At 36.2% G+C, this 288358-nt stretch overlaps 18 protein-coding genes across 27 annotated transcripts; 11 read left to right on the plus strand and 7 right to left on the minus strand.

The window, feature by feature from the left end:
* Nucleotides 1-941: 941 nt before the first annotated feature.
* Nucleotides 942-16970, plus strand: LOC142972800 (uncharacterized). Of its 4 annotated transcripts, none has more exons than XM_076114102.1 (5): nt 942-964; nt 10667-10745; nt 12810-13166; nt 13581-13702; nt 14836-16970. In XM_076114102.1, the coding sequence occupies exons 2-5, from the start codon at nt 10701-10703 to the stop codon at nt 15101-15103; spliced, it is 792 nt and encodes a 263-aa protein (XP_075970217.1). In that variant the 5' UTR covers nt 942-964; nt 10667-10700; the 3' UTR covers nt 15104-16970. The 4 variants fall into 4 exon arrangements, with proteins under 4 accessions (XP_075970217.1, XP_075970213.1, XP_075970215.1 ...); XM_076114098.1 differs by lacking the exon at nt 942-964 and adding an exon at nt 5715-5875; XM_076114100.1 differs by lacking the exon at nt 942-964 and adding an exon at nt 8670-8935.
* LOC142972798 (tRNA (guanine(37)-N(1))-methyltransferase) lies at nt 5871-7687 on the plus strand. Its single transcript, XM_076114096.1, has one exon. It carries the CDS (start codon nt 5922-5924, stop codon nt 7260-7262), a length of 1341 nt encoding a protein of 446 aa, XP_075970211.1. The 5' UTR covers nt 5871-5921; the 3' UTR covers nt 7263-7687.
* A 134-nt stretch (nt 16971-17104) lies between the features above and the next one.
* On the minus strand, nt 17105-20209 carry LOC142972799 (GPN-loop GTPase 1). Its single transcript, XM_076114097.1, has 9 exons — nt 20013-20209; nt 19807-19932; nt 19432-19599; nt 18700-18896; nt 18181-18381; nt 18033-18085; nt 17849-17931; nt 17592-17732; nt 17105-17259 (listed from the first exon to the last, which is right to left on the minus strand). Exons 1-9 carry the CDS (start codon nt 20089-20091, stop codon nt 17180-17182), a joined length of 1128 nt encoding a protein of 375 aa, XP_075970212.1. The 5' UTR covers nt 20092-20209; the 3' UTR covers nt 17105-17179.
* Nucleotides 20210-20445: 236 nt separating this feature from the next.
* Nucleotides 20446-30589, minus strand: omd (integrator complex subunit 5 omd). 2 transcript variants are annotated; one of them, XM_076114104.1, is made up of 17 exons: nt 30295-30589; nt 29745-29889; nt 29283-29393; nt 28736-28908; nt 28357-28477; nt 27378-27554; nt 26589-26747; nt 25831-26143; nt 24921-25098; nt 24308-24422; nt 23627-23850; nt 22959-23117; nt 22023-22139; nt 21244-21412; nt 20957-21096; nt 20759-20843; nt 20446-20676 (listed from the first exon to the last, which is right to left on the minus strand). In XM_076114104.1, the coding sequence occupies exons 1-17, from the start codon at nt 30508-30510 to the stop codon at nt 20537-20539; spliced, it is 2742 nt and encodes a 913-aa protein (XP_075970219.1). In that variant the 5' UTR covers nt 30511-30589; the 3' UTR covers nt 20446-20536. The 2 variants fall into 2 exon arrangements, with proteins under 2 accessions (XP_075970219.1, XP_075970218.1); XM_076114103.1 differs by having other exon boundaries at nt 22953-23117.
* Nucleotides 30590-31522: 933 nt separating this feature from the next.
* On the plus strand, nt 31523-33039 carry LOC142973321 (uncharacterized). The gene is made up of 2 exons (XM_076114964.1): nt 31523-32061; nt 32341-33039. Exons 1-2 carry the CDS (start codon nt 31729-31731, stop codon nt 32899-32901), a joined length of 894 nt encoding a protein of 297 aa, XP_075971079.1. The 5' UTR covers nt 31523-31728; the 3' UTR covers nt 32902-33039.
* Nucleotides 33040-35866: 2827 nt separating this feature from the next.
* On the plus strand, nt 35867-44976 carry LOC142972802 (uncharacterized). Of its 4 annotated transcripts, none has more exons than XM_076114106.1 (11): nt 35867-36051; nt 38540-38863; nt 39112-39385; nt 39703-39869; nt 40202-40384; nt 40675-40832; nt 41287-41415; nt 41792-41903; nt 42686-42826; nt 43131-43316; nt 43552-44976. In XM_076114106.1, exons 2-10 carry the CDS (start codon nt 38572-38574, stop codon nt 43295-43297), a joined length of 1623 nt encoding a protein of 540 aa, XP_075970221.1. In that variant the 5' UTR covers nt 35867-36051; nt 38540-38571; the 3' UTR covers nt 43298-43316; nt 43552-44976. The 4 variants fall into 4 exon arrangements, with proteins under 4 accessions (XP_075970221.1, XP_075970220.1, XP_075970223.1 ...); XM_076114105.1 differs by lacking the exon at nt 35867-36051 and adding an exon at nt 37765-37963; XM_076114108.1 differs by lacking the exon at nt 35867-36051 and adding an exon at nt 37768-37963 and having other exon boundaries at nt 42740-42826.
* Nucleotides 44968-47527, minus strand: LOC142972803 (proliferating cell nuclear antigen). The gene is made up of 7 exons (XM_076114109.1): nt 47376-47527; nt 47031-47150; nt 46722-46828; nt 46399-46556; nt 46027-46143; nt 45674-45849; nt 44968-45278 (listed from the first exon to the last, which is right to left on the minus strand). The coding sequence occupies exons 2-7, from the start codon at nt 47142-47144 to the stop codon at nt 45168-45170; spliced, it is 783 nt and encodes a 260-aa protein (XP_075970224.1). The 5' UTR covers nt 47145-47150; nt 47376-47527; the 3' UTR covers nt 44968-45167.
* An 870-nt stretch (nt 47528-48397) lies between these two features.
* On the minus strand, nt 48398-49724 carry Naxe (NAD(P)HX epimerase). The gene is made up of 4 exons (XM_076114966.1): nt 49540-49724; nt 49256-49464; nt 48793-49116; nt 48398-48723 (listed from the first exon to the last, which is right to left on the minus strand). Exons 1-4 carry the CDS (start codon nt 49573-49575, stop codon nt 48489-48491), a joined length of 804 nt encoding a protein of 267 aa, XP_075971081.1. The 5' UTR covers nt 49576-49724; the 3' UTR covers nt 48398-48488.
* Nucleotides 49725-50079: 355 nt separating this feature from the next.
* LOC142972804 (transmembrane protein 115) lies at nt 50080-54590 on the plus strand. The gene is made up of 4 exons (XM_076114111.1): nt 50080-50633; nt 50845-51040; nt 53049-53225; nt 53424-54590. Exons 1-4 carry the CDS (start codon nt 50081-50083, stop codon nt 53656-53658), a joined length of 1161 nt encoding a protein of 386 aa, XP_075970226.1. The 5' UTR covers nt 50080; the 3' UTR covers nt 53659-54590.
* On the minus strand, nt 54581-59419 carry Hakai (E3 ubiquitin-protein ligase Hakai). Of its 2 annotated transcripts, none has more exons than XM_076114112.1 (8): nt 58943-59419; nt 57899-58086; nt 57566-57640; nt 57348-57449; nt 56969-57079; nt 56454-56597; nt 56012-56147; nt 54581-55772 (listed from the first exon to the last, which is right to left on the minus strand). In XM_076114112.1, exons 1-8 carry the CDS (start codon nt 59151-59153, stop codon nt 55603-55605), a joined length of 1137 nt encoding a protein of 378 aa, XP_075970227.1. In that variant the 5' UTR covers nt 59154-59419; the 3' UTR covers nt 54581-55602. The 2 variants fall into 2 exon arrangements, with proteins under 2 accessions (XP_075970227.1, XP_075970228.1); XM_076114113.1 differs by having other exon boundaries at nt 56454-56594; nt 58943-59416.
* A 405-nt stretch (nt 59420-59824) lies between these two features.
* Nucleotides 59825-133904, plus strand: Lk6 (MAPK interacting serine/threonine Lk6 kinase). 2 transcript variants are annotated; one of them, XM_076114114.1, is made up of 9 exons: nt 59825-59959; nt 83517-83615; nt 119138-119201; nt 127174-127362; nt 127501-127742; nt 129597-129866; nt 131892-132113; nt 132238-132431; nt 132544-133904. In XM_076114114.1, the coding sequence occupies exons 3-9, from the start codon at nt 119150-119152 to the stop codon at nt 132833-132835; spliced, it is 1461 nt and encodes a 486-aa protein (XP_075970229.1). In that variant the 5' UTR covers nt 59825-59959; nt 83517-83615; nt 119138-119149; the 3' UTR covers nt 132836-133904. The 2 variants fall into 2 exon arrangements, with proteins under 2 accessions (XP_075970229.1, XP_075970230.1); XM_076114115.1 differs by lacking the exons at nt 59825-59959; nt 83517-83615; nt 119138-119201 and adding an exon at nt 121200-121564.
* A 779-nt stretch (nt 133905-134683) lies between these two features.
* Nucleotides 134684-157641, plus strand: Sec24AB (Protein transport protein Sec24AB). Its single transcript, XM_076114116.1, has 16 exons — nt 134684-134862; nt 135065-136580; nt 139869-139971; nt 143196-143322; nt 145712-145899; nt 146570-146723; nt 147715-147872; nt 148166-148239; nt 148606-148757; nt 149272-149425; nt 149825-150000; nt 150190-150300; nt 153543-153727; nt 154169-154377; nt 154600-154836; nt 155283-157641. Exons 2-16 carry the CDS (start codon nt 135076-135078, stop codon nt 155392-155394), a joined length of 3645 nt encoding a protein of 1214 aa, XP_075970231.1. The 5' UTR covers nt 134684-134862; nt 135065-135075; the 3' UTR covers nt 155395-157641.
* Nucleotides 157642-159296: 1655 nt separating this feature from the next.
* On the plus strand, nt 159297-161457 carry LOC142972808 (uncharacterized). The gene has a single exon (XM_076114117.1). The coding sequence runs from the start codon at nt 159393-159395 to the stop codon at nt 160545-160547; it is 1155 nt and encodes a 384-aa protein (XP_075970232.1). The 5' UTR covers nt 159297-159392; the 3' UTR covers nt 160548-161457.
* A 3380-nt stretch (nt 161458-164837) lies between these two features.
* On the plus strand, nt 164838-167029 carry LOC142972809 (cytochrome P450 6B6-like). The gene is made up of 2 exons (XM_076114118.1): nt 164838-166246; nt 166514-167029. The coding sequence occupies exons 1-2, from the start codon at nt 164884-164886 to the stop codon at nt 166693-166695; spliced, it is 1545 nt and encodes a 514-aa protein (XP_075970233.1). The 5' UTR covers nt 164838-164883; the 3' UTR covers nt 166696-167029.
* Nucleotides 167030-167213: 184 nt separating this feature from the next.
* Nucleotides 167214-169987, plus strand: LOC142972811 (cytochrome P450 6B6-like). The gene is made up of 2 exons (XM_076114119.1): nt 167214-169088; nt 169674-169987. Exons 1-2 carry the CDS (start codon nt 167726-167728, stop codon nt 169853-169855), a joined length of 1545 nt encoding a protein of 514 aa, XP_075970234.1. The 5' UTR covers nt 167214-167725; the 3' UTR covers nt 169856-169987.
* Nucleotides 169988-170062: 75 nt separating this feature from the next.
* Nucleotides 170063-171243, minus strand: LOC142972812 (UPF0728 protein C10orf53 homolog). Its single transcript, XM_076114120.1, has 3 exons — nt 171047-171243; nt 170781-170866; nt 170063-170380 (listed from the first exon to the last, which is right to left on the minus strand). Exons 1-3 carry the CDS (start codon nt 171135-171137, stop codon nt 170081-170083), a joined length of 477 nt encoding a protein of 158 aa, XP_075970235.1. The 5' UTR covers nt 171138-171243; the 3' UTR covers nt 170063-170080.
* Nucleotides 171244-171819: 576 nt separating this feature from the next.
* LOC142972813 (cytochrome P450 6B6-like) lies at nt 171820-174591 on the minus strand. The gene is made up of 2 exons (XM_076114121.1): nt 172966-174591; nt 171820-172109 (listed from the first exon to the last, which is right to left on the minus strand). The coding sequence occupies exons 1-2, from the start codon at nt 174416-174418 to the stop codon at nt 171919-171921; spliced, it is 1644 nt and encodes a 547-aa protein (XP_075970236.1). The 5' UTR covers nt 174419-174591; the 3' UTR covers nt 171820-171918.
* A 7713-nt stretch (nt 174592-182304) lies between these two features.
* Nucleotides 182305-185021, plus strand: LOC142972814 (dual specificity protein phosphatase 14-like). The gene is made up of 4 exons (XM_076114123.1): nt 182305-182810; nt 183601-183829; nt 184050-184186; nt 184414-185021. Exons 1-4 carry the CDS (start codon nt 182707-182709, stop codon nt 184601-184603), a joined length of 660 nt encoding a protein of 219 aa, XP_075970238.1. The 5' UTR covers nt 182305-182706; the 3' UTR covers nt 184604-185021.
* The last annotated feature ends 103337 nt before the right edge of the window (nt 185022-288358 follow it).

Consider the following 288358-nt stretch of genomic DNA (forward strand, 5'->3'; position numbering starts at 1 on the left):
TTGGTTAAATACGGACTGTGATATTTACTACGAGCCCATGAACTTGAACTTGAAAATGAAACTTTATCGATCGCATCCATAGAAATGCTAAACAAGAAAAGAGCCGGCTGCATTTATGCAGTGAATATGATACTTGAATACTTATTACTTACTATTCGAACTGTATTACGTAGAGGCAAGATTTCCATAACGTTGATTATGATACCGAGTAGCATAAGTACGGGAAGTCACGATATTTTGCTGTACAATACTTTGTTTATCCCTCAGTGTATATCACGCACGTGAGGTGCTTAATTCTAAAACCCCGTAGAACCTCTGAAAGTAGGCTTGATTGCGAGTGTGAACGTTACACGTGTATTCTAACGCTCATGAAACAGAATTCAAACCGGTATCAGCATAAGTGGGTCGGCACAGATCCCCTCATGTACATAATTATATTTTCACTTGTGCACAATGTCATTGAGCCAGGACTCATTAGTACCCCATTGTTGAATACGGGTCACACACAATACTCGCATTGTCGACTTTACAGATCACATTATTAGTTCGGCCAACTGGCGCGCTCAACGTGCGACAAAAATATTGATGATAAATATCGATATATCAAATATTCAAGATTTTATCGAAAATCGATTTCGTTATGCTTTATTTATTCATACAGTTTGTGCCAAACACACGAAACGATTTTGTGCAATTTATGTAATTTATTTCGACAACGCATGCCCTTGTTTGTTTCCGTACTTCCAATATTTATTTTTAAAATTTCCATCCAGTGTAAACGTGGCGCAGATTGTTAAAATCAACGCGTTGGTCAATTATAAAATTACCTTATGTTTTTATCGTGCTGTGGTCGGTTTGCTGTGCGGATTAAACACTCGCGTGTGTGCATTCGGACTTTGTTTTGAAACGGTTTAATTAAATTTTCATTCCTGTTTGGAAGGAATTATTCAATGTTTACCTGACTGTAAGTATCTACGCTTTCATTCACAGGTAGAGCTGTGTTCGTCAGTAGGATGATAACGAATGTTCATTAAAATGTATTTGCAACATTATTCCGAGTTAATTAATCATAAGTAATTGATTATTATTTTTCTTTATCACTTATCTAGGTAAGTAAGAAGTTTTGCCGATACTGTATCAATACTTCTCTACCTCTTGCAGAACCTTAATCTAGTTGTAACGTCAATGGTCGTGCTTCGTTTTTAATGTCAAAGAACAAAAAGTTATAAACTTTAACTTAAATGAATAACTGAGTATACATATGGCTCAGTGTGGGCTGCAACACTGTTACTGTCCAGAGAACTAAGTTAAATGTTTCTCCCAAAAACACCCAAATCTTGCTAATTTCAAGTTTCTTACAACGCTTAACTTCAAAGAAGCCGAGCTTCGTAAAATGATAACAGTCTAAACAAATTAGGGCGAAACGTCCAAATCAATTTACAAACTTTTTTATCTTCACTACAGACTATATTTTATTACGCTAACTTTTTAATGAGTTTGTAGAGCAGCCGCGGGCAGTTACTCGTATTTGTCTGTACAATGAATCAATGTTTTACGAGTGTACAAAGGTCCCTAAAACTTAGCCGTCAACTGCACAGCGCTCAACAATGTTGCATTGCATTGTTCTGGGGACACGAATTTAAATTAAAAAACTTTTCGAGCTGTAACCGTAACAAGAAAGCGAGATTCCCAAACATTCCCGCGATGCTCCATAAATGAATGAATGAATGAATCTTTGTTTGCGTTCTCACTTTGTTTCTTTTTAATTAATGCACAGATAAACGAAAATTGCTCTTAATGAATACCTGAAGAGGTGCTTACACGAAATTAAGGGTAAATTGCTTATTGCGTATTGTACTTACTTTAGGTGTTTGTCGAAATTACTCTTTTTATGTTAAATTACGTCGGTTGGTCAGAATAAATAGAGAGATTCGTTTAGAATCCAATCTGTGGACATTTTCACGTAGGCTTGTAAATTCGTTGTTATTGCTACGCAAATATTTTCAGCTGACCGGTTTTTTCAATTAATAAATGTTATTTAGCTGAATGCTTTAATTCAATGATTTTAAATTTAATTCATCCATACCTTGTCGTTTAGCTCTTGATTACTTACACCCTGCAGAGAAAAATAACAAAGTTAGAGTCAATCAACTCTTTTCAAATTATTTGCCACTTTTTCAACAAGCAACCACATAAATCTCGAATCAAATCTATTCAGACAACGCTTATAACAAGTCTCGTACTCTAGATATCGAAAACACCATGAATAAATCCAAGGCAGCTCATTGAAGAGTTTCAGAAGTGTAGTTGGAACGAAATAAGATTTTATTGCGTTCGGAAAACTGTGCTACTGAAGTGAAATGGTCGACCCCAGCCATTATCCTACTCTTCTAGAAATACTAGTAAAGAAGAAAAAAACTTAAATCGAAGTCTATCGAAGATTTCGTATAAAATAAATAACTATATTTTTGCAATTATTTGTTTGTTTTGTTATTTCACTAGAATTAGTTATTCCAATTTCGCGATAAATTTGCAGATATTTACACAACATTCAACGGTATACGCGTTTATTTATACGTGGACTGTTTCTCTTTTAAATGTTAGTCACTCAACTGCACAATCGATTACGCCGACAAACATATCTACAATTGAATTTTACAGTTTATATATAGACCCAAAATATAGTTTCAGGCGGCACACTGTAGGTATTACAGTTCTAATTGAAAATATGCACTTATGTAAAAATATTACAAGTATATTATCTTTCCAGTTAAAACATAACCCACTCTAAATTTAAATTAGTTAAACCAGCTATAAAACTAAGTGACACATGATGAAAGGCCTTTGTACAAATGGAGACATGATTATGATAGCGCTATACACTTTTAACACCATTTTACTAAAACGTTGACTTTATACATAGAAGATCCTAAAACCACTTTGACTTTATTTTACGCAGGTACAAAATTGCTTTTATAAGATGGCTAAACTTTATATAAAAGTATATTTTTAGCACTTATTGTAAAGTAACTGAGATCACCAACCAAGAAATATCGTTCAATATACGTCGAAATAAATACAGGAGCTTCTGAATTGCACATAATTCGTACAAAATGGCTCCGTATTTGCAGTAACAATGAACCTTAGAAGTTTCTATTAACCTTCAGAGATGTTAAGAAAATACCACCTTTGGACCTGAAGAAAATAAAACGGTCGGGACTGTTTAATATGTGGACGATAAAACTATTATAAGGTTATGACCTGACTAACTAAGAAGCTGTACATTGTACAAGTCGGTGTGAAAACTCAAATAAATGCGAACTTAACCTACAAATTACGTAACATCTCTTTTCTTAACCATCGCCTTTGTCTTCTAGCTATTCAGTTCTGCAGTCTTATTATTTTCTTTACGTGGCGAGCAAGTTCTTTATTCTTTTGAGATATTTAACTGTATTATACCCGAATATGTAAGTACCTAGACAGATACTGAAATATTACCACATTTTATAAATAAAATAAATTTAACCCGATAATGTCCCATTGCTGGGAAAGGGTCTCCTCCCGTAATGAGGGAAGGACCACATTTTAAACAACACAAAAAGTATCTAATAAGTACTTATTTTAAGTTGAAACATCGATCCGTATGTACCTAGAGAGTGATTTTACAGTGCCATCACAATTTATTTCCGCAAACATAAACAGCGCATCCCATCAACATTTTGTTGCAGGATTCTATAGATACTAAACATACAACAGAATTTATTTACATGGGATTTTATTGCGAATTCATGTAGCTCAATACACTGTGACACATGTACAACATAGAAATGATATCGCTTTTAAAACGACCTGTGTTTAAATACTAATGTAAATTTTTGGAAGTGAATCAGGCAAGAGGAGTTAGTAAGGATCTTACCAAGTGGTGTTCTATTGTCTTTGCCTATCCTTCTAGAAAAAAAGGGCATAGTTTAATGTAAGGATATCTAGTCCAAGCATACAATGTAACATAACTTTTAAACTCTCGCGTTGCATGTTTAACGTATAATAGAATACGGGAATTAACAAAACGTTGTTGTCAAATGCGTGTTCGCGTTAATTCCCGTATTCTATTATACCTACAATGTAACAAACATATGTTCCACATGACTACATAATACAGAAACACAGGACAATCTCAACAAAAAAATATATCGGCTATCCATTATCCCTATTTATGCAATAAGACTAAAAACCTAATTCGAAATGGTTTGTTTGATCTGCGTATTCTGTGATCTGCTTAACAAGGAAATGCCTGCAAAGGAGACAACAAACATCTATACATCAAAGGTACTATATTTGAACGTAATTGCAGAAATACGAGCGTGGGAGGAATCAAAGTAACTGCTATATAAACCCATATGAGTATATTATATAACATCACATTATCAGCTTGTGTACCCAAACTTAATTATAATTATGTCACTATTTTGTCTGGCTACGAAATTACGACTAAGAAAATGGAACAGTCATTATGAATCCCACGGTATACTCTGTTAAGGATCTACGTCATTATAATATTCTGAATAAAATATGGACAAATTTCATAATACTCAGGCCTTCAAGTAACGATTAAACAAGTTTAACTAAGTTCGTATAATCGAAGAAAAAAAAATGGTTACGTAGCTTTCTTAATGTTTCGTACTTACTTATTATCTTGCTAATTGCAACCAACATATTACACAGTACAAAAAAAAACATGATAGAAAAAAATACTACAGCCTAAATAAATCCAAGTCAATTATATATTTAGTGTCAATCTCTAAGGTTGTATAATTTTAAAACTTAGACCTTCAAGGTTTACCTTGAAACTACTTACACAAACTCTTGTAACTTAATAATTTCATTTAATAGTAAAGTCGACAGTATTGTCCACAACTCTTTATATTTAATTTAATTTTCAATATAATTTCAAAACAAAATTAAAATCAATTACAGTACAAATAAAGTACTACTGTTTGCTAGTTCACACCTCGTTTTAATCTGTTTGGACGGTCTTTAGAAACGTTTAATTGATTTACCGAGGGACCACCTCGTTCGTTTATAAAACTTGACAGTAATTTTCGCGACGGAGAACGATTTTATTGGCAAATACAATTAGGTAAATTAAATAGCCCCTGTCGATGTGGATTTTCAACCGTTTTTAACAATGTACTTGCTGTACTTTAATATTTTATTCGCGGGTTTCAACCTAGATATTTTGTTTAAATAAAGTAACTACTGAAAAGATAATTAATTACTTATAATATAACTTTTTTATTTCAGAGTCCACAATCCACTAATGTTGTTACGTCTCTAATAAAATAAAATTAAACGAATTCAACAGCTTCTATACCGTATTTTATACATTACTACATAACAAAATATAATATTTTGGAAATTACTATCTATAAAACCGTTATTATTGACTTTGGCGCAGTGGTTGACATGGTAACCTCGCCGCAATAACCGTACGTAGCGCCGCGTGTAGTGGGTTCGAATATCAACCGGGGCAAATATACCCACAAGTATCTGTTATGACCCTGGTTGTGAATCGGATAAATTATTTAATATAAGTATGTATTTAGATGTATATAGCTCTGATTAGTTTGATTTGGAATCAGTGTAATGCGTTAAACGGAACGCCAATGAGAAATGTCAAAGTAAAGAACGAATGACAGAATGAAATCAAGCGATAATCTGTCAGCGAGTGTCATACAAAGTAGTAAAACTGAACTTTCTCCCGTTTGTAATAATTATTTGTGCAAAAATTTATGATATTTGAATACAGAAGTAAACAATAATACTCACACAGCCTACGCACTCAAGAAGATTCACGTCGGTTCTGACCTCGAAATAGGTTAGTATTGGCGATGTGTTATTACAACTTTTATTGAAATTTTGATATGACTTTGGGTTATATCCGCGAAATTTTACGTAAAATGAGTTCGACCACGTGTGTGCAGTTAGTGCCAGTTGGTGTCCGTGGAATGAAAGTGTTGGACCGGGATAAATTCTTGCGCAACGTACAAGTACCAGTTCTAAAGGTCAAAGAAGAGAATCTATCGAAGATCACGCAAATTTGTAAGACTTACTTTCTAAAATTCGAAGCATTTAGGCCTGTGCAGGCTATAGAATCTGATGAAATTGATTCCTACCAGAAATGCATTCATTTGAATCCAGAAAAAGTGTCGCAATTCACTGACATCTCTGAAACTGATAGAACTAAATTGAAGCAACTAGGTGTCACGGAAGACAATTTTGATAGCAAAGAAATACAGCTCACTTATGACAACTGGAGATCTGACATAATATTCAAGGCAGTGCTACCCGAAAATGAAGAAGGTGTGAGCGGTTTTTCTCAAATTGGGCATATAATACATCTGAATTTAAAGGACCACCTGTTAGAATACCGGCCTCTTATTGGACAAGTGTTGGTGGACAAGATAAAGACATGCAGAACCGTAGTGAACAAGAGCAATATCATAGACAACACGTTCAGAAACTTCAGCATGGAAGTGATAGCAGGGGAAGAAGACTTCTTCGTAACAGTCAAAGAAAACAACTGTATATTTCAATTTGATTTCTCAAAAGTCTACTGGAATCCTCGCCTTGGTAAAGAGCATGAAAGAATACTGAGTTATTTAAAACCTCAAGACGTTTTATTTGATGTTTTCTGTGGAGTTGGTCCGTTTGCAGTACCTGCTGCTAAAAGGAAAACTAAAGTCTTTGCTAATGACTTGAATCCAGATTCTTTTAAATGGTTGAACCACAATGCAAAGAATAACAAAGTGAAATCAGACTTCTTCAAATCGTACAATCAAGATGGAAAAGACTTCATTTGCAGTGTTTTCAAGGACTATTTAACAGATCTATGTAATGGTAAAGAAAAAGTTGAAGGGAAAATACATATCACTATGAATCTCCCAGCATTGGCTGTGGAATTTTTGAAATACTTTCATGGTTTATTAAAAGATGAAGAGCTGACCGCAAAGTTTGATCAAGAAATCATTGTATATGTTTATTGCTTTGCAATTGGTGATGAATCTGCGGATGTTGCTAAGAAAATGGTGATTGAAAACATTGGATGTGATATCTCTTCAACCATTATTGATATTTTTGATGTACGAAATGTGTCGCCCAAAAAAGAAATGATGAGAGTTACTTTTAAACTAACTAAAGAGGTTTTATTTAGTGTGAGTGATGATAGTGAACCTCCTTGTAAAAAACTGTGTGTTAGTGAATAAAGAGTTATGTACACTTGTTCTTAAGAAGTAAAGTTTTTTATGTGCTGTTGATGCGTTGTGCATTTAAAATGTTGATTGGAATAAAATCATGATTACAAATTATTATTGGTTTTCTTTATATAGAGAAATATAGTAATTTTATATACATAAAAAAATGTCTTTTTCCAAGTAGGCAGAGACCAGAAAAACCCACTATGTATGGTCTAAATCTATACAAACCTCCTATGCTTCATTCACATTCATACATCTTGTCATACAGAGTTTTTAATTTCTTTTTATAATATAATTTAGTAAATTGTAACTTGCAAAATATTTTTATGTAAATAAAAAATATTGTACTTGTTAGTAAAAAAAGTTTTTATTGTTTAGTTATACATACTTATAATATTCTTTTTAACTTAATAGGGGTGTGGTTTTGTTTACTCTTTTTCACCAGTTATCTTATTATTATATATTAGTATAATTAGTTACACAACTACACGCTTCAGTATAGTAGATTATGTTATCATACACTACATACTTAGAGCACTATTATGTAACTATTATAAAACTGATAAAATAATGTAATGGACATTATTCAGAGTCCAGGGTTAGACTTAGTACTGTACCTATATTGTTTTATTTTATGTAATTAATATGTAAAAAAAATGAATTAGTTGACTATTGAAAAATCCCTGTTCTTGTTCCACAGCCATCAACTATCTTCATGCAAAATTTCATGAAAATCTACTTAGCAGTTTAGCTGTTACAGCATAATAAATAAATATTATTGGACAACTCACACACGGTCATTTGATTCCAAACTAAGCAGAGCTTGTACTATGGTAACCAAATAACTGATAAACATACTTATATACTTCTAAATACATACTTATATAGATTAGACATTAACATCCAGGCTCAGAACAAATACTCGTGCTCATCACACAAAGATTTTTCCCGGGTGGGATTCGAACCCACCACACGCGGCGCTACAGTTGTTGCAGCGAGGTGACCGCTTCAACCACTGCGCCAAACGTGCAGTTTAGTATAATAGACAGACACACTTGTTCTAGTAAAATCCAGTATATTTGTGAACAAGTCTGTTTAGTTTTCAAGTGCAGTGTGAGTGGCTAGTATTATAATTATACAATGCGTCGTATGCGACAGATTATGCCTCAGCGCGTCTAGAAAATAGTTCAAGAATCAGAAACCAAATAAACGAAATACTTAACGATATAATAAGCCATTGAGCACAATTATCTTATGTATGAAAATTGAACCCGAAACACTCATTTACAGCTGTAAAGAGATCAATCCAATCATGTTTTTCACTGCGCAATTTGCACTTTTGTTAAGTGAGCATGTGTGCCTTATGCATTATGTCATCACATTACAGTGACAAACCACGTCAAGTTGGCTGTGACTGTCAAAAATTTGTAAACATTACATTCAAAATTTTGATATTACGATATTTACAAGTATCTGAATCTTATGAACCAAAATCTTTGATTCATTAAGAAGCATTTAGGTCAGGTCTTCTCACGTACTCCGCTTCGGTCTTACGACTGTCGTGAAACACTATCGCTACTGCAATTTCAATAACCTACCTTCGAATCAAAACTACAGATCTCATACCAGAGATAAGGACTAGCAGCTACCAATCGTTGTCCTTTTCCATATAATTTCGTTTTGTAAGTACGAGTATTAACTATTTCATCGTAGAGTTGGCTGTCCGAAAGACACAATTACAAACTTCAGATATAATTGTCATCTGACTACGTATATACCAAGCTGACCACTTTTCTAGTAATTTTAACATAAAGATTTGTAACAGTCTGAAGGGAACGTACGAGAAATTTATTTACAGAGACAGTATACCTCCGTAGCGCAGTGGTTTAGATCGCCACGCTGATACCACTGTGTCGGGAAGTCGTGGTATCGATTCCCACACGGAACAATTATTTGTGCGATACACAAATAATTGCTTCGGGTCTGGTTGTGCTTTGTGTCCGTTGTTTGTATGTTTGTAGAAGTCCCCGCGACACAAGAGCAACTCTTAGTGCGGGAGTTGTCTTTTTAAAATTGAAGCATTCGCGAGTTTTGAAAAAGAGTCGTTCGTCACATTCGTTATCATTGTCGTCATCTGTAATTTCACGCTCGAAAGCACAAGTCATGAAAATAAATATATTTAAGAGAATACATTTAAATAAACCAGTTATTAAGTTATCAGCTGTAACAACACTTAATACGTGTATTATAAACATTCAGTTTGATTCAGCCACTCAAGAAGCGCCTCGTACTCGCTTTGATGCTAATTATTCGGCTATTACACGAACTTGTAATCTTTTTATTAGCCGACTAGCAGTGGCACGCAGTGGTACTTGTTGAAAAACATTTTTGTTTAACTTGTTACTTGTTAAGCCTATGAGAAAGTTTATACTAATATTTCTCAACCGTAAAACTCAATTTCCCGGTACAAATTTGAAAGTATTTGTAAAGTGAAAGTGTTAGTAATTTGAAGTAAATCTATCGGTGTCTTCAAAGTATCTACTTAATTTGATACAGGTGCGTGTATATTGAATAACTTTAGATCGCAATAACGAAATACTTGACTTTGTGATATAAGTACTGAATTTACCACCACTTAGGAAGCAGTGTGTTGGTCTTAGCAAGAAACTTACGTCCACTCTTGTAAATTAAGTATTATAGTCCTACAACTTTGTAGAGAGCCATGTATGCAAGGTTCGCGGCTGGTGGAGATACAAGGTTCTTTAGATAGAGCAGGAGTTCCCAACCTTTACTTAGTCCGGGACCACTTTTATATTATATTGTTAGCAGGGACCACTATGTAAGTATATTAAAAATAAAGTGTAATATTATCTATATAAAATTTATAATCATTCGCGGACCATATCATGACTCCCGCAGCCCACAGGTGGTCCGCGGACCACTGGTTGGGAACCACTGATCTAGATACATCTTGCATACCCAGACTCTCTACTAAGTTGTCATACTATAGCGTAGGCATACTAAACTTTAAATTAGTCATTGTTTAGTATTCAATACTTCAGTAAAGAGACTGATAAAAAATACTATAATATAATTGTCGAGTGTTTTACAATAACCGTTTTAGTATTACCGCAGTAAAATAATCTATTTACTAGAAATATACAACGAAATACATGACTAAGACTGATTATATCACAACTATTTCGCTAAGTGGCGTTTGTGTGCAAAAGAACAATAGTTATCGAGCATTCTTATCTTATTTTGATTCATATAATAATCATTGTCAGTGGGCCAAGAATGGCCAAGATCATTTGAGCGAGGGAGTTGAAACGGATAAAAGTCCTTCAACACTAACGATAGTTTTTTTTGTGTGTGTGTATAATTGTGGTAATAATGTTATGTGTCGGTTACAGTTCGGTACGTGCTGTGGGCAGCAGTTTGACAGACATGGTGCTGCCTGATGTCGATGACGCTTTACGTGAAACTGAGGAGGTAAGATTACTTTGTAATTATTTAATTTATAAAGATTTTTCCACCATTTTTGAATACCTAGTTGAGGATTTACAAGTCCGATTAATATTGTACTCGGTAGCTGTGAAATTTTAAGTTTGTAATATGTTAAGTTGTTTAATACATTTCTTAAGATCATGCAAAGTCCCCAACCCGCACTTGGCCAGTGTGGTGGACTCAAGGCCCAATCCCTGTCGTGGATAAATAAACATGTTTTAGATGTCACTAGTGTAAAGTATCAAACGAATAAATACGCAAAATATTTATTAAAAGTTCATTATAATTTTATGATCAGTTAGATATTTGGACAAACTAAAGTTAATAAGTACTTAGATATTTGGACAACTTGGACTCTGTCATGGCACTACCAATACTTAACAAAATTACGTATTGTTTTGTTCTCACTAATAATTATGAGCCATGATGTCATTACAATTTAAATGTGAAGACGAAAATCATAGCAATCAGTTTTAATTACATCGTTACAAAGACCTTCAGCAGTTATTTAGAAAAGCTAACATATCCGATCAATGTACACGGGATGCACATCATTACTCAAAGTACGTTCTTACGAACAATCTATAATCTTTATCTATATCTATGTATATAATATATAATAATATTATAAAGCTGAAGAGTATGTTTGTTTGTTTGAACGCGCTAATCTCAGGAACTACGGGTCCGATTTGAAAAATTCTTTCAGCGTTAGATAGCCCATTTATTGAGGAAGGCTATAGGCTGTATATCATCACGCTACGACCAATAGGAGCAGAGTAGCAATAAAAAATGTTACAAAAACGGGGAAAATTTTGACCCATTCTCTCTTATGTGACGCAAGCGAAGTTGCGCGAGTCAGCTAGTTAACTATATAAGTAGCTGAACAGCTCAATATTTTTAAAACATTTTTACATTGTGGTTTTATTATGTACTTGAACAAAATTCGCTATTTTTGTTCAAGTACATCAAAACCAACCAACCTATTCAAATTGGTTTCAATCAACAATTCCTACATGAAATCCAATTGAACATGAAATAAGTATGCTTTTGAATAGAAGTTATTGTATATGACTTTACCTACTACCTACCTTATCTATAATGCATTATGTACCTATTAAAAGAAAATAAAGGTACATGGTACTTAATGCAAAAACACCCATCTCGTCAAAAAGGTACTCTGCAAGAACGGATTTAAAAAGACTATGACTTCAACCTTTGCAATACAAGGCACAAAAAAGTATGGTTATTTATTACCAGTATTACAGTTGGGTTCAATGCTCTTTACATCCGATGTTATTGAGATAGTCGTGTTAAGATACTCTAGAGGTGTTGAATATAACATAACATTTGAATTATCCGTGCCTTTAGCGGTAATTTTATCTCACAAGGTAATAGGTGAATTCTGAAGTCCCAACAATATAGGTAACTAGCTGACCCGCGCAACTTCGCTTGCGTCCAATAAGAGAGAATGGGTGAAATTTTTCCCCGTTTTTGTAACATTTTTTACTGGTACTCTGCTCCTTTTGGTCGTAGCGTGATGATATATAGCCTATGTCCTTTGTCCGGATATCAAAATATCTTCATACCAAATTTCATGCAAATTGGTTCAGTAGTTTAGGCGTGATTGAGTAGCAGACAGACAGACAGAGTTACTTTCGCATTTATAATAATAATAAGTATGGATGCCTAATTCTATTGTCATTTACGACTGATTTTGACTTGAAACAGCAATACTTTTATTTACTAAATGAAAAGTACACATTAGCATGGTTAAGTTGTAAACATAAAATAGTTTTGAACTACCACTTCATATAAAAGATGGAGCATGTTTTGACGTTTGTATATAATCATACAAAACATTTTTTAACCAATTTATTCTCCATCTGCTGGGCAAGGGTCCTCTTCCGAAACAAAAGAAGGATTAAGCCTTCAGTCCTCCGCTCTGGCCAAATGCGAGTCGAGGACTCTGTATGTCCTCAAGGAATGCGGTAAAATTTTTGGAGAAGTTTCATCACGATGAAAAAATAAGTTCTCTTTAATTTTTTCCAGGTTCTAAGACAATGTTTCACAGAATACGAATTAGACGAGGTATTCCTCTCGTTTAACGGCGGGAAAGACTGCACGGTACTTCTAGACATCACAATTAACATACTAAAAGAGATTCATGAAAGGGACGACATTGCCAGCGAACTTAAAGTCATGTACATAAGAACGGGAGAGACGTTTAACGCTATAGAAACTTTTGTAGATGAAATAGAAGAACATTACGGCATTAAGATGATGGTCACAGAAGGGGATCTGAAGACAGCGTTAGAACAGTTATTGAAGAAGGATGAGAGAATAAAAGCGTGCTTAATGGGAACTAGACGGACGGACCCGTATTGTGAACATTTAAATTTTATGCAGGTAACTATATTTTGATATATTTTCTAACATATTAAGTCGGGGAAAAGTCTTTTCGCATTATAGTATGTATGAACTTGTAATAAAATCTCTTTGGCTTCAAGAATCACAAATAAGTACACGGTAAATTTGGTTTCTTTCAATGAGCTCGTGATGTACCCAAATATCGAGCTTTATTGTGTAGAGAAAAGATTTTATTACAAATTCATAGATACAGTAATGCGAAAAAACTTTTTCCCCGACCTAATATAATTTTGGAGTTAAAGAAGCTTTATTAAATTGAATTTACTTATTGATTTCGCAAGCTAGATGGTCCTGGTAAAATAGGACTTTGTAAAAATAATAATGTAATAAAACAGAAAATAAAGCGAAATTATTCGTCGTTCGATCGCATACTAAATGGTACTTTTTTTCCAGAGTACAGACGCGGGCTGGCCCAAAATAATGCGAGTATCACCGTTACTGAACTGGTCGTATCATCAGATATGGAGCTATATACTACAAGAGAACGTGCCTTACTGTTTATTATATGAAAGAGGGTGAGTTTTATCCAAACAATCATTTCATCTAGAACTTTTAGATAGAATTATACATACACTTTTAGTCCGTATTCACAAAGGGTTTGCGAAATAGTTCTTCTCAATTATAAGTTAACTGTATGGCCCTTAGAACCCACAAGTTAAAAAATAGGTAGTCGACTCGACTAGTAATTCAATCTAGCTATCACTTCATGTAAAAGTCACGGTACAAACTTTAAAACTGTGTATTACTATGATTCGTTCGACAGATATAGACTTTTTGATTAGTCATTCTTCATGTCCGAGGCTCTCAGCCGCTTGACCTAACTCAGGACATTAAGCTGTCATTATTACACTGTGACCAGGTTACTCTAGTTATTATCCGTTAAAATGTTTCTATATCTATACTAATATTATAAAGCTGAAGAGTTTGTTTGTTTGTTTGTTTGAACGCGCTAATCTCGGGAACTACTGGTCCGATTTGAAAAAATCTTTCAGTGTTAGATAGCCCATTTATCGAGGAAGGCTATAGACTATAGAGAGATATACCATCACGCTACGACCAATAAGTGCAGAGTACCAGTGAAAAATGTTACAAATACGGGAAAAAATATGATTCTCTTATGTGACGCAAGCGAAGTTGCGCGGGTCAGCTAGTTATCTTTATAAACTACAACTCTACTAAAGCCTAGACTAGAAAATTATATATCTTTACTACGAATAGATAAGCCTGTACTTTAAAATGTCCAGTCACGATCGATATATCTAATCAATACACACCCACCTACTTGAGTTTATTCTTCCGCCTCTAGTCTAAACATTACATGTTTATTTCGTCATAATCTGCTTAGTATGTTTATTACAGTAACTCTGCTAATGTGAATCAACTGACGTAGTACGAAATGTTTGCAAATGAAACAGTTGCCTTTCATAAATGTTCATATGTTCGATTCTTGAGTCAGACAAATTGTCATTGCAGTGTTTCTTCCCGAGGTTTGGATGTACATCTGCTTTTATTTAATACATAACTCTACCCGAGATTTGTATGCTTTTATGCACATTTCTGAAATTACAGATGTGGACATATTTTATACACTTCTGCGTTAACCTTCGTGTATAACAAGCATAAAGTTTCAAAAATATTCTAATTCCAGGTACACATCAATAGGAAGCGTGCACAACACAAGACCGAACCCCACACTAGCCTTCGTAGACCCAAACGGTCGAACTACATACCTACCAGCATGGCAGCTCAAAGACGGCTCCCTAGAACGGGCGGGGCGGGGAGTCGCGCCTATACAAGTAAACGGGCATAAGGACAATGGGCAAAGAGAGAACGACAACGGACACATTCAGAATGGGCACATAGAGAGCGAGAAAGGACACATACAGAATGGACATAAAGAGAACGGACACGACTGACTAAGATGAAATTTAGAACTAAATTGTGATAGAGAAAATATTCGAATATTTGTATAGAACTCATTCATTGCTTACCATTGTGGGTACAAAGCGAAATTGTTAAGTCAACAACTCTATAATTCTACAACCGCTCAATTGGATTGCCTTAAATTGCATCAAGTATTGTAACGTAATAAATTATTTTTGCTCCATCCATTTTCTTCGACACTCAAGGTAGGGCTGCCGACAGTCCTGAATTTGTCCTAGTGTTAGAGGACGGCCAGGGATTCAGTAGTAGTTTATATTTCAGGCAGCTGATGTATTATCCATTTTAACTACTGCGGCACACATGATGGAAACAATTTATTACATCAATCCTACAAAAATCGCCATTTTAAATTATTCACGCATCTTCTCCTAGTACGCATTACTTATTTATGGCAATCTTACATTCACGTGAACCGTTTTAGCATAGAACGTCTCGTGATGAAAACTACATTGTTTTCTTAACCTAATTGAACTGAGTCATAAAATGTTATAATCAGGTCATGACAAATGTCAATTAATTGCTTACTATAATATTTTATCGTAAACAGACCATGAGTAAATAACTGCTAATAATTACATTATCGTATTTAAAATATAAAACGTGTAACCTCTATCTTGATGTGAATCAAAACGTGTTGAAATTGTTCGTCATTCATGTGATACTTAATATAGATATAATTTATCTTACAATAGATTTTTGTAGGTGCTATTTTACTGGTGATATGGACAAGAGCGTTTAGAACATTTCAAAGCTAACAATATACGCATATAGTATGTAAATTAAAGAACTATGATCAAAAACTATAACAAAAATTGGTTGATGATCTCCTGCTACTTAATTTTTTATTGTATTTTCACTGCCATGGTTTGTAAGACCTCGCCTTGTGGCCTCTTTGGACACAAGCTCCATAAAAATTAGCTGACGCTCCAATAATGATTTTCTTCATCAATCAGACATAATTATAACTTTTTCTTTGTATTTTCATCAGATAGGTATTTACTTGTTGACCAGGCAGTTTCGTAGATGAAAAAATAAAACCTAAAAATATCGTATAATAAAAAATACTTAAAAATATTACGAATTACTGACTTCAAATGAAGAATTTAAGAACTGTATATTAATATTTTGAAAGCGATATTTGTAAGCTTTCAATGTATGTTTAGTACTTACTTACAATACCATCCGATGTTAAACATATTTATTATAAAAATGCGAATTATCTGTGATTATTTGTTTAATTGTAACTAACAACACCAAGGTTATAATAAAAAATTGTATGTACTTAGACAGTTTTTTTTGCGATTAAAGTTCGCAATAATAGTTTAAAATTGTTGGTTTAAATGTAATAGATATTCTAAAAACAACATTACTAAGGCAGAATAGATTACTATGTTACCCTTGCAGAAAAATAAAAATTAGTTGGACAAAAGATCGGCCCTTATTTTACCAATATAAAAATTGCGTTCCACTATATTATTGAAATACAATATTATGACTTAAATTATTGTAATTAAAATGTGATTTCTGTGTGTTATTTATTTCATTGTGTTGTGCTATTTATTTGAAATTGTGTAAAAGAACACACTGGCTCTTAAAAGAAGTGTATTCAAAATTAGGATAATGATATTGAATGTTCGAGAAACAAGGTTGTATGTAATTTAAAACATTCGTTTAAACGAATTTATGAACTTAATTTTTTATTTATTTTAATGTATGTAATATACACATGTAGTGCTATAGTTTTAGGTTCGCTTAAGTTACCTTATTTTTATGCAATTTTTAATCAAGAAATACTTGTTTCTTTTTAGATCTTCAACTTTAGTTTATTATTTTGAATGTGTCAGCACATTTTGTTTTTTTTTTTTTGTTTCAATAAAACCACTTTACAGAGTAATTGTCTTTTCATTTGATTTTTTTTTAAACTAGAGTATAGAGTTATCCAACTCGATAATCCGATGTAAGAAAAAAGCGCCTTTTAAAAAAGTTATTTTTTTATTTATATCCTTCCTTACCTATATGTACAGATCTTATTTGATAACATAACAAAATTACGTGTTCCCTGTGTTATTGGGTTTCACGTGTTTTCTGATGAAATCTTGGAACATCGCCACATCGGCCGGCTTGTCGTCTGTAATGCAATAAAAAATACACATAAAAATTGCGCAGAAACTTTCTACTATCTTATCCAAGCAGTACAATATTCTAAATGACTATTTATTAAATGCAGAAATTGTACTAGTAAGAAAATAATCATTGTTGGAGTTTATTTAGTGTCCAAGCATGTGAATACATAAGGACACTCTATTCCGTCACTGTCATTACACGGAGGGACTGAAACTAAACACAACTGGTGACTTTTCAGGTGCAGGACGACTAGCGCCCTTACACGAAAGTTATCGACAACCTTATTACATAGGCTGCATAAATTGAATTTAAAAATTCTGCTGTTGATTTACTTACCGACTTCAGGTTGATTTTCCGTGCCCTCTTCGTCACTGGAGCTCTCGTTTGCTGGGTGTTTCAGATACATGTCGTTCAGCTCACGACCACTTGACACTTCTTCTATTAACTTCTTTTTATCTATCACTGTGTCATCTGGACCTAGAATTATAAGTTGATATAAGCTAAATGAAAAGCAAGCTTTGATATTTTAATATCTAGGTACTGTAAACATATTTTACTTGCATACATTTATAGTTCAATATTCATTCATTTACCTTTATTTTTCAATTCTTCTTCTTTACGTTTCTCTTCCTCTAATTTTTCAGCACGCATTTTAAGCCAATCTGCTTTGTATTCTCTGAAATAACAAGTTATAAAATGTTAAATTTTAATTTGATTTTTTTTTTTCAAATATTTATGATACATAATATATGATATATATACGAGAAGGCTACTTACTTTTCATATTCTTCTGCAGCTTCATCAACCAATTTGAAGAATTCGTCTAAACCCTGCAAACATAAATAATTAATACTCATCAGTCAAGGACAACTTCTAAAATTCATTTTAATTTTCTTATACAATGAAAGTGTTAAATATTACTAACTTGTCCAGTATGAGCACTGACTCCACAGCATTTAAGATCAGCATAGAATGTGTCAAGTGCGAGCGCCATAGATCTTGTCAGATTGTCGATGTAAGTGTTGCCACCCTCCGTCTCACCAGCGCCCTCTGCGTCCAGCGCTTCTTGAAACGCTTCAAAGTCACGCATCCAATCTACTGCATATGTGTTGTCTACTACATCAGTCTGTTAAAAAAAATATTTTCAGATTTAACTTACTCTGGTAACATGCATTATAAATTGCAACAGACACTCATTCTCAGGCCTAAAATGCAGGTGTGTTTGTTAGTTAAAACCTTTGCTAGGGCAAGTATTTTGGCATCAATTAAAATTAGCATTAGCATAGCCTGTTTAAAAATTACGAATTTTCAATTAGGTCAAGTAAAATTCGTCAAGTTACCCCTTCAAGTCTGTACTGGAACTAAAGTACACACAAAAGCGGTGAAAAAAACTGGTAGCAGTGGCTTACCAACCAAAATTACTATATTAAAAAACATATCTCACCTTATTCATCACCACAATGAACGGCAGCCTGGTCTTGTACAATATAGAGCAAGCATACAACATGTTTGACATGAATGTGACGGGTGATACACTGCGGACTGTGTCCATCACGTACACAACTACAGTCGGACATGATGACGCCAATGCCTCTGTGACTATAGTGCCTGATGCTGACCATGTGAACACTTCTATTTGACCTGAGGAATAACAAGAAATTAGATTAATTGGTGGCCTTGATTCATGTAATAAAAATAATTAAAATTTTCATAGCTACGATTGCATAATGTTATGCATCAATTATTGGTATGTCAACAAGGACAATATGATTTAATATATCAACCAAATTAAATCTATACTAATATTATAAAGCTGAAGAGTTTGTTTGTTTGAACGTGCTAATCTCGGGAACTACTGGTCCGATTTGAAAAATTCTTTCAGTGTTAGATAGCCCATTTATCGAGGAAGGCTATAGGCTATATATCATCACGCTACGACCAATAGGAGCAGAGTACCAGTGAAAAATGTTACAAAAACGGGGAAAATTATGATTCTCTTATGTGACGCAAGCGAAGTTGCGCGGGTCAGCTAGTAGATACTAATTTAAATAGTTTTTCATTAGGTAAAACTTCAAAGTTAAAGTAAGTTAAGTCAAACTAAGGTAACTTTTAATTTAATACCTTAGAGTATACTTTTGTCTCTGTTTTATAGGTTAAAATTCTATCATAAACTTACCAGGTGTATCAATGATACAGTATTTATGTTTCTTGCCCGCCTTTTCAATGAGATCCACAACTTGTCCAAACTTTGTTGAGAACAGATTCAAGGCTGTCACAATACCACCATTAGGTCCCAATCCATACTGTTTCATTACTTCTTTGTAGTTTACTGTGTCTCTTATGTCTGTAAATATAACTTAGCTTTTTTCTAAAGCACTTATATGAGCGTGAAATAATACACGGCATAATCACAGAGAATTAGATAATTAATACCATATAAAATGAGATAAGTACATATTATAAAGCATTTTCATACTATGACCAATGCCCATAATAGACTAAAGTAATAAGATCGTGACTTAGAATAAAACTTTCGTGACAAATTACGCACCTATGTTGGCTGGATAAGGCACTTCTCTACACGCCGGATCCAAGTTAATAAGATACGGTCTGGCGTTATCCACAACTTTTCCGGCCAGTCTCCTTGTAAAGGAGGTCTTTCCAGCACCTGCCATACCTTGAAACACACCGAATTATTAGTTTTTCGACGTTATGCTGAATCAGTTTGGTAGAAAAACAATAACACGAATTCCTAACCTAAAATGATCAAACATATCGGTTTCCTCGAATCTTCCTCCATTGCTACGGGTTTATTATCACTTGTAGACGTTGCCATGTTTTGTGTGATGCTCAATTTTGTATATTTAATTTCACTTTCAGTTCCCGAGTAAAATAAAACAATTTGTTTCCATGTAACGATAACGAGTATGAAACACGAAAAGTGACATTTGAGTTTTGACATTGACGTTTAATAGAGATGGGCGAAAGCCATTAGCTTGACTAAAAATACGTCAACTATAAATAAAATAATAAAATTGAGTCGACTAAATATCCATATATTATTTCCTCGTTTAACACGATTAATCATCAATGGAGAAGATAGAATAATTTCTTGAATATTAGTACATTTGAATGAAGTTCTTTAATTTGTAATGATTTAAAAAATAAATTTCTAATAAAAAACAAGACACATTTTGTACTCATGATAGGCACTTTATTTCTTTGCTTAGTCAAGTATTTACATATGTACAGTTAACACTAATTTAGAGAACAAGTTTCATTTAACTTTCTTTTTCGAGATTTAAAAACATTATTGGGTACATGTGGCCGAGTTTGGAGATTCTCTTCTGTATGATCAATCTTAGGGTATCTGTGTATGTGGCGGGCGGTTTGCACGAAGATGGGTCGCGCCAATGGAGGCCTGCATAAAATAAAAAAAAGATTAAGAACAATAATGTAAGAATACCGAAATCATATGAAGTATAAATCAAAACCATGTTTACCGGTAGCATCACAAGTAAATAGCGCTGGCGAAGGCACATGATCTCTTGTGTAGTTCCACAAACAATCGCGGAGAACTTGTACAATCTGTAAAAGACAAAATAAAATAACAAACATCACATCGGTTCGACTAATTAAAATAGAATGATGTACGAAAAATAAATTTCTCTAAAAAAACCATGAGTTGGAAGAATACGTACCTCACTGGCTGTAAGTTCAGGCGCCAATTCAAGCATATGGCTGAGTGGATGCGGTAATAATTGACCCAACGTCATCGTGGAGAGCAATTCCGTTAAGGCCACACGCTCCCTCGCCATCTCTGCCGACTGGGTGTGACGGTCTATAACAGAATAATAATTTATTATTACCAGTTTTTTTTCCATCAATTTAGATCGCCGATTAAGTGATCGGTCGATAGCAGGGTCATGCCAGTAGGCTGTAACAACGGCAGCTGAGTAGTCGTCGTGTGCCGGGTGCAAGTACTGACCGAGGTAAGCCCGCAGGCGGTGCAGCAGCGTGGCGGCGGTGGCCCGCAGCAGCGCGGAGGCCAGGCACAGCGCGGGGCGCGCGCCGGCCGCCCGCCGCAGCGCCGCGCGCGCCACGGCGCAGCTCTCCAGCGCGCCGCGCATGTACAGCTCGCGCTCGATGCTCACTTGCTGCCGGGTACCAATAATAATGATAGACAACGTAAAATTATAGTATCTAAGGCCTGAAACTGCGATATGCGAAGGCCCACGCGGTCCCATACAAAATTTGTCAAACGCGGTCGTCCGCTCGGACACCCGTCGCGGCGAGCCGAGCACCGTGCGTTCACCGTGAACTAGCAACACTGCGTTTGATCCAATCGCCGCAACGGGCCCCGTTGCGGTCGCACGGACGTGAGCACGTACGTGTTTAGGGAACATTCGCTTTACGCAGTTTCAAGCTCGAGTGCTCGGCCAGACTGACCACGCGGGTGCGGGAACGCACGCCCGCTTGTCCACTACGGACGCTACGATAAAATTTCATATGTTTAAGTACGTCGCGCCGGATCCGCGCCCGCACCCACATGTTCAGTCAAGCCAAGCCCTTAAATTAACTATTACTACACTATACAACTATTCAAAATTAAAATTCCAAGAGGATAAACACTTTAAACCACCAAACAAAACCAATCTTCATTTCTTTTTATTGCAAACATTTGTAATAAAAGACAGCCTAACTTTTAAATGTAACTTATTCTTAGTTTTATACTTAAAAAAAGAAAAAAAAAGTAATGTGAATTACCTTGGTAAAATCTTCATCAGGCCAAGGCAGACCGTTGTACATGACGTCGGGGGACACCAACTCGACTAAAAGTAACGATATTGATGTCGCGCCTTCTACTACACCACTGTTGCCATCCTAAAATAAATGGTAAGAAAAAAGTAGTTTCTGCTCTCACTTTTCTTTTCTTATACTATTTCCCAATAACAAATAAACATACATAATTTTTAATGTCTATTTGCTTTACAAACGTTTATTTAGAACTTATTTATGTGAATGATTACATACAAACAGAAATGATAAGAGTTACAATAACATATTCGACTTTTAGTAGATTATATTCCATGCTAACGTAACTAATACAAAAAAAAACACATCATTATAACATTATAATATTACATTTAAAAACAATACAAACAAGCAAAGTGCGAACCAAAATAAATTTCTACAAAATCCATTTTTCGTTAAAGAGTAAAATAACATCCATGCTCAAAAACGTTTAATAATATTAGTAGGAAAGTAGGAATAGCGAGGAATACATCAAAACTAAAATTGATCGCCTGACATTGAGTATAAAATTTCATTCTCGCTATCACTCTCGATCGCTTCCTACGTCTGTCCACTTAGATTTTAAAACTACGCAACGCATTTTGATACCGCTTTTTTAATAGATATAGTGATTAAAGAGACGGCTTATGTGTAAAAGTAGTAAAATAACTGTTTATTACATTTATTGAGGGCATGCAAAGTCCCCAACCCGCACTTGGCCAGCGTGGTGAACTCAAGACCTAAACCCTCCCTCATTACGGGAGGACACCCTTGCCCAGGAGTGGGACAGTAATGGGTTTAATTTATTTATAACTGTTTAAGCCGTGGCGGGCCGCTAGTTATTATACAAAACCAAAATCCCAAAAAGCAGCAAAACAAAACAAAAACGGTTGTTGTACTTACGCTTACCATGCAAGACATGAGCGCGCCCATCAACAACTCGTTGTTGGTCGTTAGTATGGGCGGTATGTCGTTGGCGTCCAGCTCGCTTTGCTTGCGAACTCCTTTACCGATGATGCCCGCGTGGAACACCGATGTGTGACTTTGTGTTAATTGCGTTATTGGGCCCTGGGAAAGAGAAAAATATACTATAATAATTTATTAATATATATAGAATATGTAACGTTTTCTTTCGTCCTTTCGGTTGGTATTTTTTGCTAAATGATGAAACAAATTTATATTGATAGACCTTGTTGTATGATATTTGTGAAATAAAACACTTTTTAAGCGTGTTCCGGGTTTTAAATGACATCATTTCTAATTTTATCATAATTAAATGCTTCTGCCCTTTTGTGGTGTCACTTTTACTAGGTATTTCTATGATTCCAAATCTAAACTACTTTGCTAGTTAATCTTTTAATTGGCGGAATCTCAAAAGAAAGAAGAGCGCGAAAATGTATGCCCATAAATATAGATTTAGTCTTCCTTCATACAACCCCCAACCCGCACTTGGCCAGCGTGGAGGACTCATTAAGGGAGGAGACCCTTGCCCGGCAGTGGGACATTAATGGGTTAAATTTATTTATTTATTATTCCTTCATACAATCTACGTCAAAGCCAAAGTTACTTATACTTACATGTTTCTGATTCAAATGCAGCAACAAATCATCGTTGGTCCAGTCTTTAGCCGCCGCTAAAGTATTAGCGATCACTGGTCGGCTACCAAAGGCGGCATCTTCACGGAACATGGCCGTTTCTAACAGTTCTCTCAGCGCGAGAGATCGAGCCAGTTTACTGTGGAGACACAGCTTGCGGAGCAGACGACACGCTGTCGCTACTGAACGGAGTTTCTCCATTGTATCTAGGAATAAAAAAATAATGTTATTTGATAATTTTATTTAACAATTTTATCAGTGACTAGCTGACCCGCGCAATTCTGCTCACCCTTTCTTGTTTTTATTTAATACCGCGCATTTTCAAATTTATTCACCTTTTACACCTTCTCTGGACTTTCACAAATAATTCAAGACCAAAATTAGCTAAATCGGTCCAGCCTTTTACGAGTTTTAGCGAGACTAACGAACAGCAAATTTTATTTATTAAATTTATTCACAGTCATTATTTAAGTGTCAGATACCTGCTAAGTGCTAAAGATTAGAAAATGTATGATTTCAAAATTACCTCTGAAAAGCTATTTTAGAGAGGTGAAATAAGAACGTAAAAAAAATATTTTGAATTAGTTTTTTGGGGTACTCTAGGCACGGAAAAGGCAAGTTTCTATTTCAATATCCATAGCTGGTCTAAAGTAAAAGTATTACCTTTGATATGTAAACATCTGAAGAAGTACTTGACGGTTGCTTGCACCACTTTCAGAATAACTTCGACGCTCGGAGGAGGCGCTTTCGTTCCTGACATGTCCACTCTGTCTAAAACCTGCGATAACAATAATTATAAATTAAAAATTGAAAAATCCCCCGATTTTATACACTTTTTTTCATACTTTTTATAGATTGGCTAGTTAGGTTAAGCCGTTCTAATATTCCCACCACCAACTTTCTCATCATACGAAGCTATTTGAGACCCCATCCGAGTAAATTTCTTCTCCTCTCCTCAATTTCACCCCCTACAACTTTTTAACGGCTCAACCGATTTTCATGAAACATGTCTAAGAACACTCGCATATAAGTAACCTTTAATACAAAAAAAAACTATATTGAAATCACTGCATCTGTTCAGGAAGTTATGATGCCACAGACAGAGACAGACAGACAGACACGTCAAACTTATACCACCCCTCTTTTTATGTCGGGGATTAGTAAAAAACTTAATTAAAAAATTTATTAAGACTATTTTTATCGAAAACTAATATAAGGGTAAGACTATTATCGTAAAACACTTAGGACAAAGAGCTTTACAGTGCGGAGTACGAACCTCAGCGAGCGCGTGGCAGGTGGGCATCTCGGGCAGCGCGGCCATGGTGGCGGCGGGGCGCGCGCGCAGCAGCGAGACGCGCTCCTGCAGCGCGCCGCCCACGCGGTACAGGTTGGCCTCCACGGCGCGACCGATGGGCCGCGTGCGCAGGTGCGGCACGCGCCCCGAGCTCTCCCATCTACGCGACATTTGAAATTATACTAGTGACCACTGACCAGGCTTCGTACAAGTTAATAAGTTATTTTACACAAAACCCTCCTTTTTTTTCGTCAGAAAAATGCATTACTGCATTTCCTGCTCCAGGGAGGAAGCGGGGGTCTGTCGGGCTCTCCCGCCGGCAAAGCGTTCCGGCTTTTGGAATTTGGGCATACCGACTAAAAACCTGACAGTGTGCCTTCGACAGTCACCATAAAGTGGCCAGGACGCGGTACCTCCAATTGGATACTCCGCGTCAACACAACACCCTCGTAAACAATCGCTTTGTCCATTGTTGAAAACCACATGAAAATCTGATTACCACATTTTATTTATCGCGAACGGGCAGACGGACGCCTCTGTCGTATCGACATAAAATGTAAAGCTTCCTGCGACACGGAACGCATTCACGTTGCGGGTGCCGTATTATATGTATTTGTCTGTTTGTTCCCAGTACAATTAATATTCACCTTTACAGCACACGTTAAATAAAGAATGATAAAATAAAAAAGAGCACTACGAAACCAATAACATAGTTGCTTCATTAAATAAATCTTGCTAGCTCTTCTCAAAAGGCCTTCCCCTTTCCGAGCTAGTGGTAGATTCAGTAATTGTGACGACTATCATAAATATCAATATTTAACCTAAATGAATAAATGATTTGAATTTGATTGAAATAAAAAATGTTACAAATCTTATCACGATGGTCACTCACCTCAACAACTTAATAATATTCAAACAAAAGTGATGCAAATAGGTCTTCTGTTCGCTAGCCAGTGTTCCTTCAATGAAGTAATTCTTTATTTCATTGTCAGCCAACATAGCATCTCTTAGGGCATACTCTACGCCCGTTTTGATAAAATTCTGGTATCTCTCAGTGTCCATACTTATGTCCGGTGAATCACTTGGCACATGCATCGTTATAGTGCCAGATATTATACGAACTAGTAAAGCTAGGGTGCAGTCATCGCGGGAATACTGCAGTAGATAGCTGATCGTGCTTACGAACTCTGATGGGAGATTGTAACCTGAAAATAAAATAGTTTTTAATGATTTGTTTTGAGGTTTCGCCTGTAATAAATATGCATAAACAAATACGTTAACAGTTGGTTTAATAACAATTGATTTGAATTTATTGATATGAAACGATAGAAAATAGGCTCTAAAAATATACAAGGCACACCAAATAATCAATGTCAATATAGAGTAAGTTTCAACGATTGACTGTTTTTTGTACCAAACGTACTGAGTTAGTTCTTAATATGTTATGGATTCAAGAAATCTTTTTTTATGTTAACAGTGTTAACAATAATAATAAATTATCCAGACAAATTTGCAGTACAACGAAAATGCAAATACAAAATAATATAAAGTTAAGTTAATAATGAAATAGGTATTTATCTGTTTTTCAAATAAAAAGCTAAATCACTATTGTCAAGAAAAAAATTGGAATGTTAAATTAATAATACTTACTGACTACAATAAGTATTCTAGCAAGTGAATACTTCTCCAACTGGTTTCCATCTAACAGTTTATCTCTCACAATGTTTATTTCTTCAGCGGCGCTCGTGATCAAAGGTATCGTTTTCTCCGGGTATAAACTCTCGTATTCCAACTTTTGAAGCAAGTATTCTGTAAAAAAGTAACCCTCTTATTTATAAACACACTATAAAACTATTTTAGTTAAAAAACTACTAAAATGTGTCTTCTCTTTTTCATTTCGCTAAGGAGTGGAAGAAACAAAATTCTTTATAAGCCTTTTATAACTTAGTATATTTTTATAAATAAGAGGGTAAGTGATTATTTTTTACAGACCACTAGTAGGTGGAATTTTGTTTGCAAAAAAACAGCATGACGTTATTAGGCTGATGTTCTGTGTCCAATTTTTTACAATTTGTTCGATTGGTGGGCAAAGTAAGGCTATGGAGAAGCTATCTATTTCCCGGCTTGCGTCAGTGGTTCTTTATTTCAAAAAACCACCTCGAAGAATTAAAGAAACCAAATTTGTAAAGGCGAAATATGTGAAACTTTACTGTAAATAAGATCTCTGGATTACGTTTGTTGCAATTAATAAGTTAGATTTTTTTTAATTTGATTGTTTTCGAAGCGAATATTCACATCAAGACGCCGTATCGGCGGGTCTAGAGTTTCATGTTTGACGATAATATTTCCTTACAAACAAAAATGAAAAGTAATTGTCAATGACCTATTCTCGGTACAGGTGTCGTCGGAATCGTTAATAATTCTCACTGTAATACTCACCGAGCAACTGTCTACAGAACACATTGGTAAGTGCGTGTCGCAGCAGTAGCAGTAGACAGCGGACATCAGCCCGCAGGAGCAACGACACGAGCGCGGCCGGCGTCACGTCCGACCACGCGGACGAGTTCAACTGAGTGCTGCACACTATGCATAGGCGCTTCATTACCTCGTCCGTCACTGCGGGAGAGAAAATAAAACATTTTCATTAAAATTTTGCAAGTCCAAAAGTATAGTACTAAAATGCACAATGGGTCTTAGTGATGCAACTCAACTGAAGAGTCAAATCTATATTATAAAGCTGACGAGTTTGTTTGTTTGTTTGAACACGCTAATCTCAGGATCTACTGGTCCGCTTTGAAAAATTCTTTCAGTGTTAGATAGCCCATTTATCGAGGAAGGCTATAGGCTATATATCATCACGCTACGACCAATACGAGCTGAGTACCAGTAGAAAATGTTACAAAAACGGGGAAAGTTATTACCCATTTCATCTTATGTGACGCAAACGAAGTTGCGCGGGTCACAGCTATTCAATAAAATTTAGCAAGTCCAAAAGCATAATACTAAAATACACAATGAGTCTTAATTATGCAACTCAATTGAAGAGTCAAATAATAAATAAGGTGTCGTAACCTTAATTTTTTTTTTTCACCGCGCCTCTTTCAATACATGTATATAATAAATGTACAAGCTGCGATAGTTTAAAGACGTTAATGCCAGTCGTATTTGGTTTACCAATTTCAAATTTCAAAGCCGACTCCAACATAGTTTGTAACAAAGGCTAAGCTAAATATAATTTCACTGTAAAAGCTGTCATCTGAAGTTTACAAATGAGCCCCATTCAGACAATAAATAGATTAGTCATATTTTACATAAAAAATCGTCGAAATAAGTGTCTTTCTACCTGATCAACGGCTAGTATCAGTGGTATAATATTCTTTAGTTATATAAACAGTCAGAACAATTGTGTTCTACTTACACGTCTGTTCAATGTCTTGAGTGAGAGCTTTCAATACAATGTCTGATTTAGATGCTAATGTAAGTAAGTATGGTATAACATCTCTTTTCTTCTCAGGCTTACTGTCCTCTCTTATTGCTTCCTGAAACAAATAGCATGTTATTATTCTAAATTAATAAATACTAACTATAATTATAGAACATTTACTATTTGCAACACAAACATTATTACTTAATTTACATATCTATCATATGGCTGATTTCTATTAAACTAGCCACCACGGCCGAATGTTGGCTAGGAGGACATTATACTATGTACCTACATAATAAACCTTGAGTGAAAATCCTAATCCTGGATAAACATACATAGAAAAAAATAGATTTAGTAAAATAAAACTCACATGAAACAAATCAAGCAGTGCCACTCGAACATGGTGTGTAGCAGGAGGATGGTTTGCTAGATGTGCGAGTACGGCGCGAGCAGCTTCAGCGCCGAGCTGTAGGGCCCGAGGAGCAACTAATGCCGGCTCCGCCCTGCCCACCCATCCTACTGCCCAGGAACATGCCCAGGATCCTGAAATAAAAGAAAAAAAGAGAATAAATGTGCCTCTGTTTCACTTAGCAAACTTGTGAAAGTCAAATTAATCTATTGCACTGTAGAGATAAATAAGTGTTGACTTGTTAAATTTGACTACAAATGTATGCAAAAATATGTCGTATTGTAAGTAAGCTATATTTATCAGATAGATTATATCTAAAGGCGGTGAAACCCACCATAATTATTTATTTGATTGATTTAATCATTAATTTCATGATACACAGTTAAACTCAAACATCACCAAGTTGTTGATGTTGTAACAAATACAAACACAATCTTTTAAATTCAAGGTCTAAATTGTATATTAACTATTTAATGCCCAATAATATTGCATGTAACATATAATTTACCTAGCATCATGTCTATGCATTTAGCTCTCTCCTCCGAGTTAAGTAAAGTCAAGTTTTGTGTAGTAATATCTAGCAAAATCCTAACTGGATCAGCATTTTGAAGAGCTGTGTCTGTGAACAAAACAAACAACAATGTTAATACTTATAAATAATCGATAAATTTTCCTAAGAAAAAGAAAAGTTTAAACTTTATTCTATAAGCTAAAACATATTATTATATAACATGCATATTGGAGCAAGTAATTATTATAATGCTTCAATATGAAAATAAAACATAATACTTACTTTAAAAACACAAGTAAAAATATGCTCTTTTTGAAACTAAACTTTATCATACTCATCAGTATATGAACACTTAAAAGGCTTGTTATATCCCCAAAGCTCGAAACTGTCTTTCATTTCCCCCAGAAAACAAAATGACTTTCTGAAAAACTCAATGGAAACATCTAATAATATACTTACTTGGCACATTTGACTTTTTAGTAGCAATGTCCATGATTAAATTGATGCACCATGGAGCGATGAATGGAGCCCATGACTGTCCAAGACTACAGAGCTCTGGTCCAATCATACTCACACTTTCTAGGGAACCATTACCCATATCAGCCTGAAATATGAACAACATGTTACTTGACTCTCACAAAAACCCAAACATTAAGATGTATACAGCTAATAAGGTTGAATGTGAATTGAGCTCCATAGCTACGACCACAGCAAGTGTAACCTACCAAAGTAAAATGCGTGGTCGCGTTTATTCCTGTATCTCATTATATATATTAAACATGCAACGCGACAGTTTAAACGTTAAAAGTTATGATAATAAGTTGCATTATAAAGTTCTACTCAGAGTTATTGGTGCACTGTACCCACTAAGCCAGAAGAAGAACAAATTTGCTGGCCAATCATCTGCAGCTAGCAAAGTTGTTATCTTGCTAAAACTTAGTCAATAACTTAACCTTAATATCGCGGCGCAAACACTGCTAAAGCCGACTGTATGTAAATAAATAAGTACCTCGTAGTCGTTCTGACTGATTGACACATTCACAGCATCGTGGAAGACCATAGCGAAGTATTCCAACACGGCATCTCTTGCCGCCGGGAAGTTCTTCAGAAGGTTTATACCAGTCTTCGTCAGTTCTGGCGCGTTTTGAGCGTTACGTCTCGATACACCATATATAAAATTGTTCAGATCGGCAGATAATGCCGTGGTTTTGCTTTGAGGATTCATTTCTATTCACTGGCAAATCATATATTAGTTTAGGAGGAAAATAAACAACCCGTAGCGGACGCAACAACGACGGGATAAGAAATGACATTAATATGACAGTGACGTTTGTGACATATCGTATCGTGTACCTATCGTGTCAAGGCTAAATGACAGACCTTTTTAAATTTTAAGTTTAGCTGCATAGATTAATTTTTCAGAATTATTTATTTCGGAAAGCCACGCCATTACAATATATTATTTGCCTCCTTGGAGTAAATATGTAGTTATTACCTTCATATAATATGTGTGTGTAAAATAAAACTCAGTCTTGTTCAAGTTACGGGTATAATTTAAAATTCGTTTTGATTTCGTATATAAACACAGTTGCTAATTTTTGTACAAGAGTTCAGACTCAGACTATAGTCCATTTCATTTAGGATCGGTACGGTACATTGAATGTGTTCCATCCAATACACTCATACTACTTTCAACATATCAGATAAATATATATTTTTTTAAACTATTACTAATTAATTACCAAAGCAAACAATAACGCTTGATTATATTTAAATCATATTTAAAACATGCGTATTACATAATGAATAAATAAAAAAAGCCACTGAAAAAACAATAACCTAAAATTAGATAGGTAGGTACATGAAACGAAACGTTCAGTACTAGGGATTGAAACGTAGTACCTACCTACTTGTTAAAAATAATAAATCGTTTTGGCCATCTTGTGAATCGCGTCGTTGTTTGGTTTGTATCTTCCTGTTCGTCAATCGAAACAGATTGCGAATAAATATATGAATAGTTTTAATACTGAGTGTTATTTTTAGAACCTTAAAACATTATTTATTCACTGTAGCGAAAATTGATATTGTCAATAAGTACCTAGTTCAAAGTTTTTATCGATTATCGATATCGATTACATTTTAACCGCAATCGTACTCGATAATCGGTTCACATGAATTATTATGCATGGCCACTTCACTATTGAGTTAATTTGACATATGTCACTTATGTCACCGTACTCGACTCGGATAAACAATGTTACATTGTTTCGGAATGTTATCCAACAAAAAGTTTCACCGACAACTAACAAGCAACCAACAGTGCTGCAATAACATGGTGGGAAATATTACGTAATCGGTCAACGACGCCTTTAAATACTAGGCTTTGAAATCAGTCGTTCTTTGGAAGCCGTTGAATGAACATAATTATAGTAGGCTAAGAAATATGTCTATAAATTGGAGTAACACACAAGTTTTTAAACTAATCGACATGTTTCAAGAAAGAGAATTTCTATGGAATCCTATGCTGCCCGAATACAGAGACCGGTGGAAAAAATATGGTGCGTGGTGTGAAATGGCAAATGAATTCGGTCTAGACAAACATATTGTTGAAAGGAAAATGAGATCTCTCATAGGTCAATTTCAACGTGAATTAAAGAAAAGTAGATCATGCGCTAGTGACGATGATACTTCAGGCTCTAACTGGTTTGCTTACAAAAAAATGATGTTTATCAGAGACCGATGTAGAAGAGGACAGGGTGTTGATACAGATTACGAGGCAAGTATCTACATAAATGCAATTTCATATTCATTTGGCATTCAAATAATGAACGGATTTTATCGCAATTTATCATGTAATGCAACATTATGTCGCTCACTTGCGACGACAATGTGATAATCCGAAAAAATCCTAACACTTGTCAGTAAACGTAATTTTGTTAGAAAATGTTTATAATTTTTTTTAACAGTTTTACAAACAGTTGTGTTTATGTTGAAGCATAGACAAATAACGCATTTCTATTAAATTATATTATCAATTTTCTTTGTATTGTTGTAGACAAGATCAGAAGACAATGAAAAAGAGGAAAGTGAAGACGCTAAACTAAGAGAAAATCATGACAAAGATACGGAATACCCTGAAGTAGAGTTCCATCACATTAAAGAAACAGAATTTGTAACTCCAAGCATACAACAACACAACAGCATGCGCAAAAGACCACGACCGAGAGACGAAAAAGATCCTTCCATAGAAACATTATCAGTTTTAGACAATATGTACGAGTCTCAACATCAGAGAGACGAGTTCGACGTCTTCGCAGAACTTGTAGCTATGAAATTGAGAAAACTAAGAAATACGTGTGCTAAAAACACTGCACAGTTTCACATAAATAATATATTATACAACGCTGATATGGGTGACTACGATTGGCCCTCGAACAGCGATCGTTGGCGCCACAGGTCCCCTGGAGCCCAGCCCAGCTCTAGGTCTAGTTATGATGCCCCCCATTCTAGAAGGCATAATAATCGGGGCCCTGCGCTTATTTCTGAATCGAGTAACGATGGTTCCGTTACTACTGTTGATGATATAATAAAATGCGAAGTATTGGATCAGCCATAAGTAAAAACCATGCTATAAATTTTTCCTTGAATGAAGCGTAATGTATATATCTACTTTTTAGATTTCGGGGAAAAAAATATCAAAAAGTTCATACTAAGTATATTTTAATTATTTACAATAAACAAATCACGACTGCTATTTGTTGTTTTATTACAATCTAAATTAGGTAGGTTCATATACAGGCCTGTACCTGAAGTTCTATTATAAACATAAACGTCAAAAATTGGTCCATTAAATAAATCCGAGCACTAAGAAAATTCGTCCGGCTTGTCCGTCGAAAGTATAAAGCAAACAATATAGCTATATTATTTGTATCATGTGAATTTCCGATAAAAAAAATAACATGCGTTACCAGTACGTAGATGGTAGTACCCTTGTGTTATGCCAAATGATAGTGTTTTGTATACGAAAACAAAACTATCATACACCTATGCGTCCTTGACCTATTATGTTTACCCACGTGAATATTGGAGAATAAATGGGTCACGACCATAAAATAATTTGAATTACCCTGGCTAAAGCGCCCTCTTGGGCGCTTTAGCCAGGGTAATTCAAATTATTTTGCACAGCTGATCAGCTAATTTATAAATTTTAATGATCGGTAGTACCTAGGTACTAGGTACATATACTAGTATGAGACTGAGCTTCCCGCCGATGTGGAAAATGCATTTATAGAGCACGTCTTACGCCCACTTAAAACCCGCGCACCCTATTAGTCCGTTTTTTCTTTATGTCCTATTTCGGAAGATAATCTTATATGTTAGATTATGGTGATTTCCATTATTGTATGCAACTTATAAAAAAATAAATTACTTAACAAAAATAAAAATAAGAGTTTGAGTTACACGACAGTCATGAGGGTGGGTAGGCAGTAAGTAGGTACATGGAATCGATATCATAATTTGCTACGAACACGTGTAGCCACTTCCATATTATCTCACCCTTTGAGGAAACAATCGTCAAAGAGTTTAAAAACCACGATAAACATTCGTATTCGTAAATAAAAAAATATCTTTTCCGTTACGTACAGCCATCTAGTGAAGCATCCTGGTTCTTGGCGCTCCAGCCACTCAGTACATTTCAATAGCTGGTAGCTAGATAGCTCTGCCCTCCAAAATCGATAACTTATTGTTATTGACTTTGTTAAATAGTAGCAATTTTTATAGACGATAGTTTATTGTAGTGTTAATTAATATGAACTGACCATTATACGATAAAGTAATGGTTATGTAGATAACTACTGTGCTACTGCTATAATTTTTCCCGATAAATTGCTTATTCGCTCTACTATGCATACGTTTGGAAATAAATAAGTATCAACGATGCGATGTTACATAGAGATACAGCCGAAAAGCAATATTTTGGTCTTTTCGACACCTACAAATAATAGGTAATAAATTAAAGGTTACTCAGCGGTAACTAATCTATACTTGTTTCGGAGCTAAAATAGAGCCGATGAAAACATAATATTTACTAAAAATTATTTCATTCACTAGGCATTATGACACATGCTACAAATCTATAACACCCATGTACCTACTCCGTTAAATAATAATAAATGTTCCAAGCACCTTTACGCTCTTTTTTACCCCAACAGGCTGGGTAGAGTTGTATTTAATTACCTCGTCAACTTGAGTAAGTATATATGTTTCAAACAGGAAAAATATCAAATTGTTTTATCGTCATATATATCAGAATAACCTGTGATAATGGGATCGTCATCTCTTCCTGGATAGGAAATAGATAACGGGAAAATTTTCTGCTATTAAAACTAAATTATTAGTCGGTCTAGTTTATGATAAGTATCAAATGTCGCGCTCGCGATCTTTCACGACGAATATGAAGCTAGGTAGTAGGTAGTATATAAAAAATAAATTGTATTACTAAAATTGCGACGAAACTACTTAAATAAAATAATTTTGTTAGCCGCCTAGAGCCCGTAACCTGGCCGTGTTGTTGTTTAAAAGAAATTCCATTTCGTTTATTAAAGGGTTCATATTGAAAGGGTTGTAAACAGACGCGCACCACGTTTTCCCTGCACGTGAGTTAGCCGTTCGATACAAATACTGGGAGATGGTGACTGCTTCCTATAGCTAGGTACAAGTGACCCCTGCCCCTCAGTGCCGTAGGTAGACTAATTCACCCTCACCCCATGGGTAAAAATGCAAGCAATGCACTCTGCATTGGTTTTATAATTTTCATATCGTGATATCGTTTTGGAACAGTATTCATAATTGTTATCGTGCTTTCTCATTATATTGTTAACATGGGTTTTCGTATGCTTTGTAAGGTATAAAGTTGGTGTTGGACGTTAGTAGGTAAACGAAAGCAATGAATTCTAAAAATATCTTTCTCAATAGCTTGTAGGAAGGTAAACACCTCTATCTCCTACTTACTATATCCGTAGCTATACTGCGTAACTCTACAATAATAAGGGAAGTTGTTTTCAATGGTGTTGCGTGCCCGTAGAATATAATAAATGCATTAGAAGTGTTGATTGAACTATGACCGATGCATAGTAGAATCTTTGTAATTATTTTATGTATATAATGGTACTTTTTTATGTAATTTAGCTTATACACCTGTTAGGTGCTTGCTTGATTATTATTTTAACACTATCTATTTGATCTTTTTTTTCTAAGACGTTAAAGAAAACACGATTAAGCTTATGTCGAGAGACTCCATTCAAAGACGCCAAAATTAGATTAAGTGCTCGTTATCACGCACGACACTTTAGAACTCCCGGAGAGGTAGTCACGTAGCAATTTGGCTGACACATTAGACAGGCGGTGCAGCAATACAATCGAGCGTTTTACAAAAAAATTGAAACGCAAATAATTGCACCATTTGTCTATGGAGTAGATAGATATGTGAGTCTTTGTTCATTGCGTAGGTAGCTGGGGGATGTAGCATGAAAGCGTGGGGAAAGAAAATCAATATTGTGTGCGCACGCGATCAGCGCAAGCCCGTCCCACAACGCTTTCCGACACTCCGCAGTATAACCATATCCATGCATAGCAACAATATTTCATACAACTAGCCAGTTCCATGTTGTGGCCAAAGTCATAAACAGCTTTAGTTAACTTTTTTATTACACTAAAGTACTGCGACAAGAATTAAAAGTTTCCGTGGAGATTAAACTACTTTTCGGTAAGTTGAAACTTATTTTAAGTAATAAATCTGCGGCGGCGTAAACATAGGTCGTAGTACAATGGCAATATTTAACGCTTAGCTATAAATAGGTAAATAATAAATTGTGAAATTAATAAAAAAAATGTAACGACCGTAACTTTATTTGTTTGCACATAGAGTTCTTTTTCCTTAAAAAATTGCTTAGTATCGTACCGCGTTTTGTTCGGTACACTAATTAGTGATACCCTTAGGCAAGTAACTTATAAAATTATAAAACTAATTTTAATTACAAAAGCTTGGGATTCTTGTAAGATTAATGAAATTCTCGTTCCTAAATAGCTCAAGACGCCTTAAAGTCACGTGTCAACTGGTTAAAGGTATAACGGGCGTACTCTACTTAATTTGGTAAAGTAGGTAACTGTAGTTGGGATCTTGGTATAAATAAAAGTTGTTTTTTTCTAATACTTTATGGACATTGAAATCAACTACGCTCTTAACTTTTAAGCAAGTAAATCAATGAGTTTATTTTTGTATTGAACGCTTGTTTACGAGTTGCTTCTCACTTTGAATATAAGCATTAGAATTTAATAATATGTATTAATTACATAGTAAAATATTAAAATATAACATGCTGACATGTCATAAACAAGCAGCGATATAATAATAGGAAATATTTGACTACAAAAAGTCGCGCGTAGATCTAGGCATAACTAGATCGATTTAGTAAATGACCATAAAAAAATTTAAAAAAATTGACAGTCACTGTTTATAATGTCTCAGTTATGTAACTGTTTTGTAATTTTAAAGGCACATGACTTATTAAAAACTTAATTTAATTGTTATTTATTAGACTAAAGTCATAACAAAATGATAAACGTGTAGCACTAGTCGTAAAATTGATTTTACCTCGAGGCCATGCACCGAATGCAAATGACCTTTAGCTACGGCCGTAGGACGCAGCAGCCGCGGAAACCGCGTGGGCGAGAGCATTATGTCGCGCGTTCGATTCTCGGCTGAATCTCGCCAGAAATATTTCATTGTATGTTTTCATAGTATAGTTAATTGGTTTGTTTGTTGGTTCGGTCGTTATTCATTGTTTTGTTATAACCTTAACTTTTAAAAGTGGGAGATTCTTAAGTCGTCTAAGGTTTTCGCTTTGTTTGACATTGAACGATAATTTTGTTCAATATCAATTACAAAAATGAAAGGAATTTAAGTTGTGTATTAGAGGCTAACTTGACTTAATCAAATATTCTACTTAACTCTACATAGAGTCCAGGATCGAGATGTAATTGATTGTTATTATGTATTAGTTTGATCTAATAAGAAATAAGTGTCTTCCGGATATGAGTTATAAGTTGTCTACTCAGTAGCATTATTAAAAATATGGACATTTAAGCTTTTTATTCTGCAAAATGTGTTTTTGTAAAATCCAACGCCGCCCATACCTAATTACTTAATTTATCAGGAAAAATGGAAAAAAATATTTATTTTTATTAGAAATGGGCGATTCTGAAAATTAAATAGAAACACGTCAAATTCAAGGAAAAAGTAGATAGAAGTAGAGCAATTTGCGCGTGAACAGGGTGGCGATGCGGCGGCAGGGCGGGCGCGCCGCTGGCGGAACGAACGCGCCCCTCGTGATACGACGCAGGCGCGCGCCGCTAAACCGACCGACGCTACGTTGGATCGATAAGATAAACGCGCAACCCCAGTCTACTAGTTAAATCAATACGAAACTCCATCGATTTTCGCAGCCGCAGCCGCCGCACAACAGATTTGAGAGTCGCACGCGGTGGGTGCGCGCATCGAACCGTTTCAAAATATTTATTCTAAAAGTGAAGTAATTTTAATATATATTGTGACGGACAGTTTTGTGTGCTCGTTAATTCGTTATTGATATCGATTACATCGATGTCCAGTTTTCAAGGTAATTTTTTTTATTAATAAAATAATTTGATATTGGTGTCAGTTGATATTCCATTTACGTCGTTAAAATATTTTTTATTATCTTCATTTTAATTTTAATTTAAAAAAAACATATACTTATTTTTTTTAATAACAATATGAAAACCAATAAAACATTATACTTATGTACGAAATTATTATATATTATTCTACGCTTGTTTCCGATTTTCACGGACATGCGTCATCGTAATAATCAATGTGTATTGGTCAATATTACTTTTCATTCATAAAGTTATAGCGCATCGCGCTAAGCGGCGTGCGGCGCGGCGTAGCGTCGGCCGGCACCGGTAGATTGTGTAAACTTTGTGAACTTACATTGTTTTGATTGTAAGTTTATATTGCGCAGTATCATGAAAGCTTTTATAACTTCAATATTTCATTAATGTGTTTCTTTTACTTAATATGATGTGGCATACGAAAAGTAAATCGTAGTTTATGTCATTTTGACGTAGCGCGACCAGGATCCGCCGCGTGATATTTCGAAATGTAAACATAAACAATGTGGGGTTATATCAATATTATTTTTTGTTTGTATTAGATGGTGTAAGATGTAGAAAATAAGGAGAGAAAATGACGTCGACGGACACGTACCAGTTGAAATGGCACTCGCACAGTTCGCACCTGAACGGTTCGGTCGCGGCGTTGCTGCGGTCCGAGCGGTTCACGGACGTGGTGCTATGTACCATGGACGGGTCTCAGATCCCCGCGCACAAGTTCATCCTGAGCTCGTGCAGCGTGTACCTGAGCACGCTGTTCGAGGGCCAGCGCTCTGTGACGCGGATGGGCGGCATGCTCTATGTGGTACTGCCGTCTGAAATATCAACTAAAGCGCTCAAGATCCTCGTTGAGTATATGTATAAAGGTGAGTTTATATATTCATTGTTTTAAACTATGTTGATTGTAAGTAACTATACTGTCGTGTTCCCATGGCAAAACATAAACTCCAATAAGATTTTATTTCTCGAGTTTAAACCTGTATTCCGCTAACTTTCTTATTATTGTCTTTATTATCTTCTCCGAATAAAATAGTTAGAAAGACCATCCTCTATCAGACGAGTTGCTTGCATAAATCTATAACCAAGTTGTAACTCAGGCATTTGTTTTCTTCAGGTGAAACTACAGTATCAAATGAGGTTCTAGACACTGTGTTGAAAGCCGGTGAAGTGTTGAAAATTCGAGGTCTATGGAGACAGACTGAGGAAGGCGTGGATGGGTTACCTGGTGACAAAACCGCAGCAACTGCGATACCTTCCACTGTCACCAAGCAGGCTTCCATAAATCCTAAGAAGTCTGATGACAGTCAACCGAAGATATCAGTGAAGAAAGATGAGAAACTTCTTAAATCTTTTAATCCGGTCACTTCAGGCCCCGGTGGAGTTACCAGGTAATAAATATTACTGATTAATTATTGCTATTGTTATTATAGCACAGCACAATATTTTTTTCACTAAAGCTTGCTCTTAAAACTTTATAGCTCTAGGTAATACAACTAAAAACCTAATCAATTAACAACTTGCCCTCAAAAGTAAATTTTATCCATCAATTTTTTCTGTAAAAAATAAGAACAATGTTTGTTAACTCTACATATTAAATTTTCAACCATTTAAGCATCTTCACACAAATATTGATAAGGGAAATTAATAGTTTGATTATTTCTTGTATGATTATAATCATGTAACTCTATGTATTGTTATTCCACAGACCAATGTTCATCGGGCCTCCGAAGCTGGTGTTCATCAAGACGACGGAGGGAGCGACGGGCGCGGCGTCGCTGCGGCCCGGCGCGCCCAAGGGACAGACCATCCTCGTGGCGCCCGCACCCACCAGCGATGCGGCTACCATGGCCACCGTCGCCACGTCCACATCAGGTAAATATATAACCTTTCCTTTTTATTTTTGATGACTTTTGTTAGAATTAATTGAGTGGAGAACTTAAAATATTTTGCGGGGTTAAGGAGGGAGAATGACCGAGGAGTTATGATATTCTGGGGAGAGTGGTCTAGGGGCCTGTCCCTTAAACGTTTTGTGTGAGATGATTAGATTCAAGTAGTAGTAGCACTTGAACTAATCTAAGAATTAAATCCGATACCTAATGATATTGTATTACATGAACCAGTATACAACCATTTACACCATAGAGGTATACAAGGGACAAACATTCAATGGCTCTATTAATCTAAAGTTCTGTGTTCTGTTTCAGCGACAGTATCTGTGGCGAGCGGGGCCGGGAGCGAGGACTCTCAAGACGAGCCACTGACGCCGAGGATACTGCGCCGGCACGCGGCCGAGAGGAAGTACGGCAAGAGGCAAAAGACTGATACCAATACTGATAATGAGGACAAGGAAACTGACGACACGCATGATACTGCTTCTGAAACTTCTAGTAAGTGTTTTATTATTTATTTTACCTACCTACTTAAGTACCTACCTACTTACCTAGGCTAAGCCTACAATGACTCCAATATTGTTCCAATAGCTATAATGATTGACACTTTCAAATCTTTTGTCAAAATTAGTCAGGACTGTTTTTAATTTAACAAGTTTAGCTTCAAGCAAAAATTATATTTCAAGTCCACAACTTTTTACATGTGGTGTATTTATAGGATAAAGTTCACCAATCATACAAAGACCCCTACTTCTTTAAACGAACACATATTTTCGTACTCATTATAGAAAAGTCATTGGAAACCGAGGTGCAAGTGAAAGATGAACCGGAATGGGACGCGAGCAGTATAGAGGAGGAAGAGCGATCCATCGCCGAGATGTTTCAAGCTGAGATGAGCGTCAAATCCGAACCTATCGATGAAGTCGACATTGACGAGGACAGCCTAGTAAGTTGTTTTACTAAAATTTTGTCAACATATTGCTCACAGTCAGGTAGTCGGGTCCACCGGTCCCAGTGAGTAGGTTTAGCGACCTTCGGCATGGCCATTTCACGGAGTAAAGGCTGTTTGTGTTAGAGCTGCAAGTCTCCTTCGGAAGGCACGTTAAATTAGATTTTCGATAACATTCGTTGACTTATGACAGTGGTTTTCGGTTGCACCGTTAAATTTTTATGCCTTTTCGTATTTTCAAAACGGTGGTAGTCATACTATAACTTACTCTTGCTCGTGCACATGATACCTTTACAACTCCGCTAACCCGCTGTGGATACGTTCCTGACTGCGTGTCCGAATATCGTGTACACGAACGCCGATACTAACTAGTTAGTTACTCAGGGAGGGATGTGAATCGTGATTGATTTGCTTTACCGTGTACATTGGACTGACAGCGTGTATGTGGCAGGTGTACAGCCCGCTGGCGTGCGAGCTGTGCGCGGAGGTGTTCACGGTGCCGGCCGCCTGGGTGCGCCACGTGCAGGGCCACGCGCGCGCCGACCACACCACCGCCAGGAAGAGGAAGCACCGCTCCGCCGTGAGTATTGTATCTGTCTAACGTCCCAACACCGCAGACTACAACATCAGCTACGAAATCACAAGTTTGGAGACTCAATTCGTGAGTAACGACCAGGATGTGTGTACACGCCACGGATTATAAGGACCGCGACGTATAATACTGCGTGTCTCTAGTCGACTAATGTAGGTCGATTTGATAACTACGAGCACCTTGTACTACATAGTTATTAGTTACTTCCTCTTTGTCTGCATTTATATACTACATCCCTCCTTTCTCCCTACCTTTTATTTGACCTTTAGTACTGACATAATATTATTCAAAAAGCTCATGTCCTTTTTCCTTTCTTAGAAAATGATTATACAAAAGTGTTAAAACATGATTATTTCATAAACAGAGTGACGACACCGAAGAGACCATGGCTCTGCTCCGCTGCGACTTATGCCAAAAGCACTTCCCAAACCCTGCTGAATGGGTGCGACATATACAGAGCACGCACACAGAATCAGGTCAGTATCTTATCTCTACGGACTTATTTTAAGAACAGTGAAAAGAAGTCGTCTATTTAAAAATATTATACTCTAAGTTAGTAATAAAAACAGAATACAACAAATTAAAAAAAAATGTTATGGTTTCCTCGCCAGCCAGCCATCGAAATTAATAACCCTTATTGAAATGCATCTCTGTTATGATAATGTTTAATGAGTAAGAGGATGGAAGAAATACACGACGTTGTGTCTTGCGATTTAGGGTTCGAGCCCCTGTGTTAAAGTAATTTTTGTAATTTATTTTTATGAAATATTGTAATTTTATAATGTAAAATTGTAATTTATTGTATTTGTATAACTAATTTGTAACATAGCTGAAATCGATTGTTATGTATGTGGCTAATTCTCGACAAACGAACATCATTTGCGTTATGTTGATTTTATTTTAACACCGTACACTGCCTATGCTTTTAACACCAACCTTATTTTCATCCATAAAAGTTTAATTTATTTTTCAACTGTACAATATTTTGTCCTTTTCTACCCCATATTGGATTTATTACCAAAGAAAGAGACAAAGCATTCCACAGCTGAAAGGCTGTTTTTAAACATTTATAAATATGTATTATATGACACCTATCCCGCTACACTCATGATAATCACTTCAGTTATGTTCTAAGGATTAATGTTTTAAGAAGCATCTCGTTTGAGTAATACTTGAATTATTGAAATGTGATGCTTCTACTTGTGATTGTCTTGCCTACTGATCCTGTTCTAAATGTCGTTCGATGTCGATTGTCTAGAATTGGCCCTTTCAAACAACAGTGCCCCACCAAAACGTCACAATCGTTTCACAGAGGGCGCGCAAAACAAGGCTTGCCCGCAGTGCAAGAAAACCTTCCCGTCGCATGCCTCCATGCTCATTCATATGCGAATGCATACAGGTAACTTGAACATCTCTATCAGTGTCAAAACAAATAATAATATTAGATCACAAGCACAATTTTAAAAAGGAAATCAGATTTAAGAATAAAGTCTATATTAGTAAATTTTTTTACTCTTACTTTGTGTAACTGTTGAAACTGTTGATTAAGTATATAAACTCACTTTAAGTATCAATTTTATATTTTGAAATCTTACTACTTTCTAGATATTAATCAGTAAAATTCATCCAAGTATATATCCCACAGAAAACGTTAGACGATACACTAAGCATCATAATTACTTTATATTTCTTATCAATTGTAGGCGAGCGTCCATTCGTTTGCGGACTATGTAACAAGAGTTTCAACGTGAAGTCCAATCTGCTGCGACATCTGCGCACGTTGCACGACCAGCTCATCAGCCCCGCGCAAGTGGAGGGCGAGGAAGAGGAGATTGTGCCGGGCCCTTCCGAGGTCAAGCGCGAGTCTTGAGGACGTGGAGGGGGGGCAGGTAACTTGATGCCTTCGAATTATACTTTGTCCTGTAAATCTAAACCAGCGCCATTACCTTACAGATTACGAATTGTAATTACATATTAATTTATATAAAAATTCTAAGTGGTTCGGGATAAATTCAATTCATTTATTCGTATAGGTCAAGTACTGACACTTATGATAGTCAATGATACAGAGGGTTAATTTTTTTTTAAATACTTGTATCCTCAAAATAAATGTTGTTGATGCAGGAAGGCGCGGACGTCGGGCACCGTACACACGTAGGATGACCGACAGAGAACGCGACATGAGAGACGCGAAGAAGCTCGAGGAATCGACGCTGGCCACCGCGCCGCGGAAACAGAACTACTCACTGTTCTTGAAGCAACGCGCGGTGCTGTTCTCCGCCAAGAAGTGGAAGCAGTGAACACTCACACGGCTGCGACACGCTACACGTCTACACAACTTTACTCTTCTATACTTACTTTGTTTACAACTTAACGAGTATGTTCGTAGCGATGTCGCGTCTCGCCGTTAGTTCACTTACTCCTGCCCACCCTCCTTTTTATATTACGGATTACTTAATTTCATATTTTGAGTGAGTTATTTTTATAATCCCCTAGTTGTTTAATAATTAACGATTTTAGTCTCGACTTTTCTAGTCACAGTGTAAGTTAAGTTAATATATTGATTAGTATTATGTGTTCGATTCCCCTATTTATGAGCACTAAGGGCATTCCGATAACACTAGCTACTTTGGCGCACTCAGATTCATACTACATAAACATAATTACTATATTTGATTAGGTTAATTGTGTGAATTCAAACTACATGTAATTTTACTGTACCATTTTGATGTCTATGGCTAATAATATTACTGTAAGCTCTTAATGTCGAAACTTATCTTAAATAGATACTTAGTTGTTGTTTGGTTAACGATGTTGTTTAACAGAAGCAAGATCTTAAGAAGTAACTTTTTTATAAAAAGTTGCATTCTAAATGTCTGTCAGAATTTATGATTAGTAATGATAAATTACTGTAATTTTTGGATACTTATTCTACCAGTAACAAGTGTAACAGACAACAACTAGTGATTTGTAACCAGATGATCAATAATAATTCTTACCAAGTACATCTTAACTTAGCAATAGATTTGTGTCGTATCAGATACCTATTTACCCAGTACTTATATGCCTTAGTGATTTTGATCTCTGCATATTATTTGATGTATAAAAGCTTAAGGGGAAGCATTTTTAGAAGTTAAGACTACTAATATATCGCACTCCTAGATGTAAACGGTAAAGAAACTGTTCGTTGAACAGAAAAAAAAAGTGATTTGAAGTAGAAGTTCATCCAATAGCACGGTACTGGTGTACTTCGTATAGTCAAAGCATGAATCAGTATAATGGATTATTCATACCGTGTCTAACGTCATTCCTAATGAATTACCAAAGGTATTTTTAAGTGAATTTAGTCTTCAATTTTACATCTGGGTGTGCGACGTAAATATTACATTACTATATGTGAAGCTTTAAGTTCACCATTCCATTTGTGTTAGAAAATGCTATTTATTTTAAATATCTAAGTCAGATACGTTTTTAATTCAATACTCATGTGAAACATGGACATGATTAGTCATTTGTACTATTGTGGAAAATAAAAAATGATTCTATGTATTGAATGTTTTATTTTGAGAATGATATGAACATTGGCGTATGAATCTTACAAAAATAGAATTTATCACATGTTTCGCGATACACACAGTGTACGGAGATTTCGTGTATGAAAAATTGCTACCATGATAGTTATTGTAGAAGGAATAAAGTACAACTATATGCACGATTATAAAACTTAAAGATATTATAGTCTAACTGTCTTCTTCTTCGATCTTGGGCGCCAGGTAGTAGCGGATGTGGCCTATATCTTGAATGCGGTACTCGACCACCAGTGGGACATCCGCGGACATCGACAGTTGTACCTGTGAAATATGTCAGATGTTAATGATTTACAAAGACTATAAAGTATAATGTAAAGTATGTAATCGTTATTGTATACATAAATTAACCGTGTCCTCTTCCCAATGAAATATTAACTTCATTACATAATACATTGTTACATATTAGTTTACGGCAGAACGACTATTTACTAGATCAATTTCTGCAAACATGTCATGAACACTACAGCTTGTCAGAGTATCTTTTATTAAGGGCTGGTTGTACTGAATGTACAACTCATGAATATTAGTCAGAGAACCTATCTGTTAAATAAAGTGACAGAAATAGCATAAAAACTGTCAAAAAACCACCTACTTACTTATCCAGAAGTGGTAAAAGTTGGTGTGAGTAATGAGAGTAAGATAAAAGCTTAATTTACCTGTGGGCTCAGTGAGGTAGCTTTGGTGAAGTAGTTGAGGTACTGGCAGGCGAATGTGAGAGTGACGGGCTCTTCCATCTCTATAACAACAGCCTCATCTTCCTTGTCAATGGAGGCTGTTTGAGCAAGCTTGATGTTTGCTGAACCAATGTCGCCAGTGGCTGAGAACTTCACTCCTGTGATAGCAAGGGAAACAAGTTAAAAATAGATCACCTATATGGCTTGTGTGCTATTGAATAATGTGATTGGGTTGCAAATCTTTATCTATTACATGCTAGGTTATACATACACATACAGCAGCAGGTAAGAAGATTTTTTAGTTTTTTAGTAAAAGCAGTTAAAGAATGACTTGCCTTCCTTTGTGCATGAGATGACCATAGACTCTCCGAACTGTGAGAGATCGCGGCAGATCCTCGCAAACTCGGCGCTCGGTAACCGAATGGTGCAGCTGTACTCAGTCTCAGGAATACCTGATGAAAACAAAGCCAATAAAAGTTTGTAGTACTGTACATACATACATAGAGTACTGGTGAAGTTCAAAATGATAATTTAAGTTAAGTAAGTCATGTAGATTCAGGTCTAAAGGGGTTGCAAAACCTACTTCATGTTCTTCATCAAAAGGATGGCTTTTAAAACAGCCACTTTTACCGTTAAAAGTCTGGTAGCAAGTTTTTAAGGATCTTTATCTAAATAACATATTATTAGAACCATAGTTAGTGTCTTACCTAAATGTTCTAGGTCCAAGTTCATGAGTTTCATCTCATAATCTGAAACCTTCTCTTGATTGGGGCTCTCGAACACAAAGGTGACTGTGTCTGCATTGTCTTGTGCCTTGATTGTCACTGTGTCTTTGTCGCCCGCACATTTCAAGATCTTTGACATACTGCAAGTGTTACATAGAATTTAGGAGCACATCAAAAATGTTTAGCATGTAATAGACTACATAAATGAGATTGCATACTATCCTATATTAACAATATACTTGTGTACAAGACTTTGAGTTAAAAGAAAAAAGTTGATTAAACCATTTTTAAAAGGCTCTACATACCTTCCTAGGTTCATGCCCATAGAGATGTTTCTGTCACATCTGTATTTATCAAAGCCATCTGCTCGGAGAGTGAGTGATACCAGTGATACGTGAGAGTTGTCCATTGCCTGCAACAAGTATTTTCATGATAATTAGCCATGCTATTAGAGCTAATATTAACAAAAGTATAGCAAGGTAAGAACCAGCAGTCGAAACCATTTAACATTTCATGTAAAATCAGTTGTGACAGTTTCATATTGTTCAAGCTTTGGTACTTTCAGGGTCAAAGTCACCAGTAACCTAAAAAATTGAAGATATCTTAAATGTTACCTGTAATTGGATGCCATTGTCGTCGCAATCAAATGTAGCCTGTGTGAGGAGATCCTTGATAGCTTCCAACACCTTCTTCAAAATGGAACTACGGAGAAGGCGTGCCTCGAACATTATTAACTGCAAACGTTGATCAAGTTACAAACACGTTTTTTTGGTGCTCACTTGGGTTTAAACAATGAGTTACTTAATAATATAAAGCACCAGGACTAAATAAAACAATGAAAGAAAAAAACATCGAGAACACTTGGCTAACGGTTTTGTTATTATTACAATACACAATAAATCCATGTTTATATCACTTTTTGTTGTGTAGCTCTGATAAATAACGCCAGAAATACTTACATTTTATTGGTATAACAAGTAACAATTCACTAAAATAACAAAGAAATAAGGCACGATGCGTTGCAGTCGCTGACCTCACCAACAATTGACAGCCGGTCGCGGGAAAATTCGGCGCGAAAAATAGAAACGTCAAACATCAAAGTTTGAATAACGCTGTAGTTCCAGGTAACGCAGTAGTTAAAAAGCATAGGAAAGAATGAGATGAATAATGGCGATTTGTGAATGCGTAAAGGAGATAGAGTGTAGGCAATCATTTTAGTTCAATATTATAAACGCGTGTTTATTTCGTTTAGAAACTGAATTAATGATTTTCTTAATTATTTTGTTGTCAACGTTTTATTAAACTGCAATTACTTAGGTACCTTTTTCAGAACATAATGTAGGTAATATTTTTCTAAAAACTAGTTATGGTGTTACAGAAAAAATGCCATATAAATAGTCGTCTACATCAGAGTTCACGATGAAAACAATTAATTTTTAATTCAATTTATTTCAATTTATTCAAATAAATTAATACATAAAGCTTAATATAAGTCTTATAGTTAGAATATTAGGTAGGTACATAATAAAAACATAGGGAGCCTGTATTAGGATAAATAAATCCTGTATCACAGGCTCTTAGATACGGCGAGCGTTATTGATAAAATACAAAAATTTACTTATACAATATTTAGATATTAAATAATAATAGTTAAAATTTCTGGCAAAGTAAAGTTTAGATAGCACTAAAGAACTGTATCATACTCCAGACCAACAGGACATTATTCCCCAGCTCCCGTGCTAGGTTTGTACCTGTGTTACGGTGAGACAGAGAACAAGGCCGTCAGAGTCATTGATAAAAAAAATAAAATAAAAAAGCAAAATGCATTTAATTCTTTTCTTTTATTACGTCCTGATGTAAAATATTAAAAAATAGATTGGATGAATAACTTTCATTGTTTTTGCTTATGCCAATTTTATTTTCTATACAAGTGTGAATATAATATATTTTGGTAGGTATTGCAAGTTTATTAAAGGTCAAATTCAAGCACCTTCAAACAAGATAAAATTTATTAACCCAAATGCCTTACAAACTATTATAACATTGCTTATTCTGTAACAGAATCAAATAAACTAACAAGATATTTGAACCACTTGGTCCTGGCACGGATAAGGTGGTAAAATTAAATTGTATTTTTCAATAATTCCTGGAGGTAAAAATCGTCCACCAAGAAAATGTTTAGCATTGTCTAAAAATTCTGGTCTTGCACACAATTTTGGCGCCGATAGTGATATGAGGAGTGAAGGCTTCAGGAATTTATCAGAAACTGGTCCCTTTTCCACATTCCAGCCACTGGGGATGTCAACACTGAAAAAGAAGAGCATTTTAAATTATGTTATCACAAACTATTGCACAAAATTATGAAATAAATAATACCTGCAAACTGGTAAATCTGTATCAATAAGTGCATCTAATGCTGGCTTTAGTTCATTTCTCACAGGAGGTTTGAAACTAAACCCAAAAAGTGCGTCAACAAGAAGATGATAGTCATTGGATAGGTCTTTTGGTTTTGGTATTTTTTCCACAATATCTACTCCAAACTTTTCACATTGAGCAAGGAGGTTTTCATATAATGGTTTAGGTGTACGTTTTGGATAATGTACAGAGACATTGTAACCAAATAAGCGCATGTGGCGAGCTGCTACTAATCCATCACCTCCATTGTTTCCTGGACCACATACTATTAATGCTGAAGGATGTCTGGAATAAAAATATATAATTTAAGAGGATGCACGTAGTTATAACATACATATTTGATTATTTTAATCACTATAACAATCTTTGTTTTCATGAATAGTACAAAAAACCTAAGTTTAAACTATTAGCAGGCATGACTTACGAAGATGGTGGATAGGCCCGAGCAACAGCAGTTGCTACACTGAGCCCTGCAAGTTCCATTAGTTGATCTACGCTAAACTTATATTCATTAAATAGTTCCTCATCTAGCGCTGCAGCTTCTGCCTGAGTTAGGTAACGCATACGACGAGTATTGCAAATATTTCCACCGCCTGCCATCGCACTGTCTCCCCAAACGCTAGCTACACGTAACTATAAACAAAACAAGTAATTTAATTCACTACGTAGAAGTACCAATAAGTATACCGGCACATATACTTTGCTTACCAATAATGCACTTCCTATGAGCCTGGAAAAGAGCATTTATACGAGATACCTTAGTAAGATATCTGAAGGATCAATGTAGCAACTACAAAGATGTGTTGAGAACAAATAAAATTTTGTAAGATTGTGAAACTAGCACGAAAACAATGATTTCGTCGGCCTGAACAAGTTAGACCAAACGTCAATATTGTCAAAATTGATAACTTATGATAACGTTTCAGAACGTAAGGTATTGTGTAGTGTAACGCTGCGTTCGCACTGGTTCAACAAAGACGAAGGTATGAATATTTATATCGGAAGTCTCGGAACTGATAGCCTGAGTATTGTTACACTGTAGATTAAAAAATGTAAGCGAAAGCACGATAGCTTCTTTCGTCAATAGGACTGGCAATAGCTAATAGGTTCTTGTCTCAGTCGTTGGTTTTAATTAAACCGGTGTGGATAATGAATGTCGATTACACATTGAAATATTCTTGATGTAAAGTTGATCGTGTAACCATAGAACTTCGGAAGTGTTTAGTTGTCATCGTGACGGATTTGACAAATGTTGTTGTCAGTTTTGGTTTTTCGCTCATCCGTCACAAAAATGGCTGCGCTTAGGGTATTCAGTCGTAATTTACCATATTTACGACAGCAATTTTCCGCTTTATTAGGAAACACATCGCCATCGGTGAAGTTCATTTGTGTGGTAGTTATTATAGGGTATATTCTATCGTTTTCCGACGATGTTGTGGACGTTCTCAGTGTCACTCCAGGGTATTTGTTGCCACCTTCTTTTCAATTGTGGTCCACTTTCACGTTCTGGTTTCTCGAGATACATTTGTGGGAGGTGATCATCGACATAGTGACTGTGGGACTGTGTGGGAAACTAATAGAGCCGCTATGGGGTCAAATGGAAATGATGAAGTTTTTCCTCCTGACTAACATTGGTGTTGCGTTTCTGACGACGTTCTACTATTTAGTGATATTTGCGTGTACAGGACAAACGTCCTACTTGTTCGATATACACGTACACGGTCTGGCGGGGTACCTAGCCGCGGTGAGTGTAGCAGTAAAGCAGATAATGCCAGATCATCTGCTGATAAAAACACCATTAGGTGCGAATTGTTTGATAAGTATTGACGTTTTTGTGTTGTTGTTTCACATTATGAAGTTTGTAACACTTCACTAATCACCTTGAAAACATTACATACTTAGAAATATCAATAAATATCTACCTGTGTTATCTCAGATCTCACTAACATTTGAGCTAGGAAATTAGTTCCACATGACAGTTAAAACAACTTTTTAAATTGTATTTTTTTTTAGGGAAGTTGACAAACAGATCACTGCCACTGTTGATCCTAATAGCAGCTATTATTTTGTGGGCTATTGGAGCGCTGGAAGGCACTTATCCTTGCATGTGGGGAAGTGGAACCATTCTGTCCTGGATATACCTGAGGTTCTGGCAGAGGCACAGCAGTGGGACCAGGGGAGATATGGCTGATAACTTCAGTTTTGACAAGTAAGTATAGTTGTGTTTTCATTTTTCAACCAGAATTAGTTGGCTGCATTTTGGTAATATATTGTCTCACTCTCATTGGTATATAAACTATGCCTTTTGCATAAAAAAGTGTCTCATCTACAGTAGTTTATGAAGTTACAATTGTTTAGAGTATAGAAAATATAAAATCCATTGTATTTCATTAATTATTTTAGCAGTAACATAATTTGATTTTTTAATATGAGTTATCATAATAAAGAATGCTGTGGGAAATAATTCATTCACAGTTTTCATAAACAAAATTCTCAAGAAACCAGTTCAACAGAGTTGATTGGCTATGTAAATAAATGATGTAAATTAGTACATCATTATCATAATATTATAAAAAGCATTTTTTCAAAATAATGACTCAACATTTTGCTGTACTTTATAGAGAATTTTGCTATTCTTAATAGAGAATAGCTTGTAGACTGCCTCTGTATGGCAATCAGAACAGCTAATCATTAGGTCTCAGGTTCAATTCCTGGGTTGGGCAAAGTTGTCTATTCTCATTTATATAGGAATATTTTCAATTGTAGCTTGTTGCTTGGTAATTTGCCCTGCAAGTGTTTATAAGGCTCAGATCCAATGGAACTATCATTATATAACAGGCATGATACTACATATGAATGTTTGTATGTTTGAGCCTGTAATATGACTAGATAAGCATTTTCTTTTCACTCAGTTAACATTACCTATATTGTCATAAGTTTGAATAATACATACTTGATTGATTTAGTTTGTTGAATGATAAATTAATGATTAATGTTCAGCATTTTATTTATTACAGCAGTCATAAAACCATAAATCTTCCAATTGTACTGAAATTAATGATTACCTACATGTTTTTTGTTTGTAATATTGTATTGATTTTATATTTCACTTTAAGAACTGAATGCACATATTTATTTCTACCAATCCATATGACAAATATTACAACCAATCCCTTATTCACCCATCTAGTACTTACTGGCTTTGCATGGGTAGACATTTATTCCTTTCTTGCAATTGAAAATAGCCCATATTAATCGGTAATAATTAAGCATTCAAATGGTGAACATTAGCATACAAATCTTTTCTCTTTATTATATTAAGTATAAATTGGTACTACAAAGTAGGTATAAAGCCATTCTTAAAAGTATAAAGTCTTCACAAAACACTGTTGGCTTATTCTTGTTTTTTCACTGCATTGTTTTCCCACATCTCACAATATTTACAGTATTTAGTGATCTTACAGTCTTTGCATATTTACACTTTGTGCTTGAAGCATGTTTACTAACAACACTTCTTGTGTCTGTCTTTATACAAGTGTTTCAAACTTGAAGTAGTGGTACACATAATGCAATATGAATATCTTAAATTACAGTCATTGTATGATGATTCAAGGTCAAGGTGGGACTGAGTCACTTGTAGAAATAACTTTAAATTGTTGGATGTATAAAATTGGTATTTTATTTTTTATAGAAGATGTGGGTTTTTCCCCTAATGTTCTCTTGCAAATGAGTTGTCCTAACTTCTTCTTCAACTGTTAAATCCCGCTAGTCTATTTCCTGACTAGCCTGGTTTCAATACATTAACTCTTCTCAGATTAACTGAAAACAGCTGAATTGTTGGAGTCCTGAAATGTAGGCCAGCAGAGCATTAAAATTTTAAAGTACACATAATATGATATTTCAGCAATAATCATAGCTGAATATTGTCCTCATTTTCATTTACACAACAGAAGAGGTCTCATGTGTATGAACTCCATAGGTTACTCTCTCAAAAAGTATTATAAATGGAAGTATATTATTTGTTTGTGTCAAACAGAAAGTCAAATACTTTTAACCTAGATTTTGCTAAAGTTATCTTTCAAGTGTCTGTGATACTTGATAATACCTACTGGTTCTCATGTCTCAAACATTTGATTAAAACAATTGATTATAATCTACATACCTACTATTATGATGTTTTTTTTCATACTAATGTTTTCTTTTGTTATTGTTTCCAGTTTCTTCCCAACAGTTCTCCAGCCAGTAGTGCGAGGTATCCTCGGTCCGCCGCACCGGTGTCTTGTGAGACTAGGCTTATGTTCCCCGAGCCCGAGACGCGTGCACCTCGCGCTTAGCCCCCGAGGCGTCACTATTTCCATGCCAGGCGTTGAGCCGCAAGATATGGAGAGGCGGAGGTAATTTTGTGCTATATTTGTTTGAATAATAATAGCTTATAAGAAACATTATCTCACTGGAACCTATTGAAGTATGCACTTGTCATTTTATGCTTTTAATAATATCTGAGTCTACAAGAAATTTTGCTCTGTCATTTATCATCAAGAGATAATTAACAACGCTTTATTTATCTATGTATTATTTTGTATAATTTTCAGACAAATCGCGCTCAAGGCGTTGAGCGAGAGATTATCGAAGACTTCCGAACAAACGCGTCAAAAGAACTTATCGACCAAAGTGAATATGGATGCGGTGAGAAAGATGCAGTCCCAAGTTATCCCGCCGTTCCCCACAGAGGGCGCGGTGAGTCAGGGACCTTCCCCACCTCCCGCGGAAGCCACCCTAGTCGACCTAGGAACGGAACCTACGCCCCCTACAACCAAACAATCATGATCTTCACAGTACCACACATTACAATAATAAAAGGCTGTTCACAGAACCAATGTAGGAATAGGCATGGTTGATTTTTGAATGAAGATCTCAAACACTGGAATTCCGTGAATACGTGTTTTGATACTTGGCGGGAATGTGCTGTCGATTGACGTCATAGTTTGTGTCTCTTGCGTTAGAGCGAGAGACGATATGGGGTTTGGGTTTACAGCTAAAGGCGATTAAACATTCCTGTGAAGTCCAAATGTTTATCGAGTATGGTCTATTCAGCGAGTTGAAAAATTTAGAAAAATGATATTGATAGCGTATTTTAAAGTTTTTGAAGCGAGTTGCTGTAGTCAGTGTGATACAGGACGATTTCCTAGGTCTATGGTACTCAAGCCCTCTTATGATTTCCCGGCGTTGAACTCAAAGTTATACTGTATCATATTTCCTTAATTTATTTCTATCTATTCCTTCAATATTGGGGTAAATGTACAAACGCCGGATTTTGGAATGAATGAGGAACAAGACGTGGATGTTATCTAACACTGCCATGGCTACAGCAGACTACATTTTTATTATTTATCTCGCTGGAGGGACAGGAACGATGTCCTCTCGCATATTTGTCAATTGGTATATAAATAGGTTGTTGTTGAGCATTTCATGGACATGTTATGATAATGCATTTTTAATTTGTTTGTATGGTATTTATATGCAATATTATTTCTGCAGTGGCACTGTGAATTCATACAAGATAGTATTCATTTTATTTTCTTTTATAAAAATCCAATAGATATGGTAACATGTTGTATGTATGGGGTATAAAAAATAAAATATTTTTTGCAGATTTTATTGCATTTGTTGATTGTGTATGTTGTGAATGGATGATGTGACATATTGTAAATATAATTATTGATTAGTGTTAATTAATAAAATAAATATCTAATCACATAGTTTACATGTTTTATTGCTTTTATCAGGCATTTATTTTTACAAAATATTCATAATTCAGATCAATAGAATTAGGAGTTTTTACATATACAGTAACATAGAATAAATGTGAAGTATAATACATATCTATATTTTACAGTCTATTAACATTCATTTACAGAGAATTGAAATAAAAATACACTACTGTGAAAAATAAGAATCTATTAAAATCTATTTAGAATACAATAAATTCATGTAATAGTAAAAAGAATTAAATAAACTAAGGCTTTAATTTAAAATCTCCAAGCAAAACATGTTTAAAATTATCCAGCTTGTCTTGCAAACATTGAAACAAGCTACAATAGAAGTACAGAACGGACAGATAGTTGGGACTGTACACTATATCACACAAGTGGTGAACAACTTACTCTAACAATAAACTTCAGATACTTGCTGCTCCAATATAACGTAACATCCTCTTCTATAAGAACTGATAAAATATTCGATTCACATAACCATGTCCACTTGCACTACAAGTCAGTCTAGTGTTAACGACACTGGGCTAAGCTCAAACCAACTACTATGAATGTTACTGTCGAAACAAGAACATAAACAATTTTCTAACTACATATTGAGGTTATTGTACTGACAATGTTTAAAAAAGTTTTTTTTACACTTACTAAGTACAAGAAAGTTCTAACCCCCGGTTACTGAGTACATTTAGCGGTAGTTTATCTATTCAATACCCGTATGTTTATGAGTTTAAGCGCTATTGAATAGATAAACTACCGCTAACTGTACCTCAAAAACCGGGGGTAAATCCTGTACTCTAATATTTATTAACGGTTTAACTAATGTACAAATATGCTTGTTTTGACAGCAACAAATACACATAGCTGGTTTGAACTAGACTACCCAGATACGGGCCTATCATGACAGTTACTGGCGATATTCATATTCATCGTCGGCATCTGTCGCGAAGGGCCCGTATTGGGTGTGCTATTCCCGCCATCTGGGTCGGCGGCGATACAGGGGCTACCTGTAGTAGTGGTGCTGGGACTGCGGCGCCCACTGCTGGACCGGCACGTTGGGAGGCTGGTAGCCGTCCGCCCAGCGCGAGCTCTCGCCCATTGAGCTCACGCCGCCCATCGGCACGCTCGATGGTATCGGGTTCACGCCCGCTACGTTAGTTGTCATACTGCCGCCTACACAAATAGACAAATAGTTTAAGAATTGAGTTTGAATTCATGACATCGTAAGGCATTTACCTCTTCGTTGAAGTACTAAAGTGAATTAATAATAGTGATATAGGACAAAACAACAATATTTCAGCTTTCCGTTATCAGTTCGACAAAAGTAAAACGTTAAGATTCTCGTAGCATTTCTCATGCTATGGTTCTGTTTTTTTTATTAAGAATAGATGTAGATGGGTTGTAGATCTTACCTGGTTGTGTAACATACGACGGCGGGGCCGAGTAAGGAGCTGCTGCGTAGTATGTAGGCGGAGGTACGCTCATAGTGTGCATCACCGGCACCGACGACACGGGCGGTAGCGCTGGCGGCGGGACCGGCTGAGGCGGCTGGAATTATAACAATGACAATTATAATAAGATGAACTGAGTAGAAAGTTATGTTTTTTAGGCGTTGTTAGTAGTAGAACAAATGTGTAGTTTTATAAACACACATCATTAAGATTACTACTATAAATATGAGAGTTATTTTGGTTGAGACATTCATTGTTGCTCATAGTAATATGGTATAGTAAATTGGACCACGTAATCTACCAATATCTAGTATTTAAACTGAAAATCAGATGTCACTTGCCAACATAGTTTATAAGTCTACAAATTGCATGACAAACTTAAATGTAAGTTACAACATCTTACAGGATAATAGTTGTAGTAGTTGTGCGAGTCAGTCTGGTCCTGTATGGGCACGGTGATGAGGTTGGTGCGAGCCGTGCGCCGCTCCGGGCCTCCGCTGTGTGGATGTGTGTGGGCGCGGGGGTCGCTCGCTGACGGCGGGATCTGCTGCAACACATGGTTATGTTTCTGTTATGCACATATTTCTCGTATAAATAACACACACACACAAGTTTAAAGTTAAAAACATATTCACAAAAGTAACTCTTTTAAAATCTTTGTGTATGTAATCACAAGTATAAGATTTTAAGGATGTCTGTTAGGTTATTATGCGCTTAAATGAACTTTCGTATGAAGTTAATAACACATACGAAGATTAGAGAACTTATATCTCATCAATAATGAGATTTTAAGAGCATACAACACATAAAATTGCTGCAGGCTTCAGTATTACTACGAACGCAGCTTATATATCAACAATCTAGATCAATTTTGACTTGATTAGTTATGTAAGTTATGTTATTATAGCATAGACTTACCGTCATAGGTTTGACAATCGCCACAGTGTTGGACGGCGCTTCGGGCTCCGGTTTGTTCTCAGTCGCGCCCGATGATACATGCCGGTGATTGATGTGCGCTTGTAGGTCTCTCTGTAAAAAAAGTTGGCAATATTATTTAGTTAAAACTATTTTAATAACACAATACTGTGCAAAAATAACATTGATGAAGTAATATGAAAAGCATCTTATAGTAGCGAAAGTATAGGAAAGATTAAAAAGAAGTATAAATGTGTTAAAAACCCCAGGTTTCTGAGTACATCTAACAGTAGTTTATCGAATAGCGTTTAAACTCATATAAAAAATCTCTATTGAATAGATAAACTGCCGTGGTAAGAGAAAAAAGTGTGGTATTATTAACCTGTGAAAGGTATGTCCTCCTACAACCTGTGTTTCCATATCGTGTACCAGAATGTGTACACATAAATACTGTTCCTAATCCAGTCTGTTCCACTCTTAATACCTGGAACAAGCAAAATATTAATAATATTTTAAAATTATCACATTATTATTTGAAAAATAATTTTTTTGTTGGTAGGTGTACATAGGTCAGGTTGTATGTAATGTAAAAATATGTACCTTCTCCCTACACCTTGGGCAGTGTGTGTGGTCAGCTCTCGCACAAGACAAGCAGAACACATGCTTGCAAGGTATCTGAAATAAGATATGTTTGAACATCAGTATGACACATTTGAACTATGAATAAAAAGAAATTGATAATGGCATGAAATAGTTAGGTTCATCTATACATATTCGGTTTTGCTCCTAAGCTAGGCAGATTAGTGCCAAACTGAATCTTATGCTCGCTTCACACAGTAGCAAGCCTAAGATGAATTCTTAGTCAAGCAGTCAGACATTATAGATGGCTAATAAAATGAAAAGATTAAGTTTAATAGTAAACAGTGTACATACCATCCGTCCATAAATAAGTATAGGTTTGGAGCATATATCACAGCAGTATATCATGGGGTTGAGTACTTTCTCCCCAATGAGAGTGGCTCGGTGACTCCAGTCCAGTCTTAGCATCGGCTCCGGAGGCCCACGGGTCAGGGTTGTGAACACCGGCGCCTCTAGTTGCGATATGTCTGATGGAACTTCCACTGGAAAAGAATCATTCAAAAATTATTTGATTACACCTCACATAATATACATGTAACATAAGAGGTTGTACTAAAAATTTTGTGTATTACGACTCAATTTTGTATTTACAATTTTTCTAGACATCTTATTAATTATTATTATATGTAAAGGTACCTAATGTACGAGAAATATTCATACTTGATAAGAAAATAAAATATGTTCATTGTGTCAGTTACTTTACAAGGATGCTCATTTCATAGCAAGGAGATAAAAAACCCTAAAAAACTAACACATATACACCACAGACAACTGGTCCATTTGTTATTAATCTAAATAAAAGAAACATTCTAACTGGATTTAAAACCATTGATAGGGCTCTGTTTTTTACCTTCTGGTACAGAACCCTAAAAAAGTATTGTTATCATAAATCTCAGTTGATAAACTTTCAAACATTAGATTCTTGGTAAATGATAGAACACTAAAAGACTATACATAATTTTTAATATTTTTCTTGCAAAAATGAAAATTTCAACATAAAATAACTGCACTTACTCATACATAGTATTATCGGAAGTGAATGGACCTTTTGACATCATGAAATGAGGAGCTGTCTGCATTATCAATAAGTGATAACATGCAATCACAAAATTGATAAACATCCTACTGATAATCTTGTTGTATTTACTTATGACATATTAAAGCTCAAAACTTTTTATATAGCTTATTGGTAACATTTTAAAAAGAATAAGTAAATCATAGACAAAACACAAATGTTTACAGTTGGATCAGATTCTTAAAAAAAAAACTACTACAGGTAATTGTGACAGACTATTTAGGCAGAGGAATTTAGTTTGGAGTAAAGTTCAGTAAACTTACATTTCGGCGGTTCAGTCTGTTCCGGTTCTTCCTTCACCTCCTCAGTGATGACTTCTTCAGGTTCCTGAGAAGTTTCTTCAACTGAACATTCTTCTTCATCACTTGACATAACTTTCGGCACTTTCTTACCGCGGCCACGGCCTCGCCCCCTACCCCTGCCTCGGCCACGACCTCGGCCTCTGCCCCTAGCGTTCCTCTTCTCACTATTCATGTTTTTTTTACTCTAAGTTCAACTTCAAAACTCAAAGCTTAACACTATAACCTCAACAGAAATAACAGTTACACAACAAACACTAAGCCGTCAATTAAACAATACATCATGTATTTAGTACACTGCACTGTATTTCTAGTTTATTTTGGAGGGATTCTGTTAGTTATAAGAAAATTCCATAGAAATCACAATCGTCACGAAAAGCGGTTCATCGATTACGTTTATAGTGTTGTGCAAGAAGTCGATTAATTTTGAGTGGTAACTCGACTATAACCTAATTATGTCCCTGTCATTGCAGTCTTTTTTCAAAAGTAGATTTCGCAAGTGGAAGTTGATATATAAAAATAAATTAAAATAACTAAGTAAACTGTTTACCATTCAAACAAGTAAAAAAGTGGAATATTCACATACTTCTATAATATTAATAGCAACGCGCAACGCCATCACATCGTTAGAATCGTAACTTCCCTATTTGCGTTACATTACACTCAGATACAATTAAGCAAAGAATTCCTTATTTAATATTTTATTAATAATAAACAAGCGTTTCCAATCGAAGTCTTGTATATAAATAGAAAAAAAGATATTTAATCTTAAGTGGCTATAGTAAGTCAATGCTTCTTTACATGGAGCGTTTATAAAAGAAATACTCAATTCACATACTGGAAGAATGGAACGTATTGAAAAACAATGTCAAATAAAATAAAAAATATAATTTGCCGGTTTCGTCCGTGTGGTAAATTATCAAAAATCATTAATTCTGGAAGATGAACGTGATGGGAGAACTGAAATTACAAATCAATTCAGTGAGTAAAATCAGATGTTTTCATAACTTTTGTTACATCACCGAAAAAATGCCGCATCCGGCAACACGTTTCAGCGGTAAATTTAACTTGTTTTCAGTATGATTAAAGCGTTTCACCGGTATTCTGGGGCCAGTTTACATTTTATGTATGAAAAAACCACAAAACGGGCAATATTCCCTAACGTAACCAGTAACCCGTCTACCCCCAGACGCAATTAGCATAACAGCAACATGACTTCTTAGAGAGATTCTTATTGTTCTTCTTGCACAAAAGACATAAGTATGTATGGCGGTAATAATAAACACTAATTAGATGCGGCATCCACTTGCGATCGGAGTCGGTTTCCTGTGTCTGTTGTGGTACCGAGAGATTTCGGTCGTAAATCTTGACTGCAGGCGTGTGCTTCCGCATTATACAACTTCATGTTATGGCAATACGCTGATTGCAAAGCTATTCCAGCTGTCAATCAAAACATTAACACTTATCCCTTTGAAAATAAACTAAAAATTTATTAGTTCTAAAATATCAATATTTATGTAGGTACTTAAGTAGGTAGGAACAGAAAGACGCGCGGAAAACAATGCAGTCTTTATTATTCCGTTTTGTGTTCTCTTCTGGTTTTTGTGATATTTTTAGCCGCTGATCATTTTCTGGTCTTCCCTTTGTATTAAAACTGACTTCGTAATTATTACTTGACTTTGTAAGACTGAAGATTTGTCTTTTCTCGAATCTTTGCAATGAGATAGGTAATACGTGTACTTTCTCAATCTGTATCTTAATACCTATTAAATTACCAGAATCTATTCTGTTAGGAGGTATCCAGAATAAAGGTAGCAGCTGTTCCGAAAAATGTGATTTGATGATCGATCAGCTCACCAAAGATGCTTAGGCTTAAGTAGTTGATAATAAATTTAAGAATATCAAATAAATAACAATATGCCGCATACTCTTGTAATCGTTCACGGAGAAGATAAGTAAGTTCTATCTATTCTTGGTAATTGTCAATCTGTATTGCATCAGTTTGGAATAAATCAGTATTTTTTTATTCAATCGTTCAATCCTATCGTAAGTTATAGAGAGGTACGTTATTGCTATTAACCCACTTAGAAGAATATACTGTAACTTTCTACTCCATGCGTAATACACTGCGTAAATCCTAATCCCGCGGAAAGGATAAAAAATAGTAACTGCAGCATTAATAAATCATGCGAATTATATACAATAATTGCACATTAGCCACATACATAAACGCTCGGCTAGCAGTTTTCGTTAACTGTTTTGCTCCTCTTGCTTAAAATAGTGTCATTTTGATGATCAAATAGTTTATTACCTATTCGATGAACTCATATTACAGTCTTAATTAAAACAAACGAGTTCAAAAGTATCGGTAGCGGATCCTCAAATTACGATTGCTCTAATTCTCATTTTACGTCTATCAACGTTGGTAACTAATAAATCGATGCCAAGAGAGAGCTGCCTCAGCGTTACTTAGCGGCAAATGCTAATTGTTTAACACTTATTACGTAATCAGTTCATTTACCCCAAAGGTTTCGCAAATGCGTTTTTCGTAACGCACTTTGACGTATGCAGGCAGCGTCTTCGTACTTCGATGTCATAACTCACCGATCATATTACGGTGTCTTTTTACATACATAAAAATGTATTGCATTGTATGTGTGAACGGTTTATGATTTGTTTTGTTATGCAGTTAGAGGTACACGTGTAGAGCAACATGGTTTTGTTTCTCATTTATGTACGAATTTACCAAAGGAACTATTACCATTACTATTTTTTGGTTTTGGAGTTCTAAGCACTCTATGTCTATTACTTAAGTAATATGAGATATTTATATCTTCAGAAGAGCATCATTGTGGTAGCAACACTTGGTTCGCGACACTTCTGTAGCACTAGATTTCATCTCATGCTTTCGTTTCTAATAGAAAAGAATATTTGAGAAATTCACCCTGAATACTATTTGTATGTTTACAAAAGCCTCCTCAACACAACACAACAGATTGTGAATTTCGTTCGATATCGAATCTCATAATGTAAAAGATATCCACCTGATTTTCAAGCACTACTTCAAGAAGAGGAACTCTACACCTATTATTTTCTCCGAATCGTTCTGCGAACAGTTAAGCTTGAAAGGCTTTGTTATTACAAAACAGTGTATAATCCTCCACGCCTTGATCGTGCATGTTTTCTATAAGATAAGGTGGAATCATCGAGACGGTACACAATAACCGATAGTATCCACTATCGTTCAACGACGACACTGTCTAGATTTAGTCACGTCGGGTGATGGGGCTTGATTTATTGAGTACTAGCTGACCCGCGCAACTTCGCTTGCGTCTAATAAGAGAGAATGAGTGAAATTTTTCCCCGTTTTTGTGACATTAATTACTGGTACTCTGCTCCTTTTGGTCGTAGCGTGATGATATATAGCCTATGTCCTTTCTCGGGTATCAAAGTATCTCCATATCAAATTTCATGCAAATTGGTTCAGTAGTTTAGGCGCGAATGAGTTGCAGACAGACAGACAGACAGAGTTACTTTCGCATTTATAATATTAGTATGGATTTAGATCTCCCAGCGACTTTTCTTGCTATAGATTTTCCGTGATTAACCCACTATTTTCTAGAAAATTGGTCTGTTTTTTGTTTTTGATATTATTGACAATAATAGATTATGTTCTATTTTCGTTTGGTACAAAGAAATAAAGCATAATTCTTTGTAATATTAGTAGAGATATAGATAACATTTCCAACCGGACTTGCAGAATACAAAATATTATTATTATCAAATGAAGATTACATGAACTGGTGGCCTTGAGATTAGTAAAGGTTGTTAAAATACATCCTTTGCCGAACATACTTTGTTTCCCACTTATATTGAGTATGACGCCATGTTCATTATTCTACATAGTTAATCAGAATTCTGTGCGACAGTGTCGGTACCGGTTGCAGCCATGTACGGTCATAGCATGCACAGACTACAGTTTAAAAATCACAAGAGTGCATAATTAGGAGAGGAACTGGTTGCCCGCTCGTCGCTACAAGTACTCACATAACCTGTTTTGGAGATTCTCCATTTATATAAAGTAAACAGGTATTAACGACATCGCATCTTTTTTATACAATGTCCGCAATGAATTAGCATACAAAGTAAAAATATTTGCGAAATGGTCGAAAAACGTGACAAAGGAAGATTCTTGAAGTTTATTGTTGTAATAAATACTAGGCGGATGTTGTCCATCTCAGAATGTTGAATGTAACAACATCCATCGATTACTACGAAGCCGGTTCTTGCATAAATTTCGTACGAGAATAAAAACATACTCCGTTCAGGGCTACAAGATGTTTTGACGCCTGGCGCCAAAGCATTTCAGGGGATGTAGCCAAGTCTAAGAATCAATAGCATAATCTGCGTATCGGTCGATGTTTAAAAGATTAACCCAACCTTCTGATAGGCACGCATTCTTCCTGTTACTTTGAAACGTGACATGTCTATGTAGATTTTAGACTTCTCCCATCCGAATTCTCGGCAACGGTTTTGTCATTTGCATAAACCGTTCTTACTACTTCAGCCTATGTTTGCTATTTATCGAACGTAAGTATTCCCATAGCCGAGTCGCAGAAAACTTACAAATGACTTGTTGTATAAGTACGGTGTGTTATTAATACTCAAGTGGATTCTCAGTGGCTCTTATCCTTCTGATATTGCCGACGAGGCAACCTCACTGTACTGTAATATCGCTCTCAAAGTACACTATTAAATGTTATCTTCGGACTTGTTATTATTATGATATCCTCACCTTACCTTTGTAGTAATGTGATTTTGTGTTAGTGGAATGCCCTAGATCCTTCTCATAAATGTATTAAGTATATTAATGTGTATATTGCTTGTTCGATTAAATATTCGTGCCAAAATGGTGTATTTTAGTTGGGTTGGCAACTTTGCCTATTCAGAATGATAGTTATTTACTCCAAAATAATTCCTCCTTATCGTTCTTAAATCATAACAAATCAGTATTTGGTTTATATTGTCTGAACTTGATAATTGAGTGCAATCGCACTTTTTCTAATCTCTTTTTGTTTCAATTCATTAATTGATGTACGAATAAATTTAATACTCACTATTAATCCCTTTGTTTGTACGGTACTACCTAAACCACAAAAAGCCCTGTTTATTTCTTAAAAAAATAATGCATGCTCTTTGAGATTTTAAGGCATCTAAAAACCTTTTTCCCGCTTCACAAATATACATATTCGTCAGAATTAACTATACCAAGTGATACAACACTACTGCTAGAACAATCTCTAGGCAACTATTAGAGTACGTTTCATCATGCAAAGTGACGTTGATCGATGCCTGAGGTCTTAGTCACTGTGATTAACACCACATGTACTGTAATATTTTAAAATGTTGGTTAATAAAAATCTTGGCGATTCCATGCCGATGAGTAATATGCCTACGTATGTATACTCCACCACGTAGTCTGGTTTCACTTGCACGGCAGACTTATTGGTATCGATAATCGTATCTTTTGTTGTTGTTGGCAAGCTATCTAGTTGTTAGTGCTATATTAATTTATCTTTATAGGTGCAATAGAAGTACTATCAAACGATTTGTCTTCTGGGTTTTACCAAAGTAACACTTTCTTTGTAGATAAAGTAAGTACTGAAAAAACCAATGCATAAACGTCAGATATCTTTAGTTATTTCTAAGAAATTCCGGTGTTGGTTCAGCTTTTGTTGACATTGTTGTCGTTACCCTAAAATATTCTATACTATGCTATGAAATCATCGGACTAATTTAATATACTGACGATTTGATATAGTCAAAGCAGACACCTTGTGAACTCAGGATAGGTAAAACAAATCATACTACAAACACGTGACTCGTTCAGTCAAGAACTAAACATAATTTTTCAACCTCTCTCAGTTAATATTAATGTAACATTCGCTGCTCTTGTTGTATTGTGATTAGATGTTTATCCAGGGCGCTTCGGTATTCATGAGGTCATTGCCGTTGGCCCCTTATATTTAGAGGTCTATTAACGTAATGTTCTGACTTGTATTATATCACTGAGTTCCTTTGCTCCCTATTATATCATGTTCCTGTTGAATTAGTTTATGGTCTTTCCTACTAATGGTTGGTAATCGTATTCTGCGTGTAATGTCTGGATACAGCTGCGTACAGGTTTCCTGGAACCATGTTATTATAATCTGGTGCTGTATATGAAATTTTATCTCCATGTTGGGTTATCCCTGTAAGAAAATTCTTGCTTTCATCTTTACCTTGTAAGTCATTAAAATGATTAAAGTATCAGAATCAATCGTTCATATTAGTGCACTTTGATCTCCGTTTATTGTAATACCACTTTCCTTCTGACGTTTTCCATTATCTAGTATGATTGCTTCTGAGATACCATTATCATTAAATGGTTCTTGTAACGGAAAAATACAAGACGAAATGAACTGATTAGTTTGCGTTCTACATATTTATAAGTTTTCACGTATTTTAACACATGAAAGAGAAAGAAGATCGTAAACACGATAGTTTATGAAGATAGAAAATACAAGACAGTTTGTTATTTGCACATTATTTTGGTGAATCTGCTTTCCATTTGCCATATGCCAATTTTATTACCGAGTGATTTAAATGGAATTACACGCGCGTCTATTGAAACTGTTCATTCTATTTCGTTTGTACCACATTACCTGCCCATCACTGGATGATATGTGATGTAAATACCAACCTAATAGAAGACACTCGTACTTCAAAGACGACAGTTTTAAGCAAGAAAATAAACTTTTTGCATCAAACGGCTGTAAGCAAGATGATTACACATCGTAAATCGAGAAGCGACTTCAAAAGTTCTTAAATGAGATAATTTTTTCAACCAATATGTTGTTCTATTATAAGTCGGTATAGAATAGTTACTTTGTTAGTTTTTTCAAAAGCTCCTAGCTCAAATTGGAGCATCGAGTATTATTAAATATAGTAACCTTGGAATTCAGTCGTTTTTACATGATGGTATTTGTTAAAAAGGAATTCTTTATGACTTGTCTGCTGGTTGTGTTGATTAGTTAGCTCTGATTCACCTTAATAATGGGTTCGGTAAGCTTTTCATTGGGTTAAATAATTTGGAAAAAATTAGTTTAAGGAAGAGTAAGGGTGGGTTTAGATTTTAGTGGCCGAAAACAATCTTAGGTTTTCAGACCAAAAAAAGATTGTATAACGTCTAAAATGGTTTACCGACACAACTGTATTATGTAAATATGTAAGTAGTTTGCCTTAGCCCTACATACGGGTGAAGTTAAATAAAGGCCTGTAACATTTACATAAACGCAAAACTACCAACAATTGATAGCGACTTACAAGAATAGTTAACATAATGCTAAGGTCTACAAGTCAAATACTAGACACTAGACAGATAACTCAAGGGTTCTGATAACACTTGTGACATTTTTATTACAACTGTCTCGCAATAAAGGTATGATATACGATAATGTTTGCAATCCTATATTACTTATCATAATATTACCAACAAAGAAAGCTTTCGGCCTTTTAACAATGCATTTTAATGAGCCTGTAGGCGTCTGAAACGTGAGGCACATCTTAATATAATCTACACTTGTGTATGAAACATAAACCCTATTACTAACAGCATAAGAATTAATATAACTCTTGTACCAATGTACAGTTTATTCAAATTCAGTCAAATCATTTGTGATATGCTCACAAATGTTGAATATAATACTGGAATCCATTCCTGTGTGGTGTTTACGATAGGTTTGTTCGAGCAAATACGGATTTCCAATAAAGTAAGTTTGCTTAGCGATTTCCAAGTGTATGGGTGTGAATGTTTAACAGGCCCTTGATGTTTTATTTTTATTGTGTTTATCGACGAAGTACGCAGTAAGAAGTGCGTTGTTGTTATAAATAAAACATGTTTTTTTTTATTTCATCTTGGTTATAATACCGAAAGGCGAAGACATATTTAAGAACCGCAGTTATTTTTGAGGCTGAAATTCATATTGATCCTGTAGTTCTCGTAGATCATAACAGATGTCGTAACGTGTTGTTTCATTGCATGAGATCTATTTTTGGCTTAGAATAGTTCTGTACAGTTGCTAAAAGAGGGCGGTCGTACTAACGTACAGAAATCAATATAGTAATGTGTATAATAATAAATATTGACTAGAGAAATTTAAGCATTTATAATTTGTAAACTTTTAAGTGCAAATGTTCGCGGGCGTATAAAATGAAATTGAACTGAAAGATTTTTTTGTTATGCTTTGTCCGTATACGCATCTAAGTTTGCGTTTTGTTTTACAAATGAAATTAAGATGATTTAAAGAACACCCCGTTTGTAATATTTTTTTTTTATTTCAAACAGCAAGAGCAATCCTTGAATCGACCTCTACATGTAATAAAAGCAAATATAGTTTATTTCTTATAATTTTATTACACATTCATGGCATGTTGGCTTGTGTTAGTAAACAGTCGTTCCTAGTCCTAGCGATCAACGAGGTTAAACAATCTGCGACCTCACTTAATGCTCAATCTATGGCTATAATACTGCTTGTTGCCTGTATTAGATATTATAAGCTGAACGTTTCCGGGAAACTTTCATATAGCAGTTGCCTTCAGACGTGACCGCATACGAACTGAAAAGTTAATGGATTAAGAGAAAACCTCTGCCTTTACTTGATTCTATAATTACTACAGATACTCTTGAAGAGTGTTCTATTCTTAGGCTAGAAGGCAAGCTGATGTGTGTACTGATTACGTACATGATTCGCATGTAATATGACAGCACGACCTTTAGATAAAGTGCATTTTGTTTCGTTTTCCCTAATCACGGGGTTATCACCGGTGCAGCGGTGCAGTGAAGCGCCACTGTAAATAGGTGCCGATTTCTTTAGCTTGGGTGTATCAGCTGTATGCATGTGTGATAATATGATGAAATGTAAATATTTATATCCATCATATTGACCGAAATACGCCTTTGACCCCTCAGGTGATCCTGAACATTTGTAGTTCCGTGGTTGTATTATAGAATTTAAAGACTTCTTGAACATGCACGCAATGCACGCAGAAATGTTTGATCGAATTCAGATGTTGAACTCTTGTCATTAAAGAGTATTGATGAAAATGTCTTATTGCTGCAAGTGACAATTTTGCCAATCGTAGTTGGTTGTTCTTCAATATCTCTGTTCTTCAAACATTATTCTGTTTTCTTTCTTGGGTAATGGAACTATTTGAACCTAAATGACAGTAATATCAATTCATTTTCAATTTCCCCATTGGCATTTTTTTATCTGCATAATTAATAACTATATTATTATTTTGAATGAGGTTAATTATATTGTCGGTATAAAATATTTTTTGATATACGAATGTCATGCTTGGAGTATGATAGGGAGAAAACTTTGACTTCTTTATCGCCGCTTTCACGTGTCAATGTTTATAAACTTTTGCTGCTCTTTATTTACATACAATGGGCATACATCTTAGTTCTGAGTGTACAGATTCTTTACATATCAGCTTCTCGGTGACGCCGGTATCTTGACCCGTACGTTTTTATCACAGTAGCAGTACCTTATGCGTCATTGCCTTTGCCTCTTTTTTCTTAGGGACTTACTATTTTTATATAATTGAAAATATGGCTAACTATTACTCTCTTTAAACTACTAATATTATTCTAATTTCACTTTTTTTGTGTTTAGTGAGGTCACTAAGACTGGAATTTTGGTTCATGACCGCAAATTTGTAAAACACTTTGCACCGAGAGCAAGTTATAAACCTACCCAACTTCCGAATCTAATTTAAAACCAAATCCCAGTGAGTAAAATATTATGTGATTATGAATTGTAGCTGTTCCTACAAAAGGTATCAAAAAGGAAAACATATTATTGTTCAGTGTTCACCAAGCGGCATCATCAGTAAGGTCACTGAACAATAGTTGTTATAGGTACAGTGGTGCTCAGAGAGAGTAAATAAAGGTATCAATTGGAGGAGTGTATTTGCGTCAGCTCTTGACAATCAAAACTTTTCTTTATGACGTTCATAACACGATAAATAAGCTAGCCCCATGCCTACAAACACAACCCCATTCCCTGTTTTACGACGGGCACCGGATAAGTCCTAACGGACTTTTGTGTGTTTTGTTTATCAATGAGAATCTATATCTTTTTGGAGTTTTGGCTCTATGTGGATAATATTTTGGGCTTCATATTTTATTCAAGAACGTGTCAAAACATTGCTGCTAACATTTTCTGTACTTGGCATTTGATGCTGCTGAAAACTGGGCCAATTCGGGACAATTTGCGCGCAAAAGCTCTATAGCAAAATACGTATACGAAGCGTAATGTAATACATATTATTACGCAAACCGTAGTTTAGTGCCCTGAGGAGGGCAGGCTGTTGCTGGCAACGCAACGCGGTCACGGCCGGTTGTCGCTCCGGCTGACGTTGTCGACTTGTCGGCACTGAGCGGTGCGGATAGCCCTCGCACACACAGCGCCATAGAAACGTCCACTGCGTCGAACGGAGATTCGATAAAAACTTTTGTGTGCTGGCACAAAGATGCTTATCGATTCTGATTGATGATTGATTGTAGGTTATGTACTCAGTTGGCAACGGTCCCCGGTCACGGTCGGTTGATGTTCTGGCGATGTATTCGGTCAGCATAGGGGTCGGAAATTGTACGCATCCAAGGATGACTGAGTTTACTTAGCAAGAGGATGTAGATTGCCGGATACGAAATGTCATGTAGGTACTTAGGCATATTAGCTGTTATGGATCCTGTATAAAATATAAAACTAAAAATAGCTATCATATTCGTATCTAAACTTCGAATAATGAAAGTAGATGCGTTATGTTTCACTAGCTTATGATGACGACTTTTCTCTAAATTGCAAAACTAATTGCCATCTCATGTTTGAAAATATGAGTCTATACTAAGAAAGAGTTGTAATTAATATGCCTACCTCTATATCGGTGATTTATTTTCTATTCATTTTATCACCGTGAATACCATAAATAATGTTTTTTGTCACAATTACGTCACTCAGGACATAATCTAGGTTTCCTATCAGATTACGTCGGCGTTTTTTCTTCGCTTTACGCGGTGAGCTTTACAAGTCTTATATGCTTAATCAGATAAACATAGTGCCTAAGCACCGATGGAATACATCTCCGATCTGTGCTACTGATATTATCGTACGTACTCCTCAACAAAAGATAATCTTGTTGAACTGAGTGCTATTTTTGAATACAACTACTGAACTATGCCTCTATCAATTTCGATACATTATGTACGAATACATCCAGAAGGTACCTCACACCTAATCGTGAAGCCGTATGAATTGGAAAATCGCCGATTGCGTATTAATCTAATAATTGTATTGGTGCTAATGTTATTACAGTAACAGATTTTATTGCCCGGATTGATGGTGTTTATATATTTTTGCCAACATTTACAGGATAAATCGTCGCATAAAAATGTTTTTTTCGCGTCGTAAAAGTCTGCCGCCATAATTCTACGATATCAAGGTTCGTTGAGACTATTCGCACATTTGAATTAATCCCGTTTCCCGGTTGTAAAATATTCTACCATAATTTTGGTCATTTGCTATTGCAGAGACAGCAGAGATCAGAGCCGACCTCCATTCCTAAAATTAATGTGACACACGAAAACTAGTTATAATAGGCGCAAAAAATGTTTTTGGCAAACATAATACTCTTCCTTGAAACGTTGGGTAGTAACGAGGCGTAGTCATTTCTACGAAAATCTAATATTAAATTGTTAGCAGACTATTACCCGAGCGCATGAGGCAGTCACCGAACTCGTCTAATGAACCGTCCAATTACCCACTCAATTCTTCCCGTTGTACACTTTACACTTACAGCGCACTGGCCGTTTAACTAACTAACTAAGAAAAAACAAGCGTATTTTAAAGCGAGTTAACTTTTTCAAGTACTTAAACTCTTATTTTTGTTCCTGAGTAATATTGCTATTATTTTCCTTAAATAAAAGGTCTTCCGAAAGTGATAAGAGTGAAGGCATCCGTCTCATAATTTCCGTACGTATGTAGTATTCTTGATACCAGCATAACACCGAGCTTATAACAGAACTTACCACATCAAAGACCACACACTACAGCAATATTCGTAGTTTCAAATTACGACAGTTTGGAGTAATAATCTTGATGAGCCTAAATTGCAAACCACAAGAACAAGACGTATACGAGATATAACATTACAATAATATTTCATGCGTATCTTATACATAAGCAATATTTGTTTTGAATTTCATTTATAAAGGAAAATCACGAATCGACTCAAGGATTTCACAATCATTTGGAAAATTACAGAAAAATGTCTATTGAATATGATATACATATTTTTGCACATTCTTACATTTTAAGCAGGTGCTATCTACAGATGTTTATAGACGGAATTATGTACATTTATTAAGTGTTTTTCCTCTCATGAAAACGTTAATAATAAATAAATCTTCGAGTTCAGAACTTTTACTTGCGTTAATGCAACTTTTTTCTGGCTTTGTACACCTTGGGATATAGATTTTAATGCTTTTTATTTTAATTGTTCACTTTCTTCGTTCGAATTGATTATTATTTAGCTAGCAAATGCCAGCAGCAAGAGCTTGTACCAGTAACTTGCATTCTTCCCACTGATAGTTAAAAAACTGACGTCAACTCCATACGCAGTTGACGTACATTTGTCTCAATCATAGCACGTTCCATTAACCGCAATAGAGTTCCCTTACGATTGATATGTATCGATGCTTGTATATCGGATACGTAAGGGCGACAGGTTCTAGTTAGATGGAAGTGTACCACCCTGGCGTACGGTGCAGTGCCCTCCTTTCACCTTCAGATCTACGGAACCCTGAACTCGATCGACCCGCACGCCTTGTTGTTTGTGCATCTACAGCTACATAGTAATTGTCGTGCAACAAACTTGTTAATAGAGAATACGTTAGATTTGTTACTTATAATAGTGTATCATTAATCTCTGTGTAAAGATTCAACGATGATCCGTCACGTGGGTCATCAAACGCTCATTAAACATTTACTAATTGTTTCGCATTATTCTTGACGACATTATGATACAATGTGTTTTATAGCCTGATTAAAATGTGACCAAAACTGGATTGGATTAATCTAACAAGACCATTCAATGTTATCTTTATTGTGGAATTAATGTTGCATTTGAATTTTGTATTGAACAATATTGGTGCTGATGATACTATTGTGGTTTAAATAGATTCTTAGGCTAAAACGTATCTATGTAGGTACCTAGCTTAGTGAGGCTTTAGGAAAAATATAACAATAAATAGTTCAAAACAGCCTCTGACTAGTTCAAACAATATGCAGCTTGACTAACTAGACTCATTCTAACTTTATATAAACAGCGGAATGGAAATAGTCATAGTCGCGCCCAGATACGTATTCTATGCGGCTCACGTTTATATTGCGCATAATGTTTAGGCTAAAGCTTGCCCTACGCAGTTAATAGCTTGTTATTGCGCTCAGGTATTCATTACTTTTTGTCACCACCAAAAAAACTGTTTGTTTTCCTAGCATTTGACAGACATTGTTATTGTGTTAAATATATTATTATTTTGTTTATTCGCGATATACTGAGGTCGCTTAACATCTGCGCAAATACTACGAGAATGTAGTACGTTTGCCGGAATTGTAGAGTATTTTTTCTTATTTATTTTTGTTTTACTACTGGTGGCACAGTGACAGTTATGTCAACAAGAAGATGAATTGCCAAAGTTGTTACTTGTATTTAGGGTAAATGTGGGTTTAGATTTCCGGATAGCAAAAATTGTACACGTTTTAAACTCCCAAACGTTTCAAAAGTAAAACCTCTCGTAATTTCACTCTCAACTCATCTCCATGACGTTGACTTATTTTTCCATACAGAAAAAGAAAATGTCTTCACAATTTTGTTGCGTAAAGTTTTCCTGTTACCTAACATTATGTAGGTAATTTACTCGTAGAGACACTATTCAAAAAATATTTGCAGAAGATAAATTGCGGTTCATTTTCAATAATATTTTTTAAACGTCTAGTAGTAGTTTACCATTATTGTGTATAATAAATATTGTGTTTCATTCGTCTTAGTGACCTATGAATAACACTTGTTAATAAACAGTAAGATGTTAATTAAAGTGATCAAATATGGGCAGTAAATAGTGGTGTCATGGACGCCGTGCGTCCAGCAAACATCAAAGGCATTATAATCAGATACGTCTGTATGAATATTCAGTTTCACTAATTAGAACGTAAAATGAAAATGTTTTCTTTATTTGGAAGTAATTTAAAGATTTAGATAAGCTCATTATATTTATATTTCTGAAAGTTAATTCGTGACTGTAATCTTTGAAGGTGAAGGAAAGAGAAATGTTTGGACTACAATTAACCAAACTACAGTTAACCAAAAAGATTACGAAACAGCGCAAAGTTTCGAACTTCCCTCAAGTTACGTTAGGTCCACATTTTAATTTTATCCCTCTAAATTTACCCAACAATTTATTTATAGATTTATTTTACACAGTGAGCAGACGTAACGTGTTATATTATTTAACTCATTAAGATGGTATAACACTTAAAAAGAAGCCATATTTCAAGCTGTTACATACTCTTTTTTTGGTTTATGCAATAATCTAATAGCCGTATAAATAACGAACGCTGTAAGAGCTGAGCATAATCCCATTAAATATTGGTTGTCCAAGGGCGTTCGACTAAATCTATATTACGTTTTCAGAAGCGAACATAACAAGCAGTATTTACATAACATTCATGTGTTAAACTAAGCACCAGAGCGCAAATTACTGATCTACAACACTACGAACCGCAAGGTTTGAGACAATGTAGAGACGCCAATTTAGCACTGCCATTGACTCTTATATTAATAATCATGAAGTTTGTTTATGATTGAGGTCTTTAGATTTACCAAAAGACCTCAATCACCCTAAATATCGTCAATAGAGCTGTGTCTATGACGGATTACTTAATAAATAAGATTACTAATTACTTCTGTTAGGAATCTATATACAATTTTTCCGGATAAAAATCTATTGGTATACTTTCTCCCGTCTTTCATTTCTACCTATCATACCAAAGCGACTCGTTGCTAAACAGAAATATAAACGGGTATGTAAATAGAAGAAACCTCTTTATGCTCATTAACCGTCTTCCCAATTTAATGTTACTTTATTACGTGTATATTAATTATTCAAGTGTTTACCTTCGTGATCAAGTAGACTATGGCCTTTAAAACTGGGGCAGTAACCTATTCCCTTAATTTAAAATTCAAACAGACTCTGTGACATGCAAACATGGAGATTTTCTGTGCAACAAACGGTTCTTTGTTGTCACTCTTGTTGTGATTTAATAGAGCCGGTTTGTTTTATACCACAAATATCAAACTTTAATAATTTGTCCCTTTTGCCTGATGATATAATGTGTTCAGGAACAGTTAATCCTTGAAGAACTGTAATCTCAAAATGTTAATGTTTTAATGATGGGGTTTCGTAAGTTAGAATCTAAAATTTGGGAAAAGTGATTGATTTTGGTTGAAATGTGTAGTTCTAAAAAAATTTATAAAAACGGCACCCGGTCTTGGCGAATGCGATCTCATGAACATATTTGCCCACAGGAAAAGTTAAACACTCCCCGATTTCCATTAACTGTTCGTTTTCGCTAGAAATCGTGATGCAATTTTTACGTGTCTTGTTCCTTCCCTGTATTGTATCACGTACACCATAGCAGTAACAAGCATGAATGTGTTTTAGTCCAGAATCGATTTATTTATTTATAATCAATTTGCGTTATTTCATTATGTAGACCACGATGGAGTAAATAAACTCCTAGTGGGTGTTGTATATGTAATACTCGTCTCATACCTGATGAGTCGCCAACTGATAAGTTCAAAGACGCCACTGCGTCTACGACCGCGTCACAAAGATCCCTGACACAACAAGATCATTGCGTTCGATCACGAAAGATCTGCCGAGACTATGCGAAGTGAATAATAACATCATCATATTACTGGCTGCCTACAGAAAAGACTAGAAATAGTAGAGGCCTTTGCCCTACCTTGGAATGTCAGAGCGAGAGTAACAGTTATTATTGTACACAAGTACTGTTCTAACTTTAGGGTTGACATTCATTTTATACCTGATATCGCTCCTTTAGTACATTTACAAGATTAACTTGTAGTTGTGACCTGCCCTCGAATCGCATTGTGTAATGTCTGACGCAATACTCTCAATAGTTTGCATTATAAACCAATTATTAATACAATTTCTTCTCATTTAAACTGGATTATTTAACAATAACTTTTTATTTTTCACACGTTCATACTTAATCGGGTTTCATGGGGCCTTGGCCCAAATTGAAATGATTTTCCTTCATGGATATTAATTTTGCTCAGTGTACGCTACCTATGCTGAATAACGTTTATATGAATACAATTAATTATAATTCATGGTTTTACTGGTGTGATTAGAATTGCTGAGGTTCCTACAGACGGTCTAGTTGGATTCGTGTGCTTGGAGTAAATTTGTCAAAGCCTTTAAGATTGGCGAAAGAATCACCGTACATACATATAATGTTTTATCAGGGGCATATAAGTAGTACAAGTGGATTCAGTATTTACAATCCGCATCCGAAATCGATAGTCCATCTGGCATTGACCCACTTTGTCATTTTGATTTTAATATTTTGCTTATCTGCGAAATTGTATTACGATGTCAAGTATTTTTTCTTCGCTTGTTTGCAATTTATATTATTGAAAGATTAAAAACCAGGATTGGCGAACAAAGAGTTTACAATTTGAGATGCCTTTGGTTTTTCGTTTTGCGTCATCGGCTTGAGGTAGTCCCAGAGTTCTTTGTTTGCCTTAAACTCTTGAATTTATTAATATCGTTATGGGGGTGCATTGTGCTTTCTAGCACCTTCGGTTCTGTATAATACATCTGACGTGTCATTTTCCTGCTCCAGGGTTCTTCGATCTTTTAAATTTTCATAAATTTTGAATTTTATTCCATGGGTCTCATACATTTTTATTAGATCCTTCGAATCAATATTATGGACCTTTATTTTGATTCTAAATGCAATACTGTCACGAGGTGAACTCTGTTGACAGTTTGACCTGTCCCTTTCGGTCAATAAACTCGGGGTGTCATGGACTTTTCCTCTTTTACCTGGAGATAGGAATATTTTTTCCCTGGAATAGAAGCTATAGAAAAGAACCGTTACCAGATGATTCGATTCAAACGTCTGGTTAACAAAATTTATGTTGTTGATATGTTCGACAAATGCCGTCATAACGTTTAGCGAGTATGAGCCAGGATTGTAAAGATAATCATTTGGAGTCTGTTCTAAATCTGAGTTGATCCTTGACCCATTATACGTACGTGACAGTGCACAGCATCAGTGGTAACTGGCATGTTTATGATTCTGACTACAGACACTATAAATTCCTTGTGCTCCATTTAAAAAATCTCAGCTCATGAACTGTTTTCCTTAATGTTATGCGAGCTATTTAATTGCAATTGTCATGCGGTTTCTGCGTAAGCAAGTTAATTATATATTCATTCATATTTATTATAATTACTCTTATTACCGACTCTTATTTCGTTATTTTCAGTCGTATTTATGAAGGTTTTAACTTGAATAATGGTGTTGGAGGCACGGTTTCTGTTTACACAAAAACACGAGATACATTATTTTATACACAATCGGAAAAGTAATGGTTATTTTGTAAGAAGTGTACGAGAACTTTTGTAAATGTTCATGTAGATCTGTATGGTAATGTCTTTTCTGTTAAGAGGCATGCTTTGAAATAAAATGAAAATATTTACAATGGTGGTTTTAAACGTGGTCTGGTGTATATCTAAAACGCAATATTTCTAGGTTTGCCGTCAATTCGTCGAGCAAACGAGTTTCTCACACACTTGACGGCACGTAACTATGTGTGGTACAGAAATAAAACTGAATTTATTAACGCTAGCGAATTCAAGTCACATAATTAATTCGGCGCCGTGGTTGAATAAATGATTTCCGGCACGCCTCGACTTTTTGTGCCTTTATCATTAGTGTGAATGCCGATTGTTTTATTCCTATGTATGTCTACTTTATTGTTATTTACTTTAACTATTTTTTTACTTTTTCGACAAATTTAAGCTATCAGCTATCCATAAATAAAATTGGTTCGCATAAATATGTCCCTGGGTCTGACCGCTCCAAGTAAAATGCATAGTAATGATAAATTATAAACTAATTGACAGTATTGATGTTTATAAAGATGTTAAGAATCGGTCTCCTCTTAAAAAATAAAATCATATTAATATTAAGATTTTTTTATCGATTTCCCCAATCAAAACATTTCTTCGGAGTCTGTATTTCGTCCTACGTCAGTCGTAAGTTGCTGCGCCTGGTCGAGGGTGTGGTCGGCAGGTTATGATTAGACAACGTCATGATCAACAGATTAGCAATATTTTACTATGTTGTGCAACAAACGTATACCTGATACCGTGCCCAATTATAATACCAATTTCTTATTGATTCGTAACTTTCCTTGCCATTTAAGTGGTATCTGATGTATAAATGGTAGTTTTGAAAATTGTATAATGTTCACACATTCGACTTTTTGCTTAAGCTAAAGAACCGTCAGGGTTAATATAATGGCAAGTCATTCAAAATTAAAGTGAAAATAATGCATTATTCATGTCAGAATAATTAACAAATCATCAATAAAATAAAGTTAGTAATTATATTATTTGGTTGAGTTAGCATAAGTATATTTGAGGAGCGCTTCATCGTGTATTCAATTTATTTCGTTGTAATAGAACTTGTATGTCCAGTGTATTATGTAATGATGTTCAGTAGGAACAGAGCCGTGGCGGGAGTACATGTCGTCTCATTTTATTAGACACACGTGATTCAGCTAGAGATTCGTGAGTATTTATTATTTTAAATTCTTAGTCACGCGGAAAATGTTTTCTTCCGAAAAATCTTTTCTTCGTAAAATCTACGTAGTAACACACATTTGCTAGGATATTTTTAACAATTGCCGATTTCCGCAATACGCAATAACGCGCGCATATTTCAGTCTTCGATTGTTGATAACGAACATTGTTTTCCAGACTAAATGTAAATGAAAACTTTAAATATACAACTACTTGTAGAGGTAGCATTGCTCGTTATTTTGTTTCTGGAAAGTATTCCGTACATTATTAACGTTGTTTTTGCATTTGATACACAAACGTGTAATCACAGAGGTTAGCAGATTGTAGTTGATTGTACATTTTTATCGTTCGACTAAAATTAACGTCGGCAGATAAAATGGTATCTGTAGGCGCCTCAGTGCCCCACTACACTCGTCTATAGAGATGTTCAAGGTTATATCAATATTGCAAAATGAACACTTTAATGGAGTCAAACATTGCTGGTGGAGGTTACGTGTGAAAATATCGCACTGAATGTTTGGTTATCACACAAACTGAAAACTCCACGTGGCCGCGTAACCTGTTTGACGCAAGCTAAGCCCCTGAACTAGCTACAACTGGCTGCAATAGACTGCTATTGAGTTGTGTCACAGGCATCTTTACGTTCTATTTCCCCTCTGAGTCGTTAGAGTGCATCTTTGTAAATTGCAGAGACACTCAGATATTTTAAATTTATGGATAGTATAATTTGAGCGCCGCCGCGTAATATAATTTAAAAATGCTCTGCGAGTACTGCTTATAAATACGATTTAATGCACATCGCATGCGAGACGTCCAACAAACATAAAACCGTCACGTTTATATAGGAATGTTTTACTCACAATTGTATGAAATATATGTATAATCACGTGTGAGTTAAAACTCCCGTGATAAGGTTTCGTTGCCAGAATTTTAATACAATCACTACTAGGTGTCTATTTTTAAATTATTGTTTATAAACTAAAGAACATAACATTTTGTGTAGTGCGTAGTAGACAATTTTCTTCAATGCTAACCTCATTGGCTTCATTTCTATTTTTTTTTGTTAACTAAAATCTAAAAAAACTATATTATCTTAAACACATTTTTTCACAATTGCGTCGTAGAAAATGAAGAGCTTTCAATTATTGTGCTTTCAATAATTGGGTCAGGAATACAAATATTTTTTTCAGTATTTGTCATGAGTTGACTTATTTGAATGATCACTTGACGTCTATCTTCAAATGTAAGAACAGGGTACCTTTATAGTTCCTACAATAACAAATCTTGTTACAATTATGATTTAGATTATCGTTTCAAACGACCACAGCGTAAATCGATAGATCGAACTTCGTCTTAGTTTTTATGCTTTCTATACGGAACTCTAAAACTGTCTCTTGTGTCCCACGTGTTGCTGACTCATAATATATGTGGCCGTCTGTTTTCAAGCGATTTTAAACGAAAGTTCAATCGGAAGTCAAGGTCGGGTAGACCAACAATAGGGTTGACATTGACCGTCTTCCGGTGCGTAGGTTATGTGAACAAATAACCCACTTGGAGATGCGTTCCCATGTTATATACGACATCCTTGTTAGACGAATGCTCATGAAGATACGGTGTACGCACAAGCAGAAAAGTATGATGAAAGATAGGGATGCTTCATTCCTTAAAAACTCAAACGCAATAAAAAATAAAGGAGAGGGGATACACTACTTACCTACTTTAATTAGTCATCAGCTATATAAAATATAATCCAGGTGTGATTAAAGTAGATAAGGACCAAAGACTTGTGCTAAAGGATCATTTCGGCAAATATTCTTAACAAGATGAGACAAGAAGTCATCTTATACACAAGTGTGATTGAGTATTTTCTTAGAAAGTGAAAAATATATGTTATAGTAACGCTATGAATTCCTTCTTTTAAACTATAATGGTGTGTCATCTGCAAAATGGTCAATGCCAACCCTGATATTTGCACACCTGACTCACTACAAGTCATGTGCACAAGTGTTTTAATCTAGAATCTAGGATACCGGTTAAACACCTTCGTACAATTATCAACTTAACCAAGAAATTATATTAACAAGGATCGGTCGTCCGCGAATTGGAATTTAGATTTCCCGTTTTCACGACATTTTTTAGTGCTGATATTTCATATAAAAGTTTTCACCCTTTTAACCCCTTCTTCGGTTCTTCATACCAAAGGAGTTCGGCAGATTTCGTACAGCTTAAAGTTTGTGTTGTTTCGTAACAGAATTTGTACCACTTATTAAGGGGACTAAGTCACTTATTTTTATTTGGGAGTTTTATTTTTAGAAGTCCGGATTAATTAGAAAGTATTTGTTTATTTAAATAAAAATTTTTGGTCTATGGCTTATATTTGTTGACAACTAAAGAAAAAGAAAATCTCATGAGACGTCACTTTTAGTCTGACGTCTACGCATTCGCTAATTTGCTGTTGTTTTGGATTGTGGTTTTGACAGCATCTGAGCAATTTAGCGAACTATCGGGGCTTCTAAAAATGGAAATAACTTTTACCGCCCAACTTTTAAAAATATAAGAATTTTAAAATAAGCTTGTCTATCATATTAGCTACCAATTAAAACAAAAAGTAAACCTAAACATGACATTTTATAAGCTGTACGAATTCTTCATATAAACCTGCCGTTCGCCTTTCTACTCTGTACGCTCAGTAGTTTCGGCTGTGAGTAACAAGCAAAGATTTTTGAACAGAACATAAACTTTGTTTGAATCAAAATTTTGAACGCTGGACTGCATGATACATGTTAATATTCAGCTTACATTTTACCAAATATTAACTATCAGCCACATGGTATTTGACAATACAGATAAAATGGCGGAAATGTAAAAGAACCGCAAGTCAAAACGCAAATATGGCTTACCACATTGTTGTCCCTCAGACTAACCTTTGTACACTTGTCTCAATACACTTTTGATATTGCTTAAACGTGAAGTAGCAGACTAGCAGCGTGGTAGAGCCGATAATTTCATTCTATGTAGTATAATATGATATTCCATACTTAGGATGGCTACAGCTATTAGCCTTTATTCATTGCATTCTAAAGTCATTGGTATTAGGAAAGTCTCTCTGTGTGCTAGGTGCTTACACTTATACTCAATCCTATTCCACTTTTGTTTTTATAGACATCATTTTCTACAATGTAAAACCGACAAATTGTTGAACAGAGAACCACAAAGAATTCTTTTAATTGACACAATAACTCGTAACTACGTGTGGGTGTGCAAGACCAATATAAACTCACGATGAGTTTACACTTTCTTTCATTTCAAACTTTTGGCAACACCCGTATAACTTAGTTACTGTAAACATTGGAGAACTTTTTGCCAAGGACCCATTTTTTGTTATCATTTGTTCTGTTGCGGTAACGTTTTAATCGATTTGTTCGGTTTAATCGCTTTGTGAAACTAAAATCTTAGTAAGTGTAGCTTGAATCGGCTTGATTGTCTATCCGCTACTCTATCTGTCACACTCAATTATCTCCAGAACGGCTTTAACTATAATCATGGAGCTTGAAGCTTGTGCCCGTATCTAATCATAATCTCTAAAACGGGTTTTCTTAAACAACTTGCTTTCCGACCGGTTTTTCGGCTTTACAGTGCAGCGGTTCGTATAAATAAAATATTTTGTTGATGTTTTACTATGTTTATTATATAATGGGAATACTTTAGTATCTTATACTTAATATCATCAGGGTAGATAATCACAGGGGTATACGGAAATATGACATTATGTATATGTAGTCGGTATTAATTGCCTCATAAAATGTATACCACAACCGTATATCGAATGATAAGTAAGCATTACTTTCTCGTGGACGATTTAACGCGGAAGATAGTGCGACAAGGACACTTCTCTGTTTCCTCAGCGAAAAAAACACGCGTTGTAGGAATTCCGCGAACACTTCGAATTTATTTTCGTATTCATTAATTAACTCTTTTCTTTATCGAAGTCTTTTTGTACAATTGCGGTAATGAATCTTCGGAATTATACAAGTTTCACATGCATCGCGTGGGCGGTTGTGCGATCACGGCCGACTACCTTCCACTTGTGCCCACAGAATAAAGTCGGCGTACTCTGATTTATTAAAATAGGACTCTCTTGATTGATTGATGCTAATTAACAAAAGCTCGCGGTCTAGATTTGCCAAAGTTGTTTGCAATTTGAATAAACAAATGGAATTGTAATGGAATACTGATATTGAATAGCTATACAATTACCTACCAGATGTGGCGGGGACCTGAAACAGATAGTTCGCATTTTTGACACGGTAAACAGATTGTCGACCTAGTTTCCAGCATTGTTTAGCGCACCGGCGCACGCGGCGCCTAGCCAAATCTATTTTGATTTTTATCTACGTGGTCGTTCGCGCGCAGTCTGCTTCTTCTCAAATTTTCGCTATGTTTACAGTTTTTCCACGCGGTTTTTGTTTTGCCTAATTTTCTATTAATATCGTTTAATATTCTTGAATTGATTCAATGGTAGTTAAAATCGCGATCTCTAAATCGTGGGTGCTTCACATCCGCGTCAATAACGAGCAAATTTCCTGTAATAGAGCAGCCATAGTCTTACAGCAATATCTTGTAAAAACTGTCTTATTATTTCCTACACAATCACTACAGCACGTGGTTTATATAGGTGATTGGTTTGTCTCGGAGTGTGAGTAATCTAATGACATGAACAGGAAATGCGGAAGCTGAAAGAAAATGGTGTTGCATCGTGACGATGTATACTGTATAATTTAAACTGTGCACTTACTTCGTATTCTTAAAGATGTAGGTATGCAAATTTGTGATAGTTTAGGTGGTTTCCGGCTTCTTGGAAGATTGCCCAATTCATTTTAAATTTACGTCAAATCCATTTGCGTTCGCGGGCCTCCCGTTAGGTCATAAAAATAAAGTCATCTTGGTGTATTGAAAACTCCGCTCGGTGCGTCTTTGTTCCAATAGGTTTCTATTTGCATGTTTCTCGTATAGATAACTTTAAGGGAGTAGTTAAGAACCGGAAACATCAGTAGAAACCGGACTTTTGTCGGACGATACCGACGACGTAACTTTATAATTTACGGAGTTTTGGAATTGTATAATATTCCTAGTACCTACTATGATTTTTTGTCGATTTCAAGTCAATGTTTGCTGCTTATGCTTTGGCTTTCGTTCTTTCTTAGTCTGCTTATATCGGTGACTCGTCATGACGACAAATGACGATGCATTTGTTTTCGTATACGGTCAGGATTAGTACACACTTGTGACATTTTGCGTCAGCAATTTTATATGTTTGTTTGCTCCTGTGACGTGATCGTGTTTGACCAGATGCGTTCGTATGTAACTTTGAACTTCAGGGTGTTTGTGGAAGTATTTTACGTAGATTAAGATAAGTCATCAAAATAATCATTGATATAAATCACAAATGTTGGTTCACAAAGTATACATGGTACATCTTTAGTAAGTTGTTTAATGATTAGGCATTAATTTATGAATTGTGCTTTGTTTCAGATTACCAAAACTGCTCTAGTAACTGCGTACTCATCATATGATAACTTCATCGAACCATAATTTTCAACATCAATACTGTTAATACTACGAAATTTCCAGGTAAGATTACTTCAACGTCACTTAATTTCATTAGTTTTTTAGCTAGATTTAATTGATTGAGGCATGAATATCTGTCTTATTGTAAAGTTGGTAGTACAACTTTAAGGATATAGATTATAATCCAATTTCGTCGTATTCGTCCGAAAAACTTAGAAAGTCCGAGAAAAATCTGTAAACCACTGCGAGCATAGGTGGTTCGTACAAATAGGTATCTGAAAATAACATTTATGCTCCTCCCGGATACAAAATGGAGTCGAAATTAGGTGTCGGTGTCTCCTGCAAAGGTATACGATGCCAAAGTTTCATAGACCGCGCTATTTCCGTGCAAACAAAACCGCTGACGCACACCGTCGGTCAAAGCTCCGCTGACGTTTGCCTGTCAAGTATCTATTAGAACTTATTTCTGGACTTCTTCCACTATTAGAGCCGTATTTTATCCCTCGATGTGAAGGTGAAAGAACTTGTTTTTCTTTATGACTACATCAGAATATGGAACAGGTAAATAAAAAAGTCCAAATGTATGTATCTTTTGGGGATCTTGCCATGTTTGTTTTTATGCGTGCGGTGTCCCTCAGGGCGTGAGATTGAACCCATATTACATATTCAGTAAGTCTGTTATCTTCTTCACCGACCCGTGACTGGAAGATGTTTTAATTAAACAATTTAATCTGAAATGTACGATGCCGTGACGCGAGTTTTGTGTAAGTGTAGTTTTAGTTAACAGCTTGTTAGGTTTTTATTAACAAAAGTGTCTCTTAACTAAACTCACATTGAAATCATTGTAAGTCTCTTCGAGGGGAACGATGATATTGTATTTAATATGTTTAAACTGCCTTTGTATGAGTAAGACTAAAGCTAGGAGAAATGTAAGACTAAGGTGGGAGGTGAAATCTCAAACATATACCTATGCAGTCAATCACAAGTTCTAAGCAACATAATATATTAACGGCTGACGTGACCTTTTCACTATGCACCCCGAACATTCCATAACGTTTATTATCTAGTTATATTTTTCTATTGCACTGCAACTTGGTGCAACTGTGTTCTATAAAAACTCGGTCAGAGCGTGGGTCGACTGACATTCTCATAAATATTCAAGGTGCCATAGAAAGAAGTAGTCCTCATGAGCAAGATAGTGAAGTTTTTAACACGTTCATTAGGCTAGAACGATAATTACGCACTACAAACACATTTGCATTGAAGCATACCCATATGCCACTAACTTTTACTTTTTGATCAGTGAAGCAGAAGTTAGCAATTGTATGAGTTAAATTGTTCGCAAACAATCTGATTGCAGTTATTTTGCATGAAAATATAAAGGACATGTAGGGACAGGTGCACCTCCCGGTCGCCCTTTGTCTGTGCTCCTGGCCGTAACGGAAGGCGTGACCCACTGGCTGTTTGAAATTGCACGCACAGTCAATTATTGTGCCCTGTTGCTAGGCGGTTGCTACTTTCCCTTTGTGCGAACATGTTTTTTTTAAACCACTCATCGCTGCGACTGCTCTTTGACTCTTTCAGCCACAATTCCGTTAGGCTCTTGTGCAACTGTTTGTAAACAGTGAAAATACACTGTAGAATACAACGAAGCCGTTATCTGTAGCCTCGAGGTATTTTAAACTTGGAACTTGAGCTTCGAATGCGATGGAAAGGTTGGCCATAAATTAAATACAGACACGAACGTCCAGAGCAGTTGTGTCGTTAGGTACATGCGTTTGTTTATCGAGTAATCTTAAAACTTTCGAACAGTTCCGCCAGTACGCCATGACATCCCGGACAAATAAAATACTGACTATATTTAACTATTTAATACTTCATAGTTAAGTAAGATTTAATTTGTTGCTAGATCTGTGTAAATATTTTCAGAACGTATAAAATCTAGTCAGGTGGCATGCCTTACAATGGCTATGCGGCTAGTGGCGTCGTCTGGACTAATAAGGCACACCTAAAATATTTGCACTAAGCACTAAGAGCACTGAGTAAATTATACTTACCTTGTTTGTACATAGTATCACGATCACTGGAAGCCATTTTGCTCTCAGACGAGCGTGCATGCGAAGCAAGATCATTCCGTGGAGCTTTACTGGATAGGCATGCCTAACTTCATTCTAGGCTCCGTAAAAAGTATACTGTACGCTATTACGGTGTGTAGCGCGGTGAAAGGATGCATGCTCTGATGTGATGTTTTTACTCAGAAATAATTACGAAATTCATTAGCGGTTTATTAATATTCAGGGACGTTGTCTCAAAGCCCATAAATATTAATAAAATCAACGGAAGCTCCGTCTTTGGATCATTGCTTTGTTATTGTCTTCCTCCTCTAAACTGACAATTGTTGTGCAATTTTCAGGATGTGAATTACGTCATTTTTCCGGTAGGCGGTTTACATTAGTAGGTGCTTTTAATCTGGTCACATCTGGTAAATAATATATTTGCAAATAAACGCCGTTTGGCCAAGGTTGAACTTGTTATGTAAATCAAGTAATGGCGCTGGCTATGTCGCTACGTAAGAGCGGGACAAATTACATAGCCGGGATCCATTTGCTAGTGATCTGACTACCGGTAGCACAGGTTCCAACGTCCAGGAAGACCAAGATTATTAGATAACTAACTTCGGTTAATCAGCCTCACCTCGAATTAAATGTTATCGAACATCCTGAGGTTTATAATACACATGCGTACAAAAGTTCCGAGGTGATAACAGTAGCGCTACCATGAGTTGGTAACTATAGTCTCCCGGAGACACTGTAGTTCTCGTAAAACTCGAACAGCGCCTCTAGCGGATAGTTAAGGTACCAAAATTGCTACCATGGGTCGCCATATTTAATAACGTGTAGTTAAATTAAACAACAGTGAATGTAGATTGGCTTTGTCGTTCATTCTTTCCCTATTTGAGCCCACTGTTGTAGTTGCGTTCTCACGTTAACTACTCAAGTTTTTAACTACGCCAACTCATGGTAGGGCTACTGATCGTATAATACTCACGTAAACTGCATTACTGAATAAACAGGGTAATAAAACATGTAAAAGTGAAAACGCGCATATTGAAACACGATTCGATACGTTACTGGAGCTTAACAGTTTTGTTAATGTGTAGATGTGTCGAGTTGCACACGCGGCAAGTGAACCCTCTGGCTGACATCCAAATGTGTTGTTTAATGAAGCCACCGTATCTACTAATTGCCGAGTCCGTATGCTTTAACATTTTCACTTCCTTTAAGCCGATGAGGTCGTTCGGTGGCTTGTATAATCGCGACGGACGTAACAATGGCAACAACATTTGTGACTAATCCATTTACATTATGTTTAGTCACGAAAGTCGTGTCAAATAGCTATCAATTATGTACATATCTGAATGATATATTAACTACAATGATTAACAACAACACATTTATGAGTGATTTCTATGAATGCCTTAAGACATCAACAGTTATATTTACATATCATCAAAGAATTTGCATATGGAAGTGCTACCAAAAAATGTTTGAAACGTCTATGTCTAACATTATTATGAATGGTTAACGTGTAGTGAACAATATCGGTCCACGTCAGATTTGTTCACGCACGATTGAGCATTTTCGATGGCATTTCAACTGAACAAAGGGTTGCTAATTGTGACTCACGTCAATTTTTCAACTAGGGTGCACGACGAACACCATTGTAGGTTCAATAAAACCGCAGCTGTTAGTTTTTCAGCGGTGAATCACGCATAGCTTAATTAATAAAAGTATGCGCAAGCTATAGTTATGTTTTCACACAATTTCCCCGTACATACGTATTAATATACTTATAAGTTGTTCACGCATTAGTAACATAAGTTGGCTATGTTTCATAAGTTGCTTCAGATATTTTAATATGCTGGTTTCTGTCAATGACGTTGCTGATTACTCGCAACATTCTTTGGATGTACAGACTATTATTGAGATTAGGTTCGTGAATAGTTCAATGTACCTTGCTATTATTTTTAATCCTCAAAATGTTTTAAACTACAATCATTTTTTCAACATCGAATGACGTTGTTTTAAGAAAGATAGTATTAATTAGGGTTAAACTAGCAAAACAACGTCATATCAATCAAGATAATGTCGGCGAAAAACTCTCACGTTTTTAAATTTTCAAGCGTCAAAACAAACGAAGCACGCTTCGTGAAAAAATATAATGCCGTAAAGTGATGATAAATTATGTAGTAAGTAATCTTATACATACTGCAGGCGCTGTTTCTGGTATATGTTTGTAAGTTATATTACATGCAAGCATCGGGGAGCCGCATGTTTGTACGATTTCATGCGGTCGTGTCTGTTTATAAACTTTGTAAAATAATATTCAAAACATAACGTAAAAGTGCCGTACTAACTGAATATAAATCAATAAAAGTCTCCGATCGACTATTAAACTAAGAGGTGTAAGAAAAAAGCGGATAGTGGCCGGCCATGTGGCGTGATCCGTCCGTGATCTATGTTGCCATGTGTCAGCTGTTTCTACCAACCAAAATAACGAACTGCGCAGCGGATCCATTTGAAACGGCGCACTCTAAATATAATTCTTAAGCCGGCTACATGACTATACTTTGTCACTGAATTCGACAAATTATTATATTATGTTTTGATGTCGCCATTTTAAACAGTAATGATTATTTATAACTACTACTACATGAAACACATAAGCTAAATGATTATTGATTATGTTTTTACGCCTATAGATTGAAAAAACAATAGCATGATATAGGTACACACATATTCTTATACTTAATAAGTGTCAAATCGTAATAATTGTTAAAGGCAATCGTCATCATAGTTTATACGAAATGATTTATTTAAATATGCAAGTCAATGCAATATTATCTCGGTACCATTTTGAGTTATACTAGATTCAGCTGTCGAGAACTAAGGTAGATTATATCTGCAAAATATGATCGATCGTTGCCTATAAAATCTGGATTTATTACCCTCATGTAAATTAACTTGATTTAGGTTTGAAGTTTTGTGAATCGATTAGACAGATACTTTGAATAGCAATCTGGCAGCTGTATTATTCGTAAAGCCAACTTGATGTTGTCAATTTGTTAGTATGTAGTACAGAGCGTTTTTAGGTCTCGGATCAGGTATCTATGTTATGTATTGGTGGGTGTGGTGGCTACGTCACACTCGCCTGACTTTACACGTCAACAGTCAACACCCATTTGTTTAAAAAGACTTTTATTAGCAATCTATTATGTAGGTCTATACATAAATACATAGAATAAACATTACAATAAACGTATTAATTAGTTTTAAATACATTGTTTTGTAATGTTAACGTTATTTTTTCCTTTAGTTACTGCGCAGTAGACGGTCATAGTTGATTAGGTATGTTAATTAATGACAAAACGATAAATAATCCACGTAGCTTAGACGGTTTTATTGACTCTTTATCGAATATTAATAACACTATCATTTTGTTTAGACCTATATTTTGTTTGATATATCGATTAATAAATAAGTATACAAACGAATTAACTATTATATAATCGGAAACAAAGCTGATATTATTACGATTAATTAATTTATGCGTAGCTAGAGACTTACTAAAACCGGTTGTTGCTGAAGATATTTGTCAAATGCTGTTATAAAAAAACAAGTATTTTTTTTTTACTTCTGAGACAGGTCTGAGATCACATGATATTTATATTTTTTTTCCTCCCACAACCTATCATTATCCTGATTAAAGGTTAATTATGAAGGATCCGTAAAGTACGACCCTAAGAACAATTAACTGAATAATTAAGTTAGCTATATAAATTGTGTGAATGACATTTCACTTTTTTTTGCAGTGTTGTTTTGCAGAGCAAAATGTGAATGATACAACGATTCCTTTAGTTAATCCGGCACCCGTGAAAACAAAAGAATTAAGAGTGCCGCTCTATTTTTAACAATTGCTAGTGCACGGGAATCATCTCAATGTCAGTCAAATTCTTGAGTCAACAGTGTCAGTGAGTGTTGAGTCACCACTTGTAACTAATCTGCCTTTTAACGTTATTATCATGAATATTTCGGTGGAAGCAGTCATTTTGCGATTCGCAGTACCGAACCACGCGGCTTTGATTACACACATGCGGCTAGACACGTTGCGTCAGTTATTCCAGCCAACTTTCTTGAGAGAATGACCTGGCGAAAGGTGCTGGCTCCAAGCCAAAGCTGGCCGCTTAGATGTCATGCGGAATATACGTATTGCCTGTCCTGCTATCTCCAATTGCAACTGGGCGCTGTTTACATAACCACCAACTACTTACTGACAGATGTCTTGATGGGACTAATTTTGTTGCAAGGACTTGTCAGTTTACAATTGTTATTATCTGATGATGTCCAGCGTGTTCAAGTGTACGAAATGTAAAATTAAAACGCAGCATGATGCTAGTAAATCACCCACACGAATAGTAAAACGTGATTGACGAAGAGTGACTTTGGGCTTTACGCCATATACTTGAAACTTCCTTCACCAAGTACTCTTTAACTCTGGCTTCAACATTATTATTTATTATTTAATAGTGGAAAACAGTCACCATTGCAATAGATGCTCTTAGTGGTATAGGTACTTACTTCTAATTGTGCACCTACAACTCAAATATATTTAATGGCGAGTCTAATACCTGTTTCTGTCGTTGACACTTGCTTATTGTTCAACGCCAATAATAACTTGTCGTATTTACTTGTCCTTGTATTATTTATTGTAATTACTATTCAGAGAATTTCTGATTTAATATTGATTTTATGGGCGTATAATATTTTATGTCACTGCCAAGACTAATGTAAACGTTCATATTTCCGATTAGTGTGAAATGTGACGCAAAAAAACTGTAACGTTTGAAATCTGTTCGACAGATTCTTCCGAAGATTATTTTAATTCGAACATCTTTTTGTTGTGTATAATGAAACTTTGACGTCAAATCTATCCGACTATTACGCATTTGTCTAAAATCTGACAAAATGTTTGGCAGTAGAAATGGTAATGAGTCGAATACAAAAACGCAAATTTCTTTGAATTCTAACAACATTCTAAAACCGGAAAATGTAGTTGTTATTTATTTATAATATATACGATAACTTGTTCTAAAAGTTGACACGTGGATCTTATAATAATTACCTACATGTTAAATAGTAATATGTTTTGTGTCTTGTTTTCATGTAAATGGAAAGTAATCACGTTGAAACACATTTACAGGCGTGGCATAAAGCAATGTACGTTCTAGAAACTTCGGAAATGTATTTAGAGAACCACGTGGCGAAATCGTGGATTCACAAAATTTCGTCGATCGACCTTTCTCAGTGGCTTCCTGGTAAATATTTGGTTCGTCTATGACGTCCACGTGTTCCCCAGTGAGAAACTGCTGTTGTTAGGCCATTTATACGAGAATAGCTTGGTGTCTGGTAGGCATAAATTCTATAGGAATACGAATATATTTGCGTGCGTATTTAGTGCGGAAATCGCCCAAAATAATATAGCGCCAACCAAAGGCTGTAGACGTTTTCATCACGCTACTGAGGAAGAGCGTAAAGCCCACGAGGTCGACACTAGGCAGTAGTTACTGTAGTTAGTGCAGTAACGTAGTTAATGGCTCCATCCCTATTATACAAGACCTTGAGATATCGATTACTGACATCACAAATTTGCCTACCTTGTTTGTATGACACAGCGCTTTCTCATTACCTAGTTGTTTTTCGTTTTACAACTCTACCAGTCATGATTGTGTGATATCAATTTAAATAAACACCTTTTGTAATGCATTTCAGTTTTATAATGAGACATCTACATAAAAATTACGGCTTGGAATGAGTTCAATACATCTACTAGTTTCAGCACTTTACTACCAAGATGCTTTTAACAAGTTCCTTGAGAAGAGGTCGTATTGTATTTATTGTCAGGTTTAGCAGTCGAGGCGTATAGATCTATTTAGTTACGACGGCACTAAAAGCTTCAAGAGCTGCCATATCTAATAAACTTAATTAATTGTAGTTGGTCCACTCCAGGATATTAAATCCTTCAGCAGCCTCAAGCGTTAATATAAACGGGTCGTAGCACAAATAATAACTCCGAGTTAAATAAGCAACAAACTAGTGACCGTTGCAGTTAGTTCTAAACTATCGTAGTCCCCTTTATGACATTAACTCGAAACGGGTTATTTCTATCCTCTGCCGGAAACCACACGTACCAGAGATGTTCATTATAACCGGTGGAAAAAAGTGGCAAGCATAATATCCGTTACAACACGATTTATAAAACCTAGCAAAATGTACAACAGCGACATTATACAACTGTGATCCGCTAAAAGTTGAGTCATGTCAATGTGTTACATTGAACCTTACATACCAGTGGATTTCTAACAATCCACCTACATTTACTGTTTAGTCAGCTGTTCGTGTATGTAAATTAAGGTTAAAATTAAATGGATTCTTCTTTTAGTCTAATGAAATTTGGCCGCGTTGTACCGAGTTAAAAATAGAGCCACCCCGTTTCAGTCTGCGTGGGTGTCGGAGGGGCTAGTGCGGGGTCATTCAGGGGTTGGTCGGCCAGTATCGCCCACTCTTGCTATGATTACACATCTGCCTACTAAACTTTTTATGGCAGCAACTTCGCCTGCGTTGAGTTTTATTCGTTATTGCGCTGGGATTATTATTTTTATCATCACTTACAAACATTTTCTTGCCAAAACTGTTATCGATCCAGAAATGCCTAGGAAGGGATACTGAACTGATCTGATCCCTAGCATGGGTTGTGTATACTTGTTACATAATCAAGATTATATACAGGTTAATAAAATGTAAATGCTGTGGAAAAATACTAAGTAGGTACAGATACTAGCTTCCAAAACAGAAATTTCCAAGACAGTAATTTTTTCCATAAAACAATGTTGGCATGACATATTGTTAATCAATGTACTGAAAAACAGATCTGTTCCATGTTTGATTGAAAGGCAGCTGTGTATTGCTATTTATTTTATTTAGTAACGGTACCGCGTACGGATGCCGCCGGCTGTAATATCATTGTCAATGTAAAAGTAGAGCCGATATTGTAGATCGCCTAAGGCATGAATCCTGTGTTCGCGCCAAGTGTAATTTTATTGCCGTTTTATCTGCTAGTTTGATTGTAATGGTAGATTTTATACATTAGCGTGTGCGATGTTAAATGGAATAGATGTGCCATTGAATGGGTGCTATTTTAGTTTTACTAGTCGTAGATATTATAAATTTTAGGACAAAGGAGGCGCTTACGATCACAATTGCGCACATCGAATGGTAAACGATCTGTGCATTAGACAACTTTTGGCGCGGTCATTCTTTAGATGGGTGGCCGTTTAATGATATTAAACTGAGTGCTTTCGTGCTTAGTAGGGCACGTAAAAATTCGATGCCAGTTGTTGTCATTTAAGATAGTAGTCGTTAATCCATATCAAAGGACTTCGATCGTCTTGAGCAACTTTAGCTAATTGCATATTTTGTGAAGTCTAAACTTTATTTTTTAACTAAGGATATATTATTGTTGATTGAGATGAATTGTCCAAGGTTCGTATTTTCTTACAATTTACTGTCCTGTCCTATCTTGTTTCATATAAAAAGGCGTGCTCAGATAATATTAAACCCCAACAGTTAGCTACTCTGTCTTTGTCAGGTGTCTGTGCAAGAAAACCTCAGTCACTATGGATTAATGTTCTCCCTGCAGCTAGAGGAGCCCTCATTTATAAACATGGCCACCCAAGGTCCAGAGAATATGTTGTCGACATTGTTTAGTCCATAGATTCATCAGCATATTTGCGTCTGTTTAATAGGTATCTTCTTTAATTTTTATGTTTATTAAGTAGGTGAGTATCCCATTATTTTGTTTGCGAGGTTTTTCGTATATAAGAAGTTAATTAAATAGCAAATTTTGCTTCAGTAATTAGAAAAATAAATGATAATAAGTTGTTTATTGTTAGCAAAAATATCACGATCTAACTCATATCTCTGTAATGATATCATCTCATCTGAGTACATAATACACTCATATACATATAATAAGACTATTTATATAAAGATATACATGCAAATTATCTTATGTAAGATAACATGTATTATGTTGCCGCTCGTTGAAGTCCAGTTAGAACCGATTTGCGTTTCTTATTCTTACTTTTTCAAGGTTGATTTTTCTTTAGGAAGTCGGGCAAATGTGTCATGTTTTTATAATTTGCTGTCGGACTTATTGTTAAGTCGCTTGACATTTATCCTTATCTATCGTGTGCATTTATAAACTGATTTGTTCATATTGTTTTAAATGGTTACATTTAAATAATTATCTCTCTGGACATCCGGTTTTTTGCCGAATACAAGACGCAATTGGCTTGATTCTTGGCACTAGACGTGTCATAAACACACTTTGGACTTGTGTTAATACACCTTTGAATCCACTCTTGTGGACAGGAAATTACCAATAAAACGATGATTGACGAATCTGCTGTACGTGACAATCATATTAGCATACCATGGACGTAAGATTTACACAACTTTTTACCTTATACACTGACAACGACCGACAAGCGATCGAACGACGACCGATAATATAACAAAACGCTTTGTACACTAAACATATTTATTATGTGTATACTATTTTATATACAATAGTGCGGGATATACATATTATGGTTGGATATAATAATATATTATAAGTTTACAGTTATTAACAATAACAAAACCGAGAAAGGAGTCCATAACATCATTAAAATTTCTTCAACTTATTATGTCACTCAATCAAATAATAATGCCGTTGCACCTTGATCCTCGTCATAACAATCCGTTTACTTTTCCGCAAATTTTCTTCAGTACCTAATTGAAATTAAGATACCTAAAATTCCTATAATTATTTTAATTTGTTCCTCATAATCCTCTATCGAATAATATGGCATTTTCTTTTTCTAATTTTGTGTTAGCTTATAGTTGATCAATAAACATATTGTTCGTTTAGTTCTACATTAATCCGAGGCAATGAATCAAAAATCAATTTGTATACATTCAATTGGCTCTTAATCAATTTCAAAATTTGGTACAGTGGCTAAATGTTTATTAACCCCGAATAAAATTCATTTATCAAATCAATAAAACTACGTGATCAAAGGAACGTTCCTGTCGGCGATGTCTGAAGTTTAATGGGATCATTTAAAACCAATAAATATAACATGTGTGTTAGGTTAACTGTATTAGGTATGCTTCTAATAAAGCTAACTTTTTGTGGTTTATAGTTTGCCTATAACTGTCTAAAAGCTTCTTATTTGAAAAACGATATAAATATTTAAGCAGTTAATATAACATTGCTTGATAATCGTAAAGAATAGATGATATATCGCCACTATGCGGTGTATTCGAACAAAATAAGTGTCATCTCATTATTACCATAGCTCACAGTTAGTAACAAATAGTTTGCCTGATAAGAATGCGTAGTTAGTTGAATAGATTGGCAGTAGAATGACATAGTTGAGTCAGGTCGAGTTATTACCGAGCCACTCATACAATGCATTGTTTAGTCTACCACTTCTCACAACTAGCGCAATGCTTTTTGCTTTTATATGCTTTACTTTCAATCTGACGGCTAGACTTTACTGTTTATAAATATATGCTAAGATAATTAAAACAGGTGTAACTTCATCATGGACTCAAAGCCTAACCTCGCCCTCGTTTGGAAGGAGACTCTTGCCTAGTAGTGGGACAGTAATGGGTTTTAAAAGAAAAAAAACTGAATCAAAATTTTTAAGCTTTTTAGATTGGTTGTGTTCTGGTGTTTAGAGAAATTATGATATACTTATTCTTAGTTTTGATCATGTTTGTCTTTTTTCTATCTTTTCAATAAAAGCACGAAAAGTAATGAAAGAAGTTAGAGTCGGCTTGATACGACGGCCTTCACCTTTCGCGTCTTGTGACGCCCAAAGTATTACAAGGACTTCCTTCAATCCAATAATGAAATTGACGTGCTCTAATGACATTTTTTCTTCAGGTTAGATTCTATTGTTCCATGATTTCATTTTGAATGAATCAGAAACAATAAAGTTTCCTCCGAGAATTCGCTATTCATGTTTTACAACGTGAAAATTAGATCTTTGAACACATAAAACATAATGTACGTTTTCCCGCTGTATTCAATAGTCATATCTAAAACGGGACGTGTAGGTATGCTGGTGTATTTATAATAATATTAAATTAACATTTGTTTTTCTACAATATTATGCCGGCTCCAGATTATTGCCGTGAAGCTCCGTGAACAGACGCGAACGTGAATGTGGACGGTTTTCACGGGGTCCACGCGCGTTCACGCCTGTTCCCCGATCAGAGTCGGTATTAAAGTCCCGTGACAAAGGGTTCGCGCGGCGTTCACGCATACACATACACATTCACGGCCCCGGCGCAGTTTACTCTGGACTATAAAGGGGTACGGACCGTATAATGCGCTCAGCTTTTCAGATTATAGAAAAATGGTGTGAGGAACAACAACTTTCTTGTTTTTGACATCTATATAGTGGTATAGGGACACAGCAAATAAAGTTATGGCAGCAGCAGCTTCTACGTCCACTTCGCGGAGGGCTTCGAACTATTGTGAGCATTCCGTGAATGTGGAGGGCATGGAGTCGGTCCGTGAATTCACGGCGAGAATACGCCCGTGAATTCACGGCAATAATGTGGAGCCGGCATTACGCGCAATATGGACGCTTATCAATGTGTTCCTGCCGACAAATATCGGAGTGGACCGCGTGGAGACTTGGGTGCTGGTACAAAACATTAGCTTACAGCGACTATGTCTGGCTTGGCTCACGAGAGATATTTTCTCAAAAGTGTGTTGACAAGTTTACATGTATAGGTAACTAATATTTTCCAAACCAAATAAAATAAGGCCCTGTCTGCTTTGCACCATAGTTAAAAAATTATTTGTTTTTTGCCGCCTGTTGGCCGTTGTAGCGTTAACTTTTCTCTGCATATTTTTTTTAAAGCATGTTTTCCTCAGTCTTTTATCATATTTCTTATAAGAAACCAATTTGTTAAAGTATTTTTCTGAGGCGCATATTTTCTTGTATGACGACAATTCTCCAGGAACTTTGACGCACTTTGACGTATGTACTAAAAGATAACTAATCACCCTTCCTGTATAGTGCCCTCTGCCAAGAATCGCACTCTAGTGACTTACGCCAACTGAAGATAGGAAAAGAAGCCAGGTCGTGCGATCGCGACACGCTTACGCACAACATACGTCAACCTATAAACACTGATAGTGATATGCAACAAAAAATATTATGAGAGAGCAGATTATAACAATGACTTTCTTTGAAATTACAAGATTAACAAGTATATCGACGTTTTCGTATCTAATCTTTATGATCGAAATTCTTTCTACTAAACACCAATGAGATCATATGCTATAATAAAAGCATTTAAAAATTTACATACCGGCGACCTAGTAGCATAAATTCAGCTGCTGTATCGTGCAAAACCAACGTTTAATTCGCAAAGTTATATTGCTGATAATGTATTGCTCCGAATAATGTCATGTTGCTGAATATCGCGAGTTATAAGATTCCGCAGACTTGTCACTGCAGTAAAGCTTTTTCTTGTCGCGTCGTCGTTTATTTAACTGTTCAATTTTAAGGTGTTGACAGCATTGATTCTTCTTTTTCTTTTATTGCTCTGACAGTTACATCGCCCGGTATTGTTTCTGAAAAGGTTGTGGTCTCAAATTTAAAGCAGCATTTTGTAAACGAACTTCGGAGTTTATAGAGTGCCTTGCTTTCGGTGATTACATCCAACGTTGTTTTCAACTCACGATGCCAAATATCCGAGAAAGTATTGACTAAATTTAGACTTGATGTAGTTGTTTTGTTTGTACACACAAAGCAAGGACGGGACGTGCAAATTAAAATTGGAAAAAATGCTATAAATCTGTCCGCCGTTAATCTTGTAGTTATTCAGATGATTTTTTGGTTGAATAATAAGGTGTTGTAACAGATTTTCTTTATGAAGTCTTTTGTTGAGAATCCAGCACAGTGATTACAGGTGTATCCTACTTGCAAGAGATAAATTTAAGCTAAACATTAAATGCGTAATTGTTATGGTAACCTACATTGATGTTGTCTATTTTACGAGTCTGTGGAAGGTCGCCCCGACAATGCTCCACCTCAACTCCGATGTCCATTGGAGTTTCATTTACTGACGACACATAATAGGGCCTCATCATTCCACTCGATGGTGTTGAAAAACAATTTGTTTATCACCTTCTCTATTTAGCAAATTCACACACATTTCTATTGGTTTTATGTTTAGAAACTTTTTAGAATCGGTGTATCTGTGGCATGATGTGGTTTCGTATCGACATTAAAATTTATGTGATTTAACAATGACGTGTCAAATTATATTTTTAAAGAAGTTGTAGTGTTGGGTCGAAAGCACGTGTCGTCTACTCCAAATACATAATTATAGCATTACTTTACATTACTGTCACGACATGAAGCACATTGTGAAAATATGATGGTGCCGGATATCCAAACGAAAAATTTGATGAGCTTAACGCTAGTTCAGCTGCAGTTATTTATTCACCACTCGTCAAAATTATATTTCGAGAAATTACGAAAAACGTGTCACGGGTTTTTAACCTCAATCTGTAGAACTTTCCGGTAATAGCGTGTCAACATTGACACACCCACCTAAATAATATTAGGATGCCGTAAAAATAGCGCAAGCACAAGAAAAGTAAAACAAACTTTTAGTATTTATTACTATTCTACAGACAGTATTTTCTTTGCCTTCAATTTCTTAAAAGCAATTTACATTTAGACTTAGAGCTTAATGGAAACCATTTCATTCACCGATTCAGAGGAATACTGCAATAAATTCCTACCAATCTAACAATCCGCACATGCTCAATTTCGTGTAGAGATTTCAGTAAGATCTTTTGATCACCTTATATTTCATTACATCGTGAAGGTGATTCAGTACCCTATAAACGATTTCCGTGTTGTCTGTACATCATGGTATTTTTACTTGTTCACTTCACTTTAAGGCTGGAGTCACAAATACCGGCAAGGCCGGGCGGTGCGTACGTGCTCTCAACAACGCACCCACAGACCTGTTTACTGCGCTTACTCGACATTAGGGCGCACCCGATTTCTGTACCCACTTGATAATTCTATGCTATATGCTTCTGCCACTTCTGCTTAATAGCATTAGTTATTAGGAAAATTTACCGTTACAGTTTGCATATCTAAACTAAGTCAAATTTTCGTACTCGAGTAAGCTGTTGACCGGATTTTAGCCTTTATCTGACGTGCAATTATCGCTGACAATTCAAGGTTTTAGTTAACGATAGTTTTATCTGTCGCTCTCGAAAAATATTCTAAAGAGTTCTAAAAAGTCTGCGCACCAGTTTTTATAAATGCTCATTTTTATAAAATTATACAATTGGAATCACTGAACACGTCGTTTATTATGATGCAGAAAGTTCTAAACGTGTCGGGCGACCTATAAAAAAATATAATCGCCACGTGACTCAGTGAAGGCAGTCGCAGAGACCTCAAAATCGAACAAACTGCTAAGGTTCTTTGATATGTTTACTTGACGAGTTACTGGAGACGTTATCAGAAACGTGTCGTGTTTATTTACATTTGAAAAGAGCGAGATGAATTCTACCCCAGATTCGCTCACCTGATGCAGGGGTGTGGGGTAAGGGTCGTTGCCCTCACAGCCACGAAGGGCATTGACCTCCGTCGCCGTCATCTGTTGCACACAGTTACATTATGTAGGTATCTCGCGTTTGACCCAGTTCGCACACATTGACATGTTGTTAACTCGTTACCAGCTTCAACGGCGACATGTATTACATATTATTGGTTATATAAACTTTTCCACTCATCAATCTAATAACGTATAGCAAGTAATTATTAGGGTTTGTAATCTGTTATTAAAATGATAAGGAAATAGACGTTGTGATTGTAAAGATACAAGTAAAGATGTCGTAGTAAATGTTGACCTGTAGGATTATCAGTGCACAGTTAGGGTTAACTTGTAGTTTGTTGATAAAGTTATGTTTTAAGGCAAAATTATTGCCATTCCATCTGCAGTTCAACTTAGGTCAAAAACTACAAAAATGAATGTAATCTCGTTTGCCTTCCTCTATCAGAATATCTCACAATTGAAGGCGGTTTAAAGCAGTTCTTGTTATCACAGAGCCGGGACAAAATCACATGATATTTTAATATTGTTTAATTTAAAAATAACGCCGATGTTCGGTTTGATATAGATTAGGTATTTATGTAACAGTTATTAGTTGCCCCTCAACTCAAGTTTTCAACGGCGTAGAAAATCATAGCGCTGACTTAATTCGATTTTAGACAAATTCTAACAGGACCTTTTTTTTTTTTTTTTTTTTTTTCTCGAGGGGAAAAATTCTTTCGGATACCCGAATTTCCTGGGGGAGAAAATCCGGGTTATGTGGTGCTGCCACTAAAAAACCACCCCGGTAACCTTCTTTGATGTTTGGATGGACGAGCTCTGGGACCTTAAAAACACACCAGTGCCCCCCACATACATCTTGCCTTATTGAGGCTCAACCCGGAGAGGGCTTTGTGCCTTTCTCCTCTACTTCGTTTGACGTGTGACACCCTCGGTTACTAAGGGTGCCACTAACACATCCCAGACCGCACTATTAGTGTACAGCCCCCACTGTAAGCACCTGCGGTCTAAGTTTGACACCAGAGTTAGCGGTTATTACCACTGCTTCGGTGTCGTCTCCGCTGCCGAGTCGGATCGGTTCTCTCCCGTTCCCGCTCAGCGGCTTCTTTTTGGAGCATCACAACTTCACAAAAGGAGACCATGGCCTCCCAACGTTCCTCGTCCACCAACATAGCTGTCACAATAGCTGGCGGAGACAAATCTGGTCCTATTTTATCCAAAAGAATACCACGCTCAGACGCCCAAGCTGGACAGACTTCTAGCGTATGCTGAGGCGTATCTTGATCGCAAGGACAGTGGTGACATCGTGGTGTTTCTTCTCGCCCTATTCGGTTTAAGTATTCACCAAAACAACCATGCCCAGTGAGCATCTGTGTCAATCGAAAGGTGACACGACCTCGACGACGGTTAACCCACCTTTCAAAATTGGGAAGAATTGCCCCAACGATGCGTTGGCGGACACAACGAGGTTCACCTAAAGAAACGCGCCAGGACTCTATAGCCTCACGATGAGCATTCCTTCTCAGCGTTTCAGGCGAGTTGATATGCGTATCTTCTCCATCTGTTTCTCGGTTGGTAGAGCGAACCCGGTTATAGACTCTCGAGTCCATATCAGCTAAGATGGCGAAAGGCGGAAAACATGACAAGATTGTTGCAGCCTCAAACGATATCGTCCGGTATCCTCGTGCTATTCTAATGGCCATCACACGTTGCAGGCTGTGAAGTAAAGCTCTGCAACGGGTGGCACCAACTAATTCTTGCGACCATATGGGCGCTCCGTACAGTGCCATAGATCTAACGACACCTGCGTAAAGGCGCCGTATTTCTTCTCGAGGGCCCCCAATGTTTGGCAGTAGTCTGTGTAGAGCACCTGTAACTCTACGTACCCGAGGAATCAGTTGTTCAAAGTGCTCTACGAAGTTCCAACGGCTGTCCAATATGAGACCGAGGTACTTCATGCATCGGCCAACCTGGACTTGTGCATTATCTACTCGTAAGCGTGAACTGGGTGGATCTACTCCTCCCCGAAGGTTATGGAACCACATAGCTTCGGTCTTATGAGGTGCAACCTGGAGGCCCAGCGAGTTAATTTTGTCAACTACCTTAGCCACACCCATTTCTGCAATCCGAATTGTATCCTGATAGCCTGTTCCCTGAGCCAGTACCAGAGTATCATCTGCATAACAAATGATACTCACCTGAGGGGGGAGACTGATTCGGAGTACTGCGTCATAAGCGAGGTTCCACAAGAGGGGTCCTAACACGGATCCCTGGGGAACCCCACATGTAATCTCCCTCTGAACTTCAGTTCCATCCCTATCAATGTATTTTATGCACCTGCGCCGCAGGTATACTCCAATAATTACTCTGAGGTATTGGGGAATGTCGTGGTAAATTAGTGCCTCATGTATCGCCGGCCAAGGAAGTGAGTTGAAGGCGTTAACAATATCAAGACTGACAGCCAACGCTACTCCGCCGGATCGAATATTAGCTTCCGAAAAAGAACGGACTCGTCGGATAGCATCTACTGTCGATCTTCCTTTACGAAATCCGAATTGGCTGTCCGAAAGATCAGGACCCACACGTGAAAGATGCTCGTTGAGGCGGGAAGCAATAATTCTCTCAAACAGCTTACCCACCTCATCCAATAAACAAATTGGTCGGAACGATGACGGAGAATCTACAGCCCTTCCTTCTTTCTTCAAAAGGACCAATTTTGCTACCTTCCAACCATGGGGAAACACGCCAAGACGGAAGCAGTTGGTGAACATTTTTCTAAGACGGCCTCCCATGATTGGCATAGCTAAAACCCACACCCGTCCTGGTACGCCGTCAGGACCCGGAGCAGTATTTCGGGCTGCAAGACGACGCACAGCTTGGTCTAGCTCAATTTCTGTCACTTCTAGTTCGTTACTCCACCAAGATTGTTCCGACAGAGAAGACGACTCGGAAGAACTTGCTTGGATTTTAGGAAAGAGAGTATCAACAACTCTTTCCACAAATTCCGGGTCCAAGGTCGACGTCAGTGGAGGAACCCACGGTCTAAGTTTCCCCAAAACAATTTTATAAGGGCGCCCCCACGGGTCCCTGTCCAAGTCGTCGATAAGCTCATTCCAGCACTGAGCCTTGGCGTCGATAATAGCTACTTGCAACGTCTTTGCAGCTTCTCTATATATTGCATAGGCTGCAGCAATCTCTTCTGCTGACGCTCGCCGTCTTCTACGTGCTCGCTGGTACTGGCGACGTTTGCTCAGGCACATAGCGCGCAACTGCGCTATTTCATCAGTCCACCAGTATACTGAGCCTTTCCTTCCTGGCTTGACTCTGGGCATGGATGCATCACAAATTGAAGTCATAGCGTCCTGGAACCATATCGCCTGAACTTCAGGATCAGATAAAATAGTTTTCTCTATATCCGGCCAATCTACAACGTGAGCTGCGGCGATGAGCATGTCTCGGTCAAGGCGTTTGAGAGACCAACGCCGCACAGGACTGTCACTGCGACGTTGAGAACTTATGGTTGGGCGTCGGAATGCCACCTCGATGACAATGTGGCGATGATCAGACAAGTTAACTATATCCGTTGCAACTTTCCATCCTGAAATCATGTGTGCTGCAGAGGGAGACGCCCACGACAAGTCAACGATTGACTCCCCCTGCCACCGAACACATGTGCTCACCGACCCACGGTTCAGTAGACGGAGATCCAGTCCTGCAGCCCATTCTAACAGCATTTCACCCCGTACATCATCCCGGCGATCGCCCCACTCCTTGGAGTGTGCGTTAAAGTCGCCCAGTATGAGCATAGGACGTGTCAAGAAGCTGCGAATAGCGGTTGACACTCCGTCTAGAAAAGCTTCATAAGCGGCGAGGCCGCTATTGGGAGAAATGTAGCACCCTACCACAACCAAAGGACCCCATTCCACAATTAAAAATCCATCCCCTTGTTGCAAGAGATTGCAATGAGGATCATTCTCGCCTCCAGCCCAATAAACAGCCACGGATCCCCCTCCGGCGCCAAACCAACGGGGATGGTCAGGAACACAATAAGGTTCCGCTATCACCACTAGGGCAACGGACCACTCTACCACCGTCTGCATCAGCAAATCTTGTGCAGCGCGGCAGTGGTTTAAATTACCCTGTAAAATTTTATTTAAGGAACTGAATTTTAGGCTTCCATTGCCTCCTCGGTCGGATGAACATCAGACTGCGACGTAACACTACCCGTTGACAGAACATTTGTCGCTGCAACCAAAGTGGAGGAAGATTTTTCCCTAACTTTTTTCTTCCGTTTAGGTGGAGAACATGACCTGCTGCCTATTCTGTGATTGGCCGGTAAGCCCAGATCCGCACAGACCGGACACCTTGGAACTTTTGCCACACACTCCCGTGCCTTGTGACCTCGATCGCCACAAACATAACAACATCCACTTCGATCTACAGCATCACTTGGACATTGTGCTAAAACATGTCCTGTCTCAAGGCATCGGTAACATTGTAAAGGCCTCGTTGCCAGTACCTCAACTCTTGCCATGATCCAGCCTACCCGCACACGTTTCGTGACAGATATCTTTCGCACTGCTGCGAGGGGGCATTTTACCCATACCGTCCCAAGACGAGATAAGCTGGTCCGAATTACGCCAACTTTTACTTCGGACTCCGAGCATCCGCCTGCTTGAGCGATTGCCACTACAACATCCTGAGCTGTGATGGACTCGTCCAGGTCCATCACCCGCAATTCTCCCATTTTGGTTGGACGGGCAATCACAGCACCCATATCTGCAAGAGCAACCTTAAGGCGGTCAGCGAGCAGATCCGCCTTTGCAGATCGCTCTGGCCCTGAAACCTTTAATATAAGACCTCCTGTTACCGCCCTTTTTTGCCGTAGCTCTTCTATTCCACACTCACTTAATTTCACTCTTGCCTTTGCCGCCTCCATAACCTGACCTAAGCTCATGGCCGAACCCTGCGGCACAGAGATGGTCACGGCAGCTGTATTAAAAGACCGTGGTAACTGTGACGATTTCACCCTTGTGTTTACGGAAACAGCTGTTGCTTGCTTTTTTGCTTTTGCTTTAGCCTTCTTCTCTTTACGCCCCACAACTTTCGCCCATATATCCGGTGCCGGTAGCGATGGTAACTGCTGTATTTCAGGTGTAGGTAATACACAAGGGTTTGTTGTTGTAGGCGGTAATTGTGTATTTGACTGCTCTTTTTTCTTCTTTGTTTTCTTTGGCTTCCGTTTGTTCTTTACGTGTTGAAACATCTCGTTTTCTTGTCCTAAGTTTTCTTCTTGTTTCTTTCTCTGCCCTAGGGTTGGTCTAATGGTTTTACCTGGGAATAGTTCAGCCATTATTTCTGAGCGAAATTCTAAGAGTTTGCGATCCATTAGAGTCGCTAACTGTTCTACAGGTGTCTTAGGTGAATTAGTGGACCTGGACTCTACCTCCCGATTTTTTTCTTGTCGTGTAATGTCACCGGACTGTGGCTGTCTAACCTCAAGTGGCATTGTTTTGGACTTTAATCTAACTTCTTTTTCACTATGAAGCTTACCTAACTCCAAAGAAATTGTACTCATACGCTCTTCCAAAGAAGCAATCTGAGATCGAAGCTCCTTATTCTCCCGCTGTAACCCTTCCAAAGCTACTGCGTTGCTTCTTGCACTTAGCTCCATGGAAGCAGCTTGCAGATTCCTTGTCGCTACCCAAAGTTCACGCACATAATCTAATTTTAAATTTCGCGAACTATCTGCAATCTTCTCTACGGCCGATAATGATTCCATTATCCTGGCATCAATTTGGGCCGTCGGCTGATCTTTAAGCTCCGCAACGATATCTTCAACACGGGGCAAGTTATCCTTAGACCTCTTAGAAGCCTTGGAATTTAATTGTCCCTGCTTACCATACTCCGTGTCACTGTCAGCCGCAGCGGCTCTTGGGAGTTTAGCCCGTTGATCAGTAACCTCTTCACGCGGTCTCCGCTTTCTAGGTCTTAACGTTTCCGTGGACTGAGATGTCAATGATGTGCAGGACATGAGCGAGCTATCGCTTTCCTCTGACTCATCCTGTTGTCGCTGCTTCCTTCTCCGAGGGGTCGATGGCCGCGTGAATACTGGCGAACGATTACGATCCACCTCATGGTTCTCCCGAACCTCTATTCCCGTTCTGGTATGCATCTGCAAACTCAACTTTAAATTCTGTCTTTCCGTATTCGCAAAACTGGGCGTGCGTCTCTCATTATCTCCAATACCGTCTATATTGTCTTTAGTGACACAATGGCGGGAATTGTCCCCCCCAGAATACGAGGGACTGACCGACGAATCGGTGTGGGATTCTCCTCCTACGGAGTAGGAGGTACCCACCTGGGGTATACAACTTTTCTCTTTATTCATCGCCATAATGTCAGTTTTGTTTTTCTGTCAGGGTGTACTCCCTTAGGCCGCTGTCTTACCAGACTAAAGGCACGACCATGCCTATAAATTCCATTCGACTACTTTACCCGCCCCGAGGCACCTCCCGCCAATGCCTTGCGTGATAAAACACAAAGCACCCGCGAAAATATTACCCGCACGGCAAGAAAAGCAGTCGAAGGTGACTAATTGCAGTGACAGAATCACTGGGCGATGGGGTCGTCACATCCCTACGCCGGGTCTAACAGGACCTGCATTAAAAAGGCTGAAAGAGAGCGTTGTACTTGTCCAAATGAAACAGAAGCTTGTTTGTTGAGAGACGAAACTAGAGCGAGCGACATAGATACCAATGTGAAGTGTGTTGGAACCGGGGACCGTTTGAAACATGTTGCAGTAAATACAATGTGAGATGACAGGGGTATTTGAGGGGATCGCAATGAATGGCTACTGAATATGGATCAATATGGCTCAGGGGTCCCCCTTGATGAGTGACCAACTGTAAAATGTATCCCCTTTGCGCTTTAAAACTTTTGAAGACTCCATTAAACCCTTTGTTTGCATTGTTATGAAATTCGACATACGTATTATACAATATTATTATCGAAATTCTAGACTCCGGCTGCAAGTCGTACAGTTGAATCATTTGTGGTTTGTAACCACACAGAACGATTGAGTGCAATTGTCATTAACTGCAATGAAAGAGCAATTAACTAAACGGTTAGGCTTCTGTTGCAAATGCCAATTGAGCAAGATTATCAGTTTATCAATGAGGTAGCTGGCAGATCACACGTTAATGTTATTTGGCTACGTTAATGTTATTTGGTTACGTCCTGTACTGATAAATAAAGAATTTCGTAGAGTCTCTGGCTATCATATATGAGCTTGAGCAATTATGAACTAGCAAGACAAAATGAACGAGATTTTTACAGTACAGCAAATCCTACATATCTGTTTAGTAGAACAGTAGAACAGCCGGCTTCCATCAGCTGTCTCACCATTAACGCTCAACAGATAACACAACATGTGATTCTTGTATTAATCATTGAAATAAAAACTGTTACATCACAAACAGTAGATTACGATATTTATTTATGATGTGATCGCGAGTCTAATTTTATTTTCTAATCCATATCCGATATGTGCGTGTTTATCTTATCAACACTCGATATAATATTTAGGGAACAGATATGGTTAGATATTGCGTACTGACTAACTAATACGCATATTGAAGTCACCTGGCCAATCCAGATATAATACAAGCTTGAATCTACACATTCTCTAGGTTTTTCCACCTTCGTAAAACCTCAAATGATTTGCCAAAATTCTAGCTCTCGTATCACTGTTTACAAAAAAGTTTATGGCCGTTAAGCTGCAAATTTTAGAGTCTAGTTTCGGCTGACAAGTCTTATACAACTTCTCTCTATTTTGTTGTTGAATGGATAAACATTGTTTTATTGTAATTGATTATTTTTGGCGTTCATAATTGAGTTGGTCTAAAAGTCAGTTTACTATGAAGTTCGTTGTTCATAATTATTTGATGAGCTATTTTGGTAGATCCTGTTTAAAACTCATTTACATAATTTGATGATTGCAAAACTACATAATCAATGTGATTATTATACACACGCAATGATGTATCGTACTTTGTAACATTGTATTCCACGCGAGTAGGTAGGTACAGTTGAAGGAGCTTATTTCGGAGCATGTTGTATAATATTATAATTTGGCTCGCTTTGAATATTTGGCTTATAATTTTTTTGTTTAATTTTTTCTATCTTGGAAACTATTTTTTTATGGTCTGACAGGTCTGACACATTTAGAAAAACTGATTTATTTAACATTTGCTCAGTATAAACAGTAAGTATAGTGAAATAGAACTTAATGTTCAGTTTAGTGTCTTTAGTGTCAGTTAAAAAGGAACTTGAACGTCATAAACACCCATTTATTGCCGAACATTGGTCATCAGTAGTCGTGAACTGTTTGCCAATGAGTTAGCAAGCCTATAATCTTGGTACTTCGGTAGCGGAAGACAAAGTAGCCTTGAGAAGGGTCAAGGGATCGGCTTCTTATGTTGCCGGAACGGCTTGCCTGGTGATAAATACCACTTTTCGTCGCTAATTAAATAACTGTGTTAAACAATGTCTATCAATACTACTGTATGGAAGCTTGAATCGTAAAAAGGAGCCTTACAACCTATTAAGTTTTTTAGCGTCCGAAAGCTAATTTAATATAGATAGACGTATTTCTAACAAAAAATACAGATAACTTGTTTTCTTTTTTTGTGAGGGAAAAAACGTGAAAACATTGCGTGAGTCGCTTGAGTGAGTTGGTTGTAATAAAAAGTTTTTAATGTACGCCACGGTACGTTAGCGAAGTTGCGGGAGTAAGCTGGTACTTTGTTATTGTTTGAAACTTGGATTACCTATTTCAGTTTATCTGTATCAGCGACCTAGGGTTCAAGTTTGGACAACCTTTGTCTAGCTATATTGCGTTGTAATCTTCTTGAACTGGCTGCGATTTTAACCCAGCGTTCACCCCTTATCTGGTCACATTTCACAAATAAAGTAAAAAAAAACTTACTGCGGAATAAGGTTTTATCTTTCCCTATCTTATCGTTTATGATGCGAGTTTTTTTTTGTTTACATTTTAAACTTGACAGATGTTTTTTTTATTTATATTATAATCACGTCGCCTTGATCCCGCGTGTCTGTAGACTCAAATGATCTAATCAATCATGTCTTTTTTCGTAAACTTAATGTTTGTCACCTATATCTACTATACGAGCCTAATATACATACAAGAATTTAATTAGTGCTTTTTTTATCAGTATAACTTGAATGGCTAAGTTAGTATTTTAACTAAGACGTCTCTTAAAAGGTTCTATAGAAATTAGGAGTGTTCGTTCTCGAGTGTTTATAGCTAATAGACTAGCTAATAGATTAGTCTGTTCATATGCGCGTGAAACTGAAATTTTATGCTATGAATCAATAGCGAACTCTACTATCTCAAGCACCACTCACTCCATGTTGATTGTAAATGATACAGCTATTTAATTAGACAAATACTTCAAAGTTTTCACTTAAAATGGTCATAATAACAGTTATTAAATTGGACCTATTCCGGATTTGTATGTGACCTGAATGTTTATTGACAAAAGTTAGTTTCCATATCTGATGTTGAATGGAATGTTCAAATAGATTAAAGACATTGATATCGAGACTGCATTTATTAATAACCTTACTAATTATAAGAAACTGTTTAAGGAATGAACTGACTGGGAACATTGCAGCAAGCTAAATTACTTGCATCGCTATCCCCTAAGTAGCTTATGATATAATAGCAAGTTTTGCTCCGTCTTAGTCATTTTTACTAAGAAACTGCTGAGTTATTTATATCCGTCGTTAGTTGAGCATACATAATTTATGTATTGAGCAAATCATATGAATGAGTTACAAGTAAACAAACACATAAACCGATTCATAATATATCTAGCATAGTATGCAAACAATTTGATATATTTCATTTAGGTAATGAAGACATGTTTACAAATCAACTCAAGGTTATAGACGAATAATACTTTGAAAGATAATCTAAAACTGTTTATCACAGATTAATAATATTTTACTTTAAATGACTGATTTATCTTTCAGTAGTATCTCCCCCCGACTTCACTTGTATTCAAAGATTTCTGACGATTTGCGACAATTTCCCGGCATGGAAGTATCATAAAGTTAATATAAAATCAAGTAGCTTTCTAGTGAAATAATTGTAATCTATCCGGTTTTACGATCGGCTCTTATAAACAAACAAACATTTTTTATATACTTATAATATTAGTGTTAGAAGTAGATATAGATAAGGATTCAGTTATCTATCATTTACGACGTTTTATTTTCTAAATTCGCAATACCACTTATGTAATGGAGTGGTACACTTATCTGTAGTAATATACCTACTAATTAATATTATATTACGTGATGTATTTAATAATAAACATAATGAGTGAGGACACTCTCGGTGGAGTAAAAGTAAAGTATATAAGCTTATGTTGCCTTAGATTCTTAGATAAAGGACAAACACTTGAATTGTTTACTTTCTGCTTCGTTGATGTGCAAAATGCAAACTTTGTTTTACTATACAAATAAGTTTTATTTAATACTCTAAGGACTTTTTACTTTAATCTGTTATTTAAGAAAGCTAAGCTAAAATATAATAAACTAAAGGTACAAAGGAGTATTTGAAGTTTGTCGATTTTTGTGTTTATTCGTTAACAAAGGTAAAAAATAATTGCTGCTAAAACAGAACGGAAGTAATTAGATCTTAGATCATCTTCCACACGAATAGAAATTATTTGTTAACATTTTGTTTGTGTTGTTTTCCTCTTTCTTAAAACAATTCCAATATGAATTTTAAAATATTCAAATTTTTCTGAGAACTCATTGGCAAGGTAAACATCAGATAGTGGCACCAATATTGCATTAAACTTGAAAAAATCACGTAGACATCGCCACGGAGCGTAAAGTTAGCTTACGTTACATAACAAAGTTCACCTTGACTCTTTGTTGATCACACATACCATTTGTAACACTGTATTATGAAGAAAAACTAGACTCAATGTGCCATTAAATCTGTATAATATACCTTGTTTGTAGCTCTCTAGCCAACTGTGATCTATAGCCACGCATTTATATATTTTATTCTTCTGCTCTACATTATATATATCTATTTTTATGAAAACATATCGTGACATAATGTAACGATGAATTAATTGCCTTGAAGATATATTCATTATAGTCGTAGATCTATATTTGTAATACAACTATAATAGGTGATATGAATCATTTACATTAATATCTCTATTGACGATCCTTCGTGTTTCTCAAACGGTTGAGACGACTAATAGGTAGAGTCCCGATTTATTCGCAAATGACCAATACTATATCGACAGTTAGATACAACGAGATACCTGTTTCCAAAGTACTGTCGGTGATGATGTAATCCATACTATACTTTTTATGCCCGTACTTTATTCCATTGCAAAAAAAGGCACCTAAACTGTCACTCGATCCAATCACACACCTGCTAACGGCTTTACAATACACTCTGTTGTTTGTATCAAATCAACTAACGCATTTTTTACAGTGCCACAGCAGGAACGTATTCAAGTGGACGATAGCGGCTGATTTTTGCGCTTACGTCATACAAAATGTATTTTAAATAGTTTTTATTTTAACCTGGTTTAAATCTTAGATAATGCTGGCAGTAGATTGCCGTATAACTGGTACGTTTTTACACCGAACTAGTACAAAATCTCGTGCCTCTTATTGGGTGCTATTTGTCAGGCCATTTTTATACGCCGACCCGTTATCTAGTTGTTATATTTGACTGGAGATACCAGCAAATGTTTGAGTAAGAATCTGGTCATACACGAAACTAGTTAAATACCCCTAAAATCGTGACTGCTAACCGTATTTTGGGATTCAATCAAGCAAGTATGAGCTGTTTCTATGAAAAATCTAGATGCGTAAAGCAATTTTCGTTATTGATGTGCCATCGTGACATGGAATTATAATCTAAGATGTTATTTACAAAGTAATAATTCATCGTCGGTGTAACCCTAATCACATGAGATAAAGCAGTCAGCTCGATGAGAGCAACAACTCAACATGGATAAGCGGGTCATGGATGGTAAATATGTGTGACGTGGTGTACGCACATTATGCTGTTGCACATGTTTATTAGTCTACAATTGCATCTATTTAATATTGCAAATTAAACATCCATTGTATTTTGTAACGCTTGTATCACTTGTATGCAACATTATAATATGTGCTAAAAGATTGGCTTTAGCAGTTATATTTGGTTTAATTGCTGCTTTCAGTTAGATTAAATTTTTCCATTATAATATAACTATTTACTATTTAATTAGCTTCTGCTAGAAAATCAGTTCAAAACCATAGTATGTATAGAATAGTAGTCGGGTTCTGCTACGTTATTTTTACAGTCTCAGACAATGTAGAGCCAATGTATGTGTTTGAAATTGCCTCCGCGTTGGTAAATGTGAATGTCAGCTAAAAGTCGCAGTTATTATTTTCAATGAACTACCATAGCGCATGTTTACACATTTACTCTAGGAAGTTAATAGCGAAATAAACTTCCTTGATATGAGTTCACTTGCAGCGGATTTGTATCCACTATAAGCGGTATGCATCGCTTCCTTTTGTGAAGTAATTCAAAACAATCGTTTCAATGTATCGGGACTCGGTCAAATCGTTCAAGATAAACAAGGTATCGGCACAATGAAGCGTGGGTGTTAGTAATTTCAATCTCGGAAGGTCACGAACTATTTTACCACGTCAGTTCATTCGTTCCATTGCCATTCTACAGCTTATATAATAAAGTCTGCGTTTATTGTACCTGTTCTTGATGTTTAATTAGCCATTAATTCTAATTTAATTGCTGTTTTAAAATCCGTTTCTAGTTATTTTTATAGGTACTTATTTTGAACTTGGCCGTTTCACCTTTGAACTTCAATCGATGCATGAATTTTCGTAATGCGTCAACATTGTTTAATTAACTTTCAAGGTTAATGTGCAAAAATGCTGTTTATGTAATATATTATGTCTTCGATGCTGAGCGGATACCCAAAGGTACTTACATGTCTCTACATAGTTTCATGATGTTTATAGTCATTCATAAGAACTAGTCATCAAATGATCTAACCAATCATAATGATCTATTCATTCATTGATGCATATCATTCTTTTAGCATACCGACGTAACTTTGATGATTTTGGAATACGACGTAGATAAAGACAAGAGATACGCAAAAAATCTTGTACTTCTGTCATATAACTACGTGGTCGTCGAAAATTGTACTAAATAGAATACATTAAGTCCATGTTATTACAACCCACACAATGAATAAGTATATTTGAATTTACAATAAATTTATTTGACTTGGGTAATTTAAACCTAAAATTTCAATTGAATGTGGTTAAGAGACATTACTCTATTGTATTTTACAGTCATTATAATTCAACACGACGTCTGCTCTCGGAAGTAGATGACTAACTCGGTTCCTGAAGTTTAGTAAACACGGCGTTTTGTACCTATACAATGTTATATTTCATTAGAATGATAATTTTGTTATTATTTGGTCGACGTTGCGTAACCATTATGTTTTCATAGCATTTAATCGCTATCAGTGTACATTGTACATTTGTTTCAGGTTATCGGCAACCGTTTACGTAGATTGAAGATTGTATTATAACTACATTCAGATAACCTAAAGTTTCTCTCATAAGTATTCCGTTTCAGAAATGAAATTTTTTCTGTTATGTAAGCTATAAATTTTATTCATGGAATTCTATGGATGTTTTCAATTTATCGGTGAATTTCCAGACTTGTTTTTCTTTTATATTTATACCAAATTTTAAATTAGCTATTGATTCTTTCCAAATGTCCGATGTTGCCGCTTCACGTGTAACAATACAATTTGTTTTACTTAAAAAAGTCGTTAAATAAATCACATAAAACTCGTCCATTCGATCTCCATTAATTCGCCAGCAATTATCCTTGACCGAAAGCGAAACGTTATCGACTGAAAGAACAACGATTATCTGATGTTTTTTCTATTGCGTTCTACAAAAACTTGTTTACAACACATTTTTTTTTCAGATAACTGGATTTTTGCTCGGTGTGCGATTCATTTCCTTTTATAATAGAAACCATCTATTCCATAGTCAGCAAGGGATGCTAAAGCAAGGCTTGTTTTAAATTTAAAAACATTACATCGTGCCACCATGGAATATTCCACACGACTATGGAATTAATTTGTATGTGTTGTGTTTAGATAAGTCTTATATTCACGCACACATGGCTCGCTCGAGGTTTTAAGTAAGTTATGTGTGTTGACGATGACATCATGTGAGGCTCGTATGGACGCGGCATCATATAATCTGGCCAAACTTGTTACGAGGTGCGCGCGGTATTAATATACTTATGTAAATTATATGATGTACCGTCTATGGCGCGTTTGGCTTATTATACTAGCCGGACTAATTATTACGTGTTTTTAGAGCTGCGCAGGAAGCAATTCCGAATCAATTTTTGGGCTTAAATTCGACTTGTTGCAGTTCAAACTCGTAAACTGACTTTGCTGCAGAATTAATATCTACGCGAAGCCGGTTTATTTTTCACTAACGCATAGTACCAAAACTTTTGAACTCTCACCATAAGATATGCTTTTTTTTTAAACTACCATCAAATTCTATTGACATAATCAATGCATCTAAAGTTCTAAACTAAAAAACAAAATAGACCCGTGTTCTGTATTCGAAACATATTTTTTATGTTGTCAGTTTTATGCGTGGCCATCACTTGTGGCAGAGTGCATCGAACTCAAAGATAATGTTTTTTTTTCGCCTCACTCATACGGAATTGGAAATTTTTGGACAATCTGAATTTCCGATGACCCTGTCCTTGACCAAAGTCCTCGTGTATTGAAACTTTAGATGCAGGTGAAAATATTTGCGGTTATGTTATTTGTGTCTAGTTCAAATTAAGGTAGAATATCAAATACAATATCTTATACCTCAATAAATATAGATCAAACTTCTGCCGTTTCAGCCAACTGCATTGTGTTTTATCTAAAAAAACATATTGCTGATATTCCGTTAAGGAATTTTTGCAATGTTTGTAAACATTTTATTGTGCCGCATCATAGCGATTTCATTGTTATCGACTTGCATTATCTACATATGTAAATCTGATTACAATGCAGTAATACGATTTGAAACTAATATCGCGGTCAGATTCGACTCGTATTACTATTTATTAGAACCGGCTTGCAGTAGCTCTGAGACAAACATTAATAAATAATTCCCGCACACCTTTATTCCTAATCGTAAACCTCAATCAAACTTACGATGCACTGCACAAAGCACACGATAAGGGCGAATTCTTTATTAAACCTTGATTGGTAGACCAGAATAGAGGAATAACCACGATGATTGGATTTTAGGCACCAAAAACTTTAAAGAGAGAGTTTACTTTCCATTTTTCCATATGAAAAAAGTATTAAGAAATATTCAGGGCAAACTAATATGTAGTCATAAACTAACTAAACCTCTAATGTTGGCTCTACAATGAGCTTAATAGAACAAAAAGTCAGTATTGACCTTTTAATGTGAAGCCAAGAAGATTAATAACGTTGTGTAGAATTATTCATACATACATTTCAATTATGTTTCAACATTAATATTAGTTTATCAGGTGTAATTGTTTACTAAGAAACTGGAGCTAATTAAGGACGAGGTACTGAAGCACGTTATCGTAGAGTTTTGCGTACAGAGAACACATAATTGCTGTTTATGTAAACCAATTGGTAGATAGGTTAATAAGTGGCCTTTATGGTAGTGAGTGCTGAGTGGATAGTCAAAATTTAGGATATGTACCTACATAAATATTGTTACAGGTTAGTCTTTCAAAAACAGTGTTCTTTCACGTTCAGTGAATATCCCAAAAACTACATGAACATTTTTTTTTTAAATTATGTTTGCTATTTTTGCTGCTCTAATACTTTGAGTTAATGAATTAAATATCGAAGCTTTATAATCCATAATCTATACTTAGACAGGGATAGTGACACATAGAGAAATATAAATAGTAGTATAGTCTATTGCTGGATGTAGGCAATAAACACCTTCTGATTGCGATTTAACTGCGCCACATTATACCACATTAATACCCTCTACAAATACCTATATACTGTTAAATCGCGTTCACCACAACATCGCTCGTTGTTTATCACCCACTCGCTAGTGTCACTCTGCTGTGTGGTTGGCGTGCGGTTAGCGGCTATCCGAGCACACGACCTAATTACACTAAATTATTTATAATTGATCGGTTTACTCATTACATTGCTGGTCAATTCATATTGACGACGTGTAAATCAATCTTCGTAGGCTGTGGTCTGATGTGGCAGAAAGTACGCCGCAAATTGTTAGCCGTTGATTGTCTGACAGTTTCACAGGATCTTTGATGCTATTTGAATATAATTCATGGGTCATCATTATCCGCAGCTTTCGTCTACTTACCGCAGAGCTATCTATAGGCCTCCTTCCGTTTACTCTGTTCTGTTCCACCCTTTTCTAGATCTTTCTGAAAAACTTACCCATCCTATCCTGCTACAGGTCTTACTCCAATAAAATTAAGTACCTGTAATTATTCTCATCTTTTTAGTAAGAGCTAAAACCATTTTTCGTAATAGTGAAAGGTTACGCGACAGTGGTGATCGATTTTATCACCAAATGATATTAATACGCCACATGTGGTCTTTTTTCCAGCTTTTATACTTAAATTGCAAACTCATCTGCTATTCTTAGCACTAAAATGTTTAAACTATACATATGGACCTAAGTATTTAAGTATATGTTACATTGACGTCAATTCTCTTTACTGCCCATTCATTCGTGCCTTGTAGATTACCTTAATATTTGCTGTAATTAATATTTATAAGGTAAACATTACTTCTTTGTAATAAAAATATTCTTACAAGTTAAGGTATTTTTATTTTGTCATGTATGCATTGTACCTATTTTGAGAGCACACATAACATGTTGATGTTAAAAGCATAGGTAATAGTTAAATTAATGTAAGTGCAGCCGTTGGCGTATAGTCTTGGGGTTCTAAACTTGTAAATGATATTCACTCCAGAATATAAATTTAAAGGGATTAGAGAAAACTGTCGAGAGTATGCCTAAGGCATTAAGTTCGCCTGCATACGTTTGTACATAAATTCAATAAGTAAATAAATAAAAGTAGATCCTGATTTCTGTTCGAATCAAACATCATTTCAAGTTAAATCTGATATCCAAACGTTTGAACACCTTCAAGACTTGATGAACAAGTAATTACTAGAAGAAGTGTACCAGAATATTCTAAGAACCCTTTTCAGACGGAATGCACATTATGTACCTCTTTAATATAAGTACGTCTATGTGAAATCAATGGGATGTTTACAATGATAACAGCAATTTGAGATTCATAGGTGCGGATCATATGAAAGTCTAAAGTATTCAGATGTACATACTCTTGTAGTGAGGTGATCGACACTGCCTCACCGCTCCGAGCCCCACATGTTTTAAACATAGCGAGAGAACAGCGCAAAAAGTTCACATCAGCATTGCAAATATGTTTTTCCGTAACCTTGGTTTGGGTGACCGCATAATAAATACAATGGCTGACAATAAAAAGTGACCACCCTTCACATAATATCTGTCTAGCATAGTAAGTCATGCGTATAACGCATTCAAGAAAGTAAACAATTATTTACAAGTATTTTATTATCTTTCTGTATACGAACATGTTTTGTGTTCTCTCCGGCTGTGATTTATTCTAAACAATACGGGTTATACGACAAACTTGATGTAAATCCACTATGAAATAGTTTTTGTTAGGATCCACATACATCGATCAATCAAAACTGGTTCTAATCTTTCTATCGAATAGAAGCTACTTTTTTTAAATAACTTATTCGTCTTCAGAGAAGAACATTTTGATACAACGTCGCGGCCGATGTTTTAGGTCGCCAGCCTTCTTTGTAAGATTTTGTTCTCACCAGCAAAAATTGGTTTTTCAACGGAAAGATACAACATTTGGTGGCTTACTTAGTTTTCTCCGATGTATGTTTTGCTTCGGCAATTACCTTTGATTTAGAAATATTTCACGGTGCGTACTAACTTTCGTTACGGCCAGTGTATGCGTAGTAATGAGTAAAATCATAAGAGAACCGTTTCATACGTTTTGTCTATTGTTGTGCTAGAAATTCTCCGCACTACGTGGAAAATACAATGCGTACACTTTGTCACGCGCTTATACACTTTTTCTTCATCATCTTCGGAATCGATCCTACAGTAGGTACGAATATGGTGCTATACTCTGCAAGTTTTTCTTCAGACCATATTTATCGTGATTTCATATGTATGGAGCATCAAGTCAAATGCTTATACGTACTACTTAGCAGCTAAAAAATGCATGATTGTAAAAAGCAGAAGAGAGCGGAAAAATCTGGTTAAGCCTGCAAAATGTTTTATGTTTCGGTTCGGTCTACGCTACGATAAAATAGATGGTTTGAGCGAAAGTTGATTATAGACAAGAACCAATTATACATACAATATTTATATCGATCTATGGTCTGAACATTGATCACTCAATTTTGTTTAACATAAAAAGAACTAGGCACTAATTATATTATGTGTCCCTGCTTGAATATTCTACAAATTGTAAGTTAAGTTCAAATTCAAAGTTATTTCATCTCTGACAGCCTATACCAAATGTTAATTTTCTACGTTACATAGCGTCTTGCACTTGGTTTGAAAATCTAAGTTTATTTGCGACACCTCGTTTTGATTACTCGTAATGATTTATTCATATTGGCCCGTATTAGAATTCTATTGCAAGAATGACATAACCACTATTACCAGTACCTCAGATGTTGCACTTTGTCTTTGCAAAGGGCGTCCATTTAGACTCCATCTTGTTTCATAAGCAATTTTATTCCGCTTGATGGATTATGTATAGTTACAGCAAAACACCTAGTCTTAAAAACATACCTACCTTAGTTAGGAGTGGCTGGAGTGTTCTCAGCTCCGCAAATATTTGCTTTATCCTTTATTTGTTTGAAAATTTTAGAGTTCGTTCGCTAATTATGTATTCGAATTACGTATAATGTTTACCATGTTCTTTCGGGTAAAATTACGATCAATTCTCGTAGCTTACTTAGACTTAGGTTCACAATTTAATATTTCGTGAAGATTCCACATGAAGATCAAAATGACGCCGTGTTTTTGCTGCGACCTATCCGTGCATCCCGTACACATGTACGCATCATTTTTTTAGACGAAACTTACAAAAAGTAAAATCTTATTCGTCAAACTCCTTTGTGTTGAAATCAGGTGCACGACTAAACTAAGGGCACTATGGCGTACGTGATCCGATTCAAACATCGATTTTAACTTTATCCAAACCCAAAAATTAAACACAAAGGGTCCAAAAAAATAATGATCCTCGGGAATGCCCTGCTGCAGTCCTACCTACGTATGAACAGAGGATTTTGTTCTATACAATATCGTCTGGTGTACGATATTAAACTCTATTCGTAGGCTGTCAAGCTTAGTTTCATCTGGCTTCGTTTTTATAGGGACCATCTAATAAATTTTCAATGAATAGATTTACAACTAGCTATAAACGGGCCCCGGGGAAGAGTGCCTGCGACTGGGTTATGTAATTGCGCCGTGAAGTCGAACAATTTAAATGTATGTGGGTAGTAACACCTTGTTTAGTTAAGTAGTCTCGATTCTAATAATAGTGAAGAATGTTTTAAACTTTGTCTTTTGTTTCAGAGTGTCTTCGAGATGGATGGTGACGGAAATATTAATACGATCATTTGGAAAGTACTGAAAACAGGTAAGAAATGAGTTTTATTTTTTACTTTGGCATATAAACAAGTTTACACTTCATAATTTCAACATAAATTACCTACCTCCTTCCGTGTGTTGTCTTCTATTGCATATTGCAAATTGACCTCTACTCTTGTTTGTTATTGATTATTTATATACTTACGAGTCTCTGTTAGCAACAAGATATTTTGTAACTGTGTTGTCGGTACTTAAATACGATCCAAACAAAGGAAGGGATCCCGGTTTACTACTGCGCAGTAGGATTTAACTGTAGCTATCTATAGAACCATACCCGCTCGCACCCCGATGATATATCTACAGCAAATTATTCCTTATATCCTTATTTTACAACCATTTTTAGTAAAAGGGAGTGTAAGTTCCAGGAAATTACGCTAACGTATTTGGTATCATTCCTGGTTTTTGCGTTTCTCAGAAAACAGCTGTTGCAACGAAACCTTAACACCCAATTAAGTTCGGACATACAGGTTGGTACCGTAATGCGGAATTGCAGCGTATTGACTTCACGATGGAAGCAAGATGGAAACCATTACAGTACCTAAATAGTTACCTCACCCATAATCTGGAAAAACAAAACGATTTATATCATGGATCATTACTCAAGCTCCGTGTCACTTGACTATATTGCGCAGATTCTTGATTGTGAAAATAAGATCACCCGACAATGTTTTTGAAGATAAGCCAGATGACGCGTTATCACACTGGCATCTATTGCTCGCCTACAGCTGATTGACTAAAGGGCCTCTTTGTCCTACTTAGCAAGTACAGAACGAATCCATTTAAAGGAGATTAAAATGCAGCAAAGGCTGTAGTCTTAAGAAACGCTGAATAGTAATATCTTGATTATAATACAACCAAATTGAGTAGAAGTCAAATGTACGTAATATTTCATTATTGAGCTGCGGCACTATCTGTTTGGGTTATGTTATTGTTATTGTCGGTCACGTAGGCCAGCAAGCGAGACGCAGGCGCGACAGAGACGGCAAAGGTTGGAAGAGTAACGAGCTGTGTTGGAGCGGGAGAGAGAAGTGGCGTGACAACAAACATGGCGGTGCCGGTTGCCGGTTGGACCGGTTAGCCCATACCACGTGCGTTTTGCGTCGTGCACCCGTTCCCGTATCTTGTTTGTCAACAAATGCCCTGTGAAGGTCATTCATGGGAGGGTTAGGAAGACAAAGGATTCCCTATTGCATAACACCGTTTATAAGTAAAGAATCCTATAAGACCAAAACGAAGCGAGCAGTCAAAAACGACTTTAGATTTAATTTGAAAAGGTGATGTAATAGAGGTGCGCAAATGGGTTCGTCCATTCAGACTGTATGTCGTTAACACTAGGTATTGAAGTGATAACGTGGTCTAAACATTTGGCACTGAAATAAAAAGATGATTAATATCTGAAGTTGATAAAACCTTACGACTTTTTATAGGGAAAATAAAAAATAAAAATTTTTTTCAGTTTAACATCTGCTATGGATTACTTGACGCTTGTGTAGATGTGATATACAGTAGTTACTATAAAATGGGAAAACAGGTTCCAAGGTGACTTTTACCAGATAAGTTTAGGACCATGCTGATTTAATAACCACACAATTTCTATAGTTTCTTGCGAATATATTATGTTGCTATGGAATAATGAATGGCTGATTGACAAGACTATGTAAACAACGATAGAACGATGTAAGAACTGACTGCGCAAATAACGATTTTTATTATATTGTATCATCTGGTATTTATGTATCTAAATGGTAAGATATAGATAATATTATGTAGGTATATATTATGTCGATGTCTTGTTACGACGGCTACGTGGAGAAAAAATAAACGACAAAAAATATAAACACGTCAGCAGTGCGAGTGAGTACGCATGCGCGCGGGCGAGAGAGGCCACAACAACGACGCACAGCTTTGCTAGCAACGGAGATTGAGGGGGGGTGAGGGCGAGCGGTGCGCGGGGCGCGGTGTGTATGTGCGCGCCGGGCTGAGCCGGCTCCGTGGCCGAACTCCTCAGTTGGATTTAAGAACATCGGACGGGCGGGCGTGTGTAGGATGGATCGCTAACGACACCAGCAGTTTTTTTCATTCCGCCTTCTAGCAGTGTTTGTTTATTACCTTCCGGCACACTTTCCGTAAATCCTTCTCGACCGTGGTGCTTTATAATTTTTATTTAGGCGTTTATTTTCTACCTTACCTTTAACGCCGTTCCGATTTCACGTCGAGAAGGCGGCCGCCACAAGTTTGAAAGCGGCTTTTCAAGAGTAGTACACCTACTCGTTATAATTCTAAATATCGCTGTATCAACGCATCAGGCAATCAGGATGGTGAAGAAGGTTTCAGAAGAGAGTGTAGATAGCGGTAAGTTTTATTTACGTATGTTTTATCTCGGTGGATGTTCATTTCGCGCAGGTCACGTATACTCAGTATGAGGTCTCCATACATAAGCCCAACCGGCTTTTTGCAACTACTGCGTAGTTGAAACTTGTATTTTTCTGAATTAGCGACCAATTGTAAATTGGTAAAATTCAAATGAACAACCATTCTATTTAAATTTCTTGTAGCCGTTAATTAGTTTAGTCACCTAGAGCTTATACGATGATATTGCTACCAATTGGAATTAGTTGGAGAATTAGGTAGTCAGTGTATCTATTTCCGATCCATTTTCAGATTTGATTCAAAGAAGTTCATTCACATGAAAAATATTTAAATATGAGCGTGACTATCAAAATTCTTTTTGTTCGTTCTATTATTTTAATTTGTTAAAATACTAAACATTGTACTGTTGTGTATGTTTAATATCAATTCATTTCAATCAAATAAAGGCATATTTTATGTTTCTTTGCGTTGCATCATTTAAGATTTGAATATTCACTTTACCTCCGATTGTTAACTTTATATCATCCATTGCATCATTCACCGGTATCGAACTACCTTCGGATACGTTACTCATCCTTTGTGCCATGTGTTTTATTTCCTTTCCTAATTATTCTGTTGAATGACATAGATGATAGATGTGTATCCAGGAAAATAGGATTCATGTTTTCCGGGAAATTAGTTCAGATTTAATCATGAATGTATTCATAAAACAATATAGGTAGTTCAGTAATAAACCCATTGATGTAGGTACTGCGACACTGACCACACTCAATGTATTGCAATTTATACTTAGAATTTTACGAGCGAACTGTGACGTGAACCGTACCTACTGCAGTTTAGTTCGTGCTATTCTCATTCTATTCATTTTCTTTGTTAGGGAGGGTATAATTTTATCTTTAAACTAGATGAATATGCTATGATGTTAAGATGCTAAGAATAGAAACGGAACCTTTTCAAAAGTAACATGATATAGTTTAAAATGTCAAAGTTCATGTAACATGAAGCGAGCGTTGACCGGTCAGTCGGCACTGTTTCACAATCAGCAATTTCGCAACATTCACTGAATCCAACTCGTTTTCTGTTTACAATAATATATTTTAACCATTCAGCAGCTTTATAATTAAACAGCATTAATAATGCAATCAATGTTTCCTGTTCCGATTGATTTGTATATTTTTATGTTGTTGCCAACAGTGTTCGATCAAAATGTCTTGGAGGCATGTGATGACGTTCTTAATTTCAGAAACATGTCTAATCTTATAAACATGTAAATGAGCACACCATAACAAGCTATTATAAGAAACTTGTACTGTAACAAAAAAAAAAAACAATTGGGTACAGAAAAAAGTACGCTTTTTGAAGATCCATTTTGAAATGCGGGTAGCAGGAGAATAAGAATGACACAGTCGTTTTTTGATTATCAGTTTTTGCAGTACTAACAGTTATTGCTATGTCAACCGGTTGAAAAATATTGTTTGCAAGTTCTTTATAAGATTACGTTTGTGCAGATTGTGTACATTGTGTAGCCACATATTTGATTTTCCTCGCCTCCTCATAGCTCGCCTTTATTGCTTATTATTGATCCAACTGTTTAAAAATCAAATTGTTAAGAATGCGTTTATAATTTGATGCAGTTTCATTACTCTCCACGGTTTCAATTCAACATGGCCGCTGGAGCGCGTCGCCCCACGGCGTTCATGGCCAAGGTCACCTACTAAAACAAAACTGCGCACTAGTGTTACTGAATTTATATAAGTTCTTGGGAATTTTATAACACATGTTGCCATTTTGGAGGCGCCTGTTTTCTTTTACCATGCGAGGCTTTTAAGAATTAACAATTAGATAAAGAACTATAATATTTATTACCCATTCAGTCTTCTAATAAAGTTCTCATCATTTTCAACATAATGGGTTGACCCTGTCTTCCAATAACTTACCGTCATTCGTCAATATAAATAATGCCGTACTTTCTCATTTTGTACCTATACAAAATTAATTTTAACAATTATCGATTGCACATTGTGAATCAGCGTTGATTGGAATCAGTCAATCGTGTCCATCGGGTGAGTAAAACGGAGTAACCTTGACCGTGACGGACTTCATGCCTGTTCCGGTGTAATATCAAACTCCGCTCCCTTCACCTCGTACATTCCCCTCCTTTGCGAATCGATTTCTGCCTCTAGCTGCATACATCTCCCTACGCAGTAACAGAACTCGCAAGTGAACTATAATTTGGATGTCAGTTTTCTCCCATTTTCCATTACCAATGGAAATACTAGTTAAGCGTTGCTAGCGCATGCATGGCTAGCGTGGTCTTCTTATTTTATTTTAGGTACTTGTTCAATTGATCACTTTATATCACGAGAAGCTCTCGTGATTCAATTCAACCACAAATACTACCACTTGCATAGTATCATTAAACCTTTCGAATATTACCATTCTGGTTTTATGCGTCTTGAATAAAGCTGTTGTTACCAAAAATGGTGTCGAAACTTAACTTGGTCGGTCTGACGGGTACTTATTTCTTTTCCATAAGTACATGTAATGTTATCATTAGACAGGGGGGACACAATCAGTGGTCAGTGAAAGTGGTTGGTTACGTACTGCAATAGCTAAACGTTCAAACGCCCTAGTTGAAGTTTCACCTAGATATAATCTCGTTTGGTTCGGTGGCAGTGCCAGGCCCACTTGGCAGTTTATTCAACGCCGCAACTCTAGCTCTGCATCTAACCGTCGACTTTGATCTTTGATTATAGTGATTATGACGGATTGGACGACTGAATTAGAAATTGCAGTAACTAACAGTACATTGCAAGGTTGGGCTGATTACAATCGTGGTAATTGCTGCTTATCATTATTGTGCATTTACTTTAACATGCAATTGAGTAGATCTCTCGATCTTCAAATTAAAATGTTGCAATAGGTATGATCCAGACCTCTGTAACAGATTTGTTTTTTCATGTTTTGTTATGGATAGTCCATCAATTAGCCTTTCGTCTTCTGGGAGCCTCAATATTGTCCACGTTGCATTTGGGTGTATGTGGTATGGTACAATTAGAAAGTGAAGATTTTGAATAGCTTAAGGGTATAAAACAAAAGCATAATAGGCCTACAATCGGTAACTAGAGAGCGCATTCGTGTCCAAGCGTTTATGCCAACCCACTAGATTAGAAAGTAGAAACTTACAGCTGAGGGCATAAATATCGTGGCGACAAAATTCTGTTCCATAGCATGTTATTATTTATTGTTTACTAGTCTGTACCTCCATAAAAAACCAAATTGAGAATATTTGTAACTAATCGAGCCAATTATTATGCTAACTGCGTGCATACATGTACATTAATTTGCATGATTGCCGGGTTAATTTGCGGAACAGTATTTAGTAAGTTTGTATAAATAATGAGTCAGTTATCATTAAGTTTCCTTACATGGGAGTTAAGAATATTGAACAAATAACATTATTATTCTATTCTTGGATGGAATTCGCCTGACAATACATTTAATTTTGATAGTCTTTTGTCTGTTATTTGGGTCACCCATTGTTTCACCTCAACCTCGTGCACACTAGCAACGAACTTTTGGGTGGAGTGATTTCGTAAATTGTTTTGGATGATATTTATTGTGTTGTTCTGAGACAAACAAGGTATTTGTGGGGCTGCAACGACGGCTCATGATGGTTTACGTAACCAGCCACGCTGCGCGGCGAGTGCTCTGCCACGTGGAGGCGCACGGCCTGGCCCGTCACGCGACGTACATGCGATACTTCAACTCAAGTGTACAATTACTTTGTACCGATCGGGTATTAAATCTGTTACATTAATTGAATCCGTTTAACGACTCCACAACTTCTATTCAACGTTCGTTCCGGTATCGGTTGTCGAGCGAGACTGATTTATTTTTCTGTCATTTAGCCTTTGGCGATTTTGGTCCATCAGAAATTAATCAAGTTTATTGTTTTTCATATCAAGGCTGTATGTGGGCTGTGTTTTTGTGTCACACGTTGTATTTGGGTTTGTGTCTCAGACTGGAGATGAGTCAGTCACTCTCGGTTTTAGCAACACGAAGGTTTCCTTGTTGTTGCGCGCGCTGTTTGTATACATACAAGTGCTAAGCGATATTTACAAACAGAGTACAACAACGTTGCAATGAACGCTAATTTGTATGAAAATTTAGAACAATTCAGTATATAGTATATAAACAGGAAGTTTCTATGTTGAAACGGGTGATTGTATGCGTAGGCGTGCCTCGACCACGATTGTTACAGTCATACGAGCGGTACGGTTATTGCGCATTCGACTTGTTGTCATGCGTCCTATGCTGAGGTCATCGCGCGCAATTAATTCCTAAGTTCCACATTTATCATTCATTATGACAAATGAACCAAATAAGCACGCAACGTTAACACATTATTTAACGAGTTACTAAACGTGCCGGTATTTAAATTACAATTGCAGAAGTCGCAAGTTGCAACCGAACTAGGAAGATGAAATCAAACGAACAAATGACTATACTGATCACGTAGGCTGTACTGATTCTCATTGCTCAGTCCATGTACGTGTTTCTCGACGTCGATGTTACTATCTTGATTTAAATAACGAAGTACCTAGCTCGTTTAAAGATAAAGCCCGCTTTAATTTGGACTAAGCATTTTTGGACTGCCTCTAGAACACCTTAAATCTGTCTTGTCTTAATGGCCGACCTGTACTGGCAACTAGCATCATTCAACTGAATTACAACGTTATCGTAGACGAGTAGGTCGGCACTTTGTAGTAGATGCCAGTTTGCTAGTTTTTACACCAAGAAGCCGAGTGATCGCGTAACGTGGGCGCGTACGCAGCGCTGGGTGCGGCCATGTAGGTCGTTGAACCGGCTTTGTTTGCCAGCTCAGCTTGCACACACACGTCTCACGTCAGAATAATATTATCGATGACAACAGCCGCTGTGCCCTGATAGGGACTACTTTATTTAGTTCCGGGATTATTTAATACTGATGATACAGCTGATTGATAATGTACCAGAATTCGACAAAAGTTGTCGTGTTTTTAGCATTCAATCACATGTAAAATATTAAAAACTAAACACGGTGAAAACCCATAGCAATAGGTGGCACAGTAATGGTACCAAAAGCGAAGTGAGAGTTGTCCCTGCATGACATTCGATGGGAGTTATTGTTCGGCCTGCCTACGTAATGTTCCGCGTTCATACATTAAACAAGGGATGTCGCCATAACACCATAACCGACAAATGCACTCCTTGTTCAAGCTATTTCATAGGACCGTGGGACGTAAAATGACATGACCAGTAACGTTTCAAAACAGATTAGTTTCATTTCTGATATTGGATTGGATACATGTATACGATCGGGATATTGTTCCATTATGTAGCAATATTATAGGTTAGTCAAATTCTTTAAAGAGAGAAGCTATACGCAGCTTCGAATAGATTTTTAAAGACATTTTCTGACTATCCGTATAGTCGAACAGTTATTTCCGCTATAAAGATACATAACAGAACCTTAAACATATTAAAATTCCGCATAAATTAAAGCGTTGGCGTTCTTGAATTTAATTTTGTTGTATGTATTGTTACAGGCGTGGGTCGCTGCAGCAGCCAGTCGGGGAGCGAGCGTGAATCGGACGAGAGTCCTCGCGGCAATGAGTCGTCGGCTCCTGTCCCAATCCCCGACAATGAAGACCTGCAGCGACGCAAGGAGGAGGCGCGTAGGAAGCGCCGCAGGAAGAAGCGCTCAGGGAGCTCCGTTGTCACGTCATGTTTCCAAGGTAAGCCTCCGACAAATATTGAGCAGTTTCTAATTGCTTTCTTATCTTCAAGATTAGGTCGGAAAGTTTGCAGAGCTATGATACTTTGATACTGATTGCAATTAAAAACAAGTATTAACGAGTATATTTCCTTTCCAGACCTCTACAAACTTACGGGTGAGGTTTTAGGCGAGGGCGCGTACGCTTCGGTACAGACGTGTGTGAACATCTACACGGGCCAAGAGTTTGCTGTGAAGATTATCGACAAGGTTCCGGGGCACGCCCGCGCCAGGGTGTTCCGCGAGGTGGAGACTTTCCACTACTGCCAGGGACACCCGAACATAATCCAGCTCATTGAATTCTTTGAGGACACCGACAAGTTTTATCTTGTCTTCGAGAAGGTAAGAATTGCTTTTTACTTTATTTTTTCACTTTCCTTTTCGTCTGAATAGGGATTAGCGAGAAAGCCTTTGATGCCCAGCTTTTCTTAAAACTGTTGGTCCCGAATTTCCTTTAACAGTTTACTTGTATTGCTATCCACAGGGCGGGCTTTTTTGTTTTTTTTCTTTTGTATAGCAAATAAAAGTAATAAGGAATAAAAAATATTCCGACTACAAACGTTAATGATGATCTCCTTGTCTTTACTCTTAACTCTTGTCCTCAATATTGTATATAAACAAATAAATTTACTTTTAAGTCTCAAAATAAAATGTTTAACATTTAAAGTGGTTGCCAATATGCAAATTATCGATAAACATTAACTTTTTGCCTCACTTTCATGTGCAGATAATAAAAAGACGTGACGCATGTTTAAAGAATTTCCATTTTTCACGGAGGACTGTATTACTCACACAGTTGCACTAGACAGCATGTGTGACTGTATTATACCTACTGTAATACCTACTTTAATAATATTATTGCATCATCTACCACGTCTCCCTTATTTGGTTCAATTTCGAAAATTAGTCATACTTCGTAATCTATGTTCATCTAATCGACATTTGTAATGAAAAGTCATTTAGATAATATTGTTATGTTTATTCTTTGTTTTTGTCTTGCGGTTTATATCATTACTGTGTGAATCATTTATATTTACACATAACGGTTTTGTCAATGGTCTTTATTTATTACTGTATAGTGTATTGCATAACAAATGTCACGCCGTGATCAATCATTTCGTTTTTTTCGCAATAATCATGATTCAATATTTTTTTTTCTTGATCGATGGTTTTAACGTATGTTTCTGTTACACGAAATTATTATGGGCATGTATAATTGTAACGCATTTAACGATGAATCATACAACACATGTGTCAACCGTATTTTAACAATAAAAATTCAACGGTCTGTTTTGTCATTGAACATATTTGCTGTCGACGGAATGTAGGTACCAAACTATTTAAATAGAAATTGCTATTTTACGTAAAGTAATAACTATTGGTGGTTTTATTATTGCAATTATCGTGTTTATTGTGCAAAGTTAATTAAAGGACAATGAGGAAAGTCCGCTGCGTACAGGTCTTATAGATAACGAGCACTTTGTGTACGGTAGTTACACAAATAGCCTGCATTTCCTACTGTTTTACATGCATAAGTATTATATTTATCACCGTCAATTCTTTATTATTTCTAAACTACATGCCGGAAAATGTGTTCTGTTTTATGATATCTAGGCTATAGTTTGTAACATAATATATCGTAAGTACACTTTGATGTACTTTTTCTTGGTTGTTAGTTCTTATTGTAACGTAAACGAATATAATCAGTCGATTCTCTATAAAACAAAAAGTTTAACAAAGCGATATCAGTTTCAGAATATTAATTTGCTTCCTAAATAGATTGTTTTGTAATATATACCGAGCATCAAAACAACAAGCAAGTTTCATTTCCTAATTGGTGGCTGGCCTGCAAATAGCAGGCTGTTGCGAGCCGTGTGATATCAGATACAGCGCTATTTACAGTCGTTATCTTGTTATGTCTGTTCCTGTGTACGTACTTACGAATAATATTGTGTGATAAACTCCTGAACCACAATTATTTCGAGAGTTTATTTCTCTAACATCTAATGTAGAGTCATTGTTCTGAGTAAACTTCAACAAGTTTAATGTCTTTGTTTACGTTTGTGTTCGCAAAAATAAACAGTTTGGGACGCTGAACTCTGAAAAGCCTTAAGATTTATTCATTGCTGTGACAATTTTGGCAGAGCAGGGAGTTGTTTAGTTTCATTATTAACGAGATGTTTCTCGTTGTTACAGATCAACGGCGGACAGCTCCTGTCCCGCATACAGGAGCACCACTACTTCTCAGAGTCGCAAGCGGCTGAGATCGTGCGTGAGATAGCTAACGCCTTACATTTCCTCCACGGCAAAGGCGTCGCACACCGAGATCTCAAGCCGGAGAACATTTTATGCGTGCACCGCGACAGACTGTGCCCAGTGAAAATATGCGACTTCGATCTTGGAAGTGGAATTAGTTTCACGTCGAGCCTCGCGAGCCCGCTGGCCACGCCGCAGCTAATGACGCCAGTGAGTTTCACTCTTTAATATCAATATGGCCCCAGGGTGATGCCTTGAGGCACTCTTCATTCTATCCAAATAACACTCTTCGCCTTCTTGTTGCCGAATAGTTATAATTTTTTGGTGCTTCAACTTGGCTCATTACCAGTCTAGATGTTTGTGTCGGCTTATCGTAATAGCCTCGACTATATCCTTTTAAATGAACATAACATTTCACAATAGCGTTAAGGGTTTTAGGTTACTTATATAATTTGATCGTACTAGACACGTAATCGTGTAAGCTGATGCGGGATGGTAATCCCCGACCTTGGACTAAGCTGTATAAAGTTTGAACTCGACTTATATAAATGGATCAAGTTGTACTTTGCGTCACTTGGTTTTCATAAAGAATGTCAATGATATAAGTAGGTAATGTTTTCACGTTTAGATATAGTATAGCACAATCTCTTATTTTTAATCATGTTCCAAAATATTATTTTTATTCTTCAACCGGTTCTAACATTCTAGATAAATATCTATCAATTAATCTAAGTAATCAAATATAATCAGTCTAATATATCTGAACACGATATATTCCTTGTGTTTTTAACATTACGCGTGATTATAAAGAAAAAAGGAAAAATAATGATAATATGAAACAATAATAATCAACAGTTTCTTTTTTATTTAGCGAGCCACAAGTACAAATTGATAAGATATTTAAACACGGGTACTTCATAAAATTAATTGATTATCTGTTCGTATCAGCTGACTGTAAGCTGCTTTAAGTAAGTTGTAGCCATAAATACATATCAAGATACCGAGAAAATGGAAAAAACACTTTGAAATAGTAAACTCTGAAATAAAAAAAATATCGATAGCGTAAAACCTTCGTGGTAATGAAATAATAACTCCGTTGAACATTGAAAATGTACAACAGAATGAAAAGAAAGGGCTTATTGTTTAACAGAATATATTTTAGTGTGATTCATTTGATTTGATACAAATACAGAGCATATTGTTACAATCCATATGTCAATGATCTCTTGTAAAACAAGTCAACAACTGGCCTAACATCTGGCCGTCATATTTCGGTACAGCGCCTTATCAAACACTGGGTGGTAAATATTATTGGATGCTCATCAAAATAATGAAACGTTAATTACGATTTGCATTATGATTGTTAAATATAATTTGCGCATAGTGAATAATAATTAGTGACTGTTACATATTGTGATCTAATACATAGTATAGACAATGAATCCAAATTGACTACCAAACATAAAATCAGCGCTGAGTAATAAATAGCAAAGAAAGTGAGGTACAATTTGTAATTTCATCGTCGTCTAACGCTATGTATTCAGTCACTACCTGTATTTCTGTAATATTAGTAAGGCTTCGTGCCAATAGGATTTTCCGTCTGTTTGAATACCTAATAGACAAGTAAACATTTCCTACAAGTTAGTGATTGTTGTGATTTGACTTTCAATTCACCTGAAAGCTTCGTGTCTTCCAAGATTAAAAGTGTTTTTCCAGTTAGACCTTCATTTTCGTTTATCCGTTGATGTTTTTATAATATTATAATCTAAATCCCGAGTAATCTCTTGGAAATAATCAAACCGAGACCTTCGGCATTCCGAAACAGTTTATACTGAGAATATTTTATGCTATGCTCCGAACGGTTTACCATTATCTCGCTTTGAACCTTGGCTATTATCGTCGCAATGCCGAGATTAATTCATGAAGTGGTTTGTCTTACTTACTAAAGGTTTGTTGGAATATTAAATGTCTGCAGGAGTGGGATTAGCGATAAATAATTCTTAACTGGCTCGTGTGAGCTTAGTATTATTATGATCGTGTAGTTTCACTCCATTAAATGTTATTAGACTAAAATTCTAGAACGCTACTTTCAGTGTATCTTGTACGTATTGGCCTTCTTGGACTATACTATTTTTATTATATTGCGTCTTGGAAAGGGCTTATAATATGGCTTCTCTTCTTACCTGATAGCACTACACTTTTTCGATATTAAACGTAAGTCTCGTTTGTCCATAGGTGGGCAGCGCCGAATTCATGGCACCAGAAGTGGTGTCCCTATTCGCGGGCTCGGCAGCGAATCACTACGACAAGCGTTGTGACCTGTGGTCTTTGGGCGTGATCGCGTACATTCTGCTGTGCGGTTACCCACCGTTCAGGGCCGACTGCGGCTCCGACTGTGGTTGGGAGCGCGGGGAGAACTGCCGCGCTTGCCAGGAGCTACTCTTTACCTCGATACAGGTATGTTAAGAAACATCTTCTCTTATCAAGCTATCTAGTTCGTAATTCTTTAATAGCTCAAGTAAAGTCTCGGATTGGTAAACAATCGGCTGCATTCTAAAAGTATTTTGGTGTGTTGTTACAGGAGGGTCGTTACTCGTTCCCCGAAGAGGAATGGGCAGACATATCGAGCGAGGCTAAAGAGCTGATACGACAGCTGCTGGTCCGCGAGGCGTCTCACCGTCTGAGCGCCGAGCGCGTGCTGCAGCATCCGTGGCTGCGCTGCGCCGACCCCAGGGCGCACCACCCGCAGCTGCAGACACCTATCAATATTAAACGGTGAGTCGCTACAAACACTCGACCCTCTCGAGAATTTTTCTTTCGGTTTCACTCGTTAGTTTTATTAGTAAAGGAGTGTAAGTACTAACGCGTGCTTCTGTTTGGTCAACAGCAACATGTCAGCGCGCAACCTGTCGAACTTCGCGGAGTCGGCGATGGCGGTGAACCGCGTGATCCAGCAGCACTTCTCCATGAACTACTCGTACATGGAGCGGCCGGCGGCGCTGCGCGGCAGCAAGTCGTGCGCCGTGGCGGCCGGGCAGGGCGGGCTGGTGGGCCCCGGCTGCGGGCGCGCGTGTGCCGGCGAGTGCTGCGCGCCGCTGGGGCTGTCGCCGCCGGCCGAGTCCACGCTGCTGCGGCGGCGCGGCGTGCTGGCGGCGCCCGACTCGCTGCCCGTGCACTAGCGAACATTCCGCCGCGCCGCCCCCGCGCCTCCCCGCCCCCGCCGCCGCCCGCCGCCCCAGTGATGCCCGAGCGCGCTTTTATTTGAGCCTTTTAAAGATATATTTTTATGAGTAACAAACGACTGAGTAGATTTATCGATATGTAGAGTATTCGTGAGTGTAGTTGAGCGGGGGCGCGAGCGCTCCCGCGGACCGGCGACGGTCGATAAAAATCGTATTATACCGAGATAGTTCCGCCGATCTACGTACTTTGCGTCTGTGTCGATTACGGGGATGATGTTTATTTTTGGATTTATGAAATCCGCGATTCTAAATTGAGCTTATGTATTCGTGTAATCGCCTTTAGTTTGTGGCCTATCCTTTGCAATAAATAGAAATTATGTAATTTTCGATGGCGTTTTTGGATACTAGTCTGTTTATGTGATTGTTTTTTGCATTTTTACCAACGATGGAAAACCACATCTCATTAATTAAGATTGAATCAAGCTAATATTTATATAAGAGAGTTAAGGGCAATATGTGACATTATTCCGAGAGGTGCAAGTGTAATATAGTCGCTCGTTATTGATCATTACATAAATATTATAGTTATGAGTAAATAAGAGTAAATTTGCTTGGTGTTGTCCGTTTAAAATGGAGAGGGCACTTGTGAACTGAACTGAATGAAATGTCATATATGAGTCGAGGTGTGTTGGTACATATGTTAAGTGTTGCATGGGGTTCCATGGAGCTGCCATAACTTTGTGATCAGTTTGAATACTTTTATATTGCTGAAAGAATCAAGTGTTGAAATAATGTTAAGTGTAGACCTGCTAGACTGTAACCCTGCGTACAATGTTGATTGGAGAAAGATACACGTAGCACCAATTGTTTGGCCGTTATCGTTTTATATTACACAAATTTTATTATATTTTTCAAATATAAATTATAATTATATTAATATTTTGTGATCCGGTGGCTTTATCCAATCAATTCTAAACTTTACTTACGCAATACTTTGTTAAAATTTTGTTTTCGACTAAATCATTGATATGAACTTATCATTGAAATACAGATGTTTGAATTTTTACTTGTGTCTATTTTATTTTTACTTCATACCTTCTCCCGGTCAACGGCAACTGTTCTAGCATTTTACCACTAGCTACTCAGCGTGCGATGACCTCTACGTAGCGAATATAAAAAATACCTACTAGGTATGAAGTCAGCACAAACAATAACACTACGAGCTGATAAATTCATTGTTTGCATGATTCAAAATAAAGATAAATCTTGAAACGAAAGCAGCACTTTTTGTCCGCGAGGTAAACAAACTCAAGCTGAGATAAGACAGAAGGTATCTACTAAAGTGTCCCATAACTATCCCAAAACTTTGTTTTGAGATAAAACACTTAAAGAAATGCGTTATAATACCACTACTTATATAACAATGGTTGGTACTTATAATATCTTAAGCTGTTATTCTAATTGCTCTATGCTTGCGTAACGTGGATCACATTCCTAGCAACGTGGATAGATTTTCTTTATTTTGTGTTTCTGTTGTGATGTGTTCGTTCAAAGAGCATGTTATCACTACGTTAGATCTTTTCCGCAAGTGTAACTTGATTATTATGTTCAACATAGGTACTTTTCAAATCATTCTTAGAATTGGTAAAATTCGGTATAATCACTTCTATTGCAATTTTAGTCAGTAAAAACTTTTCCATAATTTATACAAACTGAATTCATGAGCTGAGTATCTTTTTCTTCTGTTTTTGTATTTCAATTTAGTAAGTTACTAAGAATCGGTTTATAATAGTTGTTAATCGACTAAACCATGACAAAATGGTGCGTCACTAGTTGACGTGATATGTCAAAAAATCAATCCAGAGGGCGCTTCAAATCGCTCGGCCACGTAAGTCAGGGTCGTATTTTTCTTCCTTGGATATTTTAATTACATTATTTTACATGCTGTGATAATATGTGAGAATGGTATAACAATACACAAGTGTTTGTGAAATTATTTTTGTCTGTACTTCGTCCTGACTGCGGTAAGTAATGGTGATCAATTGTGCCCTTCCATCGCCCATCCGTCATCGTCCCAGTGAATTAGCATGTTTTAATTAAATCCTTGTCAATATCAGTGCTTTTATCACAATATAAACACTACACAGTTACTGCGCAACGTTGCTTTGGCAATTTTAACATTATTCTTATTGAGGTTTATATTAGAGCGCAGTTATATGTTTCCAGATTGACAAGCCATGTCCAATTTACCACCAAATCCGTATAATAACTTCCCTGGGCCACCTCAAGTGAACGCTAATGCAGGGCCGCAAGCGTTCAATCACAGCCAGCCAGTTGGTCATGTTCCATTGAGCCAATTGCCACCAGGATATGGAGGAATAAAACAGGATCCTAATTCAAACAGTCCTCATCATGTGCCGGCGCCAGTGGCTCAGAACAGTGCTGTACAACATGTGAACAACTATAGTCAGAGTGCAAGCAGTTCTCCTGCATTCAACCAATCTGGGATGATGTCACCTGTGCAACATGGCCTGCAATCTTCTCCTATGAGGCCTCCAATGTCAACAGCTCCCAATTCTTTGTCAAGCCCTTTACCTCCTCAAGTCCCTCTATCATCTGGCAGCCCTAGGACTGTGCCTCAAGCTAATCCTTCTCCAACGCCTTATCCTCCTAACTATCAACCTCAACAACGTCAAATCAATGACAATGCACCACCTCTAATTCCTTCTAGTCAAATGAATCAACCTCTAATGAATGGCCCACCTATGCCTCAGCCTGGTCCAGGTGGGCCCCCATTAAATCAATACCCTGGAGCTCCAAGTGCTTTTAGCTCTCCTCCTGGAAGCAAGCCACCTGTTAGTTCTGGTTTTGTTCAAGGAGTATCAAATCCAGCCTTTGGACCACCATCAGGTCCAATGAAGCCTCCAGGACCACTAACAAGTCAACCTAATGTTCCATTCTCTAATGCACCTCTCACGGGACCTCCTAGGAATAGTCCATTACCTCCTGGGCCTCCAGTTAGTGGGCCCCCTGTTGGAATGCCGGGCTATGGTGGACCACCAACAGGGCAAGTTGGTCCTCCGAGACAAGTTGGTATTAATGGCCCTCATCCAAGTGGACCACCATCGTTGCCTCCTTCCTCGGAACAGCTGATAGGGCCACCCAGATCTGTTGCTGGTGGGTTACAGGGACCAATTAGTGCGGCCCCTATGGGTCCGCCTTTGAGTGGGCCACCTATGCAGACATACCCAGGACAGTATAAAAATGGTCCATCAGGCCCTCTGAGTCCACCTGGCCCTTCTTCGGCTCAAATGGGACCTCCAAATGCATTCAGTGGGCCTCAAAGTGCACCTCCACCTCAGATGCCAATGGGCCCACAGAGTTTACCTCCAATGGGACACCAGATGGGGCCACCTCCTGGGCCTATTGTTACTGCAAATGCACCAAAAGGGAACATGCAGAATAGATATCCACAAATGGCTCCTGGAAACTATGTGAACCATCAACAACCACCAATGGCTCCACAGCAGAATATGATGAAGTACCCCCAGCAATATGGTACTCAGGCTCTGACACAGCAGATGGGTCAGTTGAGTGTGACAAAACAGGGCTTTGACCAGTTATGGGGTCATCATATGGTGGACCTTCTACAATGCAAGCACATACTGCCAGAATACCCTGAGGATCCTCCAGAGATTAAACTCGGCCATCAGTTTGCAGAGTCTCCTAATTGTAGTCCTGAGTAAGTATTCTATATTTTTATTTTATTCTCCTGTGGCTAATCAGATTACTTTTAAAAGCATAGCAATAATTATCTAGGTTACTTATTTAATGCTAATATGGGTAAATGATTTTGTTCAAGGAACAATGCATCTATTACTTCCTTAAATTAACACAACAGTATAAATGTCTTTTTTGTTTATAAAATCATATTAGAATAGTTTTCCTTGTACTAATTCAAGAATGACTTGAGGTTTAATACTAAAAGTACTTCATTATTCACTCAATACATGCTGGATTGTTTACAAATAACATAAATACTGTTAAATACATTTTCAGAAATCTTTGACAGTCATTAACAATAGTCAAAACTCATAACTTTTAAACTCTTGCGTTGCATGTTTAATAATTTATAGTTGTAGGTTGTAAGTCTGACAACCAGTTTTACCAAAGGGTATCATGTTATAACCCAAGTACCTGGTTGTGGAGATCTGATAAGCAGTCGCTCCATGTAAAATACTGGTATTCAGCTGCATCCGGTGACACTGGAGGCCAATTCCAATATAGTTGGATGAAAGGCTAGGCTGATAATAAGCTGTTAAATCCTGAAACATATAGATAAAATTATTGCATATTTATTTATAAATATAAAAGGAAGTTTATAAAACAAAAAGCATGTATAATGACATTGCACTGCCCTATAACTTTGTTTACACAAGTTTTTCTTTTAAAGGCTATTAACCTACTGTTGCGTACCTTGTTTTTGTGGTCAGATATGTACATTATGGGCTTGAAGGCTTATTTTGAGTTATTAGTATTTTAATTAGTTATTGTGGTCACATTTTACTAATTACTTTATTATTGTGTAAGTCCTGAAAAGGAAATTTATTTTAAAGTTACATATTATAATATCATAATTAGAGTTTTATGTTTGTATGCAATAGCACCTCTCTATATCATTTATATGAAGAAGTTTCTTGTAAAGTTAAGAAATGTTTGTGTGAGTAATTACTATGAACAGTGGTGTAGCTGCACGGCTAGGTAGTATAGCGCACCAAGGCCTCCGAGCTTAGAGGGCCCTTGGACCCTGATTTTTTTATTGTATCTTGTAGCTTAACTGTATAGGGCCCTAGTTTACTTTTGTACGTAGACTACCTAGCTACTCCACTGTCTATGAAGTTTCCTAAATGATCTAAAGATGTATTGTTTAAAAATAATAGACTAAAATATTATTCTTGAGGATGTTAGAAAGCATTCTTTCAAATACCATTCAACTAATGAGATTTAAAAGAATCAACTCATGATTCATCTATATAAATAAAATTGAACCAATGAAATGTACGTCTGAGTTTTTAACAACTAAATTGGATAATTCTTTTTTAATATGATTATAGGTGTACAAGGTTTCTATGGGATTCAAATTCCCATGGAAATGGGATCAATGGGATAAAATTGTCCTATAAACTCAGACAAAGTCAGGCCGGGCTGCTGGTTTAACTCATAATTCTTTCAAATGACCTATGAGTCATATTCAATTTGTAAAATGTGATTTATTTCTAAATTGCCCTACAGTGAAGTTAAATGGGTACACAAAAGATGTGTTGTTATCAGAATCTGATAAATGTAGTCTGGAGAACATTGCATAATCTGTGATATGATACAGTAGGCACGTTTTTTTAAAGAAGGTCACGTAGTTTTTACGCGATAGTTTGTCTATAGAAAAAGTGGTTTAACATTGATTTCAAGGAATGGTGACTTGTCCAAATTGTTATTAACAAAAGCGTAATATGATAAAATTATTTGTTTGGAAAGTTTAATGAGATGAGAGCTAACTATGTTAAAATTTATTCAAAATTAAACATAATTATCACTGCCCAATGTAATTTACTTAACTACAAGTCATAAAAGTCACATAATAAGGTATTCAGTTCCTTATCTAGATTAATCAGTGAAGACAGGAAGTTGAGACGATTTCCGCATGCTTATAGATACACAAAACTTTACAATACCTATGTCGTAATTATAAATCTCACGTAAGGCTTGTTCTACACATGTTCGTTTACAGCAATAAACGTCCTAGCGGCAAAACCGAAAATGTGTAGATGAACCCGATCGACACAAGCCGAACAAGTGAGTCGAGTCGGTTTTGTTACTCGATAAATATGGTCGAATCAAATATGACATGTGTGTAGCAAGCCTTATGCTATCTTCCAACCATCATGTATCAAGTAATGTTTAATGAATTCTCAGGTGTTGTGTAAATAACTCTCAAGTTCACGATGACGTTTGCGACGAAACGCGAATGATAATAATAATGTTTTTATACAGATTACGATATAGGTACGCTCCTCGGAAAGAAGTTAAGATAATATAAATATTATTGGTTTCTGGTATGTTGAGGATACCTCAGTAATACTATAGGTACAGTCACAAGCAAAACTATGTACTCACTGTCCCACAGTCTTACATTTCCAGTAATACTATTTTTGTATCAAAATATCAATTGAATTATTGCTTTTAGTCAACAACCGATACATACTTACTGTTTGTTAAATTACTTTGAAGTTAATAAACATTAGTAGTTTGGAAGGTAAAGAGGCGGCCTTTGCCCTGCAGTGGGACACAAAAAAGGGCTGAAAATAAAAGTAACTTTACTACTGTAATTGATAAAATTGCTATTGAAAAGTGGAAGTTGCGTACATATTATTGCTTCCCACTATACTATTAATAAATGTATGAGACATAAATGTATGTTTTGTCTGTGATTGGCTTGTTTATTTAAAGATAGTGTTAGAGATTAATATGTCTCGTTGTCCATCACTCTTGAATGAAAATTATAGTATATTCTAGTTATCAACTGCCGTAGCTAAAGATTTAACATGATGGTAGTTTATGTGAAAGCCGGAGTATCCTGGCTATTCTCCCCATCTGTTAGGATATCGATAACAACCAATGTTTCTAAAGTATCTCTTAGTTAATTATTAATTAAGTGCAGCAAACTATAAGCAGTATGTCTACTTAATTATTTGCCTAGCAACCAAACGTCTAATTGAATGCTATCTTGTACTCATACTACTACTTTACTACTTACATAGATGTTTGTAATATGTTAAACATGCATACATAAAATCACGTCTTTCTTCCCTTAAGAGTAGACCAGAAACGCCACTATATTAGTATTTCTGTGTTACTTTTCATCTTAGTCAGTCAGTCAGTATCGTCAGTATCTCTCGCAAATGTTCTCTCTTATAAGTATTATGTTGCATATCTGCCTTTATCTAAATACTCACCCTGAACATTTTGTTTACAGAATCTTCAGATGTACTGTGAATCGTATACCGGAGACGAACAGTCTACTGCAGAAGTCAAGACTACCGCTCGGTATACTAATACACCCCTTCAAAGATCTTAACGTAAGTGAAACATTATAACAATAATATACCTCTATTCCTATAGTGACTCATATAGTACAGTGGTTCCCATCCAGTGGTCCGCGGACCACCAGTAGTCCGCGGAAGTCAAAATATGGTCCACGAATGGTTTCAAAATGTAACATTTTCAAGTTGATTAAAACATTTTATTTTTGATATACTTACATAGTGGTCCCTGCTAACAAGAATAATATAAAAATGGTCTCGTACTAAGAAAGGGTTGGGAACCCCTGATATAGTACATAGTTCGCCAGTAATTTGATACCACATGATACAAGACTCTGTAATATAATAGTCATTCAAAATAATGTGCCGGTTTAAAATGCTTATGCTGGTCTTAAAATTATTAGGTTTATTCTTCTTTGCAATTATAGTCTGATTAGTTACTACTGTCAATTTAACCTTTAATTGGATTGGAAGTTTAACCAAGACTGGCATATATTTTGTTTTCTGACTACACATTATTTCACATACATACATAAAATCAAGCCTTTCCCCATATATAGATACCACATTATTTTATGACGGTTTATTTATAGTATGAACCATGGGTTATCGACACCACTGTTAATGAGCACGTTAGATCTCAGAATCACATTGTCAGTCGCATACATAGGTAAATCAGCGATGCAATACGCATAATTTCTGTGAAACAGTTCACTTCATTTGTATAAAGCCACTGCACCGTGCGGTCACGTGCTTCTAACATTTTTACTTTTTACACTTGTAACTTTTTATATAGATTAGTATTTAGGTTGTTTTACAAATCGGTAGTGCGCATTCTCCACTATCGACTATCGACAATCGGCTAACTAGCGATAAATTTTGTATGAAAATCTGTTCAGCGCCTCTAGCGGACACCGTAAGAACTATTTTTGCAGTACTTTTTAAATGACAATCGATTCTCGATTGTACCGATTGTAGAGAATCGCGCTACTGAAGAAGGTTTTATCTATGTGTATGTGGGACAAAAACAGTTGAATGACTAACTAATGGTGAATTTCGTTGTGAGTTGTGATACGCCAAAGACTCGTTTGTAATGTGATGACTGTATAATTAGCTATGCAGTAAGCATGTTATGTGTAATGTTACTTATCACTGTTCGTAAGTTGATTACGTTGCTCTTTATTCAACTAAATATAAAAATCTTGCAATCCTTGAAAATAATTTCCTTAAACAAGTTACCCTACTTCATATTTATAGACTCAAAAAATATGTTTTTTAAATTCAGATTATGCTATCGTTCACAAAATTCGGTAAATACAAATCGTTAAATAAAAGTTGTTCACAAATAATTGATTGTGGTATCCTCATTGTGAGGTCTCACCCTTGACCGATTTTAACAATAACATTGAACGTTTGTGGCGTGTGTAAGGAATTTAAAATGATGTAATTGTACACGGTGAAACTTGTACGTACACTCACGCTTTTTACTTTTAGCGGCAGATAAAATTGCTACAGGAAGTCTATAAATTTAGCTAGTTTCACTCTCTGAAGGTTGTTTAAAGACCTTTAAGTTATCATCTACATAGGTACTATACTTTACTCCAAAGCAAATAAGTTGCCTTGACTCGATCGATTGTCCACGAGAGGGAAAGTATTTTCTTTATTTTTTATAATAATTATTTATATAAAAGTATAAAAAGTAACCCAACATTGTAGCTTTACCTTAAAGAACGAATATTAAAGATCAGACGTACAAACAAAATCAGTATGATGTCGGTGCGCTTGCCAGGCCTGAAAAATGCATTTTAGGATTTTTTCAGAACCACACAGAAACTGTAAATATTATAGGTAAAATATAACGACGTAAATCATTTTTTGCCTGCTTTTTCATTCTTTTCTGCAGAATTTCGTTCTTTTTACATAATTTCAAAACATAATAATATATATTCTCCCACTATTTATATGTAAATATTTATGTTCTATGTAAGTATATCTTTTTCGAACAATGAAATATAATGAATGATGAATAAAATATTAATAATGAAATATATAAACTGCTCTCTTTTTATTTTATTTGCATAAAGATCTCTCCATTCAATGGGTGCCTGGAAGAGATTGCCATTGTGCGATAAGGCTGCCAATTGTATCTTTATTTAACATTCGTTCGTAAATTTCTTTTTTCTTTATATATTCATTGTACATACAATAAAGAGATTTCATGTTATAATGCATCGAGAAGAACACAGTTCTTGCGTGGTCTTGTGAAGTTAGACTGTACATATCTTAGGTTTGACAAGCGCACCAATGATTTATGACTTAGCCAAGACATCTTTATTAATAATTTCGTCAAAGGGTACGGTAGACTCGATCGAAACCTTATATGAATAACAAAACATAAAAAGATATTGATTTTGAGTAGACAACATACATATATCCGCAAAAGTCAGATTATGGAAATTTCGTTAAATTCTAATGGCACTGACAAACAATCCGCAATTCTTCAATTTAATACTACTCTTGTTTTTTTAAGTATAACATTTCGACCATAACTACTTCTTTTTTCTAAATCGCCTTTACTATAATGACGTAACGACCGAAACTTCACAGGTATCATACATAAGCGTTACGTAGCAATATTCATCACGCGAACATACTATTATAACACTACCCATTATTTTGGAGTAATTATGCAAACTTTATGTAACTCAATATAGCGAATTAAGTCTTTGAGACATTGAATTATTGTTGCTGTTGTATTCAACACTCTTTTATAAATCAGTGAAAGAAAAAGAGGGACAGGTCTCGAGAAATTCTTAACATAAAGAAATTAACTCTCTTTGCAATTGTTGAATTGTTGGCTTTGCCTTCTAGATATGGCACGACCTGCACATTCTTACAGAATTGATAATGTGTGATATCTTCTCTTCCCATCTCACAATTCCCCCTATACGAAAATAAGATGCCTCCTATTAAATGGAATTACATTATAAACTGCGAATTATGACTGTTCATAATAAAACTTCAGGTATACATAGTAAGAAAAGTTTAGAACATTTTTATTTAGTTTTAATTATAATTATTGTCCCTTTTAAAATGATAAACTACAATTTACGTTACGTTACTTACGTTACTAAACTGTCATTTTATATGAGCCTTAACGCTATTGAATAGATAAATCGCTAAATGTATCTCAGAAGCCGGGCGTTAGTCTTAACCAGTAAAATTGACAGGTTTTAATAATATATTTGTTTATATTCCAGCATCTTCCAGTGATACAATGCACGACGATAGTGCGGTGTCGCGCGTGCCGGACGTACATCAACCCGTTCGTGTACTTCGTCGACGCCAAGCGATGGAAGTGCAATCTGTGCTACAGGGTCAATGACTGTGAGTATTAGTTACATTACTTATCTACGAATTTAACTTATTAATGAGGTTATAGATTAGGCTGACGTGTGGTGCGGGTACTTTTGTTTAAAGGCTTGTGACGTCACTTGGGTAGCAATGGTCATAATGGTTTGATGCGTCAAGTGTCGTGGGTTCGATTTTCTTCAGCTATAATATTTTTGCCATTCTAAGGTTTTTTCTGTACTTTATGTTTGTTGTTTATTTATTAGCATGGCCCGAAAGTATACAGAATGCACTAAATGTTTCATCAATAAAAAAACTGTTTTGATTTTTGCTCATCGCAGTTTTAAAGTAAGACGTCCGATGCAAATTGCAATTCACCCAATAAGTATATTGACGCAACACAAACGATCTTTGCTCTTGACAATTTGTAGTCTGCCATTCACGAAGCGAACCGCGAACCGGATTTATCAATTTGTTACAAAGGCAATTTCACGTCATTGTGTTAATCAGTGTTAATAATTCACCGATATTATACTATCATTGTTAGGAATTATTGAATTTATCGGTCTATATTAATTAGTCACTGCATACGGTGCTTTTTTGTGAAGTATGTGGTGTTTACTATTTGTAATGTAATGATGACTCACTTAAATTATTTATAGAGAAAATTATTAATTTTAATGGATTGATATTTAGATAAGAACTCTTAGGTATATATTAATATCAATCTATCAAAATTAATAATTAATAGTTTTAGTATTTGGTTGTGGTATATTTTAGTTTATTTTTTAAGACAGCCACTACCCGGGTTTTCTTGCTATAATAGGAGATTCTATAATGTCTTTTGCGCACTGCGATTTGAGCAGCGATGCGGTCGCAGTACATCATCATTCGTTATTGCATCGATGCTAGAACTCAGACAATAAGAACAATAAAACAAACTTAATCACAAATATACTATTTAATTCATTTCCAATAATCATGTTTATCTTCCTTAAAATAATGAAACAAAGCAACGGGCGCGACCTACTATTTTGTTATACAAATTAAACGAGCAATAAATCGTTCGTTATCGCCCTTATCTTCGCATTACTTCATCAATAAATTAGTTTAATGTTTCAATACTATTAAGATTAAGTTATCGATGTCTTTGTGATATGTTTTTAATTGTGCCGGTAGATTATCTGTTGCCTGAATTTATTAACCAGTTTTTACTTGCAATATGACATACTAGCTGACCAGCGCAACTTCGCTTGCGTCACTTAAGAGAGAATGGGTAAAATTTTTCCCCGTTTTCGTAACATTTTTCACTTGTACTCTTCTCCTATTGGTTGTAGCGTGATGATATATACCCTATAGCCTTCCTCGATAAATGAGCTCTCTAACACAGTTTTTTTTTTTAAATCGGAGCTGTGGCTCCTGAGATTAACGCGTTCGAACAAGCAAACAATCAAACAAACAAACTCTTCAGCTTTATAATATTAGTATAGATGATGTCTTGGTAATAGTACCGTAGACTGCAGCAAGAAACTGCAAATGGCAAAAAATACTTAGTTTATCTTTTGTTTTTCGTTACTTGTTCACATAATTCTTTTGGAAACGGATATTTAGGTTTATGACTTTATATTTTACTAGCAGACTGGCCTGATTTCGTCCGGGACAACTTTCGATCGATCCCATACAAAACTTGTTCCGCCAGGTACATAAAGTATAAATATAAATTAGCACTTTTTTGAACCAAACTTATTTATTGGCTTTAATCTTTATTGTTATATAATACACGTGTTCTAGCCTCGTTTTAAACAGCTGAAAAAAATGCAAGAAGTGCAAAGGCGTATAATTTACAATTATTCAAAATTTTCTACAGTATTTATAACCAATGTAATCATGATTTTCAATGCTAAGAAACATTCATTCATTAATATACATATTACTTGATAGTGAATAATATCAATGGCATATCGAGATTATTGTACCTATAGTAGGAGCATTTTGCAAAACATTCTACAATCACTGTTATCAGTACAACTCATAGTTCTTTATGTGTTATGATCACATAAAAGTATTTTTCTATTTTATTGACAATTCACGATTCAGAAAACGCCTTTATCTACGTCTTGTATAGTACCTAAATTAAAAAAAATATTAAAGCACTAGATGAAAATCCGGCTTCGCTCGGGTAAATTTTGCTTCGGCAATCACGACGATTGCTGTAGCTATGGCAGCACTTGTCAAAAACAACATTTTCAACAAACGCCAACGACTGAAACGAATTTAACGAAATCTCCATAATCCGGATATAATATGTATATAGATGTCGACTCGAAATCTATATTTTTGTATGTTTTGTTATTCATATAAGGTTTCGATCGAGTCCTACCGTACCCCTTGACGAAATTATTTATATAGATGTTTCTTTAAACAGTGCCAGAAGAATTCCAATACGACCCAGTGAGCAAGTCATACGGCGACCCGTCCCGCCGGCCGGAGATCAAATCTGCGACGATCGAGTTCATAGCGCCGGGCGAGTACATGCTGCGACCGCCGCAACCCGCTGTCTATCTGTTCCTGTTCGACGTCTCACAATTAGCAAGAGAGTCCGGGTATTTGCAGGTACGGAATAACAAAAGTATATTAAATGACGAGGCCTAAGGGAAGGTTTATATCTGATGGAAAATACGTCGCGTATTGTCGATCGCGCAACGCCAGAACAGACAAATGTATAGAAAAGCACTCGACCGTTCACACTCAACCGATGATGCGTCAGTGCGAAGCCCATACAAATTAAGTACGCATCTTCCGTCAGATATGAATCTTCCCTAAAGCTTGGCTAAAGTTTGTCTACGATTTTAGTCTGAGTGCAGCATACGGTTTAAACTTCACTTATATTTTGTGGCATTCGCCTAGTTGTAACCCTAATTTAATGGTTTTAGATTACAGTGTTTCTTTGTCTTATTGTACGTGACTTAGGTTTACATAACGTACTAAATATCGCATAAAAGTTTAAAGTGCTTTTTTATTGCCTTTCAAATGGCACGATTTGCTTAAGTTTTATCTTCTAAGTGAACTATTGAATTAAGTAGTACTTACGAATTAAAAATGTACACGTAATTTTTCACTGATCACTACATCGACGTTGCCGGAGTATGACGTCACAAAATAAATAAAAAAAAACGCAGTAAGCGGCCTAGAAGTCGGGAAAGTCACAGAAGAGACCTGAAAGCGAGACACTGTAGTAGACTAAATAAATAATAAGTCAGTTTAAACTATCTTATTTTTGCAGGTTGTATGCGACACGTTAAAAACATGCTTAGACCAGTTACCGGGCGACGCGCGCACGCAGATCGGGTTCATCTGCTACGACGCGCACGTGCACTACTACTTGATGAGCGAGGGACTCACGAGGCCGAAGGAGATGACGGTGTTGGATATTGACGGTCAGTACATAATAACTGTCGTTTGATATCTTTATATATATAATTCTTCTGTTAGTGTGTATGTCACTGAACTTCTCTTAAACGACTGGACCGATTTTGATGATTTTTTTTGTGTGTATTCAAGGGGATTTGAGAATAGTTTAGATTATTAAAAAAGGTGTAAAATTTTCAAATTAAAGACGTGTAGGCAGGACAATCTGTCGGGTCCGCTAGTTATAGAATAAATGTTTATCATTTACCGTAGTTTATCAAGTACCATCCACTTGTAGGTCAAATCATGTGCGTATACATCGTCTCTTGTAGGCAATCGGCTCCGAGCGCGTTTTTTCTCTCCGTGACTCAGTTGCGCTTTGAATCTTTCACTGTTTTATTTTCGCATTTCATTATTCCGATTATAGATATAAAGAGTTGCAATTTCGTAATCGCAGATCGTTAGAACTGATTTTAAATCGTCTCTAACCTAGTAATTTTGCCGCGGTTCGCTTTAAAATCACCTTTTTTATAGTGTCGTTTGATGGCTTAAATCTATAAGGCGCTGTCTCCACGAGCGAGAGAATCGCTGCGATATTATCGTCGTGCCACGTATTTCTATACACTCTCTATAGAACCATCTCCACATGGCGATAATATCGCCGCGATACGACGAGTGTCAACGAGCGTGCGAAACGTCAATACATCGTCGCTAGTCGGCCGCGACAAGCAGCGAGTCCGCCGCGCGATCGCGACGAGCGCGTAGCGAGCGCGCTGTCAAATGCAGCGTCATTTATTTTCAATGTTGCCTCTCGTTTCGAGAAGCTTTTTAAACAAGGAAAACGCGGGGATACCGTTACGAGTCGCCGCGGAATCTCTGCGATTCCGTTACGACTCGCGACGATACGCGGCGGAATTATCGCTCGTTCGTGGAGATCGTCCGACGATACGAGGGCGGACTCGTCGCGATTCTCTCGCCCGTGGTGACAGCGCCTAATAGTGTACGATGTCTCCCCCCCAGACGTGTTCCTGCCGTCGCCGTCGTCGCTGCTGGTGAACCTGGGCGAGCGACGCGAGCTGGTGCGCGAGCTGCTGGCGGCGCTGCCGCAGCGCTACAGCGCGCCCGCCGCGCCCGCCTGCGCCCTGGGCGCCGCGCTGCAGGCGGCGTACAAACTGATGGTGAGTGCTCGCCTGCCACCTCGACTTCCTAACTCTGAGAAAAAATCCAGATTCAAATTCAAAATATCCTTTATTTCGTAAACTTTTTAAAAAGTATTTGAAATAGTCACGTATTGTTGACTTGATTGTTGAATTGACAAAGCATTAGCAAAAAAATCCGACCCGGGATCCGAGACCGTTCAGCGGCAATCGCTAACACTACCGACCGCGCCTCAGAGGCAATCGTCTTTACATTGGCAACTATCAAAATTGACGTTTTTACGATATAAATTCGTTCTTTTTCTCCTTTACAGGCGCCGACCGGAGGTCGCATCACAGTATTCCAAACGTGTCTACCTAATGTTGGACCCGGAGCGTTACAACCTAGGTAACGTTTGTATTACAATTACAAATTAATATTAATACTAATATTGATATTTAAAATAATATTATAGCCGAATTCGGACTATTGGGCGACTTAGTAATGAATATTCTTTTAAATGTCAATATTGGTATTTATAGTATTATAAGTTATTGAATATAAAAGTGTGTGTACATTCAGTAAGACCACAGTAAAATGCAAATGCATGGCAATGTATAATAATTTATTTTTTGATTTGATTTACTTTAAGCATTATTATCAGTTATTTGATTACCATAGTACCAGCTCAGCTTAGTTTGGAATTAAATGACCGTGTATGAGTTGTCGAGCGATATTTATATTACTATTTATTTATGTTGTTTACGTTGACAGAGAAGACCCGAACGCCCGGTCGTCGAAGGACGTGGCTCACTTGAACCCCGCGACAGACTTCTACAAGCGGCTGGCGCTGGACTGCAGCGGCGCGCAGATCGCCGTCGACTTGTTCCTACTCAACTCACAGTATGCTGACCTCGCCACGCTTAGTTAGTATTATTTGTTCGTATACTACATGTTACAAGTACTAAACAGAGTCCCGAGTTTCTGTCAGTAGTTTCTGAAATAGTTTAAAATCATCCAACATAGTTTTGTGAAAACTAACAATGTGTGATGATTATGGAGATATTGTTATGAATTGTATCGATGCGAGATACAATGCGAATAAGAATGCGGACAAGCTCGAGTACCTACATATTTAATACACTGCAAAACTAATGCAGAATGCAATGCGACGCATATAAAATTGGGTCACTATAATATCTGATTTTGTAGTATAGGTTCTCAACCTCTTATGGCCTACCGCCCCTTTCATGGAAAAAATAAACCCAGCGCCCCCTTTACATAATAGTAACACTAATTTTATACTTCTTTGGTATATATCATTTGTCTTTGGATTCACCGCCGTTCCCTACGAAGAGTTTCAGCGCCGGCTAGAGGGCGTTATCACGCGCGTTGAGAACCTATTTTCCTCGGGAATAACATTCCCTTATTTATTTCTAGGTGGTATGAGTAAATTCAGCGCGGGGACAGTGTACCACATCCCGCTGTTCCGCGCAGTCAGACAGTGGCAGGCGGAGCAGCTCAACAGAATGTTCACGAGATATCTCACTAGGAAGATCGGTTTCGAAGCTGTCATGAGGGTGCGGTGTACTAGGTATGAATTTGTACATACTAGGAATGGATATAAAAATGTTATAGTCGCATCAACATTTCCGTGTGTTGATTTTTAGTGCTTGTACTTTAATTATTTGTGTCATGAGTTAAAATTGATCGCTATGTAAGATACCTGAATTTATCAACGACTCCCGCATAGGCCTTTTAAGTCACGAACTAATATGTTCCCTCGTTACAAATATTCCTCTATCTGACGCCACCTGAATCGTCTGCAATAGATGGTTATCAACAACTACGCAACAATGCGCGTGCGCACTGATCACGTGATCTTACCAGTTTCACAATCGCTTTACTTACTAATCATGCCGCATATTAGGCTATTATACAATGCAGTAGCGTACTCAATAAAATTAGTTTCACTAACATGTTGTTATTGCAGGGGTATAACGATCCACACGTTCCACGGCAACTTCTTCGTGCGCTCCACGGACCTGCTGTCGCTGCCCAACGTGTCGCCCGACGCGGGCTTCGGCATGCAGCTCACCATCGAGGAGTCGCTCGCCGACCTGCAGCAGGTCTGCTTCCAGGCCGCGCTCCTCTACACCAGCAGTAAAGGTACGCTCACACTTGACGCAAAATAATCATAGTGGTCTGCCGTGTGGAGCCCACTATGATTATTTTTCTATAAAACAGAGATGTTATTTGAAAGAATTAAGTCATCAATTTGTAGAATTAAGACATGAGTGACACTAATGATTGTTATAGGATAAAAACAAATGTTAAAACATGTTGTATTTTTTGTAGGTGAAAGACGGATACGAGTGCATACGTTAGCGCTGCCGACGGCGAGCAGTTTATCTGACGTGTTACATTCAGCCGACCAACAGTGTATTATAGGACTACTCAGTAAAATGGGTAAGTTGCTTACTACTGTTATACATAGTTAAATAAAGTATGTTAATGTAATACAGTTAAACTATGAAGAAAACTACAGATATAAAAAATATATATAATGTGATTCGTCACACAAAACGGAACGATACGAGGAGAAAGACATACAGGGTGTGGCGTAAATAATGGATAATCCTTTACCAGCGGATGGGCGACTTCCCGACTGATCTGAATATTAAAATTTATCTCTGGCACAAGTATCATAGTTTTTGAGATTTTGGCCATTTTGTGTGTTTTTTAAGAAAACGATTTACGCTCGTAGTTTTTGATGCTGTGATCACAAATTAAGGCTTTTTTTTAATCCGTTTTTTGCAAATAAATCCTGAATAGATGTGCTATTGAATCTAGAATCTTGTTTTGTTATTAATTATTGTTTTTTATTTAAATTATGCATTCAAAGTTAAATTTTATAATCTTTCACAACTTTTGTGCAACTTTGAACACTTGTGGTGAAAAAAAAATGTATGGTGGCTTTACTGCCCACGCCATAAATAATTTCTAAATTTTATAAGAATTCTAAATTGGTATAACATAAAGCATTAATACCGATTATTGTCAAAATATTACAAAGAACTCAAATTATTAACACTTTTGCCGGTCGACTAATTTTATTTTTGCAAGCTTTTGCTAAGCGCGTTTAATTTAAGCTAAGTTTGCTTTCAAATATTCATGTCTGTAGGGTTATTACACTATTAAAGATTAATTTGATGATAAAAAAGCTTGTAACTGTGCTGCTTCTACCAAGTCTATTTCAAAATAATGTATTATACAATTTGATGAAAAATGATTTATTTGTCAACAGATTAGTTTTCCTTACATTTCTAATTATCTTTATTATTTAAATATTATTTACTAGCTGACCCGTGCGGCTCCGCTCGCGTGAATTTCGTACTGTTGCTTATTCGTTTGAGCACGCAAATTGCGAAGCACTCGATACACCTACACATAAAAATGCTAACAACTCTTTGTCATCTAATGGTTATTTACGAAAGGGACACACAATGTGACACAGGCTCAGGCAGGCCTGATATCCTGTGGTTACCTTCTTTTCCTCTCTCGTCAGTATCCGTACCAGTTTACAGTGTAAAATATAATACCCTATTAAAGACTGACCATTGCTTACCCGTCTGGATTCAGAATATTATTATAGCTACAGACAGACCTATCTGCGCCGGAGCTCTTCACACGCGTAATAATGTATACTTGCGATGATACGTCCGAAACCGCGTAACCCGTAATTATTTTTTATATATCATCCGTTGTTTATTTTTTAAAACTTACCACATAGTCTGTTTCATATCTATGCAATTTATTTCCTTAATGCAACCAATTTTTGGTTATGTGTTACGAACTGCAACGCCATATGTTAGTTGCGGCGAACAACGACAACAAACGAAATTACTCGGTTTGCCATCTAGGATATCCCGAGCGCACCGGACCCACGTAAACCGACATTTTTGTGTACTTAATATATCATACAACATTTATGTTTGAAAATCTTATAAATGTATAGCCTGTTTTAAAGGTATTTTTTTTTACTATAAAGCAATCAAAATAAATTAATTAGGAAAAACATGCTGTGTTGCTGACCATAACGCCATCTATTGGTTGGTGCTAACAACAGGTATCGATACGGCAGGCACCGCGTTAACCATATGCGAATGTTGTGAAATGAATTGCAATGCCATCTATGGTCTCTTTAGGGAAACGCAGGTTCAAACGATTTCTACGTATTTTATTCAATTTTCTAAAAATCTATGAAATTTTATGCGATAAAAAGTATCCCAATACTTGCTCCACTACTTATTCTATGCATATAACAAATGTCAGTGCATTCTATCCGGTAGTTTTTACGTGATAGCGTAACATACAGACAGGAAAAAACCTGACCTTGAACTCTCTACTGATTTATTATAAGTATAGATGTTTTGTATTCCTTTTTTTTTCTTTCTTTTCAACACTTTGCAACTTTGAGCATTTGTGTGCACAAGTGCTCAAAGTTGCACAAAAGTGTCGAAAAATTATAAAATTTAACTTTGAATGTATAGTTTAAATAAAAGACAAGTAGTAATAACAAAACAAGATATTAGGTTCAATAGCACTTCAATTCAGGATTTATTTGCAAAAAATTTTGGCCATTATGTGTGTTTAATAAAGCGATTTACGCCAGTACTTTTTGATGCTGTGATCACAAATTAAGGCTTTTTTTAAATCCGTTTTTTGCAATTAAATCCTGAATAGATGTGCTATTGAATCTAGAACGCGCTTAGCGTGCAAAAATAAAATAAGTCGACCGGCAAAAGTGTTAATAATTTGAGTTCTTTGTAATATTTTGAAAATAATCGGTATTAATGCTTTATGTTATACCAATTTAGAATTCTTATAAAATTTAGAAATTATTTATGGCGTGGGCAGTAAAGACACCATACATTTTTTTTTTCACCACAAGTGCTCAAAGTTGCACAAAAGTTGTGAAAGATTATAAAATTTAACTTTGAATGCATAATTTTAATAAAAAACAAGTAGTAATAACAAAACAAAATTTTAGATTCAATAGCACATCTATTCAGGATTTATTTGCAAAAAACGGATTAAAAAAAGCCTTAAATTGTGATCACAGCATCAAAAAGAACGAGCGTAAATCGCTTTCTTAAAAAACACACAAAATGGCCAAAATCTCAAAAACTATGATACTTTTGCCAGAGATAAATTTTAATTTTTAGATCAGTTGGGTGGTCGCCCATCCGCTGGTAAAGGATTATCCATTATTTACGCCACACACTGTATATAGCGTCTAAGTTCATATGCTAAGAGCTTTTTATAAATATTTCACAAACAGCTGCACAGTTTTAAATCGATGTATACGAAGGCGTCTACGTAACCAACGTATGCATTAAAAAAAAATGTCGTACACGTGGTGGTAGGTAGGACAATTTATATTTTTGAGATGAATTGACGTATGTAGTTCGACAATTTAGTATAAGTACATCTATCAAGATTATAGTGGACAATTCCGTGTATTTCCAAAAAAACAGTACCTGTATCAAATAGGCATATCTGCATGAGGTTGCACTTGCAGGTCACTGATGTTTAAAATTTTGTAACTTTCGCCAGCCGCGACAATTTCATACAAGGCTTTCTACTAAGTTGTTGGACTAGGCCTGTTTTAAGATTGAAGTAGTTTAATGAGTATATGTATGTATTAGCGGTGGACCGCTGCCAGACGGCGTCCATGGGCGAGGCGCGCGAGGCCGTGATGAACGTGGCCGTGGACGCGCTGTCGGCCTTCCGCCTGGCGCAGAACCTGCCCGCCGGAGACCGCAGCGCGGCGCTGCACGCGCCCGCCTCCCTGCGACTGTTGCCGCTGTACCTGCTCGCGCTGCTCAAGAGGGTGAGTACTGATTATGCTTCTTATGATATTATGTTAAAATCGCGTAACCTCCGGTTACTGAGTCAGTGTTCAGTTGCGTTTAAACTCATATAAAAATGACAGTTTGTGAACTAACTAAATGTGCCTCAGAAATCGTACATAAAACCTTTGTTTGCAATCATTCTGAAGAAGATAGGTATGTTCAGGTGCATCTGCTCTTTCTACATGAGTTCATAAAAATGACTTCCATACCTTTGTCGGCTTGATTATTGTTAAGCTTGAATGTACCTGATGTGCAATCGTGAATGCCGCGACTATGATTGATATTTACAATATTAAAGAGTTTTTATATAGTCCGGTGATTCAGTAGCGATCATTTTTAAATGTTCACCCCACGCATCCTTATATAAAGAAAACGATTTCTAAATATATAACTAAGTTTGTCGTGTGTCCGTGTCACAGAAAGCGTTCCGCACGGGCACGTCGACGCGGCTGGACGACCGCGTGGCGGACATGTGCGCGCTCAAGTGCTCGTCGCTGGCGCAGCTCATGCGCGCCGTGTACCCCGCGCTGTACTGCGTGGCGGCGCTGGCGCAGCACACGCCGCAGCCCGCCGCCGACGACGACGACACTGCGCCCGACCCGCCGCAGCTGCAGCTTACTGCCGAGAGGTATATCTACCTATATACAATAGTGTAGTTTTATTTCAATGAATGCAACCAATAAGGGTTATTTTCATATTGACTTTTGAACGTGTTAAATTTTTTATCTGAACACATCATCAATGTAAGTTCCCGTTTTGATTTTAGTGGAAAGGTACTGGTGTATCTTTGAATATTATTTGAAAATGTTTGTTATTGTTCTAATACTATAACATAATGTTGGTATTGCAGGATAAACTCGAACGGCGCGTACCTGCTGGACGACGGCGAGAGCATGATCCTGTACGTGTGCCACGCGGTGAGCGCCGCCTTCCTGTCCGACACGTTCGGCGTGGCCGCCTTCTCGCAGCTGCCCGACGAGATGCGCGCGCTCCCGCGCCGCGACACCGAGCACAGCGCGCTGCTGCACGCCTTCATCGACAAGCTCAACGACGACCGGCCCTACGCCGCTGACATACTCGTGCTCAGGTACCGCGAACATAAATACCACCTTTGGGGCAATACGCTCAACGAATTCATTGACCTAAACTGATCACTAGTTTAATGTATAATAGAAAACGGGAATTAACGCGAACACGCATTTTACCTTAAAATGCCTAACGTTTCGGCGCAGGTTGCACTCGCCGTGGTCCCAGGCAGTGGTTAGGCATTTTAAGGTAAAATGCGTGTTCGCGTTAATTCCCGTTTTCTATTATACATTAAACATGCAACGCGAGAGTTTAAAAGTTATGATCACTAGTTTTTCTCGAATGAGCTGAAATCCCCTGCTAAACTTTTTTATATTATGGATTGTTGTTTTACTTGACATATTTTTCTTTTTGAAATTTCATTATATACACGCAGTTTTAAACTCTATAAATATTATATTTGATGATATCATCAGTACATTAACATACCAATTGTTTTTTTCACAGAGATAACTCGCCAAACCGAACTCTATTCACGGAACGCCTAATCGAAGATAGAGTGGAGTCGGCGTTCTCCTACTACGAGTTTTTACAACACGTCAAAACCCAAGTGAAATGAGTGAAGAGTGACGTCACAGTGACTTATAGACGGGACCGCGCGTCCCTTGTGATCGGACGAGGTACTCGATGTGTTAGCTAATGAAGTGAGTTGCGGTTCGTCCGCGAACGACACGACACTGCCCTAACTTACGATAAGAATTTGGTAGCACTTCTGGTTTTCGAGTTTCGAAAACTGGTGGTAGTGGTTCAAACAAAATTCTCCATTTAGAACTCCAGTTAATGTAATAAAATGTAAAATTAAGTGAAATTAAGGTGGTCCATCGCGCGGTGCTGCAGTTGTGTTTGGCTTTGCAGCGTGTGGTTAAAAATCACGATTAGGTTTATATCATCAGTTTGGCGTATTGTTCGTCAATGACTGATTAGCTAAAAAGCACAAAAATATCTATTAGTGGATCACAATAGACTGATGGAACTACGCTATTTTGAAATAGTTTACTGTGAAATATGGTTTTGATTGAAGCCCAAATTATGCGCTCACGATTTTGTTACTAAAATATGAATTCACAGAAACTATTTTGAAACAGTTCGTAGTTTTATCGTCATCGTTATAAAAACAAAATATAAATTACAGTGGTCTTTTATACAACTTAAGGACAATCGGCCTTCGAAACAATAAATTTTCACAAATAACTGGCCACCAGAATTCAGCTCTCTCTACCGATCAACATCGAACAATCGTTATATAACATGAGGCTATAAATTATATATTTATTTCAAAAACTAATAGTGACAGTATTGAAATGTTGTTAATATAATATAATGTTTAAGATATAGCAAGTGATATAATATTATGTCGTTTTAGCAACAGACAATAATGGTGTTACGAAATATGTTAAAAGTATTTCTGCGAATAATTATGCTTGTAAATAATAAGTAATATGAACGAGCGATGGATTGCGAACTTTCAGAGATTCCCTATGAATTGTGTTGGAAAGTGAACTATAATACTAAAGATGCCTATAACTTAACCTACCATATAGTTTTTTGCCCTCGATCGTTTTCTACTAGGTAAAGTTATAAGCGTCCGACGAGTAGTCACAATTATTTGTGATTCGTAATCGCAATTTAAAACTGTATCGAAAAAATAATCAGACTGTGTTCACATTACTTATTATTTATACAAAATATCTACTACACGTTATAATGATTTGTTTTTATCGCCCCAAAAACAGTGAATTAACATTTTCCAGTGATGATTTATTCTGATCCTTGTGTGACATCAATTTTGGTAAATATTATTTATATGAAATGAGTTATCATAAATGTGTATTGTAAAGAGACAATATCGAATATATGGGTATGAACTCGAGCCAGAAGCGCTATATAATATGTAAAAGTATTAGTAGTGTCGTTGTTGGACTGTTATGAAGAGTGGATTTTACTCAAGACAATGCTCGAGACAAACTATGAAATAAAGAAAATTTTCAGGCGGTTTGGTCGCCTAAGAATGTTCTATTTTTCGCAGGAGATGTGGAGGTACAAATACTTTCTACAAAAGAGTGAGTAATTCTGGATCTTGCAGTAAAATCCCTCTGTATGAACGACGCGTGATCTTCATAATGCAGTTATTGCCAATACTATGTTATCACAATGTTATGTTACAATTATTCAGTGACGACAATTAACTACAGAGCCCTTCTACTGTTCCGAGATGTTTTCAATATATTTTTATTTCTTGGAACCATGTCTTTTTATTTAAAGTATCGACTGGGTTCTACCGGAATGTTAAATTCTTAGATAATACGGTGTTTGTGTTATGGGAAATATAAAGCAATAAAGTTATGTCGGAGTCACGACTTGAAGCTCGGTAAACGATAGAATTTATTGTCACTCAGCTTGTTAAGAAATATTATCTTAAGCCTTTGCATGCATGGTGTATGCGCGAGCGGGACAAAGCATACGAAAGTTCGAAGTAACGTTTTTATCATTAAGGAAATAAATATATTTAAAATGAATGAATTCCAAAGTATGTTCGTATATTTTGTTCCGTATTGACTGGTTGTATGATACCTTTATTCATGATTTGTGTACAAATATTTGGTATGTTTTATTTTTTTACATATTCCTTAGGGCGTGTCGGCACTGGCGGCGGATCAGTTCTCCGTTGATGCAATAAAATACATTATTTTTTTTATTGTTAATTCCATGTTAGGTGTACGTAGTTATCTTTAAACTTGTATCTATTAATCGTAATTGGATATTATTTCACCATTGTAAATTAAATAAAATTATTTATGAAATTGTAGGTAGCGTGTTTTTATACTGAATGTGATCGGTTCAGGCTATACCACGATAGATCTTTGTTTGATGTGCAACTTGCAGTTTTGAACTCATTATACGTATACAATTATTATAGCAGATACTTTATTTTACCGTTTTTCAAACTTTCCTACAAATTTTCCATTCGAATCTAGTCTTAAATACTTGTTTTCTTTTGCTAATATAATTACCATAAATGAAAATTCTTTCGAAAATTCACTTGTTTTAAACATCACCCACACAAATACAATGAAATGAAGAAAACATGTTCATAAATATAATGAGTTATCTTTATTGCAGGTTGCACATACGACACAGTTTTCAAACGTTCAGCGATTCATTCGAGACTTATCACTGTCGTTGTTATAGTATTATAACTTTCGATTATCGTTTATAGTTCACTTAACAAGGCAATGCTTCACACTATTCAATTATATAATCACAATTATTACAGCAATACAAAGATAAAGAACATATTTCCAGATTATAACGCGCTTTGTTATTTTTCGCAATGATGAGTACGAAAGCTAATGGTCAGCGTACCTAGAAGAAGAATATCTATGGAAATATTTTTTTAATGCCATAGAGTTCATTTTTTCCGTATTATAGTCATCAAATAATAAGTCAGACTTAACGATGGCAACATTAAACCATCTTAATCATTTCTATATGCCAGTTTGCAATGACCAAGTGAATTTAAATTGGTCAACGTACTCTTTAAAGCTGTCTCACATTTATATTTTTTTAACATTCACAATATTTGCGCGTAAAATCATAGTATAATGTAAAAGTTTATTAAGCGGTATGTAAACGTCACATTTTTATTAATCCACGTAGAAACACGGACGTTTGTTTCATTTTTAACCCGTTACTGTCCTGCTGGTGGGAAAGAGTCTCCTTCCAAAAGAGGATTACGCCTTGAGTATGAAATATTATTTGACTTATTTTATTAATACTGTGTTATATCGGTATTCGGCACAAAGCCAAGTTCGCCATAAAGCTGAACATAAAAAAATACGGTCAAAGTGATTCTAGCTTTTTGGATATTGCTTACCTAACTACTTATCAAACTTATATATTATACTGTGATACAAGTCTATGACAATACCGACTCGTAAACTTTGAGCACATTGAACTCGTTATAACTAAGGCGGAATATGTATTGTTTAAATTGTCTAATTGCCAGTGTTAGGTGACTGAACACGAGAGAGGAACATTGTAATTTGTTTCAATACAAACAATCTGAAATCATACTTGTTTCCTTTTATCCCTTCTACTTGAAAAGTTCTACTACTTTCTAATATTCCGAAGCGCGATTCTCTACAGTGGGTAAAGTAAAGTTTGACATTTAAAATGTACGGCCAAAATAGTTCTTACGATGCCCGTTAGAGGCGCTGATCAAATTTTCATACATCATTTCTCGATAGCTAGCCGGTTGTTAGTCGATAGTGGTAGAGAATCGAGCTATCGTTGTATGCTATAATCCGTATGTTCTGTATTTTAGACAAAACGGTTAAAGTGATTTGGTTAAACATAATATTTCAGGGAAGACCATCATTTATTCTATCAACAAAAAAGCAAGATCATCATGAAAAAAACAGTGATGCTTATTATTTACCTACCCCTAAAAATATAATTCAGTCTTGTTCGATGCGCGCTCAAATACGGACGTGCATTAGTAGGCTCTGAATATTATTTACTTTCGGTGTTGCGCGGCCGTAGCCGTTGCACGTGATCATGGCTATGAGTACCCAACTTATAGCTAACGAGTTGTTGGCATTTATTCAAAATGCCATTGACACTATGGACGAGGTCAGCGTGATGCAGATCTGCAAGTCCAATTTCAAAGAAGAGGACATCAGCAGCGGCAAGAGATTGTTATACCAGTCCCTTGGCAAGCTGGACCAGATGCCGTCTCGCAGAAGAGATGGGACAGAGAAGAGCGTGCAAGATATCATCGCTTTGCTGAAGGTAATGGATCCGGATGACGTGCCGACCTTTGTGGCGAAGGAGCTGCATAAACTCCCACCTGTCACATTCGAGCACGTCGACGTTACCAGGCTGTTAAAGGACATCACGTTCTTAAAGTCGAGTCTGGCTGAGATGCAGTCGATGCTGGAGGTGTCTAATAACACCATCGGTGAATTGCGTGAGGAGTTGGCGCAGTTACGTGGCGCTGTTTCGTCATGTAAGTCACCCGACACCTCCAACGTCAACACACGTCGCGGGGCGCAAAACGCATCCGTCGGCAATTTGGAAGCGGCGAGTCCTAAGTCGTCGCTAGCTGCCGAAACTGCTTGCGTCGCACCGCGCCCCGCCGCCCGCCCCGTCCCCCCAACAACATCGGTCGAGGTAGTGACACGTGCCGCTACGTCAACACCGACACGTGCCTACGCGGCAGTTGCCGCCAACCAACCAGCTGGACAACCACCACAGTGGCGACAGAAAGGGGATAAGAAGATCACTATGAGATCAGACGTCCATCCGCATCAGGGTAAGAAGAACGAGGCTACGTGCGAAAAGGATGGCTTCATCAAGGTGGAGAAGAAAAAGAGGAAGTCATCTCGTCGCAATCAGTGCGGTACTGCACCGACCGGACCGAACCATCTGCTGCGTCCAGCCGTGCCTGCGACGCTGTTGTACGTGTCCCGCCTGCACTACTCTACAAAGGCCGAAAACATTGTAGAGTACGTCCAAGTGAAAACCAATTTCAAACTGAGGGTCGAGCAGTTGCAGTCTTGTCACAATGTGAATTTCAACTCATTTGTGGTGAGAGTGCCGACTGAGCATCTGTCGACCTTCATGAAGGAAGAATTTTGGCCGAGAGGTGTTGTGTTCCGGCGGTACAGAGGACGGCTACCCGACACCACGCGTCAGGCGACACCTGGATAACGTGTCACTTAGAATAAGTTATATTTTGTATGTATTAGTCTATTTATAAGTTGTATTTTGTTTATTGTATTACTATGGGCCTCAGTTGCCTGAAATAAAGGAATAAATAAATAAATAAATAAAATAAAAATAAATAATCGAGATATCAGGACCGTGCCTAGGCCCTCATTTTCATCAGGGTTTTAAACATGGAAGAGTAACGCATGTATTTTTGAGCCAACAACTGCATTTCTATTATCAACTAATGGCGGAGTAGTTAAGGTGGTCGCCATGCCACTACCCTAGTTGTTTCGGGTCTAGTTGTACTCTGTGTTCGTTGTTTGTATGTTTGTAAAAGTTCCTGCGATACAAGAGCAGTAACTAGCCGTCATAAGCACGGGAGTTGTAAGAAAAAGAAAAAAAAGAAAAGATAGACCCTGTTACATAATTTATTTGCCCTATATAGTCTAATTTTATATACTTACCTATAGCCCAGCAGTAGGTTTTATAAATCCTATCTTATAAAGTACAGCGTTAAGTATGCACTTAAACAGTAAAAATTATCCGAGAGATATGTCTTATCCTTTTTATTATTATTGGAGATTACAATCGTTTACTAAATTATTTTTATAAGCACTTCATGCGACCTTGCCCGCGGACAATTATACTCGTGTAAAGTCATTGTCAAGGTAAAGTTATGTCACAATGAAAATAAATGAACGATCTTTAAATGTTTTTTTTAATAGACTATTATTTCTTGAAAGTAGCAGGATTTAGACACGAAAAGTATAATACCCGTATAGTAGTAGTGTATAGTAATAATGTCCTCCTTGCCGATAACCGGCTACGGCGGTCAGTTTAATTGAAACTGGCCATTTATGCAGGACTTAGTTTATAGTAGTGTGTGACACTACTCAGCGTGCACAATACACTGGTTCACTTACTATTCCTTACGACACGACCAGTGAGGGGTCAGGCGCAGGACTGACGGCTTTACGTGCTCTGCAAGGCATAAATATTAGGTACCTCAACTTCCTTATTCCGGGCAATCTGTGAAAAATTCTTAACAGAATAGGTATCTCAGAGAAGACTTTTTGATCCAACCGAGGATTCGAACCCGAGACCTCTTGCGCGGCAGTCGCATGCACTACCGACCGCGCCCCTTGGTATAATTATAACATCATCTATATCTATACTTATAATAAATCTGTAGAGAGGTCAATTCTGTACATTGAATATATTTAAAAAAAAACCAATGGGGGATGTTTAGTAACGGATACTGATACCGAATCTGCAATTTATAATTTTCTTTTCTGTCTGTCTGTCTGTCTGTCCTCCGTCTGTATGTGTCGCTATCACGTAAAAACTACCGGATAGAACGCACTGAAATTTGCTATATGCATAGAATAAGTAGTGGAGCAGTCTCTAGGATACTTTTTATCGCATAATTTTTCATAGATTTTTAGAAAATTGAAAAAAATACGTAGAAATCTTTCGAACCTGCGTTTCCCTAGAGATACCATAGATGGCGTTGCGAATCCATTTCACAACATTCGCAATATAGTTCGCGGCGCCTGCCGTATCGATACCTGTTGTTCGCACCAACTAATAGATGGCGTTATAGTCCGCAACAAAGCATGTTTTTCCTAATTAATTTATTTTGATTGCTTTATTGTAAAAAAAATACCTTTGAAACAGGCTATACATTTATAAGATTTTCAAACATAAATGTTGTATGATTTATTACACATAAATGTTGACTGGTTTACGTGGGTCCGGTGCGGTCGGGATATCCTAGGTGGCAAACCGAATAATTTCGTTTGTTGTCGTTGTTCGCCGCTACTAACAGATGGCGTTGTAGTTCGTAACACATAACCAAATTAATTGGTTGCATTAAGGAAATAAATTGGATAGCTATGCAACAGTCTATAGGTAAGTTTTAAAAAATAAACAACGGATGATATATAAAAAATAATTACGGGTTACGCGGTTCCGGACGTATCATCGCAAGTACCTATACATTATTAAGCATAAAATGTGTTTAGGCATCATTAGTTCAGAAAAATACCTCAGATATAAAATTCAAGGTCGTACAAAACTCATACCGGAAGGTCGACCAACAATGTTTCAATTTAAATACGAATCATTTAAAACTGAGTATGAACTCAGTGACCATACATGGTTTGAACACAAAAGATATACCTACTCTTTGAGTATGGTAATACAGTGATGTTGTGAAATATGCGTCAAATTTATACTTTCACGGATAATTTTCCTGTATCAGCGCCTTCTACACTCCAGCAGAGTCCGGCAGTCTTGCCCCCACCCCAATTCCAAATTTCCATATTGCATAGTACTCATCATCGCTCTAATTTCCCCTCTAAATTTCCTATTGAATTTTTAAGAAGAGCCAAGGTCAGGCAAGCGGTCCTAAAAATGCCTAGCCAAATCTATGGCAACCCTAATCAATGTAGGATAATATGTATTTTGGAATTAAAATCTAAGTAGTTCTATGTTTTGCTTTTTATTTTCAGGAGAACGACCCAGTAACCCAAGTGTTATCACGTTCCAAATAATTCCATTTTAAATACTTAATTCTAAAGCTAGGTCAATGGCCTTACATTAAAAAAAATTGTAACGTTATTCACAAAAAAACATACTTAGTACAAAAAGGATATCTTTTTGTACTAAGTATGTTTTTTTTATCTGATTAACATTTAGGATATTTATAATATTTAAAAAAAAATCGCATCGCCTTTTTGGAATAAACGTATAATTTTATCTGACATATTAATAGCGATCGTGGTCGAAGTAGTTACATATCAAGGATGAACTTTTGTTTTGTCATGAGAGAGTAAGTTCAAATCCTAACGAGTGACATTTCATTTTTGTACAATTTATTATTTTTTTTAAATTTTGTGTTAATTTTTTTAGGTGATTTAATTCAATATTATAATTTTTTTGACATATTTTTTTATTTAAATAACATTTTTATCACAATATTGAGTGAGCGAATATTTTTGTTGTCATAAATCCCGCAGTCTTTTGAAAGTATAAGTAGGTACCTACTTGGTTATTCAATATTTTAAATCTTAATGAATAAGTAGTGGAGCAACTTATAGGAAACTTTTTATCTCATAAAAATTCTTAGTTTTCTAGAAAATTGCAAATATGTAGTAAAAATCGTTCACAGGTAACATAAAAATATAAGCGAAAATTTTAGCTTATATTACAAGCGTCGCTGTGGCGTATTGGTTTATAGATTCGTTTTTAATTTTTAATCCTTTTGGTGAGGGATCGAACCTCATCGGAGACAGTACTTTTTGTGACTGTTTTACGTTTCAAAGTACTTTTTAAACATTTTCTATGGATTTTGTTTAGATTTTTGTGGAAATTGATATAAATTTTATTTTATAGTGCATTATTTTATTTGGCATCTAACCTTGAAAGTATCTAGGTCTAAGTGAGCTGCAACTAATGCAACAGCACGACATTCACGCGAGCGGAGCCGCACGGGTCAGCTAGTATCGTAATATATGTAAGTAAATAGCAGATAGAACTTTAGCTACTGGCAAGTCATCTAAGCGTTTAATTTTGAAATGTTTGTTCAGTGTTGATAATTTAGATATCTATCTTATCACTATGTCAACGTTTGCCGAGGTTTCCAGACTTAGTATTCTAGTACCTAAACTATCTAGAACAACAAGCTAATTAAGGGTCGGTTCATATATGACATAAAATGCGGCGCGATGATGTGTTGTTGCAAATACCATACTAGGTAAATAAGCAACGACGCATCTTCCGTTAGGTGTGAACCGACCGTAATTAACAAACCCTTAGTACTAACCTCCATTTTCGCGATTTAACTAAATCGGCCTTCATTTAATTTTATTTGGAAAACTAATTTTATTTATTTAAAAAAATACGCGCCAACCTTTTTATACCTACATACATATATGGCGAACTAATTATTAGAATAAGTAGGTAGGTACAATTTTTATTAACCTGTCATACCCTTTGTATGTGAGACCTAATATTAGTGACAAACGTTCCTATTATAGTCATGGAGCATTGACCCGTTTTTACTAACAACGTATTTTAAATGTTACAACTAGATAAATCACAGTAGGTATATCTTGGATAGTAGCATGTTTCGATGACTCGTTGTAGTTTCTATGCAACGTACTTACAGCTCCTGTGATATCGCGGCAATGTCATAAAAAATGATAAAAATTTGCTCGGTTCGGTGCAATTATCAGATTTGCAACAATTTTATAAGTGAATGAGAGCGAGATAACCGGTTTAATGTCTATTCTCACTGCGGCTTGTGCCTTGACGTCTCGGCGCACACGGAATAATGATACTTTTACTGGTACCGTTTATAATTTTGCTAACTTACTTCTATTTCACTAAAAACCACGATTATTGGAGAAAACGTAACGTAAAGCATGACAAGCCAGTACCAATATTTGGCACGTTTTTTCAAAATGTTATGGGAATACGGAGCATGACAGAAATAGCAACGGAGCTATACAACAAATATCCCGATGAGAAAGTAGTCGGTCTGTACCGAGGAACTACGCCGGAACTGATCATCCGAGACTTGGACCTGGTGAGAAATATTTTAAATGTAGACTTTTCGTATTTCTATCCTCGTGGACTTGGCAGAGATGTGGAGAGAGAGCCTATGTTCTTAAATATATTTCATGTTGATGGTGATCCGTGGAAATTACTGCGACAACGTCTAACAGCCGCTTTTACTACGTCAAAATTGAAAAAAATGTTCCCGTTAGTCGTTGAGTGCGCGGAGAAACTGCAACACGTCGGTGAGGAGACTGTGAAGCGTGGCGGTGAGTGCGATGTGCGAGAGTTGATGGCTCGCTTCACTACTGAGTTCATAGCAGCCTGCGGCTTCGGCCTACAGGTCGACAGCATCGGTAACCAAAACTCCATTTTAAGAAACTTTGGTAGACAAATATTTAAAAGAACCTGGAAGAACATTGTTTTAGTGCCCCTTTACGATTTATTCCCGGATTTTAGAAAGTTGTTGCAGACTTTGTTGGGCGAGCCCTTGATGTTAAACGTTACATCGGAAATTGTTCGCACTGTTTGCGCCGAAAGAAACAATAAGCCATCCGGTCGGCACGACTTCATAGATCTGTTGATGGAGTTAGGAGCAGAAGGTAAAATAAAGGGAGAATCAATCGAGAAGAGAAACTCAGATGGAAGTGCAATAAATGTAGAATTGGACATGGATCTCCAGTGTATGGCAGCACAGGTGTTAGTCTTTTTCGCAGCTGGCTTCGAAACCTCGTCGTCAGCGACTAGCTACTTGTTACATGAACTAGCTTTTCACCCAGAGGAGCAGGAGAAAATTCAGCAAGATATTGATCAAGTGTTGGCTAAATATGATAACAAATTGTGTTACGACGCGATAGCCGAGATGTCGCTACTGAGCATGGCGTTTAAAGAAGCTATGAGGAAGTTCCCATCACTGGGCACGTTACACAGAATATGTGCTAGACGATACACGATACCTGAGCTGGGTATTACGCTAGATCCTGGAGTACGGATCATAATTCCAGTTCAAGCCATACAGAACGATGAGAAGTATTTCGATAACCCGTCACAGTTCAAGCCGGAGAGATTTGCTGATACATCGGTAGAACGAAACAAGTACTGCTATTTGCCCTTCGGTGAAGGACCTAGAATGTGTATGGGTAAGTAACAAAACAACGCCTTTCTTTATCATTATCGTCGGACGACAATTACAATAAATGTAAAATTGTCATATTACTATAAGAAATTCTTATCAGATATAGTACCTATCCTTCACCATATTATTATCTTAGTAGTGATTGATAGTGGTCACAAATGAGTAAAGAATTGTCTTTTTTAATTTTGTGATCATTTACGTGTCTTTATATTTATCCTTAGTAAGACAGAGGAATGAAACATTTACGATTAAAATGAATGGTTATTTCCAGGTGCTCGTTTGGGAGAGATGCAGTCACTGGCGGGTCTAGCGGCACTTCTGCACAAGTTCTCCGTGGAGCCCAGCGAGTCTACGAAACGTGAACCGCAAGTGAACCCCCTCAGTAACACAGTGCAGTCCGTCAAAGGAGGACTGCCGCTCAAAATGAAGCTAAGGAAGAACAAAACGTCTTAACATAAAATGAGAAGGGAATTCTACAAAGTCCACTTATGAACAACCAGTAAAAGGCTAATGCTAATCTGATAATTGCATTTAATTTAATTAGTAGAACTTGTATCTGACTTTTATGACGAGATGTATGGATGCATGTTGCGTTCTGTCGCAGAACGCCACATGCTACGAGACCACATTATTCATTTATTTATTTATAGAGCATGAACAGTAACTGATTTGTCACAATAATAATTCAGAAACAAAAATAATAAGAATAGTTTTTCCGTATGTAAGTCCTACATTGTTAGGTCTATGGTTGTCTAACAACTTGCCTGAAAGGCGACTATAGGCAGCTCCACTTTCTTGTTTCTTTTTTGTTTCTTGTATGTAGGTACACAGTTTCTGATACTTACAAATTTCTGGTGGTGACAACGACAACACACGTTTAAGTAGATAAATTAGTAGTTTTGTCGTCGGCAGCGATTTGCGAATTTTAGCTGTGCGCTATTTAGAAGCAACATGCACGCCTGCCATACACGTCAAAAGTGACCGCTGCAACGCAAAACAATGAGCACTACTGCTGTTTTCTTCTTGAGGCACGTGCCTAATCAAGTCGCCGTCTAAAGATGAAGATTTTGTTACTTTGCTAAAAAAGAAACATCGACTGCAAACCATCAAGGACTGCTGAGATAAAGTTCTTAAGGAACCTAGTATAAAGACGCTCGCCATCTACAATATTGCTGCAGTCCTAGACAGTGGAGTGTGCTCGAAGTTGATGTACACGCGAAGGGTGCGGCTGTCGCAAGGGTGAAAGCTTTTCGCATTTACTTCCTCGGACTAATCCCAACTGAACGCGCAGACATGTTATTTTTTTATATGTAGATACCAATCGTTAGGTTAGGTTAGGTTATCTATATTTTATTATCCGAAAATAAATTATTTTCATTTGATTAGATTACCTATTTATTATATTGTGCAACGTAAGCACGTGCCAACCATAGTTGGTTTATGCCCGTTTTTACGTCAGTTGTAGCTCAAAGTGCACGGAACTATGTTGCTTTTATTAATACCGTTTATAGTTATTTTAATTTACCTCTATTTCACTAAAAACCATGATTATTGGAGAAAACGTAACGTAAAACATGAAAAGCCAGTACCAATATTTGGCACGTTTTTTCAAAATGTTATGGGAATACGGAGCATGACAGAAATAGCAACGGAGCTATACAACAAATATCCCGATGAGAAAGTAGTCGGTCTGTACCGAGGAACTACGCCGGAACTGATCATACGAGACTTGGACCTGGTGAGAAATATTTTGAACACAGACTTTGCGTATTTCCATCCGCGAGGACTTGGCAGAGACGTCAAGAAGGAGCCTATGTTCTTGAACCTGTTTCATGTTGATGGTGATCCGTGGAAATTACTGCGGCAACGTCTAACAGCCGCATTCACTACGGCAAAATTGAAAAAAATGTTCCCGATAATAGTCGAGTGCGCGGAGAAACTCCGAATTGCTGGTGAGCAGGCTGTGAACCGAGGTGGTGAGTGTGATGTCCGTGAACTGATAGCACGTTTTGCCACTGACTTCATAGCAGCCTGTGGCTTCGGCTTACAGGTTGACAGCATAAGTGACCAAAACTCTGTATTCCGAAACTTCGGCAAAAAAATATTCAATAGATCTTGGAAGAATATAGCTCTGGTGCCACTTTATGATCTGTTTCCGGATTTCAGAAAATTGTGGCAAACTTTGTTGAGCGAGTCTACTTTGATAGATGGCACATCCGAAATTGTACGTAATGTCTGCGCCGAGAGAAACAATAAACCATCCGGTCGCCATGACTTCATAGATCTGTTGATGGAGTTACGAGAGGAAGGTAAAATAAAAGGAGAATCAATCGAGAAGAGAAACTCAGATGGAAGTGCACCAATTGTTGAATTAGACATGGATCTGAAGTGTATGGCAGCGCAGGTTCTGATATTTTTCGCAGCTGGTTTCGAAACCTCATCGTCAGCGTCTAGTTACTTGTTACACGTATTAGCTTTTCACCCAGAAGAGCAAGAGAAAGTACAACAAGATATTGATCAAGTGCTGGCCAAATATGACAACAAGTTGTGTTATGATTCTATAGCTGAGATGACGCTCCTCAGTTTGGCGTTTAAGGAAGCAACGAGAAAGTTTCCATCTGTAGGCACGTTACATAGAGTATGTGCTAGACGATACACGATACCTGAGCTGGGTATTACGCTAGATCCTGGAGTACGGATCATAATTCCAGTTCAAGCCATACAGAACGATGAGAAGTATTTCGATAACCCGTCACAGTTCAAGCCGGAGAGATTTGCTGATACATCGGTAGAACGAAACAAGTACTGCTATTTGCCCTTCGGTGAAGGACCTAGAATGTGTATGGGTAAGTAATAACACTTGTATCATTATTGTAGGGAGATGTTACAACTCACAATATTTATTGCTATTCTAAGTATTCTAGGCTTCGATATTATTTAAAATGTCGTATCTAGATAGCTTATCAAACGTGGTTTCATATTATCAACCATTAGTCATAAATCGGCGATCGGAAATATCAAAGAGCGAGGTCACACGATGCGTTGACAGTGCAGTGCGGCGTCGGTAGGCAACGTCATCCGACGTACAAATGAATTATATCCACGTCACACGGTGGATGAAGCAGGTGACACCGTCGAGCAGGGTCATACGACACGACTTGTGACCTACGGGACAAGGCGTGGAGGGGCAAATACTGTACTGAATTTGTATTGCAGTGCCACAACGTCAATATCGTGTGAAATCATTGATCTACATAATTTATGGCCACTAATATTCCTACAATTTTGGTGACGATTCATATGGTATATTATTGTAATGTAATCAAGGCGATTATGATACCTTTCATTTTTACAAACACAAAATGTTTCAACCAGGCATTTCTGGAATTTCTAAAACAAAACTAAGGCACATAATGAATGTATATTTTCAGGTGCTCGTTTGGGAGAGATGCAGTCACTAGCAGGTCTAGCGGCACTTCTGCACAAGTTCTCCGTGGAGCCCAGCGAGTCTACGAAACGTGAACTGCAAGTGAACCCCCTCAGTAACACAGTGCAGTCGGTCAAAGGAGGACTGCCGCTCAAAATGAAGCTAAGGAAGAACAAAACGTCTTAAAATTATCGTGTGTAAGAAGCAAATTATTGATAGTTAAATTAATTTAAAAATTGTTACTGTTCTGAAAATATATTATGTAGTTACCTTTACAAATTCAGAAACAATAAACGATCTTATCTAGAGATATAACATATCAACCTATAACATCATACAATTTTGTTTTAGGTCTTCGAAATTATCACCTGTTTAGTTTTTGTTTCTCATCCATTTCTCGTTTCTCCGCTTTTATTTTGCCTCGTTAGGTTTATCTTTGTCCTTCTTTTTAACAAGAATGTTACAGCATTCAACACAGTCTAAGCAAGAGGCTAAGGTCTTCGTATCAACGTCAGACGGCCAATAGTCTTTCGGAGCATGAGGTCCTCGCCTGAACATTTGGTGTTCTATTAAAGTCCAGAACCATAAGTAAGCTCTTGCTAGTTTGAACTTGGCTGATGATTGTACCACCGCTTCCACCGCTCGCTGACACACAGGGTCCCTGTTCTGATGCGTGTTGAATTGCAAGTTGACGATATTGCAGCGGAAAACCTGTAGGATATTAGCTGCCTTTACACACGCACTCCATCGCACATTCTTAGAAGCGTACAGGATTACGCGCGGGAAAGCAGCGCGGTCTTCGCTCGCGATTTTCTTCGCGGGCTTGACAGATAAGCGCGGCGCGTGTCTTTCCTTTCCCCTTACACGCGCGATTGTTGTTTCATGTGCGATAGAGTGTGTGTGTAAAGGGGGCTATTGTGGGGCTTTACGTATTAAAAAGACAGTAATGCAAAATACAACAGAAGCGCCTTGTTAGATACTAGCGGCAACAGATATTTAACAGCGATTTGCTAGTAGAAGTTCCAAGGCGCATCACGAAATGACAACTATGGTCTGATAATAGTGGATGTCATAAAATCACGAATTATAGATGCTTATTTTGTTGACTTACTTCATGGCCACACATTTCTATCATACAATAGTTGACATAATCCACAGGTATTAAGTCTACGCGAAAGCCTTGTTTCTGCAAGCGATCTGCAAGAAGTGATCAATCAGAAAAATAAATATCCTTACTTTATGTGCAATGAATTAAAATGCAAATTCGATTCGGACGCTTTAAATGCGCCATAGATATAAATTTTACTCTAGAGCCGCTACTTAGAAAGTGTAAAATATGAAATAATTATTAACGAACAGTATTTAACTAATATTTACCTCGTAAACCTGTTAATCTCTGAGGTTTATGCTTCAAGGAGTAAAATGTATCACAAGGGCCGTGGTAGATTTTCACATATAAAAACGCCATTGTCTAAATAGTTTACAAAAATGCGCTGTACGTAACCAATAGAATTGCTTATTATTATATTTTATGTGAATCTCGTTTCCTGCAAATTATTTCCTGTATTTTTAAATTGTCATTCTAATTTGTCAAAGTCATTCTTTTTTCTCTATGTTGTCTATTTTTTTTACTTAAAAAAGTTGCAGTGTATTTTTAAAATAAAGTTCCTTTTATCTTTATTGCATAGTAACGGGAAAAGTAATTTGACTAGTTTAGACAATTGCTGCATATGTTTGTACTACTTGTTCAATGATATTTATTACTAATAATAATTAAGTTTTGATTTATCTTTGACTGTCGTACATTTATCGACATAAATATTAATATGCGAAAAATTTGATCCCACAGAGTAAGACAGGACTACGCGTGAACACAGTGTAACTGGGATGTGGAGGTCCGATAGACAATCGCTCTATGTAAAATACCGGTATTCAGCTGCATGTGCTGATTTGATAAACTTGTGTAGGTATCATAAAAGTAACTAACCAAAATATTTATTAACCCCCGGTTCCTGAGGCACATTTAGCGGCAGTTTATCCATTCAAACTGTTTTTTTTTATATGAGTTTAAACGCCATTGAATAGATAAACTCACGCTAAATGTACCTCAGAAACCGGGGGTAAGTGATCAATTGAAACACGTCTTATGACTGGAAACCAAATATAATTTAAATATGAGCAAAATAATTCAATTAAAATACCATAAACAATACTTTCAATAAGTTATCAGTTCTGAAACTTAGTTAAAGTTATGCAGCTATTCTACTGTCCTTTTCCCTTAACTTCAGTCTGAGTGGTATGCCTCCTTGGATCGATTGAACCACGTTGCTGAGGTGGTTTACCTCCAGCTCTCTCTTAGTAGCCTTGCCTGGTTCAACAGTAAACTTGTGGAGCAGTGCTACCAGGCCAGCTAAAGACTGCATCTCTCCAAGACGAGCACCTGTAAAATATATTACTTAGTCTATTGTTAAAAGAAAACAAAAAAAAATACGATCGTTCAGGAAATTGTGACGGGACTGATCGGCCCTACTCGTGATCATAAGGTTGGCCCGTTTCTAATCCTATGTATAAAGCATTGCCGTACAATTTGGCGATACGGCCAGCTTTTTAGACACGTTTCCAATTTACAGCGATGTGAATTCTTCAACGCGACGCCCAATAATTTTACTTATGTTTACAGTATTTTTTTCTTGTTTAATTGTAAATACATGAGTAGTATAAATGTAGTCGTTAATAAACCTAGTGTTTTAAAATTTAATAGTCATTAAATAAAAATAATTCACACCCAGAAAACATAACGCAAAGTCGCCGCGTCGTAATATTTTTTTTTATTTCTGATAGTCTTTAGAGTCTAAGCCCCTGACTTGCGCTCACGCAGTCTATCACCTCTCTCATTACTAGTGACCGCGATCAGTAGTAGGACAGTAATAACCGAATTAATATTATCATTACTTTACTAGAATGTTTTTGTTGTAAACAAACACGGTGACGATATTTGTAGATATCATGGAGGTCGTTGACACAAAGTGATATATAAAAACAATTATTCATACTTGAAAAGAACAATTATTAAACCCTGTTTTTGGGTTAAAATATTTTTGTTTTTTTACTTTAACGAATTAAACCGATGAAAATAAATACGAAGTTAAAGAATTACAAAAGTTGTCACGGTATGTGGACACACAAGTGTAATAATATTCAGTGTTTAACTGGATCAAGTACATTTAAGTCTACACTCTTGATGTTTATACAATTTGTAATAAAAACTGCTTGACATAAATGTTGCAACAACTTACCAATACACATTCTAGGTCCTTCACCGAAGGGCAAATAGCAGTACTTGTTTCGTTCAACCGATGTATCAGCGAATCTCTCCGGCTTGAACTGTGACGGGTTATCGAAATACTTCTCATCGTTCTGTATGGCCTGAACTGGAATTATGATCCGTACTCCAGGATCTAGCGTAATACCCAGCTCGGGTATCGTGTATCGTCTAGCACATATTCTGTGTAACGTGCCCAGTGATGGGAACTTCCTCATAGCTTCTTTAAACGCCATGCTCAGTAGCGACATCTCGGCTATCGCGTCGTAACACAATTTGTTATCATATTTGGCCAACACTTGATCAATATCTTGTTGAATTTTCTCCTGCTCCTCTGGGTGAAAAGCTAGTTCATGTAACAAGTAGCTAGTCGCTGACGATGATGTTTCGAATCCTGCTGCAAAGAAAATGAATACTTGTGCTGCCATACACTGGAGATCCATCTCCATATCTACTTGCGTTGGGCTTCCATCTGGGTTCTTCAGCTCAACAGATTCTCCCGTAATTGTACCTTTATCTCTCAATTCCATTAAAAGATCTATAAAGTCGTGTCGACCAGACGGTTTATCATTTCTCTCGTTAAGTACACTTTTTACGATCTGTGTTGTTGTCTCTAACAAATCGTCTTCGGCCAATAAATATTGCAGCAACGTTCCAAAATCTGGAAAGAGGTCATAAAATACGACCAACTTTGCATTCTTCCATGCCCGATTCCGATTAAATATTCTTTTACCGAATTCCCTGAAGAGTGAGTTTTGATTACCGATGCAGTCAGCTTGCAAGCCGAAGCCGCAGGCCGCTATGAACTCAGTAGTGAAGCGAGCCATCAGTTCTCGCACATCGCACTCACCGCCACGGTTCACAGTCTCCTCACAGGCTAGTTGTAGTTTCTCTGCACACTCAACAACTAACGGGAACATTTTTTTCAGCTTTGCTGTTGTAAATGCTGCTGTCAACCGTTGCCGCAACAATTTCCAAGAATCTCCATCGACGTGAAACAGATTAAGAAACAAGGGTTCCATTTTGGGGTTTCTGCCGAGTCCTCGCGGGTAGAAATACGCGAAGTCCACGTTGAGAATATTCCTCGCTATGTCCAAGTCTCGAACGATGAGCTCCGGGATAGTGCTGCGGTATTGACCGACTACTTTCTCATCGGGATACTTGTTGTATAGTTCTGTTGCTACTTCTGTAATACTTTTCTTGCCCATTATATTCTGGTAGAGTGAACCGAAGACGGGTATTGGTTTTTCATGTTTCACATTGCGTTTCTGCCAATAATCGTGGTTCCTGGTGAGATACCGGTACAATAACAACAATAACAGTGGTAAAAGTATAAGAAACATGTTGCCTCTTTGCGTCTTGTGGCGGAACTGAATGCGAGTGCGCTGTGGACTTTGGAACTTAGCACTACGCGTCGCAACATACATTTATGTTGGGCCGTCCGTCCGGTTTACTGCTGTGTTTGTCTCATGTTATTGTTTATTTATATCCTGCATTATCTCAGTCCGTAGGGTAAAACCTTTTTTAAGATGAAGATAACGTATATTTACATAATAATATGTGAACTCCGTCAATTATTTTTCTTTAAAATAACAAGTTAAGTTACCTACAGAAGGCTACCGTATTTCGAGATTTCAACAATAATTTACTAAGATATTTTACTACTTGTGAATATTTACTGTCGATTGTTCTTGGACAATATGTTTCTGTTCTTTAAAGCATAGTAGCAGATAACGCAGACGAATGTACATAAACAGTTTAACAAAGAGTCATCTAGAATACTGATAAGACGCCATCGTTATCAAGTAATAAATACCATTAGATAGTATTATTAGACGACAAACAAACATTAAAGGTTAGATAACATTTTTATTTCAATATTATAAAGAGGCGAAAAATAACATGAGGACTACTATAATCCAATAAAAACGAAACTTCTCACAAAATTTCCGTCGATTCTTACCATGATTTCATTCATTTCCAAGCTTTTTCGACCGTAATTTGATTATTCTTACCTACTATACTTCGCGAAAGTACGAAACCAAAGATCTTTTTAGACACATAATAGCTACCAGGCATCAAAGTTGTACCGAAACTTCAGACAAGCTTAGATGACAGTATTCCTACATGTCTTAATATTGAACGAATTATAACTTAGGTATAAAAATCTACGCGAGTTCGTATTAAACTCGAGTAAAATTGCGGGCAAAGCCTATCGTATACAGTCAACAGCTTTCTATAACATTTGAGCGAATGAATTTAATTCAACCGGTCTCGGTCGTTTCAAATAAACAACAAACAAGTTACACTGATTACTTTTAATGGTTTAAATGGATTTCTATATGATATCCGAAGTTAGCAATCAAACCATTGTTAAACCTTTGTTACGGCAGATAGCCGCAGGCTATCTAAAGTGATAGTAGGTCAGTCGATAAGACTAAACCTACACCACCTGACTTGGTCTGCTATGGCACTAGCAGTTTAATTAATACAGGCGCTCTGTAGCGTGATTCTGTATGGTCGGTATTGTCGAGTATCGAAAGTTTGACATTTAGAATGTACTGCTAAATTAGTTCCTACGACGCCCGGCAGAGGCGCTGATCAGATTGTCATACAACATTTCTCGATGACAAGCCGGTTGTCGGTAGTCGATAGTAGTAGAGAATCAAGCTACTGTTTCTGTCGTACCCAAAATGTTTATTTACTGTGATAGCGTAGTCGACTGGGTTAACAAAAAAGGTTTTTTTTTTTATTTTATATTTTTACTCGTAAAAGGTTCACCCAAAATGCTCATGCTACGTCCGTCACTTGGTAAATAACGTTAAACTTAAATTTATTACAAACTGAAACATTACATTAGTCACTCATTAAAATTCAACGTAAATACAAGACTATGGCATCATTGTCGCATATCAATATTAAAATGTATATTCGACATTTCTCATAGAGATATTATTATAACTGTGCAGGCGGTGTCGCGAACAGAACCTAGTGATTATAAAAAAGGTTAGCCCTTTAAAGGCATGTCGTAGGACATGTCAATCAACCTTCACCATCAATGTGCATACCAAGTACATAGACTATTTATAATGTCATCATGCATGCGAGTCAGATAAATAAGGTAGGTAAGGTTAGTTATCTGCACACATACACTTGGTCATATTCCAGATAGAATCATCATATAATAATGTATAAAACTCTTCGTTGCTTATGCACAATGCACAGCCAAAACTACTGAGCGTAGAAAGTTGAAATTTGGTATGAAGGTTCCTTAGAAAGTGTAGAGCACTAGGAAAGGATTTTCGAAAACTCCACTCCAAAGGGGATAAAGGCTGACGAATGCATCCAGAATTAACAACATCAGTGGCCCACAGGTTTATGCAGCTGACGGTAGCGATACGGCTACTGTTTTTGAAAATACTCAGATCTGTTACAACATTATAATCCAAATAAATCGTGATTGCTAATGTTCTCTTTTAAGTTGTCCGGCTATCACAGAATTTAATTTTGAAATATTCGAAAATTCACAGAAATACAATATGAATCACGCATTTTGTCAGTCACATGGTTACTTGCAATATTATTTGCTAGTGTCGACATAATGGCTTACATTAGATCAATAAATAAAAGCATAAAGCCAAATACTATTTGCAAATCGTTTTTATTACTTGTTGGCAAAGCGTAGGTTCTTCAAACGTAATTTATATCGTATTTATAAAACGTAATTGGTGTTTTTACAATATATTGACGCGTGTCTTTGTCAAGGGGCTTTATCGATTGTTGAACTTGTGATAATACTGCTGAAACCCCTCTTAGTACTTTGTGGTTTATGAGTTAATACTTCCGAATGGCGGTCTTATAAGACAAGGTATGGATGTGAGTGAAGCAAAGGAAATTTTATGGATCATAGCAAGTTCTTTATTCTTCGCCAATGCAAATGCATGTATGTATTTGAGTTGATTCGCGTTGCGGAGTATGAGGATATGAGGGTATTACGAGAGAAAATGAGGTTTATAAAATCAATTAAGGGACGGAAAATATTTGAAGTGTATTGTTGTATGAAAAATATGAATAATTGTTGGATTCTAAATAAATGTTGGTACTTATGTTTATTAATAGGACGGACATTTGGTTGCACACCACACTATAAGTACCATTTAAAATATGAAAACTAAAAATACTTACATCATTGGCACCAGTGTTTGAATTTAAAATTAAATAAAGTCTCCCTTTCAAATTTACATCACAATGGGAATAGTAACTAGTTAGGGTAGGGCTTATAAGTATCTAGGTATTCCGCGGTTTAGGCTATGTATTAAGGTAGGATGTAACGTGAAACGTTTTAATCTATTATCTTGTACATTTTTGAGTTTTTTTTCAAATAAAACAGGTTTATAAATAAACTGTATGGGTTGACGTGTTTAACTTTCACAAGGAAAAGAGAAAGTGAAGTTAATGTAACGTAATTCAAACCATTCGGCATGGAGATGATAATTAATGGATACGACAGACATTATTTTTAACAATTGCTTGGTTCCCGATGGATTTCGTAGATAATTTTTGGAAATAATTAAGAATTGATGACCGAATGTGTAGAAGATTGATGAGAAAGAGAGAGATGAAGATGCATGAATAAATTCACGGTTCAGCCATTAACAATGTTAGTATCTACTACTAATATTGTAAGAAAAAGACTCTTTGCCCATGTCGGGAATAGAAGAGCTCATGATCAGCAGCCGAATGCACTACCGACCGCACCGCTGAGGCAGTCAATGTAAAATGCAAATCCGATTATTTTCAAACTACAAACGCTTGGAGCTCTACAAAATTAATATGTTTTGTATCGAGCTGTAACGATTTCATTTTATCACACAAACACTTTGGACAGGCGCATCGTGGGATGCCAGAAAACAGCAGTGTTTAAAAAATATGTTGTAGAGTCAACGTAATTTATTGTTTCTTAAATGTTCTATTCAAAGTTCAATTAATCATATTGTTGACAGAATATTAAGTAAAGATGTTACCTTATAATTAGATAATGTATTTTGCATAATGCTTAATGTCTGAGAATAGTGAGAATTCATTAATCATACAATAAATGTATTTTAATTATCGTTTTCAGTGGCCCTGAAATTCGCTGCGATGATTTGTTTTTTATGAAGTTATTTATACAGTTAACTTGTTAACAAAAGTTAGTACCTAATAGTTATCTAATTATGTATGTATATTGTAATAAGTGGTTTCAAAATGGCGTAAATCTCTTGAATTTGTATCGTTAATCGACTGTTTAGATAAACTTAATTCGTGCATTAAAACTAGTTTTAGAAAAATATATAAGTATGTACCAAATATTACAACTATCTAATTTATAATACTATATTGTGCTGCTTTTTCCAAATAAATTGCATTCCAGAAAAACACATGTTCCATACCAAATAGATTACATATTAAGTTCTTATTAGTAAAAGTTGCGATGTTTTAAATGACCTACATCTGTTGACCTGGGTTGGAATCCTCAAGGTGATAACAGCAAAACAAATATGCATTTGATCGAGTCGTGTTTATTATCATTGGTTCCGTATTTAATTACAATTTTATTTCGGTATCTATACCTTAAATTTCACGCTAATTGATCGTAGTAGCGACATTAGTTTTATTATTAAATGGCGGAACATACGTACGTTACTAAAAGAATATATTTTCTTAAATTCATTACACAGAATTTCGCTAGAATGAAAACAGTAAAGTTAAAAAAGAAGAGGAAATTATACAATTTACATCCAATGGATAAATTGTCAACTGATCACTAAGTAACGATCGATCGAAAAGAAAAAAAAACAAATGGCTGTTGTTTTTTTCTAGCAGTCTTCAAGCGGAATCCTAAAGACGTAATGTGTGCAAATTGGCACGCCCAACGCTATTCGTAATAACATTATCTACATTTTATTTTCAGCTGAGTGCATTTATGTTCTAAAACTATTTATATACGAGAAAATATTCATCGGATTAAGAAAACAAGTGTTTTTGAGAAAGGATTACGTTCGTTATTGATGGGTGAGAAGTCGCTCGGCTTGACGCAAGCTTCAACACAAAGTGAATCAATTTCGATAGAGTTGAATAAAAATTCATAATCTGTAGCGCAATTATTCTCTACAGCCGGTACTGTCGAGTATCATGGAGAGTTTGACATTTAAAATGTATTGCCAAAATAGTTCTTATGGGGCCCGGTAGAGGCGCTAAACAGATTTTTGTGTAAATTTTTCGATAGTTAGCCGGTTGTCGGTAGTCGATAGTAGCGGAGAATCGAGCTGCTGAATACGGGAAGAAATTTTATAAAGTATCGCTGCCATTAAAAACAAGTGACTGTTATCGAAGTGAACCTTTTTTAATAATCTTGTAACGGCTCGCTACATACAGCGACATCTACTGGGACCAGCGCGCAACCAACCACCACGCGCAGTGTGACAGACGTCACAAGTCCTGAATCGCGCTATCGAAGTTTGCACGGCAACTGACTATATATACAAGTTCCCGACCACAACAGTCGGGCAGCCTAGGCCCACCAGGCATGATCACCTCGCCTGGTCGGAGGATCCTCCCTTTGTGTTGGAGGAACATGATCACCTCGTTCCTCCACAGTGGTGACCCCGACGTGATTGGAAGCAGCCTTCACGAAGATCAGACCAGCAGCAGCAAACCTTCACACCCTCATCGCTCCTCACTCCTACAGCAGCAGTCGTACAACTCCAGCCAGCATCTTCGGCCACACCAGGGCACTCCACGAACATGTCGCTCACGCACATGACTGGCATACCCTACGGCCTCAGCGGCATCCAACCTGGGCATCATCGTCACGCTACTCTGACGCACCCAGGGCACCGCAACGCTTCGTCTCGACTCACCGCAGACAACAAGCACCTCGCCCCGACTCACTGGGGACACTTCACCGCACACCGCACACCGCACCTCTCCGACTCACTGGAGTTAGCGGCATACAGTTCCGACTCACTGGGACTTGCGGCATACAGTTCCGACTCACTGGGACTAGCGGCATACAGTTCCGACTCACGGGAACTCATCAATGCATGGCAGTGGAGAGACTGACTGACATGATGAGAAGATCGACCTACGGTCTGAGGGGGAGTGATGTAGCGGCTCGCTACATACAGCGACATCTACTGGGACCAGCGCGCAACCAACCACCACGCGCAGTGTGACAGACGTCACAAGTCCTGAATCGCGCTATCGAAGTTTGCACGGCAACTGACTATATATACAAGTTCCCGACCACAACAGTCGGGCAGCCTAGGCCCACCAGGCATGATCACCTCGCCTGGTCGGAGGATCCTCCCTTTGTGTTGGAGGAACATGATCACCTCGTTCCTCCACAATCTATTTGTACTGACTTATTGTTGGTCAAAACTTCCACATAGATCCGTATACTCCGTACGCTTGGACGCATTCTGTTACTTTTAAAAACCTTAAATACTATAAAATCAAACCTTAATAATAAAATCGTATAATAAATGGCCACGTGGCTCCATCTTGGGCAGTCTGTGGCAAGGTGCCTCTTAAACATTATCCTACGATGGATTACTGCCAAAAACCATCCGACTCAATTAGCAATATATTTTAGTTACCATAGAAACAGATTCCTAAAGTGGTAACGAGCCGCCTCTGTTATTATTATATTCTCAATAATGACTGACAGGTGACAATTTATGTCGTGTTGATGAACTGTACCAAATCGTAATCAGAAAAGTCTATTATGATACAAGGATGCTGTACGGAAAAAGTGACTATAGCAGATTTTTTTGATTGATTCGACTTGACCGTCTCCTGATTTTTATTATGCCTTTGAAATTCATTCATTTCAAATTCACCCGGGACAAATTTTTGTGTGAAGAGCACGAGTATTTGTTCTGAGCCTGCCTAAATAAGTATGTACTTAAAAGTAGATAAGTATGTTTATCGGTTATTTGGTTACCGTAGTACAAGCTCTGCTTAGTTTGTAATCAAATAACTATTAAAATTCCAATTAAAAGTTAATAAATAAATAACTATTAAAATTAAAAGTCCAATAAAATTTTCAAACTTGAACTTGAAATTCAAACGAGGTATAAGTTGGTAGAAAGTCGCCTTGTTTCCAGTCAGCCTAATGCAATGTTGCATTGAATATCAGTTAGCCAAATATTTAATTTTATTGCGGCTGCATTTCACTCGGCGGTCTTTATAGCTTGTGCTCAACGCCGGCGCATAATATACGAACTGACTCAGCTTTCTTATGTGACGCAATCTAAGTAGTATATGCATTTGGTAACGAGATTGTTTGTGAGATGTTTGGAATATAATCTATGTTTATATAATAGATCTATGTTTACCAAATAACAAGGTGAACTTGCCAAAATGATATTATTCTAGCGTTTTCAAATCCGTTTTGGCAACTCATAATTTCTACTCATTTTAATTCGGTAACATTTTGATAGGATAACATGTTGAATTTTCCTCGTGTTTTAAGACATTTAATCACGTATTTAAATCCTTGGAATGAATCAAATCTCCATTTGCTTCAGTTTAGTTCGACAAACATTCAAATCGTAATAAACTCTATATAAGTTTTCAACGCATCGATAACGAGTAGCCGTTAAGACTTATTTTGTTCGAGCAGTTATTTGGCTGACATCTAAATAGTTCCTTCAAACAGCTCATAATTCGTGGCGAAGTGCGAGAAATGAAATTATTACGGGCTCAAGGCTAGTGCGCCCGGAAGTGGCACCTGACTACTGAGTTATGTGAACCAGACGCTTTTAACCAACCAGCCATCTTGAAATGCCTTACAACATTGTAACAGAAGTTATTGAGGACATTGTGTTACCTTCGTGGTTCAGGAAAGATTCCAGGAATTAGGAAGCGAAGAAGGTTGTCTAAAGTAACAATGTTTGTTTACATCGAAGGGCCAAATTATTTCAAAGAATTGTTGATTGAAATAAAAAAAATGGCACTTAAATCTACTGGTCGACTTTAATATGTTAAAAATGAAGCTAAATATAAATAGAATAAACTGCGCAATAGAAAAATATAAATAATTATATGAATTTATATGCAATATTATAAAACAGACCTAAAAACTCAAAATATTTCAATTTCACTCATAACTACGTCTCAATCGCAAAATAAACACAAAAAGCCCTTCATTCACACCAAAAACAGCAAGACAAGCATGTAAACAAAATAAGCGTCACCGTTGTTCAAAAATAACTGTGGAATGCCGGATATTGCAATCCCGGATCGTCACGGGCTAAGGATCGCGTACAGGTGGCGAGGGCGAGCTCAGTGCGATCGAGCACCGCGAACTGCGCGCACGCACGTCTCGCCGACGATTAACCCATATCGATATTAAACACGATTCTGAACATTCAGTTACAATAAAAAACGAAAAAATAAACACAGAAGGAACTGAAAAAGAAAGTGAACGAGAAGGTAAGCTCGCAAAACGAGCGAATCTAAATAGATTCGCTGAAAAATTTGCAGAAAATAGTGAAGTTGATACTGCAAGTGATAAGACTGAGAAAAGTGAGAAGGAAAATTTTGCAGTTGAACATTTTACAGTGAAAAATTAAAGACTAATTAGAAATAGACTTTAGTAAAGTGACAAGTGAGTGGTGACAGTGAAGTGACTCAGACTGTTGATAAAGTAAACTGGTTTGGTGAAACAATGAAAGTCCTGCCAGTAGAAGACAAGGTTGCAAGTGTAGGAGAGGGGAACGAACCAACTGTCGTCGTCGGGTCACCGATCCTGACCAAGGAGGAACTTAACAAGTAAATATTCTTCACTTAAATTCTTTAGGTACTTTTACAATCCTCAGCGTAGCACTAGACACCATAGAGTAAATCAGAAAATTACAGTGTAAGCTGTTACCACTAATTGGTTGTACTTTGAAATAAGGAATCAGCTGTTTCATATGTTGTCTCATCAAATCAGTGGGTTCTTAGGCTTCGGGAAAATACACTGTTTAAATTTCAGTTTACTATCGATTTGTAAACTGAAAACGTATGTATTGAATACACATAAAAAAGACTTGTAGATAGTTTAGCAGAATTACAAAACAATTGAAATGTAGTAGTTGTTAGAAATGCTTCAAGCAATTTAAATGAGGCAACCTTCGCTGTTATTATCTCAATGATGATAAGCATATTTGAATAGAACTTGAGAGAGTTCACTGAAGTGTAACATAGCATTAGCAAGTTCGCTAGGTCAGATGTGTTGGCTGTGTGCCAGAATGACACAACCGTTTGGAATGCAGTGTTTACGTGCCCACAAGCCCGCACGTTGTCGCGATTCGGGTCAGGATTCCACAAATCATGTTTTGCTCGTTTTTCATCTACTGTTTATCTGATTTCAAAGATGTGGCTTTTGTTCTTGTAACTTGAACAAACGTTCTTATTCAAAGCGATGGACATATATTAATTGAAAGCCTGAGAAAAAAACCGACGAACGTTCTGGCTACGAGACAGAAATACTTTGAAAAAGCTTTAGAATGTTTCAAAATTTATATGATAGTATTTATGATTACCAAAACAAAGTATTTCATTTAATTTTTTCTTTCAGGGGTTGTCCTCTTGGAGTATCGCGAATTACTTCTGCCCTCTACGTGTGCGGGGCCCATGCTCTTCCCGGGGCTGTCAAAGCTCTGCATCCTGGTCTCATCGTGAGCGCAGCCCCGGAGCTGCCTCCTCCACCAGAAGACTATGTTCCCAGACAATTGGTCCCGCTGCTCGACACACCAAACTCCGACATGCACCCATACATGGAAAGCGTTGCCGATCTGATCAATGAGGTAAATAAACGATTTGTTTTTAGTCAATTGAGTTCATCACGACCATGATCTCAATCTTAATTAGTTTACCGTTTTACAAGTTCAAGATTGTCCTAAATTCTATCTCTATTTGTAAACATATCTACGTGCCATCACTCGATTTGATTAAGCTTGTAATCTCTTATGAAAGGCTTAGGCTACTACATATTTACGGTGCTTATCATTTACCTTTTGTCAATAGATTGTCTGCAATGGTGAAGTGGTGCTGGTCCACTGCGTAGCTGGTATATCAAGGTCCGTCACTCTGTGCCTCGCGTACCTCGTCAAATGGCAGAAGATGACCCTGAGGGACGCCTACCATCACATGAAGCAAAGACGGTGAGTAATTCCTCAATTCTTTTTTCAATGTCGAATGTTTTTCAAACACATGGCGGTATTTACGACGTATAATAGGTGATTAAATCGTTTGGGAAGCAGCATTTGTGCGGGCTATTTGAAGTACTTTATGGTTTCCGCTAGATGTTTGAGAATAAAATTTATTTTTTGTACTCATTTCTTTGTGCAATGTTTAAACAATGAATTTATGATTTAATATATTGTTGCAGGCCACAAATCAGGCCAAACACCGGATTCTTCAAACAGCTGATTAAGTATGAAGAGAGGCTCTTCGGTGAACCATCAGTTAAGATGGTGTATTGTGAAGCTATCGACAAAGAGATACCAGATGTGTACGAGGCTGATTACAAAGGGATGACCTGGTTCAGACAGCGATACGGGCCGATCGAGAAGAGCTGAAGTGTGGGAGATATAGCTTAGGCAAGGATAACTGTGATCTGTGCGAAGATGAAAGGAAGGTTGCAGCGCAAGGAGATGGATGCCAATAAATATAAGACTGAGTGAATGAATGATTTGGATAATACGAATGGATGTAATCAATTTCGATATTTGTACGTCGCTTCAGTGGCATGAATAATGATGATATTGAAACATTTCTTCTCTAAGTGGATGATTTAGATGAGATCTTTCTTATGTACTTTCTCACAACTATTGATTGATAAATTGTAAGTGTTATATAAACTTTACATATTATGTATGTGTTTAGTTTAAGCAATGTGATAATTTACTAATTGTTATAAATTTAACATTAGGTATTTGTTTACCATGAAATTGTATAATTATAATGGGACCAAAATAAATAAGTGGTTAATTTTTATATTTTGACTTTTCATTTGAGCCTTTATACAACGCAATTTATAGAAGACTATCTCATTAAAAAATACATACTAAAAATTACGCCTTGTACCCATAGGAGTAGGTAGAGACCAAAGAATGTCATTTGGTACGAACATTACAAACTACCTTTTCTTCATTTACATAAAAATCTCGGGATAATATTGCAGTGAAGGGCATTCAAGGAATAACTTCGTAACAACATCGACTAAGGAAAACTTCACAATGAAAGGTTTCTATTGTAAAAATAAGTTGTCAAAAATGTTGTTGAAAGTGCAGTAGTGGAGTAATGAGTAATTCATTGAAGTGTTGTTGGCCTCGTGGCATTGAGCGCTGGTATAAATACATCGGCGCGCTCGCACTGCTATTATGAACTATGCCGCGTTGCTTCCGCCTACTGATGTAATACTTTGTAATAGTTGTCTTATTTGCAGTGCGCCAGACTAGTATGCTCTCTTGAGACTGACGTTTGATATGTTACAAGATTAAACTTCGCTTAATGAGTTATTTTTTGAGATGAGGCATAAACACATAGTAAAATAGTGTAAGTAACTGTGTGAAAGTAAGCATCAATTTGTTAAATAATAATAACAAAATACAAAATACATTACTACTACCGCCAGCCTGCTATAATTATTTCGAACTAATGTTAGATGAATGACTGATAGATTTGTATGCAGTTCATTCAAATAGGAAGTAAAAAGTTCAGTTCGTTGGATAATATTTATTTGGACCGCACCTACGGAGTGCCAAGGGATCCTTTGTCTGCGTCCTAACGTTCAACCTTACTCAGATAGTAAAACTACGAGCGGTTTTTTCAGCCGTATAAATCTGCGCACATAAATAGGTAAGAATTATAAACCAGACATAGCTATTAAATAGTCTTTCAAATCCCCTGAATGTCATTCGGACACATAAATATATTATGCTATCGTAACTATATTTAAAATGGTGTCTGCTTAGATTAGAGTCAATTTAAAGAACTTGTCTCATAAACGGCTAGTCCTTCAGTTGTCAAAATTCTCAGACGGTTACAATAAACGTGTTATATATTTTGCGAAACTAAACTAATAAGTTTCTATTTTCTGTACAGATGTTTTCAAGTCATTCTGTATATATTTAACGTCTACATCCTCAAATATAATTTTCACGTCAGATTGCTTTGTGTCAATTGCTTTTTCGACGCTCTTTTGGAAATAGTTGAGTTTGGATGTTAGCCAGAATACATTACGCTGTCATGAGTTTGACGAATACCTGTTTGCTGTTCAATGAAAAAAATGAATGTTCTAAATCCAGAAGCTTAAGGCAGGAATTCGCACGAGCGTCTGTATGACAAGTGATGGATAACAGCGTGAGATACCAAGTTCAATGTTAGTGGTAATTACCTCACGTGTTTGTAATTAGAATATTTCTTTGGACCGACTTCTTTGTTTTTTACGTGTTAATGAATTGTATAAAAATAGTGTAGTACTTTTAGTTACGACAGGATGACTTCAGCGCTGTAATTAGCAACAAAGAAATGTTAAAATTAAATTGCCTGCCCGCAGCGAACGAAAAGGGATAAACCGCCTTTTTGAATTGTTGCTCAGAAGTCATGTAAAAATATTGGAGTCTGTGTTATATTGTACGTGGGCTGGAATATTAAACTGGGACGCCCTTATTTGATTCGGAGAGTACTCGATATCAGATCCTGAATCATCACAAAATACGTCGCAAATTCACATCGATTTTCCTTTTTTATTTTTATCATGTTGCCCTTATTCTTGGTGACAAGTATTCTCCCTGTCACATTGATATAATAATATAATAGAAATAAACTATTCTAATGTCTGCATATTATTATAATGATTTTATTTCTTTGTAGTGAGCAATTGACATCGTAATTTTCGTAAAAACTGTCTGATATCAAATAAAATATCTAAATTTTGATTCATATTTTGAGGGTAAATATATGTATATAATGATTTGTAGACGTCGTTTGTGATCACATTGTACCAGATACAGATTCATGGAACTTTATTTCTGTTGATGAAAAGTTTTGGATTCTGCGTAAAATATTTTATTTCACCAAATTGGAAATTAACACAAAAAACACTTATTGACATTATCTACAATTGGTAACCAAAACTTGTGCATTTTCATTAACATAAAGGTATGCAGTGATTATAAAAACTTATAATTAAGTATGCCGTTCGAAGTTGCAACCTTAGAATGATCATCTATGGACGGTTTCTATAAAAGCCTCATATTTTTATTAAACCAAGATAAATAAGAAAAAGTAGGTATTTATCGCTTTCGCAGTAGGTACTGAATGATAAATGTAAAATATATTATTTTCAGGGTAATAACAAAGGGTTCTTGGCAAATTCGTTCGGTATACATTAAAATGACATTTGGATTGTGCCCAAATCGTTATTTTGGCCTTGCCGTGGGTGTGTACCTTATTTATATTTTGGTCTCAACTGCCAAAATATTATTTCCAATTTCGCCATAAAGTTATCAATGACTATAAGAGAGGTAATCACTGCTTACATTCATGTCGCAGAGTTTATTTGTGTAAAATTAAGAGTTTTTTATTCAAATAGACTTTAGACATCTTTTCTTGACGTCACTTTCATGAAATGTCAATTCTACGAACGATTTTATTGTTTTGTTTTTCTAAATCACAAATTATGTTAGTAGTTTAAACATCTTCAAGGGTACCTAAAGTAATTATTTTCATATGGTATAAGATGTTAATGTCACTTAAGTCACCTGAACAGTGTAGTCACAAACATTTAATAATCTTTCTGTAAGAGTTGTGTTTGCAAAATTATTTTGCCTAAATGGGATGTGCAATCCGATTCTCCACAGTAAAATTCTCTTCGAGATAGTAACAACAGAACCTATCTTTACACGTATATTTCTTTATGTATTTCCTAGCCATTACTTATGTATATCTATTTGGTGTAATAAATTAACGTATTCTATGGGATGTAGCATGTCGGCCTCCCCGCCCGACCTTCCTAGTTCCCTAACATTCCAGATTATTTCCATCTCACTTATAAATATTTGTGCGACCTTAACATCGTCATAGAGGCATGCGAAGCGAAAATATTTACGATTCACAGACATCTCACTGTGAAATTCTTCAGTATTAAATATAATCTGTATTTGATTTATCATATTATTTTGCTTTTTGGTAATTGTACCCCATTTTTTTTGCAGCTTTATTAATTGGTTTCACATGCGCGATTTTTTTTGTTTATACGATGTTGAACATTTATTAGGTGTAGGGATGATATCTACGCTACATTTTATTTCAGTGTATGTCTGAATCACACATTTAATATACAGACAACTGCGCATAGTGTGACTTATTTAGAGAAAATAATAATAGCGTCTTTAGTTTCGTTTCATTTCAAATATCGTAACGAAACCTCACTCAAATGTATATAATCCTAATAAATTCCTTTTAATGTTGACGGAGGAAACCACACCTAATACGCCAGTTGATAAACTGATCTAATTGTAGTTTGTAGAACAATGACTGCTGAGTATAAACTTTCCTTCAGTTTCTATTATAGTGTAACCGCTAAATGCATAGTTACATAGAAATACAGTACTATTGCTATTTGTGTTGCGATTAGAATAGTTCAAGCTAATTAACGCGTCTGTTAACGTTTGTACGCTTTTAAAATAGCTTTTTCTAGTCACGTATTCAAAAAACTGTTTTTAATGAATTTTATTTACGCTGAAACACATAGTAGGTACTTTTGTATATTTATTTAAAAATTGTTAGTTTTATTCTAACAAGTGAAAACGTAATGTAGAAAATATTATGATAGGAATTCCGGGATTCTGTTATTAAACGTGCTGTTTCTCATGAATGAAAGACAATATAACACAACAGTGTACCGTATTTATGTTTTTAACGTTAAAAGGAACGTAATGTGTTAAACAAACTGAATTATTTTCGCGATGGGCCTCTAACCGTCGGTCAATGAACGCTGCCCAATGTTTTAACTCGTAAAACAATTCATAGCTGAACTAAAAGTATTTGAGGCGTAGATATATAAATGATTGAACCAAAAGAGTCCCGGGTGACTCAATATTCAAGCTACATTGGAATCGGAAAGAAATTTCGAGACAGTTAACTTTCCCGGTGACGCCGCATTCCGTCGCACATTCCTGGCTATTTATACAGAAGTTCCTAGCCGTGGCTCGTTCTGTCTATCGCTCGCATACCTCACTTATATAATTTCTTGCATATTCCATACTGAATTTATTTTAATGATGTGAGTACGTGTAGTGGGTGGTCTCTTTTTGTTTAAAAAATATATCGCATCCCCGGTGCAATACTGTCACTTATGCAAAAATGTAGTTTTTCAGGAGAAGCATTTAAAACGTTGACACTTCACACAACAATGACTTTATAACATATCTATAGATTTGTTTTTTTTTTACATAAGTGACAGTGTTGCACCGGGAGTGCGATATTATGTTGCTTTTGGTCCGTTTTGAAAATTTTAATTTTCGTAATGAAAACGAACAGACTCGTTTTGTGTGATAATAATCTCTAATTAAAAATGCATTGTTTAAAATAAGTTTTTTTTGGAAAGTTTGTAAGTGGCTGTTGAGTGACGAAGTGTTCTGCTAATTAATGAAGAAAAGGAACATTTTAAAAATAAGAACATCACAGGTTTATGTGTAATGTGGCCATTACTCGCGACATAAATTGTTTTTTTTAGAGTTCAAGGACCGCGCTGGCGTCTTGACGATCTTGAAAAGCGAACTTCTAAAATATTTTTTTGCGTTTATCGAAAAAGTACATATCAATAATAAACAAGCCGTCAGTTTTCAAGGCAAACAAAATTTTATTTCCCTCACAATTCTTGATATAATATCAGCGACACTGTGACCCAGAGAGTTATTGAGTTCTTAGAACGAAACAATAGAGCGACACGTGCAAAACGAATAAATGTCATCTGTTCAAATATAAAACTAATTATACGACGTTTGATCTAGAAAACTGACCTAAGGCACGGGAATCGGCTTGTTGTGTCATTGTTTCTGATCTTTGGGACATAAACCTGTCGCTTGGCACTCGGTACTCTTATTTCGAGGTGCCTGCCTCATTGCCGGTGCATTATCATTAAACGTGCATTTAGAAGTACTTCTGAGAATTTCGCTAATTATACGGGCGTGAATTCAAATCGAGGTTAGTTGGAGATGAAGATGTTACTTTGTATTTATTATATACTAGCGGCCATCCCGGCTTATCAGTTTAAAAAGTTAAACGTAAAATCATTTCGCGCGGACGAAGTCGGAGCAGAAGCTTCGGCCTTAGATGCGGGAAATCTCAAGATCAAACACCAATAGAGATCTTGATTGATCTCTATTGGTGTTTGAGTATATTCTCTTGTCATATTATTTTTCAAATATCACTGGATGCTAAATATTAATAAAAAGTAAATAATTGCCGCCTTCAGGCGAGGTGTCTGGGAGTAGCGAACCCGTGGTACCTGAGTGCTCTAGGGGGAAGTCACCCTCATCTCCGGCTTGCCTTCATTGGCTCGTAGTGTCGGTGGTCGGAGTGAAAACTGACGAGGAAGCGGTCCTCCGCCTCTGGCCTGCCTTTATTGGCCGTCCAGAGTGGAGTCGCAAGAGCAGAGCTCCCACTTTGCTCGGAGGACGGATGCTGAGCGTAAGTGTCTAGGGGGCCAGTGATGCCGGACCCCGCGGCCTCTCCATCCTATCTTAATTTATATATATATTGTAACTATATTGTCACGTGTATCCACCATTGGTCGTAATACGTCGTACGTTTACTCTAAGTGGTCATACAGCGGGACACGAGCCCACTAATGCGAATGTTTCGCGAGTCTTACTAATTGAATCCATTTTTACTTTATTTTTAAGCATTTTATTCAATGTTTTGTTATTTGTACTACGTTGATATCGCAATTTTAGGGTACATTTTAGTTTTTAAAATACGATGTCACTTGACTAACAAGAGAATCATTTTTATATTAAATAATGTTTATTCCGTGACTATAGACCACCGAATTAGTAAAGAACCATACCTTGCATACAAGGATCTCTACTAAGTCGATGGACTTATTATCTAAGGCGATTATGCATTATTTTCTTCAGTTTGGTTGACATTTCGTCCAGGTTTTTGAAAGTTCATTTAAACTCCTATGATACACCATCGTTTGTACTCAAGCATAGAGCAGTCATTAATATTCCTCGCGGATGTAGTCGGGTCAGTGATCCCACGTGTCATTAGTTAGTTTACAAGTGTACGATGCTATTAGTCAGAATCATGGCATTCCGCAGACCCATGCGTGATTATTAATGAAATGCATATTAATATACATACTCGTATACTAGTAATAGCGCGAATCTCTACCGTCGGTACTGTCGAGTATCAAAAGTTTGACATTTAAAATGTATTGTCAAATTAATTCCTACAATGCCCGTTAGAGGCGTTGATCAGATTTTCATACAACATTTTTCGATGACTAGCGGTTCAGTATTAATTAACTTGTGGTTCGCAGACACTTCGGGATCAGCAAATATGTGTATGGAATCCGCCGTCTCCTCTATAGGCATTCGAAGATATTAAGAGTGTGTGTATGCTATGTATAAACGTTTACTCCCTCATTTAAAAACTAAACTACAGTTTTAGCCAAACTTTTAAGTTACTTAGCTATAGTATGAAGTTGCGTGGGTTAGTTGGTTTATTATAATTTGAAAGCATCAGTGTTATAAACGCAGCTGACGTCCAATTATAGTTCTTGAAAAACATTATTCTTGTTATTCATAGAAATATTGAAAGCTAGTGAGGTCACGCTGACATTGAAATCAAAGTATGTTATTGTATCATATGAAACAAAAACACATCAATTGTATTTCCTTCACTTTGAGAATGCAATGTCAGAAGCGAAATTTCGAGATGACGGACAGGCGTCACATAACTTTGCAGTTTTTGTAAGTGTTGATGCGAGTGTTAGAAATATTTGGCAAAATGTCGGTGTCAGTGAGTCGGCGTGTGTCGGCGTAAGGTCGACATCAAAGCGCGAGGAAGTACGGCCGAACATTGTTGCACATGATTGATCGTGAGTCCCGTCTCGTGAACACGTATACTTACATGAATCACTGTTCCCCGTTCGGTCTACGTTCAAATTTATTCTCGTTCAAAATATGAGCCGGATTATTTTCGATTGTTTATAATAATCACGCGAAGTTATGTAAAGTTGTTTTGATGGAACGTGTATTTTCGTACGGACTTTTTATAAATGCTTTTATTTGCTCAAAAGTTTATACAACGCTTTATGCGTACGTTTATACATCTCTCTCTATGATCAAATCGTGTGTGAAAAACATCATATTTTTGTATTTAATCTTTTCTTTGCGTAAGCTATGAGTCAACAAGTTTCGTGTGATGTGAGATTGATATTGATATTGACATCATATATCGACATTAAATAATAGGAATGCCAATCGATCAAAGAAAGTCTGTGGGTTTCATTTTATGTTCTGTGTACAGCTGAAGTAATATCAGTACTAACGTTTAATAGCATTTATAAAAAGCAAGAACACATAATAAATATATCTCTTCGGTCCCGAATGCTAATGATCGCCGAAATCTTAGTAATTATTTTGTAGGTAGTATGGAAATTATACGTATAAAGCATTCAACGTTGTTTTGCAATGCATTCAATGGTATTAAGAATCAACTTTGGGCTGTAGGGATTTTAGCAATAAAAACAACAGGTAAAAATCCGAGTTCCGTACCTAAAAATCACGTTTATTGTAAAGGGAACCCCTTATTATTTTAATTTTATTGTGTTTGTTGTTATAGTGGCAACGGAAATAATTTGTGAAAATTTCAGTTTTCTAGCTATCACGGTTTACAAGACAGGCAGACAGCGGAGGCTTACGAATAGGGTTGCTTACTATTAGATTTACCCAAAGGGTAAAACGGTACCCTTTGGGCATGGAACCCTAAAAAACGCTGCTAAACATGTACAAAATGTCTAGCCACTTTATATAACCTGTTAGTCAGCTACATCCAAGGTATGCGAGTGCTATTCACAGCCGACGTAGGCGTTACATATGTTTTAACTACTAGTCATTCCTTCTTATATAAACTCAGTCGTAGATTAGCTGCGTAATAACAAAACAGTGTACGTTTTTAACTGGGCATGGTTTCATTCACGATAGGATGCTAAAATTAAATGCTATTATGTTGAAAAGTTTGTTGTGTATGTTCTTATTCCTTTGAAACTACAGTCATTACTATCGAGAGATGGCATTTGAAATGTACTGCAAAAATAGTTCTTACAAAATCCGCTAGAGGCGCTGATCAGGTTTTCATTCACAAATATGTGAAACTAGCCGGTAGCGCGATTTCTTACGCTCTCGGTACTATTGTACTAATACTTGAAAAAAAATATTGATAGATACTCAACAGAAGAGCAATTTCCTTTTATTATCGACTATGGACAACCTGCTATCTATCTAAAAAAAATGTTTGAAAATCTGGTCAGTGTCTCAAGCGGTCGGCGTAGAAACATTCTTTGCAGTACATTTTAAATGTCAAACTCACAATACACGATGGTCACGACTGTAGAGAATCGCGCTTTAGTTCCGTCTTATTACGTCAAAAAGATATGTGTACGTCATACACTGTCAAAATAATAAAGTTATATTTACATTTAAACTATCCACACCCTCCTTGTATAGCGAGCGACGATTAACGACGTTTTTTTAAAACGTACTACTGCGTCATCGACACGCCTATCAGTTCCACCGTATTTGACAACTGATAATAGTCAACGCGTAATGGACTGCGAATATTTTAATTAAGTCGCTCGTGTTAGTCACCCGTCGCTTTATATAGTTTGACCTGATAGGTTCAAGGTCAAACTAAATGTTGTGATCGATGGAGTAGAATTTTAAAATCTTCATACTAATTTTGCCCTAACGCTCAACAGTCTGATTTTCTTAAATGTTTTTTTCAGCGAAGCCTAAAAGCTTTTTTACCGCTAGTAAAATCTTAAATGAAGGGAAGAGTTTTTCAGTATTTGACAATAAAAGACAATATTTTTTTTAAGTATTATTTTGGTATGTAGCACTATAAGACACGGCCCCTTTCAGCTTCAAAATGATACAAAAAAGTGAAAATGAACTTTTCTACAGTACAATTTAACAACTCGGGTTACTTCACAATGCACTTTTTGTCAGCGCTCGTGAAGCCCAAGAAATGTTCCTTATTATTTATGAATACAAGTAGTTTCTCTAACGACGCACTTTGCTAATCATCACCAATCATTTGAGCAGCCACGTGCCTTCCCTTTGAAGTAGCATCATAAATATCCTAAACCTCATAAAAGCACGTAACCTTTAGCGACATAAAGCTGGCTACACACCTGCGATGCGCCGCGGTTATAAAGTGTCGGTATTTGTTAGTTGGCAGGACGCCAACGTGACAACGCGAGTCGGTATGCGCCTCATAGTCATTTGAACAAATCTCCCAATCATATGCTAATGGTTCTGTTGAAATCAGAGGGCCGTATATTGTGTACAGGTATTTATTTCGCGAGATGACTACAATAAATAAAATATTTTGATTAAATATTTAAGAATTTGTTCAGGTACAGTACTAAATAGCTAAGCCGTTGTAAAACGTTGATCACAAGGTTACGATACATTATTTGCTACCCGACTTTTAGGTAGCTACATACAATATCTAGATAGTTTCAGGAAACAAAGATTTGAGTAATGACTTGTTGTTTAAAAATAAACAAATATGACTAAAATTATCTTACGTGTAAGATTTATTGTAAGCTTAATAAAAAACAGATGATAATTTAATAAGCTGGATAGTCATTGTTTAAAACATCTCGGAAATGTTGTTGCAAATGAGATAAAACTCATTTCGGTTTTAAAGACAATTATACCTCTATATATTTGCTACATGAACTCAAAAACATAAAAAGAATGAAATAGAAAATTAAAATTATGTTATAAAGACATGGTGACGTATAAAAATATTTCACTTCGCCACGTCAAGAAAGTTGCAAACAGCTACGTTAAAAGTGGGTCTTAATGAACGGCTAAGCCTAAAGATTGATATCATTAAAATAAACCATTCGTTATAATATACGCGTCGTGTTATTGACCTTACGACTATTTTCAGAAGAATCCCACTCGGAGTGCTTTCATTTACACATATTTATATAATTCGAATTAAATTGCCCAGTCTGTAATATATTTTGTTGTATTTTATGACTGTAAGAATAGAAATGTTAAAATGTATACGTGTATCTTTAGAGCGGTGTCTGAGGTAGGTAAATGGCAACATTCCTATGAATAATATTTAAAGAAATTCTATTCTTCCGCAAGGCAGGTATTGTTGCAATTCGTCCGTCAAATACACACGCACGAAGCACTATAGGGAGCTAATTGCTCAATAATGGTGTACAAAATAAGGAATATAAAGACACTAGCTGACCCGCGCAACTTCGCTTGCGTCACCTAAGAGAATGGGTCAAAATTTTCCCCGTTTTTGTAACATTTTTCGTTGCTACTCCGCTCCTAATTGCGTAATAATAATAATAATAGTAATAGCGTGATGTTATATGTTATATAGCCTATAGCCTTCCTCAATAAATGGGCTATCTAACACTGAAAGAATTTTTCAAATCGGACCAGTAGTTCCTGAGATTAGCGCGTTCAAACAAACAAACAAACAATCAAACAAACAAACAAACTCTTCAGCTTTATTAGTATTAATACTATTACTATTCAGCTAGTATAGAATAGTATAGATTTTACAATTAAGTTAGCAATAATACCTATTATTACATCTTTGTTACAAGTACATAAAACAAACGTTGTTTGTTAAACGAAAGAAGTCAGGAGAATGTAAATCTGAGTCCACGGGGGGCGAGCCTATTGCCATTTACCGTTACCAAAAATGACTCCTATTGAGAAATATTAAATATAAAAAAGACTAATAACACTTTACACAGCCCGAGAATACAACTTAAGACCTCATGATCATCAGATAGACACACTACCGTCTGCACTTCAAAGGCAGCCAAAAAGATAAAGTTAAAAGAGTAATACAGAATCCTATAGAAATAAATAATTTGTTAAGATTCAGTCGCGTTAGTACGCGTGTACTCGTGAAGTGTCGGACGAGTCGGGCCACGTTAGCAAAACAGTAAACACGATAGAAGTGAGACTATTGCGTTGTTTTCTACCAAAATATAAACTGTACTACTGCGCAGTGAAAGCGCAAACATGTTTACGCTAAATTCCTTGATTACATACCCACATAGCATTTTACGCCTTTTTCTCGTAGTAGTAGACAGAAACGGAACTTGGTATGAATCTTATAAACTGCCTAGTTTCCTTCACATCCATACATCTTGTCATACAGGTCCGCTGGGTATTCGCACCAGACCGTTTTGCAAGACAACACCGATATGATCAGTGTATGTGTGTACGCGGCGTCTTATCCCGACGTTTCTATTATTTTTATTAGTTTCCTTTATTAGCTAAGTAAACTCTAAGAAGATATTGTGGTAAAAGGTTACTTCTCTTGACTAAAGTAGAAAATTTTCATCTGTTAGTATGACTGAAGAACCGCGATTAAGAGTCTGTTATAATATATAAGTTCAGGATTATAAGATGCGCAATAGTGTGGACACTTAAGTCTACAAACATCTCATGAACATTTTATTCCATTATTAGAAAATCATATACTTAAGAGAATTCAATTGTATTCGAATTTAAAATAATTTGTTAAAGGTGCCTACATAATATTATAAAAATACACAATGATCTATCTCATAGAAGAATGTGTAAAAGCTGTTATAAATTTCGAGGCCAATTAGTTTTATATTATCACTTGGAGTTATAAATTATATCAATTGTATAATGTTGTGATATCTGCTTCCTACAAACACACATAAATTACAATCATATTTACGATTATGATCGCGCTTCTACATTTTGTATTCACGTTATTGCCTCTACGGTGTGCTACGAATTTTACGTAGCACTCGTAGCTTTGCTACGAATTTGGTTCTACTTAAGTAATGTAGGTTTCACTTAGGTGACTGCAACATATTTAAGTAACTATTGCTAACACGTAGTGCCTTATAGATAAGTTATAGCATACATTAACGGTTATTTACTACTTAGTTTTAAAAGTGGAAGTTCTGATATGTACATACGGAAAGAAAATTATTACTTTAATATATAATCAAAGTAGATAATTATTGAAAAATGACACTAAAAGTCAAGTAACACATTGTTTTCAGATTTTAAATTGAACAAAAGACAACTATACCAGCTAGGATGAAAGTGACCAAAAGTGACTCCTTGTGTTTCAAAACTGTCCACACTTTTACAAAGTAAAGCCATAACTCAGCATTCAATAAGCCACATTTCAACTTTCCGATTTCAAAGGCATTATTTATAGTCCGAACTGCCATCGCACTGTGAGAGTAACTGCACTATATATTATGGTACTATGACCCATATATTCCACGTCTATGACATTTCTATTTGGTAAACTTCCTCTAGCGAAACGGTGGTTATTTCAGCAGGACTATAACTGGTAATTATAGACTTAAGTCCTTGAACTGAATGCTTCAATTCGATGACTGGTTTGCTCGTTGATATACGAAAATATTATTATAGTAGTATAATGTATATGTAATATGTGTACTATTGTACATATATTGAAGCCTTAGCTTTTCGGGTGGTGTTATACTTTATCGGTAAAATTGATTTAGTTAGACACTCTGAATTACAGTTAAATTTAAAATGCTGTAACAAAATATTGGAAAACTGGTACGTCTTAGATGAAAGTATCAAGTCAAAAAACTGTTATTTTTTTTTGTTAATGCATGTGATTGTTAGTGACTAAAACTATGGGCCAAAAATAAATTATATTTTTTAATAACTTTTTTTTTCATATTAATACTCATGCATTGAAATCGAATAAAAATAATTATCATTCGGTAATCATAAATTGTTCCTCATTCGCGACTTGATTCGCAAAAATAATGAGATTAACCTAGTTTTCAGTTTAAACGGTTATTTTGTGATAGTAAAGCAATAGACTGCAGTTTTTATGTCAACCAGACGTAACGAGACGTTAAAAAATGCGATCGTTGGAATAAAACTGTACAATTTAACTCAGTAAATATAGACAGGGCCCTTGAATGTGTGAAACATGTCTGCGATGTACGCACTCATTGTAATTTATTACACTAAAACGTTCATTGTGAATGTTTAACTGATGTTTTTTTAAGAAACTCCATTCAGACGTTTGGCGGACGAGTTTATCGTACATCTCGGTTTTTTGCCAAGGTTTTAGATTGGACTCTCGATAATATTTTTTAAGATTGCAATCGTGTTGATTTTTATCTTGTATGTTAGTTTAATGAGAATGCAAAGACCCCCAAGCTTGTAACGTCGAAATATACGAAGTCGGAACACAGGTCGTGTATTTATTAATTTTAGTTTATTTGACTTCAAATAACCGGTGAACATATTACATACCACCAGCCTACCGACTAATCTAACAAAACTCATAACAGTTTTTTATTCAGATTTTTTTGTTTCGCACTTTAGTGGCATTTTACTTATTATGTTAAAAGAAACTTAAGATTATTATCAGCCTGTTTTGTTAAAAATATTATACTCATATTTATTATTTGGAGTACCATAAAGATGTGCCAAGATTTTCTTCAGCTTAATTATCCGTTACCTAGGTTTCGGGTAATTTATAGATACATTTTGACAAACGAGGAAATTAAATGTGGTTTTACATCAAAAGTATAATGATTCTATCTGAACTAGGAGATAAACGCTATGAAATAGACTTATGAATGGCTCTGTCAGAATATGTCGGGAATTTGATTGTGTTATGTGTTAAAAGCTCAGGAGAAAATTTATAAGAAACAGCTACTAATTAAGGAAGTACAATATATTAAATATATTGCGCCAACCGAAAGTAAAGAAGAAGAGAAAGAAAAAAAAGGAAAAAAAATATTTGGGTAAAAGTCAATAAATTTGATAGACTTTTTTGCATAGTACCAATAAAATCATTGTACATCCATTGCTTTTTTTAGCATTCACAAAGCGAGCAATAATCAATCCTACCGAAAGATAAAATCATTAGATTATCCTCAATAGTAGTATGACATTCCCGGTGTAAATATATAATCAGTTTATTGGACGACATACCTCCGTGGCGGATGTGCGCGACCCACTTACTGCGCCCGCGTGCCGCACATACCGACCATCTGGAGGGACTTGTCTTAATATACACGTGCTTTTACTTACTGCTCTAATATAAAATAACACTAGAGATGATGATCTTGATGCATAAAATTTCTAGCTTTCGTTCGCGTGGTTTGGGACTTCGGACTGAATTTCATATAAACTTTCATCACCTATTTTATCCCCTTGTGGGGTAGAATTGATCAAAATCCTTTCTTAAGGGATGCCTACGTCATAACATTTACCTGCATGCCAAATTTCAGCCTGATCCGTCCGAACTTCTGAACTACCTTTGCAAAATTTGGACATGATTTCGATATTTTTTGTGAATACTTAATCACAATACTTGAGGTATTGTGATTAAGTATTCACAAAAAATATGTAAGGTTACGTCACTTTTGTGGTCGCAGCCTCAATGTGTGTTCTTGACCTATAGCAACAAAGTGTTATAAGATATATTAGAACAACACCAATAGGTCTTCGTCCCACCTGAAAATCGAACCTGAACGTCATTAGCAGTCACACTAACGCCCAGGCGGAGACAATCAGACAATATACTTACACAGAAATAATATTTAACATTGAGTTAACACAAATAGATATTAGAAGACAGAGACGAATGGCGCATTCCGCATAACTACGGGAATTCTTTTACAGGCCCTGAACTGTTTCGTACTACGCGACAAACATACCGCAGCTGCTTTACGATTTAACAAGATTCTTGTAGGGCAACATGTTATTGACATTTGTGGACAAGTGTTATACCTAATACTAATGTAATGGCCAATGATAATTGATCATATAATTTTCCTTTTACTGATATTTTATAATAAAACTTGTGGTCGTTTAATCTAAAAATCAAACATATTAGGTGATCATTTTGATGGCAACGAAAATATGAAATTTTGTCGTCGGTATTTCGTCAACACAGCTAACTGTTACCAATATACCTACATAGACTATCTACGCCGAGAAGTACCTTACTTATTTATCACATACTAGCTGACCCGCGCAACTTCGCTTGCGTCACATAGGAGAGAATGGGTCATAATTTTCCCCGTTTTTGTAACGTTTTCTACTGTTGCTCTGCTCCTATTAGTCGTAGCGTGATGATACATAGCCTATAGCCTTCCTCGATAAATGGGCTATCTAACACTGAATTTTTCAGTTATATGTGTACATAAATATGTGTGTTGAACATTATAGTAAATGAATATAAATATGCAGACATATTTTATTGGTTTCGCGTCTGTCGATAGCAGAGTCGAGGAAGGTCATTGCGACCATCTCGTTTGATGAATTTACGAGCGATACTGACGCCAGCCATCTTGTGAACACAACACTTTTATAAGTTGTTTTATGTTTTCACAAACGCACACACGTTTCTATAAAAATGTAAGTACAAATACGTAATTATTTTATTGCAATCTTGAATAAATACAAGAAAAAAATATGAGTGAGTGGGAGGTTTCTAAGACGATGTCCAGGACAGGGCGAAGTGGAGGCGAAAGATCAGTTACGCTGACTCCACTACCATATGGTATTCATAGCATGGAAAAGAGTTTTGAATACATAATATCACGCCTTTTTCCCGTAGAGGCAAAGACCAACGAATGCCACTTGGTACGATCCTTACAAACTTCTGTTGCCTCATTCACATCCATACAGTTGTTAATAGTACGAGTAAAGATGCATTAAACGGTATATTTCTTTAAAATTTTCAAAATGAAGCCCCTCAATATATTAGCAGGCAAGCAATCAATATTTCATCAACCAAAGAACTTAATAAACCAACAGAAACAAACAAGAATAGAATAAAAATAAACCTAAGCAACCATTTTTTTTTACTTTTTTTAGTACAAAATCATTGAAACATAAAAGTATATTTTTTACTCTCTTGTAAAGTGAATATATTCTACTTACACGTTTATTTCCTCGGGTGAAATTACGTAATGTTTTGATCACGATCTTCGATGTCTGGGTATCATGTGATCGTATGACTAATACTGTTTGGGTTTCAAACAGTTTTTGCCCTCGTCTGTTATAGCATGTGGATATCGCCGTATTATGTTTATACACTATCATCTATTGTTAATACTACATCCATCAATTCTACTTCTACCAGTTTTAGTATATCTGTTACTGTAAAAGCCCGAACGGTGGTAAATCCTAAGATTTTCCGGTATAACCTAAGATTTACCAACTCGCAATGGTAAAAGTCCGAACAATTCTTTTATTTCGAACTTTTACCTATATTCACTTGATGATGTCGAGATGTCGCCGGAGCCCCGCTTCGCGGGGCTCCTCCTACTGGGTGGTTAAAAAAAAATAACCACGAAGGCTAAGGTGGGAGCTTCGCTTCGCTCGCTCCCACCTTAGCCTTCTAACCTAACCTACCCATGTCGGTGTGCCCAAAACTCCTTCTTTATAACTATGTCACAGTATATAATTATACCGTGAAATAGTTATAAACATAGTTATGAAGGAGGTTTTTATTATATACCGTAACATAGTTTTTAAACTCCGGCTTGTTCGGACTTTTACCATTGAGAGTTGGTAAATCTTAGGTTTTACCGGAAAATCTTAGGACTTGCCACAGTTCGGGCTTTTACAGTAACATATCCACTGATCTATGAATATTTTAACCTTTATGATAATTACTAGAGGCCGCCCGCGATTTCGTCGGCGTGGAAACCCTTCCCATGTAAATCCCGATCCCTTGGAAACTCCTAAATAAAAAGTAGCCTATATTTTATTCTGGGTCTTCAGCTACCTTTATACCAAATTTCATCGTAATCGGTTCAGTAGTATTTACGTGAAGGAGTAACAAACATCCATACATACTCAGAAACTTTCGCATTTATAATATTAGTAGGATTAGTAGGATAATAGACTCTTGATATATTTCTCATGTTACTCTCTTTAATTTGGAACTAAATACAACCCAAAGTCTGGTACATAAAGATAATAATGATGATGACTACTGTGATAGATATAGATAAATATTTTCTACTAGTTTACTATTTTCGTGTAAATTCGTACTAAAATATACCAATCTTTGATATAACGGCAGAAATGACTTTGTTTACCGCTCTCAAAGACATCTAACAGCATCTATTTCTCAATGTTTACCGCTGAAAAAATGCACTAACGAAACACCGCGGCACCGTCCGCATAACATTATGACAGCTATTCGTTTGTATACAAGCAGTGACGAGGAATGCGTCCGTCTCAATATAACTGTTCGTCGGTCGCGTTGGCGCCACCTCCGTAAACAAATACGCACGGAATATAAATCTTTTGATTTGTAAACTAACCAAGTTTGTTTGATTTCGTCTGCAATAAATTGTGCATTCTTTAATCGTGGACGTTTTTACTGGAGTTTCGTTGTCATTGGACATACTTGTAGCTTTTTGTTGCGAGTTTAAAACATGTTATGAACAATGGAATGTGATAAAAGGTACTGAACATTTTCTTTTTAATAATATGCTGTAAATGCTGTAATACACTGAGTAGTCTTACTGTTTAGGGCGTAAGTCTTGTATCATCATAATGCGGTTTAATCTGTACCTAAATTATGTTCGCAGTTCGCAGCAGCGCGTGGTCTCAATAGACTTGTTGCACTGATATTGCACTAACATCGCACTGGCCAAAAAAATTTGATAACTACATAAGATAGTGCATCAATAACATTGATTTCGTAACATAATTATTTATGCTTAGAGCTTGCAATATTCTAGACAAGATGTTGGAATGTTTCAAACAATACTAAGTATGTTCTAAACATTATTAAAACATAAATCTAGCTCGCATTTTCGAGCCTAGCTACAGAACATTCAGGAAACCCTAAAAAAAGAATAACGTCTAATAAATTTCGCAAATCACAGCTATTTAGATTTTTTTATACGCACACGCGCCGGTTCCTCGACAATTGTAATCATAGAAATTTCGGGAAAGCCCCAAATATTCGACAAATGCGCATTAAATTTACGAATTTCGTTTGATTTTTACTGATGAGTCCTTGACACGGAACTGAGAACAATACTCGTACAAAATGTGTCAGACGTTATAGACATTATAATTAACTGGATATAAAAACGAAATTAACTGGGTTTTATCGTTCATACCGCGATCATGTCACGGCTGAGCTGTTAAACGATTTATAAACCTCAGGACGACCTAGAATGCGGTTTTTTATGTTGAAGAATTGTGATGCGTTTGTATTTGTTGCTATCGAGTAACGAGAGTTTGACATTTAAAATGTACTCAAGCGCAATTTTCTGCAACTATTGAGTATCGGCTAGCTACCGATATTTTTTGTAAGATTGGATCAGCGCCTCTAGCGGGCACCGTAGAAACTATTTTCACACTACGTTTTAAGTGTCAAAATCTTGATACTTTACGACTACAGACAATCACGCTACAGTTACCCAGTCTATGCGTGTCTATGTTATAATGAAATTAAGAAAAGTGTCAGACTGGCAATAATAATGTATAAAAACAAATTTTAAGTGTTACCTACCTTTTTTTTTTTTTTTTTTTTTTTTTCGTCAGGGAAACCAATCGGGGTCGCTGTAAAAAGTCGACCCACCGGCTAGGTCCCCGCCGCACTGGGACTGCGCAAACGGGGTATGTGGTCCGCCGTAGAGCCCACTAAAAACCTGACGAGTGTCCAACCGCTTCCGCAAAGACGTGCGCCGGGATAACCGCAATAAGCTAGTACCGCAAGACGCACGCCATGCGCGGCTCGCCCCCTGTAGGGGGCAAGTGTTACCTACCTGGTGTTTCATTACCACGTTTAATGATTTAAATGCGTGTTATTTAAAACGGAAGATGTGCACCTTTGTTTCAGACTTGTAAATCATTTTTAAAGCCATACAAGCTACAGGAAATTTTATTTTTGGACATGATTCACATGACCGAAGTCACGAAATAAACAAATACAATTACAGTATAAATAAACACGTATTTAGAGCAACATGAATAAAGATTCGTTATAAATATTGTTACTCACACATATGACCTGGATTTGTTCCGCTTTAGTGACAACTATGTATTAATATTTGAGCGTTCCCGACAAAAATCTGTATTACTCATTTTGACAATTTAATTTTATAGATTTACAAGCTTCGGCACGCGACTTTGTCCGCATGAATAGATTTCCCGGATACACATCCAGGTTATAACTAAGTTATCAATGTACCAATTTTAATTGAAATCCGTCCAGTAGATTTTTCGGAAAATAGCCACAACATTCATCCATACTTACCAACTTTCGCATTTATAATATTAGTAGGATATTTGTGCATTCGTTTTTTTGTGCGGCAAATTCAGTATTAGTCATTTGGACAATTTAATTTTATAGATTCATGTTTTGTATAGTAAATCATATCTTTCAGATGAAACGATTTTTGGTAAATTTATGGGTGTTTCAGTAAGGTGTGGTTGATATAAGTAGGTTGAGTATATAAAGTTATTTATATTATTTGTGGCGCCAGTTACAAGGGCGGCAGACGAAATCCTTGATTTTTTGGGACATTTATTGGATAATTAATTTATATGGTTTGTTTGTATTTGTACCACATTTTTTTAAGGATAATAAATGTAATTGCCAAGAAATATTTTCCCTTAAGTAAATATGTCAAGGAAAAACATCTTATTTTTAAATTTACATCTAAAGCTTATTATAAAAATACTAAGTCAAATATGAAAATAAATTTTGATACATCTCTACATCGCCGTCCTTCGGTAACGTGCCCAGAAAACTGGCAGCATGCTTCATCTTTGTCCTAAGAAAAGAGGTTGTCTATCTAGAGCACCCGTTTGAATTGCACCTAAGCCTTACTCACCTTTATTTGACAGGTTCTCTTCGTGGACTAGGCTAGGTGTTATTCGAACAGGTCCTCTAGATGGACTACCGGCTAGCCCTCTGGTCGCATTGATCAGTCGCCGTGAATTTTTTTTAAGTTATTTCAGGAGCACATAGAAAAAAATTGTGAATTTAAATGAGACTTTCAATAGCCTATTTCGGTATTATTTTTTATATAATAAGGTTATGAGTATCGTAAATATTACACTTCGTTTTTAAGAAAAATCAAACACTGATGTAAGCCTCGTAATTTTCTCGTTAGAATTACAAAATTCTTAGAACATATACACAAAAATTGTAAAGTGGGTTACACTCGTAGTTTCTGTATTAACTTCTAAGAACGGAAGCTTTCGTTATAGTAAACAGTATAACTAGGTTGCACTCTCTGCACTTTAGTAATTATCTAACATTATGGAAAGCAGTGCCGAAGTACCAGAATCTGGGACGGAAAATCTTAATGAGATAAAGAAAAACTTTATGCATCACATGTAATGAATAATTCAATAAATAAAATAAATATCATTGGAAAGATCACAAACGGCCATTTGATTTCAAACTAAGCAGAACTTTTACTATGGTAATCAAATACTAATAAACATACTTATATAGATAAATTCACAACCAATTAGATCAATTTTTTCAATTTACTTTCATAATTGAACTTTCAATACTTCAAAAACCGGCCAAGTGCGAGTCGGACTCGCGTACTAAGGGTTTCGTACTATCCATATTTATACTTGCGAATGCGAATACCAATTGCTGATTTAGGTAATATTGAGCTAAAACGAGCATAAGAGCAAATTGTATGGAAACCGCCTTAAATGTTAAATATTTTTGTCAACATTGGAACTGTCTTAACATTTCATGAACAACAGTCTGGTGACAGACAGGCAGTGAAATTTTAGTAATAAGGTCCCGTTTTTACCCTTTGGTACGGAACCTTCAAACTAAAAAACTAATAGATTAGCAAATGATGTTATAATTAACATTTTACAAGAGTTTCACAAAACATTTAGAAAATAGTTTCTACACATATTTTAAGTATTATAGGTATTTTTATTCCATTTTTCTGTCCGTTGTTCATTCTCACTTAATATTTAACTGTCCTGATTCTTTTGAGAAGCATTATTCAAGCCGTTGTGGTTCGTTTATAATTAATCATTGGCGAAGATTTTTGATATTCTTAGTTAAAGAATTTAGATCTTGACGTGAATGAGGAATTTACTGAATCTAGGACACTTCTGCTTATAAATTTTATAAGAACGTACAAAAATAGAACTTATACATTAAATATTTTTTTCATGGGATTGATAAAGTATTTATTTTAAATGTAACAGAGGCATAAGTGGAGCTGTTTTCATACTTCATTTTTATTTATGCAACGGAAAAGGTTGAGAAACAACGGCGTGATCGATGTAGAGGTACAATATAATGTACTTATATAACAGAACACACGCACCGCCCCAACATAGCTGTAGTCTCCTAATTTTGAAGTCGGTATCGACTGTACAGAATCGCGCTACTAGTCACTGATGCATAACATTTTTAATTTTCTATACCTCCGTCAGTCGCGAATCTTGCATACAAGACTCTAGTAAGTTTTTGGACTGTAGTTTCTACTTCACTATTTGTATATATGTACCAAAAGTTAAACGCAGTAACAGCCGAAATAATGTGTGGGTACGGTCTAGTAAATCCACTACATTTGTCACATGTCGTATTAAATCTTTCCGATGCCCAGTAGTTATACGAGAACTGAGTATTATTCATTCGAGGAAAATGTATGGGCTTAATTAATTTTACTCTTGTTTTTCAATTGTAATCTACATGTGCCCGAAATGTTTTTTTTTTTTGCTTGGAAATTTCACAGACCGGCTTGCCAATTGATACAGCATTATGTTTGTGCTAATATTTCGCATTTTCGTAATTAATTTAGCTTAGTACGTGAAGTTTTAGAGTAGGACTTTGTATCCAGCTTACCCAGTAACCTAATTGTGTCTAGCTTATTGTAGGAATACTAGTAGATGCTTCGTGAAGATTTCGCAAGTGTTAAGGTAATGTCAAGAACGTCTAACCAGCAAGCTTATTGGTGAAACTCGTTGTATGCCATCTAGATACCACGTTTTTCAATATTTTTATTTCCTTTCGAGGCTAGTATTATTTCAAATTAGTATTAGTGTCTTGGTTTCACTGTTATTAATATTATAACTATATTTTTGCCTTTAACTTAAATATTTAGAGATATCAGTTCTTGAGTGCATTCTTTTATACCATCAGAATAAATAATGTTTAAAGTAATACCAAAATAAGTCCTATATTTAGTAAACACGTGCACATATTTGTGATGTTTGCGTTATGTATATTATCAGTGTGTCGCGCCAAAACATCTTTGCCAAATAGGACAGTTCTTTTCGATTAATCTGGATTTTCGCGTTTTTTACATAATCCTTCCTTAACCTTGTGTCAACAATTTTTAATCTGCCAAGAAGTCAGTTTTTCTAAAAAGTAAACAATAAGAAAACAAGACTAGCTGATAAACTTTAATACAAAACTGGCTCATTTGTAATTTTATTTCGAATTTCTTCAAAATTATATTGTTTTTCTCCCTACTAAAACCTCCCGCAATATTAAAAGGAAATATGACGAAAATAATTAGTCCAATTGTTCGGGGTTTGAGGACTTTGAGGTTAGCAACACATTTAGCCGTTCTTTTTGTTTATACATATAGGTAGATTAAAGCAATAAACTTATTTTGCATTTTCATTGTACTGTTGTTTGTCAAATCCTGGCCAATATTATCTAGCCAAATAGGACAATGTTTCTCATAAAACAGAGAAATTTATATTCCGTCACCTGAAAAGACTATTAAATAAAATATTTTACGATGTTTACAAGCTTTTAGTCCATGCCTATTGTTTGCATTGCCCTATTTGTTGTGTAGTCTAACAACTTAATAAAGAGCCGGGCCATGTAAGATGTGTGTAGAGTATAGTAATTACTGGAAATTTGTAATTTTGATAGATTTTTTTTCTAGATTGCCAATTTAATTGATTTTAAGAATTTTTTTTTCATTGACTAGTCTTTCTTCCAACTATATTGGAGGCGGTTTCCAGTCTTTCCGGATGCAGCTGAATACCAGTATTTTACATGGAGCAATACCATACTGTAAACTGTGATATGGTCACCCATCTACTGAACGCTCTTGGTAAGTGTGGTTTAACCTGATAGATCGATACGATAAGAATATGAAAATAAATTGAATTTTTTAAAGATTTATTTCTCTTTTTATATATCATGGCCTAGAAGTCGCCATCTACTTTTGTGGGACCATTTTAAAATTCCGTGGTGACATAAGCGTTTAATACACGGGTTGCATCATTCATCATTATCATTTTGGTCAATGAAATTCAATGACCGTAGTTGTTGCCTTTATGAATTAATTGGCGAGGTCAATTTACGAGCGCAGTTAATTGGGACGTTAGTCACTGGCATTTTATTCACTTTGAAATGAATCTACAGCAAACGATGGAAAGATATGAGTTAGCATCATATTCTTCTTTAACTTTCTTAAAAAACTTAGATATACCCTATAAGGATGCGTGATCCTTTCAAAGGGCACGACCTGGAGAAGACGCACTTTGAGATAATATTTAAAAATCGCTCATTTAGTTCGCGTGGTATACTACAAAAAGCTTAATTTTAAGACTTTAAGGTCATTTGGGAGGAGCTCCAAGCCCAGTAGTGGGACAGGCGGAGGAAAAAAAAGGACATTAAAATCATAAGACTTAATTAATTGCAATACTAATATAAGTATCATAATTAATTTTATTAAGTAGTCCGAATTATTCTAATTGCTATTCTTCCAATAGCCGTTCTCGTATAACCAGTACAATTTATTTGAGCACTTTGTCACAAACACATGTTAGTGCCATTTGCATATAATAAGATTATCATTCTTTTGACATTATTCCAAATGCGACTATTGGAAGCGAACCAATTATAGGCACTTAAAATAATACTATTACTATAGTCTAACAACTTAAGCCTTGTTGTGTTAAATTTATCTAAATTATACTACTAATATTATAAATGCCAAAGTTAAGTATGGATGTATGTTTGTAACACTTAATTGCTGAGAAAATAATGTTAATTTAGTTAACTAAGATGACACTGTGAACATATAAAAATATGAAGTCTCATTACAAATTTATTCATGTATGAAATTAGATACACACTTAATTTCTTGTTTAACTGATGTTCTATTATCCATATTAATATTATAAATGCGAAAGTAACTCTGTCTGTCTGTTACTCAATCACGCCTAAACTACTGAATCAATTTGCATGAAATTTGGTATGGAGATATTTTGATACCCGAGAAAGGACTTAGACTTTTTACCCAGGGAAAATGACGCATTCCTATGGGAAAATTCAATTAGCGGACGAAGTCGCGGGTATAAGCATAATTATCTTGAGCATATACTGTACACACGTTCAAATTAATTATTAGTTGGAGTCAGGATTAAGAGTAATTTATGTATTGGTTGACGTGAAGTCGGTCGCTCGGATGACCGAGATTCTCAGCTTTGATGGGATTTACTCACTACAAGTAGTATGCTGGTTAATCTAAATAAATTACCAAGAAATTTAGTACGCAGCGACAGAAAACATAAAGTAGTCTTAAAAATATAATTTATAATATTTACTTTTGTCTTTTCCGCGTTTTATTTAGTTTTTAGGATTCCGTACCAAAATGGTAAAAACGGGACCATGTTACTGAGACTTAACTGTCTGTCTGTCTGTTGTCACCAGGCTGTGCCACATGAATCGTGATAGTTAGGCAGTAGAATTTTTCATAGATGATGTAATTTTGTTGCCACTATCACAATAAATGCTAAGAAACAGAATAAATTATATATTTCAGGAGCTCCCATACAACAAACGTGATATTTTGTTGTGTTTTTATAGACAATAGGACGGAACTCGTTTTCGTGTCGAAATCGCACTTAGCCGGTTTTTTGTGTTGTCGTAAACTAAGATTCAATTTAAAATTGGATTTTAAAAGCGATAAATTTTATTTTAACGCCGGTGACTGCTGGATTTGCCAGGTGTCTTGGAGTCAACAATGTCTCGTTGAATTTTATATTTCAAAATAAAAAAAATATGTTTTTTTAGAGTCCTGTCAAGTCTGTCTGTATGTCTGCTTGGCCCAAATTAAATACAAATATGCATTCTCCATCTCCAATTTTTTTCCAGCTTTAAAGTTAGCGGGGGGTAAGTAAATATATAATAAGCAATCATATATTTACTTACTTAATCAGCAACACATTAAGAGTTCTCGAAATTCCAAACATAATATAAACTAATTGACTAACCGTGGCGCAGTGGTTTAGGTCGCCACGCTGCTACTATTGTGTCGGGATATCTTGGGTTTGATTCCCTAACGGAACAATTATTTGTCCGGTACACAAATAATGGTTTCGGGTTTAGTTGTACTTTGTGTCCGTTGTTTGTATGTTTGTAAAATTCCCCGCCACACCAGAGCAATTCTTAGTGTGGGAGTTATCTTTTAAAAAGAAAAAGAATAAAAAAAATTAACAGTACTCACTTTCGGCCATCTTAAACGTGTATCATAACTCATTTTATAACTCGCAAACAAAACTGCACATTACAGTTACAGGTGATAAATCTTTTGATAGCATTCTGTAAAGTGTTGAGCGTTAGTGTTAGCGTGTAGAACAAAAACACATAAATCGTAGTGAAGTTCAGTGCGGCTATTCCCGCGGTGTGACTCATGCTGCATCGATGTTGAGTGCTGATGCGTTTCTCGATATAGAACTGTGCATTACGACAGGGGATAACAACTGTAGCGCAATTTTCTACAGTCGACATCGAGTAGTAAGCTTGTCAAGTAAAATGTACAGAAACATAGTTCCTACGACGCCCGCTAGAGGCGCTGATCAGTGTTTCAAACAAAAAAAAAGATAGGTTGTTTACTTTTATGCTTTAATACAAAGTTTGACGGTTGTATCTCTGGAATTGACGAACTTTCATCCTCTATTTCAACCCCCCCTTTATTCCGGGATTGAAATGGGACGACATAGCAACCACTAGCTTTCAAATAAAAAAATAATCATCAATATTGGTCCACAGATTAAAAAGTTGTGAGATAAGAAACAGACAAAAAGTCGAATTGAGAACCTGCTCCTGCTTTAAATTCGGTTATAAAAGTCCTTTCGGCTGATGATCTCTGGTCTCTTGTTAAATATAGATCTTACCTTATTCCGTGCCAGAGTTATTGTGATCAAATATGCAACGTATGCTCCTGAAATAACAACGATCCTGATGTGTCATCTTGATATTAACATTTTATATTTACATTTTAACGTACGTTTTATTTGGCAATTATGTTTGATTCATTTTATTTTTACTGACTGCCCCTGTCACAAAGTCGGTAGTGTTTGCAGCTGCTAATCATGAGGCCTCGGTTTGTACTAATGAATATATTTAAAAAGTAATCCGGATTTTGGTAACGTATCCTGTAACGTATCCTGTTTGGTATATGGCAATAAGCTTGTATTAATATTTTCCGAACCAATTATTATTGACTGACAACAACTTCGGCAAGATGCACTGTTTTCAACTATTTTCCTTCCAAAAGTTTAACGCAACATTTTTTACCAATTAGTAAGATTCGTAAATATATAGTCCACGACCTAATTATAATGAAATTCTTTTGTAACAAAGGAAACTCGTTTCCGCTGCGTTTGAATTAGGTACCTTTATAAAATGTAAGGGCGTGTTCATATTATTATAACAAAAAACTCACACACGGTCATTTAATTCCAAAGTAAGCAGAGCTTGTATTATGGTAACCAAATACCTATATACATCCAAATACATACTATACAACCTGTAACATAATTAACGCACATCCTGAAATTAGTTAGTTCAGAATCGGTTGCTGAATCCATCCCACTTCTTTCAAAAAAAAATTTTTTTTGTTTAGAAATACTTGAAAGTTAGTAAATTGTAGACATTGTCTTCATAAATCACGTTTAAGTCATGTTTAGGTAGATACCTAGGTAGGTACGCCTGCGCTACTCGTGTGCGCCTGTGCGTGAGTGCGTAGATTTATTGTGACCATAGAATTTGCGGGATATTTTAAAAACAATATGTTCCATAAACAATATCTACAATAATCAAATTATTATACTGATGCATTAATTGTGAATGAAAAAGGATTTTCTTGTTCGGGTGTCTGAGGATGTGCGTTGTTTCCGTTACACGTTGTATATGCAAATATAAATTATCTTTTGGTTTTTTCGTTCATAGAATAGAGACATTCAGGCATACGATCCCGGCTTACTCAAGCCACTACAGCCTTCATCTGCTCTTTTCACACCCCTAGCATATTAATAGTTATTTTACAAGAATAATTAAACAATAAAATAAAATTAAGCACTACAAATACACGTTTTGGTGCAAGACTTTATCAACGTAACACAAGAACAAGTAAATACATTAACGCGTATCTTCCATGACGTTCCCTGACATGACGCGTCATGTTAACACTCTGTTTAAAACAATGCGACGTAAATAGATGACTGATGAAACGTGAAACTCGTAACATTCATAGTTAAATGTAGCTTATGGAAAACTAGCTTTTGCCCGCGAATTCGTTCGCGTGGTTTAGTGACTTAGGGCACAATTTTCATACAAACATAATATATTGGGTTTACTGACTCAAAGCAGATTTTTTTTACAATGATAATGTGACTTAATGTATGTATATAAGTATGTATTTAGAAGTATACATACATTAATAAGTATGTTTATCAGTTATTTGGTTACCATAGTACAAGCTCTGCTTAGTTTGGAATCAAATTACCGTGTGCGAGTTGTCCAATCATAATTATCATATTTATTTATTTATTTACTTAGGGTAGAATTTCCATACATATATTGATGTCAAATAAATCCTCATATAAAATATTGATGTCATGTACATCCTCTCTTCTAATTCCTTCTGCCAATTATCTGCGGTAAAAGTAGCCTAGGTTCATTCTCAGGGTCAACTCTATCTCTGTACCAAATTTAATTAAAATCAGTTTAGTGGTTTAAAAGCGAAAGCGTGACAGACAGACGGACATAGTAACTTAAGCATTTATAATATGAGTAGGGATCACAATGTAGGACTACTTCAAGGTAGCCATTAACACCGCAGCGTTTGATAAACATGTCATGCTCGCGTCATCATGTTAGATGCCGTTAATACTTCAACGTAAATACAGTCCAAGGGCTTAGCTATGAAAGATGGGTTTCGTTTGGGAATATTTCCCGTTTCTTTTTATTAATTGATGGATTAATCTTATTTTTTAATAATGTCTGGATAATGTGGACTTTGTTTTATTAACGTAAGGTTATTTGAAAAGTATACTAGTTAAACTGTTCACTAACAAAGTACACAAAAAATCCAATATATTTTTTTGCTTGTCATTCTGTAATAATTTAATGTTTTATTTATCTTATTACATAACGAATCTCCATATAGTCAAATTATGGCCTCCTAGCCGATATCCGGCGACCAACTTCATTGGGACCGCCCAACGGTGTAGGACTTTGTGGTGTTGACTTAAGGCGCAGGACTGACGGCTTGCTCTCCGAGGCACGAATCAACATAATCGTAGTTAACATAATCGGTAACCATAGTTTAGGAATTAGATTGCAATATCACGTTTTAAACATTTTTTTAATGGCAATCAATTATATTATATGGACAATATTAATGGCGAAATGTGGATGTATGTACTTTCTACACCTCTGCCTACATCTTTTGGTATAAAGAAATTTGATACGCGCAACGACGAGATGTCATTTGATGTAAGTAGGTATGTATGTAAATATTGAACGATATTGATGCAACAGTTTGTACTAAATAATGACCATCACTCCTGTTCGACATTGGAAAAAGTCATTCAAAAATAAATGGGGAAAACCACATGGTACAATAAACGCGCCATCATACTTACATGAATTTTAGCCTTATGCATAACGTATTAAGAAATATAATTGAATGTGTGTTTCAGTATGCATAGAATAATGTAAACAATGCGATATTTAAATGCAAAGGTCGTTCAAGTTTAAAATAAAATGTATTCACTATCTAACGGCTTTCAAAATAAACTTCAGAATGTTACGTAACACATTTAGTACATTAGTAATCTACATACTTTAGTTTTTTACACCTCTAGATTTGTGTAAAAACTAAAAGGTTGATAAATCATTTATTGTTTTGAATTCCTTAAAGTCTTGCAATATATAAATCAAAATATTTTAAACGATATTGTATGAAAAAGTACGTTCTTGGTTCTTCTAATGGTAACTTCTTTTTTTTTTTTTTTTTTTTAAATCATTTATTCAAGTTTAACAATAAAATTTAAATTTTCACAAAAAATCGCCAAACTGCATAACAGTTTGTTGGCGACAATGGCGCTCTGTTTCAATTACATTATATTATATATAGTTATACAAACAACTCTTTACAATTATTATATTACTAATTTATAGCTATTAACTTACTTATGTTATTATTGTGTTAATTATGTATTTATATCTATAGTTCTAAAAGTAATTTTTCTTTCAGTCTTTTTTTAAATGTTATTCTACTTGTATCTTTGGACGTATTTCTTATATAATCTATCTTATTAAATTCTTAAATTAAATTCTATTCTGATCGTCGTCGTCCGTAGAGATAGACATTTACGTAAAGATTTTTTCTGCTAGGTGATTTTTTCGCAAATACTTTTCCAAAACAAAACATTTTGCGAGAAAATTGGAACTAGAACTTAAATCTTTTAAATAATATACGAAGAAGCAAAGTATAACTACTTCCTATACACGTTTTTTTTTAATTATCGGGGTCAAAACGGTCAATAGGCGTATAAATAACAGTTTGGATCATGTAAGGTCCCATTCAAAACCACGCACGACTAATTTGATGAAAGATATAGCTTTATAGCGTATCATAACTTTAATTTTATATTTTCTCTGTCATCGGTCATACGACAATAGCGCGTAAGGCGCTGTCTCCACGGGCGAGAGAATCGCGACGAGTCCGCCCTTGTCTCGTCGGACAATCTCCACGAACGACCGATAATTCCGCCGCGTATCGTCGCGAGTCGTAACGGAATCGCAGAGATTCCGCGGCGACTCGTAACGGTATCCCCGCGTTTTCCTTGTTTAAAAAGCTTCTCGAAACAAGTAGTCCATTGAAATGTTACAATTTGAGGGCCGAATATTGCATTTCTTAGAGGACGCAATTTTATTTTTGGAACATGTAGGGGGGGTCAATAGAAGCTTAACTTGAAGTTTGTGGGGTCGCCACTCTTGTCCCCCGGCCGCCATCTTGGAAAAGGGGGTAGAAACACTTTTTTCGCTATATCTCGGAAACTATGCGTCTTACAATGAAATTGTAAAAGCATAATTTGTAGCAAATTATTTTGCCTACAAATATGTCTAATAATTTTTTGTCCTAAATTAACAATTAAAGAAGTTATAAGCAAACTAGTGAAAATTTTCTTACAAAAATTTTCTTTCCAAATCCGGTCTATTTCGGAGCGCTGTTACTGAGTTTCTAATTAATGAAATGAAAAAAATATATAAGGCAAAATTTTCCTCGAAAAATACTCTACAAGATTGGTCTGAGTAAATTTTTTTAATTTATTCATATCAGCTTAGCCTTTTTTCCAAACTATGTTGGAGTCGGCTTCCAGTCTCACCAGATGCAGCTGAATACCAGTGTTTTACATGGAGCGACTGCCTATCTGACCTCCACAACCCATTTACCTGGGATATAAAACGATACCCCTGGTTAAGACTGGTTGTCAGACTTTCAAGCTTCTGAGTACTGTTAACGACTGTCAAATATCTTTGAAAATGACAGCCGGGACCCACAATTTAACGTGCCTTTCGAAAGAGGGAGGAACTCGATATGTGTAAGATGGTCACCCATCCACAAAACAACCTCGGCAAGCGTGGCTTAACCTCAGAGATCCATCCGCGCGGCTGTCGCTAAAAAAAGTTATAGAGCAATAAAGAAAATAATTATACAAAAAAATGCACTTTTTTGCTTATAACTTCTTTAATTGTTAATTTAGGGCAAAAAGTTATGAAACATATTTGTAGACAAAATAATTTGCTACAAATTATGCTTTTACAATTTCATTGTAAGACGCATAGTTTCCGAGATATAGCGAAAAAAGTGTTTCTACCCCCTTTTCCAAGATGGCGGCCGGGGGACAAGAGTGGCGACCCCACAAACTTCAAGTTAAGCTTCTATTGACCCCCCCTACATGTTCCAAAAATAAAATTGCGTCCTCTAATAAATGTAAATCTCATGTAACATTTCAATGGACTAAAGAGGCAACATTGAAAATAAATGACGCTGCATTTGACAGCGCGCTCGCTGCGCGCTCGTCGCGATCGCGCGGCGGACCCGCTGCTTGTCGCGGCCGACTAGCGACGATGTATTGACGTTTCGCACGCTCGTTGCCACTCGTCGAATCGCGGCGATATTATCGCCGTGTGGAGACGGTTCCATAGAGAGTGTATAGAAATACGTGGCACGACGATAATATCGCCGCGATTCTCTCGCTCGTGGAGACAGCGCCCAAGAATCACCTACATACATTTTCGATAATTTACAGGAGAGACAAAAATAGATATCTCAACAGTTTTTGAATGTTTCTTTGACTTAACTCACGAACTCGACCCCTATTACATGGGACTGATTAGTAATGGCAAACAGCGGGTGTATTCCATACACCCCTGAACACACCTTCTGGTATAACAGGCGTGATATTATGTACGTGTGTATCTATCAGGAAGCACAGGAAATCAAGAATCCGTTAGCGCAATATCATTTTTTTTGGTTGCTATCCGGTTTTCACAAAGTGCTCATACGCGCCTTACGCGGTATTGTGGTACCAACAACGCTATGGTATTTGATGTGCCGTCAAAATACTGATTCATTTGTATGTAATCTTTTATACTTGTTCCAGTATGGTTTCAGTTATTGGTGTAAATACGTGGTTTAATGAAAGGGTTTAATGAAAGACATGTGCACATGCAAGGCAAAAGTACGAAAGCCTGCACCATCGCTGGTTAATGTGTTCGTTGAATGATTTATAATATTATCCTGCGATAAACGTCTTGTGGAAGGTTTTAATAAATAACAAGGTTTTAAAACGAACTTTCCTTTGTTTTGAGAATGTAATTTTTCCTAAAGTGTGCTCAATGGTATTTTACTGGATTAAAAATATTAATAGAAAAAAAAACTAGAATATATAAGCTTAATTTTATGCTATTTTTTTGTTTTATAATTTTCAATGTTAGACAGAAACACCTTAATCCCAATTGATTGCAACGATTAAGTCTCTCTATTGATTGCAACAAAAATACTATATATGTGACGTTATTACGATAGTATTTCAACAGTAAATAACATCTGTGACGTGTCATAAAGAGTAAAAATAAAATAGCCTATTGATTGTAGTATACAGTTTTGTAGTTAGAGACAATTTTAGTGGCTGTCGAATGCAATAAATAAAAAGGTTTTGCCCCAGTTATTCCAGACAGACCTACGCAGGTATCAGCCTTGAAAACAAATGACATTATTTTTGCCACAACCTTGATTTCGTATTTGTCGCACAAAGATTTATTGAAGCTCTACGTATTATTTCGCAGAAATGACCCATTTTCTTAATCCCGTTACAACTAAACTATTTCTTCTTCTAAAGATTAAAATAGTTAGAAGGAAAATCTTGGCAGTTTATAAAAGATAGTCAAATAAAATGAATATAAAATTTTGACGTATTTAAATTGTACCAAGATATGAGCGAGGCTGGCGACGAATCGGATGCCGAACGATTACTTAGATAGCGGAATTTACAGGTCCATCATGTCGGGGTATGGCGCAGGACAGAAAGATTTGGAAGTAAAGGCACAAAATCAAAATAAAATCATTTATTCATTTAGGTCAAATATTGACACTTATGATAGTCGTTACAAGTTACGTTACGTAGTTACGTTACGTCCTTACGCACAAGGGCTTATCAGAAATAATAACATTCATTAAAGGCATTTCAGTTGGCATTTGTTTTATATAGACTACCATGAATATTGATGTATCTGCTCCTACGCTCTGCTCCTACATTTGAGCAATTGTATAAATATCCTATTAAATTTTAACATACAATCCAAAGCCCTTTTCGACAGGACCGCGACGCAAAATCATAATTAATGTACATCAAGTATTTTCGCTACATTCCGTTCTGCGCGTGATAATTTCACAGGCAATTTGCATTTTAAATATAAACAGCCGAGATGCGTAGGTACTAAATAATAAATGTTCTATTTGAGTGTAGACAACGCATTCGCCTGGAATTTGGCAGTCCAACAAGGACACGAGTTATTACATAACAACATGTGACTAATATTAATGTCTAACAATTGTAAAGGTACAAATTATTTTTCTCGTTTTCTGAGTGTCAAGGTTTTACCGGTGAGTGATAGCTTATTAACGAGTTGTGAAGCGAAACAGTTGTATAATTTAAACGATATTGTTGTATGGAAAAATACACAAAATGCTGCTATCTGTTTTTTTAAATCCAGTCCATCGAATCCCATCCAGTGAATAAAATTATGCAGGTACACTGTTAATAATTATAGTAAAATTATTTATATTTAATTTTTAAATTTATGTTTATTACTTTAATTTAATTAGGTAAGTACATCGTTTAAATAATGAATTAATACAAAATTATGTAGTTCCTAACAGTTTTTAACGGAATATAAAGTAGACGGGAAAAGAATTAGAGGCAAAGTCATTGACATCGTTGACATGTTTGACAGGGCAAGGTATAAAAATAACGAAGTAATAAAATACCTCCAGTGTTGAAAGACAAAACCTAAGCTCGGTTAAAAATATTTTCGCAAACGTATAACAAAACGAGGGCAAGCACCTTTTTGTAAAAACGTTGTAAAAGATGCGGTATTTATGACCAAACGCTGACTGCCTTTTTAGCATTTAAGTATATAATAAGATTTTAAAATAATTATGACCAAACGTTGACTGACTTTTTAGCTCTCTTTAGTAAGATGTTAAAACTATTCAAATTAGTCACCCGTATCAACTTCTTTTTACAACCTTAAAGCATTTTTATTTCGACACGATGATATAATTAGTGGTTAATTAAGTTGCAATCGTTTAACACAAACTGCTCCTTATAACTGAACGTTTTGATGAACAATATTTTCAGGCTATGTATCCATTTTTGCACGTTTAGCTCTAATACTGGGAGGTAGAGCCCACTTGGTCCGATCCTACCAAACTTCCCTTACTTTAAGCACATTTACGCACATTTTACGTCTTTCCGTGTCATGATTTTATGTATGTATCTATTATATTTAGCCAGGAGAAGATTCCTTGAATTCTTATTCAGTTTAAACTGCTTATTTTTAAAAGAATATATACCGCACAAATAGGCATTTCAATACCACACCAGAGTATCTGGCTTACGTAAAACTGATTGATTTATTTTGGCGAAAATTTAATTGTTGGAACATTCTTAAGTTTAGTGCCACTTTACGTCTTTTTTATTTAAACTTTGGACAAAAACACGGCGAAATGCGGAGATTCGTTATTTTTATTGCTATACTAATCCCCTGAACCGCTAATGCGCTGGCACGGAATAAAAATCAGCGGTTGTTTAATGAAATTCCCATTGTGAATAGACGACCCTTTATTATATACTGACGTCTTATTTATATAATAACGTAGTCCGTGACGTGATAAACAAAATCGTCGGTAATTATGAGTAATGTGAAAATTGTAAAATTCTTGGCTGTAATAGGGACATTCTTTTACGTATGATATCGACGTTTCCAGGGTAAACAAAATTTCTAATTAGTACGTCCTTTTCTTAAAAAAGGGTACTAAACAAGGTATAGGTATATATTTATTAATTAGGGACAGAAAAACCTTTAAATGACTTTTTGAAGATGAAAAATTAATGTTTTCTTTGAATTATATTTTTCCATTCAGAGATTTGTCGCCCGATATTCATAATAGATAGTCATCGGTGTTTGCTTGATGTTCTTATATGTATAATAATGTTTTTAAATAATAATATGTTGTAGTAGTAGTTAGTAATTTACTTTCTATAAAACTGCCATATTTTTATAAAAGATACCTAATACACCATCGCAAGCAAAATATTGTAATGAAACAACAATATAAAACAAATAACATGAGAAGTGAAACATTGCTATCAGATTAGTATTATTTTCTGAAAGCTATTAAACATTTATCACAGTCATTTCATATAATTTGTTCACATTCTTTTTTATTTTCGTTCAACATGAAAATATACGCAGCCGAAATAAAAGTATCAAAATAATGAAAGCCACAATATAACATTAAATATTTGTGTCAAAAGAATCTGATAAAAGTGATTTATGGAAGCAATTTAAAAGTACGAATCCCGCTATTACTAACTGAACATTTTCGGCCATTGACTTATAAGATATTTAATGTCATCGTAAAAGCAATTATGATTATCATCCGTTTACCGTATCCGGTATAATTAACGTGCCTACGTCATTGTTTTTACGCGGCTCCATTCTACGACGGGATATGACGTGTGTAGATACGTCATTTTACATAAATTGCGGACCTCCCACATCGTCACATGACGGGATCGACGAAGTAAGGGGCGTTCACACTTGCCGACGAGTTCCCACAAATTGGCCGCGTTTCAATAATGGTGATTAAGTTTTCAAACAAAATAATGGTCTGTTTGTTTATGACAGTCATTAGTAGTGCAATGTTAAGGACAGCTCGTGTTTATTGGTTCCGCTTCTATACGGCTGTTGATTCAGCTTGTGAGTCACTTAATCGTTTAGAAGATGAATTGCACTTTGTGAATAGAAATTACGTTAACAATTACAAAATAAAATTGTAGCATTTTCGATTTCATGTTGACCAAGTCTATAGTCCTACAATAGTAGCCAATACTTAACTCAGAATTTCAAAGCCCATTGACTCACAGGCGATGTCGGTGGCTTTTTGGTACTTTGTTTCGGAAATATACAAAATTATTATTATATTACAGATCAATCGTGCACGACAAGGTTCTCTAAGTAGTCTGACTATGTTTCTAGTGAGCAAATAACGTGCGTAAATTACTCTACAAGGGCTTTACATGACTAAACAAAATACCAAAACATTTGTTTAACTGTGTGTAGTCTCTCTAAAACATCGCCGTTGTTGTGAGCGCACAAATTGGCGGGAATATTCGCGTGGTGCGCCGGCGACTGACTAACTAAACACTGCGCTATTTTTGTACCGGAGCGTTTTGCTGCGAAAACAGGTGTTCCCGTGGGCTTGTTTTTGTGTACGTAGAGACCCCGTGTCCATTGTTACACGACAATTGAAGGAAAATGTACGATCAGTAGAAGAGGAACAGCTCTTTTATAGTGATTGCCAAAGAATAAAATTTACTGTTTAAGTCGATAGAATAAGAAAAGTCGAAAGAATTAGGCAGTGTCATGAAAAGGAAAACAGAAAGGTGAAACTATAATTATCTTTTTATTGAATGCGCATAATGACGAAGTTTAAGTACTTGCGTTAATTTTTTGTGTTTAAATATCGTGACGTTTATAACAATGGACACGGTAACAAACCATCCGCCCATTGATCTTTGACGTCCCGATTTTATTTTGGAAATAGTGCAAACACGTAGCTATAAAATTGGATGAATGAAAAAAACATTTTACATCATTACTGACTAATAGTTACGCTATATTATTAGACTGCTTATTTAAAGCGTTTTAACGTGTCTTGTATGAACAACAATTTTTGAATAATGATGTCATTTGAAACGTCGTGCTTATCATACAAATATTTGCCCCGGGTGGGATTTGAACCCACCACACGTGGCGCTACGGTTATTGCGGGGTGACCACGCAAACCACTGCGCCACAAAAAGAAAATAGTTTTACCTGTTTGTCAGCCAAAGTTTAAAGTAAGTTTTTTTTTTAGAAATTCAAACAGGCACGATGCTTTTCAATGTAGTGGCTATGAAATTGACGAACACTAGTTGTCAACGGAGATACACAATGTGCATGCTTTAGTTTGTCACATTGTTCGCACCACAACACCCGAAGTAACAAACATGACATATCAATCAATTTAGTCAAGTTTCGTTAAACTTTCGTTAGTGTCGTTAAGTTAGTTATATTTTATTTTAGCACTAGCTGACCCGCGCAACTTCGCTTGCGTCACATAAGAGAGAATGGGTCATAATTTTCCCCGCTTCGGTAATATTTTTAACCGACTTCAAAAAAAGGAGGAGGTTCTCAATTCGACTGTATTTTGTTTTTTTTCTGTTTGTTACCTCATAACTTTTTACTGGGTGGACCAATTTTGATGATTCTTTTTTTACTTGAAAGCTATTGGTTACTGATTCTCTGCTATTATTGGTCGTAACGTGATGTTATATAGCCTACAGCCGACCTCAAAAGAAAGGCTATCCAACACTAAAATATTTTTCATTCGCACCAGTAGTTAGTTTAGCGTGTTCAACCAAACAAACAAACTATAATTTTATAATATTAGTATAGTTATGGGGAGCACCAGCTTTCGAAGAACCAAAAGAACCATCAACATTGGCTTACCTAGTAAAAAGTTATGAAGTTTAGAATGTATTCGAAGCGTACTATTTTCCCAGACATGAAGCGCCATCTGTTTTTCATTCGGGAAATCACTCGAAATAAAACAAAGACTACTTCAAGCTTGCGAAAATACACTGAAACAACAGTAGAGCGGAAAATTCATGTTGCTTACTTTGTGAACCGCAAGGTGGCGCTGTCAAATACATACATTTTGAGAACTAAGGCCCAGCGCAGACAGACCGGAATAATCCTCGCGCGGTCTCGAGCATTTTCTTTACGGCTCGCGGATGCTCGAGCATGCTCGCGACTGCTCGAGCCTGCGCGAGGAAAACTTTCTAGGTTACCATTCTTCATTAAACAGGCCAGTTTTCGTGAAAATTCGTGCGCTGGGCCTAAGGGTCAGCGCAGACCAAGAGGAGCGCAGCGGAGATGATTTTTTTAACGCATTTGAAAATCAACTTTAAATGAATTAAAATAAAGTGCATAAATGCTTGAACCTGACAAAAAATGCTCGCGCGTCCTCGAGGATGCGCGGGTATCCCCGCGCATACTCGAGGACGCGCGAGCATCGTACGAAAAATTTCAATGTTGTTACTGAGTTTAAAGAGAGAGAACGTCATTTTTATTCTTCTTCAGTCGAAAGAGCAATTATAATCATGGCCCAGTTTACCATCGTCGGCGAATTTTCACGATAACTGGCCTGTTTAATGAAGAATGGTAACCTAGAAAGTTTTCCTCGCGCAGGCTCGAGCAGTCGCGAGCATGCTCGAGCATCCGCGAGCCGTAAAGAAAATGCTCGAGACCGCGCGAGGATTATTCCGGTCTGTCTGCGCTGGGCCTAAAACTGATTATAATTATAATAAATTAGCAATAATAATTATTTAATTTAATTTGCGGGCTTATTACATTTAAAGCTCTCAAAAACAATATAGATGCGTAAGTTTTGAGGTATCGATGGACGACAAAGGTATGAACAGATTTTAAAGAAACTTGTCACACAGATAACTCATAACCTAGATTAAAGAAAAAGATAATTTTATTATTAACATATAGGGTATCTGGTTTTTAAAATGGGAAACCATTTCACACGAATGTAATTGCGGGTGGAATCTAGTCTCATTTATTATTCGGACTACGTACTTAGTTTAACTGTTATTGATAAATGCAAAAACTGTCATTGTACTGGGTTCGCAAGCGTAAGTACAAAGGAAAAGTGGAAACTAAGAATAAATACATAACCTTCAATAAGTCAGAATTAAACGACTCTAGTTCCTCTACTTCCTAGTTTATGTTACATATTATAGAGTATAGCATATATACTAGTCAGAAACTAGTGGTTCCAGTTGAAAACATTCTAATAAATGAAAGAATAGTAATAAAAAATGTGAAAACGGAAAATCCAAAGTCCATGCGGAAGAAGTCGCGGCCTGCTGCTTGTAGGCTACATAACGTTACGCTGTTAGTATAAGGCGTGGAGCAGCAATAAAAAAATGGAAAAACTAAATAACACGGGGATTATTTCTTATTTCAACCGTATGTGATGTCACATACGGTTGAAATAAGCGATCTAACATTGAATTCGGACAGAGCCGCGTGCGTCAGATAGTAGATAATAATTATTTACTAAAAGACACTTTGTTTTTATACAACAATATAAGTTTGAAAACAAACGGCCTACTAATCAAATAAAAGGCAGCAACTCTGTTAGCGTAATCACAAAAAGCAGAGGGAATTAATTTATTTTGAGTTTACATTTAACTTTATAAAGAGTTGGAGTCCGCCAAATGACTTGAAAACTGCAAAATTCGCGTTTAATTTATCTTTTGGCCTCATTTAGAGGGGCTCGGAGATCTTATTGAATTACAGTGATAGTATTCTGTAAATGTTGGCCGATCTCGATTTACAAACGTAAGTACAGTTACTACCTAAATAATAGTTTGTAGGTCGGACGGTTTGAACAAGTTAAACCCTTTTTGTTTTAAACTCATAACTGTCCCACTGTTGGGTAAGGGTCTTGTCCTGAACGAGGTAGGGATTGGGCTTTGAGCCCAGTGTGGGTTGGGGTTGCATGTCGTCAAGAAATGTATTAAACAATTTTTAGGCATGCAAGGTTTCATCACGATGTTTTCTTTCACCGTTAGAGCAAGTGATTATTTCTAATATACACATAACTTTGAAAAGTCATTGGTGGCCACAGGTTCGAACCGCCTATCATCGACGACTTTTAATAACAATTACTACATGACATTAGTATTAAATATTTGTTTAGTCTGATAACGAGGTAGGTTTGGTAAAGCGATTAACCTCAACAATTCATAATACCGCCGTGGTTCAAAGAGTGGTAGAAAAAATCTGCATAATCGTGCATCCCGCAGGAATTCATTATGTTGTCTGAATAAATAAATGTACATTTGTATAAGGGACCACACCTAACAATGGACAATTTATTATTTAGATTCCGCCTTTTGCTCTCTGAGAATTTTTCATGTAAATTTTTTTGTGGTCTCCATTTTGTCGTACCGTGATTAAGGCTTTGAATGCGATGATAAATAATTGTCGGTGCGGAACTCGACGACGGATTCTCTTTTAATCCTCGGTTTTAGTTAATGCAATGTATTATTTATATCGGATAATCTGGGAATTGCAGAATCACTAGCGACTTTTGTTGGTTTCTGTTCTGAGAAAATTTTGTTGAAACAAAAAATCCAGTTCTTGGAAATTAAAGTAATAATTATAATGTTCTCCAAGCCGATATCCAGCTACAGCGGTCAGTTTTATTGAAAGAAATTATTAAAGTAATAAAAGACTCATATTGACAGCAATAAAAATAAGTCTCGTTGTCAAGAGCTTTACTCCAGGATTCTTTAATTTAAAGTAAATATCCTTATCACATCTTTGTCGCCGTGACATAACGTATAATTTGATTAAAAAATATTATTTATTGGGCGAGGAGATCCCTGTCTCGTTAGATATCATCTTTGTTTTAATTATTTACCTGTTAATATACACAGGTAAATGCATAAAAGTGCGTAAGTTGTACAAGCTTTGTACAAGATACTTCATCGAATAAAGTTAATCCTTTGAACGAAACGTCATAATGTTTTCTACTTCCAATATTTGCTACGAATAAACATTTAATAATATTCAGAGAATGATCAGTGTTTATAGACAGTTTTGAATAAATTTGAAACAGATCAATACGATACAATGTACAATAAGAAATTATGATCTAAAGTAACTTTGTTCAATATTGACTTACAAACTTGATACTTTGCTAACTTCTAAATATTTCAAACGGTATTTGAAATGTTGGGTAGTTCGATCATTCTTTGTAAAGGTCAAAGGGAGACGTAGATAAGACATTTTGAAAGTAATTATAACGTAATTGTTTCAGAGTTTTGTGAACATAAGAAGTCAATTTGATGAATGTGAAAAACGAATACAACTAAATACTTTAATGTTCCTGTAGTTGGAACAGAACAAAAGACGATTTCCCACTTCTATCGACTGGCGACAACTGGATAGCTTTAGAGTTTTGTATGAGAACCAGATCAGTACGGGAATTCTCTACCACTATCGACTACCGACAATCGGCTACCTATCGAAAAATTTTGTATAACATTCGGTTGAGCGCCACTAACGGGAGTCGTAGAAACTATTTTGGCAGTGCATTTTAAATGTCAAACTCTCGATACTCGATGGTCAAAAATGTAGAGAATCGTGCTATCGACCTCAGGAACTAGATAATTCTTCAGTACATTTATAATGTAAAGGAGATCGGCAGATTTCGTACAGCTTAAAGTTTGTGTTGTTTCGTAACAGAATTTGTACCACTTATTAAGGGGACTAAGTCACTTATTTTTATTTGGGAGTATTATTTTTAGAAGTCCGGATTAATTAGAAAGTATTTGCTTATTTAAATAATAATTTTTGGTCCATGGCTTATATTTGTTGACAACTAAAGAAAAAGAAAATCTCATGAGACGTCACTTTTCGTCTGTCGTCTACGCATCCGCCAATTTGCTGTTGTTTGTTTTGAATTGTGGTTTTGACAGCATCTGAGCAATTTAGCGAACTATCGGGGCTTCTAAAAATGGACATTACTTTTACCTCCCAACTTTTAAAAATATAAGAATTTTAAAATAAGCTTGTCTATCATATTAGCTACCAATTAAAACAAAAAGTAAACCTAAACATGACATTTTATAAGCTGTACGAATTCTTCATATAAACCTGCCGTTCGCCTTTGTCGATATTTATTAGTAACAAGTGTAAAGAATCGCGTAAACAGGGTTTAATGATAATACAACCTGTTTTGTTGTTTCAAGAAATTATATATTTTCCAGAAAAGGTTTGTTGTTTTATTTAGGCTCTGTTTTGTATGTAAATACAGTAAAACGTTTAAAAGACGGTGTGTATGTGCAAATATATGAGTACACGTAGGCACAGGTGCGGGGCGCCACCTGTACCGTACTGCGAACAACTCGTTAACTCAAGGGTTCGTCCGTAGATGCTGCGTAGAGTAAGGCATCTCGTAGAGAAGATAATTGAAGATATAGAAAGTGATAAGCAAATTTTACAACTTACGGTTAAGTGTCAGACAGCCTATTCGATTGATAAAGTGACAGCCATTATGTGATAACAACTGTCCAAATTCCACGTTTTTGTTAGCTTGTCGTATGGTTAGCCTTAATGACTTTAAAACCGGTTAAAATACCACTAAACGGTTACCCATCTATGGAATGACCGCACAAAGTTTTACTTAACCCACTCATCGTATACCGATCGGTCAGCGTAACTGGCAATAAGATAAAACGCACCAATCATGATTTCAACACTTAAACACTTAACGTCAATAACATTAAAGAATGAGGACCTCTGTTGATTACTTAGTAACAGTAAGTAAACCACCATAATATAGAACTACAAAGTGAGAACCATTTACTATGCCGTCGCTATTTCAAGCAGACATAGAAGATAATCACTCCGTAAAATATGTCCCAACCGTACTCAAGCAAATACTCCTTTAACCTAACAATATAATAAACATTATATTTTATCTGTTACCTTCTAGTCTAGGAGCTCGTGGCTTAGTTAACAATAGCCGCGCGGATCGATCTCTGAGGTTAAGCCACGCTTGCCGAGGTTGATCTGTGGATGGGTGACCATCTTATAGATATCGAGTTCCTCCGTGTTTCGGAAGGCACGTTAAATTGTGTGTCCCGGCTGTCATTTTCGAAGATCGTTAACAGTAGTCAGAAGATTAAAAGTCTGACAACCAGTCTTACCGAAGGGTATCGTGTTATGTCCCAGGTCACTAGGTTGTGGAGGTCAGATAGGCAGTCGCTCCATGTAAAATACTGGTATTCAGCTGCATCCGGTGAGACTGGCTCCAACATAGTTTGGAAGAAAGGCTGATGATATATACCTTCTAGCCGTGCCGTAGTCTACGGGCTGTGTTCCCGTGTAGGGCGCTATTTGTCTCAGTGTAGATTAGTATAAGTGTTCCCGGTGTGTCGCGCACCTGCGCTCGGTGTAAACACACCCTTTTAGTGCGGATGTCACGTGACCATTCGAACTTAGACGTCAGCACGCTTTAATGACCTTCTATTTTATGGTCTTTTATAACGTTTACAGTTTGTCTATTTGTTTATATCTTTGAAAATGTAAAGCTTAAGAACATGACTGGTTTAGGTCACCACGCTGCTACCATTGCGTCGGGAGGTCGTGGGTTCCGTTCCCACACTGTTTCGGGTCTGGTTGTACTTTGTGTCCCTTGTTTGTATGTTTGTAAAAGTCCCCGCGACACGAGAGCAATAATTCTTAGTGTGGGAGTTGTCTTTTAAAAAGAGGAAAATAAAATAATTAAGTATCTATCAACGAATGTATTTGAAAACTGAATGATATTTAACAAAGATACTGTTAAGGAATACAATGAGAATAAAAAGTTTCTATCTATTTAAAACAAACGACTTAATTAAAAACCTGTTGTCTCGGTTTATTTGAAAATATTATAAACTTATGTATACGTATGTCGCGCTGATCAATTTTCATTTTCATTTTTTTTTATAATTTATAAACAGTTACTCTGTTGTTGTTATAAGTGGAAGGGAATCATCATAGTTCACAGCCCAACTCCATCGACTGCCGTGTATAGTATAGGCCTATCTTAGTTAAAAGACATGCTCCGCGCATATCGAAATATCGTAATTAATATCCAAAAGCGTAATTACATTACCGTATTCACAATTCAAGTGCGATAAAGCGCCATATATCATTGAAACAGACGTTTCAATCGCGGCTGCCATTAGCCGAGTTCCTTAAGTGTCGTCACTCGTTTCAATGGGAAGTAAAGGGAACATTGGAACTTGTGAACAGTTCAGATTTATAGCGGCAACTTACGTTCGCGCTCCCGAATTCCTTGTGAGCAAGTTTGAAGGTATTTATGTAGGGAATATCTTTGTGATTACATATACAGTTGTAGGAAAATATTTTAAGAAGTTTCCAATTTGTCCAAGCATGGAAAAAGAACACTCAAGGCTAAACAGCACTACCTATTTTAATGAAATTTAGCATCGAGGTACTTGAAAAGCCGGAATTAACATAGATTTTTACGTATTATCAAAAATTTAACTACTACGCAGCTAAAACGAAACCAACTTTTACAAACCGCACGAGTCGGCTAGTTATTTTTTGTATTTATTTAACGGGTTTAATTGTTTAGCGATTTTATCATTCAATAAAGTTTATTTAATAAAACTTATAAAACACTAGAGCCCGCCCGCGACTTCGTCCGCGTGGAAACCCTTCCCGTGTTAATCCCGATCCCTCGGGAGCTCCGGGATAAAAAGCCTAATGTGTTATTCTGGGTCTTCAGCTATACCAAATTTCATCGTAATCGGTTCAGTAGTATTTGCGTGAAATAGTAACAAACATCCATACATACATACATACATTCTCACAAACTTTCGCATTTATAATATTAGTACGATATTAGGCCTACAAGTTCTTACAAAACATTGTGTATAAAGTGTGTTGAGAACAATTGGCAGTAAGTTGGTAATTACTTGATCATCGCTCACAAAGAGCGCGGTTTCTTTGTCACCCGTGCGGTGAGCCATGGCGCCGCTAATCACCGTGTAATCCCTTTATATCGTACACATGATGTTCTCATGTATGTGTTCGTGTATTAATTAGTCGTTAATTCTATGACTTCTAGTACATTCCACCATTTTTCCGTGGAGCTTAGGTGTAGCTTGTAGATTTTAAACAATAGTCGAAAAACTAACACACTTTTGAAACACGCCTCGAATACATTATCAAATGATCTATCGTATGGTTAGTGGTCAACCTAGTGTCAAAGTTGTTCAAGCCGCCTGAAAGGCCTCTGACATGGCTTAACGACTTTTATCTTAATCGACAACAGCCGGCACCGACTTTTTACGTGCCCTCCGAAGCACACCCATCTGTAGAATAACTGCGCCAACGGTTGCTTAACCTACATCGTTTACCGACCGGTGAGCGCAACTGGCTCGGAGCGCCTAAAATGATGAAAATTAGGTATAGCTCTTCAGATTCAATTTCGCCTTGAGTTTCCAGGGTTTAATTCTAACCGAAGCCACACATTGTAATAATTGTTCAAAACCACTTCAGACCATCAGTCCTCATTCTGTCCAGAAATTCCATTACCGTTCACAATGATGGTATTTCATAGTATTAAAGAAACGCCCCTCACCAAGGATGCTCTAACGCACCACAAAGGATCAACTATAAGGGTACAGCTACATTAGGCCGGCGCACGTTAAAGCAACGGATTTTTTGCACGCAGTCTTGAGTGATTTTATTTTTCCCTCGTTTACGAGGAGACCTTTACCCAGAGGTGGGACAGTCTTAGCTTAAAAACAGAGTCAAAATGTCATTAGCAAATAATTGACATTTTAAGATGGAAATGACATGTTTTCAGCATCTTCTGAATTTAAAAGGCGATTATTTTTAAACAGTTAACATTTGGAAAGTTGTCATTTTGAGCTGAAGCGGCTTGGTAGCTTTGAACTGGCTATGACAATCATCTGAGTAAAGAATTCAAACCGCCTAGCAGACATAAGTAGCGATTCTATAGAGTGCGTATTATTGAGTATCAAGACATTGGCACTTAAAATATACTACAAAAATAGTTCTTTCGACGCAAACGAGAGGCGATGTGTAGCGCAATTCTGTACAATCGGTACTGTCTAGTATCGAAAGTTTGACATTTAGAATGTACTGCCATAATATTTTCTTCGACACCCGTCAGAGGCGCTGATCAGATTTTTATACAACATTTCTCGATGACGAGCCGGTTGTCGGCTGTCGATAGTAATAGAGAATCGAGCTACTGATCGGACTTTAATACAACATTTCTCAATAGCTAGGTTATTGATAGTCGATAGTGTTAAAAAATCGCGTTACAGCTTAATGTAGCCCTAGCATAACACAATAACGAAGTACCTGGCGGCGACACTAACGCCATAAATCGGAGCCACTCGCAACTGTCGTCGAACGTCCAATATACGAGAGTTATAGGCCAGGAAATTAATTCTGTCGACAAGTAGGGTTACGCGACTAGGTTCACTATGCAGCCAAAATAGTGAGGATAGTTTGCTATGTATGATATTATTATGAAGTCTTTGCCGTTATGTACGGTGGCTATCGCGTATCTCAGTTGACAACTATTTGAAAGCCAATATGCTGTACATTGTTTTCTCTCTTAGATTACAGTGATTATCACGCGACATCAAAGCAGCAATGTACTGAGTAGTGACCATCAATTTGACGTAGACTAAATGTCAACTGAGATACCAGATAAGCCCGCTGTTCTGTAAAAGTGATTCGTGTTAAAATAAGCACCGTTCGAGAAATAGTTGAAACATCAAAAGACTCGTTTTTTTTGGATTACAAAAATAAATGGTGATTTATGTACTTTAAAATACTCGGGGAAATCAACTATAGTTCGGCAACTTAGTAGAGAACGTATAATTATGCCATGCCGTATGCCACGTTAGTATTTTGATGAGCAAAAAATACCTGTCCAATGTATGGATTTGTCTATATCTAGCTATAAGGAAAATGCAGTAGTGCAATATTATATTTAGGTAGAACATTCAATTACGATCATTGCAATGCAATCAAGATTAAAGTATTAGTCTTTTACTCATATTCATGGTCGCCCTAAAGACAGTACAGAACGAAATTGATTTTTCGCCATAAGCCGCTTAGATGTTCGATCTTGGTAAAATAATAACTATGCTTTGATGGCACCCTACAACATTAAGTGACTACTGTTTCGCTTATGTTATTGTGGTCAATATACAATTATGATACAATAAAGCCTTCTGTATTAAACTTTACGAGTGTAGAACATTAAAACCAATTCACTAACCCTCGATTTCTGAGGTGGATATAGCGGTATTTATCCATTCAAAAGTGGTTACCGTTTTTCTTAATTTTGTATAATTCATCCGCGAGCATCGCATACAAGACTCTCTACTACGTTGTCAGACTATAGTGATCGTCAAAATTGATTGACCGTAATATATAAAATGAATATAAAAGTATTTATTTTTAATTAAACCTTTAACGCATTCTCTATCTACATTAACATGAACGACATCAAATCTTAAACCATTTGGATTTGCGTAAAAACATTCAAAGACAATATAATTATATATTTTTAGAATCAGCAGTGGGATGTCAACAAGGTGACCCACTTGGACCAGCCATTTTCAGTTTGGCAATACAACCAATCATTCGGCAGCTAAATTCAAAATTCAACGTTTGGTATTTAGATGACGGAACTCTTGGAGGTGATTTAGAAACAGTTTTAAAGGATTTGGAATTTCTAAAAATCAATTTTTCAAAAATCGGTTTAGAACTTAACACAAGCAAATGCGAAATTTATCTTTCCGACTCAGTTGATAAAGATTTGGCCCTCTCAAAATTTAATATTTTAGCTCCTAATATCAAAATTGTTAAAAAGGATTCTCTTCGCCTCCTTGGGTCTCCCATCTTTGACGATGCTTTTAATTTTTTCATAGACGAAAAAATACAAAATTTTTGTAAAGTTTCGGACCGCCTGGAAAAAATTAACATTCATTCGGCCTTTACAATTATCCGGTACTGTCTTTTTGTCCCTAAATTTACCCACGTAATTAGATCTACACATTTTTGGAAACATTTAACACTTTTAGGAAAAATAGACAAAATTATTGAAAATACAGTCAGCAAAATTTTAAATTTAGCCATGAACGACCGAGTGTGGCTTCAGGTGAGCTTACCCGTTCGCCTGGGCGGCCTCGGCGTTCGCAAAATTTCTGATGTGAGTTTACCAGCTTTTTTGGCCTCAGTCCACAGCACTGAAGTTTTAACCAGGAAGATTCTAGAACCCTTAAAACTGGTTAATTCCGAGGTGCTTTGTAAGACTGACGCCTTAAATGCCTGGAAAATGGCTTGTCCAAATATAGATGCTCCCACTAACCCTTCCTGCCAAAGACAGTGGGACGTGCCGCTCTGCGCCAAGGTAAGGCAGTCCCTTCTGGACAGCACTTCCACTGCCGCAGAGCGCGCGCGCCTTCTGGCTGTGGGTGAGTGGGAATCGGGTTTATGGCTGCAGGCCCTCCCGTCGTCCAATGTAGGGACTATGTTGGACGACGCCACCTTCCGACTTGCTGCCTGCCTCCGTGTAGGGGCACCTTGTGTATCTCCGCACCGCTGTCATTGCGGTGTACTAGTTGACAACCTCGGACATCACGGCCTCTCCTGTAGTAGGAGCGCCGGCCGCATTTCACGTCATTGCAGCTTAAATGACATAATTCGTCGTGCTCTTGTCACCGCCGGCGTGCCAGCTGTTCTTGAACCTAATGGGCTGGCACGTGACGATGGCAAGAGACCTGATGGTATGTCGTTGCTACCTTGGAAGATGGGTAGGCCTTTGGTATGGGACGCAACTTGCGTCGATACCCTTGCGCCATCACATCTTCCTAGCACGTCGATTTGCTCCGGCGCTGCTGCTGCAGCTGCAGAGTCCCTCAAACGGCGCAAATATGCAAATCTTATTGGTGATTGCATATTTGAGCCGTTCGGAGTTGAGACGATGGGGTCGTGGGGTCCGAGTGCAAAAAAAAATTTCTTTGATATCTCTCGCCGAATAGTCAGCACGACACGTGACCAGAGGGCTGGCCTTTACTTAGGGCAAAGAATAAGCATTGCCATTCAACGTGGCAATGCTGCCAGCCTTCTGGGCACGTTACCCGGGGACGGCGATGCGGAGATATTTTATGATGCCTTATTTTAGTTTTATTTATGTTTAGTTCCTTTATTATTATTATTTTTTTTTTTTTTCGTTTGTACATATAAAATTATTATTTAATGTATTAATTTAATGTTTAGTTTTAGTTTATTTATAACAAAATTCTGTACATTGAATATACTTCACTTATTTGTTACAAATGTTTCAAAAATAAAAAAAAAAAAAAAAAAAGACAATATTATAAAGACTAGCTGACCCGCGCAACTTCGCTTGCGTCACATAAGAGAGAATGGGTGAAATTTTCCACCGTTTTTGTAACATTTTATTACTGGTACTTTGCTCCTATTTGTCGTAGCGTGATGATATAATATATTTATAGCCTATAGCCTTTCTTGATAAATGGACTATCGAACACTGAAATGTGATTAAAATTATATTTTTCAAATCTGACCAGTAGTTCCTGAGATTAGCGCGTTCAAACAAACAAACAAACTCTTCAACTTTATAATATTATATATTCAACTTTATAATATTAGTATAGATATGAAAAAAAAAATGTAGACTCATTTTACCCTCTATACCTCACAATAAAACATATACTTACACCGAGTGCGTATCATCGTGCACACAGGCTCTTTAAAACGTCTTGCAAGTGTTCTTTACGGCGTTTCCTTGTATGTATCCTTGCAAGGATGGGAAAAAGTCTTGTCTGGTAAGAGCTGCGGTCATTACTGTGTAGCTGCGAGGCAAACAATCTGTCTGTCTACTTGCGTGGCGGTTTTGAATAAACGGCTGGTGTTTAAATGGTCGTTTTTGTTGAATGTTTACTTTTTCATTGTTGTTATTTGATCAGTGACAATCGAGTGCTTGACTAGACGAGGGTTTCAAACCTTGGGCCACATTGACCTCACAAAGTTAAGCTGGTAACCGAAAAGGATTTATGACAGATTACAAAAAACTTCTCTTCCATAATCGTCATTTTCGACGAAAATGAAATGAAATATTGATTGCATTTGACGTCCCGATAACAATGAATAGTTGCAGAACATTCAATAACCTGCTTATGACAGCTTACTATTAACAAAAGGGCCTAACAACCGTACTTATCACACGGGAGTATTAGCTTTAACGCCTAAAAGATAAGGTTGATAATTTACTGTAGTTTATGTTCAGGAGGTTGCAAAACAGATAAAGTCGCATGGGTAAGAGCGTCGTGAATCGGAGTAATGCATCATTAGACAGTAGTGAGTTTGGCATTCAAGGTCCTCCCTCGGAGGGCACAATTTGAAGCGATTGATATTTCCCTCCAACTCCCTCCAGTTTGTCAGTCTGTCGTTTGGGAGACGTAATGTCAGTGCCAGAGCCTTGGGAATTCTTTAGAATAAGTTACGTATATACGTATAAGTAATAATAAGTGAATACTAAGTGAGGGTGCATTTACAAAATTATTTTTTCAAAATTGTAAAATCTGTACTCCTCAGTTTTACTTAACGATGGGTCAGGTAATTAAATACGTTACCTAAATATTAGTTCACTATATTTTGTTTTTGAGACATGTAATGTTGTAATTCGTTAATCCATGCCGTAATCTGTTCAACACGTAAGAGTCAGGAAGACAGTCTGAATTGAAAAATTTAATTAGAATAGGAACCTTGACACAGTATTTGATCAGCGCCTCTGACGGGCGTTGTAGGAACTATTTTGGCAGTATATTCTAAATGTCAAACTTTCGATACTCAACAGTACCGACTATACAGAATCGCGCTGCATTTCGTAATACGTAAACAGAGGCGGCTCAATAGTACGGTGGTAAGTTTTCAAACCGCAATATATCGTGGGCAACCTGTTCCCGGCCCGCCCTAGTCGTGTCACAGGTATCGGTATCGATATGTACCGCCGCACCGCTATACATAAATTGAAAAGGACTGAGTGAACCTAATGGAATATTAGAGTCAACCCGCACCAAGTGGAATATTCAATCGGAGGTTAGCAACGAATTGCTAACAACGTTGAGAACGAATTGTTTTACAGTTAAAAGTGTTAAGCGATTTTTGGCTCTTTTAATTCTAGTAAATGTATATACTCACATAATATTACCAGATGGTAGAGACCAGAGAACGCCACTTGGTTCGATCCTTACGAAGTTCCTTTGCTTCATTCACACCCAAGAAGTATGGGTGTGTCGTACTGGTAAATGTAAGTACCAAATAAAAATTTCAATGTTTATGGAATTTAACAATAGGAGCGACTTTCGTGGAACTGTTCTTGTCACTACCAAACAAAAGAGTTCTTGTTTAAACATGTCTCTTCTATAATATAATGTGGAGAACATTTTGTATGCACCGTGGAGGAAACTGAGTAAGTCCGCCTTGCCCTCCCAGAGGGATATCCGGGAACCTCGTCTCGAATATGTTAAATCTTTTACATTCACTCATCTTCATCCACAGATTCTTGTACGAAGCGTGTTTTAAATATAAAATATTTATTATTAGGCGGGGTGTTTACATTTGCGTCTGAATTATATGTTAACCGCTCTAAATCATATACTAACATTACTTATCATGTATATTTAATTTCATAATACATACGAAAGTCTGTCATGTCTGCCCTCCTACGTCGTAGGAACTATTTTGGCAGTACATTTTTAATGACAAACTTTCGATACTTGACAGTATCGACTGTAAAAAATCGAGTGACAGTGCCTCGATTCTCTACTGCTATCGACTACCGACAACCGAACTGTCATCGAGAAATTTTGTATGAAAATCTGTGCCTCGATTCTCTACTACTATCGACTACCGACAACCGAACTGTCATCGAGACATTTTGTATGAAAATCTGGTCAGCGCCTCTGACGGGTGTAGTAGGAAACATTTTGGCAGTACATTCTAAATGTCAAATGTCGATAGCTAGCCGGTTGTCGGTAGTCGATAGTGGTAGAGAATCGAGGCACTGATCAGCGCCTTTGACGGGTGTCGTAGGAAACATTTTGGCAGTACATTCTAAATGTCAAATTTCGATAGCTAGCCGGTTGTCGGTAGTCGATAGTGGTAGAGAATCGAGGTACAGTTCCCGTATTTTAATTATAAACAATAATCCCATCTCATATGATTACTTTTGAATGCCAATTCAATACCACCGTCGCCGCGTCGTCACCAAAACTCTGAGCTAATACACTTCACAGCACATTGTTCTCTACAATGCATGTTCTATTATTTATAGGTTGAGCTTTGAACGCGACATCTAATAATATACTCTATTGTACTATTACTATGTTTAATTACCATCTATTATGAAGGTAATTAAGTAATACGCTGAAATTAACATTTGGTAGCTGTCAGATTATGAATATGGCTTTGTACCTGTAACGGAAGTTTGCTCCACATCGCATTTCTTCGAAATTTCTTCAAGAGCTTACGTTTTTGCTCCGATTTTTTTTCCAAATAACTAAATCTAGATTCTAGATCTATGAATACTATCGATAGTTTACAAGTGCCACTGATAAAACTTCCGATTTAATTAAAACCTTTGGTTAAGCTTCTGTTTCACAAAAATGCTATAACTTTAATCGTCACTTGATCTTATTTTAGTGTAGTTCAATGAATGCTTTTAAAAACTAATCTCATGCTTTTATCAATATGTCAAATGTCTAAAGACAGGCGTATTTACGTACAGGAATAGGCGTCAATGTTTAAGGTTATTATACCAATTATGGTCAACCTGCGCAAAATATCAACATTGTACCATGTCATTTGTCATGAGGAAAACTGAGGATTTGTCATGCAGCGTGGTGGACTCCAGACTATATTACTTACATATATTACTAGCTGACCCGCGCAACTTTGCTTGCGTCACATAGGAGAGAATGGGTCATATTTTTCCCCGTTTTGAAACATTTTTTACTGGTACTCAGCTCCTATTGGTCGCAGCGTGATGATATATAGCCTATAGCCTTCCTCGATAAATGGACTATCTAACACTGAAAGATTTTTTCAAATCGGACCAGTAGTTCCTGAGATTAGCGCGTTCAAACAAACAAACAAACAAACAAACAAACAAACTCTTCAGCTTTATAATATTAGTATAGATGAATGTCAAACGCTCGATACAAGTTAGTACCGACTGCATAGAATCTTGCTTCTCTACGCTACTTTTAAACATACCACCTCTATTTGTAAGTAAGTAATAGCAACAATGTGAACTTTTATGTGTGTGCTACGTTTGAGTTAAGACCGAGACTGTGCAGCACAAGGAGGCACTACTGATAAACCAAATGTATGTGTTCGTAGTAAACCTCTTTACTACAAACACATAGTGTGTTGATGGCCTTTTAAAAACGACTTGAATTGAAAATTTTGCATTGTTAAAGTGTTTAATGTGTTTGGTTTAGTACTAAATGGTTCCAAGTGGGGATTTCGATATGAGTCTATCATGGTTTATGCGCTAACTAAGTGAATTAGGCATTTATAGCCCAAGTTATGAATGTCCAATACTTTATGATAGTCGATAACTATTATAGAATAATGACGGAAGCTGTAAAGCGAGTTCTGTACAGTGGGTACTACCTAGAAACGAGAGTTTGAGAGTTGATCAGTTTTCCATTCAACAATTTTAGATAGCTAGATTTTTAGATAGCCGGTTGCCGATGATTGATAGTACTACTTAATAAGTGTCAATTACTAGTATCTACTAGGTGACCAGCTATGAGATAAATAAATATTAAATTATAAAAATAGAAAGGACATCCAAGTTAGAACACAAAAATCCAATAAATGAATCTTATGACTATAGTATATTTTCCATTAAAAGTTAAAAAATATTGAAGTCAATTACAACAGTTTTACACCCATAATATTATAATGTAACGGGTCTTAAACGCGATTGAAAATTAAAGGTTAGAATACCTTTTTTGTTCACCCAACCGTTAATATTATGTGTACAAGTCGCGAGAGTTTAAAATCGTTAGTTTAACATGCATCAAGTAATCGGCTATCCATGATGTCCGTAACATAAAAAACAGAAATACATCAAAACGATGGTAAACACGCGAAAAATGTCCCTTGTACTGTCATGGTATTCCGATGTACCGAGACAAATGTCATCAAAGGGCTGGCAGGGACAATTTGTCGAGCCTTGATTGGGCCGGGAACGCACCTGCCGCCTAAGTGCGGACCCTAAACAAAGGGTGGACGCAGCGGAAGGGATGAGCGCAACGCGGGATGATACACTGAGAAAATAACTTGCTATTTTTTTTGCTGGATTTACGACGATAATTTAAGTGAAAAAAAAAACTTAAGAAATCTATTTATATTTAACTTAATTATCTAGCTATAAGCATTTTAATAACAAATACTTCTAATATACCTAATAAAATAATGTGAACGAGCGTATCTCGCCAACACGCTACGTAGCTTGACATAAAAAATATATATTATGTAAAACATTATTCTACATTATAATTAATAAATAATTGAAAAAAAAAAACCGAATGTGTATGTATGTATGTGTAAATATTCGGAATTTCTCCTATGTTCACAAAGTAAGTAACTTTTACGTTCCCTCCGAAGCACGGAGACGCCTAGTTTAAATACCACTATGCGGTCACCCATCTATGGAATGACCGCGACAAGGGTTGCTTAACCCATAGATCGTTTACCAACCTATGAGCGCAACTGGCTGCGGGCGCCTCGAAAATAGAATCGGGTAGGTTTTTCATCACTTATCCACAAGCCGTGACTCTAATAGTCGGAAATATAGGTAAAAAAGAAATTAAGGTATTTATAATACGTAAGTATATTTAACAGTAAGCTTGTAGCTTGCGTCACGGCGAATCGTCAGGTGTGTGGTATTGTCGTTGGTGCCACTTGAATACTTGATGCAGCCGCAGTTTTGTGCTCTTAACCACTGTCTTTGAGCTAATCTATATACTAACTATGTATATGTTACTGTAAAAGCCCGAACTGTGGTATATCCTAAGATTTTCCGGTAAAACCTAAGATTTACCAACTCTCAATGGTAAAAGTCCGAACGTTCTTTTATTTCGAACTTTTACCACCATTTAATTGGCAAATCTTAGGATTTACATAACGACACGGTAAAAGTTGATTATCATGTGTTTGAGCCGTAATATAATGATATTGCTAGGGATATAATTATATGCCGTAATATAGTTATAATGAGAGTTTGAAGATGTCGCCGGAGCCCCGCTTCGCGGGGCTCCTCCTTCTGGGTGGTTTAAAAAAAAATAACCACGAAGGCTGAGGTGGGAGCGAGCGAAGCGAAGCTCCCACCTCAGCCTTCTAACCTAACCTACCCATGTCGGTTTGCCCAAAACTCCTTCTTTATAACTATAAAATTATTTTATATTAGCTACATTTACCTGCCTCTGAGGTATATCCTAAGATTTACCAAGTGAATAGGGGTAAAAGTTCGAAATAAAAGAATTGTTCGGACTTTTACCATTAAGAGTTGGTAAATCTTAGTATATACCGGAAAATCTTAGGATTTACCACAGTCCGGGCTTTTACAGTAACATATACATACATAATATAACGCCTGTTTTACATGAAGGTGTAGGCACAGATGTATGAAATACCCACGTTTAGCAGCTAACTATGACAGTCCCACGTAACAGGGGACGAAGCTATTATTGCCAAACAAGTTTTCAAACTTCGAGCTACTAGTTAGTTTGTCTGACCAGGGACTTGAACCCGCAGCCTTGTGATAGGATACACTGAACGGATTATGCACTACAAAACAGTACCTTAACAAAAATCGCTAGTTTCGTCTGTTGGGTTTAAAAAAAAGATCAATTTCAAGAATTCAAAGTATCATTTCTCCGAAACGGTGAGTCATATTTTATGTTGAACGTTTCAGCAGCAGTCCAGACGATTCCTATAACGTTTGGACAACACCCTCATTTATAGAAAACTAGCTGACCCGGCAAACGTCGTTTTGCCATATAATAAAAAAAGTGTCACTTAGGGGTATGGAAAATAGATGTTGGCCGATTTTCAGTCCTACTCAATATGCTCACAAAATTTCATGAGAATCGGTCAAGCCGTTTCGGAGGAGTATGGCAACGAAAACTGTGACGCGAGATTTTTATATGTATATTAGATAATAACGCACTGGACCAGACTTTAAACCTTCTACTTTAAAGTGTAAAGTAAAAAATCTCGCCATGTCTTGGAACCCCTCTTAATAAATCATACAAGTAATTCGCGGCATATTTATGTTGAAAACTTGGACGTAAATCATTTTGTATAATACGCCTCTCCTAGGTACGCTCACACCGATAACATGTTAAGAATAAAATAAATAATATAGATGTGTTGGTTCGTTCATTTGTGAGGATATAATATCTGCCTGTTATAATATGTTACCTGACACTATGACGGTTTGAACTGTGGGATAAACTAATTATTCTTAATTGACTACCACGGGCGAGTACCATCTCACTGCCGGGCAAAGATCTCTCGTCTCGTCACCAAAAATAAAAAATGATAATTACAATAGTGCGTTGAAAACATCTAACTTAATTAAAATCGGCACTACGGCCTATATTCTTTTTTCTGGATAACCGTATAAATAAATACACAGTTAAAAGAATTAAGAAAAAAAAATATTTTATACTTATCATTATGGGAAATAAGTATCAAATTGATCATCTTAGAGTAGTCGTAGTTATAGGTACAACTATGTCTCTTCTGTTTATCCACTGCCTACCTACTCTACATGTATGGGTAATAGAAAAACAGCGGAACACAACGTCCGCGCTTTTATGGTAATTGTTCGAAACAAAACGCCGTAGAGCACAGATGTTTTACATTTTTATTTTAATAAAGGCTTAGCGGGGAACGTCTAGTAGTTACCTATGTATAATGTAGATAATATATAGTCAGAAGCACAAATACTTTAAACACATTGTCACAGTAGCAAGGTGATACATGAAAAGTTGTTGTATTTAAACACCAATTATTCAAGTCACAACAATGTATTCATACGAATAGGCTATGAAATACAGTATATTATAATATAACAAATGGCTAGCTAGACAGCCGTACTGAATTTGACGATTTTTTAAATAAAAATTACACTTATACCTTTTTTTACCTTATACTATTTTAACAGTGACTCAACTCACAAGGGATCGTTGAAGAAATATAAAAGGTAACAGAATGTACATATTTCCTCTCGTAGCTGTACTATATTTTTCACTAAACTTCGCATATTCTTGCAATTTTTCATGTAACTTGCTCTATTGTGCTCTTGGTTGTAATATTTATCGCTCGTTTTGTTAACGAGTGCTTCGTATAAATTTAATTAAAGTAATTTTGGTACACGCGATGTTTTTAAAGATCTTAAACTCTCGCGACTTGTACACATTGCTGCATTGGTCAGAACACAGTCGATGCAATTGGATAGAAAGGTCAGGTAAATAAATAGAATATCGTACATTTAATATAGATCGCGTTTAACCTCCTGCCTACATCTGTACTACAAACAGGACATAAGACCGGATAAATTTCAAAAAAATATTTTGCCGCTTTTTAAACTGGTAGTCCCAAAAGATTTAGATGGTAACATCTATCGAATATCTAGGTTACTAAATATAGGTAAAAGTCAATTGCCGTGTGGTTCCCTTTTTACGTAATGGCGACGGAAGATGGACGTGTGCCGGTGCGTACCCACAGCGGTACGTTAATCGATTTGAATCTTATTGAAATGTTGGTTCTTAATGGATATTATGCGGTAATTAATTAATTGAGACTATAAAATGATGATGTGCACTGGTAGTTTGATATAATTTTATAAAATATTCAATACACCATGATTTTTTGTTTTATGTCCTTTGCAGAGGACAAATGTAGACAATAAAAGTTTTAGTACTTAGACTTCTGATGTACTTTATAAAGTACATATGTACATATTTCAACATATTTGTGGCTATATCCGACAATGCCATAGCTTTTTGACCTTGCCGTGGTTAATGCTTGGCTGCATTATCGCATTGTTCAGGTTGAAAAGGGTGCCCATAAGAGAAATGTCATGCAGCTGAGCAAATATAAGTTGGATTTAGCTTATTTCGGATAATGAAGGAAGAGATGACGACTATGAGGATGACGATGAGTACGAGGAAATAGAGTCTAAGCACAAGAGGGAGAGAGAAAGCCGTCCAAAAGCTGCTGCACATTCACTCGATCATGGAGCAAAACAGTCGCGATGTAGAAAGAGTTAATGTCATAAAAAACACTCTATTTAGCAAAAAATGTGCGGATATTTTTGTTTTACGCCAAACAAGAATAGTTTTTTCGATTTCCACCAAAATATAGAGTAGTATATTGGTAAAGGTATTCATGAAACTTGATTGATCCGTTAATTATGTTCCTAATTAACGATTAATAAGTTATTAAGAATTGTTGAAGATGAGGAAAGTTTAATTCTGATAGTTTTGTTTGAAATAAGTTTTCCTTTTGTTTTATTTTCAACTTTGTGAGACGGACATACAATTCTGACAATTAAAAACATGTTTAATTTGTATTATATTCCTATCCAAAACCCATTGTTTACCTTAAAACTAGTCTATGTCCTTCATAAATCACATAGTAATATAGTCACTTTGTCCTACATAAAGGACATAGGGAAAAACCGATTTTCCCCATGAAGGATTTTTTTAACTATTTTTCCTGTATATCATATCCTATTGTCAACGTTATACTAAAATTTCAACAGCATACTCCAAAAAAAGGTACCCTGGTAGGCAGGAGGTTAAGACCCGTTGCATTAAAATATTATGCGATATTTTGATAGTGGTGATTTACTCAAAATACATATTATGTATTATTATGTATATATTAGACTGTACCGTTCGTTTGGCCGGTAAGGATAATAATGTATGCACAAACCATACGATTGGTGGCGTAACTGACTAAATTCACCAATCAAGCATCTTCACGACTCACAGAGCAGGAAAAATGTGTATCCTGGTAGTTGTAAATGGCCTAGTATTGTAAACTATCTAACCCGCGCAACTTCGCTTGCGTCACATAAGAGAGAATGGATCAAAATTATCCCCGTTTTTGTAACATTTTTTACTGGTACTCTGCTCCTATTGGTCGTAGCGTGATAATATAATGCCTATAACCTTCCTCAATAAATGGGCCATCTAACACTGAACTAATTTTTCAAATCGGACCAGCAGTTCCTTCTAACACTTCAGCTTTATAATATTAGTATAGATACACCATTGCCTACACCTTCAGGTATAACAGGCGTGATATTATATACGTAAGAAAGCTTAACACGGTGTAGTATCATCTTAAATATACCTTTAACAAGGTGAGATGAGCTTTAAAGAAGCTTTTCTTGACCGACGGAGGGGAAAATTATCTCGATCAGATAACAGCCCCTAGTTTAATTAACTATTTTTGAACAAATAGTCTGCTTAGTACGGTGTTCTATAAGAGGATTATCATGTTATTGTGATATCGAAATTGTAAGTGTATATTTTTTTAAAAATAACTATTTGTGTCTGTTTGAATATAGACGATTTTCGTGTCGTAGTGTCAATAGCAATCTTAGACATAATAAGATATAAAATATCTATACATCCATCAGTAAAAATTACTTTTATTATCTGTGCTTATATTATAGAGCTGAAGAATTTGTTCCTTTGTTTGTTTGAACGCAATCTCAGGAACTACTGGTTCGAATTGAAAAAAATAGACCATTTATCGAGGAAGGCTTCAGGCTATATAACATCACGGTACGGCCTTTAGGAGCTGAGTAGCAACGAGAAATGTTACAAGATCGGGGAAAATTATGACCCATTCTCTCTTATGTGCGTATTCCATTAATATAACACGGCTGTCCCGTTTTAAGTGAATGTATGTGTCGAATGGATTTTTACAAACATACCAACAACAGACACAAAGCACAAGCAGACCCGAAACAATTATTTGTGGTTCGCACTAATAGTTGCCCCGTGTAGGAATCGAGCCCACGACCTCCCGACGCAATGGTAGCGGCGTGGTGACCGAAAGGCAGTCAACTCCATCATATTTTCATACAATATATAGGGTAGGTGTACATCACGGCAGCATGTTTAATGCTCGCATAAATCAGTGCGAGTCGAACGTTAAACCTGGCGGCACTTAGTCGCTGCCGGCGGACTGCCCTCCCAAAACAGTGGAACTCACTTGCCGGGAGTCACGGCTCCATTGTATGAAGAGTATTTATTTATTATACTAAAATATTTATGTAGGGTTTTAGATTGAGTGTGTAAGTTCACGATATAATACAACGTTTAAGACAGTTTTTGCCGTTTTTGGAAGTTATTATGCTCAGTTTTGTGAAACTAAGTTCAATGGACCAAATGCCTGTGTTTGTTCAAAAATTAAAATAGATCTCAACCATAAGTTTATTGAGACGAATTGATTTACTTGAAAAGCAAAAATTAGGTACTGTAGGAGCTTGAAAATATATTTGAATTGAAAACTTAAACGAACATCAAAAAATATAAAATAAAGCATACTATTTTAGTCTATTCAATAAAATGCTACAATGTGACAATGGAAACAGCACCATCGACTAATACTTTCAGCAAATACTTTGACGTGTATGAGACAAACCTCACACAAACTTGAGGGGCTGCGACAGACTTCAGACTTGTTGCCACCCTTTGTTACTTACTAAGACATTCATCAACCACACAAATGAAAACCAACCTTAACGTACCAAAAATAAAGCTCATTTCGTAATGATGGTAGGTTTGCAATAATCGTGAAATATGATAATCGCGTAGCTTGATGGTATGGTATTCATCGGAGGGTAAGGAAAGAAGGAAGCCTTAGTGGAGGGGAATTAGTGTGCGTTTCATATGATCGCTTGCTGTGCACAAATGTGCGCTGTTATGGTGTTGGAAAAACTTCGAAGACTTTCACGGAAACGTGAGCCTTACTTCGTTTAGTGCAATAGTTAGCCTGCATTTTGATTGTTAAATTATAAAATATAAGTGCCCTATTCTGCCTCCGATTGTTGAAAAACGTATAACTGAACATCTAACAAGAAGTAGAAACGGAGAAAATATTTTTTTTGGTTTTCAAAAAAGTGTAAGAGCGCATACAAAAGCGCTTTGTTTCGCTAAGCTGAAACTGTAACGGAGCGACATAGACAAGTATACAAAATATGGGCTGGTGCCGCTATTTTTGCTGATTCCGGCAATTATATAACTCAACTAGCTGACCCGCGCAACTTCGCTTGCGTCACATAAGAGAGAATGGGTAATAATTTTCCCCGTTTTTGTAACATTTTTTACTGTTACTCTGCTCCTATTGGTCGTAGCGTGATGATATATAGCCTATAGCCTTCCTCGATAAATGGGCTATCTAACACTGAAAGAATTTCAAATCGGATCAGTAGTTCCTGAGATTAGCGCGTTCAGACAAACAAACAAACAAACTCTTCAGCTTTATAATATTAGTATAGATTTCGACAATAATGTTAGATGTGCGATGCGATTCAACTATCGGGGGCAGGATTGTACTTTCAATATAGTGATCACTTATCATCATTGCGACGCGAAGTATCAACATCTTTAAGAAACCTGTCTAAATTACTGGTTTATTTCCATTATTGTTATAACGTTTAAAAATATATTCAGAAGTATGTGGTATACTCTGAAAATATTCGGTAAGTCGTTTGAATCCGGATTTGTACACGTTACGTACGTAATCGTGTAATATACGTATGACTAACTCTTCTGTATTGCACATACAATACATACATATGTACATACATCCCTTTTCCCATAGGGGTAGGCAGGTCCAAAGGTGTTGTTGTTTCCATGTTCTGTTCTTCTTCTAGGTACAAACACGGTTGAGCGGGAAAAAAAAGTACCCTATGTCCGTCTCACGGATGTAAGCTACCCCTCTACCAATTTTCAACTCAATCTGTTCAGCCGTTCTTGAGTTATAAATGGTGTAACTAATACTACTTTCTTTTATTTATATTTATAGATTTATAGACATAGGTTCTTGAAACTATTGTAAAACCGTATATGCGTCTTACAAACAAAATATTACTGTGTATGATACAAAATGCTGGTAAGCTTATAATATCGGTAATACGAGAAGGCGTTACGTAAGCACTCTTGCAGGAAACCATAGGAATAGTCCTTCGAAGACTGCCCCACGATGCGCTGATATAAATTTGAACAAAAATACATGGAAACGCCTTGAGTATTTTTGTTTCACATTTTTCTTAACAACTAAGTCTTAATAAGTGCTGGAACTTTTCACTCAGATCTTATACAAAGTACCTAACTGTTGAAAAGTAATAAAAACAACTGGTTCTGAAATCAAGGACAAATTTCGAGGACGACTCATAGGATGCACCTTGCGTTTTGCGTTTAGATGCAGGAGTAGATAAAAATAAATGAGATGAATTTAACATGTCATTATTTATACAAATATAGCATAATTTTATTAACAACTTTTATAATAGAAAATAAAAAAAAAGCAAAATGAAAATATTGTTAATATACACAGAATTTTAACTATTCAAGTTTAAAATTCATTTTAAACCTTTAAAAGCGCAAAATCTCTTTGAACAGTTGTTTCAAGCTATAACTTTTGTATTTATGACATTATCTGGATCGCAAGCGTCTCCCTTTCGTGTGCCCTTAGCCGGTGTAAGCCGTGTAATTCAATTACTACTCCTTAAAGGCGCTGGCTGGCCGCCGAGCAAAATAATACAAAAACTTCACTAAATGGCTTCATAACTTATTGAGTTCTTCCAGAAAGTTATTTCAACGCTTTGTCATGTAGTTTTTAACTATAAGATGGAATTGATTGAATGTTACCTCTGTTAACATTTTCGGGTATAACAGGCGTCATTATGTACGTATGTTTGGAAACTGCCTCTGTGGCGCGGTCGGTAGTATATGCGACTGCGGTGCGAGAGGTCTCGGGTTCGAATCCTGGGTCGGGCCAAAAAGTCTTTTCTGAGATTTTCTGTTAAAAAATTCTTAGAGATTGCCCGGAGTTAGGAAGTTGAGGTCGAAGACCTCCGTGCCTCGGAGAGCACGTAAAGCCGTCGGTCCTGCGCCTGACCTCTCACTGGTCGTGTCGGTCACCCGTCCCACCAAACTATGAGAGTGATGGAATAGAGAGTGTACCTGTGTATTGTGCACACACTTGGACACTATAAACAAAGTCCTGCACAGATGGCCAGTTTCAATGAAACTGACCGCCGTAGCCGTATAATGGCTAGGAGGACATTCATTCATTCATGTTTGGAAATTACTAATTATATTTAAAGCTGCCTTGTTTAATTCGAACAAAATTTATTATTTAAGATGTATGTCTCCGGTATCTAAGTAGTGCCTCCATTTATTTAGTTATCATCATCTTTAATTTTTCCGTTATTTATTTTTACTAATAAGCCGCTTAATTGTAAACGTTAACGATAACACTGTCACTGATTGAACGATTCATTTGCGATATGAGACTGAACTTTTCAGAAGTAATATTTAAAACCAGCGTCGTCGTGGGATGTTGATAACTTTCACAAAACTATTTCTTTAATCCCAAATTTGTCAAGTGAAAATCAGCCGCAAAATGTCTATAAAGTATGAGATAACTTCTAAACTCGATAGTGTTTCGTATCAAAGGCGTCGCCATTTATATTTATTTATGCAAAATTCATAAAACGCTCCACAGGGATCGGCCCGAGCGAAAATTATGCAAATCTAGCCTTTAAGCGTAGTACAATTAGAAACGATTATTGAGTGAAATTCAATTCTGTAGTTGCAAATTTTATTTCGCTCTCCCGGGAGTATTGTTAACGATGCATTCAACCGTTTATTTTAGACTACAAATTCTGGGTTTTTGTGCTTTTTGTAGTGGGTTCATATTATTCAAATTTCCTTACGCTGCAGTATAGAATTATGTGGTAGCTTTTCTTATACAATTTGAAATGCAACTGCTTAATAAGGCTACAAAAATGACCACAAATCTCGCAATATCTCCAGTTAGTTTAACCAATTTAACAAAATAGGTAGTTTGACTTATTTCTTGAGGGTATGTAACGTTTGCTGAAGACCTTACCATATTCGAGAGGAGACTGTTACCCTGCAGTGGGACAGTATTGGTTTAAAAAAACAGAATACAGTAAACAATAGAGTCCTAGACTTCCGAACTCATCATTCTAAATTTATATTCTCTCAAATAAAATACATTTAGGCGTCGCGACGTCTAGACAGTATTTCATGAGCCCAAATACCAAACATAAATGCTTAATCACTGACTTTCATCTTAAATATGAAAAGACATCGATACTCCCCCAATAAACAGCCATTAATGTAACAAAGTATCAAAACTGTAAAATTCCAGTAGACACATACACACGAGTATCAAAATAGCGTGAAATTACTTGTACGATTATGACATCACCCCAAACTCCGTAATTATATCCTTTGAGGGCGCCCCTCCGAACAAATTTGTATAATACGAATGAAAAGAAAAAAAAGTAAAAGTCTTAAACAGCTGCGCCTGAATACGTCCTCGCGAGTCTTTAGAAACGGACAGATGTTATGGTTTTGATTTGATTAAAGGACGTAATAGGAGGAATTAATGTATCAAAAAAATCTCGGTGTGTTAACAAGTAATCAAAAAAACATAACGGAAAAAGTGAAGTAATGATTAAAAAATACTTAATCTTTTAAGTGACAGTTGGTAAAAAATTGCGCCACGATGTCGACGTTGTGTTGTGTGAAAAAACCGATTAACAAAAACTATCTTGTAGCAAATAGCAGTACTACGCGTGTATGTTTACACGGCCAGTGTAACCTGCGCCGAAACGTCAGGCATAGAATATACTAGCTTTTGCCCGCGACTTCGTCCACGTGGTTTGTGACTTAGGACATCGATTCCAGATGTTAGCCAATCAGCTGTTTAAACTAAAAATATTTACAAAAGGTTAATTACCGATACAACAGACTTACATTAAATATAATTATTATATATAAGTACATTTTACTTGTGACCCAGATACACGCACTATATTCAAACAAAGCACGAAGGAGGCTAAGCGCCCCGCTGCGAGGCACACTGGCCCAAAACGTGCACTATAATAAAACTATAAAATCATAAATCCCTATGAGCTATGCTGTGGCGTGACTTGCCAGACACCGTGCTTTGCTGCTCCCACGGTATACTTAAACAGAATAAAATCGTATTATACAAAAATATTATTCACGCATAGAGTTTTTAAAACGTAAAATTTTAAGGTGAATAAGATAAAGAGCAGTGATAGATAGCCGAGGGGTATATGTTGGCACCTCCCACACAAGTGGTTGCAGGTTCGAACCCGAGGCAACACACCACTGACTTTTCATAGTCATGTGTGTATTGGCTATAATTATCACTTGCTCTAACGGTGAAGGAAAACATCGTGAGGAAACCTTGCATGCCTAAAATTTGTTTAATACATTTATTGAGGGCATGCAAAGTCCCCAACCCGCACTCGGCCAGCGTGGTGGACTCAAGGCCTAACCCCTCCCTGATTACGGGAGGAGACCCTTGCCCAGCAGTGGGACAGTAATGGGTTAAATTGATTTATTAGTATTTAACTGAAATAATTATTTGGGTCTAATCATTAATATAACTTCTATATTACAATACTATAGCAATATTTTGTTATTTAAATAAAATATTTGTCTTTAAATTTTATGTTTGAATTGTTTATGTTAATTGTACTTTAATAAATAATATATAACTAACAAGCTGAATAGAAAAGCAATGGAAATAAAATACATGATCTATATAAAGGTTGGTCTCATTAACAACGATCGAAGGGTACCGAGCGGGGAAGCAACGTTCTCATTAAGAAAACCCTTAATGGTCGAATGGTAATCTTATTCGATATATTAATGTAAAACACAGTATGAGAGAGCGAGAGGAAGATTTATAGAGTAAGAGGGGAGACAGTTGTTACTTGTTTGAAAGTTATACAGAAAAACAATTTGCGAGTTACTGTTAAGTTTCATGTATCTTTTAAATATATGTAACACAAAGGTGACTGACTGACATAGTGATCTATCAATGCACAGCCCAAACCATTCTACGGATCGGGCTGAAAGGCATGCAGGTAGATGTTATGACGTAGGCATCCCCTAAGAAAATAGTCAATCTTTCGAAATCCTGTATTTTTAACAATGAATTCTATTTTACAGAAAAAACTAATTATACCCGATTTTTGTCAGGTGTTTATAAAAAATCCGTAATAAAAAGGTTTTGATAATATGACGTTGTTAAGCGACTTTTGTAGGGCATATAGTTATTATTTCTACTTAAACAAAAGTTAAACGCATATTCAAAAAGGACATTTTAATCTCCGCGTATGAAAATTCAACCCCAAACATATAATTTGAACAGCAATACAACACGCGCCTCACGTTCAAAGCGACTCGGGATGGGTATTAACACGTACTGTGAGGAATTAAGATGCGATATAAACGAAAGTAAAAGTAAAAAAGGCTGTATCGTAGCGGCAGGGCTTGAACAAAAGAGCCCTCTTATTTGCGGTGTGCGCTATCGTTCTATCGTTCGAACAGTTGTAGTACAGTCGCCGTATTTGGTACTCGAAATACTTGAATAAGTACATTAGCCATAATATAATATTATGTTCAATTTGGAATTGCAATTAATTTTGATATTTAGTGATGTTTCCAAATATATTGTATAAATGTCCAAATATAATTTATTTTGTATAACATAATGGTATCACACAATCACTGAAAGGGGCTACTTTACCTATTTCAACTCAGAGTATCAATTATTGATACCCATTTTTTTTATTTAGAATCTATTGTTCAGGTACGAAGCGAGTTTATATTTTTATTAATTGAATTCGAAAGGATATCTTTTAATCATTTTGGAGACCTGAAAAAGTTATACCCCAGGTAACGGGTTGTGGAGGTCCGATAGACTGTCACTCCATGTAAAATATTGGTGTTCAGCTCCATTCAGTAAGACGAGAAGGCTAAGCTGATGCTGAGGTAAACCGATTTTTTATAGTTATTGTACGTAAACAAAGCCACAATTCAAAACAAATTTCGCTCCAGACAATTACTTTCAGACAAAATTCGTTTTACTACCACTAATATGGCAAAGAATTGTGTTACGTATCGGAATACCAACTAGAAGATAGTCTGCGTACAAGAGCCGGCGGTAGACGTTCCTTATGTTAATGTCTGTCTGCAATTACCTACACTTGCCGCAACTGACAGATCAAGTTCACACACACATTTACATATTACTCGCTTCATAGATTGTGTGTGAGCAATCCGGTTACATAAAGTCTGCGACTCTGCGTGTTTAATGTTTGAATAAAGTGTTTTATCATAGAAAGTTATATTATTTAAGTACATTAAATCACGCATTGTTGCCATAAGGGAAAGCAGAAAACCTGCTACGATTCTTACAATCTTTTTTGCTTCATTCACATCCATACATCTTGTCATACAGGATCGCTGGTTACGAGTACATACCTTTTTGCAGGACAACAAAAATGATGATGACTTGATATTCCTCATCTTTCACGAGTATCAATAATTTATTATAATCATGTTCACAAAACTGCATCAGTATCAAAACTCGGTACGGAAAAGCGAGTGCCGCCTAAATCGTCGATTGTTTGACGTCGGCATTAAAACAGCGAAATGTCAATATTTGTCGGCAGCCAGCAGGGCGGAGGGCACGCCGTAATCCCTCGGTTCGCAAATACTAAGAGATTTTGCCGATGTCGCCTGTTTCGGGGCCCCACACAAAACGCCTTTTGTTTGCACTCTCATTAATATACATGGAAATTTGTGGTAAGACGTAATATAATGTTTAAGGATTTTTTAGTCTTAGAACAAGTGGAATGAATTTAAATTGTTCATAAATATTATTTTGTTATAGGGCGTCTTTTCTTGGTAATGTTATGATAAGGTTCTTGTTAAGACGCGTTTCTGCATTGAACCAACAGCTCTGGCTTACTCGGCCAAGTGTTTGAATCTCCCGACGACACGAGACATTCTTAGTGCGGGAGTTGTCTTTAAAATAGTACATTAACATGTATAGTAACTAACTATATATGAATAAGTTATGAAACGCCTGGGTGCATGGTTCTGTGCCTAAACCATTTCGATAGTATTGTTGCCAAGATACTGTTTACCTTTAGCCAGGCCGCGTCTAATGGAGCAGAGAAAGTGCCTCTGAGCGCACTCTCATAGCGTAAGTTTATAATGAACCCTAGCCTAAGCTTATTGCGACGAATTGTTACGTGATTTCAGATTTAAAAATAGGTAACGTTATGGAAACAAGCTTTTCTTTTATTCTGTTGGGACAAATCATTAAAAAAATCCTGTATAAGTACACAGGTTTAGACTGTTATGTTATAGACGTGTTCGGTTATTAACGTTTTTTCCAAATCTTTTAAGAAACGTAGATCTAAATTCAGATAAAATGTGAAACTGCCATTTTTACTGCTGCTTGCTTATTATTTATTTACGAAGCTCTCACAACATGTCCTTAAAACTTAAAAAAAGTTACCACTTCAACTTTAAAAACTATTAATAAAATAGTGAGTGTATAAATTGCAAACACCCTGTCATTGGTCCACTGAAGTGGATTAACATCGACTAGACTTTAAAACACATTCAACCGCTACCACGATAACTCATCCATTAACGACCAACGCGATAATCCAACTATCGAGTTGGTAAGTCGAGTCTGAGCGCCGACAGTCAGGCGGCGAGTAGCGGAGTGGAAACGAAGTGAAATATTGCTGCCACACTACATTGGGCGGACTGGCGACGCGTGAGAATGTTGTGACGGTCCGTGGTAGGGGCTCTTAAGTACTGGCTAATGTTCAAGATTATAGTAACGATCGGTAAATGGTGTGGTTAAGTGATCTTCGATGCAGTCAGGCTTTAAGTGGTTCAAGTAGGTGTGGTAAGTAACTATGGTTCCTAGAGTAATACGTTACCAGTTTTTCTAGTTTATTATAGTACAAGCTAGATATTGTGGGTAGTCATAGAAATGTTTTTGTGAAACTTTAAATCCTGCGTAGTAAATGGTTTCTTAACTTATTAATACACAATTACACCGGTTACGCGGTTGTGTTAATGAACGCTGTGACTGCCTCCGTAGCACAGTGATTAAGGAGGTCGCTATGCCAATATCATCGTGTCGGGAGGTCGTGGTTTCGATTCCCACATGGGACAATCATTTGTGCGATCGTCAAATAGTTATTTTGGGTCTGGTTGTACTTTGTGTCTATTGTTTCTACTCGTATGTTCGTAAAAGTCTCCGCGACACAAGAGGAATTCATAGTGCAGGATTTGCCTTTAAAATAAAAGTAATTTGTAGCATCACAATATGTGCCGTACGAACTACAATATTCTCGATAAAGTCGAGTTAAATTAAAGACAGCAACAAACTCGCATAATCTAAGTAAAATAGCGAAGTTTCAAGGCCTGTGCTATATTAAAACAAGGCGTACATACAAACGATGCTTATAACTCTTTAGCTAACAAAAACAGTTCTCTAGAACCCAACAATCGCATGATATTTTCAGCAAAAACCTAAATGATTTAGCGTATTCGCACCTTTGACAGGTTCTCGATAAATCAACCGGCGAACAAAGGAGGTCCTGCTGTTGAAGTGTGAGTAGCAGGTCACATAGGCCACATCCCGGGATAAATAGCGCAGTTCCCGGGAAATTTGCGGGAAATTGATAGCGGTCCAACGCTATTTGCATGTTTTTTTTTCTATTTACAAGTGTACCTTTTGTTGAGGTAAACGGTTTGTTTGCTGGTTTATGTTTAATATATTTGGGTGGTTTTGTTGAGGAAATGTTTTGTATACGTACTGCAGGTGTATTTGAAAGATGACTATACCACAAACAAATTGTAGAGAGCCTTGGGTGTAAGGATCACAATTCGCGGTTTACTTAATTCAAAATTTAGAACATCATTGACCTGCAGGTATGCAGCTAGCGGGACCTGTTAAGTACAAAAAATTTAAAAATACACAAACTTATTAAATATAATCTAGATAATTCGTGCATTCCAAGTCTTTTTACAAAGTTGTCGGACTATACTATCCACAAAACATTACGCAAGTGTATCACCACTAAGTCTGTCAAGATGTTTCACACATTACTTTATAAACAAAATATAAAAGTTAATACGTTACAAATGAATTTAGTCGAGGAGTTAAGTGTTTGGCTTGCACTCGTAGCAGCTGCTACGGAAATGCTACGCTTCATATTATTTTCGTACAATAGCCGTTCTACGACGTAGCAGCAAACAATTGTTTTGTAATGTATGTTACGTGCGAAATTACGAACTGCTCTCGTGGAATAATAATATGATTTTAAAGTAGTAAATGCCTTAAACATTCAAGTAAACTATAAAGGAAAATATATATAATTTGTTTTTTATAGGAAAATATAATTTGTGTTGTGCTTGGAAAAAATGCAATAGAATTAGGCTACTGCCCTTTTTTAAAGTTCAAGTTTCATCATTATTATTCTCTAAGACCTATTGACCAAAACTCGTTGAAAACTTACCACTATATAAGTAACACGATACACACACGATACGACACACTATATATGTACATTTGGTAAGTCATCATGCGGTAAAACTTTGTAAATACAATAACAATAAAAACATTCCAAAGAATCATTTACGGCAAAGCGCTATAGAAAATCCAACTACAAAAGCCACAATTACAGCTTTACAAAACATTTTCTAACATCACAAAGAATATTGAAACAAAGGAACGTTTAATTGTGACAATAAAATTGAACTTAATATTTCCTATTTCCAGCGACGCCGTTTACGATGACACCGATACCATATACCTCTGCTTTTTGCATTTGTAATTGTCCTACCTGACAATCACTACTGAAATAGCTACGGGGCAAAGACACTTCAAAGGCGTATTTAATGTCTGACGTGTCATTGTAATGTATCTTTACAGTTGGCGACACGGTTCCGATGAAGTAACGATTCTTGGAATACGATTAGAATAACATAAAAAATTGTATTTGTGTATTACAACACTTTTTTGTTAACGATATTTAATGAACAAATGTTGAGGTTGTAGAATCTTGTAAGCTTTTTTGGTGTTTGTAAATAAAATTGAAATCACCCTAAAGGCTATTGTGTCTTTCGGTTGTCAACTGTTTGATAGCCACTATCCTGTACGTTGTTTCTTTTCTAAAATGATGCTGGGCAATAGTGAGTGGCTTTTTGAAATTGACGGGCACCAGTTGTCAACTGAGATACACAAAAATACGCATATAGTTCGCGAGACTTGATTTCTGTTGATAAAGTTCAAGAACTAAATAAAACCTACAATTTTTAGGGAGACAAACGATAAACCGGTTTACCATCCAGTCAAAGACTGCTTTAACCTACTTAAAAATCATTAAAAGCTTATTACTACTCCACTTCTAAATCACATCAAAGCCTCTCTATCATAAATTTTACTATAATATGTTTACAAACAGCCGCTGAAATGATATAGTGTGTGTGACAGACGAACGGACAGTCCGTTTGATGGCTTATTATGTGTCCCTGTAATTGTATTTTCTGAACCGACTGGGCGGAATATTATCGATACAAATGATTGTGATAGACAGCCGGACATCCCTATTTCGATGTGGGAATTACCTGTTTATTATTCTAGGTATTCTGTTCAACGGAAAATACCAAGCTTTGTGGAAACTCATTGGGGAAGTTTAATGTTGATTTGTGGATATTAGCAACCCTTTCATGCACAGCGGTTTCTCAAAACGACAATACAATTTTCGACTGCATTTTTTCTGGAGCGAGTCGTCGCATCGCGTAGAAGTTGACTAAATAGTAAGTAACTAAGTAAAGTAAAGAGCAGTGGTAGCCGAGTGGTATAAGTTGACACCTCCCACGCAAGTGGTCGCAGGCTCGAACCCGAGGTAACACACCAATTACTTTTCGAAGATATTTGTGTATTAGAAATAATTATCACATGCTCCAACGGTGAAGGAAAGACATCGTGAGGAAACCTTGCATGCCTAAAATTTATTTAATACATTTGTTGAGGTCATGCTAAGTCCCCAACCCGCCCAGCAGTGGGACATTAATGGGTTAAATTTATTATTATTTATTATTAAGTGGTAAAACCTCAGTAGATTGAGATAGCTGCAAAATAATTGACCAATGACAGAAGATAAAATATAGAACATATTTTAAAATATTGATGTAATACTTAGTGTTATGTATAAATTAAATCCTATCTAATTAAATAAACGATAACTCAACACAATTTAGGTCACCGTTTTCATCGTTCTTCGTAATTAATGTCATTCCGAAACACGTCGACTTGACCAACTGAACGGCCCATTTAATATTAATACTGTCAACTTTAGTTTCTATCACAAACAAAAAAGAACTAAACAAATGTTTCTTAGAACATTTTTTAAGAGGTATTATTACAGAAACGGCCAAGTGCGAGCTGGGCTCGCGCACGAAGTGTTACGTATCATTATTTATGAAAACAACAAAAAATCACGTTTGTGGCATGGGAGCCCCTTTAAGTAGTTATTAAATTCAGATTTTTAGTATTTGTTGTTTTAGTGGCAACAAAGATACATCATCGGTGAAAATTTCAACTGTCTATCTATCATGTTCAGTTCATGACATACAGGCTGCTGACAGACAGACAGACTGATAGGCTACCGTTTTTACCCTTTAGGTACGGAACACTAAAAAAAGAACTAAACAAATGTTTCTTGGAACATTTATTAAGAGGTATTATTAAAAAAGAGCGTCAAAGTGTCGTGACACCCGGCGGCCGGCTGCAGGCGTTCCCTCATTATTTATTTAAAGCCTGATCCGATTGTCGTATGTACTCTCTGACAGTGTCGCAACTTGCCTGCTTTAGCGGAAACTGATGGCTTATTATTAAGAGATGAGCCACGTTATATAATGTAAATGTTATCTATCTACCAATATCTTAAATGCTGGCCGTTTCAAATCTAGACTAGCCTAGAATTGTAGTTAAAACTGGTAGTTAAGTGACTTCTACAATTCTGTTTATTTATTCTTACTTTTATAAAATCGACTAAATTTTTACACTGACATCACAAATAGGCATAAAAAAGTAGAATAAAAATATTTCTGTAAAGCTTCCCTTATATCACGCCTGTTATATCCGCAGGTATAGATAGAGGTGTACGATATACTTTCACGTTTCGCATTCCGCAATGTTAGTTCATGTAATTGAGGGTGAACTTACTGCCGGTACCGATAACCCAACTTCGAGCTACTAAAGAGAAATATTCAAAATGACTAAGAATAAAAACACTTTGCCTGGGAATTGAGCCAACAATCCGAAACACTACCAATCACTCCACATGAATAAGGCTTTTCACCGAGAAAGAAAAGTTACATAAAATGTCATATATTCTAAATAGGTGTTCAGATTCCCTCTCTTTCATTCCTCACTTCACCTTTCACTTAGCCCCCAGCCAAGCCAGACGAAGTGCTTTTAAAACTTAACCCTTATTTTCTCACTTTGAGCACTTTAAGGGATTACAAGCACTGCGTCGGTCCTTCGATCTCCGACCTGCGATGCGTCTAACGCTGCATTGGCAGGGTTAACTTACCTTTTATAATTTACCGACATTTCTATAAAGTGAAGCGTTAGGAGGTTAAAGTTCACTTGGTCGGTTTTGAAGGCGATTATTCTGAGTGTTAAGTTAAGGTGTTCAGAAAGTTGGTAAGATATTTAAAAGTCATTAAGATCTCAAACAATGGTTACATTGATTTTTATTTTAAATAAGCATAAAATGATTAGATTTTAACCATTACGATGTCTTCCCAAAATGAGGGCGCGTGGGTAGGTCTTGGGTCCACCATGCTGGCCAAGTGTGAGTGGAGACTGCATTCTTTGAAGAACCCTTAAAGATATTTTGATGGTTTTATCACGTTTTTGAATGTGATAATTATTATGACTTATAACTTAAATTAAGTACTAAAAGTTACTCGGTACTCATGATTAAAAGTTATTCGTGTGTTACCTCGGTTTCGAGCCCTTTTAATTGGGAGCGCATAGATCACTCGGCTATTACCTGATTTGATGATGATTAATTATATTTATTTCTGTATCAACAGACTTTTATAAAATAATCTAATTTTTACCCTGAAAGCACAATATCATGTTATTTTTCCTCATAATTATCAATAAGAAACATAAAAACAACTTGAATACAAATAATGAGTGCTGACTTATTTCGAAGTTATATCAAAATTAATTTTCTTTCATAAGCTGCATATTATGTTGTCCAAGTACCGATTATGGGTAATTTTGTATTAAGAGTCCCATTGATACGGATAATTCTATGATATTATATAGCAGTCGGTGGTATTCTTATAATCCTATTCATAGAGTTTGTTTGTTTCGACCGATCTGCGAAACCACACGACCGATTTCGGAAAACATGCGTAATTATTACGTTTATGGGTCGCCAAAAAGAGCAAAAAGGGGTCGCCTTGGATACCTTCGTTGATGAGATTAGCGCGTTCAAATAAACAAACTCTTTAGCTTTATATGATTAGTCTAGATAAATGTGTTAATCCCCCGGTAATAAATCTATATGTTACTGTAAAAGCCCGAACTGTGGTAAATCCTAAGATTTTCCGGTAAAACCTAAGATTTACCAACTCTCAATGGTAAAAGTCCGAACAAGCCAGAGTTTAAAAACTATGTTACGATATATTAAAAAATCCTCCTTCATAACTATGTTTATAACTATTTCACGGTGTAATTATATACTGTGACATTGTTATAAAGAAGGAGTTTTGGGCATAGCGACGTGGGTAGGTTAGGTTAGAAGGCTAAGGTGGGAGCGAGCGAAGCGAAGCTCCCACCTTAGCCTTCGTGGTTATTTTTTTTTAACCACCCAGAAGGAGGAGCCCCGCGAAGCGGAGCTCCGGCGACATCTCGGTATCATCAAGTGAGTATAGGTAAAAGTTCGAAATAAAATAATTATTCGGACTTTTACCATTGCGAGTTGGTAAATCTTAGGTTATACCGGAAAATCTTAGGATTTACCACCGTTCGGGCTTTTACAGTAACATATATAAATTGAAATTAATCATTGATTTTTTTAACAACTAAAGTCAATAGATTTTTTTTTATATTCGTGACACTATTTGTATGGGATCGATGGCATCAATATTTGCACAGCAATGAGATTAACGTACTATATACTTGGACGAAATCAGACAGGACTGCTAGTATATTATTATAATAAATATGGTATTTAATTTGTAAAGTAAGTCAGTAGGTAAATCCAAACACAACAGACCTATTCCGTTAATTTTATATAATAATAAGGCTCATAATCCGTATAATAGTAAAATCTGTGAGATATTAAACCGCGGCGTAGTTAAGCCTTCCGACCGCAAGGGGGCGTGCGCGGTACGTCTGAAAAAGCATTCCATGTACACCGCAGAGGGAAAGTTGTCCTGTAGCCAGCATTGTTTACGTGGACGACGAAACGCGACTAACGTAGATATAGAGATATCGGACGTGATCGTTTTATAGAATACGGATGTTGACCAATTTTACTATTTTGTCCGTCTGGTAAATCGTAAAATATATTATTCACGTATTCGTTTTGATGTTTTTAAATCAAATAATTGCTTATGAAGTCAGAATTTGTTCAATATCAATTTACGGACATATAACTATAATGCGGGCAATCAAGCTGACATTCATACACGTTTTGCCATCTACAATATTAGTCTCATGTAATAGAGGGCGAGACTACTGCTATATACCGGGCACGTTACCAAACTCCGAACCTAATATAAGTTAGAAAATACCAATAGCACTCTGTATCCGGGACTCGAACCCGGGAAGTCTGCACGCCAGTCTCATACACTAGCGATAGTGCCAGGGAGACAGTAAAAAAAGAAAATTAACTAGCTGACGCAGCGAACTTCGTACTGCGTAATAGTCAACTATTTTGTTTTCTCCGTAAGAAACATCCTTGTACTTCAAGGAATATTATAAAAAAGAATTAGTGAAATCGGTTCATCTGCTCTCGAGATTTGCGCGTAGCAACACATTTAGCGATAAATTTTTATATTATAAATATCTTACAAAATATGGATTAGAATTAGTTACAAATACTTGGATTCCACACATATAACAAGGAGGTTATCTGTCACTTCAAGTACTCGTCACATCAGTGACCGCATGTTTCGGGCACGTGAGGTGGACGATAAATTCTATGCTTTGTGCTTGCAGTCCGCTGTAGGTTTTTTACGCGGCATTTTGTGTGAGCTACACCGCCGCCGCCGCCGCTGCTTTCAAATTATGTAATACCGCTGAAAAATTCACCCCGCTGTTTGCTCCGTGGGAATTATAAAAGAATTTTTCGGGTTGCTTTGATGTTAAAATTAACGGTCAATCTCGGTAGATAATGCATGCAGTAGCGCAATTCTCTACAGTTTGTCAGGTATCGAGTTTGATATTTAAAATGTTCAGCCAAAATAATTACTTCCGACTGGAAAAGTTTAGGCAAAAGACCAAAGGCACTGATCAGATTTTCGTGCAAAATTTCTCTATAGCTAGCCGGTTGTCGATAGTGGTAGAATCGAGCCACAGATAGAGAGATGATGTCTGCTATCATTTCATCGCTTTGTTGTCATCATCGGCGCTTTTAATGTTACTATACTAGTAGGTATAGGAAACCGTAACAAATTAAAAAATAAATATCTCATATTAATCACGCTATCTTTGTGGGGCGATTAACGTCAACACTTAGCTTAAACGGTTTCACATGAGACTACACTAACAAAAAATACCTCCTAAAACATTAAGCGTCAACTTTGCTACTTAATAAATAATATAATCAAAGAAAATTTTATAGATTCGTACCTCGATTCTCTACCATAATCGACTACCGAAAACCGGCTAGCTATCGAAAAATGTTGTATGACAATCGTTTCAGCGCATCTAGCGGGCGTCGTAGAAACTATTTTTGCAGTAAATTTTAAATGTCAACCTCTCGATACGAAAGTACCGATTGTGCAGAACTGCGTTACAGTAGCTCGATTCTCTACTATTATCGACTACCTACAACCGGCCTGTCATCGAGAAATTTTGTATGAAAATCTGATCAGCGCCTCTGACGGGCGTCGTAGGAAATATTTTGGCAGTACATTCTTAATGTCAAGCTTTTGATACACGAAAGTACCGATTGTACAGTAGCTCGATTCTCTACCACTATAGACTACCGACAGCCGGCTAGCTATCGAGATTTTGACGTTTAGAATGACGTGCTACCAAAATATTTCCTACGACGCCCGTCAGAGGCGCTGATCAGATTTTTATACAAAATTTCTCGATGGCAGGTCGGTTGTCGGTAGTCGGCTAGTAATAGAGAATTGAGCTACAGAACCACGCCTACAGCTCTTAATTTTTACTTTAAAACCGAGTTTTATTTATAAGCTCTCTTTTGTTTTATCAACACGTAGTGCAGTCATACGGCACAGTACGTTAAGTCCTTGAAACAATAGTTTTACCTCGCAACCCAACGCAATATCACTTCTAAACAATGCATTTTACATTCACTCGCAACGGGCATTATAGTGCTTCGATATATTTATGAGATGAAAATAAAATGTTCACTTCGTATACTTTTAAATCCTACAGTTGCATTATGATGCTGTAGTAGCATGTAATTCTTGGGTAGTATGCTTTTTTGTTTGCGAACTAAGGTCGCCAAGGTCATGGGCGAAAAACCTTAATGAGTTCTAATTGAGCAAAAAAGGGCAGTGTCTGTAAAATTATGACTTTGAAGCTCACCTGCTACGGCACTTTTCTTTTACCCTAGGCTGAGGTTCAGAACCGATATAGCAACTCTGGCTTTACGTGCTCTCCACAGTATGGGGGGCTACAACCTTAACTTTTTTCACTCTGCAATAGGTATGCATTTTATGTCAGAAAAAATCAAGAATAAATTTTTGACAAGTCTAAGGATTACACACCCTACACCACTGTGAAGCATTTACGTACATTACCGACCGCGCATAGAGGCAGTTAAATGTGCAGTATAGAAATCCCGCATTGTATGGCCTCCGACTATCTCATACATTACGCATGCACTGGTGCATTTTGTCCAGCATATGTTATTCCCTCGACTTTATTCGCAGTTAAAAGCAAACTGACTTTCGTCCCCAGGGACCAGAAATCACTTTAAGACACTTAGAGAGAATGATACTGATGTTTTAAAAATATCCCAGTTATTTGGAAGATTCTTGTTTCAAGTTTTAAAAGAAACAGGTAAATCTCAGCATAATCATTATTTTAATTTAGTTATTTTATTTCAGTGTTTTCTTTCTATTTAATATTGTTGATGCTTCAACAGTTCCTTCTTGGTTCGAGTATTCAAGGTGTGGAATAATCTGCCTGTATCTATTTCATTCAAATACAATCCCGGAGTTCTCAAAAGTAGAAGAAATTGGTATCTCTAGGACAGACATTTAACATCCTAGTCTTCATCGTTGATTACCATCAGGTAAGATGAAGATCAACTGCCTAATCTCATTTTGAACAAAAAAAATCGTAGACATATTTTGACCTTACTTTACAGAAATAATAAAAAGAAAATCCTGAAATATCTTATCTTCAGCCGACATAAAATTGATCAAACAATAAATCATATTTACAGACAAACCTAAAAACATAAAAATTGAAACTAAACAAAGTCTATAGTGCAAGAGATAGGCATCAATCTTTTATCAAAAGCGGGGCTCCCTGGGGCTTTACCTCACGGCATGGGGCTCCGAATAAATACGATGCACCCTCGCTAGATGTCGCTGTTCGTGAACGAGAATCTATTTACTATTGAAGAGGGATTCTTTTTATTTCCTATTTATTGTATGACGCCTTTGTTGCAGTTTTTATTGCTTTGGTTAGTAAAGGAATAATATTTATGGTGATCAGCATAATTTGATTGTTCAATTGTTGTGTTATGTGTAGTATTTCCATATTAGAGAATTTAGCTTCCAATCATTTTGGATATCATTGGTTTGGTACCTGCAATTGGATACTCATATTTCTACGACAATTATATATTTTTAGATTCATACGTGACCACCAATTGCAAATTGTTTGCTTCTGTGGTTTTTGCGGTAGAGTATACGACAGCTGTTGACGAGGTCCCAGATTTGAATTCCGTGAAGTGCTATTGGTCTTAAGTATAATAATTATTTTTCTTTTTTTCAACAGTAACCCAGAATTTGGTAACGCAACCGGTATATTGTTATAGATCCACTCCCTTTACTATTACATGCGACTTGCATTGTAAACGGCGAAATAAGTTTATTCAGGAAATTAAATTTAAAACAAATAACGATAAAATACGTAATCATCTCCACATTTCAACAGATCAATAAAGCAACGCTACAAATATGTATTTAAAATAAATAAAGTATCAAAATATGTGCAATAAATCCGAGTAGCGTTCGTTCGTTGTTCGTTGTTCGTGTCAATAAAGGACTTACGGCGACAACGTACAGCTTTAATGAAAACAAATGGACAAGCGTAGCGGGAACACGGGGTAAGAGACCTGATACAATAGGGCACGGAGGAACGGACTTATTTTCAGACAAATATTTAGAATTTATTAGAACATTTGTACTTAAAGATATTTAGGATACTCCAGATATTATATTTGAATATAGTTTATTTCAGATTATTTCAACATTTACTAAGTCCTTTTTAATGTCAGTCCGCCTGAGTCAAACTTTGTGTATGAAGTTTAAAATAGTCAATAAATAAATAATACGGTAGCCTTTTTAGCTACATCAACATCTTAAACAATGATTTATAGTGCTGCGACGGAAGCCGTTACCGACTTTGACACTTCTTAATTTGGTATTTCAAATCATTGTATTATGTCAATACTGCAAGGCTACAAATTGAAGAAGTACTCTTGAAAATCGAGGAGTAATAGAGTTACAATACAAAATAGCCGATTTTTTAATTAGTCACTCTTTCTTCCATTTTAATAAATAAATAATAAAAATAATCCCGTACTATTGTACAATCGCATTTACAAGACTCGTCGAGGCAACACCTCCCCGCCGCGGAGTTTTGACTCTGAACAAATTAAATCAATTAAAGGCTACGTTTTTTGTCCCAAACGTCCGCCATTTGTCCGTATTAAGCTTATTTTTTGTACTTTCTCCTTTGACCTTTGTTTTCACAATCTGCACTGGCGTTTGTAGGAAATTATGTGATTAAAGATGGGGGATGGTTGTTAGGATTTAAAATCTAGTGAGCAATGAATGGTACTTTATTAAATAACTATACAGTTACTGTCATACCAGTAGGCCATCGCGGGATACTTACACGATAGATACTTGAGAACTATGCGAACAAATGTGAAACACTAAAAATATATTTAGGTTTATTTAAAAAAAGCCACATTCATATTTAAACTTTACAAAAAAACTGAAAAACAAAACAAGCATTAAGAATAATTCTCGCATAGTTATGTGACGTTGCATTCAAATAGAGGACGGCGGGAAAAGCGCAACTTTACCCGTAAAACATTTCGAGAACAGTTCCCGCGACAAAAAACGTACGAGCTCAGACAAAACTATGGCGAAAGTTGTGAGACAAAGAGACAATGGTTTGTTTTCACCATTGACGTTGGACTTGGAGCTACTCTTATGAAAAATAGTAATAATACATTGTAATTCCCATTAATGTAAGTCTTATTGTTGGTCCCGTAAATGCTTGACATTGTATCAACTTAAAAGCATTTTTCGCGGTAAATAAACATTATGTATGCTGATGTGAATATTGTTAGAATGGCATAATGTTATTGTCGTTGATATTTTTATTAGTCACAAAGTTTAAATGTCGGATAACCTAAATTTATGAAAACAAACATATTTCAAAATATATTTTATTCTCTTTGAACATTTGCGGTCGTTACATCAAAACCACGAACTAGTCAAACCTTTGTAAATTAAACTCAAGCTTATAACAAATACACGAAAATATTCTAAACTAATGTTTTTCATGTTCGCGGTTTTATTGTTCAATATTTATTAAAAATTTAAAATGTAAATTGATTCTGTAAAACATAGGTATTGTTTATTTGTTTTGAATTTTGTAGGTTCAAAGTTTCCATGCTGTTATTATTTATAACTAACTATTTAATAAATATAAAAAAAACAGTGAAACATCGGTCCTGTATGGACAATATGTATATAAATGTGCGTAACAGGATTTATTTATCAGTCTACAAATAAACGACAATCCTGTATGACAATATGTGTTTGTATATCTTGGTGAATAAAGCAATAATATGTTCTTGGAATTTGCAGTATGTGATGTACTTTGGTGTCTGCCTACACTTAAAGGAAAATGTAATTTCCTGAGATCGTCTTGTGGGACGTATTGCAACTAGACCATGTCTTAAATACAAGGCTCATTACTACTATTGGGACAGAAATAAAGGAACAGAAAGTCCAAAAACACACAAACAAAAAACAAGACAATCAATAAACTTCAATAGAAAAAGAGACAAAATCTCAGCGAAGGCATTGACATAATCCCATTAATCTCTACGTGACAACGTAATTCAATGGGCGTCGTACGAGATGCGAGAGAAAACGCCACCAGCACACAGGTCACTGAACTAACGTGGCGCCAACACTGACGACCTGTCAATGAAGATATCTATTCGTTTTATTATCTACGAACGACACGCCCCTTCACTCATGATAGCTATAGATAGTTATAATTTGCAAAAAAATTTTGCTATTTTATTATGTTTCAACCTATATGAAATAAAAAAATGTGCGTCCAATGGTTCCAAAGATTACCCTACAAATTCTTGGTACATCGTCGTAGCTTCGTAGCCCTTGTCGCTACGTCGTGGCTACGTCGTAGCTCTACGATTTCTGTGCTCGGTAGGTACACAATAAAGAATCGCTACAGCTACGCTAGCAGCGTTTAAGTCATAAATGTTAAAACACATAAAACCGTTAACGTTCTCTTTAATCGTCGTATTCGAGTAAGTGAGTTTCTTTTAATCAACGACTTATCTGAGAGGCACGTCCATTTCCTTATAAAACTTTGATCCTAATTCATCAAGCCGTCGCATCCTGATTATTACCTGACGAATATAAAAAGGCTCCTTTCTTCTATCAAAGTTGATTAAGGAGGATCCCTGTTCAAATTATCCGGACTGTAAGGCCAAGTAATGTACCTTATTGGATTATCTGGAGCTTTGATGTCCGCGCTGAGTTTCCGACTCGTTCAGTGCGCGTTAAAGGTAATAAAAAGCGGGTAATTCTTTAAAGGGAGTCTTATTAGGGAAAAAGAAATTGTGTAAGTTAAGTAAGTGAAGTGTATCGGGAGGTAAATGTCTGATCTTGTAGAGGCCTTAGATACTGCAATGGCGGACAATTTGGCAAATAAGATTTTTTTTTCTTGTTCACGTTTCATCTTGTTTCCGTAGATTGGTGAAGCAACGGCGGGGGATTCTTGTACGAGTATTAAGAGAATTAATTGTTTTATGTTTAACGACATTTAGTGCTTTAGAACAAATCGATTTGTGATTTGTAAACTTGCATTTAAGACACGGGAAAGTTATTTAATGGAAGGAAAAAAAAAACAAAACAAAATGGGTGAGCAGAGCTGGATTCAGCTAGTAATAAATAATTCAGAGTCCCCAACATGATCTGTTCACTAAACACGTGAGTGACATAACAACAGCACTAGTTACGTCAACATTTATTTTACCTACAAACTCCCAATCCACAATGAAACAGTGAATCAGCGTTGTTCAATACCTACTAATAAGAGCTTGGACAGATCTGACAAAGTATTTGTGGCAAACTGATGGTGGACTCTATACCTATTGCCTGCCACTGTTTCGTGGCTGGTAGTGTACGCGACTGCCACGCAGAGGTCTCGGGTTAGAATTCCGGGTCCAATCATAAAGATATTTCTGATTTTTTCAGTGATTGCCCGCAAACACAACGGCACAGAGATCTACAACGTCAGCTTCGGGAACGTGAACTCCGGGTAGAACACTAATCATTTCTTAAAAGAAAAACTTAGAAATAAAATTTAACCCCGACTCGGGTCTACAACCTGAGACCGTACACTGTCGACCACGCCACAGAAGCAGTCAAGATTCTGTTATATGAAATCAGTGAACCAATTTGCCCAATACGTTTCTGGCCTACATGCCATCTGGTCTCGCTAGATTAGTTTGCCGTGATAATTGACAACTGTACTGATACACATACAACGATGCCCGCATCACGTTCACAATACCAACACGCCGATCCAAACACGCAATGAACAGACAAACATTACTTTCAACGTGTGTGCGGCGCATGTCAAAGTTTTTTATAATATTCTAGTAACATATGCGGATTTCAGAGTAAATGTCAGATAACCTATTTGTTAGATAATTTGACAGTAAATATTTAAAGACTAATGTCAAAATGTCACCTAAAAGGCTGTGAAAGTGGTGAAATTAGCCTAAGACAGGAGTTTTTGAACAGGAGACCCCAAAATCACGAAATCGTAGTTTCCTATTTGGACTCTAATACTTTGATAGCGATAAAAACTAATTAGGGTGTTCAAGACAATCGGTAAACTAGCCGAGTAACAATGCTGAGTTAAATACTAAGTTTAGATATAGTTTCACAACTTATAAGTAAATGACAGATTGATACCTGCTGAATAAAATGACAGGAAATGTATTGAATTGCATCTGTTCAGCGATTTAGTAGATCACTAGATAGATACCTATAAAGTGGACAGTAAGTTTCCCATTCTATGTTATAAACCACACACGCATTTAATGCATTAAATTGTGGTTTTAACACATGTGACTGAAAACCAGTTAAATATAGCCATTTGGACATTTACTTTAAAATAATTTGGCCAACAAAATATTATTACAAAATTTTCACTCGTAAGTCATTTCAAAATTGATATATTCTATGTGACTCATAATGTTTTAAATTTTACAAATTCTCTTTACAGTTTTTGAGAGAAAACAACATGCTTTGGCGACCCCGTGTTACGTGGAATAACGACAAAACAATGCATCAAAATTTTTGGGACCGATAACATCGGTATCGCATTGTCTGCCGAAAAAGTAACGTAACAGCAAATGCATAAAAAGTAATCTCAAATCTATAAACCTTAAGAACCTCTGACCACAACAGAACAAAGTAGAATTAACGACGCTTTTTGCTAATCAGACATCTAGGCTATAGGCTATAGGTTCGCGGGCGACTCGCGCGCACCCCGTGAGTTATAGCCGGCCCATGCTAATGTGTTCGCTAATCTAAATGCAAATCTGTATTGCTAATTACGATCAAGATTCCGCTGCTACTTGCTACTGAACACCGTTCTCTATCATTCATTTGTTCTTTGCTGATGTTATTTACTGTAAGTTATTCTGTTAGAATTTGATACACATTTCAAGCGGATTTTTAAGGTAACATTCTCTCGTAGGTTTACTTTTCCTTTCCATGCTTTTTAAAGGGGTATGCTTATTTAGCTCTTTCATATTTACTTCTTTTACTGTTGGAAACAAACATCTCACAAAAAACATTTTTGTGTAAAATGTTACCAAGACGAGACTATATCAATACTCGACCTGTCAAAAAGTAATCTGGATCGCTTGTAGCGCTTTAGCCAGGTTCTAACTATAAATGCCCAATCGTAAATCTATAAACACTAATATTACACTTACGTCGCGACGAAATACGGCAACAGATTTCTGAACATCCAGACTTCTCATAAATAATCTATTGCCACACAGTCCTAAAACCCCTGAAGTTTTATTTCTAAACGTACAAACTTTATTGCAGTTCTTTATACTACGGAATTTCTACACTACAAGCGAGTATTTTACTTCTACCAGAGAAATATTAACGGAAGTGACGCTCGTCTTTACTTTGCGAAGAAAAATCCAACTTTTGAGCAACTCTCACAAGAAAATGTTCTTCAAACATTTATAAATGTGTAAAGAAATATACTTTTACGAGGAAAGTCCTTTGAAAGTTGGGTTTCTTTATTAATTGCTGGCTTGTTTTGTACAACTAGTTGCAGCTCGTTGATTAAAATGGACGAGTGTATAGTTTCTCGGTAGGGTGTTTTTCTTTTGGTTTATTTATGTATATAAAAACGTAAAAAACTACTGTGTGACTTTATACTATAATTATTTATTACATTACTCGCAATCTTATTTTATTTCAGACGCAAACTTGAGGTGAAAAATTTAAGAAACTTTTGCATTATAATACTATGCGTACATGTTGCGAGAGCTTAAAAACGTTAATGGAAATTTAAAGTAGGTGATTGAATGATGATGAATAAAAAAACAAATATTTAAATAACGTAATTTTTAGTAGTCTATAATAATTTTCGACGTAAAATTGCTTCGTGAAGTCTAAAGAAGTATTAAATAAGGGTGTTACAGATGTCTACCTATCCCCTGTGGGAACACAAGCGTGACATTACACTAAACTGAACGTTTGAAAATACTTCTGGAGCAAAAGTACCTCGTCAAAGTAGGAAGGTAGCAAAAGATACAAATGTGGAGCCTCAGTTAAAGCGAGAAGATTAAAAAGTATATATTTCACATACAGCTACTGACTGTACGTGTAGCTATAAATTCGCTTAACAATTTTATGTTTTCAAAACCTCTTTATTACGAAATTTTAACAAATGCCTAAACAGTTCAGGTACTATTTGTTGGAAACGTTTTGATCAATGTCAAATGTTTTTTCAGTGGAATAATGTTCTGAATGGGTTTTCAAAAGATTAAATACAGATATTTTTGAAGCTGATGATACCTATGAAAAAGCATTAAAAACAATTGTAAAATAGCTAAATTTACGAACTAAACAAACTAGGCTAGGACAAAACAGTGTTTTTTCGTAACATTATACAAGGACTATCGTTAATTATGATTTTTATTTTGGTTTGTTCAGCATTTCACTCGGGTTATACAGCCGGAGTCGCTTTACGATCTTTCACGTAATGTTAATTTGATTAAAAAATTGTAAATAATTGAAGTTTGAACTTGAACTTTCCCGACCCATTAATTAAACCTTGGAATTTATTTTGCAAACTATTTAGTAGGGTTCTAGAAACAAATTGCTAAGGGATCCTTTGTTGCTAAAAGTATTTTACTTAAAAAAGTTTTAAGCTTTCGATCTTCGCAATAAATTCCCGCGATAAATATTTGCCCTTTATTTTGCAAGTATAGAAAAGTCCTTAGTCCATCGAAAATACAAAAAAAAGGTTTTCCCACAGCGGGGCAAGTATCTCTGTCCGATTTTAAGAAGACCTAACCTTAAGTTCACCATCATGCAATATTTCATGATGATGCTTTCCATCACCGTTGGAACAAGTGACAGTAATTTATAAGAACAAATCATATAACTCGCTGGAAACACCGCCATACATCTATTGCATTTCGCACGTATAATTTCAGTAATTTTCGAGACCATTGGCCGGGAAAATATGAATCAGCCCGCAATAGTTCAAAGCGCTTAGGAATTAACTTGACGAGTTTCTACTCGTGCCGTGTGTTGACTAATTACACTTGAGAGAAAGATAGGGGTTTTAATATGATGGGGAATATAGGAATGTTAAAGGAAGTGGATGTACTGGCGTTTAGATATATTAGTATGTATTTTTTTTATATATAATAGGATACGGGTTTTAACGCGAACACATTTTACCTTAAAATTTAAAACATAATATATTAAACATGCAACGCGGGAGTTTAAAAGTTATGATGTATTTTTTACTTGGCAAATCTTAGAACTACCGAAAAATAATGACTAAGTTTAATACAACACAATATTTTTTCAGATTTAGATTTGAATCCGATGCAATTTGAGTACGCTAATATGATATTCGATTGGTAAAAATTACGTCTTTTTTCCTACGTGGCAAAAACCAGAGAGCCTCTTGCTACGATCACTAAAAACTTTAGCTTCGCTATTATTACAATTTGTCATATATTATCACCGTTTTTATGATCATTATGCGACATAGTTTATGAAGTTTAAATTATGTAATTTGATAACTATAGTAACGTGTAACATAATAACCCATAATAATACCATCGAAAAACTCGCACTTGTCAAAAAATCACTGCCCCATCAAGTCATAATTATTGTTCAATGAGCACTCACTCATTTGGGTATAAATAAGTGGCACAATGTACTCGCCACGTGCCCGCATCATGCACAGCTTTTTTTTTGTTTCAATAGCATTCTATTGTGAACAACTAAACAAGCAATAGGAACGAGTGCTGTTATATTGTCGGGTTTCGCTCCAGTTTCAGTGTAGGGAAAACTATAGTTTACCGTTAGTTTATTTCCTCTTTTATATGAAAAAAACAACATTCGCATTTTTATGCGATGAATGCAGAAGTGAAAGTATTTACCTTTATTTACAAGCAAAACAATAAAAATAATTATTTGTTCTGTAATTAATTACATATTTTCTAACTTACGACTACTAAAAGATGATTTTTGAAAATGTCTATGTTACATCCCTGATCTTAAACTATCTAATCAACTGCCAATACATACAGCAGCCACCTCGAAAAACAGTTATTCATTCAAAAACTTGTTTATTTATAAAACCAGAGCTTTCGGTTTTTATACCCTTTTCCCCATTCCTTCTCAACAGAGCAAAAAAAGCGCACTAACTAACCCTCTAAAGCCTTTAATCCTGAACACACTTCACACAGTTGCATTTTTACTTTTGACGTCTTTGACACATGATCATCCAAAGATCACAAGCGCTTGTTATCAACGCGTGCGACGCGTGCAGCACGCGTGCGAATCGCGTGCAACGCGTGATTATGCGTGCAAAACGTGCATTGAGTTCACTGCTCTAATTGATTATAATTGCGTCCCCTTTTTTGTACAATTGCTCTCTAATTGGGGACTAGTTTTTTACGAAATTATTCCGGTGCATGTTCGTGGATAGAATTTTTATATGGGACGTGTAATTTGACTAATTGATTTGAGTACGTATTGTATTGGAGAGCTTTGTGTAATGTCACGTTAGTGGTATTATTCTATTTCAAATAGGCTAGCAATAGAGTACTTTAGATTTTGAACAATGCTTAGAATAATGAATAGAAACAAACAGCACAGTATAGGGGAACTTTTTAAAATCAAAAATGCTACATAAGTATTTACTAATATTACTGCAAAATATAACATTTTTATCAGCAAAAAGCAATTAATTTTATCTCAAGCCTATAACAAGCGCCCCTCAATGAAACTACATTTACATACCCCACTGATAGTTACAGTACTTAAAAAACAATTATTTCGAACAGCACATCAAATTCGACCCCCGGTTTACAGCCCCTGGCGACCTTAACAACCTATAGCGAAATCAATTTGCAAACTATCAATATAATATTCATACTTTTACATCAGTCTGTCTGATAGGATTTTCTAAACTACTAATTAAATTTTCGAAGAATGTTGAATAAAACTATCATATTATTTTACCTATTACGTAGATGCAACTTAAGACCTAGGGTTAGACAGTATGTTTTCTTAACCAACGAAAACATATAAGCAAAAGCAACAACAACTTTATTTGCCAATATACAATGTACGCATATTCAAAATCAAATTATATGATAGTACAGCCGCTTGGGTCAGCTAGTAACATTATAACTCTATTAAACATCAAAGAAATCATTTCTATAACATGCATTGGTCATATTGGAATTATTTATTAACGTGTATGTTAAGCCTATTCCGCAAGTTGCCGACCGCAGCGGTTCTTTCGTCACAAATAGGATCCTCTTGCGAGCCACAAATCTGGTTGGCCATCTGTGCCCGAATCTTAGTTTGATACACACGGCTGTTTGAGTTGTCGGACTGATGAGAAAGATTTTATTCCGACCGTTTCTGTTTATTAGTTGTTCGGAGTTGTAGTACACTATTAGTTTTTTTCAACCCGTTAATTTCTTCCATAATTTTCTTATTTCTTATTGTTGCGTAGTACAAGTTGGTTAGTTTAGATACTTAATTATCCGATGTTGTGCCTTAGCATTTCTTTCTTAGAATATCTAGATCCTCTTTGCCTCAGCATAGTTAACTTGGTATTTTTACTCACATTTATAAATATGTAAAACAAAACAGACATATGAAACACGTAGAGGCTTACGCACCAAGTACTTTATGTTTTCTATTTCAACGCCTGTACTAAATATGTTTTATAGAGATAATGTTCTATTTAAATACTTACGCAATCGTATCGCCCAAAGTATACAGTACTTTTGTGTCTTGTATATTCTTGTGTATAATTCTAATTAACCTACTCACACGTCACAAGATCATCTTCCTAATTATCTCTACAATCTGTAAAATTATTATTATATTAATTATTAACTGCACGTTTGGCGCAGTGGTTTAAGCGGTCACCTCGCCGCAACAACCGTAGCGCCGCGTGTGGTGGGTTCGAATCCTACCCGGGACAAATCTTTGTGTGATGAGCACGAGTATTTGTTCTGAGCCTGGTTGTCAATTTATCTATATAAGTATGTATTTAGAAGTATATAAGTATGTTTATCAGTTATTTGGTTACCATAGTACAAGCTCTGCTTAGTTTGGAATCAAATGACCGTGTGTGAGTTGTCCAATTATATTTATTTATTTATTTATACTATAGTAATTTATTGCGGTTTTCTATTCTAATCCCCCGTAAGTATCGAATATTATAGGTCGTTAAAATTCAATTGTAGCACACTGCTGGGCGGCCGGTCGTCGTCTCACCCCCCGTGATGTAATAAGTCCATTGAGACTGCATAATTGCAAATCATTTGTGGGTTTTTGTCGCTAGTTCCACTCTATTATGGTGTGCGGTGAGACGCAAATTTTGCTTTAATCGATATCTCATTTGCGGACCATTTGGGGGATGTTTTATTATGTTATTTAGATGCTTCTACAGTTTTATATTGGTGTTTTTTATACTTTTTGATATAATAGAACATGGTAAAAATCATAAAGTATAAAGGTACTGATTTGAATATAATATTAAAATGTAACGGGCATTAAACGCGATTGAAAATTAACGATTGGGATACCTTATTTGTTTATCCAACGTTTCGCAGTCAGTAGTGACCGCGGTTGATGCAATCCGATCGAAACGTCGGGTAACCTTTAAGATAAAAAATAAAATATATTTATTTCACATAAAATAGGGTACATGTAGGTCTTATTTACTAGATTAAGGCGCAACTTATTTCGCCTAGAGTTGGTATATGAAATATGTAGCAAGTACTATACGTATTACTATACGCATGTTTAAATTTATAATAAACACTTTATAATAAACTTTTAAAGACTTCACCAAATTAAATAACACCAGAAACGAATAAACAATCGCAAACCGCAGTTATCGAACAGTGGCTCAGCAGAAGTATGCACATGCATTTAATCAACATGCCTCGGTAGCAGACGGCGTTATCAGTCCGGCATCGCGCCCAATTACAGCTGCCCCTCTGCCGCCCTCCGTCGAGCGAGGGATGAAGATACGATCGCTGATAAGGGCGCGATGGTTTTATTTAGTTCTGCTAACTATGTTGTAACATTCGGATAGACAGGGAGATTTGTTTTGTGCTATTGTTAGTTTCGCGTATTTAGTATTATGTTTTAGGTACTCTCTGTTTTGTGGTACTGTTGTGGTTTTTGATACGAACAACTGGTTATTGCTTTGTTTTAAACTTTCTACTTATGTTTTTTTTGTTTACAATTATGCATTAACGCATCTTACTACTGGATTAAACCCTGCCGTCTTTCCATCCAAACCTTGTCTTTTGCAATTACTTTACTAGGACAGACCAAGAAACTACTGGCAAATATGTAGTAGGCATATTCAAAATATATACAGGTACATACATATTTAATATTAAAACTTCCTCCCAACAGGTAGGCAGGAACAAAATATAATATTTTTTCTCAGGTGAATCGTGTATTTAAACACTCATTCATTCAACCGTATTACCAAATAACATCGCTGTTCAAGTGACGCAACACCAGCTCAAATATGATTAACAGTAATCCTCGCACCGATCAGCTAATACGCGCTAAGTCTTAAATAAGCCAGACAAATGAGGTTAAGCACGTAAGGAATTAGCAAAACCCCTAGATAATTGCCCTCGATAGCACTCCGGGTGGATGTTTGACATGAGGGTGCAATGTGCAGGGTTTTGTTAACTATTGTAGTTTACTTTTTAGAGTCTTCCAAGATCCCTGTGGCGCGGTTAGTATATCCGACTCATAATCGTGAAGTCTTGGGTTCAATTTGAGTAGCCCGAAGTTTAGTAACGTACCCGGTAAATGACGATAGGCTGGCCTCCTATTACACAGTTTAAACATTGTTAAAAACGTATTTTTCATAAACCCCTCCCCATTTCTCCGTGTATATCGTGATATTATGTACATTATGTATTTATTTAAAGAGGACGATCATGGCACACAGGTTAGTAAAATATCACGATTCATTTCATAGGTTAGTGTCTGTAACAAGTTCTTCTGCTAAGCAAATTTGTACCGGTGAATATATAAAAGGTTAGTCCTATTTGTCTTCAACGTTGTTCAACGGTGGCTTGTAAAACTTTGACAATAGGTTGACTAATAAACAACAAAAAAGAAAAAGAAAACTAATGCGCAGAAATCCAACCAGTAACTTTCGTATACCAAGTTCTAGCGTTCAAAGACATAGATACAATAAAAATACATGCCCACTGAAGATCTAATAAACCAATACAACCATACTGTCCGTATTGTTACACTAAACACAAATACTCGTGTAAAAGTATTCCGTCCTAATACGTAGCATTCTTATAATAGAGCTATACAGCGTTATCTTACTCGGCCCCAATTCGCGGATACTGACGCGTCCACCCCATTAGATATTCTTACACACACCCGAACAACTTAACAATACGACTGTGAAACATAAACACACGCGAAAAGGAACCTTATTACTATTATAAATAAGGAGATATGCAAAAAAGTTGATGTAGATTTAAGTTGGTATGTGTCCTCATATCGTATGACATTGACCGGAGTCAAGGGACTAGATGAGTCACCGATAGAATAAGGGAAAGTTTCTCAGACATGCCTTTATATGTAGGTTTTGTAAGGGAATGTGATGAGCCGCTCTGGCGATTCTGTTTATTACGACATTGTGTATGTTGACGAGAGCAGGCTTATCTTATATCAATAAATAATATTAATGATGTTTTTCTTGAGTCGTGAGAACAATGAGGTTTTGTCCGGGAATAACATTGTTGTATACAATCTCTTTATAGGCTAAGTTATTAATAGTTTTCTGGAAGCTGTACAAGTTACATATATTAAGTTGCTCCGAAGGCCAGAGACAGAATTATTTATGTCCGTATTTCTGATATCGCGTATAATAACTAAATCACGCAAAATTTATTTTGGCTTATAATAATAAAATCTTCAGGTTTTTTCGTAAATTGATATTTACATATCGCGCACAGTTGCCCTCTTCGGTCAGAAGCGATCAGTAGGTTAAAAGGCCTGTGGCTGGACATTCCAGAGCGCTGAGCATCTTAACGGCATTTCAACTGAGCGTCCCTGTATTTAAGGCACGTAAAGCGTATTTAACGTGCCCTAAGCAAAGGGTCTCATATTTGTACATTTATAGTGAAGAAAAGGCCTTCGGGGGGCAGAATAACTTCGATACTATGTTGACTCCTAACCATATGATGAATAGAAATAAATGCTTACTTATACCGTTAGCCTTTAGCCTTCAACAAAACCTAAATAACAACAAAAGCCTAAATAAACCAACAAACAATTCTAAAACGCACAACAAAAATACACACGCTAAAATCAAATTAGCTCCACTTTAGTACTAAAACGGATTAATTATGTGTCCTTTTAAAACGGCCGGGTAATTACTGATTCGGCCTGTGTAAAGGCTTTTAATCAGCAACCCTTTGGAACATTTGTGCTTACCACTAATGACGTCAGGATGACATAGTGTTCAGGATAGGGGTGGTAGTCTGTAATTACCCAGAATCAGGGTAATTCGGGCCGCTGAGTATGCCGAGCTTTTTGCTCGTTAGCTGTAAGGTACGGCCGGAGTGAAAGCGAAGAGATTTTATTAGGTAACGCGGTATATTGCTATGCATAAAATTATTCGAAACCTTGCAATAAGTCTAATCAAAACAAATCTATACTTTGTATTTTTTTACAGTTTAAACATATTAATTTAGTACATACCTAAGTTTCTATGTGTATGACGTATGAATTTGTGTTCTGTGCGCCATTTTTTTTTACATTTCATTTTCATAACGAATATAGCTAATACCTAAATAACAAAATATAGCTAATACCTAAATAACTAAAACCTAAATAACAACAAAAGCCTAAATAAACCAACAAACAATTCTAAAACGCACAACAAAAATACACACGCTAAAATCAAATTAGCTCCACTTTAGTACTAAAACGGATTAATTATGTGTCCTTTTAAAACGGCCGGGTAATTACTGATTCGGCCTGTGTAAAGGCTTTTAATCAGCAACCCTTTGGAACATTTGTGCTTACCACTAATGACGTCAGGATGACATAGTGTTCAGGATAGGGGTGGTAGTCTGTAATTACCCAGAATCAGGGTAATTCGGGCCGCTGAGTATGCCGAGCTTTTTGCTCGTTAGCTGTAAGGTACGGCCGGAGTGAAAGCGAAGAGATTTTATTAGGTAACGCGGTATATTGCTATGCATAAAATTATTCGAAACCTTGCAATAAGTCTAATCAAAACAAATCTATACTTTGTATTTTTTTACAGTTTAAACATATTAATTTAGTACATACCTAAGTTTCTATGTGTATGACGTATGAATTTGTGTTCTGTGCGCCATTTTTTTTTACATTTCATTTTCATAACGAATATAGCTAATAATAAAAAAAGAACCAAAAACGGTATAAGAGTTTCTCTGATAGAAGTTAAAAATGAACTAGCTTCTTCCAGCTTCTTCGTTCGTCTAAAAAGATTCCCTTCACGTGAAAGATCGAAATAAAAAGTATCCTATAAATTAAATCCAGATTATGAACTGTGCGTGTACTAATATAAAATAATTATTACAAAAATTTATCAAAATCCATTCAGTAGTTTTATCCTGATTGAGTAACAAACATGCAAACGTTCACATTTAAAATAGACTTAGGAGTCTACTCACATGCTAAGAATCTCACACATGAGTGAGTTAACTACGGACCTTTATTTTCAATGGAAGTTTCACTCGGTGAATGTGTGAGTTTACTACTCATACATTTTAGAGGTGGTTGAATCACCTGATTAATAATAATTAACTTGAACATAACGTTTTATTTCTTATTATCATCAAATATCATTGCGACATATAAAAACATAATTTAACATAATAACAATAAAATAAATTGCACAGTCGGCTGCAAATTTGCTAATTATTTAAGTTTAATTTAATCAAGTACTTCATCAAATTATTGTTAAAATTAAAAGGACGATTTTATCTTTTCAGTTTTTCAATGCAGTGTCCTATCGAAATTTCAGAATCGATTAACTCCCGGATTGCATATTCGATAACTTTCTGTTGCAGGATAGCCTCATTTGTTCGCTTTGTGTTTTTTGTTTTTTGTTTTTGTTTTTACTTCATCAAATTATTGTTAAAATTATTAGTAAAAATAAAAAAATAAAAAAAAATTGACCCATTAATGTCCCACTGCTGGGCAAGGGTCTCCTCCCTTAATGAGGGAGGGGTTAGGCCTTGTGTCCACCACGCTGGCCAAGTGCGGGTTGGGGACTTTGAATGCCCTCAATAAATGTATTAAACAAATTTTAGGCATGCAAGAATTAGTACGACTTTTCAATGACTTTTCATCCTCTCACGGTAAAACCAGTCCCGCTGTCACTAAGACGGTGTGACTACGCTTCATAGAGCGTGGAAGTGCCGCGTCACCGAGCGCAGATTGCCGGTGAAACGCCTCGACGCGGATCATCTGCGATACATCCCGTCTCGAGATGAGAGCACATTATATAAGCTCTCCAGCTAAACTAAACACGCTATTGTAAGCAAAGTTACGTTGTTATGATGCGATGACAATATTGTTTTTGTTATATATTGTCTTATTTTAAAGGTGACGTTAATATAAAGGGGGTAACGTGACGTGTGGTCGTCTCGCACCTGAGATGGCATCGGGAGTCTATCGATCCTAGATTCGATTTTTTTTATTCATTATTTCCTATTGTTGTTTGTTTTATTGGAAGTACACATCCACGTTAAGAATTTGTTAATCCAAAACACATAAAAGACTATTTTGAGTCAAAGGAAATAAAAAGCATTATGATGTCTTTATAAGAATAAAAATCTAAACAAAACTTAATATTAAAGATTCGATTTTTTTTATTCATTATTTCCTATTGTTGTTTGTTTTATTGGAAGTACACATCCACGTTAAGAATTTGTTAATCCAAAACACATAAAAGACTATTTTGAGTCAAAGGAAATAAAAAGCATTATGATGTCTTTATAAGAATAAAAATCTAAACAAAACAAATTAATCTAAAGGCAAACTTAATTAATCTTGTACTTAATTAGCAAAACTAGTTACCTATGTATACATAATATACCTAATGTATATATAATATTATTATTATATATTATTATATGTATATATTATTATTATTATACATCATAATTATGTAATGGGCTAAACATGCTATCAATAGTATTTTATATAGAGTTTTTCTATAGTCCGTATTATTGAGTATCCAGAGTAAAGCATTTAAAATGTACTAAAAAATCTAGGAGCGCAGAAAAAGTTTTCATGCAGTCGAGTGTCGATAGTGGTATAAAATTCCGCTATAAGTAATCTAATTTATTTATATTTCGTCTAAAACAAACGTTATTAATTGTAATTTCATATAGAAAGCTATAGTAACTTACGTCGAAAACATATTTTTATCGTTCGCTTCGTTTCCTCAGATTGTTTCGTATTCGATTGTGGAGGATTTTTATATTTTTGGCAAGTATCCATTTCCTGGGAAAACGAGTAAGTCTCAAGACCAACTGATAAATTGAACTCCGATATTTGAACACTGAGCTTGAAGCGTCACGTTTATAAATTGGATTTCTTTAAAATAAATACGAAATACTGTAATACAAAAAGTACTATATTTTGCAGAGAAGTTATTTGTGAAATGTGACTTCTAAGAAGAGACAAGTATTTATATATCCGTGTAATATTTGTTATGTTTCTTGTATGAAATTGAACGATAAACTTGAACTACATTGTTGTAGGTTGTGTTGGTGGTCATAAACTTTGGCAGGATTTCTAGAAAAAAAAAAATTGCTACAAGACGCTACGGTGCTACGGTCTACAACGCATGCTACGTCTTGAGCCCTACTTATTAGACTTCTACGTCTCTTTTATTTTTCGTGTTCTACGTACTCGTACTCATCGCACAAATATTAAGCGCCAAACACAAACACATAGTTTAATATGCATGCTACTATAGTCCAGAAACTTAGTAGAGAATCTTTGTATGCACGTTCTATTTAGATAACAATTTTTAATTCTATGTATTTCCAAAATGAAATGTCTGCAAACAGGTCACCGTCAACAACAGCAAGTTGGCCAATGATGTTCTAAATTTTGTATACTTTAGGAAGTTACAAGCCTTGTATAGAAGGCTTTCTAAGTTGTTGGACTATAGCTTTAAGTAAACTTTGTATATAGTGTTATTGTTCGTGTTCCACTCAAAGCAACCACAACAAATGCCTGTATGTTCCACAAATATTCATAAATGCTTGTGTTATTGTTTAGTTATTTGTACAAATACTTATCGCGTTGTTTGTTTGTACGTGTTTCGTGTTCTCAATGTGGCGATACATTGGAATGTTTGTTCGTTTTGTACGCAATACAATTGAAACAGAATTAATTGTGCTGGATAAGAAATTTGGTTGCACAATAGTTTTAAATAACATTTCATTTTAGATTTTACTAGCGGCCTCATTCTCGCCCGCTTAAAAATTATTAAAAAAAAACCTTTACAATTTTTATCCACAAACCTTCCTCTTGAATTGCTCTATCTATTCAAAAAGACACATCAATATCCGATGCGTAGTTATTAAGATCTAAGCATACATAGGGACAGACTTCGGAGAGCGTCTTTGCTTTTCACTATGTAATGATATCCATTCTTACTAAATATAACACTTTTTTAAATCAATGCGTTGTTGTAAAGAAGCTGTTGTTTTCTTTTCTCTTATCTTTGGAGCTTATCAAAAGAAAATAGGAGAAAGGAATGTATTTAAAAGCTTAACCTAAAAAGGTGCTTACATAATCACCACCCGATATCCTTAAAAATGCACCAAAACAAATATAACAATCATATTAAGCTCGTAAATAAAAAATGCTGTGATTTATTTTTCATCGTCTTTATTCATTGAAACAGAAGAAAATAATGACGTGTGCGAACATAAAAAAATATCACATAAATCTTTTGTACATGAAATATGAATAAAAATAAACTGAACTGAATCTGTGCCACGGTTGGTTATGTATGCGAATGCTTCGTAGAAGTTTCGGGTTCGAAGCCCGTGTTGGGTCAAAAATTACTTCTAAGTTATTTCAAGAAATTCATAGTGACGACCTGTAGTTAGGGTCATAAGGTTGTACACCCTTGTGCCTAGAAGAGCGCAAAGCATACAGCAATTTTAGTGTAAAATGGTCTGGTGGGTTCGAATCGCACTCAGGACAAAGCTTTGGACCAAATGTTATGGATACACTGTGTATGTACTTCAAAGTATTTAAGTGTATTTATCAGTGTTTTTATAATATTATATAATTCGTTAGATTCACGAAAACAAACACTCATTCATACAAAACTTTCGCATATTATGTGCTTCTTTTCAAAATTCTTATCCTTCCTCAAAAGATCCAAGTAATACGAAAAGCTCGTCGCATTGGCGCCAGTATTCGTCTGACCTCTAAGGCGGTCTATTCACAACCGTTCCGTGTTGCCGCACAAATCACGCTAAACAAACAACTAATGGGCCCGCACACTCAATGGGATAGCTTTATAGCAAAGACTTACGTAATTGTATTGTGTAATTTGTTCTATTTTTGTATAAAGAGGATTGCGATGGATATTTTTAGGTTTAAAATAGTTTAGTATTTTTGTATTGCATGCTTAAAAATTGTTTAAAGCAATTATTGCGGGCATGATTCCCAAACTTAGACAGCGTGATGGACTTAACGCCTTCTTCAATTCGGGAGTCTCCTCCCGAATTGAAGAAGGGGTTAAGTTAAGGGGTTAAGAGCTCTTGCCCAGCAGCAGAGAAAATGGATTCAAAAATAGCATAGGAATGTCTATTTAAATTTTAAGAACCCTACATATTTTCTAATCGTAATAAGTAACTGGTAACTGACTTCATACCTTAATACAATTACCACCTCAAACATGAACAAAAATAACACATTAAAGGAATACATAAATATTTAATTATCACTTTTTTTTCAGAGACCTGATAATGCCGCTTGTTCGATACTTACAAGCTTCATTCACATCCATACATCCTGTCACACAATATTAGTATATACTTTTAATACTATACAATATATTCTTTACGAAAACAAACATATAATCATAAAGTAACCTAACAAAAAGGGCTACATCGTTCCCTAAAGGTCCAAAATCCCTAGTCCAAAACTGCGGACCCGTCATAACCTTAACTATTCGAGATAAGAAATAGGGTTGCTCATTACTAGTGTTGTACCTAGTGGGCAACTAATTGGGTACAAAAACGGGTGATCCCCACGCAATTAGCACGGAGCCGATCTAATGGCTTGGAAGTTTTGTACCGACCACTAATTACTGACCAAGGTAGGATGGTGCAAGAAGAAAGTGGCGCGATTTGATTTATTTCTATGTAAATAAATTGTAAATGTTTTTCACTAATTAGAGTGTTCTGTCACTTTCAATCAATTGTGAAACCGTATATGAATGAAAAAGACAAAACATTGCGTAACTAATAAGAGTTCACACGGCGTTTATTAGTGAGACAGGTCTTACTGTAACGAACTCACTAATAATCTCTTGTAACAAAATTGACGCCGCTTTATAAAAGTAAGACAGCTATGTCGCATCTCCTAAATAACTACAGCAAATTACAATATTGTGGTTGATATGACAAATATTTCAGCAAAACGTAAGAAATTGGTCGCAAATAAAATTTGCACTGACCTGTTTCTGTTAACAGTTTTCCCCTAACCTAAATAACGCGAGATGATTTCACAATTATAAAATTTTAAAGTCCAATCTAACGATTTTTTTCAAAGTATTAAGCTGTATTTTATATGCAAAAGTTATAGCAATGATCCAAACTGTCATTTAAAAAACGTATCACGGATCATTAACCTCAAATTGATCGCTTCCCGCCTGTAATTTAGGCCAAGATATTAAAATTTCCACGTCAATGAAAATATTAAGACTTCAAACTTTGCTGCGAGTTCAATTTATCTGACAGCGAAGCAAAAACGGTCAGACAGTATTATATACTACTGAAAGACACAGCAATGTACCTATAGATGATCTTTTCACTTTATTAAAATAACTATAAGCCAGACCCTACGTACGGCGACTATGGTACGCTTTATATTGAATAAGTTATTTTTACTTATTGCTTTTCATATTCTCAAAAAGGTATTTAAGTATTACAATCAGTTTTTAAATAATGCCAAGTCAAATCCAAAATTTAAATATGTATATCGTTCTGTTTCAGTCTTGTAATTTTTCTATTCGTCTAATTACCATTTTTATAAATACCCAAATTACTGAATCCCGTAACTATAATAAATGCACATAATATAATTTACCTTTCTTCAAGACTACACCATCATTATAATAATCAGAGATTTTATTAAAAACGTCGGTTCATTGGGTTATGAAAAGGGAGATAATCCATGTATCCCGGGGTATTTCAATTAGACTCTGAATTATCTTGTAGCCAACATCTTGGGTCCACGAAGGGGTCGGGGACTGACTCTGCGATATTTCGACCAGATACCAACCTCCGTGGTGCAATACGTGACGCATTATATCATGTTTGTGTTGTAAATCTTATAGTTTTGGACTATAAACTTGAGCAATTGAATGTATTTTATGTGTCGTATTTAAATGCTACTTTATTACTGCAAAGTTATATGTACTTATTAATATAAAAAATAACTACTATTCTATTTTTATTATATTGCATCACTATCATTAAGCTCAAAATATAGAAAAAGTAGGTATTGATCCTTCAACAGTGACTATCTTTAGTCAATAAAAGAACTTATAATCTAAATGCCTCATTAGTAACAGAAGAGTATTACATAAATGTGCTCAACAAACAAATCTGAACCATCCCATAATATTTGTAAGAGCTACATTAAATTATAATGTAGTAATCATACTAATTTTAAATATAAACACATATCTACACTGAAATATAAAAAATAATATGTCAGTTCAGTACTCAAATCCAACTCTTAGTGACTATATTAGATAACTAGCTGACCCGCGCAACTTCGCTTGCGTCACTTAAGAGAATGAGTCAAAGTTTTCCTCGTTTTTGTAACGTTGCTGCTCCGCTCCTTATTACTGCAGCGTGATTTTATATAGCCTATAGCCTTCCTCAATAACTGGGCTATCTAGCACTTTTTTCAAATCGGACCAGTAGTTCCTGAGATTAGCGCGTTCAAACAAACAAACAAACAAACAATCAAACAAACAAACTCTTCAGCTTTATAATATTAGTATAGATAATTTCCTTTGGGAGCAACTGAGTCTTTAAAACGCCACCTCGTAAACTACATTTTGCATATTAAGTACACGTGTACGGTGCACGTAAATGAAGCATTCAAATTACAAGTCACCATCCGTTTACTCCCAAGAGACTGTAGTTTAATGGGGAATGGGACCACAGCGAATATCTTATACGGACCGGAATGTTATATTCAAAAACTTAATTTATATATTTATTTTATTTTACGAGGAAGTACAAGTAAAATTGAGTTTTACAGTACCGTTTCCCTCAAAAAAACTAACACTGAGTAATTTTTGAAGCTAATTTAGGCACTAGGACTTAGTAATGCCAGTGTTTTTAAAAACACGCAAAAAAGTATAGCATCCTAAGCAAACCAAAATAGATAAATAGACCGATGATTTAGTATCTTACATTTAACATTGGCTACAAATTATAACTATGTAGTTGATAACTAATAAGTTTTAAAGCAAAAGCTATTTCAAATCTCGCCAATTTCTGTTCTGTAGTGGAATTGAACCTACAATTTCACGATACTGTAAGTCTTTAAACCTCTCACACTCTCATAAAGATATACAGGGTGTGGCGTAAATAATGGATAATCCTTTACCAGCGGATGGGCGACAACCCAACTGATCTAAATATCAAAATTTACCTCTGGCACAAGTATCATAGTTTTTGAGATTTTGGCCATTTTGTGTGTTTTTTAAAAAAGCGATTTACTCTCGTTCTTTTTAATGCTGTGATCACAATTTAAGGCTTTTTTTAAATCCGTTTTTTGCAAATAAATCCTGAATAGATGTGCTATTGAATCTACAATATTGTTTTGTTATTACTACTTGTTTTTTATTTAAATTATGCATTCAAAGTTGAATTTTATAATCTTTCACAAAATTTGTGCAACTTTGAGCACTTGTGGTGAAAAAAAAATGTATGGTGGCTTTACTGCCCACGCCATAAATAATTTCTAAATTTTATTAGAATTCTAAATTGGTATAACATGCAGCAATAAAACCGATTATTGTCAAAATATTACAAAGAACTTAAATTATTAACACTTTTGCCGGTCGACTAATTTATTTTTTTCACGCTAAGCGCGTTCTAGATTCAATAGCACATCTATTCAGGATTTAATTGCAAAACACGGATTTAAAAAAAGTCTTAATTTGTGATCACAGCACCAAAAAGTACGAGCGTAAATCGCTTTCTTAAACACACATAATGGCCAAATTTTTTTGCATTTAAATCCTAAATTAATGTGCTATTGAACATAATATCTTGTTTTGTTATTACTACTTGTCTTTTATTTAAACTATGCATTCAAAGTTAAATTTTATAGTTTTTCAACACTTTTGTTCAGCTTTGAGCACTTGTGTGCAGTATTGAAAAAAAAAAGAAATACAAAACATAAATACTATTCAAATAATAAAGATAATTAGAAATCTAAAGAAAACTACTCTGTTGACAAAAAAAAAACATTTTTCATCAAATTGTAATACATTATTTTGAAATAGACTTGGTAGAAGCAGCACAGTTCCAAGCTTTTTTATCATCTAAATAATCTTTAATAGTGTAATAACCCTATAGACATGAATATTTGAAAGCAAACTTAGCTTAAACGCGCTGATAAAATAAAATTAGTCGACCGGCAAAAGTGTTAATAATTTAAGTTCGTTGTAATATTTTGACAATAATCGGTATTAATGCTGCATGTTATACCAATTTAGAATTCTAATAAAATTTAGAAATTATTTATGGCGTGGGCAGTAAAGCCACCATACATTTTTTTTTCACCACAAGTGCTCAAAGTTGCACAAAAGTTGTGAAAGATTATAAAATTCAACTTTGAATGCATAATTTAAATAAAAAACAAGTAGTAATAACAAAACAAGATTGTAGATTCAATAGCACATCTATTCAGGATTTATTTGCAAAAAACGGATTTAAAAAAAGCCTTAAATTGTGATCACAGCATCAAAAAGAACGAGAGTAAATCGCTTTTTTAAAAAACACACAAAATGGCCAAAATCTCAAAAACTATGATACTTGTGCCAGAGGTAAATTTTGATATTTAGATCAGTTGGGTTGTCGCCCATCCGCTGGTAAAGGATTATCCATTATTTACGCCACACCCTGTATATGTTACTGTAAA

The sequence above is a fragment of the Anticarsia gemmatalis genome, chromosome 5 (genome assembly GCF_050436995.1).
Source record: "Anticarsia gemmatalis isolate Benzon Research Colony breed Stoneville strain chromosome 5, ilAntGemm2 primary, whole genome shotgun sequence".
Taxonomy (NCBI): domain Eukaryota; kingdom Metazoa; phylum Arthropoda; class Insecta; order Lepidoptera; family Erebidae; genus Anticarsia; species Anticarsia gemmatalis.

Excerpts from the sequence above, each read along its gene's own strand:
- LOC142972812 (XM_076114120.1), bottom strand. The coding sequence starts at position 171,137 with ATGGCGTTTTTATATGTGAAAATCTACCACGGCCCTTGTGATACATTT. Across the intron at positions 170,867-171,046 it reads GAGATTAACAGGTTTACGAG|ATCGCTTGCAGAAACAAGGC; the intron begins GTAAATATTAGT and ends CACTTCTTGCAG. Across the intron at positions 170,381-170,780 it reads TAGAAATGTGTGGCCATGAA|GTTTTCCGCTGCAATATCGT; the intron begins GTAAGTCAACAA and ends AATATCCTACAG.
- Sec24AB (XM_076114116.1), top strand. The coding sequence starts at position 135,076 with ATGTCCAATTTACCACCAAATCCGTATAATAACTTCCCTGGGCCACCT. Across the intron at positions 145,900-146,569 it reads GAGAGTCCGGGTATTTGCAG|GTTGTATGCGACACGTTAAA; the intron begins GTACGGAATAAC and ends TTATTTTTGCAG. Across the intron at positions 148,758-149,271 it reads TGCTGACCTCGCCACGCTTA|GTGGTATGAGTAAATTCAGC; the intron begins GTTAGTATTATT and ends ATTTATTTCTAG.
- Lk6 (XM_076114114.1), top strand. The coding sequence starts at position 119,150 with ATGGATGGTGACGGAAATATTAATACGATCATTTGGAAAGTACTGAAA. Across the intron at positions 127,743-129,596 it reads TTTATCTTGTCTTCGAGAAG|ATCAACGGCGGACAGCTCCT; the intron begins GTAAGAATTGCT and ends TCGTTGTTACAG. Across the intron at positions 132,114-132,237 it reads TACTCTTTACCTCGATACAG|GAGGGTCGTTACTCGTTCCC; the intron begins GTATGTTAAGAA and ends GTGTTGTTACAG.
- Naxe (XM_076114966.1), bottom strand. The coding sequence starts at position 49,575 with ATGCTCTTTTCCAGGCTCATAGGAAGTGCATTATTG. Across the intron at positions 49,117-49,255 it reads CGGGCCTATCCACCATCTTC|ACATCCTTCAGCATTAATAG; the intron begins GTAAGTCATGCC and ends TTTTTATTCCAG. Across the intron at positions 48,724-48,792 it reads ACAGATTTACCAGTTTGCAG|TGTTGACATCCCCAGTGGCT; the intron begins GTATTATTTATT and ends CTTCTTTTTCAG.
- LOC142972814 (XM_076114123.1), top strand. The coding sequence starts at position 182,707 with ATGAAAGTCCTGCCAGTAGAAGACAAGGTTGCAAGTGTAGGAGAGGGG. Across the intron at positions 183,830-184,049 it reads TTGCCGATCTGATCAATGAG|ATTGTCTGCAATGGTGAAGT; the intron begins GTAAATAAACGA and ends TTTTGTCAATAG. Across the intron at positions 184,187-184,413 it reads CATCACATGAAGCAAAGACG|GCCACAAATCAGGCCAAACA; the intron begins GTGAGTAATTCC and ends ATATTGTTGCAG.
- LOC142972809 (XM_076114118.1), top strand. The coding sequence starts at position 164,884 with ATGATACTTTTACTGGTACCGTTTATAATTTTGCTAACTTACTTCTAT. Across the intron at positions 166,247-166,513 it reads AGGACCTAGAATGTGTATGG|GTGCTCGTTTGGGAGAGATG; the intron begins GTAAGTAACAAA and ends GGTTATTTCCAG.
- Hakai (XM_076114112.1), bottom strand. The coding sequence starts at position 59,153 with ATGAATAGTGAGAAGAGGAACGCTAGGGGCAGAGGCCGAGGTCGTGGC. Across the intron at positions 57,450-57,565 it reads GCCCAAGGTGTAGGGAGAAG|GTATTAAGAGTGGAACAGAC; the intron begins GTACATATTTTT and ends TGCTTGTTCCAG. Across the intron at positions 55,773-56,011 it reads GTCGTATGTTACACAACCAG|GCGGCAGTATGACAACTAAC; the intron begins GTAAGATCTACA and ends CTATTTGTGTAG.
- LOC142972798 (XM_076114096.1), top strand. The coding sequence starts at position 5,922 with ATGACTTTGGGTTATATCCGCGAAATTTTACGTAAAATGAGTTCGACC.
- LOC142972799 (XM_076114097.1), bottom strand. The coding sequence starts at position 20,091 with ATGGCAACGTCTACAAGTGATAATAAACCCGTAGCAATGGAGGAAGAT. Across the intron at positions 17,932-18,032 it reads GCTGCAGAAGAATATGAAAA|AGAATACAAAGCAGATTGGC; the intron begins GTAAGTAGCCTT and ends TTGTTATTTCAG. Across the intron at positions 17,260-17,591 it reads GGAAAATCAACCTGAAGTCG|ACGACAAGCCGGCCGATGTG; the intron begins GTAAGTAAATCA and ends ATTGCATTACAG.
- LOC142972803 (XM_076114109.1), bottom strand. The coding sequence starts at position 47,144 with ATGTTCGAGGCACGCCTTCTCCGTAGTTCCATTTTGAAGAAGGTGTTG. Across the intron at positions 45,850-46,026 it reads CATCTCATGCACAAAGGAAG|GAGTGAAGTTCTCAGCCACT; the intron begins GCAAGTCATTCT and ends TTGCTATCACAG. Across the intron at positions 45,279-45,673 it reads CTACCTCACTGAGCCCACAG|GTACAACTGTCGATGTCCGC; the intron begins GTAAATTAAGCT and ends CATATTTCACAG.
- LOC142972804 (XM_076114111.1), top strand. The coding sequence starts at position 50,081 with ATGTTGTTGTCAGTTTTGGTTTTTCGCTCATCCGTCACAAAAATGGCT. Across the intron at positions 50,634-50,844 it reads GCTGATAAAAACACCATTAG|GGAAGTTGACAAACAGATCA; the intron begins GTGCGAATTGTT and ends ATTTTTTTTTAG. Across the intron at positions 51,041-53,048 it reads GATAACTTCAGTTTTGACAA|TTTCTTCCCAACAGTTCTCC; the intron begins GTAAGTATAGTT and ends TATTGTTTCCAG.
- LOC142972808 (XM_076114117.1), top strand. The coding sequence starts at position 159,393 with ATGGCTATGAGTACCCAACTTATAGCTAACGAGTTGTTGGCATTTATT.
- LOC142972802 (XM_076114106.1), top strand. The coding sequence starts at position 38,572 with ATGACGTCGACGGACACGTACCAGTTGAAATGGCACTCGCACAGTTCG. Across the intron at positions 39,386-39,702 it reads GGCCCCGGTGGAGTTACCAG|ACCAATGTTCATCGGGCCTC; the intron begins GTAATAAATATT and ends GTTATTCCACAG. Across the intron at positions 40,833-41,286 it reads ACATTGACGAGGACAGCCTA|GTGTACAGCCCGCTGGCGTG; the intron begins GTAAGTTGTTTT and ends TGTATGTGGCAG.
- omd (XM_076114103.1), bottom strand. The coding sequence starts at position 30,510 with ATGAATCCTCAAAGCAAAACCACGGCATTATCTGCCGATCTGAACAAT. Across the intron at positions 25,099-25,830 it reads AATATTATTAAGTTGTTGAG|ATGGGAGAGCTCGGGGCGCG; the intron begins GTGAGTGACCAT and ends AATGTCGCGTAG. Across the intron at positions 20,677-20,758 it reads ATTTACTTGTGATGCTACCG|GCCTCCATTGGCGCGACCCA; the intron begins GTAAACATGGTT and ends TATTTTATGCAG.
- LOC142972813 (XM_076114121.1), bottom strand. The coding sequence starts at position 174,418 with ATGTATGTTGCGACGCGTAGTGCTAAGTTCCAAAGTCCACAGCGCACT. Across the intron at positions 172,110-172,965 it reads AGGACCTAGAATGTGTATTG|GTGCTCGTCTTGGAGAGATG; the intron begins GTAAGTTGTTGC and ends TATATTTTACAG.
- LOC142972811 (XM_076114119.1), top strand. The coding sequence starts at position 167,726 with ATGTTGCTTTTATTAATACCGTTTATAGTTATTTTAATTTACCTCTAT. Across the intron at positions 169,089-169,673 it reads AGGACCTAGAATGTGTATGG|GTGCTCGTTTGGGAGAGATG; the intron begins GTAAGTAATAAC and ends GTATATTTTCAG.
- LOC142973321 (XM_076114964.1), top strand. The coding sequence starts at position 31,729 with ATGTCTATAAATTGGAGTAACACACAAGTTTTTAAACTAATCGACATG. Across the intron at positions 32,062-32,340 it reads GTGTTGATACAGATTACGAG|ACAAGATCAGAAGACAATGA; the intron begins GCAAGTATCTAC and ends GTATTGTTGTAG.
- LOC142972800 (XM_076114102.1), top strand. The coding sequence starts at position 10,701 with ATGGTGCTGCCTGATGTCGATGACGCTTTACGTGAAACTGAGGAG. Across the intron at positions 10,746-12,809 it reads CTTTACGTGAAACTGAGGAG|GTTCTAAGACAATGTTTCAC; the intron begins GTAAGATTACTT and ends AATTTTTTCCAG. Across the intron at positions 13,703-14,835 it reads TGTTTATTATATGAAAGAGG|GTACACATCAATAGGAAGCG; the intron begins GTGAGTTTTATC and ends TTCTAATTCCAG.